At 42.6% G+C, this 288,358-nt stretch overlaps 1 protein-coding gene and 1 pseudogene across 1 annotated transcript; one reads left to right on the forward strand and one right to left on the reverse strand.

Moving 5' to 3' along the window:
* Positions 1–46,298: 46,298 nt before the first annotated feature.
* On the forward strand, positions 46,299–238,333 carry LOC124797851. Its single transcript, XM_047260914.1, has 4 exons — positions 46,299–46,477; positions 124,112–124,260; positions 146,333–146,390; positions 234,795–238,333. Exons 2-4 carry the CDS (start codon positions 124,120–124,122, stop codon positions 234,947–234,949), a joined length of 354 nt encoding a protein of 117 aa, XP_047116870.1. The 5' UTR covers positions 46,299–46,477; positions 124,112–124,119; the 3' UTR covers positions 234,950–238,333.
* A 25,870-nt stretch (positions 238,334–264,203) lies between these two features.
* LOC124799412 lies at positions 264,204–264,321 on the reverse strand (annotated as a pseudogene).
* Between the last annotated feature and the right edge of the window lie 24,037 nt (positions 264,322–288,358).

Here is a 288,358-nt window from a genome sequence, read left to right on the forward strand (position 1 = left end):
TAATAAACGTGAAAAATATTAGCAGTACATAAACGATTTGATTTTTTAGTACATAAATTGAACTATGACGCCTTTGAATTTTTGTAAAAGCATTTGTTGTTATTATCGTAAGGAATGAAAATAGTTAATGTGTCTATTTAAATACCTTGACGATTGCCCCATTACGAGCAAGAGCGTTTTATCAACCGTTTTTAACCAGACCTATGAATGGTTTAACTCAGCAGTCACAAAGAGTCCTATGGGCATGATCATTTTATTAAGCATTTTTAACCATACCTGTGACTGGTCCTGCTTAACAGTCATAGAGTATCCTAAGTCTCTGAACATGGGAATGAAAATGCTGTAGTGCCACCCTGAACTTGTTTTTTCCTCCACGCGCAGTTGACTTGACCCAAAAATTAACCACCATGCGCAGCCGACCTATTTCTAAAAGGTACCGTGCGCGCAGCTGACCACTCCAAGAGCAGTTAAAACTTCGGGTCTGCGCGCAGTCGGAATCACTACTTAAAGAGGAATTAATAGCAAGGTAAAACGTAAAACGCTGGAACACTGTACAACTCTAAAGTACTTCGGAGTTTTGCTGGACTGCTACCTGTCTTTTAAACAACACTGTCTGCGCAAGCAGATGAAACTGGCTGTCGGAAATAATAGTGTATAGGTTGAGGGCAACAATCCAGGAAGCACAACCAGTAACTGTGAGGACTTCTGCACTAGCTCTGTGCTACTCCACAGGTGAATAAGGAGGCCTTGTAAGGGACAGATACGACCATACCAAAGTAGTGGATGCAGTTATTAAAGAGGCGTTTCGCATCATTTGTCTGTCTACGGTCCACTTCTCTAGAGAAGATATATTGTCTCGCTGGAATGCCCTCCCACCCTCCCCCCCCCCTTTTCCCCGACATTCGACATGAGAAGAGGCATCTATAAAAGAGAAGACTAAAGCACTAAAGCAGCAGTATCAGAACTGGCAACCACAAGCAAGAACGTTCACTGCTGAAGTCGAGAAAGAGTTTCCTCAAGACAACTCAGGAGCCCCAGAACTATCACAACAAACGGGACTACAAACGTTGCGTGTTAAAACCTACCATCTGGGAAGACGGCTGACATCTGCTGAAGTACTCCCTGTTGAGCACACAGAAAAATGGACTCAGCCGACTCCGTTCTGGTATCACACAGAGCGGAGTTAATCTGTAGAGATGGGGTCTCAGTGAGGAGTCTGCATCTTGTAGATCTAGTATTGGGCACATATAAGATAGCTTTTTGTAGCGTCACCAGCGTGCAGTATCGGCCACCATGGAGGAATTACGGAAAACTGCGACCAGTGTACTAATGGTAGCGGCGATATGGTGGCAGTGGTTTAATATTTGTGACGTTTATGTAGTGTTATTAGTTTAAATACGTATTTGTGTCTTGTGTGCTGATTGCTTCTGACACCATAAATAAGAGTTTAACAAGCGCACATCAAAGTAGTTAGGCCATACTTATTACTATCTGGGGTGTGCACAACAGTATTTGATAACACACCGGCCGGCCGCAGTGACCGAGCGGTTATAGGCGCTTCAGTCTGGGACAGCGCAACCGCTACGGTCGCAGGTTCGAATCCCGCCTCGGGCATGGATATGTGTGATGTCCTTAGGTAGGTTTAAGTGGTTCTAAGTTCTAGGGGACTGATGACCTCAGATGTTAAGTCCCATAGTGCTCAGAGCCATTTGAACCATTTTGAATAACACACTCCGTTACACCCTTTCACACCGACTGTTAATGTGTTGTTAACGCCTGTAACGGCAGCGACTGTGGCGGTAGGGCGAGGCGTTTACGATGTGGAAACTCGATTTTTCGTGGACCTATTGCCACCCGTATCCTCCAGGTGAGAGTTGTGGCAGTTTTCACAAGCCACGCGCCTCTGACACCTGGGCGACAAACAACGCTTGTTTGTGATGCCAGCCACGTATGGTTCACGATCGACCTCGTGGCTACGACTGGCGTGTTAAGCTAACGTGATGGGCAGGCAGAGAGTCGCGAATCCTATGCTGAAGCTATTCCTGGATACTAAACCATGCCTTCCCAAAAATCTTTTCTACGTTTTGTGAAATGGACAGTTTTACATTTCTGTGCATTTAAAGCGAGTTCTCGGCCTTTGCACTACTTTGAAATGTTATTAAGGGCCGTTTGGCTATCGGTGTAGATTTCTTCTGGTAATATTTCATCCCAGACATCTTTATCTGGCCGGCCGGAGTGGCCGAGCGGTTCTAGGCGCTACAGTCTGGAACAGCGCTACCGCTACGGTCGCAGGTTCGAATCCTGCCTCGGGCATGGATGTGTGTGATGTCCTTAGGTTAGTTAGGTTTAAGTAGTTCTAAGTTATAGGGGACTGATGACCTCAGAAGTTAAGTCCCATAGTGCTCAGAGCAATTTCAACCATTTTGAACCATCTTTATCTTCTGTGAAAAGTCTGAGATTACTGTTAATATTTTCTGTCAAGTCATTAATATACAGTACACTGAAGTGACAAAAGTCGTGGGATAGCGACTTGGACATATAAAGGTGGCGGTAGTATCGCGTACACAGGGTATAAAAGGGCAGCGCATTGGCGGAGTTATCACTAGTGCTCAGGTGATTCACGTCAAACGTGGGACATACCATTTCGGAAATCGTTAGGAAATTCGATATTCCGAGATGAACATTGTTAAGGGTGTGCCTACAATACAAAAATTCAGGCATTACCTCCCTTCACGCACAACGCAGTGGCCGACGGCCTTCACTTAATAACCGAGAGCAGCGGCGGGTTGCCTGGAGTCGTCGGTGCTAACAGACAAGCAACACCGCGTGAAACAACCGCAAAAATCAGTGTGGGATGTACGACGAAGGTATCTGTTAGTACGGTGGGGGGGAAATCGTCGTTAATGGGCTATGGCAGCAGACGTGCGACGCGAGTGCCTTTGTTAGCAGCACGACAGCGCCAATCCTGGACTCGTGACCACATCGGTTGAACCTGTGGCCTGTTCAGCTGATCCCCAATTTCAGTTGGTAGGAGCTGAGGGTAGTGTTCGAGTGTGACAGCGCCAAACCTGGACTCGTGACCACATCGGTTGAACCTGTGGCCTGTTCAGCTGATCCCCAATTTCAGTTGGTAGGAGCTGAGGGTAGTGTTCGAGTGTGACAGCGCCAATCCTGGACTCGTGACCACATCGGTTGAACCTGTGGCCTGTTCAGCTGATCGCCAATTTCAGTTGGTAGGAGCTGAGGGTAGTGTTCGAGTGTGACAGCGCCAATCCTGGACTCGTGACCACATCGGTTGAACCTGTGGCCTGTGCAGCTGATCCCCAATTTCAGTTGGTAGGAGCTGAGGGTAGTGTTCGAGTGTGACAGCACCAATCCTGGACTCGTGACCACATCGGTTGAACCTGTGGCCTGTTCAGCTGATCCCCAATTTCAGTTGGTAGGAGCTGAGGGTAGTGTTCGAGTGTGACAGCGCCAATCCTGGACTCGTGACCACATCGGTTGAACCTGTGGCCTGTTCAGCTGATCCCCAATTTCAGTTGGTAGGAGCTGAGGGTAGTGTTCGAGTGTGACAGCGCCAATCCTGGACTCGTGACCACATCGGTTGAACCTGTGGCCTGTTCAGCTGATCCCCAATTTCAGTTGGTAGGAGCTGAGGGTAGAGTTCGAGTGTGACAGCGCCAATCCTGGACTCGTGACCACATCGGTTGAACCTGTGGCCTGTTCAGCTGATCCCCAATTTCAGTTGGTAGGAGCTGAGGGTAGTGTTCGAGTGTGACAGCGCCAATCCTGGACTCGTGACCACATCGGTTGAACCTGTTGCCTGTTCAGCTGATCCCCAATTTCAGTTGGTAGGAGCTGAGGGTAGTGTTCGAGTGTGACAGCGCCAATCCTGGACTCGTGACCACATCGGTTGAACCTGTGGCCTGTTCAGCTGATCCCCAATTTCAGTTGGTAGGAGCTGAGGGTAGTGTTCGAGTGTGACAGCGCCAATCCTGGACTCGTGACCACATCGGTTGAACCTGTGGCCTGTTCAGCTGGTCACCAATTTCAGTTGGTAGGAGCTGAGGGTAGTGTTCGAGTGTGACAGCGCCAATCCTGGACTCGTGACCACATCGGTTGAACCTGTGGCCTGTTCAGCTGATCGCCAATTTCAGTTGGTAGGAGCTGAGGGTAGTGTTCGAGTGTGACAGCGCCAATCCTGGACTCGTGACCACATCGGTTGAACCTGTGGCCTGTTCAGCTGATCCCCAATTTCAGTTGGTAGGAGCTGAGGGTAGTGTTCGAGTGTGGTGCGGACTTCACGAAGCTATGCATGGTTCAAATGGCTCTGAGCACCATGGGACTTAACTTCCGAGCTCATCAGTCCCCTAGAACTTAGAACTACTTAAACCTAACTAACCTAAGGACATCACACACATCCATGCCCGAGGCAGGATTCGAACCTGCGACCGTAGCGGTAGCGCGGTTCCCGACTGTAGCGCCTAGAACCGCTCGGCCCGAAGCTATGGACCCAAGTACTCAATAAGACACTGTGCAAGCTAGTGGTGGCTTCATAATAGCCTGGGCTGTGTTACTTGGAATGGACTGGGTCCTCTGATCCAACTGAAGTGACTATATCTAATGATTATAAAGAATCTACCTCGATTGCAAATAGAAAGCGGATGTTGACCTAGGTATCGGGGCGTATAACCACGACTTCTTCGCAACACAATAAAACTACAAACCGCCTAAAGAGGCATAGTCCAATATTAATACAGAACGCGCAAAAGGGCAAAAGACTCGCACAAAATGTAAAATAAACGGTACGTGTGTACCATGTCAGTAGCTGTACTTAGCTCAAACGTCAGAAGCGTGCTTCCTCACCCCAGCCAACGTTCGGTGGGCCGCGGGCTCTCGGGTAAACCGAGGTGACGCCGGCAGCTAGGCTGTGACAATGTCAGAAAGGAACGCGCATGCGAAAATTGAGAAATCATCTTCTTCCATGTGACTGGCATAAAATGTGTTACGAAAGTGATCCGATGACTGGGTCAAAGGCGCAGGAAGGTAATGCGTGTGTATGTATAATGTTCTAGCTCGAGGACGATTTTATAGAACTATAGAACGAGGATAGGCCGAAACTATATATGTAGGATAGCAAATTCCATGTATGGGCAAAACGCATGCACGGGGATGGACAACATATCATCAGCTAGAAGCAGGCTAAAAATATGGGGGATGAACAACCCATTTTTCGATTACTTGGGATCGTTGAAGTGACGTCGTACGTCTCTCCACGCATATACACATAACTTTACACACCATTTTGGTAACTCCTGATAACACTAATCACTTTGACCTCTGTGGGTCAATAGATAACAAGGGCGATGAAAGCGACGATTTACGTCCTTTCACGTATTTATATTAAGCTCGTTGCATTATTTGACCTTCCACGTCAACAGCTATTAGAACATAAAGGTAGTTTGTCTGTTCTACGCTATATGCGTTCACAGACCTCACTTCATTAAGCTTCATGGTTCAGTACCTCAAGTACCAGATTTTAAGAAACTAGTTTAGCTTTAGGCTCTTTTTACACTGTTTTGGTACATATCCGATGCCACTATTCAAAATGACCTCTGTCACTCATTAGATAATAAGGGCGACGAAAGCAACGTTGTACGTTCTTTCACGCAATTATATTAAGCCTATCATACTAATTTGACCCTTTTCTGGTCAGTAGCGCTTAGAATTTAATATAGTAACTTTACACGCCTATCCAAGTGTAATCATCAAGTACTATCACTGACCCCAAGTGATTGAAAAATGGGTTATTCATCCCCCATATTTTTAGCCTGCTTCTAGCTGATGGTATTTTGTCTATCCTGCGTGCATGCGTTTTGACCATACATGGAATTTGCTGTCCTACATATATAGTTTCGGCCTATCCTCGTTCTTTAGTTCTATAAAATCGTCCTCGAGCTAGGACATTATACATACACACGCATTAACTTCCTGCGCCTTTGACCCGGTCATCGGATCACTTTCGTAACACATTTTATGCCAGTCACATGGAAGAAGACGATTTCTCAATTTGCGCATGCGCGTTCCTTTCTGACATTCTCAGCCTAGCTGCCGGCGTCACCTCAGTTTACCCGAGAGCCCGCGGCCCACCGAACGTTGGCTGGGGTGAGGAAGCACGCTTCTGACGTTTGAGCTAAGTACAGCTACTGACATGGTACACACCGTTTATTTTACATTTTATGCGAGTCTTTTGCCCTTTTGGGCGTTCTGTATTAATATTGGACTATGCCTCTTTAGGCAGTTTGTAGTTCTATTGTGTTGCGAAGAAGTCGTGGTTATTCGCGCCGAAACCTAGGTCAACATCCGGTTTCTATTTGCAATCGAGGTGGATTCTTTATAATCATTAAATTATTCACGATTGCTGACGCGCTGCAATGTTAAAAGTACTCATGAGCTGACTATGGTTGTGTTCGGTTACTTGTTCCCAAACAACGGAGGAATTTTTATGATAACAATGCGCCTTGCCGCAACAGTTCACAATTGGTTTGAACAACATTCTGCACAGTTCGAGCGAATGGTTTGGCTCTCCAAATTGGCCAACATGAATCTCATAGAACATTTATGGAATATAACGGAGAAGTCAGTTCGTGCACAAAAACCTGCACCGTCAACACTTACGCAGTTGGGCTATTGAGACACCATAGCTCAATATTTCTGCAGGGGACTTCCGGCGATTTGTTGGGTCCATCCCACGTCGAGTTGATGCACTACGCTGGACAGGAGGAGGTCCGACATGATATTAGGAGGTACCACGTGACTTCTGTCACCTGAGTGTATGAACACACTTAAATGGGGCACTCCTGAAGCTACTTCTGCTCCTGTCGATGAGTCTGCTCCCCTCTGGCCACCCACGGATTTTATTCACTACCCGATATAACTGTACTTTTGTTAATAATCGTTGATGTGGTACCGATTCGAATGCTTTTCGAAAAGCCAGAGAAATAGCATCAACCTGATTGCCTTAATCCATGTACTCTCTCGGGTTTCCTTGGCTTGATTCTGTAGCCGAGTTGTTGTTTCAGTTTTATTCACAAGATTTCGACCACTGACCCATTTGTCTTCTTCAGGTGCTGCGAGTTCTGTTTCTATGTGTACTCATTGTCGGGACTCCAACCAATGTAGACATGCGATCTTGTCTAACAAGCCTATCGTTACGTGTTACCTACCACAGGAAAAGGTTTATGCCCGGAGAAAAGTTAACACATGTATACAAGTAGAGTCAGATAATCAACCACTTCAGTTCTAAATAAGATGCGTTCAACGGGTTTCGGTCAATTATAACCCGTCTTCAGGTGCACAAGCCCGAAAAAGGGAAAATGATGAAGCTGTGATAAGAGATTCTGTAAGATTTGAGACTTGTTTGTTAAAACAGTAGTGTGTATTCACTGTCCAGTTATAAATATGAGACTGATACAGTCGGGTTAGTCAGAATGAAAGCATGGGTATTGTAAAGTTACGCCGTTTCAAAATCATCTGTAGTGTAAAAGAATTTGTCACTGTTCGTGACAACAGCTAATACTAAGAATAGTTCATCAGACGTGGGTGTAATTTCAGCGAATTACAAATACTTATCTTCTTCTTTTCTGTTCGCTGCAACAGCTGATTCTCGTAGATAAACTGGAATTCTTCCAATCTACAGACTTTACGTGTGATATTTATAATAATAAAGTTTATAGACACACTGTTTTAAATAATACTGTTTATTATCACATTGTTATGTCCGACAACAAACATAGATTCTGCTTCACAATCTGACAGAAGACTGACCTGCTGGCTACAAAAATCTGCCAGTACTTACAGTAAACACTACAATGGTTTAGTTGTCATAAACAGACTTCAGGTGAATTACAGGCACAAGTTTTACATTGAGCTGACAATTTGGAAAGGCAAAATACTTCTAATTAACAGGTATATGTTTTTAAATAAGAAGGTCACAGTAATTTTTATGTTTTCATACTGAAGTACTGAATTCTTTCTTTACTTACGACCAAATTAATTAAGAAAAGGTGTTTCAACCATATATTGAGAGATGAAATTAAATATAGAATATCGGGACATAGGCATAACTTATGTGTCGAGCTTGGTTATCAGAAAGTTAGTTTTGTTTACATTTCCTAATAATGCTCTCACAATTAACTGTACAGTTTTAGCTTGCTAATTTGTTTCTGTATTTTTTGAACAAATTAAAAAATTAAGAATATTTAATATAAAAGCATCTGAGGTAATATTACATTGAAATATGATGGTAGTAATATTTTGATAAATTACGTTGCATCACTCATTGTTTGTGATTACGTTTTTCCGAATTACAAAAGAGCCAGATTATCTTATTCATTCCTGCCAATGTCAGCAGTACATTTCAATACATAGGACTTTATTACATAATTATTATTTCCACAATATTTTCCTAAGGTGATTGTTACTCATGTTTAGCTGTTTTGTACGTTTGGTACTGTTTCCACCTACAGTTACATGTATTTAATAGTAAATTCTATATATACATATATCAGATCTGGACATCAGTAAGTAGTAAATGAATATTCTTTACGTGTCTTCGGATTTTGTAGCGCCAGACAGCCACAAAATAACCTAAGGAAAGTTAGATGATTCAACCTTGTTTCTGCAAATGTTCTCTGCGTTTTGTTAAATTGTAGATTTCTGTATATTTAAAGCTAGTTATCTGTCTTTGCACTTCTATGCACGCTCACTTTCTTTTGGATATTTTGTGGCTGTCTAGTGCGACATCCGTATTTTCATTCTGACGTGCCCGACCGTGTCAACCTCATATTTATACGAGGGACGTTGAGTAAGTAATGCATCACATTTCTTTCTGGAAGCAGCTTGATTGCATGCAGTATCCCTGTACTCCATATCATTCCCCACTCTTTTGGCTACGAAACCCTGTTTTTCAACATAACCTCATTCCAGCGCGGTGCCATCTTACTGGGAGGGCTCGTTTTCCATATGGTATTAGTCCCACTGGTCGACTACGTAGCGACGTCTTGCTGCGTCAATGATTTCCCCATCATCCACGTGCTGCTCCGTCCGAGTGCGTCCTTCATTGGGCCAAACTCGTTGCTCTTGAAGGTCTTCCGTTAGGCTGCGAGGAAAGCAGTGGATATACACCTTCGAGTACCCCAATTGGTAAACGAATATTGTAAGTAGGCTGTTTAGGTTTTTTTTATTGGTAACGCCACGTAGCGCTCTGTATGAAAATCACTGGCTGTGCCGTGATCAGTCTGTGGCTGGTTTGCATTGTTGTTTGGTATTGTAGTGTTGGGCTGTTGGCTTTTAACAGCGCGTAACGTTGCGCAGTTGGAGGTGAGCCGCCAGCAGTGGTGGATGTGGGGAAGTAAGATGGCGGATTTTTTAGAGCGGATGATCTGGACGTGTGTCCATCAGCAACAGTACGTTTGTAAGAATGGATGTCATGAACTGCTATATATATATTATGACTTTTGAACAATATTAAGGTAAATACATTGTTTGTTCTCTATCAAAATCTTTCATTCCCTAACTATGCCTATCATTAGTTAGTGCCTTCAGTAGTTTGAATCTTTTATTTAGCTGGTAATAGTGGCGCTCACTGTATTGCGGTAGTTCGAGTAACGAAGATTTTTGTGAGGTAAGTGATTTGTGAAAGGTATAGGTTAATGTTAGTCAGGGCCATTCTTTTGTAGGGATTATTGAAAGTCAGATTGCGTTGCGCTAAAAATATTGTGTGTCTCAGTTTAATGTTGATCAGAATAGGTAAAGAGCGAAATGTCTGAGTACGTTCAGTTCTGCTCAGCTGTTTGAAAATCAAATAACGTTAGGGATTTACCAGCACAGTAATTCACTAATTTTTCTAAGGGGACGTTTCAGTATGTCAGCACTACTAACAAAGACGTCCAGTTGTGCAGAAAGGTGTTGTTTATGATCCATCGAACACCTCCAATGAGAGTCTCGCGCGTTGCAACATTGGAGGAGGCAAATCTGTGTGTGGACGGTCGGCACGCGGGAGATTGGACAGGTTAGCGCGACCTTGTTCGATAATGACAGACGAATTGCCCAACGATTCACTATGTTGTGTTCACTGCCAGCCCTCCATAGACATCTTGCAAGCGGCTATGAATATCAGCGATGCTCTGGTTTCCCGCCAAGAGAAACTCAATGACAGCTCTCTCCTTGGAATGCACTTCCTTTACAGACGACATCTTCAAGGCTACGATAGCGCGCTCACCTATCTGACCTTCATAAAAATTTTGGGGCTGAAGCCGGAATATTCCACGATGTCCCACAACTAATTCGGCATTTTTTCGACCGAAACCGTCTGAGAAAGAAAGTGTTGCATTAGTTGTTGAATGCCCCTCGTAGTTGTACAGTGAATCCCCACTATAATTATAACAACAAATCTTGAGTCTAATAGAATCTCTGATTATAGATTCTTCATTTTCCCTTATGCAGTCTTGTACACCTGAAGATGGGCTTATAATTGTCCTAAAACGGTCGTGATTTTGAACCAATGAAACCATTTACAACTAAAACTGTTAACTATCTGACTCTGCTATGAAGCTCCGTTGCAAACGTCCTTCTAATCAAATCTTATACTAGTGTACTAGCCGGATCTCCTCCAACAGTTAATCAGGTGGAAGGTCTGTAATGATTTGAGAGCTCGCATCGTGATTTTTAGTAACTCTTGTGGTCTGGCTAAGTGGAAATACGAATTTTTAGTATCACTAGAACCATTTTACACGAACACGTTCATTCAGTGTCGCATATATTGTTCCAGTAGTAGACAGTACCGTATAAAAAGTTAAAGCCAATTGCGAGGCTGAGAATGTCCAAGACTGTTTCATTGTTTTAACGAGCGAGACGATAAAGTGATTTGGGTGGTCTGGGTTCAACAATCGTCTGGGTTTGAAAATACTGTCACCCTCCCACATCTCTCAAGAATACGGAGTTGTTTCCCTGTGAGAAATTGTATTTACAACCATTCTATATCTTTAGGTGGCGATTCCCAGGAAGACAGACCCTACAACGCACTAGGTGAGTTTTGAAACTGCTTCACAAACCACTACTTGTTGAATGTTTTATCTAAAATTTGACAAACAAAGGACGAATGGAAATGATGAATCGGTGATCAGTGATAACTATAAACATTTCGAGCAAACTCAGTTCTCGTTAAGTATCTGTTTTGAGCGCCGTTGTTTCTAAGCAGTGAGGTAATGCTCACCGACCTCGTACCATTATTCAGTCTCGCTTGCAACGTGCCGTGCAAAGCAGCGAGCATCTCATTCATAGTCAGATGAGAGTGTTAACTGCTTCGGCAAATACTCGTTTTGGCGCATGATCTGCACTAACAGGGGGTCTCGTCATCGCCTCCGTACTCTCTGGACGTGCTTCAGCAGCCACCGATAAGTGCATGGATTTAAGTAATCTGGGATCTTGCATTAACCAATGGAATCTGGATGATGTTATACATCTCTATAAAATACCACAGCCCATGTGTTAAGTCCAGTCTGGTAAGGTGAACAGGTGTGGGGTGACAATACAATGTTCGGGCTCCTACCGTTTGGAAAACCTACTGCTCCAAAGTTGTATTATGGAAAGCAGGTCTATTGTGGTCCCAAGCAGGCCGTGTAACACATACACTCCTGGAAATTGAAATAAGAACACCGTGAATTCATTGTCCCAGGAAGGGGAAACTTTATTGACACATTCCTGGGGTCAGATACATCACATGATCACACTGACAGAACGACAGGCACATAGACACAGGCAACAGAGCATGCACAATGTCGGCACTAGTACAGTGTATATCCACCTTTCGCAGCAATGCAGGCTGCTATTCTCCCATGGAGACGATCGTAGAGATGCTGGATGTAGTCCTGTGGAACGGCTTGCCATGCCATTTCCACCTGGCGCCTCAGTTGGACCAGCATTCGTGGTGGACGTGCAGACCGCGTGAGACGACGCTTCATCCAGTCCCAAACATGCTCAATGGGGGACAGATCCGGAGATCTTGCTGGCCAGGGTAGTTGACTTACACCTTCTAGAGCACGTTGGGTGGCACAGGATACATGCGGACGTGCATTGTCCTGTTGGAACAGCAAGTTCCCTTGCCGGTCTAGGAATGGTAGAACGATGGGTTCGATGACGGTTTGGATGTACCGTGCACTATTCAGTGTCCCCTCGACGATCACCAGTGGTGTACGGCCAGTGTAGGAGATCGCTCCCCACACCATGATGCCGGGTGTTGGCCCTGTGTGCCTCGGTCGTATGCAGTCCTGATTGTGGCGCTCACCTGCACGGCGCCAAACACGCATACGACCATCATTGGCACCAAGGCAGAAGCGACTCTCATCGCTGAAGACGACACGTCTCCATTCGTCCCTCCATTCACGCCTGTCGCGACACCACTGGAGGCGGGCTGCACGATGTTGGGGCGTGAGCGGAAGACGGCCTAACGGTGTGCGGGACCGTAGCCCAGCTTCATGGAGACGGTTGCGAATGGTCCTCGCCGATACCCCAGGAGCAACAGTGTCCCTAATTTGCTGGGAAGTGGCGGTGCGGTCCCCTACGGCACTGCGTAGGATCCTACGGTCTTGGCGTGCATCCGTGCGTCGCTGCGGTCCGGTCCCAGGTCGACGGGCACGTGCACCTTCCGCCGACCACTGGCGACAACATCGATGTACTGTGGAGACCTCACGCCCCACGTGTTGAGCAATTCGGCGGTACGTCCACCCGGCCTCCCGCATGCCCACTATACGCCCTCGCTCAAAGTCCGTCAACTGCACATACGGTTCACGTCCACGCTGTCGCGGCATGCTACCAGTGTTAAAGACTGCGATGGAGCTCCGTATGCCACGGCAAACTGGCTGACACTGACGGCGGCGGTGCACAAATGCTGCGCAGCTAGCGCCATTCGACGGCCAACACCGCGGTTCCTGGTGTGTCCGCTGTGCCGTGCGTGTGATCATTGCTTGTACAGCCCTCTCGCAGTGTCCGGAGCAAGTATGGTGGGTCTGACACACCGGTGTCAATGTGTTCTTTTTTCCATTTCCAGGAGCGTATATCACATTAAGTGGTACTTCTTACTCTTTAACTCTCATCATGTACTGTAACACCCCACCTGTCACTTATCTGGTTTTGGTGTGTGTTCACCCCAGGTAATTGACTAACAGATCAACAGAGAGTGCAAAACTGCCGCAATTTCGGATAACGCAAAGAAAGTAATAAGGCCCTGTGACTCCTGATTGAACTGCGGTGGCAGTGTTGACATTAATTGATTCAGAATTGATCCCTTTTAATTAAAAAGGGGAGCACTTTGATGTTATATTCAGCTATTGAACACCAGATGCAAATATTGAACATAAAATTAATTAAGAAAGTGACTTGGGATTTCAACTACTTGATTGAAAACAGATGCAGTCGATTAGCACAAATTTATTTTAACTCCCGACCTTCAATCATCACATTACAAGACTTTCCTATCAGGCAGTGGCAATAAATCGCGTTTGCGTGGAGTAAAGCGCGATAAATCAAAAGTAATTCCTATCGACTGACCCAGGCGTAATGCGAAGTGCGAGAAGAATTCTACAATACACGGCCCATGAAACCCTCGTGGAAACTTTGCCGACGTGATCCAACAAATTAATCAATGGCCGGAGAGGGCGCAATATCACCGAATTCAGCGTGGCGGGGCGTCGTCGTTTGCGGACGTCGGCCGGCCTCGTGGTGCTGCAGGGCTGCGCTCGTCTATTCACTTCTAGGTATCTTGCTCAGTAGATAGCTGAACGAAAACTTTCTATCTCCAAGCTCAATCGTTCTGTTTGCTAAGTCCTAAACTGCAGAGATGCTCCCTCTCTCTCAGGCAAGCTGAGTAAAGAACGCCACATCTGCACTCTAGGCAAGCTGGGAACGGAAGGCCTCTACAGGGACTTCTCACAGTCCGCTCTTCGCCTCGGTTTCCCCTCCAGCAAAATCACTTACGCCAATTGCAGCGCAAGTCGCGTTAATTATGCGTCGCTTCCCAGCGCCGACCAATGCGTGCTCTGGGAAGTGAACAAATTCCCACAAAATTTCCCTTCCCCTCAACTACTGCTATTTAGCTCCTCCCAGGCCACCCATCAAGGTTAGCGTCTGCACAAAACACCAATTTTTTCGGAATTTTGACTCCCAGGAGAGTATTTCAAATTCCTTGGTCCTATGTTCCCATCGGAGGCCGGCGTATTTCAGTCTGTCGCTCTTCACCTGATTTACTTCAGACTCTGCGGACCGTGAATTCAGCGTGAAGTTGCTATAGTCACGAACACGCATATTTTGGCCTCTGTTGACCGCTCCACCGTAGCTTTGCGCGGCTTACTCGCATGTTTCACTGAAAACAGGACGACGGACATTTATCAACAGGAGTACAAGTTCTCCGTCTGCTTCCCGGTACACCAGCATGGGGTCAACCACCCACTCACTGTCACTCATCTTAAGGCAGCTGGAGACCGCGCCCCCCATACTGCTTTCTCAGGGCTTGAGCCGCCCTAAGCTGCCTATTGTCGCTTCCCATCAGTGTTCCCCAGCCGGCCACGGTCAACTCGAATACTTCCCTGGGATAAACTAGCCTCCAGTAAATCAACGTGTTTCCACAAAGTTTTCATGTCGTGTGAATTACTTTAAAACCATCGCCCAACATTAATTACTCCAATACGTCCATACTATACCCTCTACAAGATGCATTGTGCCTTGTCAGTCATTTTTGTTCAGCCCTACTGTTTGCTCAACGTGAGTTAGGTGATCTTTAATGACTTCATGTAAGGGGCATAGTTCTTTCCATCTTGCTGTACACTGACGGAAGTGGAAAGCGTCACGCAATTAACTACCAGTCCGATATCCATCTGACTTTGTAGATATATTCATTAGATAATGGATATTATATGATTAAACTTGCAGTCTATTCGGGACTTATGTCCACCATCAACATCAGTCTCAGATGTGTTCCTGACGTCCACGACTACACTCTTTTATACGTTGTGGCATGGAGTGAACAAACTTCGACACACGTCTCGAAGAACGTATCGCCATGTCTGTAACACATGTTGTGTCAGTTCATGAAGTTGCTACCCATTACATCCCAGACATTCAAAACTGATGACAAATCAGGGGGGGCCAGCAGGCCGGTCAGTGATCAGCACACTTTTCAAGGTGTTTGTGATGTGAACTGCAGTGTGGAATCTTGCATTATCCTGGTGCAGGGTACCATGCTCCTGAACGGTATGACACAGAGTTTACCATCATTGGTACACACTGGCGAGCGGCAGCGATCCCCCAACAATTACCAGGCCTGCCCTGTTTATCAAGTACCCCGCGTAATGAATAATTAAAACTATCTTCATTTATTAGTAGACCTACCACACCACCTGGTGCCTCTCGGAGGTACGTATCCTTCAGCTGGCCAACACTGCCACTCACTGTTCAGATTGCATAAAGTACTTAAGGCCACACTAATACTTAACCTTATTTCTTCGTCTACCGCTCCCCTTTATACATCATATGTAAATGCAGGTTGCTTCTCTTCTAGCAGCAATATCCATAGGTCGCTGGAGAAGCGAAGCGCTCCTACTGATTGGAAAAATGCCCAGATCATTCCCGTATTCAAGAAACTTCTTCGAATGGACGCACAAATTTTTTAAGGGATACAGCTACCATTCACATTTTTAAGTATTTTTTATCTGTGCCAGTACTCATTTCGGGCTTTCGCCTATCTCCAGTTGGCGTAATACATGTTTAAATATTCAGTTAGCACATTGTTAAAAAATATCGACGGCAATTTGGATGCTGCAGTTGCCTATGCAAACTAACAATTTTGTTTAGCTACTGCATTTCGTGAGTTGTATTTTTACACCATATTCCTCATTCGATGTACTTACTTTCCACTCTGTTCATTGCTGCTCCAATTTTCCACACTTATAATCGTGGAATAAATGTATTTTCTTTGTATGTTCCACGCAAGCACTGTAGTATCCGCCATATAGCCGGCTGATATGTTTGTCACATTTGACAATTACGTCTATGTTCAAAGTTACATTTTGCGTGCAGACTCTGAAAGTACTGCTGAATTCAAGTGCGTGTACTTAATTTAAGCTTCTCTGTGTGAAAGATTAAAGTGCTTAGCACGAAGGTACTGGATGTTATGTATGTTTATTAAGTACTGTAGAGGCTGGTTAGCTAAGCTGTTCTGAATATCACAAAAATAGTATAGTAGATTGTATATAAGAAAGAATATTACATACTTTATTCACACCTAATAAAATTGGTATAATGGAGTAACATTTATAATGAATAAAGGCATAACCACACACTTACATGATGCAGAGCTGCTATATGCACTGGATTCGCTAACATCGGATGGGATCTCATTGGAAATTACAAAAGAAATATATGGTGTTTTATTTATTATTAGTGTTATTTTTCCACGATTGTACTTAGTGTGTGGTTTTATAAGTAGATTATGGAAGTTTCTTGGAATCATTTTGCTGGATAGCTCTGGTCTTTAGGATTTCATTTGGTGATGCACATTTGTTAAAATTCGTTTCAGTTTCTTCCCGTAAGCTCATTCTTTTACCTTTCTTGACCACGCGACGCATTTGTAGGTTGCGTGCTATGTCAGTCTCTTGACGTTCCTCTTCAGCTACACGCAAGGCAAATGTAGAATTGCTCAATTTTTTTAATGAATCCCCTTATGTGTTCACGGAATCGTACATTGAAATTTCTTTCAGTTTGGCCATTGTATATCTTCGAAAATGAATTTCAGTTAAATTTGTTTATTTCTGATCGACTGTATGGCTTGCTGTTACTGTATTTTTAATTTTATGGATGGCTTTGTCCTTTATTTTGGTACTTGTGTAAAACCTGATTCTGATAATTATTCCTCGAGAAATGCCTGTTTCCCTAAACATGGCGTGTTCACATATTTTGCTGTCAGCTATGATGTGGTGTTATTTATGGTTGGTTTGCCTTTACGGTTGGTTATTTGGAAATTTATTTTAATATTTAGCTCATCTATTAATATTGGACTGTAATTATTATTTAAAGAACTCTATTAATGGTATTTAGTTCATTAGCTTGGTCAGCTGTTTACAGTGATGTTTTCTGCATTCTGTTGGGCATTACTCTGTTTGAAGCACTTTTATGCTTATCTTGCTGGCATGACGTTTTATTGATTATGGAACATTTGTATGTTAGTTTCTTGTACGCTTCAAATTTATGTCTGCTGTTGGAGCTACTTATGGAGAGATCCAGAAAATTTAAACCTTTTACAGTCTGGTACACAACAGTGACGATAGCATCTCATATATTTTATTCATTGCTTTCACAATGTCCTCTATTTCTTCTGTGTACCATCAGATAAGATTAGCATATCATAAGCGTATCGGTTATACTGTATACTTTGTTTATACTGTATACTTTGTTAACTATATGGATGTTTTCTTTCGATAATTTACCTTCTAAACTGTTACTGAAAATATCAGCAAGAAAACTGTCAAAGGAGCTGCCCACAGCTAGGCCATATGCTGCCGGCGCATTTTTTACTAAAGGAAAGGGGGTTGTGTGATAATTCTAGTGTAAACAAGTCTGTAAACGCATACATTTTTGGTAAACTCAAGTTCTTGTACTCAAGATAATTATTTTTAATTATTTATACTGTTGCTTGACAAGCATCTTTGTGTAGCGGTTAGTTATGTCAGATGATGCGAACTTAGCTGTTTTAGGAATGTGAATGTCTTCTATACATTTAATTATTACCACGTATTCTGTACGGAGTATCTCTCTCCAAATTTGTATTTTGCAGCAAGTAGCTGTAGCATCCAAACTGCAGTCAACGTTTTTAACGATGTGCTAACTGAAGATTTAAATTTGTATTCTGCCAGTTGAAAAACGCTTATTGGTATAAACAAAAACACATAAAAATGGCTGGCTGTTGTGTCCCGTGGGGTAATATAATCCGCAGTTACAGAGCTAAACAATCAGTAAAATGGATAAATGAATCCAGACACACACAGTTATAGGCGTATACCGCTGACGTCAGTCTGTTACAGAATATTAGAAAACGTTTAATGCAGAATATCTGGAAACCGAAAATCTCCTCTGTAGAATTCAGCGTGGGTTCCACAAATAACAATCGTGTGAAACGCAGATGGTTCTGTATTAGGTATAGATCTAGTACCTAATAGTGACATACAGAAATTTGTACCGGGTCAGGACTCGAACCTAGATCTCCCAATTATCGCCATCTGTCACCTTAAGCACTTCAGCTATCCGTGCACGCTCTCCGCAATGACCCACACTTCCATATGTCACACTGTCTACATCCTTTTATCGTAGTCCACCAAATTCATCACCTAATGCATCATAACTTGAATTCTCGCAACAGGGAGAATGAGACCATATTTGTTATCGTCGTGTGTCCGCCGAAGCTTGTAATACTTAGCTGCATGTCTGAAATGTTCATATGTCACTACTGGGTACTCGATCTCTACCTAATACAGCTGGTGTCAAGGAATTTGCAGTCAGCGAATTAATTTCTGTGTATTTCGAAAACATGATAATAGACACAGTGTGGGAAGAGCTCAAAACAGAAATTTACTTCGAAGGAAGGAAGTTTAGTGTGTAACATCCGATAAATTTATCTCAAAGGGAGAAAGATTACTATGTAACACCCCATTAATGCTTCGATGTCTTCCTTTAATCCGCCCTGGTTCGGATCGCAAACCCTCGGGCATTACTCAAGAGTAGGTTGTACTAGCGTCCAATATGCGGCCTCCTTTACAAGTGAATCACAATTACCTAAAATTCTCCAAATAAACCGAAGTAAACGATTATCCTTCCCTATTGCATTCTTCACATTCTCGTTCCATTTCATATAGCTTGGCAACATTACGCAAAGATATGTAAACTGCGTGACTGTCCACCAGGACACTACTAATACTGTATCCAAACATTAACGGTTTGTTTTCGTACTCATACGCATTAACTTACATTTTCTACATTTACAGCCAACTGCCATTCATCACACCAACTGGAACTTTTGTCTAAGTTATCTTGTATCCCTCTACGGTCGCTCAAAGACGACACGCTATGATAGGCTACAGAATCATCAGCAAACAGCCATAGACTGTTGCTTATCCTGTCCGGCAGATTCTTCATGTATGTAGAAAAATGATTAGCACCCACTACTTCGATTGCGTAGGCTGTATGGTCTGCACAGATTTTTGTTTTTTGTTTTCCTTTAATCGAATTTTTATGTTGTTCAGAAATTATAACGTCTTCTAAGCTTTTCACGCTAATTAAAGGCATAGAAGCATGGTCTTTTACGAATTCTGGTAGCTGGAATCGAAGAGTTTTGTTAATCATGAATTTTGGGTTCTTGTTGTGATATTTCCATACAAATTTTCGTCCCCTAACCAATATTTCTTTACATCTAATCGAGAAGTGAAATACCAGTTATCACAGATTGAGCTACAAAAATTTTGTGATACAATGAACTATTTCCATAAAAACATTCAGCGCCTATTTCGCCCCCATGGGGTTTAATTTCCAAAATCTGTCAAACACGTTTTCTTTTTATTTCAAACAGGGAAGCCGAATACAAATTTTCATAGATTTAACTGTGGAAATGCTTTCATAATGAAATAATTTCATAAAACTTTTCATCCCCTATTCCACTCCCTTAGCGAGACAAATTTCCAAAAACACTGAATCACGTATTTTTTTATTTCTGATGGAGAAGTCAAACACCAGTTTTCATAGCTGGAGCTTTAAAATTGCTGTACTAGTTCTTTAATAACGATTTATTTTCAAAGAAACTTTCGCTCACTATTTCACACCGTTAATGGCTGAATTTCCAAAAATTCTGAAACATGTATTTTTTCTGAGAAACAAATATCAATTTTTTGTAGTCCTGGCTTCAAAACTACCTTAACAGCGACCTGTTTTCGAAAAAACTTTTCTTCTACTCTTTCAGCCCACCGCGCGACCGCTACGGTCGCAGGTTCGACTCCTGCCTTGGTCATGGATGTGTGTGGTGTCCTTAGGTTAGTTAGGTTTAAGTAGTTCTAAGTTCTAGGGGACTGATGACCTCAGATGTTAAGTCTCATAGTGCTCAGAGCCGTTTGAACCATTTTATATCAGCTCCTTATGGGTGGAATTACGAAAAATCCTTTCTTAAACAACGCCTACAGTGTAAGATCAACATCCTCTCTAAATTTCAAGTTTCTGGCCTCTGCGTATTCGGCTTGGTAATGACGAATCAATCAGTCAAGAACCTGTCTTTTATATATCTAGATCACAGCGGTCCTATCACATATTCTCGGGGCTCCTTTGATAATACCCTTATCTCTGATGAACACTCCCTGTCGAGGACAACATATTGGGTTCTGTTACTTAAGAAGTGTTCGAGCCACTCACGTACCTGGGAGCCAACTCAGCAAGCTCGTACCTTCGTTAACAGTCTTTACTAGTGTCAAATGCTTTTCGGAAATCTAGAAATATGCAATCTGCTTGTTGCTCTTCATCCAAGGAAAGCGAAAGAAGTCAGCGATTGTTATATCAGCAGAATACGTTCTCCTGGTTGAGGAACGTCTCCTTGATCCTCTTCCCACGACGCTTCATCTGTACACTCTACCGCGAGCACGTCAGGAGATTTCGATAATATGCTCCATTACGGTTTGGCCTTACGAGCATAATGTGGTATCGTTAGACGACGGAAGCCCCCAAAAAACACTCAACTTCACCTTGCCCCACGATGCTTGAGTCTTCGCCTTTATCGGCGTTGATGAATCCGCATCCACGTGTCTCTACTGCTTGTTTGCTTCTTTGTCTCGAGGTCACAGTGATCCACCCAGGCCTCGTTGATGGTGCTTACAAGGCAAAAAAAGTCATCTGGATTGGCCTGATACATTTCCGCTGATGCTTCTGCTTGGCGGGCTTTTTGAATGGGTGCGAACAGCAGCGGAATCCAACGGACGACGTCCTTTGTCACGTTCAAAACGCAGTGCGACTCGTTCAAAACTGATCCACGTTTTCCACTGTCGCATCGCTCGTGATAAGGCTATCTTCGATCACTAGGACCTCAACTTCTCTTCAGACTTCTTGTTCTTCATAGAGAGACGGTCGTCCATTTCCTTGTTCATCACTCACGAGCAAAACACGGCAAGTGCCATAACCGGTTCCCCGGGCCGCGTGGGATTATTTGAGCGTTCTTAGGCGCTGCAGTCATGGACTGTGCGGCTGGTCCCGGCGGAGGTTCGAGTCCTCCCTCGGGCATGGGTGTGTGTATGTGTTTCTCCTTAGGATAAACTAGTTAAAGTAGTGTGTAAGCTTAGGGACTGATGACCTTAGCAGTTAAGTCCCATAAGATTTCACACACATCTGAACATTTTCCCGATTCCCCGGAAACTTCGCTCAGTGTAAGAGAGTCAAAATAGCGAACACGTGTCTCGGCTTATCTGCAGGTACTCTACCGTTCCAGAGAAAACGGTGGTCAAAGTTTTCGAGGTATGTCACGTGCCTTTCAGCGGGTACCCTTCCAGATTAAGTGGCTACCGTCGTGGCTTTACACTGGTGTGGCCCATTTTCGAAATCCGATGGTTACTTTTATTTTTGTTTTTCATTTATCTACCCGTGTCCATATAAGATTACTATCTGACTGTTCCCAAAGTATACTCAAATAAAGTTGTCCTTCTTCACCTAATAATTGAATGTATGGTGAACGAATTTAAGAAAATTATTTGACATTATTTTCGCCGAAATTCCTGTAGTTTATATCGCTTCATAAGCAATTGGCCTGCCGCGAGATTATTGCCAACGCGTGAAAGCAATGTTAATGAAGTTTTTTTTAGCAATGTTAATGAAGTTTCTCTCCCGAGTGAGATTCATATGAAGAAATGCCGCTGTAGCGAAGCTACTTTCGCGCGATGCTCTTAGTGTTCGGAATTTCTATGTCTGGCGTGTTTCTAGGATTGGTATCATCCAAGAGAATCCACCAAATCTTCCTAAAGAATAAACATAGGAATATAGCATAAGAATTAATATCATAATTGACATAGGAATGAAGTGTAAGAATCTGAGCGTTCAAAAAGATTGTAACCCCTAAAAACACCATATAAATATATATTACACTCGTATAGTAAATGTACTCTTATTTTACAGTTAAAATAAAGTCCTTGATAAGAAAAATTTGTATGGTGACCCTCTACGGACATGGGTAGACAAATGACAAATTAATTAATTGTTGTTGTTGTGGTCTTCAGTCCTGAGACTGGTTTGATGCAGCTCTCCATGCTACTCTATCCTGTGCGAGCTTCTTCATCTCCCAGTACCTACTGCAACCTACATCCTTCTGAATCTGCTTAGTGTATTCATCTCTTGGTCTCCCCCTGCGATTTTTACCCTCCACGCTGCCCTCCAATACTAAATTGGTGATCCCTTGATGCCTCAGAACATGTCCTACCAACCGATCCCTTCTTCTGGTCAAGTTGTGCCACAAACTTCTCTTCTCCCCAATCGTATTCAATACTTCCTCATTAGTTATGTGATCTACCCATCTAATCTTCAGCATTCTTCTGTAGCACCACATTTCGAAAGCTTCTAGTCTCTCCTTGTCCAAACTATTTACTGTCCATGTTTCACTTCCATACATGGCTACGCTCCATACAAATACTTTCAGAAATGACTTAAATCTATACTCGATGTTAAGAAATTTCTCTTCTTCAGAAACGCTTTCCTTGCCATTGGCAGTCTACATTTTATATCCTCTCTACTTCGACCATCATCAGTTATTTTGCTCCCCAAATAGCAAAACTCCTTTACTACTTTAAGTGTCTCATTTCCTAATCTAATACCCTCAACATCACCCGACTTAATTCGACTACATTCCATTATCCTCGTTTTGCTTTTGTTGATGTTCATCTTCTACCCTACTTTCATCACACTGTCCATTCCGTTCAACTGCTCTTCCAAGTCCTTTGCTGTCTCTGACAGAATTACAATGTCATCGGCGAACCTCAAAGTTTTTATTTCTTCCCCATGGATTTTAATACCCACTCCGAATTTTTCTTTTGTTTCCTTTACTGCTTGCTCAATATACAGATTGAATAACATCGGGGAGAGGCTACAACCCGGTCTTACTCCCTTCCCAACCACTGCTTCCCTTTCATGTCCCTCGACTCTTATAACTGCCATCTGGTTTCTGTACAAATTGTAAATAGCCTTTCGCTCCCTGTATTTTACCCCTGCCACCTTTAGAATTTGAAAGAGAGTATTCCAGTCAACATTGTCAAAAGCTTTCTCTAAGTCTACAAATGCTAGAAACGTAGGTTTGCCTTTCCTTAATCTTTCTTCTAAGATAAGTCGTAAGGTCAGTATTGCTTCATGTGTTCCAATATTTCTACGGAATCCAAACTGATCTTCCCCGAGGTCGGCTTCTACTAGTTTTTCCATTCGTCTGTAAAGAACTCGTGTTAGTATTTTGCAGCTATGGCTTATTAAACTGATTGTTCGGTAATATTCACATCTGTCAACACCTGCTTTCTTTGCGATTGGAATTATTATTTTCTTCTTGAAGTCTGAGGGTATTTCGCCTGTTTCATACATCTTGCTCACCAGATGGTAGAGTTTTGTCAGGACTGGCTCTCCCAAGGCCGACCGTAGTTCCAATGGAATGTTGTCTACTCTGGGGGCCTTGTTTCGACTCAGGTCTTTCAGTGCTCTGTCAAACTCTTCACGCAGTATCGTATCTCCCATTTCATCTTCACCTACATCCTCTTCCATTTGCATAATATTGTCCTCAAGTACATCGCCCTTGTATAGACCCTCTATATACTCCTTCCACCTTTCTGCTTTCCCTTCTTTGCTTAGAACTGGGTTTCCATCTGAGCTCTTGATGTTGATACAAGTGGTTCTGTTATCTCCAAAGGTCTCTTTAATTTTCCTGTAGGCAGTATCTATCTTACCCCTAGTAAGATAAGCCTCTACATCCTTACATTTGTCCTCTAGCCATCCCTGCTTAACCATTTGGCACTTCCTGTCGATCTCATTTTTGAGACGTTTGTATTCCTTTTTGCCTGCTTCATTTACTGCATTTTTATATTTTCTCCTTTCATCAATTAAATTCAATATTTCTTCTGTTACCCACGAATTTCTATTAGCCCTCGCCTTTTTACCTACTTGATCGTCTGCTGCTTTCACTACTTCATCTCTCAGAGCTACCCATTCTTCTTCTACTGTATTTCTTTCCCCCATTCCTGTCAATTGTTCGCCGGCCGAAGTGGCCGTGCGGTTAAAGGCGCTGCAGTCTGGAACCGCAAGACCGCTACGGTCGCAGGTTCGAATCCTGCCTCGGGCATGGATGTTTGTGATGTCCTTAGGTTAGTTAGGTTTAACTAGTTCTAAGTTCTAGTGGACTAATGACCTCAGCAGTTGAGTCCCATAGTGCTCAGAGCCATTTGAACCATTTTTTTGTCAATTGTTCCCTTATGCTCTCCCTGAAACTCTCTACAACCTCTGGTTCTTTCAGTTTATCCAGGTCCCATCTCCTTAGATTCCCACCTTTTTGCAGTTTCTTCAGTTTTAATCTACAGGTCATAACCAATAGATTGTGGTCAGAGTCCACATCTGCCCCTGGAAATGTCTTACAATTTAAAACCTGGTTCCTAAATCTCTGTCTTACCATTATATAATCTATCTGATACCTTTTAGTATCTCCAGGATTCTTCCATGTATACAACCTTCTTTTATGATTCTTGAACCAAGTCTTAGTTATGATTAAGTTATGCTCTGTACAAAATTCTACCAGACGGCTTACTCTTTCATTTCTCTCCCCCAATCCATATTCACCCACTATGTTTCCCTCTCTCCCTTTTCCTACTCTCGAATTCCAGTCACCCATGACTATTAAATTTTCGTCACCCTTCACTATCTGAATAATTTCCTTTGTTTCATCATACATTTCTTCAATTTCTTCGTCATCTGCAGAGCTAGTTGGCATATAAACTTGTACTACAGTAGTAGGTGTGGGCTTCGTATCTATCTTGGCCACAATAATGCGTTCACTATGCTGTTTGTAGTAGCTTACCCGCATTCCTATTTTCCTCTTCATTATTAAACCTACTCCTGCATTACCCCTATTTGACTTTGTGTTTATAACCCTGTAGTCACCTGACCAGAAGTCTTGTTCCTCCTGCCACCGAACTTCACTAATTCCCACTATATCTAACTTTAACCTATCCATTTCCCTTTTTAAATTTTCTAACCTACCTGCCCGATTAAGGGATCTGACATTCCACGCTCCGATCCGTAGAACGACAGTTTTCTTTCTCCTGATAACAACGTCCTCTTGAGTAGTCCCCGCCCGGAGATCCGAATGGGGTACTATTTTACCTCCGGAATATTTTACCCAAGAGGATGCCATCATCATATAATCATACAGTAAAGCTGCATGCCCTTGGGAAAAATTACGGCCGTAGTTTCCCCTTGCTTTCAGCCGTTCGCAGTACCAGCACAGCGAGGCCGTTTTGGTTAATGTTACAAGGCCAGATCAGTCAATCATCCAGACTGTTGCTCTTGCAACTACTGAAAAGGCTGCTGCCCCTCTTCAGGAACCACACGTTTGTCTGGCCTCTCAACAGATACCCCTCCGTTGTGGTTGCACCTGCGGTACGACTATCTGTATCGCTGAGGCACGCAAGCCTCCCCACCAACGGCAAGGTCCATGGTTCATGGGGGGGGGGATTAATTAATTAATAAATTAAAAACAATAATCGGGTTTCGAACACGGGGCGCAAAAATGAGAGGGGAGCAAAAATGAGAGACTACGGCGCTAGTCACTTTGTCACCATTTCGGCTGAGATTAATGCGTACTAAAAGCCGTCTAAATTACGTCAAAAACTTTGACCGTCGTTTTCGCAGATACGGTTGAGTATCTAAAGATACCCGAGACACGTTTTCGCTTACTTTGATTCCTCTTCCACCGAGCGAAGTTTCTGGAAAATCGAGTTATGGCACATGGCGTTTTCTCCTCGTCCGACTGGGGGCCCACATCTGTAGCCTCTGCGCTGCCTAACCACTGCGCCGTATGACGGTGCATAGATGCCCTACACTTCCACCATAGCAACATGTATCCTTTCAGCATTGCTCGCCTTCACATTTAGAGAAGGAAACACAGCACGATATGCCACTTAGTTTTGGCTCCTCTAGTGATGTGCAAAAGAACTGTGACACGTTGATTTCATTGTGTACCAAGAATGCACACATGTACCTGCAATACTAATACTAATAACATAACTTTATTTTTTTCGATGTGATAGTTATAGCTTCATGAGTATCTCTCGTAGGAAAAACATAAAGGCATATAGCTGAAGACTGCAACACGCACATAAGTCAACAGTAGGGTGACAGACGTCCCATATTTGACGGCATCATCCCCTATTTAGCTTAAGTGCCCCGTTTCCCCGATAAAAAACGTACGGGACGTATATTGTCCCATTTTTCATTAACTGTCCCGTATTTTTTTTGGATTATGTGTTTGTAAGTACTGTAGCGTAACCAAATGGAGAACAAATGTGGTCATGCCCAAAGACTAAAGAAATAATACTCTGTTATTAAAATGAACGATATCTATCATTTTCAAGTTCCTTACATCTCAAGATAACTGCTAGCTCTGCCTTGCACTAATGCCACTACAGATAGTGTGTTCTTGATCAAAATGGTTCAAATGGCTCTGAGCACGGTGGGACTTAACTTCTGAGGTCATCAGTCCCCTAGAACTTAGAACTACTTAAACCTAACCAACCTAAGGACATCACACACGTCTATGCCCGAGGCAGGATTCGAACCTGCGACCGTAGCAACAGCGTGGTTCCAGACTGTAGCGCCACTTCGGTCGGTTGTTCTCGATCACAAATGGTTTATGAATCGATGAAAAGAAGAGGTTTAGCGTGGAAACTGCTAAGGAAATAATTACAACTAAGGTTCATTTTCAGGTTACCCCATCATTTGATTTTTATAAAATTCTGAAACTCCTGAATGGCATACATTCTTCTACAAATATAGCAAAAGAGATTTTTGAGGACCTACGCAAGGCGAAACTTCCAGGCCAAATGAGATTGAAAAATAAGTAACCTATGTAAATATTAATCATTTTCACCCTATTTAACGACATTGTTATATTCAAGCGATATATTGGGTTTGCAAGTGACAACAACAAAATATGTTCAAATATCTTCAAATGTGTGTGAATACCTAAGGGACCAAACTGCTGAAGTCATCGGTTCCTAGACTACACACCACTTAAACTAACTTATGCTAAGAACAACACACACACCCATGCCGGAGGGAGGACTCGAACCTCCGGCGGGAGGGGCCGCGCAATCCGTGACATGGCGCCCCATACCGCGCTGCTACTCCGCGTGACAATAAAATATGTACTCAGTTACCAAAGCAAGATATTTCGGTAGTTTTCTTAGTGCAAATTTTAAGAAAATAGTACGACGTCTATGTAGTTGTTGCATACACCAAACAGTTTGACACAAATCTACTACACTACTGGCCATTAAAATTTCTACACCAAGAAGAAATGCAGATGATAAATGTGCATTCATTGGACAAATATACTATACTAGAACTGACATGTGATTACATTTTCACGCAATTTGGGTGCACAGATCCTGAGGAATCAGTACCCAGAGCAACAACCCCTGGCCGTAATAACGGCATCGATACGCCTGGGCATTGAGTCAAACACAGCTTGCATGGCGTGTACAGGTACAGCTGCCCATGCAGCTTCAACACAATACCACAGTTCATCAAGAGTAGTGACTGGCGTATTGTGACGAGCCAGTTGCTCGGCCACCATTGACCAGACGTTTTCAATTGGTGAGAGATCTGGAGTTTGTGCTGGCCAGGGCAGCAGTCGAACATTTTCTGTATCCAGAAAGGCCAGTACAGGACCTGCAACACGCGGTCGTGCAGTATCCTGCTGAAATGTAGGGTTTCGTAGGCATCGAATGAAGGGTAGAGCCACGGGTCTTAACACATCTGAAATGTAACGTCCATTGTTCAAAGTGCCGTCAATGCGAACGAGACGTGACCGAGGCGTGTAACCAATGGCACCCCATGACATCACGCCGGGTGATACACAGTATGGCGATGACGAATACACGCTTCCAATGTGCGTTCACCGCGATGTCGCCAAACACAGATGCGACCATCATGATGCTGTAAACAGAACCTGGATCCATCCGAAAAAATGACGTTTTGCGATTCGTGCACCCAGGTTCGTCGTTGAGTACACCACCGCAGGCGCTCCTGCCTGTGATGCAGCGTCATGGGTAACCGCAGCCATGGTCTCCGAGCTGATAGTCCATGCTGCTGCAAACGTCGTCGAACTGTTCGTGCAGATGGTTGTTGTCTTGCAAACGTCCCCATCTGTTGACTCAGGGATCGAGACGTGGCTGCACGATCCGTTACAGCCATGCGGATAAGATGCCTATCATCTCGACTGCTAGTGATACGAGGCCGTTGGGATCCAGTACGGCCTTCCGTATTACCCTCCTGAACCCACCGATTCCATATTCTGCTAACAGTCATTGGATATCGACCAACACGAGCAGTAATGTCGCCATACGATAAACCGCAATCGCGATAGGCTACAATCCGACCTTTAACAAAGTCGAAAACGTGATGGTACGCATTTCTCCTCCTTAAACGAGGCATCAAGAACGTTTCACGAGGCAACGCCGGTCAACTGCTGTTTGTGTATGAGAAATCGGTTGGAAACTTTCCTCATGTCAGCACGCTGCAGGTGTCGCCACCGGCGCCAACCTTGTGTGAATGCTCTGAAAAGCTAATCATTTGCATATCGCAGCATCTTCTTGCCGTCGGTTAAATTTCGCGCCTGTAGCACGTCATCTTCGTGGTGTAGCAATTTTAATGGCCAGTTGTGTATATGTGTATAGTATTAAAAAAAAGTTTCCACAAAATGGCGATTTGCTTGAACTTAGGATTAGGGTCAGATATTTTGATTTGGGGATATGTTCATTCTGTTCACCGTAGTGTAGAGAAGGTATTTACCCAGAATTGGATGTCAAATGCCGATGGTGCTCACGATGGTGACGACGACGACGTTGACGATAAAACTCATTCAGCAGTGCTGTCTAGAAAAAAGTTCAGACAGGCTGCCAGTAGTTTTTCCCTACGCCGACGCCTCTTGCGAAAAATGAAAGAGCTGATAATGTATGTAAAGGATGCGAGCAGCAATGCGAAACCAGCAGCAAGTACTCTTAAGGCCATATTCTCATTCACAATTGTTGAATATTCGATTTTTGAATTTGCAATTTTTGAAAGTTACGTGTGTCTAGAAAGTTGGGACGAAAAGGTTTTTTAATCCGTGCGTTACAAAAGTCTCTGGAGCCCATTGTTCGAAGCAGTGTCACCACCGCCATGGGAAACTCTCAGCCGGAGACGCACGGCTCAGGTAGACAACGTTTGGTGCCACTACTCACGTTCACAAAACGATTTATATTGCAGTATGCATGCAAACATATTCGCCGAAAAATCTGACGGACAACGTCTGAAGGCTGTCGAACGCAATATATCCACTTTAGCCAGGTCGGCTTTTCTCGCCAAAAGAACAAGCGAAATGCTATTCAGGAAGAATTCGACTTAGAAAAAGGGTTGATATACAGTAATTTAATTGCAGACTAAACGTAAATAACGAAAACACATTTTTTCGTCAAATTTTGCTCAAAATTGGTCAAAACATAATTTTTGGTCCGCCATACTGGATTAGCCATTTTTAATTTTAAAAATCTAACTTCAGACTTGTGTCCAGTGACATCAAAAATACATAATAATACGTAGTTTTTATGGAAATTGAACTAAAAGTACATATAAAAGTTGATCCTAAACGTTAAACAGGTTTTTCTCGAGGAATGGTTTTTCAAAACTGCGTGCAGCATAAAATAAAAACGATTCAACCTATTAACGTCTACCTTTGAACCCCCCCGAAAAGCAAATACTTTTCTTGAGAGCTTGTACCTATAAAAATGAAATTTCTTAATATTAATATTTTTCGTACAGCCATAAGGAGTGAAACAAACCCCCAAAAATCGAATTCAAAGTTCGAATTGGCACCTTATCGTTAAAATTGAGGTTATTTCGTTGAGGTTAGGTATGAGCTCCCATAAATTTAATGTGGTTTTGACTTACATTATCCCTTCTTGATTTCATATAACTTCTGAGCCTACACTGTACACAGTCTGCGTAGTTCAAACACAGAGGCTCCTGATCAAACCATAGTTACAGGCTCTGTTTCTTTTTGTGCTGAAAACCTAAAATAAAGTTCGAAGTATGATCAGTCATAATCCCCAAACAAATCCGTTTTATGTCTTTTCACTGCCTAAAAAAATTTTCGGAATATTTATTTTTTGCTCACTTGAACAAGAACCTGGCTTTAAGGTAAGATCGCACTGCGGGCAGCACGACGCGGTGCTATTCAGAATACCGCATTTGAACTGCAGCAGCGCGTGTATACGTAGCACATTTTATATGTGCGTCGTTCAGCAATCTCCGAGAAAAATGAACGTAAGTGTAGTGGATGTGATACTTATTTCTTTGTTACATGAAGAAGAAGACTATAAATTTACATATGTGAATATTGGTGACCTTGGAAAGAATAGCGATGCGGGGATGTTTCACGGTCAGATGTAGCAACAAAACTGGAAACCAATACCTTGAGTATATCAAGCCCAAAAGAATTACAGGGCACGAGAAATCGACTGCCTCAAGTGAGTGTTGGAGACGAAGCTTTTCCATTAAAAAAACTATTTGGTGAGACCTTATTCTGGTATACAATTAGATGACCAATCGAAAAAAAGTATAAGGTTACACACATAACAGAGCTCGAACAGTTTCTGAAAACGCTTTTGGAATATTGTGCCAGAAATCGCAAGACGTGTCTCAGTCCGGAACACGTAGAGAAAGTGATTCTTGCCGTTTGTGTCTTGCACAATTTTCTCATACGCGACACAGCATTGTTTGATAATGAAGAGACCGAAGAGAGACAATTACGAGACCTTCTTCACACAGGATGTAGTTTCGTAAATAATACTATCCAGATTCGAAGTAGATTCAGATCATTTCAGTTCCTCGTAGGGTAATTTGGTCTGGCAAAACGACACGGTAAACAGTAGATGTTTTCGAAGAAAGTATGTAGTCACAAAAATTAAAGAACTAATCGTTCCTTTTAGAAAATAAAAAAAAAAATGTAATTTGTACGTGTTCATACGTTATGTTTGCCTCCCATTTCCTTGGAAATTTCTTTCCAGATGCAGCTTTTTCTAGTGCTACTGAAATAATGCTCATTTTGAAGGTCATATAGCCGCGCGAGGTTAGCCGAGTGGTCTAGGGCGCTCCAGTCATGGACTGTGCGGCTAGTCCCGGCGGAGGTTCGAGTCCTCCCTCGGGCATGGGTGTGTGTGTTTGTCCTTAGGATAATTTAGGTTAAGTAGTGTGTAAGCTTAGGGACTGATGACCTTAGCAGTTAAGTCACATAAGATTTCACACACATTTGAACATTTTTAAGGTCATATAGCTCTGCATATCCACTTAGACATGCAGTTAACTTTTCCTTGACTTGGTAAACAGGCTTTCGTTTCGCACGTCGAAAGAGCTGCGATCTGAATGACGTGAAGTGTCGCGACACTTGCTGCACCGCGCTAGCTACAACGGAACTACGCGACGCTGCGCGGTGCGTCATAGATGGACAGCTGGTCAACCCTGCCTCGCAGTGTCATGCTGCGTACGTAGTTCCGCTGCTGCGTGGTGCCATCTGTCTCGTACGATTTCGTCTAAACAATATTTGGTCGCGTCGTGCGGCGCCCCACTGCTGCAGTGTATTTCCCCTAAGTTCGGTCTTGCCTTTAACATGGACACGAGGAACACTGAGAATACACGCTGCGGTAATTAAGGCGCCTATAGACGATCAAAATGCAACTTCAGCGTGTTTGTCAAATTATTCGGCATTATGCAGCTGGATTTGACGTATTTGTCAATCAGAGACTGTGTTTAACGTGTTGCAGGTAAATCTCGATTAACAGTCAATACGTCAAACAAGTTTGAGGATTTACGATTGCTTGCCAAGCTTCCGAGACGGTGGACCGTACGTAAGTTGATGCTTGGCCGCGTGTTTTGAGCAAGAAAGAATTTCTCTTGCGGGGCAAGCGGCGCGTAGTCTTGGCATGCAGCTAACACACGTGAAGCGACAAGCACAGAACAAGAAGAAAAGAGCAGCGCAACTCCCGTGTTAAAAGAGGGAAACACAGACCGATAGCAGCGCCTCTAGTGGTATGGAGATGAACTAAAAATGGATAAACATTGTGGGTAGCATCCCTCCTAGCTTATGGAAATGAAATGAGCGTTTGGCGTCATTGGCCGGGAGGCCCCTTGGGGGGCAGGTCCGGCCGCCTTGGTGCAGGTCTTATTACATTCGACGCCACACTGGGGGACCTCCGCGCCGGATGGGGATGAAATGATGATGAAGACAGCACAACACCCAGTCCCTGAGCGGAGAAAATCTCCGGCCCAGTCGGGAATCGAACCCGGGCCCGTAGGACGGCAATCCCTCACGCTGACCAATCAGCTATCTTTTTTTTTTTTCTTGATTTTCATTTTGTTCGTTGTTGATCGTTGTGTTTGGTCATCGCGGACGTCACATGACATCCGGCCAAGTTCGTTTGTTGATCCTTCCACTCAGTTTTTATCACAGATAGTAGGTTTTTTTTATCTCACTTTTCTGGCGTGCTATGTAATTATTTTGGCTGGAAACCTGTAGAAATACTTGTTGGTAACTTCCTCCATTGAACCCATGTAATATCCAGATGTACAGCTGGGGAATTTACAGGAGTATTTCAACGTCAATTTGTTGTGTTGAGTATTCTGAAAAAAAAAACATAAAATTCTTCATTAAATAAAACTATTACTGGCATATCAAAGTTATTTAAATAAACGAATCGAAACCACACAACTTAATTCATGACAGAAGAGAATACATTTCATTTACAGGCTACGAGACTATTTACTGAAAATTAAATGCCTTACCTTAGGATTAATTGAGTACATTTTTTCAGCAGGAGATTTCTTCAATTCCACGGTGAACTTGAGAGGCACCCACATGCCTTGCTCATACTGTGGCATCAAGCAGTCAGGCCTGCAAGATGAGTGGTCTGCCAACCGAGTGGATTCATTCTTATTTATCGAGTAACATGAACTCTCGTACTCACAAATAAGGTACAAATTATCCTCCTATATGAATAATACGCAACGGAAACGCACACCTGACTATCAGTAATTTACAGAACTCTGACGCTTCACTACGCACTGGCAATACCACATTTCCTTTATTTTATTTAACGGCTTTTATCAACACGTGGCCATCGCACTGAATATGAATGGCGCACACATTATAAATTCTGATTATCATGACAACATACAATTCGAAGGAAAAGGCCACCAATCTTTTTCTTTTCACTATCTTATTTATTCCGATAAATTCTATAACCTAAACACACAAATTCTATAACCTACAACAATAACACATGAGAAATTCCGCCCAGTGGGCATGGCTTTACATTGGTGTTTCTCTACCTTATGGTCTCGTAATTATTTAACGCTACAGTGCACTTTCTGGATAGGATGGTGGATCTTTTATTATATCTCACACTTCGACTCTCACAACCATCATCACGAAACTTTCCTCCAGACCGAGCGGTACAAAAGGAACACGTATAACCCACTACCTCTGCAACTACCTTGCTACTCTCCCATGCAAACCACGCATACTTAAATTTCATGACATACACCACACTACAACATGAAATACTACACAGGGAATAGTCACAACATTATCACTTTCAGCTTTCCCACTTCAATTAATATTTATCCCAGTTTCACACGACACTGCCCCACTTCGTAATTCTACTTTACTACTATGAACTCTGGAGATATATGCACGTCTTCCTGTGCAATGCAAGCCAAGTGGCGTTGCTGGATAGACGGCTGACTCACCTTGTTTCTCTCTCAGAGTGTTATAGTTTGAATCAAGCGTCACACGGAAACATATCTCGCAAAGTAATATTAAGAACATATTCATCACACACACGAGTCGTCAACTGATACCATGGACGAGTACTTCTCTTTATCCTTTGTCTCATGCACAGATTGAGACTCACACAGTACTCACCACGTGGAAGTACTCGTCTCTAATTTCAAGTCCTGCACACGCCATTTCTTAAATATTTCAACTTATAGTACACACGCTAGTAATTCAGCTTAACTTAAGCACACGGAAGTATTTCAACTTATTGCTACACGTGGTTTCATTGTGACCGTTGGTCACTTCCGAAGATTACTACGATCCCATTAATATTACCTGCCTGACATTTAATTCTCCCCACAAAAGTTCCTGAAATAGAGAAATTATTATTTCAAATTACTCTTAAATATTCCACATGCATACCATGTCTCCACTCTTTTGTCTTTACGGAGCACAACTAAGACAGGTCTTAACAGCACAAGATCCAGCGGCAGAGTGCTGAAACATGGCCGTTCTTCAGGTCATCTCGCACCTCTGTCAAGATGGGGGAAGACCATTCTACCGTATTGGTCAGCCACATTTCAGGCGCTCAAAGCTCCGGTAAGTTTCATCTCTTTGGTTTCACCAAAGGTGGCCAAAGGATCATCTCAAAGATGATCATATATTCACATTCACTATCTGCAGTTAGCAGAGGACCATACATTCATTCATTTCACAGATCTCACCAAACTGGATGTAGGGATTTATTTTGTGGGAGTGCACATGTGATCAATTAAATAAATAAATTGTCATTCTTTCCCACACTGGTATCCGGCTTCGCTGTATTAATTGAAATTGAGCATTATTAGAAAAAAATGTGTTATTCTGACAAAAATAATGAAGTATGTTGTACCTATTTTCAATGTCAGGTGGTACTGTACCATTTCAAACTTTATGAAATTTAAAATAAAAACGAAGATCAGTACTATGTAAATATGAAAGAAATACAAACACGACTGTAGCCGTATACTTAAGTAGAGCAAGACGATAGAATATCAACAACGCCATTGGACAGCTCTCATTGGTCAATTCCAGCTTCGTTTGATCCCTAGCGCCTCTAGTGGTCTGGAAGGAACTACATGGCTTGTTGCCTCTTCTCCCATACACGGTGCGTCAAATACGTAGCACCGGCGCCTCACGACTGTGACTCGACGCTGATAGAAGTGAGAATGTGGCTCCACATCTTCTTAGGATGACGAAGCTTTCCTGCCTTTAGCCAGTTTCATTAACATTACTCAACAGATGTCTAAAATACGTTGCTGGGTACATCATTTTATTGATGTTGGTGAGTGTGGCTGCAGCAGTGGTGGGAGGGTATCAAAAGAAACCTGTTGTAAAGCCACAGTCCATCTGTATTTCGGGCTCAGTTCCGAAAATATGATGTGCCAGTTGGCCCAGATCTGTGGTTTATTTAATTTAAAAACCCTACATGTTTTGAAAAGATATGATCCCATTGCCTAGTTCTAAAAAATATTATGGCTTGCTATAATCGTAACGGAATGACGTCTTTCCGAAACATCTGGAAAACTGGTTCGTCATTTTCTCCATGCTGATGAAGTTCTGTTGATAAAGTGTGAGGCGAGAACTCCCTTCCACCTTTGCATGCAAATTTCCTTGTTACTTTGCTGAGTAAAGAGCTCTCCCTCTTATGAAAGGTACATATTTAATTATAGATTAGCTAGGGGAAGGGAGTGTAGGGTGACAGTTATTGAACTATATGAAATAAAGTCGTCATAGCTTCTGAACGGTTTGCGTTAGGACGTTCAAACTGCACAGTAGGTCGCGTGACATAATGGGAATTAGTATGCGCATGTGCATTGTTTGGTTTAGTGACGAAGCCCACATTCTTTCGGACGGGTTCGTCAAAAAGCAAAATTGGCGCATTTGTGGGACTGAGAATCTGCATTTCGCGATCGAGAAGTCTCTTCACTCTCAACGAGTGACTGTGTGGTATGTAATATCTAACGACGGAATGATCGGTGCGATATTCCTTGATCGCACGGTGCCTACCGAGCGGTACATAAAGGTTTTGGAAGATTATTTCATCCCCATTATCCAGAATGACCCTGATTTCGACAAGATGTGGTTCACGCAAGACGGAGCTCGATCCCATCGAAGCAAGAGAGTGTTTGATGTCGTGGAGGAGCACTCTGGGACCGCATTTTGGCTCTGGGGTACCCAGAGGCAACTGGCATGTGCCTCGGTTGGCCTCCGGATCTGAACACATGCGACTCCTTTTTGTGGGGCTATATTAAAGACAAGGTGTACAGCAATACCCCCAAAATCATTGGTGAGCTGAAAACAGCCAATCAGGACGTTAACAACAGGATCGATATTCCAACATTTCAGAATTTCGCTATTCGTCTGCGCCAAATCAACGCCAATGATGGCAGGCATATCGAACATGTCATAACCTAAATCCGATTATCTGTAGTTACGTTTACATGTTGTTACATGTTGAATGAAGTGTGTGCACCCTGTAGTTTGTAACTAATTTACGTTTTTTTCATATAGTTGAATAATATTGTCACCCTCTATGTTAAAATCTCCCTCGTTCCACCAATTTTTTTTTTATTTCAGAATTATGAATTGTCCGTTCGGTCGCTGACACGGCTGTGCGCTGTATTCAACTTTGTGTCTATGGCGTTGGAGTAACGTCCGTTTGCAGAAGCGAGGTGTAAGGAAGGGATCTCCAGAAGTGCGGACCTCCTATTTGTTCTGCATAAGTACGACATGTTATGACTCTTGCGTTCCGTTTTGCAAGTTTTGACTCTTGAATTCCTTTGTTGTAACATGGTTCACCGCTATTTATTTGTTTTTCTCGTTTCTGTGAGAGGTGTATGCAGCATCTCGCCTGCTCTCACTGTTTATCACATTACTATTACCACACGACTCCTATTCTATAGCCAATGTGTATAATCACAGTTGCCAAGACTACAGAAAGAGAACAAATACGTCAATGACCGTACGGACAAGTCACAATTTTGTGATAAAATAAGCAACATGAAGGAGAAATGAACACGGATATCCCCCTTTGCAGTCCAACACCGTGGCCCCATATCAATGACACTGTGACTCTTAGAAAAAAATGTTCAAATGTGTGTGAAATCTTATGGGACTTAACTGCTATGGTCATCAGTCCCTACGCTTACACACTACTTACCCTAAATTATCCTAAGGACAAACACACACACCCATGCCCGAGGGAGGACTCGAACCTCCGCCGGGACCAACCGCACAGCCCATGACTGCAGCGCCTAAGACCGCTCGGCTAATCCCGTGCGGCTGGCTCTTAAAATTCGCTCGATGTTGCATATCTTGAGCTGGCCCGTTCTCTGTTTCTATTTTGCTTCTTTTTTCACAGTTCACTACACCTTCTTCTTGTTTTCATGCTTGCACTGCGTTCAGTTTTTGACGGACTTCCACAGGACCATTTTACCACTAAATCTGAGGTGTGTCCAATCGGGAGTTTCCCTTGTCAGTTACTCTTATTTACTTGTGCACGAAGACAGATATCAGTGTCACTACCATTTCAAAAACATTTTACCTATATTTCACTAGCAATAAAGTATGGCCTAAAAGGAATCTAACAATAAACGACCTGCTATCAAACTTTCCCACTACAACACTTATAAATTCAATGCACATGGTTGGCAAATAATGCCATTTCAGAATGTCTGTTACCATGTTTTTACGAGGTTTAGATGCCACATTACCATGTGTACAAAAATCAGATATTTCAACTCTGTACTTTTTTCAAACTCGACATAGAAACATTATGGGACTAAGAAAACTCCGAGGAACGAAAAACAGGCATTTTCTTTTTTCTTTTACAAGGACAGTACACGGAAGAACTTGCCCCTCTTCTAACGGCCGTGTACCGCAAGTCTCTAGAGGAACGGAAGGTTCCAAATGACTGGAAAAGAGCACAGGTAGTCCCAGTCTTCAAGAAGGGTCGTCGAGCAAATGCGCAAAACTATAGACCTATATCTCTGACGTCGATCTGTTGTAGAATTTTAGAACATGTTTTTTGCTCGCGTATCGTGTCATTTCTGGAAACCCAGAATGTACTCTATAGGAATCAACATGGATTCCGGAAACAGCGATCGTGTGAGACCCAACTCGCTTTACTTGTTCATGAGACCCAGAAGATATTAGATGCAGACTCCCAGGTAGATGCTATTTTCCTTGACTTCCGGAAGGCGTTCGATACAGTTCCGCACTGTCGCCTGATAAACATAGTAAGAGCCTACGGAATATCAGACCAGCTGTATGGCTGGATTGAAGAGTTTTTAGCAAACAGAACACAGCATGTTGTTCTCAGTGGAGAGACGTCTACAGACCTTAAAGTAACCTCTGGCGTGCCACAGGGGAGTGTTATGGGACCATTGCTTTCACAATATATATAAATGACCTAGTAGATAGTGTCGGAAGTTGCATGCGGCATTTCGCGGATGATGCTGTAGTATACAGAGAAGTTGCAGCATTAGAAAATTGTAGCGAAATGCAGGAAGATCTGCAGCGGATAGGCACTTGGTGCAGGGAGTGGCAACTGACCCTTAACATAGACAAATGTAATGTATTGCGAATACATAGAAAGAAGGATCCTTTATTGTATGATTATATGATATCGGAACGAACACTGGTAGCAGTTACTTCTGTAAAATATCTGGGAGTATGCGTACGGAACAATTTGAAGTGGAATGATCATGTAAAATTAATTGTTGGTAAGGCGGGTGCCAGGTTGAGATTCATTTGGAGAGTCCTTAGAAAATGTAGTCCATCAACAAAGGAGGTGGCTTACAAAACACTCGTTCGACTTATACTTGACTATTGCTCATCACTGTGGGATCCGTACCAGGTAGGTTTGACGGAGGAGATAGAGAAAATCCAAAGAAGAGCGGCGCGTTTCTTCACAGGGTTATTTGGTAAGCGTGATAGCGTTACGGAGATGTTTAGCAAACTCAAGTGGCAGACTCTGCAAGATAGGCGCTCTGCATCGCGGTTAGCTTGCTGTCCAGGTTTCATGCGTTTCTGAATGAGGTATCGAATATATTGCTTCCCCCTACTTATACCTCCAGAGGAGATCACGAATATAAAATTAGAGAGATTAGAGCGCGCACGGAGGCTTTCAGACAGTCGTTCTTCCCGCGAACCATAAGCGACTGGGACAGGAAATGGAGGTAATGACAGTGGCACGTAAAGTGCCCTCCGCCACACACCGTTGGGTGGCTTCCGGAGTATAAATGTAGATGTAGATGTTTTCAGGGAAAAATACGGCCATAATACGACGCGGCATAGTCTATATACCGCCAAGAGTTTGAACAACGTGAAAATCGGAGGATTTCCCCCTTTTCGCCATCGTGGTCCGCAGCGCAGCGAGGGTGCAGCGTAAATGTAACATGGCGCCCGGCGAGTCGCGAAACGCGACGTGCCAGGTGCCGGGTCCGAGGCTGCAGCATAAACGTGATCTGAGATGGTAAGTGTAGCGTATCGCGCGTGCGCACACTGCACATTGGCAGACAATATGTGAGCGAGTGCAAGCGCGTGGCATCCGCGTGGTTGTAGATAAGCCCGTGACTTCAAGGGGCTGCAAACCTTCAGTATTGGTTGACGATACTAGTTCGTCAAACGTTCAGTATACAGAAGCAACCCACACACCATCAATATCAGTGGCAATATTTTCAGTTTGCAACGCGATTTTACAAGGTTAAGGCGCAGAACATTCGAAATAAAGCGTGTGCCGCAGTTATATTGGCTGCAACAGCAGAAAACAACGAAAAAGAAAAAACGTCGTTAGAAAATGGCTGAAAAAGAGGAGCGACTAGTCAGCTTGACTGACTGAAATCGGAATCACGTTCCCGAAAGATTTCGTAAACTACTTGCGGCTCAGTCCTGTATCGTATGACAAATTATTAATGTCGATACATAATAAAATAGAGAAGAAAGGGCCTTATGAGGGATCAGTACCTTTCGACGAGAGATTGGGAGCTACTTCAATATTTTTGGTGACAGGCATCTCATTCGATGCTTGAAGTTCGGTTCTGTAATATCAGCACACACAATTTGTAAAACTATACAGAAACTTGTGAAGAAATATATGTGCGTGGCAAGGATATGTCCAGACAATTAACGTAAAAATTTTATGATGATTAGCTGAAAGTGATATGCATTCGCAGATCTTTTACTAGTCATTGAAGATATATGACTATTTTGCGAAGTGGGAGCGTTTTTCCAAGCTGCTATGTGCTTATGCTGTGATATCGTAAGCCGTTTCATGGAGAATCCTCAGCTGACGATTCTAACGTAGAATATACAATGATTACCTGGCACAGGGCTATTAAAATTGTTTTATGTTCAAGGCTACCTGGAAAATTGGGTCTGTGGTATGATATGCACAAAGGAGAATTGAAAACGTAAACAGCACACACTAACACTGTGTGGTTGGTTACTGAAGCTCTGTCAACATCTGAATGGAGAATACTGTCGGAGCATCAATGCTTGACCTCACACATCATCTAGGCTTTCTTCCAAGTCTTGACAAATTAAGAATATTTTGAGTGTCATCAATACTGCTTGTCAGTAATACCTCAATACACGCCCTCAGACGGTCAATATATTGACGGTCTGAAAATATTATTTAACGTGTGAGGGCCCCTTGACGCGTGGCTGTCAAGAAGCGCTCACGCGCCTGCGTTATCAGGCCAGATAGCATCGGTCATCTTCGGCAACTTCCGCCAACGTTGGCGAAGCGTATCCAGCCCCTCTCTGGCACACCGCAGCCGCGTGCGGGCCACGTGGATAGGCCGTGTGCCTGCAGGGCTCTGGTTCCCACAACTGTGAAAACAAAGTTCAATGGAATATATGGACAAGAATAATTACGTAAGTGGTAGAGATGTAGCTATTTTCCCACCTCAGTATAACAGAAGAAGACGAAAAGACAAAAAATTAACGTTCCAGGAACGACATATAAATCGGAGTGCACCAACACACGGAAATCAAACCTTTCCGGTTCCCCACAGACGATGCATACACAGGGTGTTTAGAAATTTCTTTAGCACTTGTAGAGGGGATGGTGCACAAAATATTTTGATCAGGTTACCCTCCATTCAGAGGCTGTTGCACGCAGCGACTGTTATACTGACTTGTAAATAATAGATTTCAGCTATCAGTCGTCCTTTGGCATTTGTATTGGCAGCTCTAGATTTCAGCCAGAAACTAGCCATTCTCAATGAACTATCATTTTTGCTCAATGCATGTAATGCCTGTTGGTCGGGCTTTATCCACAGTTCATTGAATGAACTATGGATGAAGACCGACCAAAAGGCATTACAGGCATTGAGCAAAAATGATAGTTCATTGAGAATGGCTAGTTTCTAGCTGAAATGTAGATCTGCCAATAAAAATTCCGAGGGACGACTGATAGCTGAAATCTACTATTTACAAGTCAAAATATTTTGAATGAGAACCTCTGTCCAGAAACGTACCGTTTCCGTTCTACGACGGTTTCAGTTCAGATGTGTCACGCGTCCACATCAGGGAAAAAGAAAAAGTTTCAGAGTTACTTTCCCTGGTATGTAGTAGCGTAGACATGATGACGTGTACTACGTCATACGGTCACCTGATGTCACTTAACGACTGCCTTGATGCGAGACCCATTCAGTGCCTGTGCGTATCCGATACAGTCAACATGGTTAGATACACATTTTCGGAATACAGACACATGCTCCTTGTGTATGGCGGGAAGATCGAGGTATCGAACAATTATGCGTACAATGGGTCTTAGTCACAGTATCGTCTGGGATGTTCAGCGTGAATAACAATTGCATCCGTACCGTTTACAAAGGGTACACGCTATGGATCCAGCCGATTTTCGACAACGAGTTGCCTACTGCTTGTGGTTCGTACACCGCTGAGTCGACATACCCCTGTTTCAGTGTCGAGTTCTGTTCACAAAAAAATGACTCTGAGCACTATGGGACTTAACATCTGAGGTCATCCGTCCCCTAGACTTAGAACTACTTAAACCTAACTAACTTAAGGACATCACACACATCCATGAAAGAGGCAGGATTCGAACCTGCGACCGTAGCGGTCACGCGGTTCCAGACTGTAGAGCCTAGAAACGCTCGGCCACCCCGGCCGGCACTGTTCACAAAAAAATGCCTCTGAGCACTATGGGACTTAACATCTGAGGTCATCAGTCCCCTAGAACTTAGAACTACTTAAACCTAACTAACCTAAGGACATCACACACATCCATGCCCGAGGCAGGATTCGAACCTGCGACCGTAGCGGTCACGCGGTTCCAGACTGTAGCGCCTATAACCGCACGACCACTCTGGCCGGCGCACTGTTCACAGATGAATGTAAGTTCACTAGGGACTGTGTTCTGAATTCGCGAAACACAATGTCTGGGCACACGAAAACTCTCGTGCCACGTATCTTTAGGGATTTCAGCACCTGTTTGGTATTAACGTGTGGGCAGGTACTGTGGCCAGTTATGTGAATGAGACATATCTCCTTAAAGTCAAACTAACTGGTCCTGCATACTTCATCTCTGTACAAAACGTATCGGACCCGTTCTTGGAAGCTGTGCCACTGAATGTCTGGCAGGAAATTTGGTTTAAGGATGATGGTGCGCCATCTCACTTCTCACGTGCGGTTCGGGGGCGTCTCAACAGACGATACGGTGGAACACGAATAGGCCGAGGTGGTTTAGCGGCGTGGCCGCAGCGATCGCCGGATTTAACTCCCATGAACTACTTCCTATGGGGTCGAATGCAAAGTTTAATTTACGACACTGCTGTAGAGACAAGGGCAGATCCGCTGGCACGAGTTCTGGCCGCTGCGCTAGAAATTGAAGAGACAGCAGGTGAGATGGAGAGTCTGTACCAGGACATGCTTCGTAGGTACAGTGTCCACAACAACGTTGGTGGTCACCACATCAAGCCGTCGTAATGCATCAGTACTGTGGTGGTGGTAAGTTCCTATGAGGTCATCGGTCCCCAGGCTTACACACTACTTAATCTAACTTCAACTAACTTACGCAAAGGACAGCACACACACACACACACACACACACACACACACACACACACACACACACATGCCCGACCCGAGGGAGGGCTCGAACCTCCGACGGGATGGGGGGGGGGGGGGAGGGGGAGCCGCGTGAACCGTTGCAAAGTGCCTGAGACCGCGCGGCTAACAACGCGCGGCATCAGTAGTGTTCTGTGCGTATAGTATGCTGGGTTCTTTTTTGTTTTGCGATGATGTAAACATGTAACGTTTAAGTGTTAATACAAGCAAATGCCTTAAGTGATAAATGGATGTTTCGTTATGTACCCTTCCGGATTGTTACCTAATAACGGTGCTGCGCCGCACCTAATTCAATTCCTCAAGCAGAAAAGGATGAGTTAAATATTTAAATTGAAACCGTCGTACAACGGAAATGGTACATTTCCGGACATGGGTTCCTATTCAAAATATTATATACTCACTCCCCTCTACAACTCCTAGAAGTTTGTAACGGGTATTTCTGAACAGTATGTATAAGCGGGAGTGAAACAAAATGTGGAAATCAAAGCTTTCCGGTTCTTCCACAGACGATGAGTATGTTCTGTCATTGTGATATTATAAGGAAATGACATTTTTAGCAGACCAAGTACACTATGTGATCAAAAGTATCCGGACACCACCAAAAACATACGTTAGGTGCATTGTGCTGCCACCTACTGCCAGGTACTCCATATCAGCGACTACTGGGGCGCTCCGCGGAACTCACGGACTTCGAACGTGGTCAGGTGATTGGGTGTCACTTGTGTCATACGTTTGTACGCGAGATTTCCACACTCCTTAACATCCCTAGGTCCACTGTTTCCGATGTGATAGCGAAGTGGACTATGGACTATGGCTCTGAGCACTATGGGACTTAACATCTTAGGTCATCAGTCCCCTAGAACTTAGAACTACTTAAACCTAACTAACCTAAGGACATCACACACATCCATGGCCGAGGCACGATTCGAACCTGCGACCGTAGCAGTCCCGCGGTTCCGGACTGCAGCGCCAGAACCGCACGGCCACCGCGGCCGGCAGTGAAGTGGAAACGTGAAGGGACACGTACAGTACAAAAGTGTACAGGCCGACCTCGTCTGTTGGCTGACAGAGACCGCCGACAGTTGAAGAGGATCGTAATGTGTAATAGGAAGACATCTATGCAGACCGTCACACAGGAATTCCAAACTGCGTCAGGATCCACTGCAAGTACTATTACAGTTTGGCGGGAGGTAAGAAAAGTTGGATTTCATGGTCGAGTGGCTGCTCATAAGCCACACATCACGCCGGTAAATGCCAAAGGACGCCTCGCTTGGTGTAAGGAGCGTAAACATTGGACGATTGAACAGTGACAAAACGTTGTGTGGAGTGACGAATCACGGTACACAATGTGGCGATCCGATGGCAGGGAGTGGGTATGGCGAACGCCTAGTAAACGTCATCTGCCAGCGTGTGTAGTGCCAGCAGTAAAATTCGGAGGCGGTGGTGTTATGGTGTTGTATTTTTCATGGAGGGGGCTTGCACCCCTTGTTGCTTTGCGTGGCACTATGACAGCACAGGCGTACATTGATGTTTTAAGTACCTTCTTGCTTCCCACTGTTGAAGAGCAATTCGGGGATGGCGATTGCATCTTTCAACACCATCGAGCACCTGTTCATAATGCAAGGGCTTTGGCGGAGTGGTTACATGACAATAACATCCCTGTAATGGACTGGCCTGCACAGAGTCATGACCTGAATCCTATTGAAGGCCTATGGGATGTCTTGGAACAAAGACTACGTGCCAGGCCTCACCGACCGACATCGATACCTGTCCTCAGTGCAGCAGTCCGTGAAAAACGGGGTGCCATTCCCAAGAAACCTTCCAACATCTGAACGTATGCGTCCGAGAGTGGAAGCTGTCATCAAGGCTAAGTGTGGGGCAACACCATATATTGAATTCCAGCATTACCGATGGAGGGCACCACGAAGTTTTCACCCAGGTGTTCGGCTACTTTTGACACCATAGTGTAGAAGAGAGTCGGAATTAGTAAATCTAAAATCTGGTAGCTACCGGTAACGGTTAAGCTCGGGAATGGATTATCGCTTAACTTTGTTTTATCACTTACTTCACAAAAATCTTCGTTACTCGAACTACTGCAATACAGCGAGCGCCAATACTGCTAGCTAAATAAAAGATTTTAACGACTGAAGGCACTAACTACTGATAGGCATAGTTAGCAAATGAAAGATTTTGATAGAGAACAAACAATGTATTTACCTTAATAGCGTTCAAAAGTCATAATACATATATCAGTTCATGACATCCAGTCTTACAAATTTACTCTCTCTGATGGACACACGTCCAGATCATCCGCTCTCAAAACTCCGCCATCTCACTCCCCACATCCACCTCCAACTACGCAACGCTATGCGCTGTTCACATCCAAATGCCCAACACTCCAATAGCGACTATTCCAACAATGCCAACCAGCCACAGACTTCACACAGAACAGTCAGTGATTTTCATATAGAGCGCTACGTGGCGTTACCAACATAAAAACATAAACAGCCTGCTTACAAACACAAGAACAACTTTGCCTGTAGTGGTACTCATTCTCTCAAAATACTTCGCGCAGCGGTAAATGCCGAGAGCTGCCCCCAAAGTGAGGTTAAGTTTGACAGATTTGGTTTCTACGTCCGTGCGCTTATTGACAACTCTGTGGAAAACAAACAGCTAGAAGTGCCTCTACGATGGCAACTAGAGCAGGTCGCACATTTCTATTCGTCACGGAAGATTACTTAAATGCTCAATGTCGAGAGGTGAAACTAGGGACACCGTGCTTTTCTTTCTTTTTTTAGCGTGTTGTCTGTGGTGAGTCATATGGCGGCGTACGTGGGGACAAGTAATGTCAAGCAGTGGCGTCAGCGCTGGAGGTCACGCCGCGTGGGCCGCCCGCAGCCGGCCGGCTGGAACGCTGGAGCGCGTTCGCGCCGCCGCCGGCAGGTGGCCGCGTGCTGACGTCACAGGCACGCCTCGCCCAGTTCGCGCGCGGCGGTTTGTGTGCCAACAGTGCGGGCGGCGGAGATCTGCAGACGCGGCCACTGCGGTGTCCACACGGTAGCGAGCGCCCGGCGAGGAGAGAAAGTGCGTCTTTCGGTACCTCGCTTGCAAACAGCTGACCAGGATCCTGTTTTAAGTTGACGCCAACATCATCTGGTGAGTTCCACTTCTCCAGCTGAAGGAAACGCCTATTACAGTAGCCGAGTGACGGGTTTGACTGTACGTCAAGAGCCTTTTGTATTTCAACATGATTTAATTATTATAGTTGTAGTAGTAGTAGCTGTTGTTCTTGTTATTGTTGTCGTCGTCGTCGTCTTAGGTCCGAACACTGGTTTTATCAGCTCTAAACCCTAGTCTGCCCTGTGCAAGCGTCTTCATCCCTGCATAATGACTGTAGCTTAGATCCATTTGACCCTGCTATAGCCAAGCCTCTGTCATCCTTTATAATTTTTGCCCCCACGCTTTCTTCGAGCAACAAACTGACTATTCCTCGGTGCTTTAAGATGTGTTTTACCAACAGATCTGTTCAGTGCTATATCCTATTTCCGTTTCTTTGGTACCCGGGACCCCCGTCTGTATAGCACTGCATTTCCAAACGCTGAAGCAAACATGTGATTTACCCTGTTTAATTCATTTAATTTAAGTGAAGTGGGTATTTTCAAACGCAGTATCTGCGACGACTTAAATGCTACAAGCCGCTCATAACACGGCGTAAGAAGAAATCGCACACTAACAATTTTTTATTTTTATTTCTCGTGTGGTGACAATAGCAAATATTAAGAAATACATACTGTTTACAATTACACCTTTAAGGATTTAGGCACAAAGCTAGTATGTTCAAATTCTTAAAGTAAATAATACAGTACTACTAAATGGAGGAAATTTAAACTATAAAATTAGGCCTGTCGATTACAAAATATATTTAATCATAGTTCAACATCTACTGAATGAAGCCAGTTGATAGCAGAGGTAACCGTATTAATAAAAATCACTGAATGGTCCTGCGTACTTTCTCATAGAGCAGTCTCTGACAATATGCTGAACGGCCCCACAGTCGCCGGCTGGAGAGTCTTGGAGTCCCCCCCTTGTGCATCATAGCTTCGCACCTGGCGTGGCCGGTTCTTATCTTGTTTAGTCGTGTCCACTCACTTCTCTTCAGATCATATCCTGGTAGACTGGCAGATGGAACTTTAACACAATGATGTTTTACACCTAAATCTACATTTATACTCCGTAAGCCACCCAACGGTGTGTGGCGGAGGGCACTTTACGTGCCACTGTCATTACCTCCCTTTCCTGTCCCAGTCGCATATGGTTCGCAGGAAGAACGACTGCCGGAAAGCCTCCGTGCGCGCTCGAATCTCTAATTTTACATTCGTGATCTCCTCGGGACGTATAAGTAGGGGGAAGCAATATATTAGTTACCTCATCCAGAAACGCACCCTCTCGAAACCTGGACAGCAAGCTACACCGCGATGCAGAGCGCCTCTCTTGCAGAGTCTGCCACTTGAGTTTGCTAAACATCTCCGTAACGCTATCACGGTTACCAAATAACCCTGTGACGAAACGCGCCGCTCTTCTTTGGGTCTTCTCTATCTCCTCCGTCAAACCTACCTGGTACGGATCCCACACTGATGAGCAATACTCAAGTATAAGTCGAACGAGTGTTTTGTAAGCCACCTCCTTTGTTGATGGACTACATTTTCTAAGGACTCTCCCAATGAATCTCAACCTGGCACCCGCCTTACCAACAATTAATTGTATATGATCATTCCGCTTCAAATCGTTCCGTACGCATACTCCCAGATATTTTACAGAAGTAACTGCTACCAATCTTTGTTCCGCTATCATATAATGATACAATTTTATTGATGCAGCATTCCGTCTCTTGCACCACCCTTCTTTAAGGTCTAATTTCTTGTTGTTTCCTCCATTATGCAACAGTGGAGTTCGTGATCAAGCGGTGTGGAGGAGGGTCACTTAAGACTAAGAATTGGATGATCTTGGTGGCAGTCAGGGCGATGCAGCTTCCTCCATTCTCGATCGGTTGCTTCGTGGCGTCGAAGTTCAGGTAGCGGAATGGTACTAATGATGTGTAGCCCTTAATAATTCTCCTTGATTCATTCAAATGGATGTCTATTTTCCTTTTAAAAGCGCTGTGTTACCATATTGGGGCATAGGATTTATATACTAGGTATACTAATAGCAGAGCTGCAGTCTGGAGAATGGATTGTTCAGCAACCCAGGTTGCGCCAGCCAGTTTCTTCATGATGTTATTTTGGTTCTTTAGCTTTTGGCTAGTGTTTTCCAGGTGTCTTTTGTACATTAAAGACCGATCGAGTGTAACACCAAGGTATTTAGGCTGGAAATTGTGTCTAATGCTTTGTTGACAGAAGTTCACATTGAGCTTTTGGTTTGCGATTCTGTTGTTTAAGTGGAACGCGCAGACTTCTATTAGGCTGCATTTGGTTGAGTCTTTATGCTTTGTAACATGTGTTTATACTTTCTAAGCCTGTAGACAATATATTTTCTCCTTCCCCGAGTGTATTGGTTTGTATGGCTATGGCAAGGTCGTGGACGTAGCAAACCTTTTTGCCAATAATGTTTGGCAAATCACTAGTATACAGATTAAAGAGCAAGGGTGATAATGGGGATTCCTGGGGAGCCCATTTTTTAGTATAAGTAGCTTACTCTGTTTCTCTCCAGCGCTAACTTTAAAGTAACGGCTGGTTAGAATATTTCCAACAAGTGTCGACGTTTCTTACTCGGAACATGCTTTTTTGGCTTCAGAAGTAATCCATCTAGCCACACAGTGTCATATGCTTCTGACAGATCAACAAAGACCACTGATGTCTTTAGTTTCTCCGGGAATCCAGCCTCATTGTAGATGTCTAGGCTAGAACCTGTTCACAGCAGCTGCACTGGTTTCTGAACCCAGCCTGACATGTTGGAGTTTAGTATTTATTATTCCTTGAATTCTGTGAAGGCTAAGTCATTCTAGATATTTGAAGCACACAGCTGGGTGGTAACTTGAGAAATGCTAGTGTATGCATTGCCGTTTTCTGCTTTTGCGGCTAGCCAACGTAAGTTGCTGTCAACATCCTAAGTATACCCATACCAATTAGCTTTCCTGAAATTCCATCTTGCGTTGTTAGTAGAATTTGTGATAGGTATATCAAACCCTGTATTGATTTTTGTGGGTGGCCCTGGCTTCTTGGCAAGCTTCTTAGGATTTTTCTAGTATGACTACAAGGGAGTGCGTTTTCAACAGTGGAGAGAAAGCACAGGTCAGAATAGGCACCGGTGTTCCATCTAACATAGCGAAAGGTTTGTCCATTATCATCACTTTTTTTACAACCCCAGATTGTGTGGTGGCTCTTGGAATCACGGCTGAGGCGCAGAGGGTAAGATTCAGGTGGGTCACTGGATATTCGGTGGTTTATGGACTGAAACAACAGTTAAACCACTCAGCTGCAGAGTGGTTACTTCGATTCCACTGATCGCTTGGCAACTCACTCCCTTAATATCATGGACGCTATTACTCAGGTATATTATAGAGCTATCTACTGGTGATTGCAAGTATCCTATCACTTCGTATCCTGCAACCTTGCCCCTTGTTATATTACTTTCATTTAGATGGGATTCTTGGAGATCTTGATATCGGTGTTATGATCAATAGCCAGTTTGCTCAGGTACTCAGATTTGTCTTTTGATAGTCCGTCTACATTTATCTGTATAATATAGGTACTTGGTGCAAAATTCTTCGTCATCCTTGTTTGGTTCCGAGAAGAACGTTTGTTGCAGTTCGTTTTCTTGTGCTATTGTCTTGAACAGCCTTGAGAAATCTTTGATCTAGTATAGCTGCCGATGGTGTAGACTTTTCGGCGTCCTGGCCTTAGCAGTACGTTGACCAGTGAACGCCATCTCTATGTTGTCTACACGTCGCACTCTGCATTTGCATGATGACACGAGTAACGTACTCACGAAACGCATTGTAGAATGGTAAACTGAACATGCCTATTTACGAGTTGTGTGTGATATATATATACTGCAGTCACAGTAGGGCGTAACTGAAATGTCCCCATACAAAGTTGCCTCAATGTATGCACGAAAGATACGTTGAAGCCAGAGCTGACGGTGTTATGTCCACAAGGACAAATGAGGCAACTTCCTAAAGAATCTATGTTTATGTTTTTTTTATATACGTTTCATCGTCCAGATCAAAGGCAGTCAAGCGTTTTTTGCCTACAGCCCATTCTTGCATCTCTGTTAGAAGTAAAATTTTCCAACCGTCCACTGGTTCCACAGTAATGGTAATCTATAAAGAAGTGAAGTAACTTCACTTTATGAAATATACAAAACAGAGTTACATCAAGTTAAAGCATATAATAATAATTACTTAGCAAGTACTTCAAGTCAAATTTTTATGAAAACCTAACTGAAATCGCCCACCATGAAAAGCTGGAACGCCCACTAATGGGCTATAGGAACCAGGTTGACTCACTTGTATAGGTAGGTCAGGCTGTGCGAATAATGGCCCATTGTAGAGTCGTGAACTTTCCAACAAAATACCAGGAGTGTTTTATATTGGTAGCAGAGCGATTTCCTGCTGCAGGGAATATTTGAGGCGAGATTGCTAGTTCCGGCGGGTGCCTTAAAATTAAGAGACCTCACAAAAACCTTGATTAGAAAAGGTGGATGGTAATTATTTTCAATTTAACTCTCAGAAAACACGCCACAGTTAAAAAAATGAAAGCATTGTGGGTCGGAAAACATTCCACAGCTAAAAAATGAAAGCGTTATGGATGTGTAAGTGTATTTGTTGAGTAATGAGTTAGGGACGAGTCCGCCTATTTCCAAGTAAACAATTATTATTTTACTTTAACACCCATACATGTTTCACCACAATTGTGGCATCTTCAGTGGGCGTTTTTCCTTTATTTTTGTGGAATACGTCTATAAAGATTATATTTATAAATTAACCTAAATATGATCTGTATGTACGTATTTCAGAAAATCAAAGGAAAAAACCACTTGTGGATGCCACAGTCGTAGTGAAACATGTTTGCGTATCAAATCAAAATAATAATTGTGTACTTGCAACAAAGTGGACACACCCTTCAGTCTTTCATTATTTTCTGCAAGCACGAGAACTAGACCCAAAAGTCCAGCATGATAGTATTCAAGTGTTGTTGTTGTCTTCATTCCTGAGACTGGTTTGATGCAGCTCTCCATGCTACTCTATCCTGTGCAAGTTTCTTCATCTCCCAGTACCTACTGCAACCTACATCCTTCTGAATCTGCTTAGTGTATTCATCTCTTGGTCTCCCTCTACGATTTTTACCCTCCACACTGCCCTCCAGTACTAAATTGGTGATCCCTTGATGCATCAGAACATGTCCTACCAACCGATCCCTTCTTCTAGTCAAGTTGTGCCACAAACTTATCTTCTCCCCAATTCTATTCAATACATCCTCATTAGTTATGTGATCTACCCATCTAATCTTCAGCATTCTTCTGTAGCACCACATTTCGAAAGCATCTATTCTCTTCTTGTCCAAACTATTTATCGTCCATGTTTCACTTCCATACACTCCATGACTTACTCGGTAAGTGCAGTGACAAAAGCCTTATAACTTAATAACAATTCACTGTACGTTTCCAGCTGCACAAAATCCAGTGGATTTTCTGTTGTGGGTGTCATTTTTGGATGTTACCTCGTCATCAGAACGCGATGTAACACACGATCACGCCCAGGTAGTAGAATTAACCATGAAAACTTAAGGAAGCATACGCTGTGTTAACTTAGTACACAAACGGCTTACAGGTACGACGCGACATGAACTGCTTACAGGTGCGACGCGATGTTCAATCGAGATAAGAATGCGGCTGAGATACTTGTTACGGTAGGAGGAAGGAGTTTGAGGAAGAGAAATGAAGACACCTGGCAGGAAATGATTTTGCTGCATGTAAGTAGAGCATTACCAAAAGCATCAACCTGAGGATATCAAAGTGGTGTTGTTACGAAACAGTTAACGTAGAGGAAACTACAGAATGTACTGAGATCACTGAATAGCAACATACTTTATATACAGTTTTGATAGTTCTTTTTAGCTAAAGAAAATAGTGTAAATTGTCAGGACGTCGGCATATTTTTTACTGAGAAGTGTACTATAACTTAAAGCTGACTCGTTCCACATCATATCGCGAATCCTAATTTTGATCAACAGAACAAGCAAATAACGACCTACTGATTACGACTTCCACTCTTATCCGTCCTCCGATTCATATTTTTTGTTTACATGTCTCTACTGGTAGTTCCTGTCACGTATCTCTATTGTTCGCTGTACAGTGCTAAGTGTTTTGAATTGTTTTCACATTACAAATCCACAATTCATTGCCACTAGTGAAAACTGGCAGCACACATTGATTGTAAGGTTCCCTTTTCACACAGATCGCTAATTTAGTTTTAGAAACTCTATTTACATTATCAAAAGCTCTTCAGACCAATTTTGCTCTTCTGTTTAGCTGTCCATACAGTCGTTATTTTAAGCTGCCCTAAATGCAAACCTCAACTATTGCATTGTTTACCAAAAGCACTTCAGGCTAGCTTTGCTGTACTGTTTATTTCATTCCTTGTTCATGTACCCATTATCTTAGACTTATGTAAATACAAAAGTCATCAGGTTTCAAAGTCATCAATCCCTTAACTGGTTTGAAGTGGCGCGCCACAAATTCCTCTCCTACGCCAAACTCTTCATCTCAGACAAGCACTTGCTACCTACGTCCTCAATTATTTGTTGTATATGTACAAATCCTTGTCTTCCTCCACAGTTTTTACCATTTGCATCTCCCCCTAGTACCATGGACGTTATTCCCTTATGTCTAAACACACATCCTTCTGCTTGCCAATGTTTGCAGCAGAGAACCTCCTCATTTCTCATCAGCCCACCTAATTTTCAACACCCTTCTACACCAATGGTTCCCAACCTTTGAGTAATCACCTTCCAAGCGCTGAAATGGAATTTTCTCAGGGGTAAAAAGAAAAGGAGTTGATTGCATTTCACTCACGAAATTAAATTATTTTTAAAAGGTTTTCTTAAGACTGTGATACTGATTACATAGATTACCAATGACTATATTTTTTCCTCAAATACTTGCACTGACATGTGACGCAATGTGGTGGCTACGCTTTTGAAACAAATGGATGAACATAATCTTCACCCACTCCATCCATTCACTAGATACATAGTTCTTACTTTGTACCGTAAAATTCATACACACATTGTGGGAACCGTCTACCGCTCGGAGTCATGACACACACACACAGACACACACACACACACACAGACACACACACACACACACACACACACACACACACACACACACACACGCACGCGCGCGCGCGCGCGCGCGCGCGCGCGTACAAATCCTTGTCTTCCTCGCGCGCGCGAGGCCTGTTCAGAAAGTAAGCTCCGATTGATTGCCAAATTGAAACCACAGTGAACATCAGAAATGTTTTACTTGTAACAATTAGCTACACCTTTCAGCTACTTCTCTACGTAGTCGCCGTTCTGACTTAGACTTTTGTCATAGCGTTGTACCAACTTTTCAATAGCCTCATCATAGAAGGCAGCCGCCAGTGCTTTCCGCCAATTCTCCACGCTGGCCTACACCTCGTTGTCTGTGTCAAAATGTTGTCTTCAAAGACAGCGGTTCATGTGACCAGAGATGAAACTCAGGGGGAGACAATTGCGGACTGTATTGTGGGTAATCTCACATTTCCATTTGAAAACGATGCAGGAGCATCTTCATTGCCCCTGCAGAATGCGGCTGAGAATTGTCTTGAAGAAGAAACAGCACGACAGTTATGTAATGTTAGCTGCATAGCTTCAGGCGAAATTTCTCACCAGGCCCTTGTACTTGGCGGCAGACACTATTTTCTAGACATCTTTACGCACTCACTGCGAGCTCAGAAATGAGAAGAGCGACGTGATGCTAACTGGGGTTATACTAGAGACACTACCCAACACATCTGTGCAAAGCTTTATCTGATTTTCATAGTCGTTTCCATTTCGCGGCCGATCGGAGCTTACTTTCTGAACGCCCCTCGTATTTTTCTGCGCGCGCGCGCCTGTGTGTGTGTGTGTGTGTGTGTGTGTGTGTGTGTGTGTGTGTGTGTGTGTCATGAAAAATGCCTTCTCAGAGTTGCAGGCTGTTCCAGCTATGGACCAAAAATTGCTTCATTATTCACGTAGATAACTGACAGCACGACATAACAAACTGTTCTGGATACTAAACTGCTGTAGGGCCTACACACCGTTATTATTAGTAGGTTTACTCGGGCACAAAGAACTGGCAGCTTGAAGTCTTTCAGTTCCTGTCAGTCCAGCAGTCAAGTGATTTTCAGACAAGGCCTAAGTATAGTGCAAATTTAAATTTGGTTGAGTTGAAATGGGGGAGGAGGGTGTGGGTGAAGAAAGATCCGCTATGAAGGAGAGTGGTGCAGGGAAAACACGTGTCACAACAAGTGCCTACTCTCAAAGTGGAAAGTTGGCTTTCTTTCCCGGGAAGTAGTTGTAAGTAGCATTCGCGATGCACTGAGAATTGCTCCATCATTCTGTTAAAAAAAGATTGTTAGCAAAGAACAGTACCAATTGTCACTTTGACACATTTGTTCGTGGTTTAATAATACACCTGCAAGAACTAAATGTTATTTATCTTTCGTAATTTTGAAATTAAAAACGTTCAAAGAATATTCTTTTTCATTCTAAAGTTTAGTTAGGCGCAAATGTTGTTGACGGTGGGGGAGGGATAGAGGTACTAGCTCATATCTGATTGTACTCAGGGGTAGTGAATGTAAAAAGTGAATTTTAAACGACATTCTACACCACATGTTCTTATAGTTGTCCAACACATCATTCACAATGGTAACATAGTTTCGGTCTTTTCTGTTACCCAAAAAGCCCTTCACAACTGCCTTAAAAGAAGACCAAGCAGCTAATTGGATATCTGTGAGTTTGGTATCAAAGGTTGGATATTTCAGCAATATTCTTATTTGTGGTCCAACAAATATACCCTCTCTCAGCTTCGCCTCAATTAATTTGGGAAACTTTTCTTTTAAGTGATTGAAGCCCTCATCTTATTTATGCAGGGCATTTACAAAGTTCTTGATAAGGCCCAACTTGATATGAAGGGGAGGCAAAATGATGTTATCCGGCTCAATCAGTGGGGTATTGTTCACATTTACGTTTCCAGGAACATTTACTTCCTTGTAGGCCATTCCTTGACTATATAGTGGTTCTTGGTGTCACGGCTGTCCCAAAGGTACAAAAGGCAGCGGTATTTCGTGAATCCAGCCTGTAAACCTGTAAGGAGTGCAACAACTTTTAAATCACAGCATACCTCCCATTCATGATACTTATATTTGATTGCCTCTAGCAGTAAAGCCATGGTTTCATAAGTTTCTTTCATGTCTACTGCGTAAGCCAGAGGTACCAAAGGCAATGCATTGCATTTATACAATAGTACTGCTTCCAAGCTGGTTTCACTGGAGTCAGTAAATAGTCGCTACTACTGTGGATTATGTTGTACACCTAGCTGCATCATCACACCATTGACATCTCTACATACACACGTTAAATTCTGCATATCGAAATATTGAGCGAAGGAAGCACCTCTTGATCTGCAACAGGAAATTTTTGTCCTTGGAGCCAGAAGGTTCCGTTGCTGCAGTCTCGACCCCAAGAGTTCAGCTTGCTGCTTCGAAAAATTTAGATCGCGAACGAAATCGTCAATTCCTTTTGATTACAGAGCGGAGGCGAAGTGTCCTGATATTGAGGGCAGTGCGCTTCTACATGTTCAATACTTTCTGATTCACTTGACATGGTGTCTGGTTCCGTGGTTTTCAAGTTACAGACACGAACAGGCAACTCCTCATCATGGGGCACAGGCAGATGCACTGAAGATACATTTGGATACTTTATTTTATGTCTACTTTTGCTTCAATGTCCCGAAATATTTGTAAGACAGAAGTAAGTCTGAATAATGGTGTTTAGACTCGCACCACACCATCGGAACAGCGAATGGCATGGCTCGGCCTTTTTTCTTTCAACCACTCGGTTAAGGTTGTAGTACAGGTTATGCAAGCAATATGAGGTGCAAAACTTTTATCTTGATCACCAACAGGACAATCAAAATACAATTTATATGCCTTCTTAACCAAATCAGTGGTTGGTTTTCTTTGGGTTTTTGGAGTGAATTTCCGACATTCATAACAAAAGTTGTTGGGGTGGTTTAAACAGCAACGAGATTTACTAGTTACGATTTTTCTTAGTGTAAGTTTTAAACACAAGAAGATTGCACTATCTTTCACAGGAAACACTCACTGAGGATCTCTTTCACACCACTAGATTATCACACCAACCATTTACTGAGGATTTGTAGAACTTCTAGCTCTCCTACGCAAATCAAAAACAGACAATTAAACATCAAAACAGAACTACAAAAAGCGAAATACTGAATACTAAAAATAAAAAACTTCAAAAACTCAAAAATTGTACGTGCTAGAATATTTTGGAAGGTATATTTGAATTCTACACACCAAAATACACATTAGTTGATGTACCACATAACAGATGCAAAATGGCTGTTGACTAGTGTTATCTGTCTTTCCCTATAGATAACTCCTATTTTTCTCAGAATTTCAACCTCTTGCAACATTTCACACTGCCAAATGATTTTTCGAGGTCGAAAAATGCCATGAACGTGTCTAATTTCTCTTAATTCTTGCTTCCATTTTCAATCGCAACATGAGAGTTGCTTCTCTGGTGCCCTTACTTTTTCAAAACCCAAACTGATCACCTAACAGATCCAATTTTTTCCCTTTCTTCTGGTTCTACAGTATTGTATTATCAAATTTTTAGTTGGTGTGATGAATAGCAGCCAGGTATGATTAATGGCAGCCAGTTCCAAACGTAGAAAAATGTGAGTTAATGCAGATGCGTAGGAAAAACAATCCCATAATGTTCGAATACAAGACTAGCAGTGTGCTGCTTGACACAGTCACGTCGATTAAATATCTGGGCTTAACTCTGCAAAGCGATATGAAATGGAACGAGCACGTAAGGGTTACAGGCGAATAGTCGCCTTCGGTTTATTGGGAGAATTTTAGGAAAATGTGGTTCATTTGTAAACGAGGCCGCATATAGAGTACTGGTGCGACCCATTCTCGAGTACTGCTCGGATATTTGGGATCCCCACCAGGCCGGAGTGAAGGAAGACGTTGAAGCATTTCGGATGTGGACTGCTAGACTGGTTACCGATAGGTTCGGACAACACGCAAGTATTACAGAGATGTTTCGGGAACCCAAACGGGAATCCCTGCCGGGAAGGCGACGCGCTTTTCGAGGAATACTATGAGAGAATTTAGAGAACCGGCATTTGAAGCTGAGTGCAGAACGAGTCTACTGCCGACACTGTACCGGGTGATCAAAAAGTCAGTATAAATTTCAAAACTGAATAAATCACGGAATAATGTAAATAGAGAGGTACAAATTGACACCCGTGCTTGGACTGACATGGGGTTTTATTAGAACCAAAAAAATACAAAAGTACGAAAAATGTCCGACAGATGGTGCTTCATCTGATCAGAATAGGAATAATTAGCATGACAAAGTAAGAAAAAGCAAAGATAATGTTCTTTACAGGAAATGCTCAATTGTCCACCATCATTCCTCAACACTAGCTGTAGTCGAGGAATAATGTTGTGAACAGCATTGTAAAACATGTCCGGAGTTATGGTGAGGCATAGGCGTCGGATGTTGTCTTTCAGCATCCCTGGTTGGTTGAAATGTCTCTGAGCACTATGGGACTCAACTGCTGAGGTCATTAGTCCCCTAGAACTTAGAACTAGTTAAACTTAACTAACCTAAGGACATCACACACACCCATGCCCGAGGCAGGATTCGAACCTGCGACCGTAGCGGTCTTGCGGTTCCAGACTGCAGCGCCTTTAACCGCACGGCCACTTCGGCCGGCTCAGCATCCCTGGATATGTCGGTCGATCACGATACCTTCAGGTAACCCCAAAGCCAATAATCGCACGGACTGAGGTCTGGGGACCTGGGAGGTCAAGCATGACGAAAGTGGCGGCTGAGCACACGATCATCACCAAACGATGCGCGTAAGAGATCTTTCAGGCGTCCAGCAATATGGGGTGCAACGCCATCCTGCATAAACATCGTACGTTCCAGCGGGTGTTTATCAGCCAGGCTGGGGATGATGCGATTTTGTAACATATCGGAATACCTCTCACCCGTCGCGGCAGCAGTTACAAAACCAGAATCGCGCATTTCGTCGAAAAAAAAAGGCCCGATAACGGTAGTTGTGGTAAATCCAGGCCGGCCTAAGTGGCCGTGCGGTTCTAGGCGCTGCAGTCTGGAACCGCGTGACCGCTACGGTCGCACGTTCGAATCCTGCCTCGGGCATGGATGTGTGTGATGTCCTTAGGTTAGTTAGGTTTAACTAGTTCTAAATTCTAGGGGACTAATGACCTCAGAAGTTGAGTCCCATAGTGCTCAGAGCCATTTGAACCATTTTTGTGGTAAATCCAGCCCATACCGTGAATTTCTCGTCGTGCAATGGAGTTTCCACGACAGTTCTAGGATTTTCGGTAGCTCAAATTCTGCAGTTGTGGGCGTTGACAGACCCTCGGAGCGTGAAATGAGCTTCGTCGGTCCACAACACGTTACTCAAACAATCGTCATCTTCCGCCAACTTTTGAAACACCCACACCGCAAATGCCATCCGCTTCACTAAATCGCCAGTAACAGTTAATGATGTCGATGGATTTTGTACGGATAGCATCGGAGGGTACGCCTCAGTGCCAACCAAACAGTAGCGTATGGAATGCCGGTGCGACGTGCGACTGCACGAGCGCTGACTTCCCCGTGCATAGACGAACCCGCTACAGTCTCCATATCTACATCTACATCCATACTCCGCAAGCCACCTGACGGTGACCTCTATCGGTTCTCCCTTCTATTCCAGTCTCGTATTGTTCGTGGAAAGAAGGATTGTCAGTATGCTTCTGTGTGGGCTCTAATCTCTCTGATTTTATCCTCATGGTCTCTTCGCGAGATATATGTAGGAGGGAGCAATATACTGCTTGACTCTTCGGTGAAGGTATGTTCTCGAAACTTTAATAAAAGCCCGTACGGAGCTACTGAGCGTCTCTCCTGCAGAGTCTTCCACTGGAGTTTATCTATCATCTCCGTAACGCTTTCGCGATTACTAAATGATCCTGCAACGAAGCGCGCTGCTCTCCGTTGGATCCTCTCTATCTCTTCTATCAACCCTATCTGGTACGGATCCCACACTGCTGAGCAGTATTCAAGCAGCGGGCGAACAAGCGTACTGTAACCTACTTCCTTTGTTTTCGGATTGCGTTTCCTTACGATTCTTCCAATGAATCTCAGTCTGGCATCTGCTTTACCGACGATCAACTTTATATGATCGTTCCATTTTAAATCACTCCTAATGCGTACTCCCAAATAATTTATGGAATTAACTGCTTGCAGTTGCTGACCTGCTATTTTGTAGCTAAATGATAAGGGATCTTTCTTTCTGTGTATTCGCAGCACATTACACTTTTCTACATTGAGATTCAATTGCCATTCCCTGCACCATGCGTCAATTCGCTGCAGATCCTCCTGCATTTCAGTACAATTTTCCATTGTTACAACCTCTCGATACACCACAGCATCATCTCCAAAAAGCCTCAGTGAACTTCCGATGTCATCCACAAGGTAATTTATGTATATTGTGAATAGCAACGGTCCTATGACACTCCCCTGCGGCACACCTGAAATCACTCTTACTTCGGAAGACTTCTCTCCATTGAGAACGACATGCTGCGTTCTGTTATCTAGGAACTCTTCAATCCAATCACACAATTGGTCTGATAGTCCATAAGCTCTTACTTTGTTCATCAAATGACTGTGGGGAACTGTATCGAACGCCTTGCGGAAGTCAAGAAACAAGGCATCTACCTGTGAACCCATATCTATGGCCCTCAGAGTCTCGTGGACGAATAGCGCGAGCTGGGTTTCACGCGACCGTCTTTTTCGAAACCCATGCTGATTCCTACAGAGTAGATTTCTAGTCTCCAGAAAAGTCATTATACTCGAACATAATACGTGTTCCAAAATTCTACAACTGATCGACGTTACAGATATAAGTCTATAGTTCTGCACATCCGTTTGACGTCCCTTCTTGAAAACGAGGATGACCTGTGCCCTTTTCCATTCCTTCGGAGCGCTACGCTCTTCTAGAGAGCTACGGCACACCGCTGCAAGAAGGGGGGCAAGTTCCTTCGCGTACTCTGTGTAAAATCTAACTGGTATCCCATCAGGTCCAGCGGTCTTTCCTCATTTGAGCGATTTTAATAGTTTCTCTATCCCTCTGTCGTCTATTTCGATATCTACCATTTTGTCATCTGTGCGACAATCTAGAGAAGGAACTACAGTGCAGTCTTCCTCTGTGAAACAGCTTTGGAAAAAGACATTTAGTATTTCGGCCTTTAGTCTGTCATCCTCTGTTTCAGTACCATTTTGGTCACAGAGTGTCTGGACATTCTGTTTTGATCCACCTACCGCTTTGACATAAGACCAAAATTTCTTAGGATTTTCTGCCAAGTCAGTACATAGAACTTTACTTTCGAATTCATTGAACGAATCTCGCATAGCCCTCCTCACACTACATTTCGCTTCGCGGAATTTTTGTTTGTCTGCAAGGCTTTGGCTATGTTTGTTTGCTGTGAAGTTCCCTTTGCTTCCGCAGCAGTTTTCTAACTCGGTTGTTGTACCACGGTGGCTCTTTTCCATCTCTCACAATCTTGCTTGGCACATACTCATCTAACGCATATTGTACGATGGTTTTGAACTTTGTCCACTGATCCTCAACACTATCTGTACTTGAGACAAAACTTTTGTGTTGAGCCGTCAGGTACTCTGTAATTTCTTCCTGAACTGTCTCAGCAGCATTACGCCTTGTGCTCAGTCGGCCACTACGGGGTCTATCGTCTAAACAACCCGTGGCTTCGAACTTCGAAATCATTCTCGCCACAGTTGCATTTGTCAACGGACCTTCACCCGTTCGAATCCCCTTCCTATGGCGATAGGATCGTAACGCTGAACTAGCACATTCCCCATTCTGATAATACAGCTTCACTAAAAGCGCCTTTTCAGGTAACGTCAACAAGCTGCGACTGCTGGTTCTCTCATTACAGCTCCTTTTATACACGATTGTCATGCGCAGTCACTGACGTTTTGCTGTCCAGCGCCATCTGTCGGACATTTTGTGAACTTTTTTTTATTCTAATAAAACCCCATGTCATTCCAAGCATGTGTGTCAATTTTTACCTCTCTATCTACATTATTCCGTGGTTTATTAAGTTTTCAAATTTATACTGACTTTTTGATCAACCGGTACATTTCGCGTAGAGACCGCGTGATAAGATTTGAGAGATTAGGGCTCGTACGGATGCATGTAGATGGTGGTTTTTTCCTCGCTTTGTTTGTGAGTGGAACAGGAAGGGAAATGATTAGTAGTGGTTCAGGGAACCCTCTGCCACACACCATACGGCGGCTTTCGGAGTGTCTTACTTCATTTTCATCGATCCTTTCAAAAGTGCTGTATGAGCCCAAATATATGCCGACACTTTTAATCGCCTACTAAATTTAAAACACGGAGATCACAACCACTGGACCCTAGCTATCTTGCGAAATAATTAGAGACTACATGACAACCCGCTCATTAAGAAAAGTATCTACGTCTGTAATCTGCAATCAATCTTGGGGTGTGCGGCGGAGGGTACTTTGTGTACCACTGACACTTCTGCCGTTTCCCGTGCCAGTCGCTGATGGTTCACAGGAACAACGATTGTTGGTAAGACTCACTAATTTTATACGTTCATGGACTTTTCGCGAGATATACATAGGAAGAAGAATTATTTTGGTTGGATCTTGTAGGCGCGTACGCTCTGCGCCTGTTCGAGAACATTTTTCCACACAAGGAAATAATCGTTTGGCGCACCCCTCCCCTTCCCCCCTTCCACCCACACATGTCTCTCGTACACTTCCAGCCGTGTCAGTTTCTGCTGCAAAGTATGAGACGTGCTGGATACAAATCTAGTACTTAGCTGACCCTGGAGCCGCTGTCAACGAGGCGCCCAAGTGACCGCTTCTAACTGTGACACGTCCTGTACAGAAAACTTAAAATTGTGGCGCCTCTGCAGCTCCTCTCAGCTTGGCGTCCCCAAGCGGCGACTTGTGCCGCATGTGTCTTAAACCAATCCTGCGTACTAGTCGACCACAATGTTATTGAATCTCTGAGTGATGACATTTTCGTCGACTTACCGCGAGTTTTTATCGTGATACTTCACGAAGATGCGCTGAACCATTTAATAGTATAAGTACAGATGTCTTGAAATCATTCACAGTGCCATACCATCATCTGTAGTGCCAACAGTGAAGTACGAAAGAGGTGGTATTATGGTATGAGAGTGTTTCTCGTGGTTCAAGTGGTCTTCTTATTGCGATTACGAACACGGTAAACGCGTAGGGTATGAACATATTTACAGCATCGTCGGCGCTGATCGCCCGTAAGCTCGAAAAACACACACACACACACACACACACACACACACACACACACACACACACACACACACACACACACACTCGCTTTTACTGCGCACAGTAAAGGGAGAGTTCGGGGATGATGGTAATATCAGGATGACAATGCACCCTGTTACAAAGTAACAATTGCGAATGAATGAAATGTAGAGGATAATATTCCTGAAATAGACTGGCCCGCTCACAGGTCCGACCTGAACCCAGCGGAACATCTCTGGGATAAGTAGGAACCTCAACTTCACTCGAGATCCCAGCGCCCTACATTCCTGCGTTCTCTAGTTTTGGCTCTTGAGGAAGAGTGGACTACTATACCTCCACAGACATTTAGACATCTCATTGAATGTGTCCCCAGCAGAGTTCGAGCTATGATGAAGGCGAACAGTGGACACATTCCGTATTACTTGGTGCTAAATTAGCTGACGAAGCGTTTCCTGGGCCACAGCGGGAGCAATGAAAGCCGCATCCTCGGAAAAGAAGGCTCACTATAGTCAGTATGTGTTGATGACCGGAATGACGCACACAGCATCTTATGGGATCACATGAGAAAGCATTACTCACGCCCTCAAAATAACACACTAGTCTGTTTTGGAGATCTGTAGATCCTGTAGAACTGATACCCGAGGGTCATTTGACCCTCCACCCCTGACTTAAGTAACTGCAGTGAATTGGCGCGTGTGTGAGTCAGTTTGCTGTATGTAATCGGCACAAGAAGATGGATCGATGTGGAGACGTAACAAAATGGAAAAATTGAAATATATTTGGACGGGTCCATGACAAAACTGTTATTGGTTTAGCAGCGCGGACTGCCAAACGAGTGTATCAGGAATTTTGTACCACTCACAGGCATCTAACACTGAGTGAAAAGCAATGATCGGAAAAAGATTCTGATCAGCTGGGACCGGAGACGTTAGTCACGTCTTGTCAATGACAAATGGTTTGGAACCCGATCAGAAGCGCTGCTGTCAGTGAATGCAGTGTGGTTTGAACCATTCTCCGAGCGAACATTGCAAAGACAGTTAAGAGCAGTGGTCACTTGAAATCAGTTACCTCGCAAAAGGCCAACAGCCACACCAGCACAGAACAGTGCGTGCCTTCAACGGAGCAACCAACTCAGAAACTGGACAGTAGATGACTGAAAGTGGGTAGTGTGGTCCGATGAATCGCTGTTTTCTCTCCTTTTTTTCAAATGATGAAATGTGTAGAGTGCACCGACAGCCCAATGAAGAGTGTAATCCGAAGTATGTGGAGGGTGTAGTTCAACTGGAGATAGTTATATGATGTATTTGGGGTGTTTTCCGTACTATGACTTGGATCCACTCGTTGGAAAATGGAAACGCCGTGTGGCTAGGGCCTCTCGTCGGGTAGACCGTTCGCCTGGTGCAAGTCTTTAGAGTTGATGCCACTCCGGCGGCTTGCGTGTCGATGGGGATGAAATGACGACGGTAAGGACAACACAACACCAGTGCCTGAGCGGAGAAAATCTCCGACCCAGCCGGGAATCAAACCCGGGCTGACCATTCAGCTACCAGGGGCGGACGATCCCCTCAGTCAAGTTACCGCAAAATTGAAGTACGAGGTATAACATATTAGCAACTCTGTAGAAATGGGTGAAAGTGCTGAAGCACATTGTCAGAGGTCTCACAAAGAGGTGGACGTCACATGCCGTGAGGTCAGCGTGACTATGTGGCCATAGGGGGCTGCCCCCCCCCCCCCCAAAAACGAGGCAGCTGAAGGAAAGGAAAAAGACACTATCTGTGAGCACAGGTGGAGCTCTGTGCTGGTGTTCTTCATTACATTGCTCGGAGGGATGATTTCACACAGGGAAGAACCATCGAGAAACTGCGACATGGTCCAAATGTAACGAGTGTTATCCATAAGTTTGGTACTGCTCGCAGCGTTGTTTCACAGGTATGGTGAGTGTTACAAACCAAAAGCACTGCTGTCCGATGTCGACTATATCAACAGATGACCGCTACATTGTGCACGTCAAACAGCGGGTCCAATTGCAGCTATATGTAACAGGACTGCAGGGCGAGCTGTCACACACTGCACAATTGCACAGTGACAGCATGGGGGTGGTCTCTTTGCCCGACGACCAGTATCTTGTCTCGACATCCCTACAAGCCCCAATTTTGCCCCGATTTTTCAAAATACTGTTACAAGCTTGGCTCCAGTAACGCCATCTGTTAGCGCAACATGTAAATGCAGCCTCAGTTACTCTTATCCATGTCAACAAGTTTATGTTGACAAAGTCGTTTCACAGACGGCGTTGCATGTTGTGTATTGTGTATCGACGATGCAAGCACCTTCTAGAGCTAGCGCACTCATTCGAGAAAATCCCGGACTTCTCCAGTAGTACGGAGCTGGAACTACTTAAGCAGCCCCACGCTGTAGAATTGGGCAGTTCCCATTTGAATAGTGATCTGATAAGACGATTTTTTCTACGGCTAATACCTAGAACGAGTGCAAGTTAGTACTGTTTGAGGTGTTTACTGCCGGTATATAGAGCTTGACGCGTATAGTTACGTGTACTTCGATCACTAAAGTGTTAGCGCCGGCCGAAGTGGCTTAGCGGTTCTAGGCGCTACAGTCTGGAACCACGCGACCGCTACGGTCGCAGGTTCGAATCCTGCCTCGGGCATGGATGTGTGTGATGTCCTTAGGTTAGTTAGGTTTAAGTAGTTCTAAGTTCTAGGGGACTGATGACCTCAGCAGTTAAGTCCCATAGTGCTCAGAGCCATTTGAACCATTTTTGAACTAAAGTGCTATTGTCGACTGTTTACCGTCTAACAATCTTACCATAGCTTACGAAAATTCCTAAGGATGGAACGACAAAGTTTCACTTTTCGGGTGCTTAAGGAAAAGGGTGGTCTTTTGTCAAGAAAGAAGGTATAGAACAGGAAGCGTTGTGTGAGATTTATAGCTATATCATCTCAGTAACTCACGGAGGTAAGACACATGTGAGGCATCACATTTCTACAAAGAATCATACTAACAGAGTAGCGGCAGCAGCGACATCAAAACCTATATCTACATTAATGATTAAAGAAGATATCCAGGAAGAATTGTTCGTTGCTGCTGCACAACTAGAAACCCTTAATAAATGCTTCAAGCATCATCGATCCTTCAGTTCTCTTGACTCTACCGTAAAACTGAATGCCGCAATGTGTCCTGCATCCAAAGTCGCCGCAATGCAGTCTATGGGGCAGGACCAAAGCTACAGCGATTGTTAAAAATATTCGCGCACCTCACTCCATGTCCGAATGCATAAAACTGCAAGAAGTTTGATTTCACGGCATAGGCACCAACGTGTCGAACCGCAAGGCTGAAATGTTTCCTTTAGTTGTTCAATATTTTACTGAAACTGACTGAATCCAACAGAAGCTGTTGAAGTTTAATTCGCTGAAGAACGAAGCATGAGAGACAATTGCAAAGTTTTGTCTAGACAATTTAAGACAACTGCAAATTCCATTAGATAAATTAATAGCTTTTTGTGGAGACAATGCCAATACCGACGTCGGAGGGCTTCATCGACGCGGCTAGCGGGATGTGTTTCACCGAATTAAAGAACAACTAGGAAAAGTGTAGAAAGAATTGGATACCCTGTCCATATTCTCCATAATACTGTATCAAGCGCTGGTGAGGTCTCAACTGTCCACATTGAAATAATGGTCATGAAAATATTTTTTCAATATACACGGTAACGACAGACGAGCTGAAAGAGTTATATGTTGTCAATCGTTAGACTCTTGTATTTCATTCAAAAACAAGAGCCGGCCCGAGTGGCCGAGCGGTTCTAGGCGCTTCAGTTTGGAACCGCGCCACCTCTACGGTCGCAGGTTCGAATCCTGCCTCGGGCATGGATGTGTGTGATGTTCTTACGCTAGTTAGGTTTAAGTAGTTCTAAGTTCTAGGGGACTGATGAACTCAGCTGTTTAGTCCCATAGTGCGCAGAGCCATTTGAACCGTTCTTTTTTTTTTTTAAAAAAAAAAAAAAAAAACTAGATGTCTGTCGTTAATGACAGGAGGAGAATTCTAAGTTTTGGATTCAATTAAAACAATTTTTTGACGCCGGAGACAGGCCATCTAAAATAATTTCATACTTTTTCGGTAGTCCGATCAATGAAATTTACTTCTAGCTTGACTCTGTTTGGAAAAAAAAGATATAAAAAACCTGAAGAAGAATAAAGCCTCGATAACTGAACCAAGACATATATAAATCGACACTCAAAGATGCCTGAATGAAGGGAAGAGAACCAATTTTATTGGCATGCAAACGAAGATGATTTTGAACAACTTAAAGAATCAGAACCCTAACAAAGAAAGCAATAATTTGATTCCGATATTTGAGGAAGAGACAATGGCTTTCTATACCATAGTATTTGATTACTTAGAGCAATGAACTGTTTCTTTTAATAAATATCAAGTATTTGATTGGATGACGCTATCTGAAAACCCACCTCGGGTGATTATTGAAAACACTCCTATATCATGACTAAAATGGTGTGAAGATTTCAGGGATAATTGTCTTCAGAAATATATGTGTCTGAAAAGATGTTTAGAAACGAAGCGCGACTCGGAAGAATGGGAGTCTAAACACTACATGGAAGAAAGGTGGAGTTACTTTCTTAAGGAAACAGAAAATCCTGGACGGAAATGCCAACTGCTAAAATTGTGCGAGTATTTGTTTTCTATTCCTACACACAACGCCACTGTAGAAAGAGTATTTTAGTTGATGTAGGCCCCGTGAACTGATGAAAGAAATATACTGCAGCCAGGGACTGTGGAATCAATCTTATAGCGGCAGTTTAACTACAAGTTGGCTTGCATGGAGTTTTATAAATACGTAAAAGCGAAAAGAGACTTTCTGGAAAAGGTGAAATCTTTCGAAAAATATGGCGTACCAACTACTTGTGCCGCAACAAGTCCCAGGTAATTGTGTTCTAAATAAAAAAGTAATTATATTAAATAAATATTTTACTTCATTTCCACACCCCTGACGAGGTCCCAGCTAGATATGGCAACCCTACAATGGTGCCAAGGGCATAGGGACTAGACCAAGGAGGAGTGGAGTGACGCGCTCTTGTCATAAGAGAGCAAGTTATGTCCGAGCAGTGATTCTGGACTTACCTTCACGTGACTAGCGGTGGGAACAGTTAATTCACCCAGGAACATTGTCGAACATGATCGTTTTGGTGGTCCAGGTGTTGTGTGCGCGAGGTATGATGTTGCATAGGCGTACTGACGTCCAAATCTTTGAACAAGGTACACTTTACAGTCAACGATGTTTTCCTTCTCCATGTGCGTCTTTTCAGGGGTGCATTCGGTCCTGATTTCACTTTTGTGGATGGCAATCTGCGGCTGCATCGAACAGTGTAGATGGAGGGGCTCTTGGAACGAGAGGATATGTAACGAATGGACTGACCTGCCAGTATGCCGACTGAAATCCGACGTGAAAAGCGTCAGGGAGACATGTAACAGCACGTCCATATGCACCAGTGACCATTCAGCAGCTGTCATCCGCTCTGGTGGAGGAATGGAACGCATCACAAGAATTCCTTAATATGGCGGCCATAATGGGAGCAAGTGCAGAGCATGCATTGCTATCGGCTATGATCGCACACCCTATGAAGAACCATGTCCTGCATTTTGTAATGTCCAGTGAACCACCATAAATCGCTGTGACTTCAGTGTAGTTATTGTCATTGAATAAATGTCATTTATGTTCGTCTCTTGGGGTATTTATTTATTTATTTAAATTTTCTCTTGTAGTAGACTGTAGCAGTTCTTTATGTAAGGTCAAAGTTTCATGGAGCTGTTTACTTGGCAGCAACATATCATGCGAAAGTTAATTTCGTCCTTTAGTCACAAAGCATGCTGGCGTACAAAACTAAAGTGTTGTCCTTTCTTCTGCATCTTCATGATGAGCGTGCTATAGATATATCTTTCAAGATGACCACAGCCCTATTCACCAGGCTGCACCTATACGTTCCTGGTTTGACGTACACTCACTCAGGCACCGTACGGTACCTCTACTGACCCGCTAAACCACTCGATCTTAATCTTGTAGAAATGTCTGGGACTATTTGGAGCCGGCCGGGGTGGCCGAGCGGCTCTAGACACTACAGTCTGGAACCGCGAGACCGCTACTGTGGCAGGTTCGAATCCTGCCTCGGGCTTGGATGTGTGTGATGTACTTAGGTTAGTTAGGTTTAAGTAGTTCTAAGTTCTAGGGGACTGATGACCTCAGAAGTTAAGTCCCATAGTGCTCAGAGTCATTTGAACCATTTTTGACTATTTGGAAATGCAGGTGGAACATAGCAGTTAGCTTTCTCGCTGTTTGGTAGCTCCACAGAATCAAATCATCCATCAGAAGCCTCAAATGGATACGGTATACTATATCTGAAGAAATTTGTGAATTCTTTTCCTCGCCGATTTGAGGGCGTTATCTAGGACAGAGCGGCTGTGTGCCAGGGTTGCCTCCTAGCGGTTACTAATATTTTATGTGCTGTTCTGACAAAAAATTGATAGGACGTAGTTACAACTGAAGTGCGGCTATTGACAGTGGTCCACTGCGAGATGTAAATATTGTATGGCAGCGAAACTTGGTAGATATTCTAATGCGTTAATGCGAAACTGATTTAAGCTGTAAAAATATTAGTTCCAATTTTGGTCACCTGGTGGAAATCTGGCGCTTTGAATGCAAGAAAGTGTTTCCATTTGTAGTGGATTAGGAATGGATGTGGGCAGAAAAGGTCAACCAAGGAAGAAAGGCATAAAATGGTTCAAATGGCACTGAGCACTATGGGGCTTAACATCAGAGGTCATCAGTCCCCTAGACCTTGAACTACTTAAACCTAACTAACCTAAGGATATCACACACATCCATGCCCGAGGCAGGATTCGAACCTGCGACCGTAGCAGACGCGCTGTTCCGGACTGAAGCGCTTAGAACCGCTCGGCCACAGCGGCCGGCGAAGAAAGGCATAATGTTCATGTTGTTATTAACTCGCACTTACACAATTTGTTCAGTATGAGCACTGGAGACGTCTACGAACGCCAGATGTGTAACCGGTGGCCAAAATTTGAACTAATTTTTTTCCAGTCTAAATCCTTTCCACATTAACACATTAGAGCATCTACCAAGTATCGCTGCCGTACGATAATTATAGCCAACGTTGGACCTCTGTGACTAGCTGCTCTTTACTTATAGCAACCGGTATCTGGTATAATTGATATTTAGCATATGATAAGAAGAAATTATTTTTTTCTAGTGTACCACCTCAAGAACACATTTTTCACATTAGATAGGTTAGCATAGTATCTGGCCTATTCATGTCGGCTCAGAAACACACACTGAAATCCTTTGTTACTTTGTTTCTCAAAGAGATTTCGCTTTAACTGTAGGTGCTACTCATAAAGTTTATGTTATTGTTGTATGTAATTACCGTCTTTCAAACGCTGGGGAATGTCGAATGAGAAAGATTAGTTATTTGTCGAAGTCACTGTAGAGTCACTGCATCGAGCATTAAGTGCGCCGTTTTTTATGTGAAGGAATCTAAAGGTGAGTTCACAAAAGGACGGCTTCTGTGGTAACCCCAGATTCTTTGGTGGGATACTCAGTTTTAATGCGTCGTGAAACAGCACGTAATCTCCTTTCAATTGTGTCGACGTGTGCGACTCTCTAAATACAGCGTCTGATAACAGGAATGCCTACCATTAAATTACGTGCCATGCCACAAGGTTTGGAATGGTCTGCGAATAACGTAGCAACAGATTGCCTCAGACAAGAGACTGTTAAGAGATTGTCGAACGGCACAACACCCGTGCGGTAACGATGCAGAAATGTTTGCTGCGTTGGCTATAAAAGTAGTCCTTTGAGAGACGGAGAAATAAAGGTACTACTTAATCGTTGTTTCTTGACTTTGTCTTAACAATCAGCAGCAGTCGGCAGTATTTGGCGAAACAGTGAAAGTCCTCCGGGTTTAGCAAACGTGCCGATCAACGAACATTAACTGTAACATTTTCTTTATCTGTTTGCATAGTGTCACTGTAGCATGGCTTAAATTACTAAAAAGTGACAGCTTTGCTCCACTTAGTATATACAGTTGATTCCATCATAGGCCGGCCGGTGTGGCCGAGCGGTTCTAGGCGCTACAGTCTGGAACCGCGCGACCGCTACGGTCGCAGGTTCGAATCCTGCCTCGGGCATGGATGTGTGTGATGTCCTTAGGTTAGTTAGGTTTAGGTAGTTCTAAGTCTAAGTAATACATCATCTCTTGCTGGTGGTCAAACACAAGCAGTCTCTAAACATTCACAGGCTCAATTCAACGCACGTAAGTACGACCCCAAATCGTTCCCCTCGCAGGCCACACCATGGGAGGGACAGCAGGCTAAGGATTGCGGGAGCTCTTACTCGCCCTAGTATCTTGTATGTTCGAGAACTGATGGGGAATCTTTCATGACGGTGAAACCTCAGTTCTTTGTTGAGCATTTAGCGGACAAGTTTGGGGAGGTGAAGGGTTGTCCAAAATGAGATCTGGGTCAGTTTTGATAAAAACAGCATCCTCTCCCCAGTCACAGGCGTTACTCAATTGTGACAATCTGGGGGATGCTTCTGTAAGCATCACGCACCATAAGAGCTTAAATATGGTCCAAGGTATCATATTTCACAGGAACCTTCTTTTGCAGTCTGACGATGAGCTGTGCTCCTCAGTGCCCTTCTACATTGCCCCGACACTGAACCTGGCGGGAGAGCACCATCATTCCGGTGCTCAAACCCGGTAAAAACCCGCTTCATGTGGATAGCTATCGGCCCATCAGCCTCACCAACGTTCTTTGTAAGCTGCTGGAATGTGGGATGTGTAGGTGGGTTGTGTCCTGGAGTCACGTCGCCTACTGGCTCCATTTGAGGGCGGTTTCCGCCAGGGTCACTCTACCACTTATACTCTTGTGTCCCTCTAGTCTGCCATCCAAACAGCCTTTTCTAGACGCCAACACCTGGTTACCATCTTTTTTGATTTACGAAAAGCATATGACACCACCTGGTGACATCATGTCCTTGCCACATTATATGAGTGGAGTCTCAGAGGCCCGCTCCCGATTTTTATCCAAAATTTCCTGTCGCTTCGTACTTTCCACGTCCAAGTTGGTGCCTCCCACAGTTCCCCCTCCCCCCCCCCCCCCCATATCCAGGAGAATGGAGTCCCGCAGGGCTCTGTATTGAGTGTCTCTTTATTTTTAGTGGCCATTAATGGTCTAGCAGCAGCTGTAGGGCCGTCCGTCTCACCTTCTCTGAATGCAGACGACTTCTGCATTCCGAACTGCTCCATCTGTATTGGTGTTGCTGAGCGGCGCCTACAGGAAGCCATCCACAAGGTGCACTCATGGGCCCTAGCCCATGGCTTCCAGTTTTCGGTTGCAAAGGCCTGTGTTATGTACTTCTGTCGACGTGTTACTGTTCATGCAGAACCAGAACTTTACCTTAATGACGATCCACTCTCTGTAGTGGATACATATCGATTCTTAGGACTTGGCTTACTCACCTTCTCAGCTTAAACGGAAGCGCTGGCAGCACCTAAATGCCCTCCGCTGCCTGAACAACACCAACTGGGGTGCAGGTCGCTCTACGCTGCTGCAGCTCTACAGAGCCCTTGTTCAATCCCACTTTGACTCTGGGAGTCTGGTTTATCAATTTTTACTCGACCCAGTGCACCACTGTGGCGTTCGCCTAGCGACAGGAGCTTTTAGGACGAGTCCGGTGACCAGCATCCTTGAGGAGACCAGAGTCGTATCATTGCAGGTTAGGAGTGCACAACTGCTGGCCAGTTACACAATCGTAGTTCTCTTGCGCATCCATTTCACCGTCTCCTTTTCCCACCCACGGTGGTTCATCTCCCATTTCGGCGGTCCAGTTCAGGTCTTCCAATTGCAGTTCGTGTTCGATCCTTTCTCTCTAAACTGGAGTCCTTGCCTGGCTACCTACTGCGTCGTGATGACCCACCTCAGTGTCGGTACGGTGCCCAGCTGACAGTGGCCCATATCTTGGTGAGTTGTCCTTTTATTGCTACCCTGTGACGGACTCTTCAGTTACCGGACTCGTTGCCATTAATTTTAGTTGACAACGCCTCATTGGCTAATTTAGTTTTACGTTTTATACATGACAATGGGTTTTATCACTCTATATAAGTCTTAGCGCATGTCTTTGCCCCTCTGTGTTCTCCACTCTAATGCTGTTACGGTGGACGTTTTAATGTATCACAGAGTGGGTGGCTTTTCCTTTTTATTCTCGTGGTCGGCCAGCCACGGTCATCTGCTCTCTTGTTTTTACCCCTTCTACCTGTTTCTTGCTTCTCTCTGGTTTTCTTTTCCTGTTTTGTCCGTAGTAGTGATGGTTATCCTTGTGTCATTCTTCTGGTTCTTCCTTTCTCCTGTTATTGTGCTGTATGTGTCCATTCTTTCCCTCTTTCCCTTGTGTAATTATTTCACTGGGAACAAGAGGCAGATGGACTCTCAGTTTGGTCCCTCCCCCTCTCCCCCATTTTTAAACCAACCAACCATAAGCATTTCCAGTCAATGTTTAGTTCATTCCATGTAAACACAGCCCACACCATTATGGTTCCACCACCAGCTTGTGCAGTGCCGTGTGGCAATTTGTGTCCATGCTTCATGGGACCTGTGTCACACTGGAATCGTACCACCAGCTCTTACCAACTGAAGTGGGGCCTGAATAGGCAACGGTTTTCCAGTTGCCTAGGGTCCAACCAATATGGTCACGAGACCAGTACAGGCAGTGTAGGTGGTGTCGTGCTGTTAGCGAAGACACTCGCGTCGGTCGTCTCCTTTCATAGCCTATTAACGCCCAATTTCGCCGCACTGTCTTAGCGGATACGTTCGGCTTGCGTCCCACATTGATTTCTACGGTTATTTCCCGCAGAGTTATTTGACTGTTAGTAGTGACAACTCTACGCAAACGGCGCTGCTCTTCGTCGTTAAATGAAAACCGTGGGCCACAGTGTTCTCCGTGGTGAGAGCTAATGCTTGAAATTTGGTATTCTCGGCACACTTCTGATCTCGGAATTCTGAATTCCCTAACGATTTTCCCATGTGTTTAGCTCCAACTCCCCTCCCGCCGGAGGCTCGGGTCCTCCCTCGAGCATGGGTGTGTGTGTTGTTTTTAGTATAAGTTAGTTTAAGTAGTGTGTAAGTCTAGGGACCGATGACCTTAGCAGTTTGGTCCCTTAGGAATTCACACACATTTGAACACATTTTTCTAGCTCCAACTACAATTCTGCGTTCAAAGTTTGTTAATTCACGTCGTGCGTCCAAAATCACGTCGGAAACCTTTCCACATGAATCATCTGAATACATGCGACAACTTCACCAATACACTGCCCCCTTTGTACCTAGCGTACGCGAAACTACCGTCATCTGTGTATGTGCATGACTTTTGTCACCGCCTTATACACTGCGCAAGGAACCTCTCAAATGGTTCAAATGGCTCTGAGCACTACGGGACTCAACTGCTGTGGTCATCAGTCCCCTAGAACTTAGAACTACTTAAACCTAACTAGCCTAAGGACATCACACACACCCATGCCCGAGGCAGGATTCGAACCTGCGACCGTAGCAGCAGCGCGGCTCCGGACTGGAGCGCCTAGAACCGCACGGCCACCGCGGCCGGCGGAACCTCTCACATTTTCGACAACTAGTAATTGTGTTCCATCACAATGCATAAGTTTTTTTTTTTTTAATTTGGCTCAAGGTGCCTACAACCATCGTCAGTAATGGTGTAAAAGCGTCACGCCTGCTACATTACTCTCGGACTCAGCGACGCTTCCAACAGTAAGGTGTCGACACTGTGAGAAGAAAAAAAAAGAAGTCACAGTTCAGAAGTTCATGTGAGATGTAAAGTGATTTAATGACGTCCCATTGGCACCAAATTTCACAACAATTCCGCCCAACGCCATCGAAGACGTGTCACACGATGGGACTGTCGCACACCCCCACCCCTCTCCCACCCTACCCCTCCCTTAGCCACACTTCAACCCTTCTTTCAACGCCTCTGCTGTGGAGGCCAGAACCGCGATACACAGCATTGGAATCACGCGCTTTTATTATCGCCGAGCCATTTAGAGAACAGGATTGAACCTACTGTAGATAGTTGCGCACGTCGGACCGAAAGGTACCTATCCGGCCTCCGAAATTGTTATTGGGTAATTCTTGGGCCATTCTTGATAGAGAATGTTCATAATAACAGCCTTAATCGCTGGGTTTCTGCGAAGATCGTAGTCTACAGCATTGTTCCCAGAGCAGATACTGACGCCCCATTTCTGAATCGAGAGGGGGGGCCTCAGCGAAAAACTTCCTAGGATCTGCGAGAAGCTGGGATAGCAATTGTTGGACTCGTCCCACAGATTTTGGAAGTGTAGGGTCCCCCTTACTGCATTAAGGTTGCAGTACATATCAAGGCTGGTACTGAGATAGCTGATGGTATGTGGAGTGGACGAAAGAGGTTCTGTTCTATTAGGCGACTCTCCATTGAGTCCAGATACTGGTTGGGAACACAGAAGCACAGGGTGGTTGTAATTAAACTTTCGCCACTTTACATGGCCCCCATGAGAAATGAGTATCGTAGGACAATGAAACTTTGTGGAAACATTTGCGAGGACATGCGGAAGAGAAATAACGAAAAAACCGTTGAAAGAAACGCATTTTAATGTCCACAAGACATGGTAATATTTGTTAACAGCGTTCATGTTTACGTTTTTTATGTTACATACGTTGATCAATGTGGCAAACATCTCCATCCACGACAGCCTGGAACCGCTCTACTGTTGCCCGAAACCTTTCAAATGGGATGCTGGCTGGCTCCCTCGCTATGCAAATCTTCAGACTCCAACGGGTGTTAGTGTCTCGGTGATAATCCCTGTCTTTCGGGTAATCCGAGATCCAGAAATCACACCGGTTTAAATCTTGTGATCATGGTAGCCATGAAGTTTTGAAACGAATGGCCAGTGATGCGGTTTTCTTCAAATGTTATGAAGTAACAGAGTGACCTCGAGAGCCACGTGAGAAATTCATCGTGCATCAAAACAATAGAGTCTTAAGCACATTTCTCCCGAAGAGCGGGGTTCACATGTTGGCGAAGCCGATCACAGTAACGTGTGCCGTTCACGCTGCGTGTTCTTGGTCCTTGGGGTCAGAGTTCCTCACAGAAACATGCACCAGTCATGAACTGTGCCGTGAAGCTACACCAAACAGTGATGTGTTCACTATCCATGGAAACATAGTGAATGTTCGTTCGTGGTGACGGTCCCTAAATGCGATAATCGTGTGTTCAATGTCCCAGTGAGCCTAGAGTGTGCTTCATCACCAAATATTCCAAGGCCATATGTCGTCAACTTCAGCCCTTGCAAAAAACGTTAGAGCAAAGTCTACTCGACTGTCTGCGTCACCGGGAAAAAGCTGGTGAGCTATGTTCAACTGTCGTGACGCATCTCGTGTACTTCTTGAAGGTTGAACATTGCGAACAGCGTTCTCAGCCATGTCAACTGTAACTTCAGAAATTTGTGACGCAATTGGCAATCGGCTTCTGCCAGGAGCAAATCCCAAATCGCCAGTTCATTCGAACATCCGAACCGTGTTCTTCAGCCCCGCTGCGGAAAAAGAACCTCAGCGTATTCCTTTAAAGCGTCGATACTCTGAAAGAGCAGTAGCACTTTTGCCGTTGTTTTGATAAAAAAGCTTTACGAGTAAAGCCCTGTTCATCTCAAGACCCACGCTGACTGTCTACAAATGTAACGCGCACTGATGGTTGTGTTTCAAACCTACGTCACGCTAGCAGTACCGGCGCCTAACGGCAAGTAATGACACCAAACTGCTAACAACGCAAATCCTGCAGCCAACAGTCCGAACATCGTACCTATATAGTTGGTACCCTTACGGTAAACAGTTTGTGATTAAACTGGCTCGAGTAGCGAAAGTTTAATTATGATCACCCTTCAGTTACGTGACTGTACACGGTCGTATTATTCTCGTACTAGTTATTGTTAAAACAATGTCAGTTCAGAAATTGGTCAAGTAGTTTGTTTACGATGAACGTGTAAAGAAACAATGTCACAATAAGGTTTCTATGGGATGTCTTTTTACTATTTTTGAAAGTGTCTAACTCAACTGTGTTGCCTCGGATCGATTCGTTTAACTCTTTACAATTGATTTTCAGAATTTCGTCGTGGTCCTGCTTCCCATATCAATGAATTTCTCAAAGGTCGACCAAAATCGATTACTATCCGATAAACGTACATGCTGTGGACAACGTGTTTGAACAGGATCGACATGCGACTTATCGCGAGACAGAACTATCCTTAGGGATGTGGAAGACTGTAGTACATCGTTTTTGCATGAGCATTCAGTTGTAGAAGAGATCTGTTTCCGACGGAGTCCGCACAATTTGACCGCAGCACGAAAGGCAGTCCTATGTCGCTTTGTGTAAGGAAATGCTCAAAAAATTCGATTGAAGAACCGCAAATTTCGTACACAGTATTGCAATTGGGAACGAAACTTTAATGTGATCGTAAGAGCCGAAAGCTAAGCAGTAATCAGCAGTTGGCGTACTCCAAGATGAAACAAAACCAACAAAAGTGGTTCGTCCACGTAACATTTCGAAGAAAATGAGTGCTAGTTTCTTTGGTTGCGTTATAAATGTCGTGACAATTTGCTTTAGCAAATCGAAGAACAGTTAAGTATACAGCGATTTGTTTGCCTTGTCATCAACAGATCAACCAGAAGAAACACCCAAAAACGCCGCTCGTACTTCATCACGAAATTGGCAGGTGTCACACAGCAAGTCAAAAAATTCACAGTTTGGCGGAGAATTACCTGATTCATCGCGTAACGACTTCTTTATGTTTCTTCATGTCAAACAAAACAGCTGGACGGCGATTTCATCGCGTCTAGAAACTTCTGAATCCTTCCAAAATCGTGTTTTTGGGGTGTCAACGTCAGAATGGAAAGAAAATGTTTCCAAAATTGATTCCAATGTAGTAGGAGTGTATAAATTTAAAAGATGAATGTTTTGAGAAACAATAAAGCTTTCTGTGAAAATTTTTCTTCTGTCATTCTTCCTGGAAAAACTTGTAATATGGACCTCATATCTTTTCATCACATATGACTTGTTTTTTATGACATTTTTGCGTCGTCGTCTCACATACCTAATCACTGTATATTCCTGTTCCGTCTGTACGCAGTTTCTGTTCATTTTTTCCTCGGTCTATCTGTTTTTCTCCTACCTTCTGGATGTAGTTCGGCATTTTCGTGGATAGTCTTTCATTTGCCATTCCACTGTTATGTTGTTTCCACCTCTCTCTGTATTCGGTTGTAGCCTCATTAATAGCCAGTACACTTATCACTCTTCCAACATCTACTTTCTTTATTAACTACCGTCTCGTACAACGCGTCACTTTCCTGAGCTATTTCACATTTGCTGCTTGTACTTCGTTGTCATCTTTCTTTTTGTTTATCCAACTCTCGCTTTCATCCAACACTAAATGTATTAACGGTATCGCCATGGTTCTTTAAAATTCATTTTTTTTATACTTTCGGGAAGTGGTAGTACTGAAAACTTGCACTTTCGAATTTTATATATGAAGCTCTTTAAGATTTTTAATAAAACAGATCTTGTTAACGTTCTACATCTTTATTCTTCGTGTCTACATATTTATTTCTCAATATAGTTACCGGAGCGACGAACACGTATCTCCCAACGAGAGACCAATTCGTTCATACCGTCAATGTAGAATGTTTGACTTTGTTCAAGGTGGCCACAGCGTCACATCTGCTTGCACCTCTTCATCATTATCAAAGCGATGCTCTCGAAGGAGTTCTTTAAGTTATGGAAACAGATGAAACTCGGATGGGTCCAAGCCGGAACTGTGTGGAAGATGATCGACGACAGTGAACCGAAGGCGTCGGATTGTTGCAGATGTAGCTGTGCTCGTGGGTGGTCTGTCTGGCATTCTCATGGTGAAAGAGAGAGTGCTGTGTTTGTGGACAAACGCATCTGCGGTTAGAAACCCTATTGCAGCACGCTCTCTCGCGCGCACCGATGTACACTGAAGCGCCAAAGAAACTGGTATAGACATGCGTATTCAAATACAGAGATTAGAGATATGTAAACAGGCAGAATACGGCGCTGCGGTCGGAACGCCTAAATAAGACAACACGAGTCTAGCGCAGTTGTTAGATCGGTGACTGCTGCCTCAATGGCAGGTTACGATTTAAGCGAGTTTGAACGCGGCGTTACAGTCGGCGCACGACCGATGGGACACAGCATCTCCGAGGTAGCGATGAAGTGGAGATTTTCCCGTAAGACCATTCCACGAGTGTACCGTAAATATCAGTAATCCGGTAAAACATCAAACCTCCGACATCGCTGCAGCCGGAATGGGATCAACGACGACTGAAGGGAATCTTTCACCGTGACAGACGTACAACCCTTCCGCAAACTGCTGCAGATTTCGATGCTGGGCCATCATCAATTCTCAGGGTGCGAACCATGCAACGAAACATCGTCGATATGGGCTTTCGGAGTCGATGGTCCACTCGTGTACCCTTGATGATTGCACGACACGTAGCTTTACGCCTTTGCTGGACCCGTCAACACTGACATTGGACTGTTGATGACTGGAAACTTGTTGCCTGATCGGAGGGGTCTCGTTTCAAACTGTATCGAGTTGATGGCTGTGTACAGACCTTATGAACCCATGGACTCGGCATGTCAGTAGGGTACTCTTCAAGTTAGTGAAGGCCCTGTAGCGGTGTGTGGCATGTGCAGTTGGAGTGATATGCTACCCTGATACGTCTAGATACGACTCTGACTGGTGACACGTACGTAAGCATCCTGTCTAATCACCTTCATCCATTCATGTCCATTGTGTATTCCGACACTTGGGCAATTCCAGCAGGACAATGCTACATCCCATAAGTCCAGAATCGTTGCACAGTGGCTCTGAGGAGCAATCCTCAGAGTTTAAACACTTCTGCTGGCCACCAAACCCACCAGACATGAACATTATTGAGCATATCTGGGATGCCATGTAACGTGCTGTTCAGAAGAGATCTCCACACAATCGTACTCTTATGGATTTATGGACAGCCCTTCAGGATTCATGGTGTCAATTCCCTCCAATACTACTACAGACATTAGCGGAGTTCATGCCACATCGTGCTGCAGCACTTCCGCGTGCTTGCAGGGGCCCTACACGATATTAGGCAGGTGTACTAGTTTCTTTGACTCTTCAGTGTAGTTACGTTACACATCGCCATGTTACACGCTACAATTCGGAGACCTCTCGTGGCAGACTGCTGCAAGTTACGTCAGCAAGGCGGGAAAGTCGACAGAGTGATATGTGTGACAACTAATAGCTCAACCGATATTGAGAACAGAATAAAACATACGGAGGGATTACTCTTCAGGACAGCCTCGTATATCTACGTATACGAACTACATATTAAAACGTAACAACAGCACCAAATAGACACACAGTATAAACGTGTACTTTTGTGTATTCTCTATTGGTATATGTCACGTAGGGAAACCTGATATAATACACATATTAAACAAAAAATGTTTAAACTCATATGTAGAGCATACCTGTCAAATAGGGAAAATCATCGAATTTAAAATACACTCCTGGAAATTGAAATAAGAACACCGTGAATTCATTGTCCCAGGAAGGGGAAACTTTATTGACACATTCCTGGGGTCAGATACATCACATGATCACACTGACAGAACCACAGGCACATAGACACAGGCAATAGAGCATGCACAATGTCGGCACTAGTACAGTGTATATCCACCTTTCGCAGCAATGCAGGCTGCTATTCTCCCATGGAGACGATCGTAGAGATGCTGGATGTAGTCCTGTGGAACGGCTTGCCATGCCATTTCCACCTGGCGCCTCAGTTGGACCAGCGTTCGTGCTGGACGTGCAGACCGCGTGAGACGACGCTTCATCCAGTCCCAAACATGCTCAATGGGGGACAGATCCGGAGATCTTGCTGGCCAGGGTAGTTGACTTACACCTTCTAGAGCATGTTGGGTGGCACGGGATACATGCGGACGTGCATTGTCCTGTTGGAACAGCAAGTTCCCTTGCAGGTCTAGGAATGGTAGAACGATGGGTTCGATGACGGTTTGGATGTACCGTGCACTATTCAGTGTCCCCTCGACGATCACCAGTGGTGTACGGCCAGTGTAGGAGATCGCTCCCCACACCATGATGCCGGGTGTTGGCCCTGTGTGCCTCGGTCGTATGCAGTCCTGATTGTGGCGCTCACCTGCACGGCGCCAAACACGCATACGACCATCATTGGCACCAAGGCAGAAGCGACTCTCATCGCTGAAGACGACACGTCTCCATTCGTCCCTCCATTCACGCCTGTCGCGACACCACTGGAGGCGGGCTGCACGATGTTGGGGCGTGAGCGGAAGACGGCCTAACGGTGTGCGGGACCGTAGCCCAGCTTCATGGAGACGGTTGCGAATGGTTCTCGCCAATACCCCAGGAGCAACAGTGTCCCTAATTTGCTGGGAAGTGGCGGTGCGGTCCCCTACGGCACTGCGTAGGATCCTACGGTCTTGGCGTGCATCCGTGCGTCGCTGCGGTCCGGTCCCAGGTCGACGGGCACGTGCACCTTCCGCCGACCACTGGCGACAACATCGATGTACTGTGGAGACCTCACGCCCCACGTGTTGAGCAATTCGGCGGTACGTCCACCCGGCCTCCCGCATGCCCACTATACGCCCTCGCTCAAAGTCCGTCAACTGCACATACGGTTCACGTCCACGCTGTCGCGGCATGCTACAAGTGTTAAAGACTGCGATGGAGCTCCGTATGCCATGGCAAACTGGCTGACACTGACGGCGGCGGTGCACAAATGCTGCGCAGCTAGCGCCATTCGACGGCCAACACCGCGGTTCCTGGTGTGTCCGCTGTGCCGTGCGTGTGATCATTGCTTGTACAGCCCTCTCGCAGTGTCCGGAGCAAGTATGGTGGGTCTGACACACCGGTGTCAATGTGTTCTTTTTTCCATTTCCAGGAGTGTATATAAGATACGTACAAACTCTTCAAGCGTATCATATTTCGCTCATACGGATCTCAGGTAAGTCTATATTGAAGCTGTCTCATTCTGTTTCACAAGGTCGTCCTGTGCGCACCCTCTGCGCACATGCACTAACATGCACTTGAGTAGATGCTGATGTGAAATTCACCACACTCACACTCACTCGTTCATTGTTAAGCATTGTCTTTATTTCTCTCCATAAGACTTGAAATTTGTGCAGCTTTTCACCTTTCCCGTAATCATAATTTGTCTCGGAGCCCAGATATTTACAATGACACCTTTACAGTTATGACGTTGTTAATTACGCTCTACGTCTACATACATGATTCGTAGGCAACATTAAAGTGCTTGACGCAGGGCTCTGTGTTACATCTATCTTTTTCCTGCCTTCCCTGTTCCATTTGCAAATGGTATGAGAGTAGACTGATTGTGAGTAAACTTCTGTATTTGCTCTAATTTCTCTGATTTTCTCGTTGTGGTCATTCTGCAAGATGTATGTGGGAGATAGTATGTTGTCGAACTCTTAACGGAACATACTCTTGTAATTTCAATTGTAAACCTCTCCGTAATGCAGAACGCCTCTCGTCGTGTCTGGAGTTTGCTATGCATCTTTCTTCGCCTGTTTGTGCAAAATGTGATACATTTATTTATTTAGTACTTTATTTATCCTCAGTAACTGTAAAGTAGCTGTTGAAAAAATCAGCAGCTACTTGAACCAAAAAAAAGACGCATCACGATGGAATTATCCGAATGGGGCGGAAATCGGTAGATGTAATGTACATGCACAGACATACAAATGATCACTATCTCAGAAAACTTGGATGGTTTATTTACGAGAAAGCGCTTCTCAAATTGAGCAAGTCAGCAACGCGTTGGTCCGCCTCTGAACCTTAAGTAAGCATTATTAGTTTCAAGTTTCTGCTACCAGTCACTTTTTATTTTATGCTTAATCTAATATAATGCAACGCGTTTCGAACATGTTTTGTTCATTTTCAAGCGTTTGTACATACATACATCGAGAAATGTTACTTAAAAATAAATAGTTTTAAACTAGATTAATCTAAAACACTTTGTTTTTTACTGTAGCTGCTGGTGTGGCATTTGGGCGAAAGGAAGGGGGCAGTGTATATCTAGAAATCGAAGTTAAGTGATGTCTTCTGCTGGTTTTCTTCTTTGTTGTTGACTATGTATATCACAGCAGTCACATCTTCTTGCTGCTTCACTTGTATCACTGGTGTAATGGCGGAGCTGTTGATTGACATTACACTATTGCGCATTATATTTTTTCACTGAATGCCACTGCACAAATTGCTTCGATGTTATACACACAACACAAGATGGCTATCTTGCATTATGTTAGATTAAGCATAAAATAAAAAGTGACTGGTAGCAGAAACTTGAAATAAATAATTTTCCCACACAGTCACGGTTACAAACATAGCCATTATGGCTGAAAATAATAAGCATTATTGGGCTTGGAATTGATTGATAAGAGTTGTCGGATGTCTTCTTGAGGGATATCGTGCCAAATTATGTATATTTGGCGCATTAGACCGTCACAATCCCGAAATTGGTGGAGGGCCCTGTTCATATTGCTGCAAACGTTCTCAGTTGGGGGAAAGAGTCGACCACCTTGTTGGCCAAGGTAGTGTTTGGCAAGCACGAAGGAAAGCTACAGAAACTCTCGCTGGTTGGGAGCGGGCATTATCTTGCTGAAATGTAAGCCCAGCGTGGTTTCCATGAAGGGCTACAGAACGGGGCGTAGAATATCGTCGACGTACCGTTGCACTGTAAGCGTGCCACGGATGGACAACCGAGACGTCCTGCTATGAAATGGAACGGCGCCGCAGACGATCATTCCTGGTTGTCGGGCCGTACGGCGAGCAACAGTCTGATTGGTATCCCACCGCTGTTCAGGGCGTCTCCAGACACGTTTTCGGCCTGGAATCTCAAGGTGTGGCAGGGGGCGAAAGACATTCCGGAGGGCTGAACGGAAAGCCTCTCCAGTTTGTCTGACGAACCGGTTTCAGGCTCTGTCTCAGGCTGATACTGATCTTCGGCCTGACATGGCTGCTTGTCCTGTTCCAGAGGTTGCCCCTCAGTCTGCAAGATCCGGGCAGTCGCAGAGGGTGGGCTTACTGGTAGTTGGGAGCTCCAACGTCAGGCGCGTAATGGGGCCCCTTAGGGAAATGGCAGCAAGAGAGGGGAAGAAAACCAATGTGCACTCCGTGTGCATACCGGGGGGAGTCATTCCAGATGTGGAAAGGGTCCTTCCGGATGCCATGAAGAGTACAGGGTGCACCCATCTGCAGGTGGTCGCTCATGTCGGCACCAATGATGTGTGTCGCTATGGATCGGAGGAAATCCTCTCTGGCTTCCGGCGGCTATCTGATTTGGTGAAGACTGCCAGTCTCGCTAGCGGGATGAAAGCAGAGCTCACCATCTGCAGCATCGTCGACAGGACTGACTGCGGACCTTTGGTACAGAGCCGAGTGGAGGGTCTGAATCAGAGGCTGAGACGGTTCTGTGACCGTGTGGGCTGCAGATTCCTCGACTTGCGCCATAGGGTGGTGGGGTTTCGGGTTCCGCTGGATAGGTCAGGAGTCCACTACACACAACAAGCGGCTACACGGGTAGCAGGGGTTGTGTGGCGTGGGCTGGGCGGTTTTTTAGGTTAGATGGCCTTGGGCAAGTACAGAAAGGGCAACAGCCTCAACGGGTGCGGGGCAAAGTCAGGACATGCGGGGACCAAGCAGCAATCGGTATTGTAATTGTCAACTGTCGAAGCTGCGTTGGTAAAGTACCGGAACTTCAAGCGCTGATAGAAAGCACCGAAGCTGAAATCGTTATAGGTACAGAAAGCTGGCTTAAGCCAGAGATAAATTCTGCCGAAATTTTTACAAAGGTACACACGGTGTTTAGAAAGGATAGATTGCATGCAACCGGTGGTGGAGTGTTCATCGCAGTTAGTAGTAGTTTATCCTGTAGTGAAGTAGAAGTGGATAGTTCCTGTGAATTATTATGGGTGGAGGTTACACTAAACAACCGAACTAGGTTAATAATTGGCTCCTTTTACCGACCTCCCGACTCAGCAGCATTAGTGGCAGAACAACTGAGAGAAAATTTGGAATACATTTCACATAAATTTTCTCAGCATGTTATAGTCTTAGGTGGAGATTTCAATTTACCAGATATAGACTGGGACACTCAGATGTTTAGGACGGGTGGTAGGGACAGAGCATCGAGTGACATTATACTGAGTGCACTATCCGAAAATTACCTCGAGCAATTAAACAGAGAACCGACTCGTGGAGATAACATCTTGGACCTACTGATAACAAACAGACCCGAACTTTTCGAATCTGTATGTACAGAACAGGGAATCAGTGATCATAAGGCCGTTGCAGCATCCCTGAATATGGAAGTTAATAGGAATATAAAAAAAGGGAGGAAGGTTTATCTGTTTAGCAAGAGTAATAGAAGGCAGATTTCAGACTACCTAACAGATCAAAACGAAAATTTCTGTTCCGACACTGACAATGTTGAGTGTTTATGGAAAAAGTTCAAGGCAATCGTAAAATGCGTTTTAGACAGGTACGTGCCGAGTAAAACTGTGAGGGACGGGAAAAACCCACCGTGGTACAACAACAAAGTTAGGAAACTACTGCGAAAGCAAAGAGAGCTCCACTCCAAGTTTAAACGCAGCCAAAACCTCTCAGACAAACTGAAGCTAAACGATGTCAAAGTTAGCGTAAGGAGGGCTATGCGTGAAGCGTTCATTGAATTCGAAAGTAAAATTCTATGTACCGACTTGACAGAAAATCCTAGGAAGTTCTGGTCTTACGTTAAATCAGTAAGTGGCTCGAAACAGCATATCCAGACACTACGGGATGATGATGGCATTGAAACAGAGGATGACACGCGTAAAGCTGAAATACTAAACACCTTTTTCCAAAGCTGTTTCACAGAGGAAGACCGCACTGCAGTTCCTTCTCTAAATCCTCGCACAAACGAAAAAATGGCTGACATCGAAATAAGTGTCCAAGGAATAGAAAAGCAACTGGAATCACTCAATAGAGGAAAGTCCACTGGACCTGACGGGATACCAATTCGATTCTACACAGAGTACGCGAAAGAACTTGCCCCCCTTCTAACAGCCGTGTACCGCAAGTCTCTAGAGGAACGGAGGGCTCCAAATGATTGGAAAAGAGCACAGATAGTCCCAGTCTTCAAGAAGGGTCGTCGAGCAGATGCGCAAAACTATAGACCTATATCTCTTACGTCGATCTCTTGTAGAATTTTAGAACATGTTTTTTGCTCGCGTATCATGTCATTTCTGGAAACCCAGAATCTACTATGTAGGAATCAACATGGATTCCGGAAACAGCGATCGTGTGAGACCCAACTCGCCTTATTTGTTCATGAGACCCAGAAAATATTAGATACAGGCTCCCAGGTAGATGCTATTTTTCTTGACTTCCGGAAGGCGTTCGATACAGTTCCGCACTGTCGCCTGATAAACAAAGTAAGAGCCTACGGAATATCAGACCAGCTGTGTGGCTGGATTGAAGAGTTTTTAGCAAACAGAACACAGCATGTTGTTATCAATGGAGAGACGTCTACAGACGTTAAAGTAACCTCTGGCGTGCCACAGGGGAGTGTTATGGGACCATTGCTTTTCACAATATATATAAATGACTTAGTAGATAGTGTCGGAAGTTCCATGCGGCTTTTCGCGGATGATGCTGTAGTATACAGAGAAGTTGCTGCATTAGAAAATTGTAGCGAAATACAGGAAGATCTGCAGCGGATAGGCACTTGGTGCAGGGAGTGGCAACTGACCCTTAACATAGACAAATGTAATATATTGCGAATACATAGAAAGAAGGATCCTTTATTGTATGATTATATGATAGCGGAACAAACACTGGTAGCAGTTACTTCTGTAAAATATCTGGGAGTATGCGTACGGAACGATTTGAAGTGGAATGATCATATAAAACTAATTGTTGGTAAGGCGGGTACCAGGTTGAGATTCATTGGGAGAGTGCTTAGAAAATGTAGTCCATCAACAAAGGAGGTGGCTTACAAAACACTCGTTCGACCTATACTTGAGTGTTGCTCATCAGTGTGGGATCCGTACCAAGTCGGGTTGACGGAGGAGATAGAGAAGATCCAAAGAAGAGCGGCGCGTTTCGTCACTGGGTTATTTGGTAACCGTGATAGCGTTACGGAGATGTTTAATAAACTCAAGTGGCAGACTCTGCAAGAGAGGCGCTCTGCATCGCGGTGTAGCTTGCTCGCCAGGTTTCGAGAGGGTGCGTTTCTGGATGAGGTATCGAATATATTGCTTCCCCCTACTTATACTTCCCGAGGAGATCACGAATGTAAAATTAGAGAGATTAGAGCGCGCACGGAGGCTTTCAGACAGTCGTTCTTCCCGCGAACCATACGCGACTGGAACAGGAAAGGGAGGTAATGACAGTGGCACGTAAAGTGCCCTCCGCCACACACCGTTGGGTGGCTTGCGGAGTATCAATGTAGATGTAGATGTAGATGTAGACTGGAGTAGAGCTGTCTTCAGTGATGAGTCCCACCTCCAACCGATCCCCGATGGCCAGCGGAGACGTGTCTTTAGACACCCCAGACAGCGGTACGTTTGGCACCTACCAACCTTTTGTCGCCTGCTATACGGCCTAACAACCAGAAATGACGGTCTGGGATGACATTTCATAGGAGGACCCCTTTGATTGTCATCCGCGTCACCCTCACATGACATTGGTACGTCGACTATATTCTACGCCCCGTTTTGTTACTCTTCATGGAAATCATCCTGGGCCTGCATTTCAGTAAGATAACGCCCGCCCGCGTACGGCGGAACTTTACTGTTTGTCTTAGTGCTTGCCAAGTCATACCTTGGCCAACATGGTCGCCGGATCTCTCCTCAATTGAGAACATCTGGAGCATTATCGCCAGAGCTCTCCAAACAGTCTCAAGATTTTGACGAACTAACGTGCGAGTCAGAATTTGGTATGATATCCCTCAGGAAGACACCCAGCAACTCAATCAACCAATGCCAAGCCGAATAACTACTTGCGTAAGGGCCAAAGACGGACCAACGTGTTACTGGCTTGCTCAATTTGTGTAACTCTTTCTCATAAATAAAACGTCAATTTTTTTCTGAAACTGTAATCATTTACTTGTCTGTACATACACATCACATCTACCGACTACAGTACCATTTGGATTATACATTTGCGTTGTGTCGTCTTCGTTTTCTTCTTCGACCGTATTATTTCATGATCGGTACAGGCACCTCGTGCCCTTCAGAAGATTAGAATTATCGCATTATTAGCGAGCGTGAAAAATAAACAGCTGTATGGAGCATAGTACTGTAGTCGCAGAGGTGGCTGTCATAAAACAAAATATTGTATTAAGGAAACCAAACGAGTGCATCATCCATCACCATCCCTTGAATGATGTGTGCACTTCTTGTTTGGTTTCCTTATACCATATTTGTTTTATGATAACCACGGCTGCGACTACAGGCTGTTAAAGATTAACTGGGAGCACCAGTTCCGTTACATAAACAGAGACCATCGCACAGTCAGCTTGCTAGATTACGCATCCAAACTGCTAAAAAGAATAATATTCTGAGAAATGTAGGGGTAAGCTGTACTGGAAGACGGGTAATATAGACTATCCACTAGAGTTAAAAAGGAACACTAAGAGTGCTGCATTCACCTGTTTATTTTTGACGCTCGCTGAGAATGATATAACTCTAATCTTCTGAGGAAGGGCACTAGGTACCTGAAACTGATCAAAAAATAAAATTTCTTATGTGCGCCTACTTAATAATTTTTTACAACGATATATTTGTCTACGTACAGGGTCAACTGCGAATGTGTTGTTGTTGTTGTGGTCTTCAGTGCTGAGACTGGTTTGATGCAGCTCTCCATGCTACTGTATCCTGTGCAAGCTTCTTCATCTCCCAGTACTTACTGCAACCTACATCCTTCTAAATCTGCTTAGTGTATTCATCTCTTGGTCTCCCTCTACGATTTTTACCCTCCACGCTGCCCTCCCATGCTAAATTTGTGATCCCCTGATGCCTCAGAACATGTCCTACCAACCGGTCCCTTCTTCTAGTCAAGTTGTGCCACAAACTCCTCTTCTCCCCAATACTGTTCAATACCTCCTCATTAGTTATGTGGTCTACCCATCCAATCTTCAGCATTCTTCTGTAGCACCACATTTCGAAAGCTTCTATTCTCTTCTTGTCCAAACTATTTATCATCCACGTTTCACTTCCATACATGGCTACACTCCATACAAATACTTTCAGAAACGACTTCCTGACACTTAAATCTATACTCGATGTTAACAAATTTCTCTTCTTCAGAAACGCTTTTCAAAAAAATGGCTCTGAGCACTATGGGACTCAACTGCTGTGGTCATAAGTCCCCTAGAACTTAGAACTACTTAAACCTAACTAACTTAAGGACATCACACACATCCATGCACGAGGCAGGATTCGAACCTGCGACCGTAGCGGTCGTGCGGTTCCAGACTGTAGCGCCTTTAACCGCTCGGCCACTTCGGCCGGTAAACGCTTTTCCTTGCCATTGCCAGTCTACATTTTATATCCTCTCTACTTCGACCATCATCAGTTATTTTGCTCCCCAAATAGCAAAACTCCTTTACTACTTTAAGTGTCTCATTTCCTAATCTAATTCCCTCAGCATCACCAGACTTAATTCGACTACATTCCATTATCGTCGAGATAGTGCCGATTTAAGAAAGGCGTGTGAGTTCGACCTGCAAGGTGATCCGGACTCCATTCGCAAATGCGATCCGAACTTGGTAAGTACATAGTTTCTTCACTTTCCGACCATACTGGGTATTTATATTCAAGGGCCATAACTTCTTATTCTTTTTACTTTTGAGTTATCAGTCTTCTGACTGGTTTCATGCGGCCCACCATGAATACCTCTCCTGTGCGAACCTTTTCATCTCAGAGTGACACTTGCACACAACGTCGTCAATTATTTGCTAAATTTACTCCAGTCTCTCTCTTACTTCCCGTACAGTTTTTACCCTCTACGGTTCACTGTAGTACCATGGAGGCTGTTGTTTGATATCTTAACACACGTCCAGTAGTCCTGGCCCTTCTTCTTGTCAGTGTTTTCCATATCTTCCTTTTCTTACACTTTCTGAGGAGGACCTCCTCGTTCCTTACCTTATCAGTCCACCTAATTTCCAACATTCGTCTGTAGCACCACATCTCAAATTCTTTGGTTCTCTTCCCTTCTGGTTTTCCCACCGTCCACAGTTCACTACCATACAATGCTGTGCACCAAACGTACATTCTCAGGAATTTAGGCCTATGTATGATACTAGTAAACTTCTTTTGGACAGAAATACCCTCTTTGCCCGTTCTAGTCTGCTTTCTATACCATCATTGCTTCGTCTGTCATGGATTATTTTCCTTCCAAGGTAAGAGAATTCCTTAATTTCGCTACTTCGTCACCACCAATGTTGATGTTATGTTTCTTGATTTCCTCATTTCTGCCACTTCGCATTAATCTTTTTGCGGTTTACGCTCAATCCATACTCTGTACTCATTATGCTGTTCATTCCACTCAACAGATACTGTAAATATTCTTCACTTTCACTCAGCATAGCAACTTCATCAGCGAATCTTATAATTGATGTCCTTTCACCCTGAATTTTAAGCCGGCTTGAATGGCCGAGCGGTTCTAGGCGCTACAGTCTGGAACCGCGAAACCGCTGCGGTCGCAGGTTCGAATCCTGCCTCGGGCATGGATGTGTGTGATGTCCCTAGGTTAGTTAGGTTTAAGTAGTTCTAAGTGCTAGGGGACTAATGATCTCAGAAGTTCAGTCCCATAGTGCTCAGAGCCATTTTTAACCTGAATTTTAATCCCTCCTTGGAACCCTTCTTTTATTTTCGGCACTGATTCTTCGATGTGTAGATTGAACAGTAGGAACGAAATGCTGTATCCCTATCCTACGCCCTTATTAATCCGAGCACTTCGTTCTTGGTATTTCACTCTTAGTCTTCCTTTTTGACTCTATTCGATAGTCTATATTATCCGTCTATTTTTCTCAGAATATTATTCTCGTTAACAGTTTGGATGCATAATCAGTAAGCTGACTGTCCGATCGTCTCTGTTTATGGAACGGAAGTACTGCTCCCAGTTAAACTTCAACAGCCACAGAGTGGGATTTTAAGACTACAGTTGTTGGTTTCATTGTTCAGCAGTAACGACGTTTTCTTGGAATGGTTTCACGCCGCACCATTAAAAATTTTACGGCATCAGAGGGCGGAGCGCTGGAGGGTTGCCACACGCTGGGTGTTGCTCGCTCGCCCTGCGGTCGCACGGCCACTGAGTCACTCACTCGCACGTCGCCGGCGGACGCGACGGCACAAAGACGTTTTGTCCTTCCTGGCTGACATCACGCGGCCTTCGGTGCGCTGTTTGCTAACAGCAGCGGTGGGGCCCCAGAGACAAACGTTTCCTTAATAATCTGAGTCACTGCTACAAAAGATGCACTATGTGACCAAAAGTATCCCGATTCCCCCCCCCCCCCCCTCCTCCAAAACATACGTTTTTCATATTAGGTGCATTGTGCTGACACTTACTGCCAGGTACTCCATATGAGCCACCTCAGTAGTCATTAGGCATCGTCAGAGAGCAGAATGGGGCGATCAGCGGAACTCACGGACTTCGAACGTGGTCACTTGTGTCATACGTCTGTACGCGAGATTTCCACGCTCCTAAAAATCCCAATGTCCACTGTTTCCGATGTGACAGTGAAGTGAAAACGTGAAGGGACACGTACAGCACATAAGCGTACAGGCCGACCTAGTCTCTTGAATGACAGATACCGCTGACTGTTGAAGAGGGTCGTAATGTGTAATAGAAAGACATCTATCCAGAGCATCACACAGGCATTCCAGAATGCTTTAGGATACACTGCAAGTACTGTGACAGTTCGGCGAGAGGTGAGAAAACTTGGATTTCATGGTCGAGCTGATAAGCCACACATCAATCCCGTAAATGCCATATGCCTCGCTTGGTGCAAACATTGGACGATTGAACAGTGGAAAAACGTTGTGTGGAGTGACGAATCACGATACGCGATGTGGCGATCCGATGGCAGGGTGAACGTCATCTGCCAGCGTATGTAATGCCAACAGTAAAATTCGGAGGCCGAGGTGTTATGGTGTGGTCGTGCTTTTCATGGAGGGCGCTTGCACCACTCCTTGTTTTGCGTGGCACTATCACAGCACAGGCCTTTACTGATGTTTTAAGCACCTTCTTGCTTCCCACTGTTGAAGAGCAATTCGGGGATGGCGATTGCATCTTTCAACACGATCGAGCACCTGTTCATAATGCACGACCTGTGGCGGAGTGGTTACACGACAATAACATCCCTGTAATGGTGTGGCCTGCACAGAGTCCTGACACGAATCCTGTAGAACACCTTTGGGATGTTTTGGAATGTCGACTTCGTGCCAGGCCTCACCGACTGACATCGATACCTCTCCTCCGTGCAGCACTTCGTGAAGAATGGGCTGCCATTCCCCAAGAAACCTTCAGCACCTGACTGAACGTATGCCTGTGAGTGTGGAGGCTGTCATCACGGCTAAGGGTGGGCCAACACCATACTGAATTCCAGCATTACCGATGGAGGTCGCCACGAACTTGTAAGTCGTTTTCAGCCATGTGTCCGGATACTCTTGATCACATAGTGTATATAAATAAATCGAAAAGGACGAGAGAGTTTAACGAAGCGTCGACATCGGTGATATAGTAACAGAGTACTGCTTAAAACTGGTCTCCGTGACGTCCTTGAATGAACCATCTCAGCTTTCGTGTGAAGTGTCTCACAAGGAAACACCACAAACTTGACGTCATATTTTAAGGGGAAAAAAGTACACAACAAGATATCAGCCAGAGCAATCGACCGCGCGTGAAAATTAGGGCCATAATCCTGACAGTACGCGACCGTGGCCTTCTGAAAGTGCTCATTTACAACTTTCACGCGCATCTTTTGCCACTCGCTCCGCCCCAATGCAGACGATTGGCAGAGCGCGAAGTACTGTACAGCGGAGTGACTAAGAGGTTACACTTTCGTAAAATTCTTTGTTCGCTGCGTAAAAATGCGCGGTTTCCAACCTGTAGCTGGACTCCGGACGTCGGTTCGAACATCTTTATTTTGCGATCCACAAATGCGGCGTAAATGAATGAAACGAATGGGTGTGTTATTAAAGAGGAAGTGTAGCGTTATTCAGCTGCTGTGCGCTATTTTATTTGGATTTATAGTTGACACTTTAGAATGAAGTACATTTACAGGAAATTCGCTGTTCTTCAACGTGATTGGCATGATTCAATTGTAAACAAAAGTCAATAACTTCGTTTCATAATAATTCCGCAGTTGCTTAGGTTTATCCATTTTCACTTTGAGGAATGCAGATAAACAGGGTGATTCAAAAAAGCCTTTACAGATTGATCAGTAGTCACATAGGAACCGGGGGTCGCAAAGATAACGAGAGGGCGCTACAGTCACGAGAAAACACGGGTGGAGCACGGAGACCGTCGCCATTCACGCTGTGGCAAGCTACACGTACCGCGAAGTGGCTGAGATGCATTTGGTTTACGGCGCGGCCGACTGCAACGGACGAGCAGCCGTCCAATTATACCTTGCAAAATATCCCGATAGAAAGGTGCCGCGCCACACATTATTCGCCACTCTGCGTCGCCGATTGTACGAATCCGTGTCGTTCCATGTGCACAAGCCAGATGCTGGTCGCCAACGAACAACACGGATAGTTGTGGCGGAAGAAAGCGTTCTCGGAAATGTCCAGCGTACGCCGACAATTCCGTACACGCCACTTATATCCCCCAATCCTCCCTCTGGCGCATTGTACGCTACGAAGAACGGCAACCGTTTCATTTCAAGCGCATCGGATTTGCGCGGTCGTTTCTGCAGGAATCCGCTGCAGATGAAGCTTCATCGCGAGTGTCCTTTAACAGATGTGGCTGTGTTCTCACTCGACCGTGTGATGACCTTCAAATGTTCAAATGTGTGTGAATTTCTAAAGGACCAAGCTGCTGAGGTCATCGGCCGCTAGACTTACACACTACTGAAACTAACTTATGCTAATAACAACACACACACCCATGCCCGAGGGAGGACTCGAAGCTCCGGGGGAAGGGGCCGCGAAATTCACTAATTCATAGCGCCTCTAACCGCGCGGCTGTGATGACCTTTCACAACCTGCAAACGTGGGCGGATATGAACCCACTTGCTATACGTACGCATGCCTCGTAACCCAAATTTACCCTTAACATGGGGGTGCAATCGTCGGAGACTGTTTAATTGGGCCTTACATTCTTCCAGACCGGCTAGATAGTAACACATATCTAGTATTCCTGTGAGAGGTCCTACCGGACATGCTAAATGATATTACCATGCCTCTTCGTCGCCGCATTCGATTTCAGCACATTTCAGCGCATTTCAATACAGTGAGGGTACATCTGCAGGTAACCTTTCCCGGCCGCTGGATTAGTGGTGGTGGGGCAGTCGGGTCGCCATCATGATCACCTGATTTGTCTCCAATAGATTTTTTTTCCCGTGGTGGAATCTAAAGGGCCTTGTGTATGAAAGCACCTGTAACATCGCCAGAGGACCTAGTGGGCAAAATTTTTGCGGCAACAGGATGTCTTTGACATACACAAGCTATCTTTGAGAAGGTGCGCCGTTCAATGCAGCGTCGATGACAGACGTGCCTCTGTGTATCTGGACAAAACTTTGAGCATCTGCCATAATGGGCATCCGTTTGGAGCATGTGGCTAAATAACTGCAACGCCATTTGGTAGTCCCGGAAGGCCTTTGCGATCCCCAATTCCTATGTGATTATTGATCCTTGTTGTAGACCCGATGTGGCATGTCATTTTACAAACTTTTTTTTTAACCTATATATTGAGAGGCACCCACATGCCTTGCTCATACTGTGGCATCAAGCAGTCAGGCCTGCAAGATGAGTGGTCTGCCAAGCGAGTGGATTCATTCTTATTTATCGAGTAACATGAACTCTCGTACTCACAATTAAGTCACTAATCAACCTCCTGTATGAATAGTACGCAACGGAAACGCAATCCTGACTATCAGTAATTGACAGAACTCTGACTGTTCACTACGCACTGGCAATACCACATTTTCTTTTTTCTTTTATTTAACGGCTTATATCAACACGTGGCCACCGCACTGAATATGAATGGCGCACACATTATAAATTCGGGACATTATGACAACATACAATTCGAAGGAAAAGTCCATCAATCTTTTTCTTTTTACTATCTTATTTATTCCGATAAATTCTATAACCTAAACACACAAATTCTATAACCTACAACAATAACACATGAGAAATTCAGCCCAGTGGGCATGGCTTTACATTGGTGATTCTCATATTCTGGTCTCGTAATTATTTAACGCTACAGTGCACTTTCTGGATAGGATGGTGGATCTTTTGCTATGTCTCACACTTCGACTCTCACAATCATCATCACTAAACTTTCCTCCAGACTGAGCGGTACCGAAGGAACAAGCATAACCCACTAATCTTTTGAAACTACCTCGCTACTCTCCCATGCAAACCACACATACCCAAATTACATGACATACACCACACTACGACATGGAATACAAAACACAAAATAGTCACAACACTATCACTTTCAGCTTTCCCACTTCAATTAATATTTATCCCAGTTTCACACGACACTGCCCCACTTTGTAATTCTACTTTCCTGCTATGAACTCTGGAGATATATGCACGTCTTCCTGTGCAATGCAAGCCAAGTGGCGTTGCTGGATAGACGGCCGACTCACCTTGCATCTCTCTGAGTTTGAATCTAGCGTCACACGGAATCATATCACGCAAAGTAATATTAAGAACATATTCATAACACACGCGAGTCCTCAACTGATACCATGGACGAGTACTTCTCTTTATCCTTTGTCTCATACACAGATTGAGACTCACACAGTACTCACCACGTGGAAGTACTCGTCTCTAATTTCATATCCAGCACACGCCATTTCTTAAATATTTCAACTTATGGTACACACGCTATTTCTTAAATATTTCAATTTATTGTACACACGCTAGTAATTCAGATTAACTTAAGCACACGGAAGTATTTCAACTTATTGCTACACGTGGTTTCATTGTGACCGTTGGTCACTTCCGAAGATTACTACGATCCCATTAATATTACCTGCCTGACATTTAATTCTCCCCACAAAAGTTCCTGAAATAGAGAAATTATTATTTCAAACTACTCTTAAATATTCCACATGCATACCATGTCTCCACTTTTTTGTCTTTACGGAGCACAGGTCTTAACAGCATAAGATCCAGCGGCAGAGTGCTGAAACATGGCCGTTCTTCAGGTCATCTCGCACCTCTGTCGAGGTGGGGGAAGACCATGCTACTGTATTGATCAGCCACATTTCAGGTGCTCAAAGTTCCGGTAAGTTTCATCTCTTTGGTTCCACCAAAGGTGGCCAAAGGATCGTCTCAAAGATGATCATATATTCACATTCACTATCTGCGGTTAGCAGACGACCATACATTCATTCATTTCACAGATCTCACCAAACTGGATGTAGGGATTTATTTTGTGGGAGTGCACATGTGATCAATTAAATAAATAAATTGTCGTTCTTTCCCACACTGGTATCCGGCTTCACTGTATTAATTGAAATTGAGTTAGTATTAGAAAAAATATGTTGTTCTGACAAAAATAATGAAGTATGTTGTACCTATTTTCAATGTCGGGCGGTACTGTACCCTTTCAATATTAACGTATGCGTGCTGGAGGTTGACAAATCGCTTACTGTTTTTCGCGTAAAGTAGCAAATGTTTTCGAAAATACTTAGAAAACCCTCCTCTGCCCTAGCTACAGAAACCCCGCTAATCGCAGGTCTCTGGTTGTCACTCGAGTGTACAGTACTTAACGCTCGGGCATTAGGCGGCTGCGGTGAGGCGGAGCGTTTAACAACCGGTGCGCGCCAAAGTTTAAAAGCTATACTTTCAGAACGTCATAACTGCGTACTATCAGAGTTATGGCCCAAATTTTCGCGCAGAATCGATTGCTGGGGCTGATATCGTGCTAGTGGTTTTTTTTTCTTCTCCATAAAATAAGAGGCCAAGTTGGTGATGTTGCCTTTTCAGAGGCGGCACGAAAAATCTGCTTTAGCTGTGCGATAGATCACGTTTACATGTGACGCAACTTCCGACAGACGAAATTCGAATTACATTTCAGTCATTAGCCGATTTTCCTAGCCCGATCAAAGATCTGTTTTCCAGGCGTCAGTTGTTCTTCGTGAATATTGTCTGTAAATCAGCTGTGCCAATTTTGTCAGCGCAATGAGGTAAGTTTGTCCGTAAGGAGGCATATTTTTTAATAAAGAGAGAGAGAGTACGATTTTCTTGTGGATCTGGGTGAACTGTCAGCGAATGCATGACCTAGGTGGGTTCAATAAAACAGTTTTGCACTCATTAATTGACGCAGACAAGGTTTTTAAACATACTTTGTTGACACAGTCTCGTCATGATTGAATTACCGTAAGTAAAGCAATTCGAAATCCCACTAAGAATAGGTCAATATCAAATAAGTGGAGTCATTTTCTAGTCCTCCAGTTGCTCCTGTTATGTCAAGGTCTGTAGTCTGATAGGTGAAATGGAGGATTTGCGTGACTTGTTAAAGGAATTTTTTTAACATATTTCGCTATAACACAGAGTTTTTAGAATAGTTCTTAAAACAAATTGCAAAACGTTTTAGAAAAGATATCTGTATGGTGTGAAAAATTGGCAATTGACCCTAAATAATGAAAAGTGTAACGTCGTCCACATAAGTGCCAAAAGGAATCCGTTAAACTTCTGTTCCACGTTTAATCAGTCAAATCTCAAGGCTATAAATTCAACTAAATGCCTAGAAATTACAGTTACGAATAACTTAAATTGGGAAGAACCCGTAGAAAATGTTGTGGGGACGACAAATCAAATACCGAGTTTTATTGGCAGAACACTTAGAAAATGTAACAGATCTACTAAAGAGACTGCCTACACTACGCTTGTCCGTCCTCTTTTGGCGTACTGCTGCGAGGTCTGGGATACTTAGCAGATAGGATTAACGGAGTCCATCGAGAAAGTTCAAAGAAAAGCAGCACGTCTTGTATTATCCCAAAATAGGGGAGAGAGTGTCACGGACATGATACAGGATTTGGGGTGGGCATCGTTAAAACAAAGGCGTTTTTCATTGCGGCGGATATGTGAATCACAAGATTTCTCCTCCGAATGCAGAAGTATTTAGTTGACGCCGACTTATATAGGGAGAAACAATCATCATAATAAAATAAGGGAAATCAGAGATCGCACGGAAAGATACAGGTGTTCGTTTTTTTCGCGCTGTTCCAGTATGGAATAATATAGAACTATTGTGAAGGTGGTTCGATGAATCCTCTGCCCGGCACTTATGTGTGATTTTCAGAGAGTCCATGTAGATATAGACGTAGATGCTTTGATTGTTGCAACTGCTGATTGTAGAATTAGTAATAGTATTGCTCCAACAGCTGATAAAAAGATTAAGCGTATTGCTATTGATGGCCCTGTATTTTCTAGTAATTTCCTGTAATTCCTGCAATTTGCGGGAATTATATTTGCAGTTAGTCTTGCTGCAAATATCTGCGGACTTATGAAAGGTCTTATTGTTTCAATCCAAGCGATAAATGGATGTGGAGCTTAGGTTATTAAATGGGGGAATACATTACCTGACAAAGAAAGTGAAGCACCTAGATGACATGGTCGGACGCCAATTTAATTTCGTATACTTGCACACCATCAGTGAGTATGTAAGTTATTACAGTTGAAAGGCATGGAGACGCAGCATATTCGCCAGAGACAGTGTTATTTGCACCTTGCAGAATTTGAATGTTGTTTTATTATGGGTCCATGGCCAGTACGTCGAATCATGCAATATCCAGATTTGTGGAGTGTTGGTTGTTGGACTGTTTGGGAACGTGTGCCTAGGCGTACTTGTGGACAAGAATCTGGTCCAGAACGTGTGATCGCTGTATTCTGCACCACACACATCGCACATCCTTCATCTGTGTGCATGCTATCCTAGAACAAGTAATGGACTCCGTGATACGTTCTGTGTCATCCTCTTTAACGTACCACGCATGGGCTGCCATTAACACCACAACACAAAACGGCTGCGATGCTGGTGATCAGCGATGAACCGCGGATCTGCACCACCCCAGACGGCCATAGTCGGCGTGTGTGGCGGCAACCTGAGTAGAGGTCCCATTCTTCCAAAATTTTGGAGAGGCACAGCCGTGTTGCTCCTAATGTCATCGTTTCGGGAACCATGCGGTAGTGACTGAGGGAACTGTGATGGACCAACGGACATCCTGGCTCCTCTTGTGTTAAATCTCATACGATAGTATCGTGGTGTCGTTTTTCACCAGGGCAATGTTCGCGCACACACACACACACACACACACACACACACACACACACACACACAGAGGGAGAGAGGGAGAGAGGGAGAGAGGGAGAGAGGGAGAGAGGGAGAGAGGGAGAGAGGGAGAGAGGGAGAGAGGGAGAGAGGGAGAGAGGGAGAGAGGGAGAGAGGGAGAGAGGGAGAGAGGGAGAGAGGGAGAGAGGGAGAGAGAGACGGCGCATGCGCATGTTTCTATAAACTATTTGCGTAATTTTGGGTTACTGCCATGGCCAATTAGATCGCCAGATCTGCCCCCGAAAGAAAATGTGTGGGGCCAGTTCGGCTGTATGCTCCATCCTAGTTATCAAGGACCAGTCACATCAACTATGGGCCAGCTTGCCTCAGCAGATGACACGCCGGCTTTGACACCCTTCCCAACCAAATCAGTGCAATACTACCAGGTTAGAGGGGACCCAACGTCATACACTCTCTTAACTTATCAAGTTTCATTTCGTTTCTTCCTCCCTTTCCTTGTGCTTCACCAATTTTTTTTTTCGGAAAATGTCCACAATTAGTGTGACTTATTTATCCAAGTAGTATAGATCTTAATCGTATTGGTAAATTAATTGCGAACGTTAATGCTAAATAATAATAATATAATAATATAATTACAATCCCAAAGAAAGCAGGTGTTGACAGATGTGAAAATTACCGAACTATCAGTTTAATAAGTTACAGCTGCAAAATACTAACGCGAATTCTTTACAGACGAATGGAAAAACTGGTAGAAGCGGACCTCGGGGAAGATCAGTTTGGATTCCGTAGAAATGTTGGAACACGTGAGGCAATACTAACCTTACGACGTATCTTAGAAGAAAGATTAAGAAAAGGCAAACCTACGTTTCTAGCATTTGTAGACTTAGAGAAAGCTTTGACAACGTTAACTGGAATACTCTCTTTCAAATTCTGAAGGTGGCAGGGGTAAAATACAGGGAGCGAAAGGCTACTTACAATTTGTACAGAAACCAGATGGCAGTTATAAGAGTCGAGGGACATGAAAGGGAAGCAGTGGTTGGGAAGGGAGTAAGACAGGGTTGTAGCCTCTCCCCAATGTTATTCAATCTGTATATTGAGCAAGCAGTAAAGGAAACAAAAGAAAAATTCGGAGTAGGTATTAAAATTCATGGAGAAGAAATAAAAACTTTGAGGTTCGCCGATGACATTGTAATTCTGTCCGAGACAGCAAAGGACTTGGAAGAGCAGTTGAACGGAATGGATGGTGTCTTGAAGGGAGGATATAAGATGAACATCAACAAAAGCAACACGAGGATAATGGAATGTAGTTAAATTAAATCGGGTGATGCTGAGGGGATTAGATTAGGAAATGAGACACTTAAAGTAGTAAAGGAGTTTTGCTATTTAGGGAGTAAAATAAATGATGATGGTCGAAGTAGAGAGAATATAAAATGTAGACTGGCAATGGCAAGGAAATCGTTTCTGAAGAAGAGAAATTTGTTAACATCGAGTATGGATTTAAGTGTCAGGAAGTCGTTTCTGAAAGTATTTGTATGGAGTGTAGCCATGTATGGAAGTGAAACGTGGATGATAAATAGTTTGGACAAGAAGAGAATAGAAGCTTTCGAAATGTGGTGCTACAGAAGAATGCTGAAGATTGGATGGGTAGACCACATAACTAATGAGGAGGTATTGAACAGTATTGGGGAGAAGAGGAGTTTGTGGCACAACTTGACTAGAAGAAGGGACCGGTTGGTAGGACATGTTCTGAGGCATCAGGGGATCACAAATTTAGCATTGGAGGGCAGTGTGGAGGGTAAAAATCGTAGAGGGAGACCAAGAGATGAATACACTAAGCAGATTCAGAAGGATGTAGGTTGCAGTAGGTACTGGGAGATGAAGAAGCTTGCACACGATAGAGTAGCATGGAGAGCTGCATCAAACCAGTCTCAGGACTGAAGACCACAACAACAACAACAATGCTAAATGAAATGATAATTAAATCGACACCCTAGCTACAAACAGGCGTTGAATATACATCATTGGGGACATGTTGAAAATGTGTGCCGCGACCAGGACTTGAACCCAGGATCTCCTGCTTACATGGCAGACGCTCTATCCATCTGAACCACCGAGGGCACAGAGGATAGTGTGCCTGCAGGGACTTATGCCTTGCACGCTCACTGTGAGACCCACATTCCGGACATGACCTCACTACTACATTCGTAGTGAGCCTTGTAGTCGTGTGGACATGTTGGGGATGTGGGTCTCACGGGCGGCGTGCAAGGGATACGTCCCTGTAGGCGCACTATCCTCTGTGCCCTCCGTGGCTCAGATGGATAGCCGGCACGGTAGCTCAGCGTGTTCGGTCAGAGAGCTGGTTCGCCTCTGCAATAAAAAAACTGAGTGAAAGGATCAACAACGAACTTAAACGGATGCCATGTGACGTCCGCAACGACCAAACACAACGATCAACAACGAACAACATGCAAAAAAAAAGAAAAAAAGAAAGATGGATAGAGCGTCTGCCATGTAAGCACGAGATCCCAGGTTAGAGTCCCAGTCGGGGCACACATTTTCAACATATCCCAAATGATGTATGTTCAACGCCTGTTTGCGGCTAGGGTGTCGATTTAATTATTTCATTCTAGAGAAGCTGCACGGTCATCAATGGTACTGTATCTGTTCTTTCGGGAACAGAGAGTACCTTCATATATAATTCATGCTAAATATCTAGTTCTTGAAAAAATGTTAAAAATGTTTAATAATGTGATCCACGACAGTTAATTACTGCAAAGCTATTTTATTACGCCCAATTAGATCATGCTTTGCATACGTGCAAAGTGACCACTTGTGGAACAGTTGCACTCCCAACCTTTTGCTAACTTGGAATACCTGAAAAATTTCCTAATGAGTAAAGACATATTCTTAACCCTGTGCACAAAAGCAATGAATATTTTGTCACCAGTTATAAACTTTGTAAGAGAGCCTTTGTTGCTAAAAGCGAGAGTAGGTATAGCGAATTACAAGCTAGAAAGCTACGTAGGACACGGGGTTATGACAAGCACTTAGAATTAGCTAGTTCATCAAATATAACAGTATTTCTATGCTCTTTCCAATTAATTACTATAAAATGATTCTCGTCAGTTAAATTAATGAAATGAATCAGTTTCTGGGCGGTCCAACTGTTCTTTTCCATCACTTAGTACGCATTAAGCAAAATTTTAGAAAGGAAGCAGGTTGCCTGCCAACTAACCACATCTCAAATACGGTAGAACTTTTATGTGAATCAAAAATCTATTGTGAAATCTGAAACCGGGCAGGAAGAACCGCATTTTCAGAATCGATATTTGGGGATGGGGTGGGAGGTGGGGGCTGTTAACGTGAACAACTGGAAGTGGTATTGGGAAATCAGCTCAGGCAAAACTGAATTTTTTCGTCCAAGTAAACATAACGTCAGACTCAGACTTTCAGCCGTAAACCCTTTTTATTTCAGTTAGAAGCATGAGGCTCGGTCGATTTTCTCCCCTAGCTACACTTATCTCCTATAGGCACTATTTTAGTTCGCGGGATTAATAGGACATGGCGAAGTTTGAATCCAAGAAGTTACAGTCTTACACTTTTTCGGTCTATGTGGCGACCTTGGGTGGCAGTTTCTATGCATGAGTAGAACAGACGGGCGGATTTAAAATCGACCTATCAGATTTTAACTTTTCGCAATTCGCGTTAATAACGACGATAATTCGTGGGAAACAAATAAGACTGTTTTCACCTTTTAACATTTTTTGTTGTGGTAAAGCACCGTCCTTGATCTCGACCCCTAGACAATCGAGAAATTAACTTCTAACCATACTTGCTGTATTACACTTTCTCGGCGAGTCTGATCATACGAGTCTCGTGTTTCACAATCGATTCAGGTGGTATCTCTGCGTTCTAGACCAGAGGTCACCAAATGTTTTAAACAGGCAGCCGGATAATTTACAAAACGACGAACGCTAGCCACATCATCAGTCTGTACACTATTTAGACACAATAATTTACAATCGAGCATAGTAAATTCACACGTGTTAAGATCGCCTGATAGCCTAAAAATAAAATTTAAAATTAAATTATATCACAAAGTGTCGTGTTTCATACGTTTCACATTCAAGAACCTTCGGCGAACCGTAGTTTGGCGACCCCTGTCCTAGACCATAATAGCACTGTGAATTCGCCAACAAATACCTTAACTGCTTGATGGAACGCTGTTCATTGTTGTGTCATAAGGTTTCAGATAGTAAACTTGACGCTAACTTCATATATCTTCCAGCGTTATATATCTTCCAACAAGATAAGTTTAATCTAGTATACGAAAGTCAGCCTTGTTTCAACAGTACTAAATCGAAAGCATATTTCGCTAAGCCAAAAAGGAATATTGCATTATTATGCTTTTTGATAAAATTCTGTCATTTCACCCATGTAGAGAGAAACATTTTTTTTATTTTATGTTCTACATTGGATCACTTTGGTCAGTATTATGAATTACGTTCTCCTGTTTTCTGTTGGCTCAATACCTTTTCATTCTTTCAGATTGTGCCCTTCTCTTCTCATCAAAAACCGCCCTTCCCATTCTCTGTCTGTAAATTTTTATTGGTGGTATGGTATGTTTGTCCTCAAGTATCCTGAGCGTGTCTGTCTTGCCTTTCAAATCCTCCGTCGTAATCTGTAATTTCATGATGACGCCCTTGATCTTGGCGACCCATCTAATGGCGCTCTTATTATTCCATTATTTTTCAGTTGTTCTCCTACTAATTCTGTTTTCTGTTGCCCTCATCACACATCTTAGGAAAGAGATCGGTTTCTTTTTCATTGTACTTTCACTGGTCATATTTCTTTATAAACAGTTTCATTTGAAGCTGTTCTCCAAACTCCGTCTTTTTGGAATTTTTTATTTATACATGTTATGACTATCCTTCATTCTATTTTGAGTGATCTGTCTATTGTTAGTGTTGGCTGTTTTAAGTATAACTGCGCTAGCATATGTTATTTGCGGTTATGTAACTGTTTTGTAGTGTTCCACTTTTGTGGCTATTGAGAGGCGTTTTTTGTGATATGTGGCTTGGTAACATAATATGTTACAATCAATTTGTTTGTTCCACTCTGCCATGATGGTTTCTCATTCAGGTTATGTTTTTATTATTATTATTATTATTCCTCCCAAGTATTTAAACTTTCCAACAATTTTTATTTCGTTTTCTCCAATTCTAATTTTGTTTGCCAGTGGCGGTTCCGCCACTTTTTTTAAAAAAAAGATATTTTTAGACCAATATTCTGGGCTATTTCCTGTAATTATTGTATTTTTTGTTTGGTTGCTAGCCAGAGAGGATGTTAATCAGCCGCCAATAACATGTGGACTAGACGGTGTTGGGGTACCGCCACTGACATATGGAAGCGTCGTGTACTTGGTACTAGTTTAGGTCCACTCCTGATATTTTATTGCCTCGGTACCCACCATGTCTGGGGAGGCGCTCGGTGGGAGACTAGACTCAAAAAGATAAATTCTCCCAGAGCGAAATACAAGAGGAAACGAAGTCGAAGGTATTTTTTAACGCGGAGCAAGAAGAGATTAACTACTAAAGTCAACAATCGCGTATAACAGGTGTGTGTAGATGCGTGTTTGAAGTTTTCACGGTCCGTTCAGGACGCGAGAACCCGCTATACTGCTGTGATGTCTTACCTTATTTCATGATTGTATCCCGGTTTTCGAACGAAGATGTTGCGAGCAATGGGAGATGTAAATTTGTTCCTCAATTTATCCAGAAATAATTACGTCAAACATCTGGACTAACTCATTATTAGAATTCGTTTTTCGTTTCATTAACCAGTTTTTACCCAATATATCGTTTCCCCTTTCGCTTTTTTTTACGTCATTAGGGCAAAGTCGACAAAAAACGGCAAATACTCTTCTCTTGAGCGCCACGTAGTCGAATCACAAACTGTTTCTTGTAAAAACATCCTTGAAATGTGAGAAGGCTAAGGGGATATATACATGCTTGAACAAATCGCTTTGATCATGAGTGTCAATCTTCCAGTTACACGTGTGTCCGCCTGTAGTTGGAAACTTCGATTGTTTATTCTTTCAAAGATTACATTGCATTATGTATGCAATAAAATCTTTGATAGAACAATTTTCACGTAACTTACCACTGTCTACTGAAGACACGTGTTACGTGAGTTCGATTTACACATTTCCGTAATCCTATTCGCCATGAAGCGTAAGTTGCAACACTAAATTTTAATCTGACGCAAATTATATTGTTTCAAAATTGCCCGTGTTGCTTTCGGTTTTGATTGATTTAATGCTTACAGTCAAAGATTAAGTTTTGCCTTGACCCACCTCATCATTTGTAAACTAAAGATAGAAAGCGATATTAATCTGAAAACTGAATTCATAAGTAACTAAAACAAATCATAAAACCCCTAGTAGTGCTGTTTGGTACGGGACCCATAGAATTGAGTAACATTCTAGGATGGGTTCAATACGAGTGTTTTGTAAGCAATGTCCTGTATTGTCTGCATTTTCGTAGTATCGTAACAATGAACCGAAGTCTGTTACCTGCTTTATTTACGACTGAGACTATGCGGTGGTTCTTCTCGTATCCCTGTTCTGTGTTACACCCAGATATTTGTATCCATTCACCGACCCCAACCATGATTCATTGATAATGTAGTCACAGGATACTATGTGTTTTCGTTTTGTGAAACGTACAGTTTTAGAATTTTGTACATTTAAATCAAAATGCCAGTCGCTGCATCACTTTGAAATCTCATCACTATCTGACTGGGTATTTGTACTTTTTTCTCGAGACCCTACTTTATTATAGATAACTACTTAATCTGCGAAAAGTCAGAGGTTCCTGTTAATACTGTCTGCATAGTGATAAATATGCAACGTGAATGGGAAGGAGTACATTTGAGTTTACTCCTACAACTGTCGATGATTTTCCATTCAAGATAAGAGGCTACTTCCTCGCTACCTTGAAATTCAAAATCCAGGCATAAATTTGACTCGATACTTCATACGGCCATTCTATCGCTAATAAGCGTAGACGTGGTACTAATTCACATTCTTTTCGGAAGTTAAGAAATATTGCATCTACCAGATAATCTTGATCCAAGACTTTAAAGGATGTTATGTGAGGAAAGCCTGAGTTGGGTGTCGTATGACGATGTTTGTTAGCATAGCTGGTGAATTCTGCTCGAAATACCTCAAAAGCTACGATGTAGAACAGGTGTGTACAGACTTGATAGGGCCTCAAAACCGTCACTGTGACTACGTAAGGTCCGCAGAACCAGGTTCACAATGACCCGCTCACTGTTTTCGGGGAGGGATTGAACTAGAATCTGGAGAACGGAACTGAATTACTCCCATCACATTTTTACCAAAGAAGTAAGTAATTTTATATCAGACGTCACCATGATTAATCTCTTCCTAGATGCTTCTTCAGCCTAAATAACCAATTTTTGTTGCCAACGGATTGAGATTTGATTTGGACAAAAAGTAAAAAGGTCAGACCTCTTCAAAATGTTTTTCTATGATACTTTTCTTTGAAAATGTCAAGAAAAGTACCGTTCATCGACGAAGTTGTGTTTTTGACAACGGATAATACGCGGAGCACGAGCGGGCAATTCGCAGACGTCCTCAGACTCGCACTTTCTCCTCTTAGTGGACCAGTTTCAGGCCATTGATCTTCGCTGGCGCGGGCGTAAGACGCCTCTCTAGTGTTACAGTCTGACTCTGCGGCCGAAAACTAATAAAATACTAAAGCATATACTGGGCTCAAACAGTAAGATGTATATGGAGGAAAGCAACTTTCTCTCAAACAGGCAGCACGGATTCCGAAGAAACCACTCGCGTGAAACACAGATTGTTTCATTCATACACGATATCTTGCAAAAACTAGAAGCAGAAGAAGAGGTAGAGTTTGTCATCGTAGATATTCCGAAAACGTTCGATACTATTTCCACACCGTCGACTACTAGCCGGGATACGATCATGCGGAGTACCTTCTCTGATATTCTGATACGTAATTGGTTCGATATGTATTTGACAGTTTGTATAAAAAAAATCTTACTCGGAAAAGTGGGTAAGTGCCAGACTACATATCCAAAGGTGCTGGAGTTCGATCTCTGATCAGTTCAACAGATTTTTTGTCGCGTATAATTTCTTTCATCTCTTGTCAGTGACTGTTAATATGAAAAATGTCGAGTTGCACCCTGGATCATATACCACGTCATACTGTAGGTGTCAGTACAACTGACTGAGTAATCACTTTCACAGGTCTGAAGAAGCCAAGGGCATACCATCTCCAATAACATTACGCCTGTGTAGTAATGCACCGTGGTATTCCAATCAACCTTTTACAATGCAACAGACTGTTGCTAGTATTATCAGCAGTACAGATTGTTGTTAAGTATCAGAGCTAAGCTTCGCACTTGCATGGTGTTCAACTGCGTTCTGTTTCATTAGCTTATTTTCCAATTTTACTGTAGCCCCTAAGAGGGATACAACCACCATAGGCCGAATAATAAGTTGTTATCAAAATAAAGGAAACCTTTTTTTTACGAAATACAGCGTTTTGACGTAGTTACGCCGATATTTCATGTTGCGATTGTTTTTTTTTTTTTTAATGACGCAAACCAGCTTGCAGTATGCTACACAATGTAGACGTTACTAAGTCTTCGTCTGAACTATTCATCATAAAAAAATTGAGAAAAATACTTTTTGTTGGCTGTATTACACAGCTTTGATGCACTGCAGAATTAAGCTTCCGTTTACTTTTTTTATTGTGCTACCGTTTATCGACAAAGATTTTTGTTAACATCAAAAGTTACAGGCACATATCATAAAAACACTGTCAAAAATAATATATATAAATATTATATATACAGTACTTACAAATATTATATTCTTGACACTGCCTTTTTGTGAATACATGACTCTTCCTTTTAACAAAAGTCTGTCTTTGATGATGGTGTCTGACCAGAATCGACCGCACAATAAAAAGTATACAGCAGCTTAAGGTATAACATGATCTTATTTCGACAAATGAGAAAAATTTGTTACTTTACCGAGTGTTCACTGTTGCAGCTCGAATAGTTCGAAACTAAACTTTGCTGGTTGTCTGGAGAACGTTATTGCCCAATCAGGTTGTAAAAGTATCGACAAAATTCTGAAACGTGGATAACTGCCAACGACATGAGGCTGGGGGTTGCCTTAACTTAGAACACTGAAGGTGGGAAAATGTTCCATTGCCACTAAACCATCGTAAAGTTCACTACTCCACATTTTACTCAAATTAAGCCAAGTTCATAGGTTATGCATTAGTTGATTACAGTTTTTTGGTCTTCAGTGGTATGTTACACATCAAATTAAGTACAAAATGTTCTGTTTTATACAGTTTGCGATCGTAACTGGGTTTAGTAATCTAGGGTTAAGGAGAGAAGTTCGATGACTACTTTGTGTCATTCCGGACTCATACCGCATCGTGAAGGGCCTGCAGGAACCCTGAAAAATGATGGCCGATGGGCCTCTTGTCTAACTATGACAGGTGCGGCTGATCAGTACTGGATAAAATTGCGCGTTCAAAATAGAGAGGGGGTTTGGATGTTAAAAACACTGAAGTCAGCGACATCAAGTTATCGGTGACTTCTAGCAGCTTACAAAATACACGGGAATATCACTCAAAGCAGGGGAGTACTGAAAATAATTCAGCAAGCGATTAAAGGATACCTTTTGCTGCTTCTCCTTTTATACCTGTGAGCACTCCTGATTCTCTATGGCAAGTCGTACTCAAGCTAAATAAATATTCTGTTTGCCTTAGACTGAGTTAGCCGCCGATGTGGCACGGGTGAAAGTTGAAACTATTTTGATGTAATTTCTTTAGTGCATTAGTTTATGATTCACATAAACGGCCTTGAAGTCAGTTACATGCACAGCTGTCTGAAAGTAATGTATGTGTTGGGAGAAGCGTCAACCATCTGCTTTGTTTACAAACTCGACGTCCCTGGGAGGTGATCACGGAGCCGGAGCCGAACCGGTTTACCGGCTGCGATGTTACAATCCTCTCTTTAGGGCACGAGGTAGGGGCGTGAGGAGGAGGAGGAGGAAGCAGACAACACAACGGACAGGAAGCGACCTCGTTGCCGGTGCAGCGCGGCCGTTTGTGAAACTCGCGTTAACAGTTGCGTAACCGCTCCTAGTCACGCAAGCTACACCGCCCGTCGTTGTCCTCACTGTTCCTCGCAGTGATGGCTGAGCATCTCTCGGTCGGCTCGAGCAGTTTACGCCAGGAGTCAGGAATCTTGATTTGACGTTAGCGTCGGATGTCGTTCTGGGACTGCAGGCTGAACGCTAGCGGGGAGAGCCGAACTGTTACTTTTTAAGAAGCGACGCGGCAAACCCGAGGGCGGAACCGGGCAGCAGCGGCAGGGCATTGCCCTGAGGCCACGCGGTTGCCCGAAAGAACTGTGTCGTCAGCTTTCCGACCTTCGGCTTTGCGATCGTGACGTCTACGTGGGTTCCCGACGGCCAAAGGAAGCCGCAACACTTTTGAAGGCTGTGCCCACTGTTTCGTAATAAGAACACCCCTTCACATTTTATCTAAGCTTACGACTGGATGTGCAGGTAGTCCACGTACATGTTAAATTACTTTTTTTTACCTTTTTTACCTTCTCTTGCCTCTACAAAGTTAGTGCAGCAAATGAGTTAAATTTCTTGTGTTAGTCAATAAAATTTTTCTGCGTTTGTGACCGCAGTCAACATGTAAAACTACCGGCGTTCCGGTCAGTTTGTTTACAGCGAACAGGAAGCCTACGTTTATATTGTGTTATTTTATGAGTTTATTTTCTCACACAATTTTGTGTAATAAATCCGGACAGTTTAAACAGATTCTTAAAACCCCCGAGTCATTACGTTTGGAAAGGCCGCACGCAGAATCGCAGTTTTTTTTTTGGGGGGGGGGGGGGGGGAGGGGGGCAGCTTGGCGCTCGGTTTCTATTTGAGCAAGGAACATGGGGCAAAGAATTTTTTGGTGTAGCCTGGACCAGCGGCCATTTATATAGCCACTCGAACATCCATCTTGCAGCAGCTAAGTTACAGTATATTAAGCAACGCTTGGACGACGAATCGGAATTGACGCTCAGCCAAATTGTGCCAATCGATTAATTTCTTTTGCAAACTGGGCTGAAATTAATGTTCAGTTAATGTCTGTGCACCTTGCGGATTTCACTTGCAAAAAACACGTTCTTTCTTGGAAGTTTTTCAAGCGCACCACTTCTATACTTTTGATTTGTACGAATCAGTTCAAGCTGCACTAACGGAGACAAAACCGATTTTTTTTTTATCAAATAATCTTTATCCGTTGCCGAGGTACGATGCTTTAAAGTCGAAGCAAATGTAGCACGTAAGTCATTCTTGTGTGAACTGAATGAGCGGAAAGGTTTAAGGTGATTCAGACAAATAAAAAATGCATTCCTATGAGAAAATGGAAAACTTGGTTTTAAAAATCTAGCTTCATTCGGATTGTACGTTTTTTGTGAGGTTTTTTACGTACAGTTCTTATGTTTCAGACTTATGGGTATCACTTCAAATTTTGTAAAATGATAGACGATTAAAAGTAATTAATGTTTTTTGCGAAAGCCTTATCCGTTGCCACGATATAGGTAACATGGTTCGAAAGAGAATAAATAAATACAATACGGGTCAGTCTTCGCCCTGGTCAACAAAAATCTATCTCGGTTGCCAAGCTATGGCGGTCTAACGTCAACAATATTGTAGAGCAAAAGTTGCGAACCAGAATGAAACATGCTCCTTTCATAGCACAAAGAAGGCGAATATTCCTGGGCAGAGTTAGGGATTTAAAGGAAGGGAATTAGCTTTTCGAATTACATGGCAGCTTAAAACACATTTACATCAAAATTTTATCTTGATATATTCGCGTTTTTTTACGAGTTAACCGTACTTCTCCAGCGCAGTGAGCCCTCTTAGTTGAAGGGTGTTGCCACACCTGCATATTGAAACTTATAGGCTAGATTCTGTGGCAAAAATCCAGAAGATTCGCTGGCCATAATAAATTGTTTCATCATACTGCTCAGCAGCATATATGTAATAACGAAAAAAGTTTTTCTGGGAGGATAAAATTTTGGGGGGTCGATTTATTCCTGGAGGGATGACATCATGTAACATGTTACTCTACTTGACACAATGTATTACATTACATTACATTTCATAACATGGGTACAAATATTAACAAGTAAAAAAACGCGAATGGGTCCAGATGTTTTGATTTAAATAACTTTGAAGCTGTGAGATAAGTCGAGAAGCTAGTTCCCTTCTTTTACATCCCAACTCTGTCCAGGATATATTCGCCCTTTTTGTGCAGCGATAGGAGCATTTTTCATTCTGATTTACTCTTATAATGTGTTTTAACCTTTTGTCAACGTCTACGTATCGTTTCTTCTATGTTTGAAAGGGCGCGCCAATGGAATCTTTTTTAATTTCAGATGTAGCATTTACTGCTTTCTTCTTTAGCTTATTTATCAGAAAGTGTACATTCGGATGTTTTTTTATTATTATTGAGGAGTTTAATTACCTTTGCCAACCTTCGACAGCATTCTTGGTCCTGACCCGCTGGTCAAAAACATGCCACATAGCAATTAGCATACGAGGATTTTCCATCCACTCATTGATTGTCCGTATAGCCTGCGAATTTCATGGTCCTTTCGGTGCTTGTCGTTTCTCCCAGTATTACCATGCAAGCTTCTTCAACGCTGTTTGGTGGAAGGTGTGCCGCTGTAGCGTGTATGTATCGAAACGATCGATATTATCCTCTATTCTTTGTTCCTCTGGTAATCCCATTTCTTGTATTTTCTTCCACACACAGTGTTTCAAGTGAAATAGCAACCGTAAAGGAATGTTTCGGAGAACACAGTTTTCATAGATTTAATTGCAGCCATTTCAAAGTCTAGCGCTGTAGCTTTCGGTGACTACCCAGGCACCTAATATTTCGTCCAGAAAAACTGTCTGTCATGTGTATTTTGACTTTTGTCTGGGAGCAAAGCAAATGAAACAGAAAATATCTTCGTGCTTCCGAAGTCAGCATATATGGTATACAGTTTTTTTAATTGTTTTGAACAACTATCAAACGTTGCACCCATAAGAACGGTTCAATTTTCACACAGGATTTTCTCCGCTTCTTCAAAACCGAAAGTCAAGATGCTTTCGCCAGGAACAGAGCCGTCATCAGTTTCCGAAAAACTATTCCTTTCTGTTAATTTGAAAATATCTTCCCTCAGCTGAATATCCGAACTAGTGCCGCGATTCTGGGTCGTCCCAGTACCTTTCCTTCTTGCTTTACACAATGTAGTCTTGGAGTCCTCATAATTTAGCGTATTTGCTGAACCTACATCTTTCAGAAGTCGAAATTTTTCTTTACAACTCTGGAAAACATGCTTTTCCTTTCATTCGTGGACTTTTTTCCTGCAGTTTTGTATTCATTTCTTAATCTGCACGTCTGAATTGTCAGATGGGCAAGAATGTTGCTGTACATTCCTAATTCTGTCTTTTGCAAATTTTTCTCCATTCAGAATTCACGCACAACCTGTTCGTACACTCGTAACATTTTTTGTGCACGCAGTAACGACGCCCATCTTTGAGAAGACATAACGTCCCATTCGTTGTTGTAATTACTAAAAACACACGGTGCAAAACTGCGAGGTAGGAAGACCCGTGGTACGTACGGCACCTACAAGAGAATCGGAAACACCATAGGTGGCAAGTCCACGCAGTCGAAGATGGAAACATGAAAAATGCAGCGAAAATTAAAATGAAAACAAAAATTTAAAAAAAATAGTAAAATTGATTATAAAAGTCGAACTCTTTCCCTGTTGCGAATTATCTAGTCAGCTTCAGCCAGCAGACAAGTCTGCGTTCCGTGTGCGTATGTGCTCGAAAACTTCGGCACACTCAACGTGCGGAGCTAAAATCAAGGGAGTGCGCTGTACAGGGTGATCGGAAATCCCCTTTACAAACTTCTAGGGCTTGTAGCGGTGAGTGATTACGTAATATTTTCAATAGGAACCCAAGTCCGGGAACGTCATCGAACTACGAACGTCATCGAACTGCACGACAGAGCGTCAAAGTTACAGGCGCCGTTACAAACTTCCAAGGATGATGGAGAAAGATAAATGTATCAATTTGAGCCGAGGGTCCCTGGTTCTGAAACGAACAAGTCGAAAGTTTAAGCGAAAATCCTTCTGATACCTCTGACAATGGAATACATGTATCGATACTATTGTTGCGAAGACTGTAGAGTAGGCAATTTTCAGCGTAGTAGTATGGACCAAAACGAGAAAAAAAGTCCAGTAAACATGGGCTCTAAATTGCATACCTGATAAGCTGTGAAGATTTGTTCATCTTCGCTGCTGTTGAACACATCCTTTTTATTGAATAACTGCTCATAGCTCTCCAGGTATGCGTTTTAGAGCCCATGTCTGCTAGTCATTTTTTCTTGTTTTGGGTTCATACAACCATCTCTGAAAGTCGCCTACCTTGCAAGACCCACATTCTTACCTTATTTGTCCACACACTACATTCGTAGTGTCCCTACCCAACACACTCATTACTCGTGGAAGACATTGTTACCAAGTCCCGTAAGAGTTCGGGTAATATGTGTGCATCTGCACAGAAGAGGAAGGTCATGGCCGGTATTGCCAGAACTATATACTTATATGGATATGGTGTCCGTTCTTTCGGACATGTCCGAAATAAGACACCATGTCCAAATAAGTATATCTTCTCAGATTGTACAATCTATACTTGTCGGTTCATAGGTTACACAACTTCGTAAGAGGTCATGTACAAACGATAGAGCTACAAATTACTTGTCACCGAAATGAAACAGAATTAAACAGTGACACTATAGTGTCTTGCACGTTACGCGGATAACGTTCGTTCGGCAGTGTTGGCAGAGAAGATGAACATATTAGCACATGAATTCCAGCGTCATCTACCGATTCAGTACTAGGGAGATGAGAAGCCAAGAAAACATGGTCGCACAGTAATGGGACTGAGTATACGGACGACAGTGGTACAAAAATCAATTATACATAAACTGAAACAAGTTTCAAATTTCTCAATCGTTGCGTTCAAATGATGGCTATGAGTTAAAAGGCAAATTAGATTTTCTGACAAAATACAGTTTAATATTTGAAATCAATACGCATTATTAAATTCTGCCTATCATAGTTCAGGAGACGTGACGTCATAAATAATGAGACACGTGTAAAATTGCCGCATCGTGGATGTCATTAAATTTAGTGCTTCTTTGCTACTAACTCTACTCGGAACATTTTGCAGACGGTATTAACATATGGCGCTAAATGTACCTACACAAATATATCATTGTAAAACACATAGTTCAAGAGATATCACTTCATTAACACTGAGATGCGAGAAACAATCCCGCATCATACACGAAGTTGTAATACATTTATTCTTTACACTCCTACAGTTGAATCAACTTATGGAAATCCCTGACACCTGGCAGCGGTTTTGACAGCTTTCAACTGCAAAGCGCAAACGGCTGTAGGCGGAGACGATAGCCTTCTATAAATTACGAAGAGACATTTACAAAATCGAGTTGTAGATACGCGAAGCAGCTGAGCTCAGGAAACAGAAACTGTGCGGTGCATTACACTACAAACACAGTTCATTTTTTTGTTCTCGTTCTTAATAGAAAATTGGCAAAACGAATATCCGGGAAATGCCGGGTTTGTCCGATAGTTCATCTATAATCATCACAAATTGTTATTAAATGTATTATTTCTTATGATGTGATATATGCATGGAAAGTATACGCTTCAGCACATCACAGTGGAACTCAAGACTTGTCGACCAAACCTATACGAGTGGATAGGCCTACATAGATCACTTACAACGACAATTTCGTATGAGCATGTCTAATTTGCGGCATTCCGATTTTCCTGTAATTACACGATTTATAAAATTCGTACTTCGTAGCACAAACGTAGACAAACGTAGACAAACCTTCATAAACAGTCAGGCTAACGGGTTTCCAGAATTAAATTACTTTGAATAATGACAGATTGTTCCGGAAATCATTGAGTCCTAAAGATATGCGGATCGTTTCCTTCTTTTCGCACGTTAAAGATCCGTCTGCATTAGAATACGATCATCAATTAATTGAATATGTAGAACGTAAGGGGCTAGATGTGAGCAAATGTTTCAGTAAGGCTACGACGGTGAATTCGTCATGAACGGCGTATACAATGGTGAAGAAAATAGGTTAAAATTTGAATTTAGTCCTTATAGGTGCTACAGAAGTTAATCAAGGAACATCCTTGTATTTCGGAACAGGTGAGAAGCTACAAATTTTTTGGTCACAGAATGCTACGGTAACGGGATTTAAAAACGTGTTCCGTCATTATTTCAAAGATATCTTAACCTTTTCATAAACAATATAAACCACTAGAAAAAAATAACACACCACCTAAGACTTTGCAGTCCTAATATATACACAACGCAGCTTCGTAGGAACCGCGCCGTGTGAAACAGACAGAAGATTAGTATTTAACTTCTCGTCCACTAGGAAGTCACTATAGACAGAGCGCAAACTTGGGTAGGGAGGGATGGGTAAAGAAATCGGCCACATCCTTTTGAAAGGAACTGCCCTGGCGTTTGCCTTAAGCAGTTTGGAGGGAAATAATAGAAAACCCCGATGGGCGGACGGAGGCTTCGAATCGCTGTCCCTCTGAATTCGGGTCAACCATCTTACCAGTGCGACGTATGTCTCGGTTCCTGATAGAAGTAGCTAGCATCGAAGGACCATGCGACAAACTACTTTAAGCTTCCAACATCTTTGAAAGATGAGGTTTCAAGTGTAAATCGTCTGACAAAAGAATTAAAGCAATACAGAAGCACTTCCACGAACTGTGGTGAAAGCGATAGGTTGACAGTGTCCGTTACTGGACCTAAAGTAACGTCTTCCTTTCTAATGACTGACAATAATTATTCGCAACCAAACACCTAGTTCTAAGGAAGTAAGCACATCTTAGAGTATACGTACCTGTATAACCTTATTTCTGCATCTCCTCATCACACTTCCGTTCTGTTACCACTGTAGCCACAGTCTGGAACCGCGAGACCGCTACGGTCGCAGGTTCGAATCCTGCCTCGGGCATGGATGTGTGTGATGTCCTTAGGTTAGTTAGGTTTAAGTACTTCTAAGCTCTAGGGGACTGATGACCTCAGAAGTTAAGTCCCATAGTGCTCAGAGCTATTTGAGCCACCACTGTAGCCAATGCTGATTTGCAATTCATTTAAAACAGTGCTGATGTATCTAACAGAACACAAGGCTGTTCCAGAAGTTGAGCTTTCTTTTTCCAAATTAAATTTTTTTAAGTACTCGCATTTTACAAGGGTTCAGGAATGGCGAAATAATGCGTGAATTGTCAAAGACGCAACCCGAAGCAATGCGCAGTATGCACAAAGCCAAAGAAACATTCATTCTTCACACGCTCCAGCCGCGAATGGAAGGTAGAGGAACAGGCTTTAATGGCTCGCACAGTATATGTGTGTGTAGATGTAGATGAATAAGTTACGTAGAAAATAAAAGAGCAGAAAATATTGATTTATTTTAAGCAATGGATCATTTTGCACAAACGAGAATGAGGAAATAACTCATCCACGAAAGATAAGGAAGTAGGTGACCAAGAAAATATATTTCATTAGTAGCTTACATGTACTTGTGGATACACAAACTTGTGCAGTTACTTCTTTGAAATTATCGGTTCATTCTTGTTTTTCTTTGTAGAACAGTATTAGATATTATCTCACTTTTTGAGACATGATTCAGTTGTTTATTAATTAGTTTTTCATTTTTTTTCTGAACGTAAGAAGTTTGTCTTATTAGTTACATAAATATTACTATAAGAAGCTGTTTGGTGTTGTACTTACGTAAAATGTACTTTCAGTTGTGTGCAGTGATGCAGGTGTGAGTAGCTATTTCATATATGGATGAACCTCTTATTCCTTGACGTCCCAGGAAATGTGCTATTAAATGATTTATTGTTTTGATCAGGAATTGACATTTTTTCTCCCCAATTCAGTAATTCTTCATTTTTTATCTCATCTACATACCTAGTCTTCAGCTTTATGCTATGTCACCACATGTAAACTGCTTCTATTATCTTCTTGTGAGTACTGCTTATCATCCATGGTTCACTTTCATACACGGCTACAACCTACACGAATATTTTCTCAGAGATAGCCTATCATTTAAAGGTGCATTAAATGTTAAAATATACTTATTTATACGCAACACTCTTCTTGATATTGCTAGTCTACATTTTGTATGCTCTCCGCTTACGCCATTGACAGTTGTATTGTGACCCAAATAGCAAACCCCATCAATTATTTTTTGTGTACATTTATTCATCTAATTCCCTCAGTATTATATAATGTGGTTTGACAGCACTTCATCACCCTGGTTGCACTTTTGTTGATATTCATCTTATAGCCTCATGTCAAGACACTATCTGTTACATTTAACTAGTCTTCAAACCCATTTATGGTCTCCAACAAAATTTCAGTATCATCAGCCAACCTCATACTTTTATCCTTCTCTCTGAACATTAATTTCCTTCCAAATATCAGTTTGGTTTCCTTTACTGCTTCTCAGTGTGCAGACTAAATAACATAGATAAAAGGATACAGTCTTGTCTCACTCACTTCTATACTTTTTTCCTTCCATTTCCTTTGACTGTTATAACTGCAGTTTGATATCTGGTAAGTTGTAGATAACATTTTGCTCTCAGTATTTTACCCCTGCTACTTTCTGGATTTCATACAGTGTATTCCAGTCAACATTATCACAAGCTTTCTCTAAATCTACAACACTATGAATATATGTTAAAGATTTTTTGAATTATTCCACATCCATGAGGACCATTAGCATATTAATATTAGCATGTTAATTTTCTTTGTAAATGTTTATTGTGTATACTTGTTTTTCTGACATGTTATACATCCAGGAGTATCTCCTCATGATGGGTCCTTTGGAACAAAAAGTACATCTAATCTAATCAAATCATTGACATTGTAGTCAAATGACACTACTTTTTGGTATTTTATTACATGTGCTATTTTACATTTAGAACATTCCCATCACTTCCATGTGACTATACTGGCTATCAGTTTCCCTCCAGTCAAATGTGTGAGGAAAATCGTTTTCCAACTAGGAGCAGAGTATTTACATGTAGTGCACCTTGACCATTTGTTGATAAGTGAATTTCAATGCTGCTGTCATTATAGGAAATGGAACATCTTTGCACTGCTATGATTTGGTTCTACACTGCCAGACCTTTCTCTTAGCCTCAGATACATGGATTATTGGAGTACTGCAACTATCAAGAAAGCCGTATGCTCTGCAGACACAAATCTTAAGGCTTTTTATTCCCTCATGTGTTCATGCTAGGCAGCAGGTCTGTTGTGGAGTGGTCACTCATGGTTAGGGTTGCCATATTCCATAAAATAAAAAAGGGAGTGGTGATTTATTATTAGTTTATAACAATGTTAAACAAAAATACACATGTTTTGTATCACACAAAAAATTACATAGCCCTTCCATATATTTAACAAGAGTGCACAATATATTAATAATGTAGAAGTACACATTTAAAGAACACAAAAAGTACCTACTGATCATTTCCCAGCACTACTCAGTCAAATGTCCATCTTTCCAGGAAAGTGGTCAGCATAGACAGCTGCCATGCAGGGGACAAGGACTTGACTTCCAGATTTTTCCTTAGTGGGGGGACTATAACAGAGTGCACTCAGTCTCGTGATGCCAACTTGCCAACTAGTAGTGGCTCCAAGGTCTGGAAAGTCTGTAAAATGGCTTGGAGAGCGGTGCACTGGCAGTATCCCTGTCCATACCATATCCATATGATGCTGCAAGGTAGAGGATGACATGGCAGCTGGTAGATATCCCTTGGACCTACAAAGCCTGGCAAGGAGCTCATAAATTAGTTGTATTTCTGTAAACTTTGGGCGCTTTTTAATGATTGAATATCACACATTGCAAATTTAAAAAAATTCTGAACAGAGCATGCCTTCATAGTCCACTGTTTCTGGAATTCTGCCTTCATTAAATCTGTTGAACATCTGTTTCTTGTCTCTCACCACTTACTCTTCATGAAAGAAAAGATTCACTCCATAAAGCCATTGAGCCAGGGATTTTGAACAAAAATCCTAACACTTTGGAAATATTTGATAGACCTTGTTCAGATAATGAAGAAAAGAATTTAAGCCAGTCTGCAATGTTGTCACTATCTTTGTTCACACTGTTGCTCAGATAATCTCAATGACCACGAACACCTCATATAGGTCATCTACGCAGGTATTTTTAGTTAGGTGAAACAGTTGTACAGCCTTTCTAAAAGTTTTGAACTCAATCCCTTCCTGTAGAGAAAAAGTTGCAAGGGATGCATAGGGACTGTCATATCATCCCTTTTATGCAGATACTGAAACATATTTCTATAAAAGCTGCTAAAGTCTTGAGGTACCTTTTTTTCTACAAATTTATAGATGATACATTTTGGAAGTGTTCTGCTTTGCTACCAAAAAAGTTGTCTTTTCTTCTCTCCTGGATTTTAGAAATAAGAAGTATCATTTGGTTGTATATCTCTAGTACACTTAAGTCAGACCTTTCCAGTGTTTTAGCTACTATTTCCAGGTGACTCCCAAAGTTTGTTAAGAAATTAAAGTAGATTTCAGATAACAGACCTCCTCTGAGTCATCTTTCTTGAAAATATTAGTAGTATTTGACAGTAAGGAATGCTAATGAAGTATGAGGGCATGGTGAAAGGTAATGCCTCTGAACTTATGTGATAACCCTTACAGCTTTTTAAATAAACCAAACATTGCTAACATTCTACATTTTTATTATTCATGTCTACTATTTATTTCTCAAAATAGTCGCTCAGGCAATGAACATGTCTACCAATGAGAGACCAGTCTGTTGATACCGTCACTGTAGAATGTTTGATTTTGTTGCCAAAGCCACAACTTCACCTCTGCTTTTACCACTTCAACACTATCAAAGTGAAGTCCTCAATGCTGTTCCTTAAGTTTTTGAAACAGATGAAAATCTGATGAGGCCAAGTCAGAACTGTATGGATGATGATTGATGATGATGATGCTACTGGTGGTGGTGGTGGTGGTGGTGGTGGTGGTGATAGATGACAATGATTGGTGCAGATGTCACAGTGCTTCTGTGTGATCTGCCATTGTCACTGTATGCAGCTTCCATTCTTCTGTGGGTTTCAATTGCAGCAGGTTTTCTGTCATTAGAAACTCTATTACAGCATTCTGTTTTGCATGCACCAATGTAGTTATATTACACACCGCCATATTGCGTGCTACATGCTGCAATTTGAACCCCTGAGCAGCTGAGGGCTGCAATTTGTATCAGCCAAATGGAAAAATCGACTGAGTAATATGAATAACACACAACACTGAAACCAGTATTGAGAACAGAATGAAAAATCTGGGGGTATTACTTTTCAGCACATCCTTGTAACTTTTGATTGCTTCCAATTCTGAAGCAGTCTAGAAATGGCTGGTGTTAATGAGAGCCACCTAGTTGGAAAATTCCTCAAAATATCAGTCCTTTCGTAATTCACAAATTCAGAAAATGATTTTAATTATTTTCTTCCTTTGAACTGAGACTGAGAAATGATTATAAATCTTCAAGACTACACGTCCAACATCAGTATCTAATCTGTCAGTTGCAAACTTAATTTTGTTATGTATGACCTGATTAAAAAATTAGCTTTTAGCAAATTAGGGTTTCTGTTTCTCAGCAACTGATATATGAAACATGTTTCTCCAAAGTTCACATTGGTGTTGTCTGCAGAGTAAGAAGACACACAATTCACAACCAAATTGTGTTTTTTCTAAGCCCTGCTGTACCATATCAGTGATTTCCATAGGTGTTTCCTCAATACTTCCAACAAAATCTAGAGGTTTATTCTGCATTGCCTTTAAAGCATCAAAGTATCAGGTGTCAACTGAGAACATTTTTCAATTGCTGTTGTTTGATGCATTGGTTGCCACAAAAAAAAAAAAAAAAAAAAAAAAATCTCATAGTGGTGCCTGTACACTGTCCTGTGCCGTTCCAAGTCTGTTCCCGACATATGACATGCAGATGCAGAACTCATTTGGTCTTTAGCATGGGGATTTATTCCTCTTTTATGTATATAGCTACTCTCTCTTCCCTTGTACTGTGTATACAATGACGTGGTAACAAGTTGCATCAAATTGCATCTGCTAGATTTCTGTGACTACCGAAGAATGTTCTGTTATGCAGAGCACACCTGAAGAAATATCTTGAGAATTTTCAATCATATTTAGTGACGAGATCTTATTCTTCTTATTTAATAGGCTTCTTATGTTTTCGCAGAGAAGTCTGAATGCAGTTTGATTGTTACTGTTTGCACAGTCCACATTGTCATTTTCTTTTTATTTCTATTTGTTATAAGTTATACAGCAATAGCCCTGTCTTTCAGAAACATTTAACCTAAAAAGTCCCAGTGAAAATGTTGGAAATCATGGAGATTTGACAGAAAGTGCTCTGGTTACACTGAATGTTTCTAGAAATTAGCCATGTAATTTTACCATGACCATATGACCCTTTACTGGAATCATTAAGATGTATACATACCATACCATGTGAGGGAAAATGAACTGTCACATCCATGTGGTCACTCCACAACTCCTGGCACACTTTTGGAGTTCTGCATTTACACATTTGATGCATTGCTCCATCCAAGGCTTTTTATATCGCTCAAATAGTGAAGCAGTCTTCACATTAGTGTAACAAGCATTCCCAGTGTTATGCCTGATGTCATACTCAGTTGCATAGTTGAGGTTAGCTGCAGCCAAGAACTACTACATTATCATCTTTACCATGACCATATGACCATTTTCTGGAAAGCCTAAATCACAGATGGCGTCACTGAGTCCATTTGATTCAAAGGATACTATTTACCAGGTATTTTCTAAGGGAGCTCTGTACTAGCTCAGACATTGATTTCCCATCAGCAGCTGGTCTCTCTCTCTCTCTCTCTCTCTCTCTCTCTCTCTCTCTCTCTCTCTCTCCCCCTCTCTCTCTCTCTCCATCTCATCTCATCTTCATTGGATCCTACCCAACACACCAAAGCAGCAGCTAATAAAAGGACTTGCACCTGGTCCAGACAGGAATCTGCCAGCTAATAAAGCCATATGATCATTTTATTTTGCCAACAGACAGATCATCTTGGTTTTCTTTAACCCCATGACTATTGATATTTCTTCCATTCTTACATTTTCATACACTAAATCATTTACTGTCACATTTACATCCAAATTACAAAAGATATTTCATAATATTACTTGAAAATACAGCTCTTCGGTTGCACAGGTGCAACCTGTGCAACCGAAGAGCTGTATTTTCAAGTAATATTATAAATTTCGTCTACGGTTGCTACATTATCGGCCATGTTCAAAATTGAAAGATATTTCAGTCTAGGATCAAATCATCAGTACTGATGTACTGTGACCTTCAACCATAATTTGGAATTTTGCTGTGTGAAGCTATTCAAAACAGAATGTCAACAGCTGTTTAAGTGTTCTCAGTCAGTACCAAAAGCACAAAATTATTGAAGTCAACACTGTTAAGTCTGCATAACCTTACCAACATTCTAAATGCTTGTCTGTGAATGGTCTAACAGTACTACTAGCGTGTGCATATTCCAGTAGTGATCACAAGCATACCACATCTACTGATATTCCATGCACCTTTTAATTTTTTATCAGTATTACATGTTTGTTTGTTTTATATCTAAGTATCATTATTTTTGAAGGAAGATAAGACATGGGTGTTTTCAGATCTACATTACCTTTGACTCACAACTATAGCTATTATTACCCTGCAGCTAAGCCATTTCAAATAATCTGCCCTAGAAAAGTCCTACAACTGGTAAACAGAAGCTCTGAGCAATGTTTTGAGTTGTGCCCTTATAGGAGAGTTGCTGTGAGCATTGTCTATGGAAATTAATGGTCAGTTTTTGAGTTCAAGACTCGAACGCACTTCCAATCTGTCAGGGAGTTTCAAATTATGTCTCTACTAATATATTCCATTAACCTACTTCATGTTTCTGAAAATTTTAATTTATATTGCGACTTACAGACAATCAAGTGTGCATTAACAGCACAGGAAGGTTACAAGAACAGAATTTGATGCCCTTTATGTTTCTGCATAACCACAAATGTGTGTGTCATTTAAAATTGCATCTTGTTTCAGAATACAAAATGACCACTGCTAGAAGGAAAGCTGTTTTTCTGCCATACCATTTGCTTGTGGCTGTGGTGTTGATTGCTGTGCTGATCTGTGATGTCCAGCATGCTGTAGCAGATCCTGTTCCAGGGCCATGCATCAAGGATGACCATATGGTGAGTCATACATGTTATGCATTGCCAATGCAGTCTAGTCTCCAATGTGTCTAAATGATATTTTATAATATATGTGTACTGTAAATAGATCCTTGTATTTAGACTATAGATAAGCATTAGCATTTTTGAGAGAGGATGGCAAGGATCTGATATTGGTAAACATAAAAAACAATACCTTTTGCTGATGAAATATTTGGAAAAGTATAAAACTATTATTTTACCTCTATATTTGTAAAGAGTACAATTAGATAGTAGTGGTGCACTAAACATCACATAATACATAACTTAATTGTTTGCATGTACATAAATATAGTATATTATTATGTAATGTGGCTTGGTGTATGTTTTCTGCCAGCTGATCTTTGTATATTATTTTGGCTGTCAATGTAACCTTATCTTTTGTCTACATCTACATCCATACTCTGCAAACCAGATGGTATGTCCCATTCATGTATGGAGTGTGCGAAGAATTACTCTGTGCATGCTGTAATTAAACTAATCTTGTTCTCACAGTCAGGACTGATAGTTAGGGGTTTGTATCAGATTCCTAGAGTCACCACCTAAAGCCGGTTCTTGAAATCTTGTAACCAAACTTTCTCAGGATAGTTTCCATCTGTTAGAAAGTCTGCCATTTCAATTCTTTCAAAATCTCTGTGACATTCTCCCGTGGTTCAAGTTAACCCTGTGGCCATTTATGCTGTCCTTCTCTGAATATGTGGTCCCACACACAAGATCAATATTCTGGAATGGGTTGCTTCAGTGATTTGTAAGCAATCTCCTTTGTAGAGTGATTCCATTTACCTAGTATTCTGCCAACAAACTGAATTCTACTACTTGTTATACCCACAACTGAGCCTGTGTGGTTGTTCCATTTCATGTCCTTACGAAGTGTTACACTCAGGTATTTGTATGATTTGATCAATTCCAGTTGTGGGTCACTTACATTATAGACATAAACATTCAGTGAAGTGAAGTTTCTTAAATTTTGAAACCTTTAAAGCAAGGTGGCAGTCTTTGCACCACTTTCAAATCTTATCAAGATTTGACTGAATATTTGTGCAGCTTCTTTCAGACTGTACCTCATTATACACTACTGGCCATTAAAATTGCTACACGAAGAAGAAATGCAGATGATAAATGGGTATTCATTGGACAAATATATTATACTAGAAGAGATATGTGATTACATTTTCATGCAATTTGGGTGCATAGATACTGAGAAATCAGTACCCAGAACAACCATCTCTGGCCGTAATAACGGCCTTGATACACCTGGGCATTGAGTCAAACAGAGCTTGGATAGCGTGTACAGGTACAGCTGCCCATGCAGCTTCAACACAATACCACAGTTCATCAAGAGTAGTGACTGGTGTATTTTGAGGAGCGAGTTGCTCGGCCACCATTGACAAGACGTTTTCAATTGGTGAGAGATCTGGAGAATGTGCTGGCCAGGGCAGCAGTCGAACATTTTCTGTATCCTGAAAGGCCTGTACAGGACCTGCAACATGAGGTTGTGCATTATCCTGCTGAAATGTAGGGTTTCACAGGGATCGAATGAAAGGTAGAGCCACGGGTTGTAACACATCTGGAATGTAACGTCCAATGTTCTAAGTGCCATCAATGATCAATGCGAACAAGAAGTGACCGAGACGTGTAACCAATGGTACCCAATACCTTCAAGCCAGGTGATACGCCAGTATGGCGATGACGAATACACGCTTCCAATGTGCATTCACCGCGATTTCACCAAACGGATGCGACCATCATGATGCTGTAAACAGAACCTCGATTCATCCAAAAAACTGATGTTTTGCCATTTGTGCACCCAGGTTCATCATCGAGTACACCATCGCAGGCGCCCCTGTCTGTGATGCAGCTTCAAGGGTAACCACAACCATGGTCTCTGAGCTGATAGTCCATGCTGCTGCAAACATCATCGAACTGTTTGTGCAGATGGTTGTTGTCTTGCAAATGTCCCCATCTGTTGACTCAGGGATCGAGACGTGGCTGAACGATCCATTACAGCCACGCGGATAAGATGCCTGTCATCTCAACTGCTAGTGATACGAGGCCATTGGGATCCAGCATGGTGTTCCGTATTACCCTCCTGAACCCACCAATTCCATATTCTGCTAACAGTCATTGGATCTCGACCAATGAGAGCAGCAATGTCGCGATACGATAAACCGCAATTGTGATAGGCTACAGTCGACCTTTATCAAAGTCAGAAACGTGATGGTACGCATTTCTCCTCCTTACATGAGGCATCACAAGAATGTTTCACCAGGCAATGCCGGTGAACTGCTGTTTGTGTATGAGAAATCGGATGGAAACTTTCCTCATGTCAGCATGTTGTAGGTGTCACCACTGGCACCAACCTTGTGTGAATGCTCTGAAAAGCCAATCATTTGCATATCACAGCATCTTCTTCCTGTCGGTTAAATTTCATGTCTGTAGCACATCATCTTCGTGGTGTAGCAATTTTAATGGCCAGTAGTGTAGATATGTGCACCACCTGCAAAAAGTCTGAGATTACAATTAATATTGTCTGCAATGTCATTAATAAGACATGAACAGCAAGGGACTCAGCACACCTCCCCCGGGCACACCTGAAGTTACGTCATCAATCAGTGGGTCTCTATCCAAGATAATTTTCTGCATCTTCTCTACCAAAATACCCTCAAACCAGTCACAAATTTCAAATGATACCCTATATAACTGTACTTTTCATAATAATTGTAGGTGTGGTAGAGTCAAATCTTTTCAGAAATTGAGAAATACTGCATCTGCCTGCCTGTCTTGATCTTTGGCTTTCAGTACGTCATGTGAGAAATGTGAGAGATGGGTTTCACATGATCAGTGTTTTTGAAATCTGTGCTAGGTGGCAAGGAGGAGGTCATTCTATTCTAGGCACCTCACTGTATTTGGGCTCAGAATATGTTCTAAGATTCTACAACAAATGGCTGTCACAGATATAGGATGATAGAATTGTGGATCACTTCTCCTATTCTTCTTATAGACAGAAGTGGCCCATACTTTCTTCCAATCACTGGGCACCATGTTTTGTTCATGGGGTGTGTGATAGATTATGGCTAACAGAGGGGCTAACTCTGTCACAATTTTGGTATAGGACCTGCTAGTGATTCGATCAGGCCCTGTTGTTTGTTCAGTTTCAATGATTTCAGCTGCTTCTCAATGTCACCTCCATATCTGTTTCAATTACCTTCTCAGTATTATGGGAATTATTTTGGGGCAACATTACTGAATTTTTTTAAAGGGACATTTGAAAAATTTCTTAACCATTTCTGTTTTTGTGTTCCTACTCTTAATTTCAATTCCTGTCCCATCTGTGAGTGACTGGACACTAAACTTTGGTGCCACTAGCAGCCTTAACATATGATCGGAATTTCTTTGGGTTTTGTGGAAGATATTTCAACAATATTCTGCTATCGTAGTCACTGAAGAATTTACATATTGCACTCTTGAGAACCAAAACGTGTTTAACTCAGTATCTTTCTATCTGTAGCTTTGTTTTATACATGTTATGCAATAGTTTGTTATTTTAGAGAAGTTTCTTTATAGCAGCTGTATACCATGGGGGCACCTCTTACAATAGACTATTGTACTGAGTATGTTTCTACCCTGCGTGTGATAAGCTATTCTTTTCAACTTGAGCCATAGTTTCTCTACATGCTCCTGTTCTGAGCTAAAAGTTCAATGTTTCTCATCCAAAGCTTTCTATTTGTTTCAGTTGCACTTTATACTTTGCTATAACTACCTCATGGTCATTGTTATGTTTTGATATGGACATCCTCAAAGATGCCTTGTCTATCTGTTTACATTAGATCTAATACCCTTTCATCACTGCTGGTGTTCTGAACTATCTGCTGTTGGTAGTTTTCAGAGAAGGTATTTAGTAATGTTTCATACCAACCATTTCATGCTAACCACTAACATAGCTATAATTATCCCAATTGATTGTTGGATGATTAAAGTCCCATCTAATAATTGCAGTAGGAGCTGGGAACTTACAAGCAGGCTGAGGTTTTGTCTAAAGATTTCAGTTACATCGAGAGGTGAGTCTGGACATTGACAGAAGGAGCCAATTATAATTTTATGCCTGTCTTTGATACTGTGACTTGCTCAAGGAATCTCACATGCAGCTCCAATTTCTGTCTCGGTGGATTTGATGTCTGCTGCAACAAATACACTGCCTCCATTTCCCATTACCCTATCCTTTCAGTATACACTTAAATTTCCACCAAAAATCTCACTGCTGTCCACTTTAGGTTTTAACCACATTTCTGTACCTAGTATTATGTGAGTTTCACTGATTTTTAGGAATGCTTTGAACTCTGGCACTTTGTTGTGAATTCTTTGAAAGTTATCCACTAGGATTTTGATCATCTCACCTATGGGGGGTGTTTCTTTGGATCTTACACTTATACTTCAAAGTTTCTTTATCTACTGGATGGAGAGTCACCTAACCTTAAAAAAACTTGTGTGCCCCACACAAAAAATTAGCTATCTGGGTAGCTGCCTTTCATATGTAGTGGACACTTAATACATTTAGTGGAAGCCTGCAGTTTTCAACATATAGCATAAGTCTAGGAAACCACAGCCTAGCTTATTACAGAACTTTTACAGTTCCTAGACCAAGCCTTCCACTGACTCAGAACTAGGGGACAATGCTGCAGATCGTGAGCTTCGTTGAAACTCTGTGAACCAGGCTGCCATTATCAATCTCCTCTACAAGGTACTAGAGTGGTCCAGTTATGATCTTGGAGCCCAGATTACAGACATCATTTGTTCCAAAGTGTGCCACAATCTGCTAATGGTTGCACATTGTTCCATCAGTGGCTGTCATAATAGCCTCTTCAGCATGCTGAATGAGGTCTCCAGGCATACACACAGTACACCTGGTGCTCCATCCCATCCCTTGATGCCATTTCCCTAACAGATACCATTATACACCATACATTTGAACTCCCAACAATTAACAGACCCATTAATGTTTGCATCCTCTTGACACAGGACAGAGCAGTAATAAAGGTTTCTTGGGCTTCCAGCCGCATCAAGTGGTTTAAAATCCAAATGGTTTAAAATCCAAATGGTTTAAAATCCAAGTCACCACTTGACAATGGCTGAGGAGTACTCGGCCAAAAGCTCATCGATTTTTAAACCACGTGACATGGCTGGAAGCCCGAGAAACCTTTATGAGTACATATCACCATGAAACTATGCACTAGTTTAGGATGGAGCAGGTTTCCCAAAAGTCTCACTGGCTCAGTTTTGGTTTTAGTGAAAGACAGCAAGTCAGACTTGTTGGTTAGGTGTACACACCTGACATCTTAAGTTCTCCCTAGTCCTTGTCTGACCTATACAGGGTGCCTAGCTCTGCCATTGGCATGTCACTTACAGTGAAATGAATGAGTAGTGATGGACCCTGTATGTCCCACAGAAGAGACAGTATCCTTCAGTAATTTAGGTACCTTTGGTATCTCTGGTACATGACTTTTGGTAGCACTCCCAAGACATCCATTTGCAGCACTTCTCGATCACTTTACAGTAGTCAGGAAGATTTTAGCTGCTTAACAACAGCAAACACAGTGGGGCTGTATTGTGTCTGATGCAATATTTTACACAACAGTAACAGACAGCTATAAACTAAGCTTGCTGATTCTTTTCTAATTTATGATTCTGATATGCTACAAGTATTACCAGTAGCCTTTTAGAGCTAAAGTGATTAACAGCCAAAATGAGATATATATTGAGAGAAGAAAAACTTGGAACAAGTGTAAATGTTTCTCTGAAATGTTTTGCAGGTTATTGTCACCAACAAATTTGACAGTAACATTAATTTACATTAAATGCAGGGAATACACACTCAAATTACAACAGAAAAATAATGTGACAATATACATTACTTACTTCCAGTAACTGCAAATTACAGATGCTGATTTACTATGAAATAGGTTATGCAAAACACTCATGAAACAAGCTTACAATGATGACATTATACAGCTGAATATATCACATTTCTGAAAAACACAGGTTATGCCTACAAATTGGTGATACAGTACCCATGCGATCATCTACATTAGTTTTGATAAAATGAGCACACTTAAAATTTATGTTACATTTTTGGACCTAACTTTTCAAACTGATTTTATTTGACCCATGTGACTTTAATTGGAGGCACGAGGAATACTGAAAGTTGACTCAGCTTGTATACATGAAGATAAGTAAATAATGTACAGAACGTGCAGATTTTGCACTCGGCTAATTTTGTGTCCCCTTTTACACTAGTCTGCCAAAGATGAACATTGCAATATCAATATATCTCACAAAACTAACATGCAATGTGGATTACAACAAACACATGTCCATTTGGAGTAGCTAACAAAATGCCATTTATACTATGGTTTGGAATCAATTTTATATTGTTCAGACACCCCAGACTCCCCTTCACTCCTCCATAACTTATAGGATGATTCTGTTTACAGGCTTGAGGAAGACAAGGGCCTTAGCACTTCCAGCTAGACCATTCCAAGTAATCTCTTCCCTTCCATTAATAAGAGTTCAGTACTAATGAACAGTAGTCAAGGAACAGTGTATGTTATGTAAATGGCCATAATTGTGAGTAAATTAGGTAATTATAATTAAAATTCTTCCACTGAATTTGTTTGGCTTTTTCCAAAACTACCGGGTGGTTATAATTAAACTTTCCCTGTTTAACACATTGTAACACAGAATTAATTATTGTACGAGTGCCAAACTTGGTAGCACTAATGTGCATGATTTCCATGCATCACATTGCCACTGTCCAGTTCCAACTATGGCCAGGTGCCATGATCAGTCATCATGATTCATAGTTTCACACACCTGATGAGTCGCATCTCACTTGTTGATGTGTCAACATGAGCTTGGACAAAATCAGCAGGACATTATTGGTGAAGCTCTACTATCAAAACAACAGTAATGATGCAGCTGCACTTCAAGAATATCACTGGCTGAAAGGATTACAGAAGGGTCTTCTTTCTCCACCTACTGTGCGGAGCATGATGAAGTAGTTTGAATCAATTGGAGAACTGAGCATCACTCTGGGAAGAGGGTGATGACCAGTTGCACCACATGTGGTTGATGAATTTACTGTTGCTATGGCAGACAGTACTGCATGCAATTCCCCATCATCAGGCAGTGCATGTGCTGTGTCAGGGCAGTTGAACATCCCATGGTCCACTGTACAGAAGGTGCTTCTAACCATTCTCAAATGGTATCCATACAAGATCCAAATCATACAGCAGCTTGCACCTCAGGATGCACAAGGAAGTGTTGACTTCACTCTCCACTTTCTTGCAAAGATTGTAGTTGATGAGGTCTGGCTGTGGACCATCCTATGGACAGACAAGGCTCATTTTCCCCTGACTGGTGAGGTGAACACACAGAATTGGCAAGTATGGGGATGTTCACCTCCAGTCACTGTACATGAAGTTCCTCTGTATGTTGAACGTGTCACCATATAGTGTGGCTTCATGGATATGTTCATCATTGGCCCATTCTTTTTGAACAGGTTGGCACTCAAGGACTACAGATGTGTAGTGTGACTCACCAACGTTTTTGTAATATGCTTCTCCAGCATGTCATGCCCACTCTGCAGGAGAAAGGTGCATTGAACTCAACAGTTTTCATGCAAGATGGGTCCCCACCACACATTGCTTGTGACATTGACCCCGTTCTCTGAAACACATTTGAAAATGATCAAGTTATCAGCCGATCATTTGAAAATGCTTGGCTGGCGTGATCACCTGCTCTCACTCCCTGTGATTTCTGGTTGTGGGGCTACCTGGAGGACAGGGTTTACCAGGGAAACATTCACTCACACGCTAATCCGAAATGCAGCATATCAAGAGAGGTAGCCAGCATACCAATGGAAATGCTTTGTTCTGTTGTACAGAATGCAATCTCACACTTTCAGACTCTTCTAGACACTGATGGGTGCCATATTGGGCCCCTTTCATAGTAGTAATGGTACTGGTATGTAATGGTATGATGTACCATAGCAACACATTAAAAGTGTTTCAGTTGAATTGATTCTCCATTATTTTTCTTCCCCATGTCCTTGGCATTAATGCTACCAAGTTTGGTAAATCATTCAGTAATTAGTTTCCATGTTATAATGTGTTAAATAGGGAAAGTTTAATCATAACCACCTGGTATATTTCTGTTGTGATTCTACCTTAAATCATTCTGGATGGGTATCCATAGATATTTGATGGGTTTGAATGATCCCAATAACTACTCAGTGATGAGATAATCAAATTGTATTGGGCCATTTTGTATTTTTACGCACTTTGCATGACATTTTCTTATGGTGACAATCAACTGACAGTTTTTTTACCAAGTTTTTATCATCAGAAGATCATCTTACATCTTTCCATCATTTTGCAACTATTCATTCTCCCTGTATACAGCCTTGGTGTTAATATAACATTAATATCACAGTCAGACTCTCCTGATATAAGCCACATGCTTTTGTTGCTCATACTGCCTATTTATTGAGAATATTAGATTGAATAATGTTTGCCAATAAATCTTCATTGCAACCACAAGCCTTTGTTTGTTCACTCTCATGAGTCTCAATGACCTAAATTACAGTTTTATTTAATACTTATGTAGTAGAACTGTATAAAAATGTTGTGTGCACACACATTAATTAATTAATCTCAGTATTAATAAAGTAGGTAAAGTTAATGCAACCGAACTTTCTAAAAAGTTATTATATGCCAACATAACTTATGCAGTCCATTTTATATTAATTGAATCACACAAAAAGAAAGGAAAATGCTAGAGTACAACACAATACATTGCTGGTCATAGAAAATATTCTCATTAAAAAAAGTGGGAAGGCTGCCCTGCCGAAGTTGTCTGAAACTAATTTCTGACCCTTGCACAAAATTAGTGTGACAGGAAAGCTTACAAACACAATGATTGCTAGAGGAAGCCTTCATGAAAGCCAAACTTTGTTGTTGTGAAAATGTTATTCTCAGAATGATGATCAAATATTCTGTTGCAAGCAGCCTTCTAAAAACTTTTTAGAGACCATGAAAAGGAACAAGATGAACCTGTAACTAGGGTTCAGTTGGTTATCTCCACTTTTATAAAGTGGACTACCTAGTCACCACAGTATTTTAGCACTGGGTTAAAGTAACGCCATAATCAGAAAAGTAATTAATTTTCAGCAAGTTCATGAATTTTGTGATCTCTTTGGCGACAGTAATGTCTGGCAGTGGAAAGACTGTCTAAAGGTACTTTTACACCTGTGCGCCTTGCGGCTAGTCACTGTGCAGCTGTAGCTTGTCTCACATGGCAGTAGAGGCACAGTTGTGATTGGAATCACTCCACATGCACATGTTAAGGAAGAGACATGCAACCTACATGTATGCCTCTACTTGCATGTGGGGGAAGCACAGTCGCACAGCAACTAGTTACAAGGCACACAGGTGTAAATGCACCTTAAATAAGTCTGACATATAGCATCTACTTCCAGTGGTCCATTTTTTGTATGTGTGCTTTCAGAAAGTTGAATATGATGTGCCTTACCAAGTTCATTTGTTTCATTCCTGATAATGTTGAGACTTGCTTTTCTTTGTACTTAAAATTTGAGTTCACTCTGTACAGTGTATAGCTTTAGCTAGAGGTCTGTGCAGGCACAGATATCCATGGATATCCACAATAATATTCACTTTGAAGATGGAAACCTTAGTGGAAACAGATATCCAGATTAATTAATTAATTAATTAATTAATTAATTAATTCATTCATTCATTCAGACATCATGTTTCATCTATCCTATCAAAAAGGAGAAACTTCAGGAATGTGGAACAGGGCAAGATATACATTAACATGAGACAGAGACATCATAGAAACTTAATCTTTATACTATATTAACTGTGAAGTATCACTGTACTGCTTAATGATGGTCATACTTTTGCATCAAATGTTAAGTGAGTAAACTAGTAAAAAAGCTGCTACTTTGAATAAAGCTGTTTATCAATCAGTAATTTACATATTTACTTACTACAATGGTATTTCTCAAATAATTTTTTACATCTATAAATACTGTTCTCAGTATTTTATTTCTTGTCATACAGCTTTATAACAAACATCAATACATGGCACGTAGCTAACAGACCTTTTCAATCCCTGTAAATACACTCCTGGAAATGGAAAAAAGAACACATTGACACCGGTGTGTCAGACCCACCATACTTGCTCCGGACACTGCGAGAGGGCTGTACAAGCAATGATCACATGCACGGCACAGCGGACACACCAGGAACCGCAGTGTTGGCCATCGAATGGCGCTAGCTGCGCAGCATTTGTGCACCGCCGCCGTCAGTGTCAGCCAGTTTGCCGTGGCACGCGGAGCTCCATCGCAGTCTTTAACACTGGTAGCATGCCGTGACAGCGTGGACATGAACCGTATGTGCAGTTGACGGACTTTGAGCTAGGGCGTATAGTGGGCATGCGGGAGGCCGGGTGGACGTACCGCCGAATTGCTCAACACGTGGGGCGTGAGGTCTCCACAGTACATCGATGTTGTCGCCAGTGGTCAGCGGAAGGTGCACGTGCCTGTCGACCTGGGACCGGACCGCAGCGACGCACGGATGCACGCCAAGACCGTAGGATCCTACGCAGTGCCGTAGGGGACCGCACCGCCACTTCCCAGCAAATTAGGGACACTGTTGCTCCTGGGGTATCGGCGAGGACCATTCGCAACCGTCTCCATGGAGCTGGGCTACGGTCCCGCACACCGTTAGGCCGTCTTCCGCTCACGCCCCAATATCGTGCAGCCTGCCTCCAGTGGTGTCGCGACAGGCGTGAATGGAGGGACGAATGGAGACGTGTCGTCTTCAGCGATGAGAGTCGCTTCTGCCTTGGTGCCAATGATGGTCGTATGCGTGTTTGGCACCGTGCAGGTGAGCGCCACAATCAGGACTGCATACGACCGAGGCACACAGGGCCAACACCCGGCATCATGGTGTGGGGAGCGATCTCCTGCACTGGCCGTACACCACTGGTGATCGTCGAGGGGACACTGAATAGTGCACGGTACATCCAAACCGTCATCGAACCCATCATTCTACCATTCCTAGACCGGCAAGGGAACTTGCTGTTACAACAGGACAATGCACGTCCGCATGTATCCCGTGCCACCCAACGTGCTCTAGAAGGTGTAAGTCAACTACCCTGGCCAGCAAGATCTCCGGATCTGTCCCCCATTGAGCATGTTTGGGACTGGATGAAGCGTCGTCTCACGCGGTCTGCACGTCCAGCACGAACGCTGGTCCAACTGAGGCGCCAGGTGGAAATGGCATGGCAAGCCGTTCCACAGGACTATATCCAGCATCTCTACGATCGTCTCCATGGGAGAATAGCAGCCTGCATTGCTGCGAAAGGTGGATATACACTGTACTAGTGCCGACATTGTGCATGCTCTGTTGCCTGTGTCTATGTGCCTGTGGTTCTGTCAGTGTGATCATGTAATGTATCTGACCCCAGGAATGTGTCAATAAAGTTTCCCCTTCCTGGGACAATGAATTCACGGTGTTCTTATTTCAATTTCCAGGAGTGTAGATACTCAAATAATTTGCAGAAAGAGTGGCTAATATGGTATGTTTTTAATTTTATTTTGAATTGGTAGGGATTTTGAATTTCTTGCTTTATGTCAGACAGGAGTTTGTTGAATATCTTCCACTAGAATACATAATTCCAGTCTGAACGCTAGACAAGGAGCCAAAGTCGACATGAAAATTATTTTTGAGCCTTGCATTGTAACAGTATGTATTACAGTTCAATTGAAACTGTTTTTTTATTATTAGCAGGAAAAAGTTGTATATGTATCTGAGAGTGAGTGTAAGAATTCTAAGAATTTTATGGTCCTTAAAATGGGCTTCTGTGATATATTCAGTTATCTACTTTACGCAATATTCTTACTATGCCCTTTGGCTGAGCAAAGACGTTTGGTCTTTAGGTACACTATCCTGGACATAGCCCCCCCCCCATGAACCATGGACCTTGCCGTTGGTGGGGAGGCTTGCATGCCTCAGCGATACAGATAGTCGTACCGTAGGTGCAACCACAACGGAGGGGTATCTGTTGAGAGGCCAGACAAACATGTGGTTCCTGAAGAGGGGCAGCAGCCTTTTCAGTAGTTGCAAGGGCAACAGTCTGGATGATTGACTGATCTGGCCTTGTAACAATAACCAAAACGGCCTTGCTGTGCTGGTACTGTGAACGGCTGAAAGCAAGGGGAAACTACAGCCGTAATTTTTTCCGAGGGCATGCAGCTTTACTGTATGATTAAATGATGATGGCGTCCTCTTGGGTAAAATATTCCGGAGGTAAAATAGTCCCCCATTCGGATCTCCGGGCGGGAACTACTCAAGAGGATGTCGTTATCAGGAGAAAGAAAACTGGCGTTCTACGGATCGGAGCGTGGAATGTCAGATCCCTTAATCGGGCAGGTAGGTTAGAAAATTTAAAAAGAGAAATGGATAGGTTGAAGTTAGATATAGTGGGAATTAGTGAAGTTCGGTGGCAGGAGGAACAAGACCTCTGGTCAGGTGACTACAGGGTTATAAACACAAAATCAAATAGGGGTAATGCAGGAGTATGTTTAATAATGAATAGGAAAATAGGAATGCGGGTAAGCTACTACAAACAGCATAGTGAACGCATTATTGTGGCCAAGATAGATACGAAGCCCACACCTACTACAGTAGTACAAGTTTATATGCCAACTGGCTCTGCAGATTATGAAGAAATTGAAGAAATGTACACTCCTGTAAATTGAAATAAGAACACCGTGAATTCATTGTCCCAGGAAGGGGAAACTTTATTAACACATTCCTGGGGTCAGATACATCACATGATCACACTGACAGAACCACAGGCACATAGACACAGGCAACAGAGCATGCACAATGTCGGCACTAGTACAGTGTATATCCACCTTTCGCAGCAATGCAGGCTGCTATTCTCCCATGGAGACGATCGTAGAGATGCTGGATGTAGTCCTGTGGAATGGCTTGCCATGCCATTTCCACCTGGCGCCTCAGTTGGACCAGCGTTCGTGCTGGACGTGCAGACCGCGTGAGATGACGCTTCATCCAGTCCCAAACATGCTCAATGGGGGACAGATCCGGAGATCTTGCTGCTCAGGGTAGTTGACTTACACCTTCTAGAGCACGTTGGGTGGTACGGGATACATGCGGACGTGCATTGTCCTGTTGTAACAGCAAGTTCCCTTGCCGGTCTAGGAATGGTAGAACGATGGGTTCGATGACGGTTTTTATGTACCGTGCACTATTCAGTGTCCCCGCGACGATCACCTGTGGCGTACGGCCAGTGTAGGAGATCGCTCCCCACACCATGATGCCGGGTGTTGGCCCTGTGTGCCTCGGTCGTATGCAGTCCTGATTGTGGCGCTCACCTGCACGGTGCCAAACACGCATACGACCATCATTGGCACCAAAGCAGAAGCGACTCTCATCGCTGAAGATGACACGTCTCCATTCGTCCCTCCATTCACGCCTGTCGCGACACCACTGGCGGCGGGCTGCACGATGTTGGGGCATGAGCGGAAGACGGCCTAACGGTGTGCGGGACCGTAGCCCAGCTTCATGGAGACAGTTGCGAATGGTCCTCGCCGATACCCCAGGAGCAACAGTGTCCCTAATTTGCTGGGAAGTGGCGGTGCGGTCCCCCACGGCACTGCGTAGGATCCTACGGTCTTGGCGTGCATCCGTGCGTTGCTGCGGTCCGGTCCCAGGTCGACGGGCACGTGCACCTTCCGCCGACCACTGGCGACAACATCGATGTACTGTGGAGACCTCACGCCCCACGTGTTGAGCAATTCGGCGGTACGTCCACCCGGCCTCCCGCATGCCCACTATACGCCCTCGCTCAAAGTCCGTCAACTGCACATACGGTTCACGTCCACGCTGTCGCGGCATGCTACCAGTGTTAAAGACTGCGATGTAGCTCCGTATGCCACGGCAAACTGGCTGACACTGACGGCGGCGGTGCACAAATGCTGCGCAGCTAGCGCCATTCGACGGCCAATACCGCGGTTCCTGGTGTGTCCGCTGTGCCGTGCGTGTGATCATTGCTTGTACAGCCCTCTCGCAGTGTCCGGAGCAAGTATGGTGGGTCTGACACACCGGTGTCAATGTGTTCTTTTTTCCATTTCCAGGAGTGTATGATGAAATAAAAGAAATTATTCAGACTGTGAAGGGAGACGAAAATTTAATAGTCATGGGTGACTGGAATTCGAGTGTAGGAAAAGGGAGAGAAGGAAACATAGTAGGTGAATATGGATTGGGGCTAAGAAATGAAAGAGGAAACCGCCTGGTAGAATTTTGCACAGAGTACAACATAATCATAGCTAACACTTGGTTTAAGAATCATGAAAGAAGGTTGTATACATGGAAGAACCCTGGAGATACTAAAAGGTATCAGGTTTTAAATTGTAAGACATTTCCAGGGGCAGATGTGGACTCTGACCACAATCTATTGGTTATAACCTGTAGATTAAAACTGAAGAAACTGCAAAAAGGTGGGAATTTAAAGAGATGGGACCTGGATAAACTGAAAGAACCAGAGGTTGTACAGAGTTTCAGGGAGAGCATAAGGGAACAATTGACAGGAATGGCAGAAAGAAATACAGTAGAAGAAGAATGGGTAGCTCTGAGAGATGAAGTAGTGAAGGCAGCAGACGATCAAGCAGGTAAAAAGGCGAGGGCTAATAGAAATCCTTGGGTAACAGAAGAAATATTGAATTTAATCGATGAAAGGAGAAAATATAAAAATGCAGTAAATGAAGCAGGAAAAAGGAATACAAACGTCTCAAAAATGAGATTGACAGGAAGTGCAAAATGGCTAAGCAGGGATGGCTAGAGGAAAAATGTAAGGATGTAGAGGCCTATCTCACTAGGGGTAAGATAGATACTGCCTACAGGAAAATTAAAGAGACCTTTGGAGATAAGAGAACGACTTGTATGAATATCAAGAGCTCAGATGGAAACCCAGTTCTAAGCAAAGAAGGGAAAGCAGAAAGGTGGAAGGAGTGTATAGAGGGTCTATACAAGGGCGATGTACTTGAGGACAATATTATGGAAATGGAAGAGGTTGTAGATGAAGATGAAATGGGAGATATGATACTGCGTGAAGAGCTTGACAGAGCACTGCAAGACCTGAGTTGAAACAAGGCCCCCGGAGTAGATAACATTCCATTGCAACTACTGACGGCCTTGGGAGAGCCAGTCCTGACAAAACTCTACCATCTGGTGAGCAAGATGTATGAAACAGGCGAAATACCCTCAGACTTCAAGAAGAATATAATAATTCCAATCCCAAAGAAAGCAAGTGTTGACAGATGTGAAAATTACCGAACTATCAGTTTAATAAGTCACAGCTGCAAAATACTAACACGAATTCTTTACAGACGAATGGAAAAACTAGTAGAAGCCAACCTCGGGGAAGATCAGTTTGGATTCTGTAGAAACACTGGAACATGTGAGGCAATACTGACCTTACGACTTATCTTAGAAGAAAGATTAAGGAAAGGCAAACCTACGTTTCTAGCATTTGTAGACTTAGAGAAAGCTTTTGACAATGTTGACTGGAATACTCTCTTTCAAATTCTAAAGGTGGCAGGGGTAAAATACAGGGAGCGAAAGGCTATTTACAATTTGAACAGAAACCAGATGGCAGTTATAAGAGTCGAGGGACATGAAAGGGAAGCAGTGGTTGGGAAGGGAGTAACACAGGGTTGTAGCCTCTCCCCGATGTTGTTCAATCTGTATATTGAGCAAGCAGTAAAGGAAACAAAAGAAAAATTCGGAGTAGGTATTAAAATTCATGGAGAAGAAATAAAAACTTTGAGGTTCGCTGATGACATTGTAATTCTGTCAGAGACAGCAAAGGACTTGGAAGAGCAGTTGAATGGAATGGACAGTGTCTTGAAAGGAGGATATGAGATGAACATCAACAAAAGCAAAACAAGGATAATGGGATGTAGTCTAATAATACGGGTGATGCTGAGCGAATTAGATTAGGAATTGAGGCACTTAAAGTAGTAAAGGAGTTTTGCTATTTGGGGAGCAAAATAACTGATGATGGTTGAAGTAGAGAGGATATAAAATGTAGGCTGGCAATGGCAAGGAAAGCGTTTCTGAAGAAGAGAAATTTGTTAACATCCAGTATTGATTTAAGTGTCAGGAAGTCGTTTCTGAAAGTATTCGTATGGAGTGTAGCCATGTATGGAAGTGAAACATGGACGATAAATAGTTTGGACAAGAAGAGAATAGAAGCTTTCGAAATGTGGTGCTACAGAAGAATGCTGAAGATTAGATGGGTAGATCACATAACTAATGAGGAAGTATTGAATAGGATTGGGGAGAAGAGACGTTTGTGGCGCAACTTGACCAGAAGAAAGGATCGGTTGGTAGGACATGTTCTGAGGCATCAAGGGATCACCAATTTAGTATTGTAGGGCAGTGTGGAGGGTAAAAATCGTAGAGGGAGGCCAAGAGATGAATACACTAAGCAGATTCAGAAGGATGTAGGTTGCAGTAGGTACTGGGAGATGAAAAAGCTTGCACAGGATAGAGTAGCATGGAGAGCTGCATCAAACCAGTCTCAGGACTGAAGACCACAACAACAACAACATCCTGGAAGTTAATTCCACAAGTTAAGAGGGAGTGAGAATATGCAAAATAGGCCATTACTCTGGCCTATAAGTTAACAAAATGAGAAATGCTGCTAAGGGTCTAACATGCTGAACTTAACTTCCTGATTAGTTTATCCATATTTTGAGTCAATTTTAACTTACTATTCAGCTGCACCTGAAGGAATTTTGCAAACTCTGCTTCATTCAGTGTGTGACCATTAGTGGGTGTCTGGTGGTAGGAGGTCAGTATTGTCATTGTGAAAATGCATTATACGAATCTTCATGAGATTAAGCTGTGAACAGCTTGTAGACTTATTCAGATCTCATCTGAGCTATGTCCACTAGGACTTAAATTAGTGATGATTTTCTCTTTATTTTTGAAATAGAAGCAATCAGTACTAACAATTATTATTATTATTATTATTATTGTTGTTGTTGTAGTTGTTGTTAAAAGCATTAGTATTACCCCTTTGGGACAGAGTACCATTACACAGGGTGATTCTGTGTGTTACAAGTTTTCAGCGATGGTGGAGAAGGGTAATTGCATCAATTTGAGATAAGGGGCCTTAGTCCAAAAATGATTGTTATAAGCAAAAATCATTGTGATACCTCTGACAGTGGAATACCTGTACCAGTACTTTTCTTGCTGACTGTAGACAACTTTCAGAGGTGTTAGTGTGGATCAAAATAAATAAATAAATAATATGTCTAGTACACATTAGCTCTAACATGCATACCTTAAGAGATATGGACATTTGTTCATCGTAATTACTGTAAAACACATCAGTTCTACTACAAGCTCTCTGATTTCCATATTTCTGGATTATGTGGTATGGACCAAAACAAGAAAAAAATGTTCAATAAATATGGGCACTCGTGCAGTAGAAGAGATTTGTTTCACAGTAGTGTAGATAAACAGTTGCTCATAGCTATTAAGGTATGCACTTTAGGGCCCGAGGATTATTGGACATTTTTTTCTTGTTTTGGTTTCTTCAAAAGGGCACTGCTGCTTTCCTTTTCCACTCCTCCCTAATCTGAGCTTGTGCTCCATCTCTAATGACCTCCTTGTTTTGGTTCATACTGCCAACTACCTAACAATCTTAGGAACAACCATACCAGTAGAAGTATTCTGCTGGAAGAGATATCAGAATGATTTTTGCTACAACTTTCGACTCGGTTGTTTCCTGACCAGGGTCCCTTACCTCAAATTGATACATTTACCATTCTCCATCAACCCTGAAAGCTTGTAACATCTCCATATAATTGCGCTATATAGATTTGAATGTGCAGTCTCCTGGAGACACTAGGTGCATTTTTAACATTTGCATGTGCTAAAGATGGTGACATGGCACTCTTCCTCAATATCTGCACAGTTACAAGCATATCCTGCACCTGTAGTCTGAGTCATACCTGTTTAATTTGTATTCATATGTCAGTTACGTGAGTACTGAAAGCTGCCACAAGACTTGGTAAAATGGGAAGTACCATCATGTATGTATGTAGTGATTTGTAGAGTGTATGTGCATTAGAAAGTGAACAACACACGTTCTGACAAAGTCCCGATTAGTGAGTATCTGAAATTAGAGGTACAGCTGACATTTCTCTGTTTATCACAGAACTGTCAACTAATATGAATAAGGTACATCACCTTCTCTATTTTACATACAATAACTCAGTTTCTTATCAACTGTTCCTTAATGTAGCTTACAACTGAGTCTTCATATATCATTCAACATAACTGAGTTTCAGTAAAAAATCAGTGAATAATTTAATGTTTCTCTTAAATGTATTTAAAAATTCACAATGCAACACTTTTGGCATTGAGAAGTAATTTAATATTGTGACCAATTAATGAACTTTTGATAAATGAACTAAATCATTAATGTTTAGCAATATCCAAGCATGTTAGCAACTGTAACTTGACTTTATTTGACTTCCAAATACTAAGTAAATACTCTACAGAAATTTTAAGAAAATCAGCTTCTGTAATAATGACAGAAAGTTGTAAATTAAGAAATGTATCACAAGTGATCTTGTGTTAAAACGTGGTAATGATCAGCCTCTATATTCCTCAAAAGCAGTCCCATACTTGAGGAATGAGTATTGGGCAGCAGATGCAGAAATTTTGCACCAATATTCTAGTGAAGAACCTAGTAGAGATGGTTTGTTGTTGCCTTCCTTCAACCTGTAAATTGTCATGCTGGAATGCACAGTTCTGTTTCAAAAACATTAAACAACAAAAGACACACTTTCTGATAATACTGAAAGTATGTACTACATTTATCACACACACTTTTCTTCACAACCTTCCTATTTTAGCCCTATTTCCAAGTACATTGAATTGTGGTTAGTTCCTTTCCTTTCCTTTGAAAAACTGTTAGTGGCCTAGGCATTTGTGATGATTACTGTTTATTCTCTGGCCATTGAATGCTGCTTGCTGTGCTGCTGCTTTTCTTTTTTTAAGCATTCTTTCCTCAGACAATAACTATGGATTCAAAAAGATCTTTCATGCATGTCACCAACTGTAAGATGCCTACTCCTTCTTTTTGCGGCGGCCTAGGTTGGGTCTCCCGATCGCGGTCCGCGTTTGTTTCCTTCTCTCGTCACTCGAGTCCTTACCCCTTCCTCCATCCTTCCGGCCCTCTTCTTCTACCCCTCCTTGGTCCCTCCCTCACTTGTGGCTTTGCTTGGATTTGTCCTGCGACTCCAAGTCCTCCGTTCGACCTGTCAATCTTTGTCAACAATTCCTGGCTCTTCTTGCCTCATTTTGCGATGCAGATGTAGTCTACACCGATGGTTCTGTGGTCAATGGTCGCACTGGGTTTGCTTTCATCCACAGCGACTACATTGAGCAGCATTCCCTGCCTTGGGGGAGCAGTGTTTTCATTGCAGAGCTGGTTGCTCTTTATCGTGCACTCGCTCACCTTTCCTCCCTGAGTGGATTGCAAGCACTCGACCATTGTTTTTCTCGGGACCCTTTGGTGCATGGTATTCAAGATGCTGTTTTTGCTCTTGGTGGACCCCGGACCACATCGGCATTCCAGGAAACGAACGTGTCAATCGGTTGGCCAAGCAGGCCACCACTTCGCCACCTCTGGAGCCTGGTCTAGTGGAAAGAGACCTCCATTGCAAGGTCCACGATGTCTGGAGCACCAAATGGTCTGTCTTGAACACACCAAATAAGCTCCGCATGGTCAAGTCGTCCACGGCTGTGTGGAACTCATCCTTGATGGGCACGCGTACGGACTCAGTTGTTCTCTGCCATCTCCGAATTGGACATATGCGGTTGACCCACAGCTATCTCCTTCGTCGTGATAACCCGCCCAGGTGTCGCTGGATGCAGGGCTGACAGTGGTCCATCTTCTGATGGACTGCCCCCTTTTAGCCCCCTTGTGGCAGTCCTATAATTTACCAGCTGCACTTCCTTTAATTCTAGGTGACAATGCCTCTATAGCTGACTCAGTTTTACGTTTTATCCATGCAGCTGGGTTTTATCACTCACTCTAGTGTGGGTGCTCTCGCATGATTTCTCAGGCTACACCCACTCCAGCGACTTTTAATTGTGACGTGGATACCAAAATAGTGTCCTTTATGGTAACAAGTTGTGTTGGTACCTCTTCAATGCTTTCCAGCTGGAGGTTCTTCGTTTGTAGTTGAGTAGTTGGTCTTTTACCTGATCCATCACCTACTGTAGTCTGTTTTACTCTAGTCAACTATTTGCTCTGGTCCTTTTAAGTGTCCTCTATTTTGTGTTACTGCGATGTTTATTTTAGCTCTGTACCCCTTGGTGTTCCCTCCCTCTGGGTGCAGAAGTTATGCTTTTACTGTATAGGCCTTTTACAATTCTGTCTGTCTGGTACAGGGGACTGATGACCTCGATGTTTAGCCCCCATCAAACCCCAAAACCAACCAACCTTCTTTTTGTATCTGTCATGGAAAAGTTTCTCTCTAAAACCAGCTGTGTTAGTATAACCATGGCAATTATACCAATTGTTTTGTCGCACAGCTTAGAATGGGCTTTATACTCTCAAGGAACATGCACCTGTAGACTAAAAACTGGACCATCTGCCCACAGGTACATGCCCCATCAAAATCATTACACTTGCCATTCATAATCTTCATACTCAGTTAGTTCTAATAGATATTAAAAGAAGTCAAAAGGAGACACTGACTTCATAGAACTGAAAGGTTTATTGCCTGTAGTACAAGGCACGGTACAGGGTCCTAACATCTCTACGCACACATATTGACGTTCACTCTTATTTCAGCTTCTTCTTACTTTTCTGAGGCAACCATTGCTTTTAGAGATCTTTGCTACTGATTCATTACCAATAGTTCTCAATCCTGTCCATAAACACTGCAGCATTTAACAGATTTATCAAACTTCTCATGGCACACATAGCTGTGACTTCGCACTACTCATTGCCTTCCACACCATCAATAATGGTTGGACCCAAACTGAGCTTCTCCAAGACTGGGTTTCCCCTGGCAGCAGTGGTGTTGTGCTGGGCCACTGTGCATAAGTTACAGATATCGATACTAAAAAAAATGACTATATCTGTAACCACATGTGTTGTAAGAATTCTTGTAGGAAAGAATTGAATTTCTCATTTCAATGTGTGCCATTTGTATACTTTTTTGCATTATTCATATGGTAATCTCTCTTAATAGTGTGATTGAGTCAGCGTTTATGATTATATGCAGTTCTATATTTCAATTCTTCATTAAATCTGATTATAGGGATACTTTACTTTGTCATTTGGCCACCTTGCTCAGATAAGTCGTCAATTGTGGGACATGTATTTTTCTCAAGAATGATAGTCTGTTTCAGAACTAAGTTATCCATCACTGTTTTATATTCTCACTGGGAGTTCAACTAGGGTGTTATACCAAAACTGGACATCAGTAACTGTAACTGCCCTAAATCAGTGTTATCAGAGATTAAATCAGTTCTGAAAGCTCCACATCAAATTACATCAGTCATTTCTCGCTGATTTCTCAGTCACCTAGATCTGCTTTGTCTTCATTGATGTGTGATGTTATAACTTTCCTTCCTCGTGTTTAAAATTTTCATTCTCTCGAACATACTGGTATTTGTTTTATACCTAGATGAAGATATATCTGACTGGAATTACTAGGCTTACTACCTTTTTATTTATCTGATTGTCTGTGTACTAAATCATAATTCAGTTTCAGCAGCCAAAGTGACTTAAATATTTTTAATGATATATCGTAAGTTGTTTTGTTTTATGTATGTTCTTCTTCTAATAATGTATTAGCAATATGAACCACTACACGAGATTTTGTTTTAATTGAGATTGTCTGTCTTTGCAGTGTGTCAGAGATGCTGAATGCTGCAATGGTTGCTGCCTGGAAGGAAAATGTGTCAAATGTGAGTAATTCCTCATTGGGCTATTGGTTTTGAATTAGGTATGCAGAGTGTCAATAATAACAGATTTCTAGAGCAGATATGCAAAGTGTGAATAATAACACAGATTTCTAGAACATTTTCCACATTTGTGGATCGGAATTGACCAACAACTAACAGAATTAGGAATTGGAGTAAATCCTTTTCCAACTGTTTTCACTTGAGTCCCTTACCAGTTTTAGAATTTTATATTTTATTTTCAAATGCACATAAATAACGAAAGTGTTGTCCGATATACAATGTATAACAGCATCATAAACATATGATTAGAAAAATATACAATCAGATCTGTAATTAGCATTTTCCAAAGTTGACACATAAGAGTATCTTTAGTTACGGAAAATGCTGATTGCATGAAAGTGTATAATTTTGTAAGCATACAGCCAAAATGGTTTTATTTCTTCTTCTTCTTCTTCATCTTCTTTCTTTGTTTTGGTCAACCAGAAACCGTGTTAATTCTGCTGTCTCTTTTTCTGAGCTTCAACTGTTGTACAATGCTCTCACATTCATTTCTGGTGTCATTCTTTTCTCTCTCAGATCCCTGCCTTTAGTGTCTTCAGCTTTGACTTTTCCTATTTATCTATCATTATTCATCCAAGGATCATCTCACAACGGTATAGAAATAGTCTTAGTAACGCAATGCAAATCAGTAGCTTAAAGTATACAACACACAGAATACATAACGTGCTTTGTGAGGACAGGATGATTCGTTGGCTGTGAAAACTTTTGTGTGTTTGTAATTTCTGCTTAACCCTCCCGTTACCAAGCTTTTTCACACCTCTATTTTACCAAGCGGGGTATTTGGACTACCCCAAAAGAGTTTTGTGTTTTATTGTAATATTTGTACTCAGATATCATTATTTCCATTGAATGGGTTTATTTAGTATTGAGAAACAGCTTTTCAGGTTATTAGAAGTATTTAATCAAATCACAGATACAAAGTACAAAATTTTTTTTATATCTTTGACTAAATTCAGTACTCAACGAACAGAAAATTAATAATCTATGTACCTCAACAGTCACTGCAGTAAAATAACACAAGACTTTTTTCAACTTTTCAGTCAAGTACATTTTTGCACTGCATGCACTTCACAGTAACAGCTTCTTCTCTGTGTATATTACAAAAAGGTTTCTTGCATGTTATACAACAGAATCTTGTTTTCCAATCTTCGTTTCTCTTGCAATCTTGACATCTTTGTGGCGTTGGTAACTTGGAACACTGGGTCTGGATCACTGATGTAGGAATTGCAATACCACAAGCTTTCAGTGCATCTTGTACTTCTTTATGAAGTGTGTTGATATTTTTGGCTCTTTCTTCCATGTTGCCTTTGCTGAGTCCAAATGCCAGTTCAGTTGTGAAGAGTTTACGTCGGCTTCAGTTATTCTTCTGTCATTCAGGAAATCTTTGAGTGCACAGAATATATGCATTTAGTGCTGCAATATCTATCATTTACATGAAGATTCTTAGTGGCCACCACCTTGTTCCTCTAACACAACTGTATTCTCTTGTCATTTTGTCCCCATTATCTACAGCACCTTTGGTTTTGTTGTAGTGCAGTATGATTTTGGGTTTGTGTTGACTTTCTTCACCACTCACTTGTCTCTTATTATGCTGAGTAGAGAGTAGTATTACTGCCTTTCCCTTCTTTGGAACATAGGAAACTAGGGTCAAGTCATTTGTGAAACCAAACATTGAAGAGTGAACTTCTCTCTTTCTGTTTGGCAAGAATTCCTTGGGGATCTCTTTCTTATTGGAACACAAGGTACCAACCAATGTTGTGTGTAATTTTAGTAGTTCAGCAGCCAATGGAAAACTGGTGAAAAAATTATCAGTTGTTACACCATGACTGTTATTCAGAAATGGTTCCATCAGATCCAAAACAACTCTCTGTCCTTGATTCACTTCCCGAGTATTGTCCACTATTCCTGTGTAAATTTGGATCTGTAATAAGTAAGATGTCTTCACATCAGCACAAACCCAAATTTTAATGCCATACTTGCCGGGCTTGCTCTTCATATAAACCCTAAAAGGGCAGTTTCCTCGGTACGTTGCTATCGTTAATCAATAGTCACGTATTCATAAGGATAGAAGTTCTTGCAGAAGTTAGATTCAAATTTGTCGAACACTACCTTGATGGCTTGTAGCCTGTCCTTGGTTTCTTCAATTCTCTGTGCTCTCGTGTCTCTGTTGTCAAATCGCAAGAATTTCAGTACAGACAAAAATCAGTTTCTTTACATGGCAGCAGAAAAGAATGGTTGCCGAAAGGCAACATTACCTCCTCACAGATCAGAAGCACTTGTGCGATGTCCACGAGTTCAACCACCTCCTATTAGAATTGCTAATACAGCGTACATTTCAGTTGCATTTATATCTCTCCATGTCATTTTGTTCGAAGACTGAGCTGCATTCCACAAAGAAATTAATCGTTTGGCTTCCCTGTTCATTTCTTCTACAATGATGCTCACGATTTCTGGTGAGATAAATAATAAAACTGACTCTGTTATTGTTTTGATTGTTTTTCCATCATTCACTGGTCCAGGCGTTATGTTCAAAATGATGAGACGTCGACACTGCCCACCTTTTGGTGGTTCACTAGAAAATTGTAGCCCACTTCTAGAAACATACAAATCTCCAGTGTCTTCGTCTTCTTCTTCTTCTTCATCATCATTATCTTCTTCTTCTTCTTCTTCTTCTACTTGTTCACGTGAATGTGTAGTGTCTTCTGATGTTTCATCATCAGCTTCATCTGATGCTATGATGTGGTCTTTGTCAAGAAGTTCCATATATTCATTCAGTTCATTGTCAATGTCCCATTCATTTTCATCATCACTGACATCAGAATTGTATAGAATTTCCATGATCTCTTCACTAGAAAGTCCTTTGGACATCCTTACTTACAGATGAAATACTGACTCATGTAATGTTAGCTCAACAGTGAACGTCAAATTCAACTCAACAGTAATAACCAGCAACAGTAACAAACATTGGTTCTATGGCAAAACTCAACAAAGAAGATGAATGACAGATATATTTCCCAAAATCTTCTTTTTCTACAAATAAGACATTTCATACCAAGCAGGGTAGTCTCACAATCCCACCAATAAATGACTTGAATAACAATGATAAAGCCAAAACAATTAGACAGTTGTGAGTGTGAATTCAACGTCAATCATTTTAGTACAAAGTCATGAAACCACTGGCATGTAGCCCTTCAGATAACATTATTATAGGGAAAAAAATCAACCTGGGGTAGTGAGAATACCCCACTTGGTAATGCGAGGGTTAAGCAGATCATGCTCCTGGATATCTGTAGGAGAAACTTATAGTTTGTATTCATCTCTCCCAACTTCTGTGAACTACGCTTCTTTCATTTTCTTATCCAGAAAGTACATTAATATCCTTTTAGATAATATTTCTGGTCTCATTTGTTCCACATGGCCAAAAAAGGCAATACTTCTTTTCAAAATCATGTTACTTACCTTCTCCATGTTGTTATGACACCTTCTGTGCTCATTGGTTTCTTTGAAGGAACTAGAATTTTTTCTCGCAGTCTTTCTTACTTATTGTTTGCTCAACAACACAGTTACTACTTACAGGTGTTTGAAACCACTTATCCAATAAACTGAAAACTACTGAGGGTGGCAGTTGGAAGAAGATTTACTCCTGTTGCTAGTAACATCTATTGTATAATCATGCCAAAGAATCTTACTGGAAATAAATATCTTGAATAAATATTTCCTATGTCTTGAAAATTGTGTTCACTTAACTGTTGCAATAACAAATTCAGATTGTAGAACACATCTAACAAGAAGGAAAAATATAGTTTAAAGAAACTCTGAAAAATAGATAAAATAAATGACTGGATGAAACTGTTGTAGTTATTTATGCACATAGCATTCTTTGTCTGTCCTGGTTACTTTGAACTTGGAAAACAAATAATAATAATAACAATAATAATAATAATAATAGTAATTTCAGAAAGAAACTGGAACTTTGATAACGAAAGAACTTCTCTTTACCAACAATTACAAATTAATGTACTGTAACAAAAAATGGTATGAGTAGTAGTTTTTAGAAATACAGTTAATTAATTTGGTAGAAGAGAAAGGAAAGTTGGAAGGTAGAGAAGAAATACTTAATTATTAGTTTGATCAACAACACATTCACAGAATAGTTAGGGAATTCTGAATGACGTATGTATATACAGGGTGGTAGATTAGGTGAAAATAGGACACAGCTAGTGTTACACTGTTTGTTTTGGCTACATGAGGGTCATATTCATTGAGGTCAGCTTGATTTATTCTGATCTTTTTTCGAAGTCAAGAGACAGCATATGGTATATGGCATATGTGAACATGTCAAAAATATTACGGTGAATGTAAAACAGTTAGTTAACACGTGAGAGAGAAAATTATATTGTGAAAGATTTACACAGATTGTATCTTACCTTGGTCATTTCACATAACTGGAAGAATTATAACTGGTAATAGAGTACACATACAAAAGGTAGAATTATAATTTCAACTCTCTCTCTCTCTCTCTCTCTCTCTCTCTCTCTCTCTCTCTCTCTCTCTCTCTCTCTCCCCCCCTCCCTTCCCCATCCCCCCCCCCCCTCTTATTCTAAATATCCCTTCTCATAATGTCATTTTACTCTTGATTCCAGTACCATTTCTTCTAATCCTTTCTCTTCGTGATATAATTGATTTCATCTAACATATGTAGTCAACAGTGGACCTCACAGTTCACTTTTTCAGTTACAATCTCAAAGTGTATACACCCTATCTTCTTTTTTCTTGGTGGCTATAAGCCAGATCTGGAACCAATGAAAGGCCTGTACTATGTGTACCACAGTTATCTCATTTAAATTTTGCTATTGACTGATTGTAGTTGTTTATTGTAGGTTTGATGTTGATTTACTTTTGTAATTATTAGATGAAAGCTAAGACAGCAAAACTATCTGGTGGAAAACTGTCTATGGTCAGGTTCTGTGTGTACTTGAAACTCTCAAGAGAACCAAATAAACTAAAAATAAGATTTACTGACATATTAAGTAATGGTTATTTAAACTGATATGTGGAAGCAAGTTCCAGTCAAAGTTTTGTGGGGTAAGAGGCACATAATGTGCTAATTTTGCAATTTGATTTCTTATGATTTTTTCTAATATTTTACATTTATATGATCATGCCAGAAATGAAAAAAATATATGTGCATCAATATGCCTAAATTTGCTAATATTAAAAAAATTCAAAGTCAAGAGTTCTAATACCTAAGCAATGAGACTGCTTCTCATATAGTTGTCAGCTCTGTTAAAATTTTTATACCCACCAATACCTTCCACTACCATAAGAATGTGCATACATTTGTCAGATAAAAAGTGTGATATGGTCTGATTTATTAATTCCAGACTCTCCTAAATTGCAATGTTACATGTAAATTTTGTAGAAGTCCAGTAATCATGTGTAGACGGAAACATGGCTGTTACTGAAACTGAGTCAGCAACTTTTTAATGGGCTGTTACTTGCAGATAATAGAAAACTCAAAAAAGGTCATTAGATGTATACTACAGGAGAAAACTGAGCACAATCAACAAATGTGAGCATATTTCATGAACAAAAGTTCATTAATTCACACATCATGTTTCATAAATCCTATAATGAATTAGAGTCCTTATGGACATGTAATAAGTGACATCATTATACTTTCAATGGCAGAAGCAGCCACTGCAAACTACTACTGTCAATTTTTGAACTCATAATTGGAACATCAAAGAACTTGTATCATAATCTAATAAAAACAATCAGGTAGCAAATCTGTTTGTGTTTAGGGTGTGGTAACCAGTTTCAATCATAGAAAGACCATCTTCTGACCGGTAATGTCTCCAATGGTCCAATGGTGATGTGTGGAGTCAAGGTGCAGAGCTATTATAAATGCAAGAAGCACCCATTGTCAATGCAGTACTTATTGCACTTACAGTGGGTCTGCACATTGACCAGTGGAGTCATTACCAGTCTGAAAAATGGTCTCTGTATGACTGAAATCAATTAGTCATTGTTTTGATGTAATACCATGTAGCAAGTGTTTATATAGCTTTACACAGAATGCTATCAGGTATTTATATACTAATTTACATCCTTGAATTCAAATATTCTAAAAAGTTACCATAAAAATAAACAGCATTTGTGATCTGGACTGATTGTTTTTGTTACTTCTGTAAAGCATACTAATAATGAATATGGATAGTACTTGATCTCCTTTCATTGGTAATTATGGTAAATATTTTAAGAGTACTTTGCTGATATGTGGAAAGTAGCTACTTTGGAAAAAAATGCCATTGCTCTTCCTCTTGCTGAACTTCTTCAGAAAGCTACCTCTACAGTTAGTAACTTCGAATGTTGCCCATATTTCTGAAATAGTCTAATGATGCTCCTATTTATTGTTTAACATATTCTTGTTTTGGTGTTATTTCTTAGGTGTTTGTATTGAAGAATTCCACTTAATAAAGTTCAGGAAGAAAGAAAGGAAAACTTTGAAGTTTGCTGATAGTGTTGTAGTTCTATCAGAGAGTGCAAAGGAGTTGGAAGAGCAGTTGACTGGAATGGATATTGTCTTTTAAAGGGATTATAAGATGGATATCAACAAAGTTAAAACTAGGGTAATGGAATGTAGTCAAATTAAATCAAGTGATAGTGAAAGAGTTAGATCAGGAAATGAGACACTGAAAGTGGAAGATGAATAGTAGGTGAATTTTGTTATATAGCAGGTGAATTTTGTTATATGGGGGGGGGGGGGGGCAAAATAACTGATGGCTGAAGTAGAGAGGATTTCAAATGTAGACTGCCTGCAGCACAGAAAACATTTCTAAAAAAGCGGACTTTGTTACCATCCAAACTAAATAAGTGTTAGGAAGAATTTTCTGAAGATATTCGCCTTGGTGCAGCCTTGTACAGAAGTGAAATGTGAAAGATAAGCAGTTCTTAAAGTTCTCATTAGGTAAGTGATCTACCTGATCTACCCATATAATGGGTTGGGTTGTTAGGGGAAGGAGACCAGACAGTGAGGTCATCAGTCTCATCAGATTAGGGAAGGACGGGAAAGGAATTCGGCCGAGCCCCTTGAAAGTAACCATCCCGGCATTTGCCCGAAGCGGTTTAGGGAAATCATGGAAAATCTAAATCAGGATGGCCGGACGTGGGATTGAACCGTCATCCTCCCGAATGCGAGTTCAGTGTCTAACCACTGCACCACCTCGCTCGGTTTACCCATATAATGTTCAGCATTTATAAACAAAAGAGAACAGAAGCTTTTGAAATGTGGTGTTATAGGAGAATGCTGAAGATTTGGTGGGTAGATCACTAAACTAATGAGGAGTACTGGACCGAACTGAGCCAAAGAGAGATTTATAGCACAACTTAACTAAAAGAAGAGATTTGTTAACAGGACACTTTCTGAGGCATCAAGGAATTGTTGATTTGGCACTGCAGGGAAGGGTGGGGTGTCAAAACTGCAAAGAGAGACCAAGGCTTGAATATAATAAGCAGGTTCAAAAGGGTGTAGGTTGCAGCAGTTATTCGGAGATGAAAAGGCTTGCACAGAGTAGATCAGTGTGGAGAGTTGCATCAAATTAACTTTTGGACTGAAGAACACAACTGCAAAAACAAAGAAATACAGAAATTAGATCAAGAATAAATTCAATAAACATGATTGTCTTGTTATCTTGTTTCATGTCTTTCATAATTTCCTTTCCTATATGTTTATATTTACTAATAGATGCTATTGTTTATATCTTTCTTTCCAATTCTAAAGCTTCATTTATGCTACCAGTTACTGTGTATTTTATTTTATTAATGTTTATGCACTCGACAATGCCCCTGTTTATATTCTTGTATCAGTTGTCTGGTCATATACTTTGTAACACCACAGTGTTCGGATAAACCATTTGGTCATCTGCAAACTGTAACACGTACATTGTGTTATCATTTATTGGGAGCCTTATATTTTTTAATTAATTAATTACAAGTTGTGTTCAATAAGTAAAGCAACATGTTTTTTTCTCAGCCATTTTCAGCTGAAAAACCATGGAATTTGTCATGCGTCAGTAGAATACTCCCCCGTCAGTTTCTACAGTTTCTTGAAGTCCCTATATGCGGGCAGCACTATACATAGCCTTCAAAATTGTGTCTAATAGTGGTGCATTCCAGGCAGCAAGCTGTCATTGAGTTTCTTTTGGCAGAAAACCACATCATCATAGATATTCATAGGTGCTCACAGAATGTCTCCAAATGCATGATGCATGATGAGTCACTGAGTGAAGTCTGTCATCATCGTAGTAAAATAATTCAAACCTGTCCAATCTCCCACATGCTGCTTGGCTGCACACAGTGGTGACTGCTACAATGTTGGAATGGGTAGAGACTGTTATTCGATGTGATTGATGTATCACAGTCAAACACCTTGCTGCCCAAGTAGGTATCTCTGCTGGTAGTGCTGACACACATGTCCAGCAGTTGGAGTACTCAAAGGTGTTTGCCTGTTGGGTCCCTCACCACCTAACAGAAGATCATAAAGAACAATGAAGGACCATCTGTTTGGATATCCTTGCACATTATGAGACTGATCATGACAGTTTTTTTGTCGAACATTGGTTATTGATGCAGCAAGATGTTTTCTCTGATATTGACCAGTGGAGTGGTACCGTGCGGGTATACAGGCCCTCTCAGTAAGGTGGTGTAAGGTTGTTGCATTGAATGGATATTATGTTAAAAAATAAGGTTTTTCAGCCAAAAGGGTGGGGAATAATATGATGTATTAGAATCCTGAATAAAAGCAACATGCTTTCAGAAAAAATGTGTGTTGCACTGCTTATTGAATGTCCCTCAAAATTTTTTTTATTCATTCATCTTGTTCTGCATAGTCCTTTGTGAAGGAAAGCCTTCAGGTTTGTGGAAGGAGTTGAGGTACTTAATCAAGTAAATAACAAGGAAAGCATATAACATTCTTAGGGGTTGTTTCACTCGTTGTATCTGGCAGTCTGTCGCAGCATAAGTCTTTGAGACAGTTACCGTTAAAAAAAAAAAAAAAAAAAAACCTATAAAGTTATTTTTTTAAATACTTAATCCTGTTTTTTGTTTCCACTGAACATTTATTATAATCTCAAATTCATTAAAAGCATCTTGACAAATCTGAAATAAGTTATAACATACTTACAATAATGAAATAAATCAAGGTCAACAAGCTACATGCTTTCTGTCTAAATACACTCAAAGTACTGACCCACACTGCCAACATGACTGTAACGATTTATACTTTCTTAACAATCCTGAACAATCCTCGGCATTGTTTAAAATGAATATTTGATTAATTAACAATTAAAATTGATACAAAACATTGAAAATACATACCTGATTGTATATTTACTCCTGAACAGCTAGTACATTACGATATTAGTACAAGTCTTATTTTATTCGAGAATAAATTCTCAAATAAGAAATTACAATAATACATATACATTTTTTATTAATTACTAGAGGCTCCCTTCATGGGAATTGTTCCCTTCATTTACAGAGCTTTTACACTTTGAAGTGAAAGAGATTAAACAGTTATTTTCTCAGTTATAATTTTTTCTAGACGAGTTTATTTTGTTTACGTGTGCGATCCTGAATTAGACTGGAAAATATTCATTTTGAGTGGGTCCTAATGGGCTACTATGTTTCAAGCAGCTACTCTGAAATGAGCTACTGCTTGTCACTTAAACCAAATGGGTGGTGTTTATCTATTGATAATTAATATTTACTTGAATACATATATATCTTTTAAAGAAAACAGTTACCTACAATTGTAAATACTGGGTCCTGTTGACAGTACATTACCAATTTTTCTGCTTTAAAATGAACAGCTCTGATTGCCATGTAGCTTACAGAACTTTTCAATCACTGAAGCTAGGTAGTTAAATAATTTCTAAAAAGTATGACTAGTGAGATATGTTTTTAATCTTCTTTTGAACCAGTTGATATACTCTATTTCTTGATTCATAGCAGATGGGAATTCGCTGAACACCTACGCACCAGAGTATGTAACTCCACTCAGAACGCTAGATAAAGAGTCTTGTATTGTGATTATATAGACCACAGTTAAGTTGAAACTAATTTTCATTGTCAAAAAAAAATTAAGGCATAAATGTATTCATAAGTGAGTGTAAAAATTCCTAGATCCTTAAAAAAGGAATATGGAAGAAGTATGTTTATCTACTTTTTACTGCTTGCTTCTGCTGACTTTAATTACTGTACATGCACTACCCCATAAGACAATTCTGTAAGATGACAAGCAATGAAAATGCGCAAACATTTTTAGGTCAATACTATGGGGGATGCAAAACGTGCTGAACTCAGCCTCTTGACAATGGTAACTGTAGTTTATTTATATCAATGACCAATCTCAATATTGCTGCTTCCATAATAAAGGAGCCCATCCAGCACAGGCAAAAGTGGGGCACTAGAACCTAAAACTACAGTTTTTAAGGCAGCTGTACTTCCTGCGCACAATTGCTTGCTGACTTTGCTGGATTTCTTTGTGCAATTAATGACATATATTACTTCAGTTACATGATTGGTAATCTTGTTTGACCTTGTACTTGCCAATAACAAATGTAGCCTGTTTTTCAGGACATCAGTGTAGCCTTGAAATGACAGTGAAACATTCAACACTGCTGAGATTGTGGTCTGTATTGGACATTCTTAAAAGTGACTGAGGATTCTACCTTGCAAAGCAGGATTGAAATGGAAATCCCTAGGCACTACATTGTAAACTACACTAAGAGATTATAAACTGCTAATAATGAAAGGGCATTCTTTATGGGCCTAATGCACTACGTTTGTTATCCTCAAAATATGCACCAACTGGGAGCACTGGAAGCACTAATTTCCCATATAGATAATATGGGTCTAGTTTAGCAAGGGAACTTCCGTCATTTTCAGTGGCTCTTCACTTTTGTCTTTCATTTTTCCTCTTACCCAGATATGTGTAACTTTTACTTCAGAATGTACGCATACTCCATTGTTCACAAACAATGATTCTATTGCGTCATTTTGTTTTGGCTAGGATTTTTTTTTCTTTCCTTTTATTGCGTAACTTGGAGCCAGCTAACATCTGTATATCTCTCACGATTACGTTCTTTCTGTAGCATACGATAAAGTCAGTATCAAAGAAATATTTTGAATAACAAGTTTATTAATGAATTCTATGTTAATAAATAGATAGTTTAATGAGAATTTAACCTTTTGAAATGAAAGATTGTACATATATATTTTTTATTCTTACTTATTGCCTTTAGGCTAACCCATAGTGAGACTGGTATTTTTTAACCTCGTTAACACCCCATACCCCCCCATGAACCATGGACCTTGCCGTTGGTGGGGAGGCTTGCGTGCCTCAGCGATACAGATAGCTGTACCGTAGGTGCAATCACAACGGAGGGGTATCTGTTGAGAGGCCAGACAAACGTGTGGTTACTGAAGAGGGGCAGCAGCCTTTTCAGTAGTTGCAAGGGCAACAGTCTGGATGATTGACTGATCTGGCCTTGTAACAATAACCAAAACGGCCTTGCTGTGCTGGTACTGCGAACGGCTGAAAGCAAGGGGAAACTACAGCCGTAATTTTTCCCGAGGGCATGCAGCTTTTACTGTATGATTAAATGATGATGGCGTCCTCTTGGGTAAAATATTCCGGAGGTAAAATAGTCCCCCATTCGGATCTCCGGGCGGGGACTACTCAAGAGGATGTCGTTATCAGGAGAAATAAAACTGGCGTTCTACGGATCGGAGCGTGGAATGTCAGATCCCTTAATCGGGCAGGTAGGTTAGAAAATTTAAAAAGGGAAATGGATAGGTTAAAGTTAGATATAGTGGGAATTAGTGAAGTTCGGTGGCAGGAGGAACAAGACTTCTGGTCAGGTGACTACAGGGTTATAAACACGAAGTCAAATAGGGGTAATGCAGGAGTAGGTTTAATAATGAATAGGAAAATAGGAATGCGAGTAAGCTACTACAAACAGCATAGTGAACGCATTATTGTGGCCAAGATAGACACGAAGCCCATGCCTACTACAGTAGTAAAAGTTTATATGCCAACTAGCTCTGCAGATGACGAAGAAATTAAAGAAATGTATGATGAAATAAAAGAAATTATTCAGATAGTGAAGGGAGACGAAAATTTAATAGTCATGGGTGACTGGAATTCGAGTGTAGGAAAAGGGAGAGAAGGAAACGTAGTAGGTGAATATGGATTGGGGCTAAGAAATGAAAGAGGAAGCCACCTGGTAGAATTTTGCACAGAGCATGACTTAATCATAGCTAACACTTGGTTTAAGAATCATGATAGAAGGTTGTATACATGGAAGAACCCTGGAGATACTAAAAGGTATCGGATAGATTATATAATGGTAAGTCAGAGATTTAGGAACCAGGTTTTAAATTGTAAGACATTTCCAGGGGCAGATGTGGACTCTGACCACAATCTATTGGTTATGACCTGTAGATTAAAACTGAAGAAACTGCAAAAAAGTGGGAATTTGAAGAGATGGGACCTGGATAAACTGAAAGAACCAGAGGTTGTACAGAGTTTCAGGGAGAGCATAAAGGAACAATTGACAGGAATGGGGGAAAGAAATACCGTAGAAGAAGAATGGGTAGCTTTGAGGGATGAAGTAGTGAAGGCAGCAGAGGATCAAGTAGGTAAAAAGACGAGGGCTAGTAGAAATCCTTGGGTAACAGAAGAAATATTGAATTTAATTGATGAAAGGAGAAAATATAAAAATGCAGTAAATGAAGCAGGCAAAAAGGAGTACAAACGTCTCAAAAATGAGGTCAACAGGAAGTGCAAAATGGCTAAGCAGCGATGGCTAGAGGACAAATGTAAGGATGTAGAGGCTTATCTCACTAGGGGTAAGATAGACACTGCCTACAGGAAAATTAAAGAGACCTTTGGAGATAAGAGAACGACTTGTATGAACATCAAGAGCTCAGATGGAAACCCAGTTCTAAGCAAAGAAGGGAAAGCAGAGAGGTGGAAGGAGTATATAGAGGGTCTATACAAGGGCGATGTACTTGAGGACAATATTGTGGAAATGGAAGAGGATGTAGATGAAGATGAAATGGGAGATACGATACTGCGTGAAGAGTTTGACAGAGCACTGCAAGACCTGAGTCGAAACAAGGCCCCCGGAGTAGACAACATTCCATTGGAACTACTGACAGCCTTGGGAGAGCCAGTCCTGACAAAACTCTACCATCTGGTGAGCAAGATGTATGAAACAGGTGAAATACCCTCAGACTTCAAGAAGAATATAATAATTCCAATCCCAAAGAAAGCAGGTGTTGACAGATGTGAAAATTACCGAACAATCAGTTTAATAAGTCACAGCTGCAAAATACTAACTCGAATTCTTTACAGACGAATGGAAAAACTAGTAGAAGCCGACCTTGGGGAAGATCAGTTTGGATTCCGTAGAAATACTCGAACACGTGAGGCAATACTGACCTTACGACTTATCGTAGAAGAAAGATTAAGGAAAGGCAAACCTACGTTTCTAGCATTTGTAGACTTAGAGAAAGCTTTTGACAATGTTGACTGGAATACTCTCTTTCAAATTCTAAAGGTGACAGGGGTAAAATACAGGGAGCGAAAGGCTATTCACAATTTGTACAGAAACCAGATGGCAGTTCTAAGAGTCGAGGGACAAGAAAGGGAAGCAGTGGTTGGGAAGGGAGTAACACAGGGTTGTAGCCTCTCCCCAATGTTATTCAATCTGTATATTGAGCAAGCAGTAAAGGAAACAAAAGAAAAATTCGGAGTAGGTATTAAAATCCATGGAGAAGAAATAAAAACTTTGAGGTTCGCCAATGACATTGTAATTCTGTCAGAGACAGCAAAGGACTTGGAAGAGCAGTTGAACGGAATGGATGGTGTCTTGAAGGGAGGATATAAGATGAACATCAACAAAAGCAAAACGAGGATAATGGAATGTAGTCGAATTAAGTCGGGTGATGCTGAGGGTATTAGATTAGGAAATGAGACACTTAGTAAAGGAGTTTTGCTATTTGGGGAGCAAAATAACTGATGATGGTCGAAGTAGAGAGGATATCAAATGTAGACTGGCAATGGCAAGGAAAGCGTTTCTGAAGAAGAGAAATTTGTTAACATCGAGTATAGATTTAAGTGTCAGGAAGTCATTTCTGAAAATATTTGTATGGAGTGTAGCCATGTATGGAAGTGAAACATGGACGGTAAATAGTTTGGACAAGAAGAAAATAGAAGCTTTCGAAATGTGGTGCTACAGAAGAATGCTGAAGATTAGATGGGTAGATCACATAACTAATGAGGAAGTATTGAATAGGATTGGGGAGAGGAGAAGTTTGTGGCACAACTTGACCAGAAGAAGGGATCGGTTGGTAGGACATGTTCTGAGGCATCAAGGGACCACCAATTTAGTATTGGAGGGCAGCGTGGAGGGTAAAAATCGTAGGGGGAGACCAAGAGATGAACACACTAAGCAGATTCAGAAGGATGTAGGTTGCAGTAGGTACTGGGAGATGAAGAAGCTTGCACAGGATAGAGTAGCATGGAGAGCTGCATCAAAACAGTCTCAGGACTGAAGACCACAACAACAATAACAACACCCCATAGATTCTCTTTGACTCCTTCGTATGGTCCCTCAAGATATATTCTTATTTGTTAGAATATTCATTGGACAGTCTGTCTGCGATACTGTCCTATAAGCACTATTACCCATGTTCTTCTGCCTCTTCTGAACTCACTTCAGAGTTGGGCTTTCACTTTATAGGCTATTGTTTATACTAATGTCCTTTTTATCAATTCTTTAGATGCACGAGATACAAAAGTAGTATGCAGTACAGCTTTCATTCATTGATAAATTGTTTCTTTGTTGTTTGCACTATACGTTAATAATATCTTTAAGTACTTTGGTAATTTAACAAATCCATAAATTTAACATTTATACAAGTCATTGTGTTCATTTTTGCCTACTGCTTTCAAAAGCATTATATCATCTCCAATCCTATCAAGATATTGTTTTCAAATGTTTGACATCCTTTTGTGTTCTTATATTATTATTTCACCCTAATATTTTACTTTATTATACATAAACCTTTGCTTTTTAATAAAGTTCTGGAGCAGCTTCTAAAGTGTTTCCTTTTATCATTCTTCTGTGCTGTATCTATTATCTTTTCATTAGCCATACACAGTAATCCTCTTCAGAATTGTTGATTTTCTGTTCATGTTCTTACTTAGATGCTTGTCCTGATTTTGTCATCATATCTTTTCATAAATTTTGTAATTGCTTAATCTTTTTATTTAAGTAATGGAAACTACTCCAGTTGCTGTTGAGAACTTTACTGAATCCTCTACCACTTTGTTTTACATTAGGCTCTTTATAAGTGGTTCTGAGAAACTGTACAGTCAAGAAGCAACATCATTGGACATGTGTTTGATCAAATGATGTGCCTTTCCTACAGCAAAGTTCCTCAGAAAGATTTTAAAAACACCTTCATGAAAAGACTGAAACTGGTAGTGGACTGAGTAAAGTTCTCAATAGCGATTGCAGCAGTTTCCATTAATTAAACAAACAGTTGCAGAATCAACACTCTCTTTGAACATGGAGAAATTAAGAATGGCCTTTCTTTGTCACATCATCTGCTGCATGCTATGTACTGCTTGCCTGTGAGAGCTAATTTGTATGCTCTATGGTACTTCATTACTGTATCAGTCACTTCGTACTACACAGTCATTATTAGGCATTATTTCTTTTGGCATGTTTTCCTTTCATGTAAAGATAATACCACTTACCTTCATTCCAAATATTTTGTAGGATAAATTTAAGTCCGCAGTATATTTTAAAATTCTCTTACTTTTGGTTCTGAGAACAAAGCCGAGGACACTGTCATTGTCAGGTTCGAAGTAGCTCCTCCTATAATACACTTTGTTCCTCTTTGTTTCATTAATAAATAATCTACTTGTTAGTTTCTTTTATCATCTGTAATTTTCCATGTTACCCCACTTTTTCAGTCGATAAGGATTGTCAAAAAACTTACCAATTTCTCCCAAAGTGCATCTTATCTTTTAGTTTTATTGCTTTAGAAGCTCCCCCCACTTTCCCACTTGTTTCTTCTGATAAAATATTTTAAACTCCCTTCACTAAAATAGATAGATTAACGAGTTTTCTTAACACTTTTGTCCCAACAAAATACTGCACACACATCTGAAGTCTCAGAGAGGTGAAACTACACTACACCACATTCACATACAGGCAATACTTAGATGGCTCTTATATTCAGGTGAACAATGTGATTAGGCACCTGCTATCACCACAGACTGGTCATTTGCTGTTGATTATGTCCCACATCCCAGTATTCTGGGTTCCTGAAACAGAATGAAACAATTGGACAGAACAGCTGTATTATAGTTCAGAACCTTATTATATAGATGATGGGTTATTCATTTATATTAACCAGAGATGTTGTGTATGCATATACGAGAAGATTGTGTTTTTGTGGATATAAAACTACAGGCCTGAAAACTTACTCGGGCTTGCATTAACTGCTGTTACAGTACCAAATGTCTGAGCAGTGTTACTATTGCCGGCTCTTTCAACAAAGCTCAACCTTAGCAGTTTCAATTTATTTATTTATTTTTTTAATTAAGTAGAATGATGTCCATGTCAGATTGCTAGTGTCCTTTTAGCCTCTTTCTTGTTTTGTTGCTTCATCCTGCTCTTCGTTCTATTGTATGTGTATGGATTGCCTCCAGAAACGTTTTGCAGTTTAAAGTGTGGTTTTGAAATCTCTCTCTTACTATTATATATTTGGTCTGAAACCTTCAAGTGTCTTCTCGAATAATACGTTAGCTATGATTAAATTGTGCTCTGTGTAAAATTTTACCAGGTGACTTCCCTTTCATTCCTTTCCCCCAGTCAATGTTCTCATATATATTCTTCCCTTTTTTTTCTCAATATTGTTAAATTCTGCCCTCCTCCCATCACAATCAAATTCCAATCTCCCTTGACTATGTGGATAATTTCTTTTATCTCAAAAAGTGAGAGAGAGAGAGAGATAGATAGAGAGAGAGAGAGAGAGAGAGAGAGAGAGAGAGAGAGACAGAAAAGAATAGTATCGTATCGAGGGTGCAATGCTGCTGCTGGAAGGTTTTAGAACCTGGAGCTTTCTGGCATTTTCAGTGCAAGGTGAATGGTGGTGAACAGCAAAATATTTCACTTCACAACAAATGGCTCAGGGGGAGTACTTGTTACTATCTATTACATGTTCTGACTTTGTAGAAAGTGACAGTGAAATGATGCATCTGTTTGGTGAAGTAGGGTATGAGTTAAATTCACAAAACTGTAGACTGTTTTATTCTTATGTGGCACAGTACAGCTGCCTTCCTCCCTGCCCCTTGTTGGGTATGCCTCTGTGTCTAATGAGCATCTTCAATCCTTGAATCTTAAATGATCAGATAAGTTGTGGAAGGTGTAGCCATGTAGTATGTTTTTAATTTTCTTTTGAACTTATAGTGAGTGTTTGTTTCTTAGTCAACACTAAGTGGGAACTTGTGGTAGATCTTAATACCAAAATACAAAAACCCACTAGGAGTCCTAGAAAAGGACGCAAAATCTACATGGAAATTATTTTTTATTTTGATTATTTTTATAATTAGCAACAAATAAAATTAATGAATTCACATTTTGTGTTTCACAAACCCCATGCAGAAGAGTGTTCAGGTATGTGAAATGTAGCAAATTGGTAAATACATTGAAGTGACAAAGTCATTAGATACCGATATGCACACATACAGATGTCAGTAGTATTGTGTACACAAAGGTACAGAAATGGTAATTGGAGTTGGATGCATGGAACATTACAGTTCAGAAATTGTTAGGGATTTCATTATTTCAAGATCTATATTGTTTTGTGTGTGTCAAGAATACCAAATTTAGAGTATTACCTCTTACTACTGACAGTGCAGTGGCTGACGGCCTCCACTTAATGACTGAGAGCAGTGGCTTTTGCATAGAGTTGTCAGTGCTAACAGATAAGCAACGCTGTGGGGGATAACCTCAGAAATAAATGTGGGTTGTTTGATGAACACATACATTAGGACAGTGTGGCAAAAATGTTCTATTAATTGACTATGGCGGTAGATGACCAATGCGAGTGCCTTTGCTAACAGCACAGAATTGCCTGCAGTACCCCTCGTGGGGTCACAACCATTATCAGTTGGGCCCTAGACGACTGGAAAACTATGACCTCATCAGATAAATTCTGATTTCAGTTGATAAGTGCTGATGGTAGGGTTCAAGTGTTGCATGGAATCTGCAAAGCTACGGACCCAAGTTGTCAACAAGGCACTGTGTAAGCTGGTGGCGGCAGCTCCATAATGTTGTGGACTATTTCCATGGAATGTACTGGACTCTCTGGTCCAACTGAACTGACCATTGACCGGAAATGGTTACATTTGGCTACTTGTTCCCAAACAGCAATGGAATTTTTATGACGACATGCCTTTTTACCAGACCACAGTCATTCACAATTGGTTTGAAAAACATTCTGGGCAATTTGAGTGAATGATTTGGCTATCAAGATTGCCTGACATAAATTCCATCGAAGATTGATGGGACATAATTGAGAGGTCAGTTTGTGCAAAAAACTCCTGCACCTGCAACACTTTCACAATTATGGGTGGTTATAGAGCAGCATGGCTCAGTATTTCTCCAGAGGCTTCCAACAACTTGTTGAGTCCACGCTACATTGCGTTGCTACCTACATTGGACAAAAGGAGGTGTAATATGATATTAGGAGGTATCCCATGTCTTTTGTCACTTCAATGCCTGCTTAGCTGGGTGGTAACGTGCTTGTCTCCCATGCACTGGGCCCGGCTTCGATTCCCTGCCGGGTTGGAGATTTTCTCCACTGTGGGATTGGGTGTTGTGTTGTCCTCATTGTCATTCCATCCTTATTATTGGCTGCAAGTCGCCCAATGTGACACCGACCCGAAATAAGACTTGCACTTGGCAGCCGAACCTGACTGGAACCTCCCGGCCAACAATACCATACGATCATATTTCATTTCACATCACCTCAATGTGCACTAGGAATGAATGTAAGAATTTTACAAACTTTGTAAGTGCTTCTGCTGAATTTTTAGTTACGATGCCTGTTTTACTCAGTATTCTCTCTGCTTCCATCATTATTTAATTTAGATGATGCTCCGCAGGAGATATTTCTATAAGAGTAAAGGGTAAGTAGGTATTCAGAATAAACTCACATCCTGTTCTTGACATTCAGCACAGTGGGAGATAATTCTAAGTGAAGAACTGGTGAACTGAGCTGCTTTGTCAGTTTATTTATTTGTGTAATCTACGTAAGTGGAAATTGGCTTGACTTGACTAAGAGGAATTTTGCACAGAGTTTCATTTAGTATAACCATTAATGACAACTTTTGGTAAAAGAATGTGTGTTTTATTCGATTCATTGGTGATTTTTGTTTTATGGGCATTAGGCCATGGTCCATTCATCAGTCAGGTTGTGATGTCATCAGACCACTACCTAAGTTTGCAGAGTCTGGCGGATGTTTGTTATTGAGCTTGTAGTGAGGAAGAATTGGTGCTGTTTGCTTTATTTAGCACTAAGGCACATAAATCTCATTTATCCAATATAAGCTCCATAACATGCATCAGCATGAATCTGCAAACCTAGGCAATAATCTGATGACACTGTGACCTGACTTTTGCATGGGTGGATACCAACAGTTCAGCTTGCTGAGCTTGTTTAAGTTTGAAACTACTATATGAGCCTTTGTAGCCTCTTATGATATCTCCAGCTCAGGGAAACAAAATAATACACATAGAAATGTGCCTTGGACTTTGGCATAATGCCCATGAAACAAGTCGCCAAGGATGCAGAAACTGGTTGTGGAAACTTGCACTGTAGGATCTGTTTTATTTGTTTGAAACTGCATAATATGTATCACAAATTGCAACATGGTCATGAATAGAACAATGGTTCAGATTATAGTTTTTTCTAATTCTTTTTTTTAATTTCTGTCTATGATAACGAATTTTTAAGGTCCCTAGACTACTGGTTTCACTCAGCAGTGATTGTCTTCAAATCTGCAGCACACATAGAAAGAGATACAAATATAACTATCAGATTGTCTACATCTTAAAACAATAAAATAGGCCATAATTAAAAGTATTACTGACATACATGTGATAAAACGTGCAGTTTTTATGATGAGGCATACCTCTTTAAAATATGTCCTAATATAATGAAGTCATTGTGGCATCATCAACGGATAAAAACAAAATCAGCTTAGCATCACTGCACGTATCTTAATATGTTATATAGTAGGCCACAGTGTTCACGGTGTCATCTTCTTAACAGTGCTACTGTACTGTTCCTGACAAACTGTTGTACAGTAGCCACAAAATGTTTGTACTGGAAGTTCATTAGATGTCACTACTGTAGGCCTACACATATTTGTCAGTTATACACTCCTGGAAATGGAAAAAAGAACACATTGACACCGGTGTGTCAGACCCACCATACTTGCTCCGGACACTGCGAGAGGGCTGTACAAGCAGTGATCACACGCACGGCACAGCGGACACACCAGGAACCGCGGTGTTGGCCGTCGAATGGCGCTAGCTGCGCAGCATTTGTGCACCGCCGTCGTCAGTGTCAGCCAGTTTGCCGTGGCATACGGAGCTCCATCGCAGTCTTTAACACTGGTAGCATGCCGCGACAGCGTGGACGTGAACCGTATGTGCAGTTGACGGACTTTGAGCGAGGGCGTATAGTTGGCATGCGGGAGGCCGGGTGGACGTACCGCCGAATTGCTCAACACGTGGGGAATGAGGTCTCCACAGTACATCGATGTTGTCGCCAGTGGTCGGCAGAAGGTGCACGTGCCCGTCGACCTGGGACCGGACCGCAGCGACGCACGGATGCACGCCAAGACCGTAGGATCCTATGCAGTGCCGAAGGGGATCGCACCGCCACTTCCCAGCAAATTAGGGACACTGTTGCTCCTGGGGTATCGGCGAGGACCATTCGCAACCGTCTCCATGAAGCTGGGCTACGGTCCCGCACACCGTTAGGCCGTCTTCCGCTCACGCCCCAACATCGTGCAGCCCGCCTCCAGTGGTGTCGCGACAGGCATGAATGGAGGGACGAATGGAGACGTGTCGTCTTCAGCGATGAGAGTCGCTTCTGCCTTGGTGCCAATGATGGTCGTATGCGTGTTTGGCGCCGTGCAGGTGAGCGCCACAATCAGGACTGCATACGACCGAGGCACACAGGGCCAACACCCGGCATCGTGGTGTAGGGAGCGATCTCCTACACTGGCCGTACACCACTGGTGATCGTCGAGGGGACACTGAATAGTGCACGGTACATCCAAACCGTCATCGAACCCATCGTTCTACCATTCCTAGACCGGCAAGGGAACTTGCTGTTCCAACAGGACAATGCACGTCCGCATGTATCTCGTGCCACCCAATGTGCTCTAGAAGGTGTAAGTCAACTACCCTGGCCAGCAAGATCTCCGGATCTGTCCCCCATTGAGCATGTTTGGGACTGGATGAAGCGTCGTCTCACGCGGTCTGCACGTCCAGCACGAACGCTGGTCCAACTGAGGCGCCAGGTGGAAATGGCATGGCAAGCCGTTCCACAGGACTACATCCAGCATCTCTACGATCGTCTCCATGGGAGAATAGCAGCCTGCATTGCTGCGAAAGGTGGATATACACTGTACTAGTGCCGACATTGTGCATGCTCTGTTGCCTGTGTCTATGTGCCTGTGGTTCTGTCAGTGTGATCATGTGATGTATCTGACCCCAGGAATGTGTCAATAAAGTTTCCCCTTCCTGGGACAATGAATTCACGGTGTTCTTATTTCAATTTCCAGGAGTGTATAACTGTACAATATTGAATAAAAAGAATAATACAATAGGTAAAGTCTATTGTGGGCTTCCCATGTATATATGTTACTACAGTAATGAACTATAATAAATAAAAACATGACTGAAGTTAAATTTAGATTGTTAAAAAGGAAGTGATTAAGTGATAATAATTTTGATATGCTGTTGTGGTGATTTTAAATAAAAATACGATTACATACATAAGAACAAGCTTATGGAGCTGATAGAATAATATAAAATGATAAAATAAATATGGAAAAAATCCAAATGGATGAAACAACAGACTGTAGTAAGCAATCAGTTGGTGTGGCCACCAGAATGTCGAGTAGGCGAGGCATGATCAGAGGAACTTAACCGCCTCTTGTACTCTACAACAGATCTTACAAGAAAAGAATGATAAAAGACTACCAGTCAATTGATCTAGTTAATGAATTAGATCATATAAACAGAGAAGGGACAAGTAAGCATGAGAGTAATAAACAACTCAGTGTCAAAAAATATAGCAAATGTATAATGCACTGTATACTTGGTAAAAACCAAAGGAAGATATATATGAGAGAGGTGTTCAGTGGTTAAAGTAGAATATTGTCAAACAAAGCAACGTAGGCATTTGGTACAAAATTGCTCTGCCCATTGAACACTTTAGCTGACTCCTGTTTTTTCACTTTGTAAATTTCAAGCTCTTCTAATGATATGAGAACACAGCCTTTTTGTGCCCTGTGGAGACTCTGCATACTATTCTCAGTGTCCCCTATAGTATGACCGATTTCTGATAAATGCAATCCCAAAGAAATTTTGTTATGCAGTTGTGAATGCTCCCTGAACCTTGTGTTAAAAGAGCAGCCAATTTGGCTGATACAACATTTATCACAGTTATTAAAATCAATCCTGTATACCCCAGAGCCATCAAATTTCTCATATGCATTTTTCAGTTCATGTTTCAGTTGCTGTTTTAAATTGTTGTTAAGTTGAAAATTAAGCTAACATTAGATTTTATGTAACATTTCCACATTTGTTGGGATGTGCTGTTGTGAAATTTCATTGAGGCATTTGCCCAATCCATACTCTTCCATAAAAGTTTCAGTGGGGTGTAGCATGATTCATCACTTCAAATTGTGCATTTCCATCCATCTACTGTCCAGTGGTGTTGCGCTTCACACCACCTCTTGATTACAGAAATGTGTGGCTTATTAGAAACTGCTTGATCATTGTACCCCATTTCTTGTAATTCCTTGCTCACAGTCATTGTGATAGGTGATTACTGGTATAGCACTTTGTAACTCATGAGCGAATCCTTCTGCTGATTTCGTGGGATTTCTGACAACCACCCTCTTCAATGCTCAGTGGTTCAAGTCCGTTAGTGTATGAAGTCTGCCTGGTCTTGATGTAGCTGTGGTTGTTCCTTCGTGTTTCCACTTCACAGTCACATCACCAACAGTCTGCTTGGCAGCATTAGAATGGTTGGAATGTCCTTGAGGGATTTGTTAATGAGGTGATGTCCAATGATTTGCCCACATTTGAAGTCACTGACCTGTCCTGACTTACCCATCCTGCTATTACTACTTCTCTACTTGCTACACCATTACCTCCTTTTATACTGGTAGGTCCACCTATCAGGACACCTACTGGTCTATTTCACATTATGTAGGGATATCCAAACACTTTTGATCAGATAGTATAAATGTAGTTGGTGGATGATACAATGAGCCAAATTTTGTGGCTGATTGCATCATTCATCAACTATGATTAATGGCAGCAGCATTCAAAGCATCCACCATGGATAAAATAACATAGTGTAAATGTATTTCTTCAACAAACCTAAGTGCAATATTGAATTCAAAATTACTTGGAAGTCAATGACACCATAAAGACTTGGTTACTCATATGAATGATTTTTATCATTTCATGTGGAATAAGAAAGAGGTATAACTCATTCAATTTTTTTTTAAAATTTGTGCTGACTGGCATGAACAACGTTGTTACGAGAGTTAGATAAAAAGCCCCGTTCTTTCTGCACTTGAGAATCTCTCTCATTGTGTTGACCTGCATATGGAATTTTCATCATACATTCACTTAGTACTGTCCTATGACTAAGTGGTAATATTATAGTGCACTGCAGCATAGAATAAAAAATATTTATTCTAGAGAAGGGTGCAGTGAGAATATTATGTGAGGTTGATAACCAAAAGTCTTGCACAGACCTCTTCAGGAACTTGGGGATTCTTTCATTTCTGTGCCAATACATTTACTCCCTGTAGTGAGTAATAAGAGAGGATGAACTACAAATTTTACAGCCACATTATTAGATGTAAAAATAATTCCCATATAGACTATGTGTGCAGAAGTTCTTAATTGAAAATCTCTCGACACTAAAAAAACAAAATAAAAGTGTTTCTATTAGCTGCTACATATATGATTTATCAGACTAATATGAATTCAGGGAATGTCAATATCACAGAGATTTTTAAATCCTGCAGTATATAAACGGTTCATAGTGTCCTGTGAAATCAACAGACCTACTATTTCATACTAAGTAGTAAATAAAAACAGTAGCTGAATGAAACCTTTTATTAACTTAAAGAGTTTCCTGATGTAGTAATTAATTAAGTAATTAATTAATTAGTCTTTGGATTCTCCTAGGACAAAATATGAATAAAGACTTTTGTGCTAATCAAGAGAGTTACTTTTTATTAGTTCATAATGAACAGGTGAAGTGGAGACCACTACATTATGTACAAAAATAAAACCACAGTAGCTGAGACAAAGAAATTGTATGTACCATTAGACAGCAGTGTGTCAAATGTATACAAAAGCTTTACAGATTGAAAGTTGCTTCATCTAGGAAAAGAGAGAGACAACAGAAATGTTGTTTGAACAGGTATACAGACATTGGTTTTGCAGAACACTTATTTTGTTGTTGTTAGGCCTTTTAACATGTTACACTAAATTTTTCATGAGTTAAGTACAATAGGCATCTGACACGACTGCCAGTGAACAATGAGGCTGAGAGTGGAGAAACAGTCTTTCCCCCATCCCTTCTGCCTTTTGACTGTCCATGGTCTGTGTTATTGGTCATCTGAAAAATATTACCTTGCCAGTAGACTTCACTGTAAGCCTTGTTGTGTTTTATTGTTTGCTGTTTATGGTCTCTGACTTTTTTCTATTTTTATGAATGGCAGCAATGTCAAAGAGGAAAATTCTCATGAAATGTTTATGGAGATGTCACATCCCCACCGTAACCAAGATACAGTGAGAAAAACCTAACATTGGTGAAGTTTTGATTGAATAAACAAAATGTGAATTAATGACAAGAGATGCATTCATTAATATAATTATTAATGAACTGTTTGTACAGCAGCTACGAGTACCATGCAGAGACAGTTGGAGAGTTTGACAGATTATTCTTGAAGTACTGGGTGGGTAAGACAATTTAATATACAAGGTGAACCCAAACTCTAGTGACAAAAGTTTGGAGGTTACTCACAGATATCTTCTGTGGCTCTTTGCAGAGTAATAATGTAATATGGATGTATTCAGTTTGCTATTCAATTACCTTTTTTTCCTGTGAAAACATCTTCACAACGATGAAAAAGTCTGTAACAAACAACAATCAAAACACACAACACAAGTACTATGAGTGATTGGCATCACTGTGGGAACAGCTAATGTAATGTTGTCATTTTGCCCTGTCATTGCATTCAGCTACCAATACATGAGTCACATAGAATTGGCCAATTCTTCATCAGTAAACCTATTCATACAGCTGTGTATCACTGTTTGTGTACAACTAACAGAGCCAGAAAGACAAACTTGAGTTAGAACTGAGTAGTGCTGAATGCAAACTTGAGGGCAAAGAGTAAAGTGGACATTACAGCAAGTACTGTGAGTGAATAGAACTAATTCATTTCCAGACAAGAAACACTGCCCATAGCACCACTATTTGTGCCTTTCAGTGTGTTACAGATACAAAGATAAATGCAAGTAAGAAATCAGACTTATTGCAGTTAGGCTGCTCTGTCAGAAGACACAGACACCTTATACCAAAATATTCAGAAAATATCCCTACACAGCCACTGAAAATATGTTGGTGAAGTATGGGTTTACCCTTTATTTATTTCACTCAGACCTCGAGTCAGTCACAGTTACAATGTTAATGTAATTGTATTTATGAAAATGCTTTTAGAATGGTATATACTACTATTTAAAAGCACATCAGAATGAGTACCGAGTCACTGCTGTATCTTATCAGTGAAGGACAATAATTTATGCCTAATATAAAAACTGGAAATTGCTGGAATGGATAGATTCTGATTTGTTTATTGTGTATGCTCCTGGCGATTCTCTGCAGAACTAGGCTCTCATCGGAAAATTCATATGCAGACTGTGCTGTACCTATGATGTGAATGAATAAGGAGAGATCCATCAATCAAATATGTGTGAGTGTTCTTGTCTTCTGAATAATATTGCTAAAGCCACATTAAGAGCCTCATCCAGGTCTTGTTACACTCATCAAAGTGTGCCGAGATCTAGACATTAGCACAAAATACTTTCCCATGGACATGCCTGTCATCTTCTATGGTCTAACTGAGATTAATTCTGAATTCTCAACTATGACAACATGATCTTTATACCAAGACCTTTCCTGAAAGAGCCTAAGCTGCAATTGATGTCCATCAGCTCTACCATGTGCTTAAAAAAAAAAGACATTAGCTGATTTTCACAACACATTCCATCAGTTTCACTACAGTCCAGGCAGTGAGCACATCTATGTACCTATTATATCTATACCCTGCAAATTCACCACAAAGTGTATGGCAGAGGGTATGTCCCATTTTACCAGTTATGAAGGTTTCTTCCTGTTCCATTTGTATATGAAGCATAGGAAGAACAATTGTTTGAATATCTCTGCACAAGCTGTAATTATTCTGATTTTGTCCTGGCAATCCCTATGTGAGTGATACATGGGGGTTTTCAGCATATTCCTAAGTGTCAACATTTAAAGGTGTTTCCTTAAACTTTGTTAGAAAACTTTCTTGGGATAGTTTGCATTTATGTTCAAGAGTCTGCCAGTTCAGTTTCTTCAGCATCACTGTAAAGCTCTCGCATGGGTCAAACAAACCTGTGACCATTTGTGCTGTTCTTCTCTCTATATATGTTCATTATCGCTTGTTAGTGCCATTTGGTATGGGTCCCACACACTTTAGCAATATCCTAGAATGGGTGGCACAAGTGACTTGTAAGCAGTCTCCTTTGTTGACTGGTTGCACTTCCACAGTATTCTACCAATAAAATGAGGTCTTCCACTTGCTTGAGTCCAGATATCACAGTCACAGAGTACTAAGTTTTTTCCTTTTGTTAAGTGAACAATTTTACATTTCTGAACATTTAATGGAAGTTGCCACTATCTGAACCACTTCTGAATGTTATCAAACCGAGCGAAGTGGCGCAGTGGTTAGACACTGGACTCGCATTCGGGAGGACGACGGTTCAATCCCGCGTGCGGCCATCCTGATTTAGGTTTTCCATGATTTCCCTAAATCGCTCCAGGCAAATGCCGGGATGGTTCGTTTCAAAGGGCACGGCCGACTTCCTTCCCCATCCTTCCCTAATCCGATGAGACCGATGACCTCGCTGTCTGGTCTCCTTCCCCAAAACCAACCAACCAATGTTATCAAGATCCAACTGAATATTTATGCAGCTTCTTTCAGATAGTACTTCATTATAGATAAATGTATCATCTCCACAAAAAAAACCTACTAATATTGTCAACAAGTTCATAAATATACAACATGAACAGGAAGGGTTTGGGTTCCAACACACTTCCTTGGAGCACACTGGAAGTCACTTCTACACCTGATGATGACTCTCCATCCAAGATAACATGCTGTGTCCTCCTGACCAAAAACTCCTCAATCCAGTTGCAAATTTCACTTTATATCTAATATGATCAAACTTTTGACAATAAAAATATGTATGGTACTGAGTAAAATGTTTTTTAGAAATCAAGAATTGCTGCATCTACCTGACTGCTTTGATCTAAAACTTTCAGTATGCCATGTGAGGAAAGTGCGAGTTGGGCTTCACATGATCAATGTTTTCGGTACCATGCTGGTTGGCATGGAGGAGGTTATTCTGTTCAAGATACCTCATTATGTTTGAGCTTAGAATATGTTCTAACATTGTACAACAAACAAAATTCAAAGATACTGAATGGTAGTTTTGTGGATCACTTCTACTACCCTTCTTATTGATGGGTGTGCCCTGTGTTTTCTTCCAACTACTGGTCATGGTATTTTGTTTGAGGGATCTACAGTGGATTGTAGTTAGAAAGGGTCTAAGTTGCAAATTCAATATAGAATCTGATAAGGGCTTTTATTGCTTTCATTGGGACCAGGAGCTTTGTTCAGTTTTAATTATTTCACCTGTTTCTCAATGCCACTGACAGAAATACTGATTCCAACCCTCTTTTCGGTGGTACAAGGATTAAACTGTGGGAATTGTCCCGTATTTTCCTTTGTAGAGGAACATTTGTAAATGGAGTTAAGCATTTCAGCTTTTGCTTTGCTACCACCATCAATTTCAGTTTGTGTCTCATTCACTAGGGACTGGGCACTAACTTTTGTGCTACTGGCAGCCTTTACATATGACCAGAATTTCTGTGGGTTTTGTGAAAGATCATTTGACAATATTGTGCAACTGTAGTCACTGAAGGCTTCTCGCATTACTCTCTTAACAGCCAAATGTGTTCCATTCAGAATCTCTGATACCATCACTCAAAGCACAGAAGAAATATGACTAGACAAGCCATTAGGATATTTTGCAGAACATTAGAATAATCAGCCTTTCTGGACAACTGGAAATATGTCTTTGACTTCATGACATTCCTTCAGCACATAGTCACCAAAATATAAAGAAAAATGATCAAACTTATCCACTATGACTGTTTCAGAACATATGAATGTTTATGTAAATACATAAAATGAAATCAGTCACTTCTTTGGAATAGTTATTTATTTCATGAACTGGTTTTTTAATCTTTTCAGGCTCATCTTCAGATGGTACAGGAAGTTACACAGGCATTCCAAAGCGTAATGCTAGATGCTGGCTCTGTGACAAGAACATTAAAGCATATTCCATCTTCTTGCCATAGAGGCAGCATCAAGCATTATGCTTTGAATTAGCTATGTAACTTCCTGTGCACTATATGAAGATCAGCCAGTTAATGGATAAATGGCTGTTTCAAAAAAGAGACTGGTTACAGTTTTATGTATTTACATAAATAAAAAATATAGTTTAATGGTATACTTGTAGGTGTTCAGCCAAATTGTTGTTTTCAGTTTATTTATAAAGTGGAAGCAACTCAGCCGAACATCTGAAAATACACCCTTAGCCAATCACAGCAAGAAAATGAGAGAGACCAAAAAAGTAACAGTTCTGTACTGGCTTGAACATTCCCGTCTCATGATTAGTTGCATAAGAATAAGGCCTTCTTAGCTGTAATAAGTATTTTTTTATGTCTAAACTTACATTTTATCCACATCTTCCTGTATGATACATACAGTTTTGTTAGACTCGAAGTTCTGACTATCTTGATGATATCTAATAGTTTGCCATTTGTGTAATTTTTGACTAGATGCCCCGTTAGTAACCTAAAAATTCCTATGGTGTTATGACTATTACAAAATATTCTGCTGTTTGTACATAATTCCAGAATAGTCTCCCATTCGGATCTCCGGGAGGGGACTGCCAGGGGGGAGGTTACCATGAAGAAAAGGAAGGATAATGTTCAACAAGTGAAGGCATGGAATGTCAGAAACTTGAACATGGTAGGGAAACTAGAAAATCTGAAAAGGGAAATGCAAAGGCTCAATCTAAATATAGTAGGGGTCAGTGAAGTGATGTGGAAAGAAGACAAGAATTTCTGGCCAACTGAGTGTAGGGTAATATCAACAGCAGCAGAAAATGGTACAACAGGAGTAGGATTAATTATGAATAGGAAGGTAGGGCAGAGAGTGTGCTTCTGTGAACAGTTCAGTGACAGGGTCATTCATATCAAAATCGACAGCAAACCAACACCGGCAACGATAGTTCAGGTATACATGCTGACGTCGCAAGCCGAAGATGAAGAGATACAGTAAGTGTATGAGAATATTGAAAGGGTAATACAGTATGTAAAGGGGGATGAAAAACTAATTGTCATGGGGGACTGGAATGCAGTTGTAGGGGAAGGAGTAGAAGAAAAGGTTACAGGAGAATATGGGCTTGGCACAAGGTATGAGAGAGGAGAAAGATTGAGTTTTGTAATGTGTTTCAGCTAGTAACAGCAAATACCCTGTTCAAGAATCACAAGAGGAGGAGGTATACTCGGAAAAGAAAGGGTGATATGGGAAGATTTCAGTTAGATTACATCATGGTCAGACAGAGATTCTGAAATCAGATATATGATTGTAAGGCATACCCAGGAGCAGATATAGACTCAGATCACTATACAGTAGTTTGAATAGTAGGCTGAAGTTTATGACATTAGTCAGGAAGAATCAATGCACAAAGAAGTGGGATACGGAAGTACTAAGGAATGACGAGATACGGTTGAAGTTCTCTAAGGCTGTAGATAGAGCAATAAGGAATAGCTCAGTAGGCAGTACAGTTGAAGAGGAATGGACATCTCTGAAAAGGGCCATCACAGGAGTTGGGAAGGAAAACATAGGTACAAAGAAGATAACTGTGAAGAAACCATGGGTAACAGAAGAAATACTTCAGTTGAAGCTAAGATGAAATGGCTGCAGGAAAAATGTGAAGACATCAAAAAAGAAATGATTGTAGGAAAGTCAAAAAAATCTTCCGTGACATTAAAAGTAAGGGTGGTAACATTAAGAGTGCAGTGGGAATTCCACTGTTAAGTGCAGAGGAGAGAGTGAAGTCTCTATCAGGGGAAGATTTCTCTAATGTGATAGAAGAAGAAACAAGAATCAACTTAGAAGAGATAGGGGATCCAGTATTAGAATCAGAATTTAAAAGAGCTTTGGAGGACTTAAGGTCAAATAAAGGCAGAAGGGACAGATAACATTCCATCAGAATTTCTAAAATCACTGGGGGAAGTGGCAACAAAATGACTATTCATGTTGGTGTGTAGAAAGTATGAGTCTGGCGACATACTGTGTGACTTCATTCACACAATTCCAAAGATGGCAAGAGCTGACAAGTGCGAGAAATATCGCACAATCAGCTTAACAGCTCATACATAAAAGTTGCTTACAAGAATAATATACAGAAGAATGGAAAAGAAAATTGAGGATGCACTAGATGACTATCAATTTGGCTTTAGGAAAAGTAAAGTCATGAGAGAGGCAATTCTGACGTTGCGGCTAATAATGGAAGCAAGACTAAAGAAAAATCAAGACACATTTATAGGATTTGTTGACGTGTAAAAAGTGTTTGACAGTGTAAAATGAGTGCAAGATGTTCGAAATTCCAAAAAAAGTAGGGGTAAGGTACAGAGAGAGACGGGTCATATACAATATGTACAACAGCCAAGACGGAATAATAAGAGTGGATGACCAAGAACAAAGTGCTCGTATTAGAAAAGGGTGCAAGACAGGGTTGTAGTCTTTCACTCCTACTGTTCAATCTGTACATTGAGGAAGCAATGATGGAAATAAAAGAAAGGTTAAGGAGTGGAATTAAATTTCAAGGTGAAAGGATATCAATGATACAATTTGCTGGTGACGTTGCTATTCTGAGTGAAAGTGAAGAAGAATTACATGATCTGCTGAATGGAATGAACAGTTAATGAGTACATGGTATGGATTGAGAGTAAGTCAAAGAAATATGAAGGTAATGGGAAGTAGCAGAAATGAGAAAAGTGAGAAACTTAACATCAGGACTGATGGTCATGAAATGGATGAAGTTAAGGAATTCTCCTACCTAGGCAGTAAAATAGGAAACATATTAAATGGAGGGATTCTAGAAAAAACCAGGTAAGAATTAAAGACTGGAGAAGATCCTTACAAGGAGGAAAATGGTAATGAAACATATGATAACTATGAAGGAATGGTTAACTGTTCTGAAAAGAGCAGCAATGGTGAAAGACAACAATTAGGGGAAAAAAACAGTGTTTCAGTATTAAGAATGAAATTCAGAAGTTGACTCCTTGTTGATGAACAGTTCCTTTACTGGGTTGTTTACTGTGCACAGATTACAGCCTTCAAGACACTCTTAAATTGTGGCAGACATCTTACATTTAAGTGATGTAAGTGAACCTACTTTTATGTATCAAAGAATAAGAATACCTAATAAATTCATGTGTTAAATTCAAGTGCTAATAAGTCTAACACAAAATCAAAACTTATCATCAGAAGAAACAAATGTGCTACTGTAGATGGTAACAAGTAATCAACTCAGCTCTTCTACATGCAATAAGACGTATGCAAATCAGGTTTACATATTTTCATGTGGAACAGTATTAATCAGGTTTACATATTTTCATGTGGAACAGTATTAATCAGGAATCGCAGACCAGAAAAAGTTTATTGTGGAGTTTTCTAGTTTTATCTTTCATATCCTGGAATTGCTAAATGCTGTTCTGAATTGGGGAACTCCTTTGCACCTCTTCCAGTTTGCAGTGACTAGGTTGCAAATAATCACATTTCCACTTTGGCAGAGAAGGAAAACTCAAAGAAAAATAAAATGAATGCAATGTAAAGGAGAGAAAAAATAAAATAAAAAAGGAATCTATGTAGTCAAAATGAAGGAAGGAAGGAAGATTTAGAGTTTAATGTCCCATGTTATTGGTGATAATATTAGCAGTATTGATAATGATGAGCAGAGACTCAGTGAAACGTAAAGATAGAGCATCTGTTATTCAAAAACGTAAGCCATTAATTTACATTTGAAACTGGCAAATCTGCCCTAACTTACTTGCCGAATAGATTCGTAAATGCTCATCTCAGCATCTGAATTTACGTTTCCCATGGCTTCCTTAAACTCTGTCCATATAGCCAAGCATGATAAAATGGCCACTATCAAGGCATGGGTAGTTACACCAGCCTCATCTCGAATCGATATCACAGATTAATGATGGGGGCTGGTGCAGTTTTTAGGTGGTTTTCTACATCCACTTAGGCAAATACAAGCTGGTTTCCAAGTCATTTCAGTTACACAATGTGCACACACTTTGAAAAACAATGTCATGTTTGACCATGTACACTTAGACACAGACAAAAGAGGCACACAGATTGGAAAGCTGGCAGTAACTTTAAAATGCCCTTGTGAGTGGTGACCCCACTGTAATAATTATGGACAGGTATAGCTGATTCTCTACAAAGTTGGAGAAATGCCATGGCAGTCCCAATCCAACATAGGCCAGTTATAGGGTACTGAAATGGATGGATGGATGTTTTCCCTAAATTGATCAATGTGAATGCCAATATAGATTCTTTGTCTGATTTATTTCCCCATCCTGACATTAAATCTGAATCTTCCTTTCTTATTTTTCACTTTGATATTGTTTTCAGATAGATAGGCTACAGGAACTGCCATTTCACTTCGAAGTTTACTGATTTCATTATGACTTATTTGTTGTTACTCAGTAGCACTTCATTTTGTAAATCATGAAAATTAATAGTCTGGCGTTCACTGGTATGTGCCTTACAGTACTGGCGGTATATTCTGATTTTGGTGTTGACAGCATATCAAGTTGATTCATCTGCCCCTACCTATGGATTTTATGCAACATACAACACCTTAAAAACCATGCACAAGATTTTCATATTCTCATGCTCGCTACATGTGAACTATTAGTCGTAAAGAACAAATGAACAGGACCTTTTGTAGGAAATTTAATGTAGTTAAATTTTGTACTGGGATAATTTTTCACCAGAGGCCAAAGCTTATGAGTTATTTAAGAAACACATGTTTGGAGATTATTTTCATGTGTTTTTCTTGAATGATTTGAAAACTACAGCCTCTAGCAAAAACATGCCCCAGTACAAAGTTTAACTATATTAAATTTCCTGCAAAAAGGTTCTGTTTATTTTTACTATAGCATTAATAGTTTATGTGTATCGAATGAGAGACTATGAAAATCTGGTGCATAGTTTTTGAAGGCGTTGTAGATTGCATAAAACCTCTAGGCAAGGGTAGCTGAATCACTTGTATGTTCTTCATTTAATAAATCTGAGAACTGAAGGTGCAAGTAACTTTATGGGGGCTGGAGGCACAATAATTTCAACTTGATGAAGCTATACGTAAGTCCCAAGTCAATGAAATCACCAGCTGCTTTTACTGCAGTTTAGGACCAACTGAATGTTGTTTTTGTAGGACAAAGCATGATAACAGCAATGCAACAAATTATCACTTGCATTGTGTCTCTGCAGAAAATTAAAAACCTGCTTTAGTGGAAAAACATACTCCTTGTGTACTTTTCTTCCTTCTGTTTGCATTCAAACTATGTTTTAATGATGTGAGGTAACTTGGCTGGAGCCAAGAGAGTTTTCATTTGCCATAAGAAAGCATTTGTGGTCTGAGTGTCACCACTTCCCACAAAATGTATTTCATTGAAAGCAAAACATTGACCTGTGCTGAGTCTATACATGTTTCATACTATTGTGCACACTATGATCAGTCTGGAAGAGAGTAAAACAAGATCACATGTCCAGTTTTTAAATATGCTCTGGGCAAAACTAAAGAATACAAGAAAACACTCTGCTTCTGGAAAATATTTTATTTGTAAATTACCAAGGCAAGCAGTTATAAATTAATAAGCTCAGAAACAGAATATAATCTTTACTGAAAGAAAATGCTGTCCACATTGTTGATGAATTTGTACATAATAATGTAAGTGACCTTTTAAGATAGCTGTAAACATATAGCTTCTGGCCTTATTATTCTTAACACTATGTGTGTAATGATGTGAATATTACAACTAAATTTGGCTTATGTATAATTAGTTCAGTTGAAAAGTGTCTTTCTCTGTAACAGCATGTTGCTAGTAATTATGTATTGACCAATAGAAATTGTGTTGAAGTAGGTACAGTATATCCAAGTAACATTAGATGATGTCTTTTGCCATTTGAAAGCTGTCTATAGACCATAAATAACAAAAAATTCACGTTAATGGTACAGTTCAACAAAATTTTCAGATTCACTGCAGCTGATGATGTCATTTTAAGTGAAGGTTTCACTCCACAAAGTATGGCTACTGGTGGTGCATATCAAAGTCTTAATGGATTTAACCAAAAGCACTGAATGTAACAGAATTGGCAGACTGATTAAAAAAAGTATTTTTTTCTTTGTGAAAATGTAAAGGAAAGAAGTTGGAATCTTGCTGTGAATCATCAACTTAAAAGCTGTGCTCATGCACTGAGATGTTCCAGTAGCTATTTGCAAACAATGAAAATAACTGACACCTACTCCACTTGAAACAGGAACACTTTCAGAACTGATCTGATTACCACTGGAATAAAGTTCCAAAGACTTTTCCGAGGCAGAAATATAATCAGTCATAGTAACATTATTAGAGCTTCTCCAGGCAAAGTCTCATAGTGTCTTACATGGAGATGTGAGATCAAGGTTTGAAAAAATGGACTTCTTTGTTTCCAGTCAGATGTGCAACATTCTACACAGATGATGATTTCTGACCAAGAAAATTGTAGAACAGACTTCAGTTCTCTCTGCTGTTCTGGTACCGCGTGCCGCGGAATTTGAATCCGTGCCAGACGTCATGGACGTCAAAGACCCATAGAGGTCTCTGCACCTCCTGGCCCACTTTTAGTGTGAGGGCGCCACAGTTGAACATGTGGTCCCTGCGGCCAATAGTGGCTCCCCCGATAGCGTACTTAAGTGCCCGCCTCTCGCTCAGCCAGTCAGTCTAATCTCACTTACATCGGTTTACACCTCGCTTTGCGCTAGACTGCTTACTTTCTGATTCACGTACGAATGGATGTGTTTGTTTCCTTGTGACTCTGTTGTTCGGTCTTGTTGTGTTCGTACTGTCATTGATTGGTCATGTCCGTCCTCTTCCGTCGTGTTGTTGTTCACGGGCCTCTCTGCAGGTCCTGCCACACTTTCCGTCATTGCTACCCCGCGACCATCCTGGTCGCAGTTACTACAGCTGTCATTGCTCTAAGTATTTTGTATCAGTCAGTTTCTGACTAAATTGCCAAAAATAGTGTTATTCAGTACTTATTAAATAAATTATAGATGTCTCATTCAGCCAAGCCAGTGCCTCAAAATTGTTTTAAGTGATTTAGATACATTTGATGATCTTATAAAATTGCTGCTCCCTCTGCATTGAAAATACACCTACTGCCCGGCAAAAAGTGGACTACCCAGAAGGCATGGTCAGATGTCAATGTAACTTTGTACGTGTACACACCACCAACGGGTATGTAAATGATTACAGTTTGTTTTCTGTGACAGGTAGAATGGCCACTAGAGTGGACTAGTGTTGTTCACATTCATTTTTGGTACTAACCTAGTAAGGTATATACGGGGGTGACCAGTGTAACACTTTGATCAGACAATGTGAAGAACATGGAGATGCTACGTACTTGTGTGAGGCAACATTGTCAGTACCTTACTGAGCTTGAAAGGAGCCTCGGTGTGGGGGTTTATTTGACTGGCCGGTCGTATCACACAAGATCCATATTTGTGGGACATTCAGATATATCAGCGCTACATCACAGAAATCCTGGGTCCTCATGTGTTGCCTTTCATGTGACAGTATGATAGTAACATTTTTCAACAGGACAATGCTCGTCCACACATGGCACATGTCTCTGTGAAGTATCTGAGATGCAGAGGTACTCTCATGGCCACAAAGATACCTGGATCTATTCCAGGTAGAACATGTCTGGGACCAGCTCAGCTGACAAATTCCACTGCCAGTACCTGGAGTATCAAGGACCAATTAAAATAGTTGTGGGACAGTTTACCTCAGTTTTGAGACATTCTTCTTAACAGAATGAGTATACCCCCTGCGGGTTCGGGGGTAAGAATAGGCCCGCGGTATTCCTGCCTGTCGTAAGAGGCGACTAAAAGGAGTCTCAAACGTTTCGGCCTTCTGTGATGGTCCCCTCTTGGGTTTGACCTCCTTTTTTTCCAAATTTCCGTTCTTAGTGCGTGCCATTTGGGGAAGGACACCTTACGTGGTGTTTTTCTATTGGTCCATCATGCACCACCATCTTGCATACTACCCATTGTCGTGTGGCGGGATTTACACCCAACGTCTTCTGGGTTGCCTCCTTCTCGTCTTGTGCGCCATCTTCTTCTTAGCGCCCACGACACCTGTGGACCCTTTAGACACCTAAAATCCAGCACGGTAGCCAGTCCGTTGTGGTGGGGTCGTCATGTACCCTCTTGGTGGTAGCCCCCTGACCACGCAGGGATCGCACTACAGATGCCAGAGCTGTTTCCTCCCCATGCATGCCAAGGAGTATGTGCCCATCTTGTCTGGGGCACGGGGACTCCGGGCAACGGGATATCGGCCAGGTACCCGTTGCTTTGGCTGGGTGGCGCCCTTGGGGAGAGCCCTCGTTCGGAGTAGGTGGCATCTGGGCGGATGTGGCGCAATGAAGCGCAATAAATCACACCAAGCTGGTGGTCGCACGGCCACCAGCGTCTCTAAGCGAGGTAGAGTCGACTTCGATGCTGCGCAATATGACCCTCAGACGTTCCCCTCGTTGGCTGCGCCATGGGAGGGACGCCGATCTAGTGCCAAGCGGGAGCCTTACGTACCGCAATACCTTGTCTGCAGCAGGACTGATGGTGACTCCTTTCTTATGACGAAGCCCCTGTTTTTTGTGGAACACCTGGAGGATAAGTTTGGGGAAGTGGCGGGGTTGTCTAAAATGAGGAATGGGTCCATCCTCCTCAAGACGTCCTCCCCAGCCCAGTCACGAGCGTTGCTCTTGTGCGATAAGCTGGGTGACGTCCCTGTTACCGTCACTCCCCACAGTAGCTTAAATATGGTCCAGGGGATTATTTATCATTGTGACCTCTTGTTACAATCCGATGACGAGCTGAGAGCCGACTTGGAACGACGTGGCGTCCATTTTGTCCGTCGTGTGCATAGAGGGCCCAAGGCTAACAGGGTGGCCACCGGTGCCTTTATCTTGGCCTTCGAGGGTGATGTCTTGCCCGAGAAGGTCAAGGTAATGGTTTACCGGTGCGACGTGAAGCCATACGTCCCTCCCCCGATGCGGTGCTTCCAGTGCTGGAAGTTTGGGCATATGTCCTCCCGTTGCCCATCCAGCGCTACACGCCGAGATTGCGGACGCCCCTCTCATCCCGATTCTCCATGTGCGCCCCCGCCTGTATGTGTCAACTGTGGGGAGCACCACTCTCCATGCTCGCCGGATTGCCCCGTTCTTCATAAGGAGCGGAAGATCGTGGAATTTAAGACCCTGGACCGGCTTACTTATCGAGAGGCAAAACTGAAATATGAAAGGTTGTATCCTGCTTCCCTTCGACCATCTTATGCTGCAGCCACGTTATCGTCGCCCACGCGAGCGACGGTTGTCGCCTCATCTGTGCCGCCTTCAGTGGGCCCTCGGGACCGTGTATCTCTGTCTGCCCCCCTCGTGCCTGGGGGCAAGCCTTCCTCTGTTGCCCCCTTAGCAGTTGGGGGCAAACCCTCTTCTGTCGCTCCCCCCAAGCTTGCTTCGGGAGTGACATCTGCTCCACAACCGGGAGGCTCGATTCCTCCCCCTCCTTCTCCGGCGGCGTTGCCTCCGCCGGTTCCTCTCTTGCGGAAGGGGTCCCTCGGGGCTCTCCCTTCCTCCGTTTCTTCTCCTTCCCAGCCAGATGTCAGCCAGTGGCTGAAGGTTCCGCCACCTGCTGGTCGTAGGGCTTCTGCGTCGTCGTCAGCCTCCAACACTCCTTCAGAGAAGCTCTCCCAGCCCTCTCGCTCTAAGGGCAGACGCGAGAAGAAGGAACGGAATGTGTCCAAGAAGAAGGACGTTCCGGCGGTTTCAGCACCGCCTGCTGTACATAGTCCTGGCTCCGGGGATGAGGTGGAGATCCTCGCCTCTGCCGCGGATCTCGCCCTCACGGAACCCTTGGGGGCCTCTCCTATGGACTCAGCTGACTCTCCCCCAGTGGTGGCAGTTGGCTCTGAAGCGCTGTCTGCCTCTTAGTCGCATTCATGCCCTCCCAGTCCCTTCCTGCTTCCATTCTCCAATGGAACTGCGGCGGTTATTTCCGCCACCTGCCTGAGCTCCGGATGCTTCTGAGTGATTCCCCTGTTCTCTGCATTGCTCTGCAGGAAACTTGGTTTCCGGCACTGCGGACCCCCGCCCTTCGCGGTTATCGGGGATACTATAAGAACCGTGCTGCCTGTCATCGAGCGTCAGGTGGGGTTTGCCTCTTTGTTCACCACTCTGTCTGTAGTTCGCCAGTACTCCTTCTGACGCCTTTAGAGGCAGTTGCTGCCAGGGTTGAGCTCTCGCCGGCTATTACTGTTTGCTCTGTTTACATTCCTCCGGATGGGGAGCTCCCCCGACATGTCTTGGCTGCGCTGCTGGCTCAACTCCCGCCACCATTGCTGCTTCTGGGCGATTTCAATGCCCACAACCCTCCATGGGGTGGGACTGTCTCTGATGACCATGGTCGGGCCGTGGAGCATTTGTTGGCTCAGCTCGACCTTAGCCTCTTGAACACCGGTGCTCCCACGCATTTCAGTGTTGCCCATGGCTCATTCTCGGCCATCGATCTCTCTCTTTGCAGCCCCGGACTTGTCCCATCCCTCCACTGGAGGGTGCACCCTGACCTGTGCGGTAGTGACCATTTTCCCATCTATTTGTCACTATCCCAGAGTCGTTCTTCTGGGCGCCTGCCCCGCTGGGCTCTCCACAGGGCAGACTGGCCGGCTTTTACTTCTGCTGCTGCCATTGAGTCTCCCCCACAGGGTGACATTGACGAGGTGGTCCGTGTTTTAACCACATCCATCATTTCAGCGGCCGAGGCTGCCATCCCCCGATCTTCTGGCCTCCCTCGGAGGAAGGCTGTACCCTGGTGGTCGCCGGAGATTGCTGAGGCTATTCGCGACCGTCGGCGGGCTCTCCAGCGTCATAGGCGGCACCCGTCTCTCGAGACCCTCATCGCCTTTAAGAGGCTCCGTGCCTTGGCACGTCGTCTTATTGCACGGCGTAAGCAGGAGTGCTGGGAGAGGTATGTCTCATCCTTGGGCTCCCATGTCTCCCCCTCACTCGTGTGGTCCCGGATCCGGCGGATTTATGGATACCAGACCCCTATGGGTGTCCCTGGGCTCTCCTTGGACGGCGCTGTCTGCACGGACGCTGCCGCCATTGCTGAACGGCTTGCCGCGCACTTTGCTCAGAGCTCTGCGACTGCATCTTATCCCCCCGCCTTTCGCTCTCTCAAGGAGCGAGCCGAGCGGACGCCGTTCTCATTCCACACGCGTCGTTCTGAAACATACAATGCTCCTTTCAGCGAGAGGGAATTCCTCGCTGCCCTCGCCGATTGCCCTGATACAGCACCAGGCCCAGACTGCATCCACGCGCAGATGCTGAAGCATCTCTCCAGGGACAGCCAGAGACACATTCTCGTGATCTTTAATCGCATTTGGAGCGAAGGCGTGTTCCCGTCGCCATGGCGAGAGGGTGTTATTGTCCCCATCTTGAAGCCCGGTGCGGACCCGCTGGCGGTGGACAGCTATCGTCCCATTACCCTCACCAACGTTTTGTGCAAATTGCTCGAACGTATGGTGGGGCGGCGTTTGTGTTGGGTCCTTGAGTTGCGCGGTCTCCTCGCTCCATCCCAGGGTGGCTTCCGTCGGGGCCGGTCTGCAGTGGACAATTTGGTGCGGCTGGAATCTGCTGTATGTACGGCCTTTGCCCGACGTCAGCATCTCGTTGCTGTATTTTTCGATCTGCGGAAGGCGTATGACACAACATGGAGGCATCACATCCTCGCCACGTTGCATGCGTGGGGTCTTCGTCGTCAGCTCCCGGCTTTTCTTCAAAGCTTTTTATTGCGCCGCTCTTTCCGGGTGCAAGTCGGTGCCATCTCTAGTTCATCTTATATACAGGAAAATGGGGTCCCGCAGGGCTCAGTGTTGAGCGTCTCCTTATTTCTGGTGGCCATTAATGGTCTGGCTGCAGCAGTGGGCTCGTCGTTGTCTCCTTCTTTGTATGCCGATGACTTCTGCATCTCATTTAGCTCCACGACTACGGGAGTCGCCGACCGCAGGCTGCAAGTCGCCATTCGCAAGGCAGCATCATGGGCTCTGACTCACGGTTTTCAGTTCTCTGCACCCAAGACTCGAGTTATGCACTTCTGCAGGCGTCGGACAGTCCACCCTCATCCTGAACTTTACCTCGACGGCCACCTGCTTGAAGTGGTGGACACTTGCCGCTTCTTGGGACTCATGTTTGATGCCCGACTCACATGGGTTCCTCATGTTACTCAGCTGAAGCAAAAATGCTGGCGGCACCTCAACGCCCTCCGCTGCCTTAGCCACACATCTTGGGGTGCAGATCGCTGCACGCTGCTGCGGTTGTACGGGGCCCTTGTGCAGTCCCGGCTTGATTATGGGAGCCTGGCCTATGGGTCTGCGTCCCCCTCAGTGTTGAAGTTGTTAGACCCCATATACCACTGTGGGGTTCGGCTTGCAACTGGCGCTTTTCGCACCAGCCCCGTGGATAGTCTACTGGTGGAGGCCGGGGTTCCCCCACTGCAGATTCGCCGCCATCGCCTGCTCGCCGACTATGCTGTCCACGTACATTGCTCGCCAGGCCATCCCAATCGTCGCCTGCTTTTCCCTGCCATGGTCCTCCATCTGCCCAAACGGCGACCTAGGTCTGGGCTTTCCGTCGCTGTCCGTGTCCAGTCCCTGCTGTCCGAACTGGGGTCATTCCCTCTTCTGCCTCCCTTCCGGGTCCGTACACCTACGCCTCCCTGGTGTTTGTCCCGGCCATCCGTCCGTCTGGATTTGGCACAGGGACCTAAGGACTCGGTTCCGCCTGTAGCCCTCCGTCGCCGTTTTCTTGCGCTCCTCGAATCATTTCCGGGCTGTGAGCCTGTCTACACTGATGGTTCCCTGGTTGATGGTCGCACTGCCTGCACTTTTGCTCACGCTGCCCATGTTGAGCAATGCTCCTTGCCGGTTGGCTGCAGTATTTTTACTGCAGAGCTGGTGGCCATCTTGCGCGCTCTTGAGCATATGCGTTCCTGCTCAGGTGCGTCCGTCGTCATCTGCAGTGACTCCCTGAGCAGCCTCCAGGCCATCGACCGCTGCTATCCCTCTTCTCCTCTGGTGTCCTCTCTTCGGGAGTCTGTTTCCACCATTACCCACTCTGGTCGTTCGGTGGTTTTTGTTTGGATGCCAGGTCACGTTGGCATCCCGGGGAACAAACGTGTTGACAGGCTGGCCAAAGGGGTGATAGACGCCCCAGCTTTGGAGATCGGCCTTACGGCTCGTGACCAGCAGCTGGTGTTGCGCCGTAAGGTACTTGGGATGTGGGCTGCTGAGTGGCGTGGCACGATAGCCCCGAATAAACTGTGGGCTGTCAAGGAAACGACCGCTGTGTGGCGTTCCTCCCTGCGGGCTTCTCGCAGGGACTCGGTGGTCCTGTGTCGGCTGCGCATCGGCCATACGTACCTGACGCACGGCCATCTGTTGCGTCAGGAGGATCCCCCCCTGTGTCGATGTGGGTCCCGGCTGACGGTCAGCCACATTTTGCTGGAGTGTCCTCTATTGCGCACACTCCGGCCATCTTTTAATTTCCCGGGCACTTTGGCTTTGGTTTTATCCGATGATGCCTCCATGGCTGATGACGTTTTAAATTTTATCCGTGGTAGTCCGTTTTATGGTTCGATTTAGGGAGGTCCTGCACCTTTCCCTTTCTGTGTCTTTTGTCCTTGTGTCTGTTGCTGTTCTGGTGTGCCGTGAGATGGTTGACTCTTTCCCTTTTTTTGTTCTCGTGGTCAGTCAACCAGTCTCCGGCCATCTTCCTTTCTTCTGTTTCTTTCTGTCTGGTGTTCCTCTGTCCTGTTCTTGTCTGTAGTTTTTGTTGCTGCATTTGTGTTCTTTTAGCGCCTGGGGGGACGTCTCCTCCCCCTTTGGTTTTTACCTGCTCCGTAGTTTTTCGGCTCGCCTGATTTTGGAATGGGGGACTGATGACCTTCGCTGTTTAGTCCCCCTTAAACATCCCAACAACCACCACCACCAGAATGAGTATATGGATCCAGGCCAGAGGGGTTGCAAAGTCACACTGTTAATAGGGCTCATAATGCGAAGTTCTTGTAAATTAGAGTTGATACTGTAATCACTGAAATAGTGCCACATACCCTCTCAACCCCAGAATTTTCAGTTCAATTCCTCCTCCCTCCCTCTTGGTGCCTCACTTTTCTTGTCAGTCTGTTTGTATCTGAGGTCAAACTTTACACACTTTGCACACTGAATGTTGTTTTAACCTCTGCAGTACCTCTTTCACCATGATTTGAATATTAGTACTGTGAGCTCACTCCTCCTTAAGTACCTGAGGTTTGAGCTAGTGAGTGACACTGCTGACATGTATGGCTCCAAAGTTGTAGGAATGGCTGAAACACAGCTGTACTTCTGCCCTTTAATGGCACCAGCTTTTTAATGAGAAGGACTTATCAGGATAGGAAAATCAGTGGAAATGAAGAAACAACTGTGGGCAACACAGTGAAGGCTTGCAATTTAAAATTCAATGTATTGTTCAATGAAAAATATGAGTCTTATGGTGACTTCACAGAAAATATTGAAGAGTGAATGGTTTTTCATAGCAGAATTAATAAATGAAATCACTGTATGGTATAGTATAGTAGACGTCAGAGTGCGTTTACAGAGAAAAAGTTTTGGCGGTATCCCAGATAAGTAAATACCCTTAAAACAGAACAACTTTAAAGTTCCAGATTTCTACTAGTTTAAGTTCCTCAGAGTGTATCAGAATGAAATAACACTTGCACAAGATTACAGTTGGTCTGCCACAGATACTTCTAATACTTATAGGCAGTGTGAAAATCTCGTGGCTCCAGATTCTGTCACCCACTACCCACATAATGTTAAAAGTATTGAAGGCATGGGGCTGGCAGATGCCAGGAGATTAACAAGGGGAGCTCCAGGTGGTCAAGTGTTCACAAAAAAAATTAACTTTTTCATGTGGTTCAGGCGAGGCATGAGCTGTTTATGTTGGCAAAGTTACCAAGCAGCATTTGGTGCAGCAGCAAGAGTACAAAACGGTAATCTGAGGCAGTGGGATCAAGTCCCTATGTGGTAACTTCTTTATTTTCAATGTTTACATTACTCCCACTGCAAATAAACTGAAATAACATGAAATGCAGTTTATTTATTAATTTTTTTCATAAAATACATGGAAAAGATGTGCAAAGGAAAATTTGGGACTGTAAATAAATTCCCAGGAAGAGATAATAAGGAAAATGTCATGCTCTCTTGACACTATGGATTTTGGTTCATTTGCAGCAGTAGTGATAGTAGTAGTAGTAGTAGTAGTAGTAGTAGTAGTGTTAGTAGTATAAAAACTGAAAATAAAGTTTCTGTGTAGGGAGTCAATCCCATGGCCATCAGATTACTGTTCTGTACCCTTTCTGCTGCCCTAAATGCTTCTTGAACTATGATGACATGAATAGCTCATGACCACCTCAAATGACTAAAGTGAAAATACCTTATCACTTGAGGGATAATTTGTAAGCCACTTGGTGGAAAAATGTAAAAAGGTGCTATCAGGCACATCTCTTTAAAACATGAATTATACTTAAGTGTTTTAAATTATAAATTTATAGGTCTGACATGTCAGTTTATAGTGCCTTTGCTACTGCCTGCAGTGGTGCTATTAGTTTTTATGTAGCATTAATTATTTTTAAATTATAGTTAATCGTGTTTGGTGGTCCTTTGAAGTTAGTACAATGTTCAGGTTTTCACACAGATATTTCATCTCTATACACATTATTTTAGTTAGGATATAGGGTGGGATGTGGGTCCTTACCTACTCATGACATGGAGTATTCGCAGCTCTGATAACTTGTATTGATTAACTAGTTGAGCCTTGGCATTGCAGAGATATGAATTTATTCCATTCTTCTGTTAGTCCATCTTCTCTTCCCTACTCTCTCTTTTCCATCTCCTCCTCCCTCTCGCTGTCTATCTCCTCCTCTTCCCTCTCTGTCCATGTCTTTTTCCCTCTTCTCTCCAATCGTCTGCTCTTCTCACCTTCTGACCATCTCTGCCTCCAGCTCTCCCTGCAGTTTGCCCATCTCCTTCTCTTTTCTTTCTCTGTCCATCTCCCCCCCTTCTCCCTCCTCATTATCACTCCCACCCCAATAGAAGGTTACTAGTTCTCACCTCACAATATTTCTTTCCAGATAAAAAGTAATATGAGTACCAAGTTGGGTGGAAATCTATCAGGAGGTTTAAGAGGGGCTTTTTACCTGGGGCTTTGGATGTGCACACATGCACATGTCAGATATATTTCACATATATTTAAGATATTTCACACATGTCTCACATGTATGGCTTGAGGATTTCGCTCTACAGTTTCGTTTTCACACAGATCAATGTCTGTTGCATCATACCTCTTGAACTACATGTTGTACAACAATATAATTTTTCATATATAAAAACAAAGATGAGGTGACTTACCGAACAAAAGCGCTGGCAGGTCGATAGACACACAAACAAACACAAACATACACACAAAATTCAAGCTTTCGCAACAAACTGTTGCCTCATCAGGAAAGAGGGAAGGAGAGGGGAAGACGAAAGGAAGTGGGTTTTAAGGGAGAGGGTAAGGAGTCATTCCAATCCCGGGAGCGGAAAGACTTACCTTAGGGGGAAAAAAGGACAGGTATACACTCGCACACACGCACATATCCATCCACACATACAGACACAAGCAGACATATTTAAAGACAATTTTTCAGGCACAACCAGAGCTAGTAGCGAAGAAGTAATAAATTAAAAGGTCATGCCACATGTGGAAGTTTTACTGCATGATCAGCGAAAACGCAGTAAGTGATTCACATTTTTCCCTTCATCATTTTGTGGGGGATATCAGCAAGAAAATGTCTCCTAAAGGCTTGAAACCCTGTGTAAGGGTCTGGAACCGCAAGACCGCTATGGTCGCAGGTTCGAATCCTGAATCGGGCATGGATGTTTGTGATGTCCTTAGGTTAGTTAGGTTTAACTAGTTCTAAGTTCTAGGGGACTAATGACCTCAGCAGTTGAGTCCCATAGTGCTCAGAGCCATTTGAACCCTGTGTAAGGTTGGTTGAAAGTCATTATGTGTTCTCATTCTCAAATACTGGATGAATATAGTCTGGCTCTTTGTGCATTGTGAGCTATGCTTCATTTTCACCCTTACCTCCACTAGTAGGGCAAAGCAGGTATCAGGGCTTCCTGTTAGTGTGTGTTGCATACGTGTGCAAACTTAATTGATTCATGACCGTAACCTATGGTTATGACCCCTGAGGGTTGTTTTATGACTTTCTGGAGATAATCCGGACTTCTGAGAAACCTCCCCTCCCCCTTCTCCCCCTCCTTTGAGGGTAGGATCTCATGACACGAAATTCAAATCAGTGTTAATAATATAGTGATACATGTTATTTATTTAATCAGTTTGTGGGAGACAGGGCTCCCCCACCTGGATAGAGCTCACGTCTTCAATTTATGTGGGAAAGAATGGGGTGGGTGAATAATCATCCAGCACAAACACCCATCATATTGAATCTTCTCACGCAACACATGCATCTGCTTCTGTCGCTGCTCACCCAGCACATGGGTCGTTTTGCCAGCCACCACTGCTGCAAGCAAGAGCAGACATGTTGGGCATTCTTTGAACCTAACTGGACATAAAAGTACCAGCTAATCCGCAACTTCTGGTCCCTAAAGCTGGTGTGTTGTACACAAACAGCTGCAGCTTGGATGTATACATGTATACGTGTACAGTAGTTCTAACCAATTCCACCCCCCCCCCCCCCCCCCAACCCCCACCCTCACCTCACCGTCAGTTTAAAAAAAAAAATTCGCTTTAACCAATCTGAGACAGACATGTTGTTGACCATACACCTCAAATTTCTCATATAGGTATGAAAGGGGGTCACTATACTTTCAGCTACCTATTTTAGACTACTTTTCAAGATCACCTGACTACCCAAGTTCCCCATCCAAAATACATGCACATAGGTCATTATAAATAGAAAATGGCGTAGGATTTTTGATAGGTATGCCAATAAGATAACCAAATGCTGTAGTAAGAATCTTTCTTAACTTTTGCAATCACATTTACTCACAGAAAACAACTCTTTCCTTGTGTTTGTTTGGTGCAGTTTTAATTTCATCCAGCTTAATTTTTATCTTATTATTTAAATCCACATCTGAATCGGCTATTTCATCCTCCAGCCAGTAACTTGACAGGTACAAAGAAGATATTTTCTCGAATTCCAGTATAAATCAATTTTTTTCCTGTAAACTACCTCATTTATGGCTGTAACAATTAGTTCTATTCCTTCTGGCAGTTCTTCTAGACGAGAGCATTCGGGAATTTTAATTTTTCCTCTTATTTCCTGCATAACACTGTTGTAACAACACTCCACATCTTCCTGGTTGTAGGGTGCCAGTTGTTCTGCATACAGAACTTTAAGTTTACAGCTTTTGCAAACGAATTGCCATTAAAGGTTATTATTCCACGGTTGCCCTGTTGTTAGGTGTATGACATCAAGCCCACCACATTTCAATATAATGTAACCATCCTTTTTAAGCAGATCCAAGGAGGAATCTCAGTAGACAAAAACATTCTCTGTAGTGAGGTCGAAGTTGAGTGTGGTAGTGAAGTCATCTTGTCGCGTATAACAGGTGTAGGTGAAACTAAATTAATTACTAGATTGCCCAATCGACTCCGCTGTGACCGTTACAAAGTCATTCAAAGAAAGTCTACGGTCAATAGCGCGTAAATACACAGGATCATGCAATACTAGTTGGAGGCGACTTGAACCTGCCGGCTATAGATTGGGATGTCTGTGGATTCATTTCGGGGGTTCAGACAGACACAGTCATGCTAAATAATTTTGAAAACGTTTTCTAAAAATTGTCTTGAGCAGCTAGCTAGGTAGCCCACATGCAATTGAAATACCTTAGACCTTGTAGCTACAAATAGGCCGGACTTTATGGACAATGTCAGTATAGAAACGGGGATTAGCGATCGTGATGTCATTATGGCAACTATGATTACGAACGTTAATAAGTCAGTCAAGAAAGCTTGGAGAATGTTTCTGCTAGATAGAGCATATAAGCAGTTGTTAACATCTCACTTAGACAGTGAATTGGCATCACTTTGTTCCAGTGAGATGGATGTAGAGGAATTGTGAGAAAAGTTTAAGCAGGTTGTAAATCATGGTCTGGAGAGTTATGTGCTTAGTAAGAGGATAAAAGATGGAAAAGACCCGTGATGGTTTAATAACGGAATTCGACAGATGCTGAGGAAGCAGAGACTGTTGCACTCTAGGTTCAAAAGGGGACACACAAATGACAATTTATTTATTTATTTATTTATTTATTTATTTTTATCCAACATCAACTGATTACAAAAAAAGGTTTTTTTTTTTTTTTTTTGTTCCAGTCTTCTGGATAAGTCAGAGCCTTACTTACTAGGGTTACACATTATTGGCTGGCACTTTTATCTACACAACTTTTTCTAAATTTAGTTGAGAGAACAGAGTTACATATATGGACTATACATAAACAAAATTGTTATTGCCATACTTAGATTAAGGAATCTACAGTTTGTAACACAGTATTCATATCTAACATTCAAATATTTACAGTTTGTGACACAGTCTAAGATCTGAGATTACATATATTTTTAGATAGATGGTCTTCCATCATACGAGTGTACTAAATCAAGAAACTCATCTATTGAATATACAGGATTGTTTAGGAGCCGTAATTTTAATTTCATTTTTAGTTTTGTAATGGGCAATTTGGAGATATTAGGATGGAAGCAATTCAGTAGTTTTATGCCTGCATAGTGAGGACTTTTCTCATAAAGTGTTGTTCTATGAGAGATGATGTGGGGTCTCACTCTGCCTCTAGTGTTGTGATCGTGTATTTCTTTATTAAGTGTTTTGTTACTATTTACTGCTATAATGATTATCTTCAGCACATACAGGTTATGAACAGTTAGTAGACAATCGAAGGTTAGTAGAGATTTGTACGTCTGTGAAAAGATCTATGCACGAACCATACAACAATTACCATCATCACACCTTAGCAAAAGATTTGGCAGAGAACCTGAGAAAATTCTGGTCGTATGTAAAATAGCTAAGCTGGTCTAAGACTTCCATTCAGTACCTTGTTGACCAGTCTGGTGTGACAGTTGAAGGTAGCAAAACAATAGCCGAAGTTTTAAATTTCACGCTCAAGAAATCGTTCACACAGGAGAACTGTACAAACATACCGTCATTTGACCATCAGACAGACTCCTATATGGAGGACATAGAAATAAGCATACCTTGCGTGGAGAAGTAACTGAAAGTTTGAAAACAAATAAATCTTCTGTTTGCTGCAGAATCCTTGAACATATTCTCAAATCGAATGTAATAAACTTTCTTGAGGCTAAATAGCTTATGTCCAAGAATCGGCATGGATTTAGAAAGCATCGATCGTGCTAAACTCAGCTTGCGTTTTTCTCACATGATATGCTGCAAACCATGGATGAAGGGCAACACGCAGATCCCATACTTCTAGATTTCCGGAAAGCATTGGGCACAGTGCCCCATTGCAGGCTGTTAACGAAGGTACGAGCATATGGAACAAGTTCACAGAATTGTGAGTGGCTCGAAGACTTCTTAAATAATAGAACCCAGTTTGTTGTCCTCGACCGCGAGTGTTCATCAGAGACAAGGGTAACGGCAGGAGTGCCCCAGGAAGTGTGATAACCATGGAGGTAGAATAAGGGGAGATGGCGCTACAGACTTGCGCTGTACGTTGTTTTGAAGCCAGTGGGCGAGGCCTGCCGCCATCTTGGATCCCCCAAAACATTAGCAGACGAGTGTTTACAATTGCTTCTTGTTCGTTATTTATGTCGTGTGCACGTGATATTTGTTTTATATAGTAAATGTTACTCGGTTTTAGTGAACAACACAGCACAAGGGACGCAACTTCAAACGTTTTTCTGGTCTTAAATGCGTATTCGATACAGTAATACGTAAAAATGTTACGCTTCTTGCCTCAGTACTGTAATTCCTTTTTGTTTATACACTTAGAATAACCGAGAAGAGACGTATGTGCTATGAAAAGCGTGCTTTTGTAATCCATTTCTATTCACTTTCATTGTGTTTGTGTCGATAATTGATAAAGCCAGAACTCCAAAAACAATGATTGATAGTTTAGAGGCACCGATTTGTATTCGTTGCATTTTCAAGTCAAATGCAAATTTTAAATGTTCACGTTTGCAAGAAACTTACCTTATTTCCTTTGGTGTCCCATAGATGTATGCAGCGATGATATAAACAAGCTAGCTGTCATGTCAACAAAGTGAAAAATACGTTAAATTACGAAGGAACAGAACTGAATTTAAGATTGTCAGGCCCATTGCAATTTCCACATCTGCTTTCTTTTTAAATTGTACCTACCAAATGACATTCAGTGTGGCAAAGAACGGAAATTTACAGGGTAACACAACAACACAGTGATTAATGTAATGATTTAAGCCTGGACTTCGATAGGGAACTTTGCTTTAACAAATATGTAACCATTTAAGTACTTATAATTTAACCACTGTAACAGGTGTTCCACACATTTTACTGAAGATTTAATTAACTTCATGTAGTTACATTAGTTTTACATTAAATTATTGCATTTTAAAACATTAGTCCCCATTTCCAGGATATTTCTTGCCAGGACTTTTCAGTTACTTCAGAATAACCACACAGTGAAAACCAAGTGTAATGCTCACTTCCAGACAGCTCTTCGCCTTGGATTGATAGGAAATCTAAAGTTAAATCACAGAAATAAAACCATACTGTAAAACTTTACAGTGCATCAGAATTTCAAGTATATATAAGAAAATAGCACTTAAATAAGTCCACTTACGAATGAAATGTGATTTGTTTAAACTTTAGACTACAATCAGAACGATTAGTACACCCGTGAGCGACGCAAGCCGGCATTTTTTATCAAAACACTTCACGACTACACGGAATCAAACCACCAGAAGCGAATGTTTTGGGGTAGCTAACATGGCGGACCTTCTCTTGTATCGGCTTCAAGTTTGTGACGTCATGACAACTCCTCTTATTTTTACCTCCATGGTGATAACACTGCTGTTGTTCTTTATTGGAAAAACTTTAGGAAAAAGTGGTTAGCCTTAAAGGAGACCGCATATAGGACGCTGATGCGAGTGTTTGGGATCCGTACCAGGTCTAAAGGAAGACATCGAATCAGTTCAGAGCCAGGCTGCTAGATTTATTACCGATACGTTCGAACAACACAAGTATTACGGAGATCGTTCGGGAGCTCAAATTGGAATCCCTTTAGTGAAAGCGACGTTCTTTTCGAGAAACACTATTGAGAAAATTTAGAGAGTAGGCCTACCCGCATATGAAGGTGACTGCCGAACGATTCTACTGCCGCCAACATACATCGCGCGTGAGGACCACGGGGATAAGATACGAGAAATTAGGGCTCATACAGAGGCTTACAGACAGTCGTTTTTCCCTCGCACTATTTGTGAGTGGAACAGGGGGAAATGACAAGTAGTGGTACAGGGTGCCCTCCGCCACGCACCTTACGGTGGCGTGCGGAGTATCTATTTAGATGCAGATGTAGGTGTATACGTAGGAACTGACTTTGATAAACACATTTTTCGTCTGTCCTTTAACGTTGTAAACTTGCTCCAATCCGCCATTTTCATCTAAGGCTCCAACATATGGCCACTTACCTCTGCTGTTTACAGTAAATGCTAATATCTTGTATTCATCAGTAGTAGTCAGATTTCTCCAGTCACTGTGTTTAAAGCCATATGTAAATCTTGCCTGCACATCCGCAATAGCCTCTTCGTTTCTCATTTGCTCATTCGCAGCTTATATTCTTCCTCTATGGCAGTGTTTTTCCTCCATATACTCCTCCTTTTGTTTCTTTAATTGGATGTCCTCAATTTCCAGTTTCATTTTCTGCGCGCACAACACATTAACTGTGCTTAAAGGTGTTGATAGGGAATGGTTTAAGTCTGTGTGCTACATTTACTCTTTCTCTTAGGACTTGCGGAACAACGTAGTTCGTGTCAACCAATCCCAGTTCTGCAATATTTATATCGGACAGTATTGTGAAGAACAGTGTTCTACACTTAGAAAAACAAGTTTCTCCTGCTTTAACATAACACTTCTATGGGATACTTATATCGGCTTTATTGTAGTCAGAGGTAAGACTCTCCACGTAGTTTATGGGTAGATAATTAAAGCCGTATGCTGACAGGACATAGCTGATAAGCTTTTCTCGGTCTTGAACACCTGAAAAACTTACTTGCACGCCTTTCAATTTTCGGGTATTCTTAGTAGCCCAGTACACAAACTGCAGGACGTTACTAAACACAACACAATAGTTTTTCTGTACGTATTCTGGTAATTGACGCCACTTGTAAATAAGTGTCACAGAGTAAAGTGGAGCACAATGTAAATACTTTTTTTTGTGTCTAATACACGTAAACACTGGTGGCCAAGGTCGAATGCACGATTCATTACGTAGTTGTATATTGTAGCCTCCAGCCTGGTAATGCTGCTTAGCCAAGGAAGACCTAAAAGTTTCTGCAGTCACATGCCTGAAACTTTATAAAATCTGTAATGTGGTTAGGGATGGATGTTTGTGATGTCCTTAGGTTAGTTAGGTTTAACTAGTTCTAAGTTCTAGGGGACTCATGACCTCAGCAGTTGAGTCCCATACTGCTAGTGTTTGTTTTCAATACAGTCCAGAGAGAGGCAGTGCTATTTTCATTGTTTCCTACAAGAAGTGGCTAGCAATCACAGTTTAGTCAACAATCAGCCGCCTTTAGTGAATTAGCAGTCTAGTTAAAAGTTGATTAACTCTCTGCAGTAAATTGATTTCTTAGGATGGATAGGATGCGTGACTGCTGTGTACGGACGCAGGAGGAGCTGGCCACTGTTCGCGAACAGCTGAGTGTGTTGATGGCCGCGGTCAGCCGTCTTCAGGCTGCTGCCGCGGAGTGTAGTGGCAGTGGGGAGTCTGGTGCGTCGCATGGTACACCCCAGGTGTTACATGCTTCACCCACTGCCCCTGCTGTCGAGACATCTTCGCGGGTAACGGGCGCGGTTGGGCCACCCTCTCCCCAAGGGGAGTTGCGGGTTCAGCGGCGTTCGCGGCGCACGAGGCGGAGGGTAACTGAGGAGGCTGGCCGTGTGGCATCGCCCGCTCTGCCTGTGAGTGGACATGTGGCTGCTCCTTCAGCAAGGTCCGAGCAGGCACACGGGGGGAGGGGTTTATTAGTTATTGGGAGCTCCAACGTTAGGCGGGTGATGGAGCCCCTTAGGGAAATAGCGGAAAGGTCGGGGAAGAAGGCCAGTGTTCACTCTGTCTGCTTGCCGGGGGGTCTCATCCGAGATGTGGAGGAGGCCCTACCGGCGGCGATAGAGAGCACTGGGTGCACCCGACTACAAATTGTTGCTCATGTCGGTCCCAATGACTCCTGCCGTCTGGGTTCAGAGGTCATCCTCAGTTCGTACAGGCGGTTGGCGGAATTGGTGAAGGCGGAAAGCCTCGCTCGCGGGGTGGAATCAGAGCTAACTATTTGTAGTATCCTTCCCAGAACCGATCGCGGTCCTCTGGTTTGGAGCCGAGTGGAAGGCTTAAACCAGAGGCTCAGACGATTCTGCGGAGATCTGGGGTGCAAATTTCTCGACCTCCGCTATCGGGTGGAGAAATGTAGGGTCCCCCTGAATAGGTCAGGCGTGCACTACACGCCGGAAGCGGCTACAAGGGTAGCGGAGTACGTGTGGAGTGCACATAGTGGTTTTTTAGGTTAGAGAATTCCCTCCCTAGGCCCGACAAGACGCCTCCTGAGACGCGGCAAGGTAGGAGTAGGCAAAATGCAACAGGGAATAACAATATTAATGTGCTAATAGTAAACTGCAGGAGCGTCTATAGAAAGGTCCCAGAACTGCTCTCATTAATAAACGGTCACAACGCCCATATAGTACTGACAGAAATTTGGCTGAAACCAGATGTAAACAGTAATGAAATCCTAAACTCAAATTGGAATGTATACCGCAGAGACAGGCTGGACAGTGAAGGGGGAGGCGTGTTTATAGCGATAAGAAGCGCAATAGTATCGAAGGAAATTGACGGAGATCCGCAATGTGAAATAATTTGGGCGAAGGTCACGGTTAAAGCAGGCTCAGACATAGTAATTGGATGTCTCTATAGGCCCCCTGGCTTAGCAGCTGTTGTGGGTGAGCACCTGAAGGATAATTTGGAAAATATTTCGAGTAGGTTTCCCCACCACGTTCTAGTTCTGGGTGGAGATTTTAATTTGCCGGATATAGACTGGGAGACTCAAACGTTCATAACGGGCGGCAGGGACAAAGAATCCAGTGAAATTTTTTTAAGTGCTTTATCTGAAAACGACCTTGAGCAGTTAAACAGAGAACCGACTCGTGGCGATAACATATTAGACCTTCTGGTGACAAACAGACCCGAATTATTTGAAACAGTTAACGCAGAACAGGGAATCAGCGATCAGAAAGCGGTTACTGCTTCGATGATTTCAGCCGTAAATAGAAATATTAAAAAAGGTAGGAAGTTTTTTCTGTTTAGCAAAAGCGACAAAAAGCAGATTACAGAGTACCTGACGGCTCAACACAAAAGTTTTGTCTCAAGTACAGATAGTGTTGAGGATCAGTGCACAAAGTTCAAAACCATCGTACAATATGTGTTACATGAGTATGTGCCAAGCAAGATCGTAAGAGATGGAAAAGAGCCACCGTGGTACAACAACCGAGTTAGAAAACTGCTGCGGAAGCAAAGGGAACTTCACAGCAAACATAAACATAGCCAAAGCCTTGCAGACAAACAAAAATTCCGCGAAGCGAAATGTAGTGTGAGGAGGGCTACGCGAGAGGCGTTCAATGAATTCGAAAGTAAAGTTCTATGTACTGACTTGGCAGAAAATCCTAAGAAATTTTGGTCTTATGTCAAAGCTGTAGGTGGATGAGAACAAAATGTCCAGACACTCTGTGACCAAAATGGTACTGAAACAGAGGATGACAGACTAAAGGCCGAAATACTAGTCTTTTTCCAAAGCTGTTTCACAGAGGAAGACTGCACTGTAGTTCCTTCTCTAGATTGTCGCACAGATGACAAAATGGTAGATATCGAAATAGACGACAGAGGGATAGAGAAACAATTAAAATCAGTCAAAAGAGGAAAGGCCGCTGGACCTGATGGGATACCAGTTCGATTTTACACAGAGTACGCGAAGGAACTTGCCCCCCTTCTTGCAGCGGTGTACCGTAGATCTCTAGAAGAGCGTAGCGTTCCAAAGGATTGGAAAAGGGCACAGGTCATCCCCGTTTTCAAGAAGGGACGTCGAACAGATGTGCAGAACTATAGACCTGTATCTCTAACGTCGATCAGTTGTAGAATTTTGGAACACGTATTATGTTCGAGTTAATGACTTTTCTGGAGACTAGAAATCTACTCTGTAGGAATCGGCATGGGTTTCGAAAAAGACGGTCGTGTGAAACCCAGCTCGCGCTGTTTGTCCACGAGACTCACAGGGCCATAGACTCGGGTTCACAGGTAGATGCCGTGTTTCTTGACTTCCGCAAGGCGTTCGATACAGTTCCCCACAGTCGTTTAATGAACAAAGTAAGAGCATACGGACTATCAGACCAATTGTGTGATTGGATTGAAGAGTTCCTAGATAACAGAACGCAGAATGTCATTCTCAATGGAGAGAAGTCTTCCGAAGTAAGAGTGATTTCAGGTGTGCCGCAGGGGAGTGTCATAGGACCGTTGCTATTCAAAATATACATAAATGACCTTGTGGATGACATCGGAAGTTCACTGAGGCTTTTTGCAGATGATGCTGTGGTGTATCGAGAGGTTGTAACAATGGAAAATTGTACTGAAATGCAGGAGGATCTGCAGCGAATTGACGCATGGTGCCGGGAATGGCAATTCAATCTTAGTGTAGACAAGTGTAATGTGCTGCGAATACATAGAAAGAAAGATCCCTTATCATTTAGTTACAAAATAGGTCAGCAACTGGAAGCAGTTAATTCCATAAATTATCTGGGAGTACGCATTAGGAGTGATTTAAAATGGAATGATCATATAAAGTTGATCGTCGGTAAAGCAGATGCCAGACTGAGATTCATTGGAAGAATCCTATGGTAATATAATCCGAAAACAAAGGAATTAGGTTACAGTACGTAGGGAAGTAGGTTACAGTACGCTTGTTCGCCCACTGCTTGAATACTGCTCAGCAGTGTGGGATCCGTACCAGATAGGGTTGATAGAAGAGATAGAGAAGATCCAACGGAGAGCAGCGCGCTTCGTTGCAGAATCATTTAGAAATCGCGAAAGCGTTACGGAGATGATAGATAAACTCCAGTGGAAGACTCTGCAGGAGAGACGCTCAGTAGCTCGGTACGGGCTTTTGTTAAAGTTTCGAGAACATAACTTCACCGTAGAGTCAAGCAGTGTATTGCTCCCTCCTAAGTATATCTCGCGAAGAGACCATGAGGATAAAATCAGAGAGATTAGAGCCCACACAGAAGCATACCGACAATCCTTCTTTCCACGAACAATACGAGACTGGAATAGAAGAGAGAACCGATAGAGGTACTCAGAGTACCCTCCGCGACACACCGTCAGGTGGCTTGCGGAGTATGGATGTAGATGTAGATGTAGAAAAATATGAAATAGGATACAGGTTAAATACATATTATTATTTTCAAGGAAAAGTAAGTGAAATGATTCAATAATGCTGATTACATTTTTGTTCATTACAATGAACCTACATTATCCCATGTATTCATACCATATTTCCTGCTTCAAATATGAGTACATTATTTTTTGGTGTAGACAGAACTTGGATATATAATCCAGTAGCCTAGATACACACTTTGTTTACATTGTCAATTAGTTTCGTATTGTGAATTAAAGTAATTACGAAGTAATCAGGTGCTGTTATGTCAAACAGTTGTACAACAAGATGACAGCATGACGACGGGAGTTGTTACAGGTTCCTGACAGTATCAAATACAGTATATTTGGTGCTTCTTTTGCTATCCAATTGTTTATAAATGAAAAGTCCTAATTGCAACCAACCGGATCGACAACATCTTTATCAGCATGGATACTCTGCAAATCACACTTAGGTGACTTACGTACCTGGCAGAGGTTCATCGAACCACCTTCACAAAAATTCTTCATTATTCCAATATCGAAGAGCGTGCGGAGAAAACGAACGCCTATTTCCTTCAGTGAGCTTTGATTATGGTTTCCTCCCATGTAGGCCGCGGTCAACAAAATATTTTCGCATTCTGAGGAGAAAATTGGTGACTGAAATTTCGTGAGAAAATTCCACCGCTAAGATAGACGGCTTTGTCTTAATGATTTCCACCCCAAATTCTGTATCGTGTCAGTGGCACTCTCTCCCCTATTTCACGACAATACAAACCGTGCTGCCCTTCTTTGAACTTTCTCGATGTACTCCTTTAATCCTATCTGGTAAGGATCCCAGACAGCGTAGTAGTACTCCGAAAGGACGGACAGGCGTTGTGCAGGCAGTCTATTCAGTAGATCTGTTATATTTTCTAAGTATTCTGCCAATGAAACGCAGTCCTTGGTTTTCTTTCTTCACAACATTTTCTGTGAATTTTTACCAATTTAAGTTGTTCGTAATTGTAATTCCTAGGTATTTGGTTGACTTTACGGCCTTTAGATTTGACTTACATGTCGTGTAACTTATGTGGGTGACCTCACACTTTTCATTATTTAGGGTCTATTGCCAATTTACGCACCGTTCAGATGTCTTTTTCTAAATCGTTTTCGAATTTGTTTTGATCTTCTGATGAGTTTACTAGGCGATAAACGACAGCAGGATCTGCAAGCAACCTAAGACAGCTGCTCAGATTGTCTCCTGAATCGTTTATATACATAAGGTAGAGGATAGGGCCTATAACCTTGGGGCCTACCGCGGGGAACGCCAAAAATCACTTCTGTTTTACTCGATGACTTTCCGGCAATTACTACAAACTGTGACCTCTCTGACAGGAAATCACGAGCCTAGTCACATAATCGAAGCGATATTCCACAAGCACGCAATTTCATTACAAGCAGCCTGTGTTGTACAGTGTACAAACCCTTCTGGGAATCGAGAAAAACATCGTCAATTTGAAATCCCTTGTCGGTAGCACTCAACACTTCATGTGAGTAAAGAGCTAGTTACGTTTCACAGGAAAGATGTTTTTAAATCCGTGTTAACTGTGTGTCAATATACCGTTCTCTTCAAGGTAATTCATAATGCTCTAACACAATATATGTTCCAAAATCCTACTGCATATCGAAGTTAAAGAAATAGGCCTGTAGTTTAGTGGATTACTCCTACTATCTTTCTTGAATATAGGTGTGACCTGTGCAACTTTCCAGTCGTTGGGTACGTATCTTTCGTCGAGCGAGCGGTTGTATAAGACGAAGTATGAAGCCATTGCATCAGCATACTCTGAAAGGAACCTAATTGGTACACAGTCGGGACCGGAAGAGTTGCTTTTATTGAGTGATTTAAGTTGCTTCACTAATCCGAGGATATCTATTTCTAAGTTTCTCATGTTGGCAGCTGTTCTTGATACGAATTCTGAAACATTTACTTTGTATTCTATTTCGGAAAGCTCTAATTCTGCTTTGGCAGCACTATCGTCGATAGTACTTCCATTGCTATCGCGCAGAGAAGGCATTGCTTTGCCCTGCCGCTAGCATAATTTACATACAGGGTGACAATTATTGAACTTCATGAAATAAAATCGTCATAACTTCTGAACACTTTTCGTTAGGACGTTCAAACATCACGGTTGGCCGCGGGGAATGATGGGAATTAGTAGCGACGTAGCCCACTTTAATTTGGATAAATTAGAATTATATTAATATCCATATAAGTATATTAATTTGGAGAGGTTGGTCAATAAGCAAGATTGGCGCATTTGGGGAACTGAGAACCCGCATTTCGCGACCGAGAAGTCTCTTCACCCTCAAATGGTGACTGTGTGGTGAGCAGTGTCCAGTCACGGAATAATCGGTGCGATATTCCTTGATGGCACGGTGACTACCGAACAGTATGTGGAGGTTTTGGAAGATAATTTCATCCCTATTATCAGAAGTGACCATGATTTCGGCAAGCTTTGGTTCATGCAAGACCGAGCTCGACCCCATCGAAGCAAGAGTGTGTTTTATGTCCTGCAGGAACACTTTGGGGACCGCGTTCTGGCTCTGGGGTACCCAGAGGTCACAAGCATGCGCCTCGATACCGCCATATTCTCCGGGTCTGAATACATGCGACTCCTTTTTGTGGGGCTGTATTAAAGACAATGTGTGCAGCTATAATGACCTGGAAACAGCCATTCAGGAGGTCATCGACAGCATCGATGTTCCAACACTTCAGCAGGTCATGCAGAATTTCACTGTTAGTCTGCACCATATCATCGCCAATGATGGCAGGCATATCGAACACGTCATAACCTAAATCCTAATATCTGTAGTGACGTTTACATAAAGTGTGTGTTGCTGCACCACGAAGATGACGTGCTACAGACACGAAATTTAATCGACAGGAAGAAGATGCTATCATATGCAAATGATCAGCTTTTCAGAGCATTCACACAAGGTTGGCGCCCATGGCGACACCTACAACGTGAGGAAAGTTTCCAACCGATTTGTCATACACAAACAGCCGTTGACCAGCGTTGCCTGGTGAAACGTTGTTGTGATACCTCGTGTAAGGAGGAGAAATGCCTACCATCACGTTTCCGACTTTGATACAGGTCGGATTGTAGCCTATCGCGATTGCGGTTTATCGTATTGCGACATTGCTGCTCGCGTTGGTCGAGATCCGATGACTGTTAGCAGAATATGGAATCGGCTGGATCCCAACGGCCTCGTATCACTAGCAATCGAGATGACAGGCATCTTATCCGCATGGCTGTAACGGATCGTGCAGCCACGTCTCGATCCCTGAGTCAACAGATGGAGACGTTCGCAAGACATCAACCATCTGCACGAACAGTTCGACGATGTTTGCAGCAGCATGGACTATCAGCTCGGAGACCATGACTGCGGTTACCCTTGACGCTGCATCACAGACAGGAGCGCCTGCGATGGTGTACTCAACGACGAACCTGGGTGCACGAATGGCAAAACGGCATTTTTTCGGATGAATCCAGATTCTGTTTACAGCAACCGTGTTTGGCGACATTGCGGTGAACGCACATTGGAAGCGTGTATTCGTCATCGCCATACTGGCGTATCACCTGCCGTGATGGTATGGGGTGCCATTGGTTACATGTTCGCATTGACGGTACTTTGAACAGTGCACGTTACATTTCAGATGAGTTACGACCCGTGGCTCTACCCTTCATTCTATCCCTGCGAAATTCTACATTTCAGCAGGATAATGCACGACCGCATGCTGCGGGTCCTGTACGGGACTTTCTGGATACAGAAAATGTTCGACTGCTGCCCTGGCCAGCACATTCTCCAGATCTCTCGCCAATTGAAAACGTCTGGTCAATGGTGGGCGAGCAACTGGCTCGTCACAGTACGCCAGTCACTACTCTTGATGAACTGTGGTGTCGTGTTGAAGCTGCATGGGCAGCTGTACCTGTACACGGCATCCAAGCTCTGTTTGACTCAATGCTCAGGCGTATCAAGGCCGTTATTACGGCTAGAGGTGGTTGTTCTGGATACTGATTTCTCAGTATCTATGCACCCAAATTGCGTGAAAATGTAATCAGATGTCAGTTCTAGTATAATATATTTGTCCAATGAATACCCGTTTGTCATCTGGATTACTTCTAGATGTAGCAATTTTAATGGCCAGTAGTGTATTAGCCGATACCTTGCCATGAAGTTGTTGCAAATTACATTGCAGAGCTCAGAAGCCGAAATTAAATGTATTGGTCCTACCTAACAACTTAGCAATTAATCAAGCGATCCAAATTAGCTTCGAATCTTATGGAAAACAGGTTGTTAAGTTTGAGTATAGCACGAAATGGGATTTCGTTGGCGGGAGCAAGTATTACAGCGACAGGCGCAGCCTACAGATTTGTCGCGTCGCTGCATACGTAGTAACAGTTGGGCCCTTCCCGCAAACGTTCCGTCAGCAGCCCAAAGGCGGCGCCTGTGCGAACGTGAAGTCCTGTAGTGGCGAAAGGATGAGAAAAGCTTGAACCTAAATCGGCGCGAAGGAGAGCTGTTTACATCAGTTTATTTTTAAGTAGTACGACAGGCCCACTGGTGTTGACACGATGCAGCTACGTGCGTAATAATCTTATCAAAGCGCGGCGGATCCGTTGCGCTGATGGTTCCGTCGCCACAGAGATATACGCTATGCAGGGGAAAGCACCGAGACAGGCGAGTGACAACAGATGTCGCGGGGGAATAACTGCGCACATATCTCGTGGAACTGCCGATAGCTGAAAGGGTTGCGTAAGCGTTCGCCAGTACTCTAAACAGAAACACCACTTTGCACGCTCGTGGAACCCACCATGTCTGTCTCTCTCTCTCTCTCTCTCTCTCTCTCTCTCTCTCTCTCTCCTTTTTTTCAAAAAATAAAGAACAGTTTTGACGTGAGCAAGTATTCAAACCGCAAATGATCCTCATCCATGGCCGGTTTAAGGTCGCTCATAGCACTGATGAACTTTGGGGTCCCTATTCACCGAAATGTACTCAACAGTTCTTTAAATGTATTACTTTACTTCCGTATCATATGTGAAAGTAACGTTGAAATAAAACTTTATTTCACTAATTTAAGCGCGAACAGATGGTAGGTGCGGTCCTTTTTGAGCCTTAGCCCTGAAAATATAATCAACATTACTCAAAACACTAAAACTGCGCATCATAGTTCACTACTCTTGCTAGCTCCAGACACATAGAAAGGAAATCATAAGTGTCTCATCAAAAAAATTAAAACAAAATATTTAGGCGTCTATCTACTTAGTATATTCACTGAAACTGATCAAGTGACCAGTGTGTCTACAGTGCGTATATGCGGACAATAAAAAAAAGAAACAGACTTTTCGTGGATAAAAATACACTTTTTCTCTGGTGAAAATACACTGTTCTTCCGGGTGAAAGTACATTTATTTCCTTCTTAAGTGACTATATACTTTCTGTGGAGTTGTAAAACTTAACAAATCCTTTGGACGGTGAAGGATTTGTACACCGGAATGGAACTTCCCGGCACTTTAGGCAACGCAACCCAGCAAAAAACAATGCGTTTTGGAAAGATCTTGGATGCGTGTATTACGAAAAGTATAAACACGAATTTCACCAGTTACAGCACGGTAGCTTCTGAAGCACTGAAATCGAAATTGTGATGTGCTTTTCCGTCAGCCAATCGCACCTCATTATCACGTGATGTCGCCAGCCAATGACAGCAGATATTCAGAGCATAGGCCACGTTATGTGGTCAGCCCATAGCAACATCACTGTTAATCAACGCGGACACACAAATAGAAAAAGTTAACGGTTTAAACGGATATACAAACAGTATAACCACAGGAAAAGCCAAGCTTTCAGATGAAATATTAGTCGTCAACTTTTTTCTGCGGTTTTTTTATCCGAGAATGTGGTTGGGCAGGATCCTAAGAGCACCAGCTTAAATTGCAGCGGCTGAATGTTTCTGACAAGCACGATTGTAGATTTCAGTGCTGTGCACCGAACATTTCGTGTATTGTGGATTACTTGAATGAAATCTTCCGTCGAGCGCTTCGACTTTTCCATAATAAAGCCAATTACGTGAGGAATTGCTCAAGAACTCAATTTGTGCTTTATATTTTCTGTCACCGTTTTGCATAATTTGTAATCTATGAAAGAACTGAAATAAATATGAGAAACCAGCCTTGAAACTTGGTCTTCTTAGCGTGTGTTAACATTTTAAGATATATCAAACACATATGTTTCAGCAAAATTTTAAATAATGATATAAATCTCTGGTGTTGTGGGCCCGAAATTATTCTAAGTGGCTGGTCGTCAGTGTTTAAGTTTTGAATGAGTCTAACGCTCTGTAATTTAAGAAATTCGCCTCACATTCTCACACGTAACAAAAATCATCTTGCCTAAAAGGAAATTTAATTTGAAATCAACGCTTCTGAAATCATCATTCGCAATATTTTCCGGCGACCTATGTAGTACAAATGTGAACAGTTGTGGCGTCACGTTCCTCGAAACAAGGTCCACGAGAAAGACACATCGAAAGCAATTTGTTATTACGAGGTACTGCATAGTCTTTTGAGACGTTACGCTGTCGGCAGACGCGTGTATGTGCACTGTGTTTTGTTGTAAATGGCCATATTTTTGCAACTTAAGTTCAATTTCGGCGTTATTCTCCCATTTATTTTTTATTGCTGCAGTATTATTCTGCAATAGCGGGTGGATGTTAAATTCTTACAGTTTCAGTTTTTACTTGCCAAAATTATAAAAATTTAACTGAAAACTAAAATAATGGAAAATTTACGAAATTCCAAAAAATTTGCAGGATTTTCACGGATTTCTCCCGGATGAAAAAATTCCCATGCTTTTCGCGGATTTCCCGACTGTCCCGGAGCGTATACGCCCTGTTCTACCGTTTTTACTAATTAGGAGGAGTAAGCTAACCAAGATTCTCGACTACCAGCAAGTAGATCTGATTACTACACGCCGCTGCAGCATACTGCCTCAAAATAATAATACGAGGAAGTACAAAAAAAAAAAAAACAAAAACGAATAACACTGCCGTGTGCGGACCTTGTGTAGTACGCATTCCTGCCCCCTATGCATTATAGCGCAACTCATTGTCGCCTGTGTTGTCAATCTGGCTTCTTCTGTTTATCTGCAGTGATTGTTTTTGACAGCGCTGTTCCTTACTTGTTTCGTTTTTTTTATGATGGCAACTGTAAAAGAACAATGTGCAGCTGTGAAATTTTGTTTTTTACTTAGAAAAAATGCTGCTGAAACTGCTTAATATTGAAAACAGCTTACCAAGATGACGCTATGGGAGAAACTCAAGTGTACGACTGGTTTGCCCGATTTAAAAATGTCGACATGTCGACCGATGACAATCTCGTTCTGGACGTCTAGCAACTGCCCGAGTCGACGAAAGTATTTAAAAAAATTCGAGAGCTTGCGCTCACAGACCATCCACAGACAATTGATCAACTGTCAGACATTAGTGGATTGTCTTGGAGCTCGGTTCAGTAAATTTTAACGGAAGATTTGGGAATGAAAAGGTTTGCTGCCAAGTTTGTTCCTCGGGTTCCGACTGACAATCAAAAGGGACGTGGAGCTGAAACACGTGCTTTGCAACAACAGCTTGAAACTGATCTCGATATTTTGTCAAAGGTCATTACTGGTGATGAGACATGTTGCTATGATTACGACCCAGAACCAAACCAGCAGTCAAGCCAATGCTAGACATCATCGTCGTTCCATCCTAAAAAATGTAGTTAAGGCAAATCAAAACATCACAACAGTACTGATTGCCTTTTTCGATGCCAAGGGCATAGTTCATTTAGAGTTTGTTCTCCCCCAGGTAAGACCGTCAATCAATCCTTTTATCTGGAAATTTTAAGAAGATTGCTCAACAGTTTTTGTGAAAAAAGGCCATATTTGTGGCAGACAGGGGACCGGTTCTTCCACCACGACAACGCATCTGCACACACAGGCGGTTCTTTAGGTACTCCCCCGTAAATTATTACAGCTCACTTTAAAAAGCACTTCACTATTGTGAACTTGCGAAGTTTAAAACTCTAAAGACAAGAAAATTTCGCGACAACCTGCACAGATCTATGTCCCACGGTAAAACGTCTCGACACACATTGCACATAGAACCCAGAAGCTATAAATTTAGTACTGCGAGTGTGGCAGAGAATGAGGCGTACCTGAATGGGATGTACACGAAAACACACATGAAGACTTCAGACATAGAGTGAATCATGATAGACAGACTTAAAGTACACATTGAGTAGGGTTATTACTAACCCTAGTTCAACAGGCTGGCCGTCAGACTTTTTTAATATTTTAATTGTCCTACTGTTTCGCTGAGCAACCTATTGTTAAGTCCTTTGGCGATTGTGTTTATTAGGAAACACTTTTAGGCGAGTGTTGTTAACAATGTACAGCAAATAATCACTGTCAACAATGTAGGAAAATCACATATCACCAAACAGCAGATCGCAGCTGAACTGAACATGTAAATCTCTTGTGTCTACTTGAAATACATAACATGTGTATTAAACAGGATTACGTCGAAAGTTTCCTCCAAAGGCCGAAAATGCACATAGATTTACGCCAATGGTCTATTACTCCCGTTGCTATAAAACTGCTGTATAGTCGTACGCATATAATTGTAAACAGTGTTATAATTTTCGATTCAAAACTGTTAATGGGAGATTCGACACCGAAAAATTTGGCAGGGCGTCTGCGGCTTCGTTGATAGTTCGTAACACATAGAATGTGTTACGAGCGCCACGTGCATAAACTGTCTCTGAGCCCATCCCGTTCATTTAAGTGCCATGAGTCCGCAGCAACATGAATAATTTCTGTACCTTTGGTTCCAGAACTTTTACGAAGTTCAAGAATGACGTCCTTTTATTCCACAAGAGGGGCAATTTATGTTATCTACACACACCAACAAAAGTTTTGCATCACCCAAATATGTAGTGCAGGTGTATTGCTATTGTGACTGTCCCTGTACCGATCGAAAGGTCACCCCTGACCTTGTTTGCAAACACACACACTACTACTATTAGCACTGTACATCGGCAGAGCGCTGAACTTCAGTAGGCTAAAGCATTTCAGTTGAAAATTAGGCATTAGTGGGGACGTATTCGAGACGTCTGTGGAACAGTAGAGGACCATCCACAATGCTACGAAGGATTCGCGACCGAAGATCAGGTCTGCACGTTACTCGCAGAAGGCTTGTCGACAAGGGACGTTGCCGAACGTGTTGCAGCGGCGTCAAAGTGATGTGGTGCGGACATTGGTTCGATTCCAGTTGATGTGTAGCGTTGAGGACTTACAGCGCACAGGTCGTCCACGTTCTAGAGGTGCGCAGAATGATCAACGTCTACCACTTCCGATCAAAGGAACCGTGGGCTGAGTGCTCTAGACCGCGATCGAAGACGCTACAGGACATCGTGCATCGCGTCCAACGGTTTGGAGACGATTGCACGATGCGAATCTCCTTTCTTGAAGACGGTGGCGAGCACCACAACAGCATGGAATCCGTTACAGATGGGCAAGAACTCAAGCACAGTGGGAGCCACAAGATTGACTTCGGGCGTTGTTTACGGACGAAACTCGAATCTGTTTGTATCCTACTAATCGCAGGAAACATGTTGGGAGAGTGGCTGGTAATAGCGAATGCCTCCACCGCTGTGTCGTCCATGTGCGACAAGGAGGTGGAGAAGTGATTTTCTCGTAGTTGTCGAGAGCAGTCTCACTGCTCTACATTATAAGGACGAGGTTTTAGAACCAATAGTGCGACCATATCGCCAACATTTTGGCGACAGTTTCATTTTGATGGATGATATTTCGTGTGGTCATGTGCTGTTATCATGAACACGTTCCTTCCTTCATATTGCTAACATCACCAGAATGGAGTGGCTCTCTGTTCTCCGGACATGAACCCAATAGAACATGTGTGGGATCTATTGAAAAGGGCCGTTTTTGGGCGTCAATAGCAATCACGTGTTCTGCGCGTCTTACGCAGCATCGTCATTGAAGAGCGGCGCAGCCGGCCGAAGTGGCCCTGCGGTTAAAGGCGCTGCAGTCTGGAACCGCAAGACCGCTACGGTCGCAGGTTCGAATCCTGCCTCGGGCATGGATGTTTGTGACGTCCTTAGGTTAGTTAGGTTTAACTAGTTCTAAGTTCTAGGGGACTCATGACCTCAGCAGTTGAGTCCCATAGTGCTCAGAGCCATTTGAACCATTTGAAGAGCGGCGCAATTTGATCCCATCGATGGTATGCCACGACGGACTTAAGATGCAGCCGAAAAAGGGCATGTTCTTCTATGTATTGACACTGCTGTGAACCCCCCTCCTCGCCCCCCCCCCCCCACCCGAATTAGTAAGCAGCCGATTTTGTCGTTATACAAATGTTTATTTTTTTGCATTGGTGAGCTAAACCCATCGCAAATGATTATACACTATTGTATCAGAGCCGATTTTTGGTTGTTTTGTGCATCATCTCGCTACTAGTTTCGAATGGAGTTCTTCATCAGGCAGTATATGTTACAAAGTAAGACCGTCTGGAAAAAACACATAGTACCCAAAATCATAAACAGTGAAAAACGTTTAACAGGTAAACGCTTAACACGAAGAATCATTCAACGTAATATAATATTGTGCTCCCGACAAAATAGGAGTATTATGTAGTTTCATAAGTTATACCTGTTTCGCTTATCGGACAGAAGAAACTGCTTTCGGTAATTCTGATCTCATCTATGTTTTCTTGCATTTCTTTTTCTCATTAAACCGTACAAAGTGAACGCTAGCTGTTGCTGTTACGTTACGGGTTATCTTTTGTTTTGGTGAGTTGTTATCTAAGTCTGTGTTTTGTTTCAAAATCGTTTCGCAGGTTTTATTTGATTGTATTATTATTATTTTAAGAAAAGGATCCCACAGGGGAGCGACGAGTCGCAGCGGACCGCCGAATGGACATGGGATACAAGGGATAGCTTCGTAGATGGCCCATGTGTGAGCGAATCGCAACGATCGGTCGATGATCGCTTGGAGATCACAGGCAATCTGATGCATCGTGTGTGATTTCTGGCAATATGGCCGCGGTTCGTTGTTCTATTTATTAAGCGTGGCCCTGGAGTTTGCTTCGTGTCGTGTTGCCCACGTTGAGTAAGAACTTCGCATTAGAATTTGTTACACACATCAAAAAGAGTTTTACATCACCTCGGTTCCGAGAGTTCCGGAACCTGTACAGAAAATTGGAATAGAGATCAACATAAACATAATTTCCTCCCGTTTTATTGCTCATGAAAACAACAAATTGCATGTTGTACGTATATACAGCGAGACCTTCAGAGGTGCTGGTCCAAGTTGCTGTACACACCGCTGCCTCTAATACCCAGTACCACGTCTTCTTCCACTGCTGCATGCCTGTATTCACCATGGCATACTATCCACAAGTTCATCAAGGCACTGTTGGTCCAGATTGTCCCACTCCTCAACGGCGATTCGGCGTAGATCCCTCAGAGTGATTCGTGGCTCACGTCGTCCATAAACAGCCATTTTCAGTCTATCTCAGGCATCGTTCGGTAGGGTTCATGTCTGGAGAACATGCTGGCCACTCTGGTCGAGCGACGTCGTTATCCAGAAGGAAGTCATTTACAAGATGTCCACGATCGGGGCGCGAATTTTCGTCCATGAAGACAGAAGCCTCGTCAATATGCTGCCGATATGGTTGCACTATCGGTCGGAGGATGGCATTCACGTATCGTACAGCCGTTACGGCGCCTTCCATTACCACCAGCGGCGTACTTCGGCCCCACATAATGCCGCTCCAAAACAGCAGGAAACCTCCACCTTGCTGCACTCGCTGGGCAGTGTGTCTAAAGCGTTCAGCGTGACCGGGTTGCGTAAAAACACGTCTCCGACGATTGTCGAATTAAAGGCATATGCGACACTCATCGGTGAAGAGAACGTGATGCCAATCCTGAGCGGTTCATCCGGCATGTTGTTGTACCGCGCTGCATGGTGGCGTGGTTGCAAAGATGGACCTCGCCATGGACTTCGGGAGTGAAGTTGCGCATCATGCAGCCTGTTGCGCACAGTTTGAGTCGTAACACGACGTCCTGTGGCTGCACGAAAAGCGTTATTCAACATGGTGACGTTGCTGTCGGGGTTCCTCTGAGCCATAATCCGTAGGTAGCGGTCATCCATTGCAGTAGTAATCCTTGGGCAGCCTGAACGAGGCATGTCGTCGACAGTTCCTGTCTATCTCCTTCATGTCCGAACAACATCGCTTGGTTCACTCCGAGACGCCTGGACACTTCCCTTGTTGAGAAGTAACAATGCGGACGCGATCGAACCGCGGTATTGACCGTCTAGGCATGGTTGAACTGCAGAAAACAGGAGCCGTGTACCTCCTTCCTGGTGGAATGAGTAGAACTGATCGGCTGTTGGGTCCTCCCCGTCTAATAAGTGCTGCTCATTCAAGGTTGTTTACATCTTTGAGCGGGTTTACTGACTTCCCTGAACTGTCAAAGGGACTGCGTCTGCTTTAATATCCACAGTCAACGTCTATCTTTAGGAGAACAGGGGTGATGCATAACTTTTTTTTGATGTGTGTATTATTCAGGTGCCACGAACGACTTTGAGAAGTGGAGCTGAGGCCAGAACTACCATTTATACGAGGGCGGTTCAGAAAGTAACCTCCGATTGGTCACAGTGCGGGTTGTGGGGGGAGTAGCGACGCCATCTGTGTGTTCACGCACTCAACAGGTCAGTCGGCATCAAGCCGTGGTCGAGTGAACGTCGTACCTGCGCTAGTTTAGTTTTTGTGGCAGTTTGAAATGTGTGCTGCAATAGAAAACCCCGCCAAATGTGAAGTGCGTGCTGTCATAAGGTTTTTTACAGCCAAAGGATATTCTGCAGCAGCTATTCATCGTGAGCTTTGTGCCGTGTACGGACCAAGAGTTATTATTGAAGGAGTTGTCCGTGAATGGGTACGTTTATTTAAAAGTGGACGAGAAAACGTTCATGATGAAGAGAGGAGTGGTAGACCATCATTGGTGACTGACGAACTCGTTCAGACAGTTGATGCAAAAGTTCGTGAAAATCGACGTTTCTCAATGTCGGAGTTGTCTACTGGTTTTCCACAGATTTCTAAGACTCTCTTGTGCGAGATAGTGACAGCAAGATTGGGTTACCGTAAGTTCTGTGCACGATGGGTGCCCAAAATTCTTACCGACCACCACAAAACTCAAAGAATGGCCTCTGCATTAGACTTTCTGTCACGTTATGAGGACGAAGGAGAACCATTGTTAAACAGAATCGTGACCGGTGACGAAACCTGGATTAAGTACGTGAACCCTGAGACAAAAGAACAATCAAAGATGTGGGCACATTCAAATTCGCCTACCAAACCAAGAAAAGCCTCGCAAGATTTTTCTGCCAGAAAACTGATGGCAACGGTGTTTTGGGATGCCAAAGGGGTGTTGTTGGTTGAATTCATGGAACGTGGTACGACCATTAATCAAGATGTGTACTGTGAAACAATAAAAAAGTTGCGACGGGCTATACAGAACAAACGCCGTGGTATGCTGACTTCCGGTATCGTTTTTTTGCACGATAACGCCCGTCCTCACTCTCCTAGCAGAACAACGGCCCTTCTTGAGTCCTTCAAGTGGGACGTTATCAACCATCCACCTTACAGCCCAGACCTGGCGCCAAGTGTTTATCACCTCTTCATGCATTTGAAGAAATGGCTCGGGTCACAGCGGTTTGATGACAACGAAGAGCTCAAAGATGCAGTCACAGGCTGGCTGCAAGCACAAGCGGATGATTTTTATGCAGAAGGAATTTCAAAGCTTGTGAAGAGATACGATAAGTGCCTCAATCGCTATGGGGACTATGTAGAAAAATAGTGCAAAGATGTAGTTGTAAGATGTATATATTAAAATATTTTTATTTAACTTGGTGTATTTTTTTAAATCAACCGTAGGTTACTTTCTGAACGGCCCTCGTATTAAGACTTAATATAAATTTAATAACACCGACGCCGTCCGCTGTGGCCGAGTGGTTCTAGGCACTTAAGGCCGGAACCACGATGCTGCTGCGGCCGCAGGTTCGAATCCTGTCTCGTGCATGGATATGTGTGATGTCCTTAGATTAGTTAGGTTTAAATAGTTCTAAGGGACTGATGACCTCAGATGTTAAGTCCCATAGTGCTTAGAGCCATTTGAACCATTTTTGGAATAACACTGACAACCTCAGATTTTGCAGTAATTAACATTTTGAAGATCGTGCTGTAGAATTTTGATAGGAAGTTGTAAGGTGGGCATGTCATTTTTGATGTTTGTATGTTGTCGATGTGCACCTCAAAGAGAGAGAGAGAGAGAGAGAGAGAGAGAGAGAGAGAGAGAGAAAATAAGTTATGTTACTGTTAAACAATCTTTGGTCTTGTCGTGGCACAGTCCTTGCCTCTGCGCCGTCTGACACGTTCTTAGTTGAAGTGTGGTAGGTGATAGACGTATTCTGTGGTGCTATGTTGACTTGTGATTGTATCTGTTAGGTGAAAAATATTGTAAAGGATAGCAGAGATTAATACGATGTATATATTGGCAAACGAAAGGAATATAAATTTTGAATAATGTTATTATTTTTTGAAGAGAAGTTTGATGTCAGACTGCAGCACTGCGCACCTAATTTGTAAAAATGATTATTGGGAGCTAGTTAACTTGGTTCACTTTCTCAGTGCTGAGAGAAAGACCACCCCACTTCCGTATCATGCATCAACACATTAACTCATTAAGCTGTCTGATTTCTATTGAAACTCTCTCTTAATTTTGTACCCTCCTTAAACCATTGTTCACTCTGTTAAGCATACTATTTTTCAGACCTATGTTAAGTGTGAAGACCACACGAAGATTGACTCTGTCTATTTTAATATATACTACATTCTAAAATCGTTGTCTTGGAATATCATTTCATAGGAATAGTTACTTTCCCCACCCCACTGTTAATCATTACACATTACCACATGTGGTACGCAACAGTTGCAAAATATATTTAGAAATAGAAAACTAGCTTAGCCACTGCCTGCTTGCTGTCTGATGTTATGCTTTCGAGAAACCTGCAATAATATTCTCAAGACGCGAAATTAGTAGAAAATTTGATTACGGCCAGATAATTGCTTTACTTCAGTTGCGCATTTAGTATAATGACAAGCTGCATTCATATCAACTACAGCTCAGTTCAGATTAGCTCCATATAATGACATGGAGTTATTTATAAACTACTACACGCATTACTAAGGTTTTTGGCTTCCAAACGGAATGATGTACCGTAATATTAAGTGGTCATTTTAATTTAAATGTATAGGGCATATCTGTTACACAGATGAACTCAAAATTCCCTGTCATTTCATATAATCTTACTCTTTCGGAGCAGAAGGCCCATTCGTGTACTCTTGATGACTTCACGACACAAAGATTTACGTCTTGCATGGGCCTGTGAACACTGAAATTGGACTGTTTATGACTGGAAACATGTTGCCTGGTCGCACGAGTCTCGTTTCAAATTGTATCGAGTGGACGGACGTGTACGCGTATGGAGACAACCTCAAAAATCCATGAACCCTGCATGTCAACAGGAACTGTTCAAGCTGGAGGGGGCTCTGTAATGGTGTGGAGCGTGTGCAGTTGGAGTGATATGGGACCCCTGATACGTCTAGACACGACTCTGACAGGTGACACGTACGTAAGCATACTGTCTGATCACCTGCACCCATTCATGTCCATTGTGCATTACGACGTACTTAGGCAATTCCAGCAGGACAATGCGACACCACACAAGTCCAGAATTGTTAGTGGCTTCACGAAAACTCTTTTGAATTTAAATACTTCCGCTGGCCCCAAACTCCCCAAACATGAACATTATTGAGCATATCTCTGATGCCTTGCAACATGCTGTTCCACCATCTCGTACTCTTATGGATTTGTGGAGAGTCTTGTAGGATTCATGGTGTAAATTTCCTCGAGCTCTATTTCAGACATTAGTCGAGTCCATGCTACGTTGTCTTGTGGCACTTCTGCGTGCTCACGGGGGCCCTACACGATATAGGCAGGTGTACCAGTTTCTATGGCTCTTCAGTGTGTAAGACATAAGAGCATGTATGAGGAAAAGGCGATTAGCCTTCTGTGGACATGTGATCCGCATGAAATCCTACAGACTTAGGAACAGGATCTTCGCCACAACATGTAGAGGGAAAGTCTCCAAGAACAAATGGATCGCCATAGTGAAATCAGATTCGGAGCAACCTGGAATTCCTGAAGAAACCATACAGAATCGGTCCAGATCCTGGAAGATCACTGTACAATCGGTATTCTCAGTGTCCCTTACCAGCAAGAAACCACAGGAATCAGAAGACTAAAGTGGACTGAGGAGGGGACGCTTACTCACAGCCAAAAACGAAAGCTTTTTGGTCTAAGAAGGATTAGGAAACCCGCGAAAAGTCAGAACAAGTCCTGTGGTCCTACGTAGGCCCAAACGGGAATAAGAAGAAAATGGGAATCTTAATTTGTTAATATTGTTTTGAAACGCTTTTCTTGGGATGTGTAGGTGATGTTATATAATAAACTTGTCGTTGATGGCGTGTATAATGGTACATTTTTCTTGTATGTATTTCGGAAGTGCTTCATTAAGTGAATTCTTTCTACATTTATCAGTCTTTTAGTTTAACTGTAAGTATTTGTACGTTGCTTTTGAAATCTTGATGTGTCTGTAGAAATGTTACCAAATGCAGCACTGCTGTTGTACGTATCTCTTGTAAACAGTATGAAGCAGACTTTAAAGTCAGTACCGTCATTAGACTTTTTTATCTGCAGCGTAAATGTAACACTGCAAATAAAAAACAGTCTTATGGCGGTACTGACATTAAAGAAATATGTGTGTGGCCCCACATTATGAGAAGAATATTAAGTATGAAGCAGAGTTAGATTATATGAAACAAAAACGGGCTTAAGTACAGCTGTAGAGTAGATATGATCCAAAGTTTTAAATCAAAATATTCACGTGGTATTACCGCATCCTGTTTCCAAGTAAAATTCATCTTGCGGTTTCATGGGTAACTCAGAATCACCTGATGGAGCCCTGTATAAAATGAGTATAGCCAAGAGCTGCCCATGAATTTCTGCTTCTACACCACAAGCTTCAAAATGCAAATCACTGAATAATATGAGGGCGTTAACGTTTTCATTTTTGTATTCCTTCTTAATATAAGACACAAGTCTGGTTTCAACCTAATTTTTCAGAGTGGTTTGTGCCCCCTGAATAACTCTAAATTCCAATGTGAAGTTATTACTCAAAGTGGCCATACCAAAACGAAACAAAATTACACAATCACGCTTCGTATCTAGACACCGAATGGCGGCCAGACTGCTATTTTATCACATGTCGCAAGCGCTGCATCAGATTGCGTGTGATTACAAGCGACCTGCGATTTGCCCACACACGTGCTGAGTACGGGCAGGTGGTGCCACATGGCGACGGATTAACGTGACACATCGTTCCTGTGTACGGCATCCTTGCATGTGAATTATGCGTGGAACTGGATGATTCCAAAGTCGACTGAATATTTTTTTTTCACCATGAGAAATTCTCCATGTTACAAAATTGTTTGGTGCCTCAAGAATGAATGGGTATTGAAACTAAGCTGATGGAATGTTTGGGAAAGTTTCCACGTTATTAAACAGTCATACAATATCACTGGATGAATTTGTTGCTGACCGTGCGGCTGGTCCCGGCGAAGGTTCGAGTCCTCCCTCGGGCATGGGTGTGTGTGTTTGTCCTTAGGATAATTTAGGTTAAGTAGTGTGTAAGCTTAGGGACTGATGACCTTAGTAGTTAAGTCCCATAAGATTTCACACACATTTTTTGTTGCTGACCATCTGATCAAGATGACGGTGTGTGTACAGCGCCGACTATGACAAAAAGTATTTTGTAGCTAGTTTAAGGCTCTAAAGATCGCATGGATGTAAAAGACACAAAATTTGAAAATAAAATCTACATCACAGTTCCTTTCTGTTACATCAGAAATGAAGAACTTAGTGACCAGCATGTGAAGATGAGCATTCGAATGGTGAAATGAATACAACGAAGTATAATGTCGAACAATTTGTCGGAAATTTGAAGCTGAAAAAAATACTGTAAAAAAAGAGGATATTCTCCAGAAAGCAATACTCTGTGGTATACAGATATTGGAGCTTAAGAGCAAATTTTGGAGTGAAATCGAGTTACTGCATTGTAATAAAATTAGACGAGATTAAACATACAGGACAGGTTGAGTGGAAAAGGACTTTACAATTTTGGAATGATACTGAAATTTATTGAGATAACATACAGAATACGCAGTGTGTCATTTTGTAGCGAACAACCTTAAGTTTCACAAAAAAGCGTCAAGTGTCATTTTGGTTAGATGTGACTACCATTTGTGATGCGGCAAACATCCCACTGGTAATGAATTTGTTCCCACACTCGTTGCAGTAAATCGAGCGTAACTTTTTTCAGGTCTGCTAAATTGTTTGGCAGAGGAGGAATACGCAAACGGTATTTAATAAAATCCCAGAGAAAGAAATCAGGTGGTATCAAGTCTAGTAAGCCCTCAATGACCTGGGAAGCGATTATCGAGGAAATCTCGAACTTCCTTGAGGAAATGAGGCGATGCATCATTTTGCTGGCAGTAAACCGTTTCCTCTTGAATGTTCAAATGTGTGTGAATTCCTAAGGGACCAAACTGCTGAGAACACCGGTCCCTAGACTTACACAGTACTTAAACTATCTTTAACTTATGCTAAGAACAAAAGACACACACACACATGCCCGAGGGAGGACTCGAACTTCCGGCGGGAAGGGCCGCGCAATCCGTGACATGGCGCCTCTAACCGCGCAGCCACTCCGCGCGGCCATTTCATCTCGCTAATCTTCAGCGCTCTGTGGAACTAAAAAGTTTTCGGGCATATCCAGATACATAATATCAGTGACAGTTTTCTCCATGAAGATCAAAGAGCCGTACACTCTGTTTGCTAAGGGTACAAAACACATTAACTATGGAGCTGTCGCGAATATTTTCCAGGATTGCATGTGGATTTTCGCTGCCCCGTATTCTGCAGTTGTGGGTGTTCATCATGCTTCTGATATTAACGAGGGGAGGCCGCCAATTGTGAAATTCAGATTCGATTCATACTGCGCATAATAAAAGCTCATGGCCAGAGGTGTAATGTGGCAAAGCACCAAGATGCACTTCTCAGCCGTTGTCGAGAAAATCGACAGTTAAAAAGAAACCGTTGCGATGAAATACTCTCTACGATTTACAATTTCCTACAGCGTCGTGGCGCAGCGGTAGCTCGGGTTCGTAATCCGAAGGTCGCTGGATCGAATCTCGCGCCATGCAACCTTTTTTTTTAGTATTTGTTTTTTGTAATATATATATATATATATTAATTACAAAAATATAATATATATATATTAATTACATATATATATATATTAATTACAAAAAACAAATACTAAAAAAAAGGTTGCATGGCGCGAGATTCGATCCAGCGACCTTCCGATTACGAACCCGAGCTACCGCTGCGCCACGACGCTGTAGGAAATTGTAAATCGTAGAGAGTATTTCATCGCAACGGTTTCTTTTAACTGTCGATTTTCTCGACAACGGCTGAGAAGTGCATCTTGGTGCTTTGCCACATTACACCTCTGGCCATGAGCTTTTATTATGCGCAGTATGAATCGAATCTGAATTTCACAATTGGCGGCCTCCCCTTGTAAGTGTTGACTCATCGCTGGATATTATTGTGCCTCGTCGTCCTATATCCGAGCAACATTTCCGCACAGACTTGCCCACTAGCAGTCTTATCTGCATCACTAATGTCATGTGGCGTTGTGAATCTGCATGGTTTCAAGTGTAAACGTCCATGCAGTACTCGCCAGACAGTCCTTTGTGGAATGCCTGTCTCGCGAGACGCGCGTCGCGTTGATCTTGTGGACTACAGGCAAATCTCTCCCGAACCTGTTCGACATAATTCTCAACAAAGTTCTTGTGCCAAGAGTAAATTGTAGGCGTCCTTGGACGTTCTTTAGCGTATGCGGTGCAAAATTTACGCCGAACAATTTTTGCAGAGTTCGTTTCATGAAACGAAAACACAACAGCGAGCACGCTCCGCACCAGTGAAATTAACAATTTTAACTGTGGACTACTCTGGCGCTCCTGGTGGCGGAATGGCGTGCTGAAGCGTTACGGGAATCAAACTGGAGGTTGTTTTCTACGAAATGACACATCCACTGATTCTGCAAGTTATCTCAACAAATTTCTTTATCACCCCAAAGTTGTAAATTGAATCACTCTGTATAGTTTTTCCTTTGCATGCACCGTTTGACACGAAATTCCTTTTATACGAAAAAATATTTCGCCATGTTGTATTTTGTTAAACTTTTTGACTGTATTGTAACCAGTAATTTAAAATGTTGTCCATAACTTAGATGTTTATGCTAACCAACTGTTAGACAGGTAAAACAACAATGTACTTGTGGCGTGCACATGGTTTTTTTTAATGCTAGGCAGTAGTGCGAGGCGTCCTGATGAACACTCGCCAGTCGATATGCAGGCTGGGAAATCAGGACGCGCTCAGTGTAAAGACACTTCAGCTATCAAGATATTAGCAGTAAATTTTCAGAGTATTCGGAATAAAGTTCCTGAATTTACTGCCCTCCAGGAAGCGTGTTGCGCGCAAATTATTCTCGCGACTGAGACCTGGCTGAACCGTGAGATAGGAAGTTCTGAAACATTTAGTGAGGGTTGGAACGTGCATCGGAAAGACAGATTGGACACCGTAGGAGGTGGTGTCTTCATTGCAGTTGACAAAAATATTGTGTCTACTGAGGTCGAAGTAGAGTGTGATTGTGAAGTCATCTGGACACATTTAACAGGGCTAGGAGAAATAAAGTTAATTGTTGGGTGTTATTACCGGCCACCAGGTTCCACCGTAACAGTTCTAGAATCATTCAAAGGGAGTCTACACTCTGTATCGCAGAAGTACCCGGATCATGCTATATTAGTCGGAGGTGACTTCAACCTACCTACTATTGACTGGGATGTCTATGGATTCATTACAGGTGGTACAGACAAGCCGTCGTGTGAATTACTTTTGAACTCATTATCCGAAAACTGTCTTTAGCAGCTAAATCGACAGCCAACCCGTAATGGAAATATTTTAGATCTGGTAGCCACGAACAGACCAGACCTCATCGACGGTGTCTGTGTTGAGACAGGGATTAGTGATCATGATGTTGTCATTACGACTATGGTTACGAAAGTTAAAAAGTCGGTCAAGGAGGCTAGAAGAGTATTCTTACTAGAAAGAGCAGATAAGCAGTTCTTATCATCCCGCTTAGTAAATGAATCGACTTCATTTACTTCCGGTACGATGGACGTGGAAGAATTATGGGCAAATTTTAAACACATTGTAAATCACGCATTGGAGAAGTATGTGCCGAAAAAGTGGGTTACGGACGGAAAAGATCCACCGTGGCTTATTAGCGCAATTTGGAGAATGCTCAGGAAACAAAGACAGTTGCACTCGCGATATAAGAAAGATTGGGAGAATGAGGATAGGCAAAAGTTAGTAGAGATTCGTGCTGCTGTAAAAAGAGTGATGCGCGAAGCATACAACCACTACCACCGCATACCTTAGCAAAACATATTGCTGAAAACCCAAGGAAATTCTGGTCTTACGTAAAATCCGTAAGCGGGTCGAAGGCTTCCATCCAGTCACTCACTGATCAGTATGGCCTGGCAACGGAAGACAACAAAACGAAAGCTGAAATTTTAAATTTAGCATTTGAGAAATCTTTCACGCGGGAGGATCGTACGAACATACCGCCGTTTGAGTCTCGTACAGATTCCCGTATGGAGGACATAGTGATAGACATCGCTGGGGTTGTGAAGCAGCTGCATGGGTTAAAAATAAATAAATCGCCATGTCCTGATGGGATTCCAATTCGGTTTTCCATAGAGTACTCTACTGCATTGCTCCTTACTTAGCTCGCATTTATCGCGAATCTCTTGCCCAACGTAAAGTCCCGAGCGACTGGAAACAAGCGCAGGTGACGCCTGTATATAAGAAGGTTAGAAGGACGGATCCTCAAAATTACAGACCAACATCCTTAACATCGGTTTGTTGCAGGATTCTCGAACATATTCTCAGTTCGAATATAATGAATTTCCTTGAGACAGAGAAGTTCCTGTCTATGCATCAGCACGGCTTTAGAAAGCATCGCTCCTGCGAAACTCAAATCGCCTTTTTTTTCACATGATATCTTGCGAACCATGGATGAAGGGTATCAGACGGATGCCATATTTCTTGACTTCCGGAAAGCGTTTGCCTCGGTGCCCCACTGCAGACTCCTAACTAAGGTACGCGCGTACGGGATTGGTTCCCAAATATGTGAGTGGCTCGAAGACTTCTTAAGTAATAGAACCCAGTACGTTGTCCTCGATGGTGGGTTTTCATCGGAGGTGAGGGTATCATCTGGAGTGCCCCAGGGAATGGTGTAAAGAATGGCAGCTAACTCTAAATATAGATAAATGTAAATTAATGCAGATGAATAGGAAAAAGAATCCTTAATGTTTGAATACTCCATTATTAGTCTAGCGCTTGACACAGTCACGGCGATTAAATATTTGGGCGTAACACTGCAGAGCGATATGAAGTGGGACAAGCTTGTAATGGCAGTTGTGGGGAAGGCGGATAGTCGTCTTCGGTTCATTGGTAGAATTTTGGGAAGATGTGGTTCATCTGTGGTTCATCTGTAATGAAGACTGCTTATAAAAGACTAATACGACCTATTCTTGAGTACTGCTCGAGGACATAGAAGCAATTCAGAGGCTGGCTGCTAGATTTGTTACTGGTAGGTTTGATCATGACGCGAGTGTTACGGAAATGCTTCAGGAACTCGGGTGGGAGTCTCTAGAGGAAAGAAGGCGTTCTTTTCGTGAATCGCTTCTGAGGAAATTTAGAGAACCAGCACTTGAGGCTGACTCCAGTACAATTCTACTGCCGCCAACTTATATTTCGCGGAAAGACCACAAAGATAAGAGAGATTAGGGCTCGTACAGAGGCATATAGGCCGTTCTGTTTGGGAGTGGAACAGGGAGAGATGATGCTAGTTGTGATACGGGGTACCCTCCGCCACGCACCGTATGGTGGATTGCGGAGTATGTATGTAGATGTATTAGTATGTGTCATAGAAATTATTGGTTGAAAATTTTTTGTCGTATGGTGCGCAGTGAAAACCCTTAGAAAACACCAAGGATGTTGTGGTCCACATCACCTCGTAATACATAAAGGACAGTAAAGGGAAACTGGAGATACTCATACCGCAGCTGATGTAGTAACAAATATTAAAAGTCTGCATAGAACGGAGAATGGGAAATTAATGAACATTTTAGATGAAGAAGATGATGATGGCATTAAAAACGCTAAATATCCTAGTAAGGCGTTTTGAAACTTGAAGTACCTGCTCTGCAATACACAGTCGTTGTATATCTTTGATACTCCAGCTTATCAGAGAACGGGAGGTAAACTCGTGAGCCGCGGCGTACATCACATCAGAAACTGAGACTCTTATCATTCTGGATCCAAAACTGCCATTAGTACCAGTACCTAGTTTCCTTGCCTGCTGCGTTCAAATTAGATTTACACCACTGCAGTAGAAGCTGCATGCTTGTAAGTAGCATTTTGAGGAGTGAAACCTAGATCTTACCTGAACGAAGAAAACGCTAAATAAAGGCATTTGCGACACACCGTGGTAGCAACAGATTCTAGCGCCTTGGGCAGTTAGATGCGTATAGTAGTTTCAATTTCATTTGAGATTTAATGGTTCCCATTGTTCGAGAATCAGCTGCTAGCATAAGTCCATTATCGACAGCAGCCAAGGGCACCTACAGCTATGGAGAAGGTAGGGCCACGTCCCCCTCCCCCTAGCTCTCTGGAAGAGGAAAAATATGGTGTATTCAGGTGTTTTTCTTTCAAGAAAACGATTCAAAAATCAGTATTACACAGGTTTTTGTGAAACATTTTTGTGGCTACTTACAAATCGTCATTCGTCTTTCAAAATATTGAAAATATACCAGGTCTCCAGGTCGAGAGGCCCCCTTCCCCCCCCCCCCTCCCCCCACAAAAAAAGTTGTATGAGCGCCCTTGGCAGCAGCCATTTTTGATTGAAGCAATTACAAATCGATCATTTCTTTTTTAAAATGGTTCAAATGGCTCTAAGCACTATGGGACTTAACATCTGTGGTCATCAGTCCCCTAGACTTAGAACTACTTCAATCTAACTAACCTAAGGACATCTCACCCATCCATACCCGAGGGAGGATTCGAACCTGCGACCGTAGTAGCAGCGCGGTTCCGGACTGAAGCGCCTAGAACCGCTCGGTCACAGCGGCCGGTTTTTCTTTTTTGATGTAGCATAATGAACGACAGTGAATGAAAAAGAATGAAAGGACGGAAAGCGTAGTCACGTTAGTTAGGATGTCTTCCGTTTTTTCCTTCCCGGGTGTCCTTTAAGAAGTCCAAAGAGATCCCTATTCTAACTTGGCCAAAGGGAAGGAGTCTGAATACAAGTACAAGGCTATCACTGAAATTAAGGTAATTTATTTTTATGTCGTGTTTCCCATTGTAACTTACGTCACACACTGAAGAGTAAAAGTCTTGGTTATCATTGAAATGTTTGTTCGCATTGTATGTGTTCCTTTGATTTCGATACTTTCATACTGTATTTGTTTGGTAGATAACTTTTTTTGTCCTGTGGACTCGTGGGTAGGAGATCGTAAAGGATATAGAAGCTGCCACGAAAACAAAAATCCATAATACATACACGATCTGGACAAAAGTTATCAGGACACGCCTATGTAATGCGGAATCGACCAATAGATGTTAACGAGAGGCGGAGAGTATTGTGTTGACAGTGACAAGCAGTAACAGCATAACGGGTCGGACGGGAGAGCTAAGTGATTTCGAACCAACTGAGTAACAAATGCATCAGGGACATTTCAGCTCATCTAAAGCGGCTCAAGTCGACTGTTGGTGATGTGACTGTGAAGTGGAAACGCGAAGCAACAACACAGATAAACAAAGACCAGTCAGACCCCAAGTACTGATGGACAGGCACTGCCGAGCATTGCGGGAGATGATTGTAAAAAGTCTCATTAAATCAGCGGAACGAATCACTCGTGAGACGCAAAGTACCACCGGCAGTCCAGCTACACTCGTACAATGACCGTGCGTAGGGCGCCACAAATAACTAGGTAGAATGGTCGAGAAGGTCCCCATTCGCCGCACACTTCGAAGTCAGTGCTAAGCCGGACTTGGGGTGGTATAAACAACGTTACCACTGGACACTGGATGAGTGGAAATGAGTGATTTGGAATGATGAGTCACCTACACTCTGTGCCTGTAGGATGGATGGGTTTGGGCTTGTCGAATGCCTGGAGAACTTTTGCATGCCATCATGTGTAGTGCCAATAGTGAAGGGCAGAAGAGGTGATGCTATATGTTTTTCGTGGTTAGGGTGTGGTCTCCTTATTGCGCTTAAGAAAACGATAAGTGCGGAAGGATATGAGAACAGCTTTATTTTACAACATTGTGTACAGCAGAGGAACAGCTCGGAGACGATGATTGTTTGTATGCACGCTGTCATAAAGCAGCACTGCGAGGCAGTGATTTGTGGAGAACAACTTTCTTGAAATGGGCTGGTCTGCCCGGAGCCCCCAACCCGAAGGTGATGGCAAGACTCAGAGAGTCGACTTCGCATCAGACGCCAGCAGGCAACATCACTGCCTTCTGTGTTTTCGGCTGTTGAAGCAGAATGGACTGCTATTCCTCCACAGAAATTCAGACACCTCATCGAAAGTGTTTCCAGCAGAGTTAAAATTTTCATAAAGGCAAATGATGGACACGGAACATATTAATGTCTACTAAACGGGTTTCAGATGCTTTTGACCATATAGCGTTTCTCTTCGTCAAGAAAAGGCGGACTGAAAGGGTGGAAGCAAGACTGCTGGGAAGGAAAATGATTTAAATATACAGACTGTCCATAATTAAGGTTCCAGTGTGAAAACGCTGTAGAAACAAAACCACTGCTCAGAATGACATCAAATTTGAACAGCATATTATTGAAGCACTGGGAAAAATCATGGAAGAAAATAAGAAATTAACGAATATTTTAAAAATAGGTGGCACTGTAATCGTCTTAACGTAAATGGGGTCTTTTACAAATGACAGATGAATCGCAATACGACGGCTGTGATCTGAGTTGCACATTACACCACCCGTACTGCAGAATGTGCATGACTCCACAAATTCTGCAGCGAACAGTTACGGCACTGTTAGTTAGGTAAACCCATCCAGCGCGGCAAGGTTGTGCCACATCTGACGGGAAAAATCGGTTTTTAGTTGTGCTGGGGCAAAAACCGCATAAAAAGCAAAATTGCATAGGCTTTTAATTGTCGTGGGACTGACGCAAGACACATTCAATAGCTGTCCACCTTTTTCTGCCATAAGTTGAAATCGAGAAACAGCATGTTCCACAACAGATCGGATGGCTTCAGGGGTCACGTTCAGAATGTGTTGCACAATGCGTGCCTTCAATTCAGCTACTTTTATAATTTGAGCACTGAACATAACATCTTTCAGATAACCCCACAGTCACAAGTCATACAGACTAAGATCAAATGATCCGGACGGTCACACAGTAGAGAAATGACAGCTGATGGTTGATAATTCGTCTGGAACCGCGCGACCTCTACGGTCGCAGGTTCGAATCCTGCCTCGGGCATGGATGTGTGAGATGTCCTTAGGTTAGTTAGGTTTAAGTAGTTCTAAGCTCTAGGGGACTGATGACCTCGGAAGTTGTCCCATAGTGCTCAGAGCCATTTGCACCATTTGTTGATAATTCAAGCATTTCTGAAATGCCCGTGCAGCAGTCGTTTCACTGGCTGTGCAATGTGCGCAGGAGCGTCAGCTTGTACATGAATGATGCTACCCACACATCCACGCTGTTGAAGGGTTAGAATGATTTTGGGGCACAGAAGACTCTCATAGCGTTTACCAATGATGGTACAGGTAATGGGACACGCAGGATGCCTCTCCTCGAAAAAAATACGGACCTACGGTAAACAATGCCGTCAGCCCGCGCCACACAGTCATCTTTGCGGAATGAAATGCTACTAGTTGATGTGCATGCTGTTTATCTGTTGCCCATATTCTGCAGTTCTGCGTATTAACTTGTCTTTGGAGATGACAATGGACTTCGTCTGTCTACAGAATGTTCCATGGCCATTCATTGTCCACTTTGTCTTTCTAGCAGGTCAGTAGGAAGCAACTCCTGAACATGGATGATTTTGTATGAATACCAATGCAGGATGTTTTGTAGGTTTTTATGCCCTGTGCTCGCAGGCATTTCCGATGTTCCGGCAGTTTCCTGTGGATGTTTGCACACCACCGCTCGACATGTCCCGCAGTGCTGTGGCCACATCTTCGACAGACGCCAGAACAACTGCTCCTCTCCCTGTTAGACTGTACTTCAGGACCTCTTTTCGAATTTTGTAATCACTTACTCCAGACTCTTAGCGCTCACGGGCACAAGCCTTTTTCGTACCCTTCAGTATCCAGAACTTCAGCAGGCATTCTGGGGCATAGTCACAGTTCTTGTAAAGAAGGTTTACCAGCAGCACGCGATCCTTCTCGGAGACACTTATGTGAGGCGTCTCAGAAGCAAACTGAGGAACAGCAGTGTGCCATTAGTCTGTTGGCGCGCGTATTACGACGCTTACAGCGCCATCTGTTGGTCAAATTTTCGTTAATTTTTTTTTGTTCCATGACGTTTCCCCCTGTGTCAAAACGGGATGTTCAAGTTTGACATCATTCTGAGCAGCGATTCTCTTCCTCCTTATCATAGCCACCCTATCAAACTTGGGTATCGCTAGGGTAGCTAATATTTTGTACGGTCATCTTATTTTAGACGTCTGCTTGACGAAAACCTCTTAAAAGTTATGAATTACACGCTCAATACATTTTCTTATATCCATAATTAAAACGGACGACTTGGGACGTCAGCTGGTATAATACAGGGGTGTTACAAAAAGGTACGGCCAAACTTTCAGGAAACATTCCTCACACACAAAGAAAGAAAATATGTTATGTGGACATGTGTCCGGAAACGCTTACTTTCCATGTTACAGCTCATTTTATTGCTTCTCTTCAAATCACATTAAGGGGCTCCGGAAAGGCTCAAAATCATGAAAAGTTCAATTTTTACTTTTTTGCGTTTTCTGAGTCTGCAGAATATTACCTTTTAATAGATATATAATTTATTCAATTCCGAAGACTACAACTATTTTTAAATTTTTTTTGAAATGTGTTCTACATGGGCGTGACCCACTGTGGCGCTGTTAAACTGCTGTCAAATGATGTTATTATTAACGTCCGCGTTCATCAGGTACATTTTAGTGATGTGAGATAAAGTATGTGTTGTGGCTAACCTGTGGTGGTTCAATATATATCGCTGGTGTGATTTTCGATTGTTTCATGTTTATTTACTCTGTCGTTATCTCGAAAATATTCGTAATTAATTCTGTTTCTTGAGTCTCCGTTTTGTTGAAGTATAATAATGAGTAAAAGTAAAGTTATTAGAAATCCTCTGAAGGCTTTTAAGAAAAGGAGAAATGTTGGAAAGCCAAAGGTATGTGTTATTACTGTAAACAATAAAGACGATAACCAAGTGAGTGAACCTAACCTCTCAAGTACACCTGCCCATAGCAGTCAAAGTGGGAAAGAAAATACTTCACAGAAGAAGCTTGGTTCAATGAGTGAAAACTATGAATGTTTTATGGGCGAATCGGACGTGAATGAAATATTTGATATGTCGGTTCTCAAAGGAATTTTTTCAAACTGTGTAAGATGTATTCATTGTAGTGAAGTTAGTCTGGAACTCTCCATAATAAAGCACGTAGGACTTGCTAGTGAAATACAACTGAAATGTGATAAGTGTTCATACATGACCACCTTTTGGAACAGTGTTGCAGTAACTGCAACTGAAGAAAATGGTAGCAAAACCTACGAACACAACAACGAGCAATGCTTGCTTTAGACAAGGAACGCCTTCGGGCTGCAGACAGGGCTGTAAAGAGTCTAGAAATACAAGCAAGAGTAAACAGGAGGAGGAACAAGAGGAAGCTGGAGGAGGAGTTTGCAGAGGATGAAGATAATCCATCCTATGGACCTGGAATGCACTAAAAAGTTAATCCAATCTTTGTCGCTCGATTCCCAAAACTTTTATTTTCTCATACTAATTACATGTTTTCTAAGGATCTTCCAAACATATTTGTTTCAAACTTTCAGTAAATGTTACACAGTACCTTCTGCATAATTTAACACAGCCTTTTTCCAAAAAACTGTATATTTTTGAATATATAAATAAAAAATTGCAAAAAAATGTTGTGAATTTTCATTACAATTGAAAAAAAATCATCTTTAATAACTGAACTAAAATTTTGTAAAATCCCTTTGTTAAGTTGTAGCCCATATTCCAATAAATAATCTGTAAAAAGTTCAACTGCCTACCTCAAATACTTTGTGAGGAAAGATGTAATTTATAAGCGTTATTTTAACATTGCAAGTATAGAGCGTTCCGGAGCCCCTTAATCATGGAATGGAAACACACAGCAACAGAACGTACCAGCGTGACTTCAAACACTTTGTTACAGGAAATGTTCAAAATGTCCTCCGTTAGCGAGGATACATGCATCCACCCTCCGTCGCATTGAAGCCCTGATGCGCTGATGCAGCCCTGGAGAATGGCGTATTGTATCACAGCCGTCCACAATACGAGCACGAAGAGTCTCTACATTTGGTACAGGGGTTGGGTAGACAAGGGCTTTCAAATGCCCCCATAAATGAAAGTCAAGAGAGCGTCAGGTCAGGAGAGCGTGGAGGCCATGGAATTGGTCCGCCTCTACCAATCCGTCGGTCACCGAATCTGTTGTTGAGAAGCGTACGAACACTTCGACTGAAATGTGCAGGAGCTCCATCGTGCATGAACCACATGTTGTGTCGTACTTGTAAAGGCACATGTTCTAGCAGCACAGGTAGAGTATCCCGTATGAGATCGTGATAACGTGCTCCATTGAGCGTAGGTGGAAGAACATGGGGCCCAATCAAGAAATCACCAACAATGCCTGCCCAAACGTTCACAGAAAATCTGTGTTGATGACGTGATTGCACAATTGCGTGCGGATTCTCGTCAGCCCACACATGTTGATTGTGAAAATTTGCAATTTGATCACGTTGGAATGAAGCCTCATCCGTAAAGAGAACATTTGCACTGAAATGTGGATTGACAAATTGTCGGATGAACCATTCGCAGAAGTGTACCCGTGGAGGTGAATCAGCTGCTGATAGTGCCTGCACACGCTGTACACGGTACGGAAACAACTGGTTCTCCCGTAGCACTCTCCATACAATGACTTGGTCAACGTTACCTTGTACAGCAGCAACTTCTCTGACGCTGACATTAGGGTTATCGTCAACTGCACGAAGAATTGCCTCGTCCATTGCAGGTGTCCTCGTCGTTCTAGGACCTAGGTCTTCCCCAGTCGCGAGTCATAGGCTGGAATGTTCTGTGCTCCGTAAGACGCCTATCAATTGCTTCGAACGTCTTCCTGTCGGGACACCTTCGTTCTGGAAATCTGTCTCGATACAAACGTACCGCGCCACGGCTATTGCCCCGTGCTAATCCATACATCTAATGGGCATCTGCCAAGTCCGCATTTGTAAACATTGCACTGACTGCAAAACCACGTTCGTGATGAACACTAACCTGTTGATGCTACGTACTGATGTGCTTGATGCTAGTACTGTAGAGCAATGAGTCGCATGTCAACACAAGCACCGAAGTCAACATTACCTTCCTTCAATTGGGCCAACTGGCGGTGAATGGAGGAAGTACAGTACATACTGACGAAACTAAAATGAGCTCTAACATGGAAATTAAGCGTTTCCGGACACATGTCCACATAATATTTTTTCTTTATTCGTGTGTGAGGAATGTTTCCTGAAAGGTTGGTCGTACCTTTTTGTAACACCCTGTATATGTTAAAAAATGACGTAATTCCTCCAGCTGTATTAAGGTGTTGGTTTTATTGGCAACTAGTTTCGATGTTGTTACATCGTCATCTTCAGGCGCATACTTGTTGACAGTAATCGTATGTGTCTAACAGTAGTAATCAGTGGTGAGATGCGGAAGGCAGGTAGTTTCTCTGGAACATTTGTGTACTGCTTAGGGAGGAGAGACTGTACAGTGGTTGTTTTGTTGTTGTTGCAGACGCGGACCGGTGCTCGCCGGCGGCGAACGCGTGCTCGGTGCACGAGTGCCCGCCGGGCCGCGAGTGCTACCTGCAGCAGGTGCAGTGCGCCACCGCCGACTGCCCGCCCATCCCGGCCTGCCGGGACCCCGACTACGACTACGACGACGAGTAGGCTCTCCACCGTGGAGCCACTCCACGGCGTCTGTCTCAGGGAACCCGCACCACCCAACAGCCTCACTCACCCGCTTCACTTCTGCTTAACGAGACACCCGCTCGGTGGTTCAGTGTCTGGCACTCCACGAAAAATCATTGATAATTTGCGAGCCTACACTCAGGTGTCAGAATTGAACTGAACCAGAAAATAATTCGTACACCTTAAGATAGGCAACCCATCTACATCATGTGCTCCACGTGCAAATGGCGTAAGCTGGGTTGCCTATCGTAAGGGGCATGAAATATTTTGTAAGCCATTTCACTTCTGCTCACCCTGTGTAAAACACCTTCATAGGACTTGTTACCATCTCTGAAGTTGTCTCCGCCGTATTTTCCAGGTGTGAAGTTCGTCTGTCCGAAACAGTGTCGATCTCTTCTTAAATACACACTAGTAATAAAAATACGATACTGACTTAGAGGGATCATAGGGGGCATCTTGAGCATAGGAAGCCATGTCTGGAAAACGTATCCAACAGAGGTAGAGAACGTCCACAGGGATTAACCCTCGGACAGAAGAGATGAGATTTTTCGCTACCAGATTCTAAGCAGAGTTATGATAGGCGTGAACGCCTTCGGCGCCGTGTAAGGTCTTCAGTGCTTTCAGATGTTTGCTGTCGAAGCGACTATTGGCAGGGTTTGTCCCCTGTAATTTCGACGCTCTGTAGATCACTGGAAGGACTTTTCCGGACATATCTCCCTAAACTCATTTTTCCAAAGTTGTAGTGAGTTTATCCGCATTTCGGCATCGAAATGAGTGAATGGTAACACTTAAAAGTTTGTGTCGGACTGGCACTCCACTCCGGACCTCCCGCCTCAGCCATCTGAGCATGCTTCCCATTCAACCCAAATTCCCAGCCTGTTACAACCTACTGACTTAGCGCCGCATACCAATGGACCACTTACTCGTAGTTCTTGTGTCCGGGAAGAGCTCGGGCATGGCACCGAAGAAAGGATCATTGGTCTTAGACACCCCGATCCCTTACGGGAATCAGGAACTGTGAGTTAGGGCTTTATGGGTAGCAGTGTAACAGGCTTGGAACTTGGGCTGTATGGGAAGTGTGCTCGAATAGTCGATGCGGTTGAGGCGGCCGCTCGCGTTCAGCGGCAGATTCGGGTTAGAGTCCCGGTCTGAAACTAATGTTCACCTACTACTACTGATTCATTTCAATGCGCAAATGCGGCTAACGTCATTAAACCATTGCAGCAATCTATTGTATGGCTGCTGGATCAAATAAGATGTCTGTTCTTCCACATCTCACTTTTGGTCCTAAAGAGAGTTTCTACAACCTCTGAAAGTTTGTCGGTATCCTTTTATTTCACTCTGAGTATTTCTTGTAAATTTACTTGTTTTATCTACTGGAAAATCATACTTTAGTGTACTTATTTCAATAACAAGTGTGGTTTTTCAGACATTCAGTGCTTCTCAGTACGAATATCTCACTCTGCAGAGGAATGTGCAGTATTCTGAAACGTTGTGGCATATTAAAACAAGGAACCTTGTCCACCGCGGGCATTGCTGTTACCGACTGAGCTATCCGGGTACAGCTCACGACTCGCTCTCACAGCTTCGTCGTGGTACTCGGAGAATGGCAGTTAAAGCTGTGAGGGCAACTTGTAGTACCTGTACTGCTCAGTCGGTAAGGGGTTCCAGATTCGAGAATCAGTACAGCACACAATTTTAATCCATCAGGACGTTTCATTCGAAACTTTATGTTCGTCCAACGTTTTGAATTATCTAGAGTTGAGTACAATACTGCAGAAGGTGCGATAGAAATGTAAAACAAGTGTCCTGTTGAAACTAATTCAACAATAAAAATAAGTCATGACAGTAACTGCATATGAAGTAAGTCTTGTAGCTTGGAAATAGCATATACGGCTTTTTACATCGTGCAAATTTCATATAATGTAGAATGAAATAAATTATTTTCCGGTCACATTCAGAGAGACAAATTCTGACAAACACAGTAACTGTGTTTTAATGGTTAACAAAGAAAAGAACTGATGACATTAACTTTAAAAAGTGTACTTTTGATGAGTCTGGACGTACACACAGTATGACTCTAAATATGAGTCTACAATTTCTAATAGTAATAGCGTAAGCACGAAACTAAAAGCTAAATACGAACACGAAAAAACTCAAAATGTTAACAAAATTTTAAAAAAGTACGAATTTACAATATAATAGGCGCTTACCGCCTACACCATTGTTCATTATTCCTGTGGAAGATATCCTACAGGATGGCGGGATTAATCTTCCCGTTGCAGCTGTGAACAGTGAAACGAAAACTTATTTAATAATTGAGAATTTAACAAATTATTACATCTATCATCATCAAAGCAATTCGAGACTGCATGGAGGACGTTCGACGTCGAGAATACATATACATTTACAATTAAGTGGCTGAGGGTAGTGATACACAATTATATGTCTTTAAAACATCCGTATCTGGCAAAAATTTGCAGGGTGTGACGTAGTCTTACGCACATATAATTTATGGCGTCATATTTAAAGTACATAAATATCGAAAAGCATGGACAAGATTTTGGTAGGAATTAAGAAATGATAGGTTCGCACACAACGCATAAAACGGACCCATTAGAACGCAGCGAACCTTTTTCACATCAGTCGCCCGTATGACAGTAGAAACGAGACAGAATACGTAAAAAATAAACAATAATTTTTCGGTTATTGCTTTGGATATTTTTTAAATGTCAGAATGTTATTCTTTCCTGCGAACATAACAAAAATGACGGGGAGGAATAATTTTTAGGTATTGTCCTTTGTCGCATCATACGCACTCAGTAAAATTTTTAGGGGGATGGGATGATAGCTTCTGATTTTTGATGATTGTTGAACGTTGTCGATTTGCAACTGATGTAAATCAACACTTCATTCCAAAATTACTGTCCACCTTCTGAAAACTGTAAGTAGCAGGTTCACGAAAATCTGTAGTAACATTCAAAGATATTTTTTCGTACTTACGCATTTACAAAGGCATAAGCCTATAAAAAGCTAAATAACTACACTTTGTAAGGAGTGCCACCTCGAGTTCCTTGCAGACTCACTATTTTCAAGCCATGGTGATGTCTACAGAGATACCAAGAGTGTAAATACTTGACTTACAGAATCTTTACTTATGTAGCAGCAGACATTTCTAAACGGAACCGTTGTAATACGAATATTAGTTTTATTGTTTATAGTTACCTCAGCAGACGTTATAAATAATCTATAATTTGTAGCTTAGAACAAGCCAATTATGGAAAAATACTTATTATGTGTAGAGTAGCGATTTATGAAATGCTTATTTATAATTGTGAAAATAAATATGACTACTTAACCCGTGTTCTTTTTCTTTTGTGACCGATAACTAAGCAACAAGAAGTGGAAGCTTTTCATCACTTTGACGCATATGTGCTTGCTTTTTGCAGACAATCTTTACACATTCAACCTCTCATGTAGTGACTTTTTCGTGAGACACTTTTGAATCCCCCAGAATGCAACCACTCCTTCACCTGTATTTTCTTTGGATGGATCGGATAAAAGGGCATTGTAATTTTTGAACTAGTTCATGACATCGAGCAAAAAAAAGGAGGGGATGACAGTGGACCTACGAACGAACGTGTGTCAAATAACGTACAGTACATTATTTAGCGTGCTGAGGCAAGTATTTTCTTTTGTTTGAGACAGTCTGAATGTGTTTAAAATGTCGTATTAACAAATTAGGACGAGCCTCCCTGACACCCTGTTGTGGCACTAGAATCTTCAACCATCTGGAGAATTGAGAATAATGGTTGGTGTCTACGCAGCCTTAGGACTGTTAAGTGATAAGGAATTACTCTCCTTTACTAGGAGAGGGGAGGAGGACTGTGGCAAATGGAAGTTCTGGTGCGCTGCGTTACTCGTGCTCGGCCAGGGAATTTCGTAACGCACTGTCTTGATACGGGTTGGACTCTTGATGTCGCGCACAGTTTTATCTCGTTGCAGGTACTAAAAACAACTGATGTTCCCCAGAAGGTACGAATTATTCCGTGTCGCCCTTAGTAAGCGTATAATGTAGATATTAACATTCCTGTTGTGGCAGAAACGGTTCTACATCTACATATATACTCCGCTACCCACCAAGCGGTGTGTGGCGGCCGCGTGGAATTAGCCGTGCGGTCTAAGGCGCTGCAGTCATGGACTGTGCGGCTGGTCCCGGCGGAGGTTCGAGTCCTCCCTCGGGCATGGGTGTGTGTGTTTGTCCTTAGGATAATTTAGGTTAAGTAGTGTGTAAGCTTAGGAACTGATGACCTTAGCAGTTAAGTCCCATGAGATTTCACACACATTTGAATCTTTCTTTTGGTGTGTGGCGGAGGGCACAATGCGAGCCGAAGTCATAGTCCCCCCCCCTCTTTTCCACTCGCGGATCGCTCGAGGGAAAAAAACAACTGTCTGAACGCCTCAGTACGAGCACCAATTTCCCTTATCTTTGAATGGTGATCATTGCGCGATCTGAAAATTGGTGGTTCTCTATATCCTCGGTTAAGATCGGATTTCGGAATTTAGTGAGCAGCCCCTTCCGTTTAGCGCGTCGTCTATCTGCAAGTGTGTCCCACTTCAAACTTTCTATGAGATTTGTAACGCTCTCGCGATGGCTAAATGTAGCAGTCACGAATATTGCCGCTCTTCTTTGGACCTTCTCAATCTCTTGAATCAGACCCAATTGGTTGGTTGGTTGGTTGTTTGGAGGAAGAGACCAAACAGCGAGGTTATCGGTCTCATAGGATTAGGCAAGGATGGGGAAGGAAGTCGGCCGTGCCCTTTCAAAGGAACCATCCCGGCATTTGCCTGGAGCGATTTAGGGAAATCACGGAAAACCTAAATCAGGATGGCTGGACGCGGGATTGAACCGTCGTCCTTCCGAATGCAAGTCCAACCCAATTGGTAAGGGTCCCATACAGACGAACAGTACTCTAAGACTGGACGAACTAACGTATTGTAAGCTATTTCCTTTGTTGAAGGATTGCATCGCTTCAGGATAAACCGCAATCTAGAGTTCGCCTTACCCGTTACTTGTGTAATCTGATCATTCCATTTGAGATCATTTCGAATAGTCACGCCCAGATACTTGACGGATGGTGCCGCTTTCAAAGACTGCGCATTTATTTTGTACTCGTACATAAATGGTGATTTTCGCCTTGTTGTACGCAGTAGGTTACACTTACTAATAATGAGAGATAACTGCTAGTCATTACACTAAGAATTTATTTTCTTCAAATCCTCATTGATTTGTTCACAACTTCTGTGTGATACTACTTTCCTGTAGACTACAGCATCATCGGCAAACAGTCTAATGCCGCTGTCAATACCATCAACCAGATCGTTTATGTAAATCGTAAAAAGCAGCGGACCTATTACGCTGCCCTGGGGCACACCTACCGTTTGTAAACTAATCACATGTGATCAATGTATTAATTGAATACTGGCGAATACTGGAACAAGAAACGGGCTGTCAAAACGAATTTCTTCAGTATATATTTAAGCTTCTTTTTGTAATTGTGTTAAGAGTCTACCTCATAACTTCCAACCGCGTGTTAAGTTTCCAGAAGTCATTCTTAAAAGAAGTTGAAATGTGTGTGAAATCTTATGGGACTAACTGCTAAAGTCATCAGTCCCTAAGCTTACACACTACTTAACCTAAATTATCCTAAGGACAAACACACACATCAATGCCCGAGGGAGGACTCGAACCTCCGCCGGGACCAGCCTCACAGTGCATGACTGCAGCGCCTCAGACCGCTCGGCTAATCCCGCGCGCCAGATTTCATTCTCACTGACTTTTACAAAAATAAAAATAGAGTGCCTGACGTATTATGTGATGAGTTACACTTGATTGGTGCAGGACCAAAATAGACGAACATTGTTGTTGACTACTGTGAAACTATCGTAGGGGAACTATGAAACTGATGCTGTAAGAAGAGTCGTCATTGTTTTCCCCAACAACGCATTAGAGCGACGCAAGGGAATAAAAAGAAATACGAAATGTGGCAAGCGTACGAGGGGACTTCAAAAGGTAAGTCACACATTATCATGGCAAGTCACTTTACTGAATGCTGCACAACACTTCAAAGTGACTCGGATAGACGACACTGTTTTTAACACAGTCATCAAATCACTGTATAAACAACAAACAGTCTGAACGTTCTACCAGTCGTTCAGTTCCTCGATAATAGAAATCCATTCATTGTCTCAAAGCCATTCGAGAACTGCCTTGTATGTACCCATCGTCGGAAAATATAAAATTGCCTTTACATTGTCGTCTGTGATCGGTGCCGATGGCTATCCTTCCCGATCAGCATCAGTCACGTCTACACGGTCTCGGTCAAATTGTTGACACTGTAAAGGCAACAGTGATGAAATCTAAATGGAATTTTTATATTTTATGAAGTTGCCAAGACCGTTAATAGTTATAGTTAATTACTGATAACATGATGTAATATCTTTAATTTTTGTTTTGTTTATTCTTTGGTAACAAAGATCTTATTATTCTGGGATAGCTGCTAAGAAAAGTCGATAAAGAAGTCTTAAGCAGGCCAATTGGCGTGTGTTCTTGGTGATTTAAAATTAGACTAAATATCGTCGAGCAACATCTTTTGGGAACTGCCGCAAATATTACGTTACAGCAGTTATATTTGGTGACCCCGACGTGATAAGAAGATATGACGACAAACGGGAGCGTTTCCGAAGATCGACTGGAAGCAAACAAGGTTAGCATCAAAATTCCGCATTTTTGGAGTGAAAAACCCGAAATTTGGTTCTATCAAGTAGAAGCACAGTTCAGCATTTGCAAAATTGTCACAGAAGAAACTAAATTTAACCACCTAGTGTCACAATTAGAACCAAAATACATCGAGAATATTTGCGGCACAGATGCGAATAAATATTCGTTGGCTAGGGAACGTCTATCGAATATTTTCAAAGAAAGTGAAGATAAACGTGTTAAGATATTAGTTACTGGAATTGATTTGGGAGACCAAAAACCTAGTCAGTTATTACGCAAAATGCAATCCTTGGCAGGTGTAGATGTGTCAGAAAAAGCCCTAAAGACACTTTGGCTAGAAAAATTTCCGGATTCTATAAGGAACACTCTAATTGTCAGTGACGAGGGACTCGAAAAGGTGGCTATAATGGCTGACAGAATAACAGAAATAAATCCCCGTAACGAATTGTTCGTCACAAAAAGTTATGCTTGTAGCCAACAGGATGTTTCGATAACAATGATTGACTTGATGACAAGAATTTCGGGGATAGAGCAACAAATGGCAGCGCTGTCAACTGGTTATCGAGGCAGGTCTCGTAACAGCTGTGAGCGTCAATGTAAAAGAAGTCGTAGTAAGTCTCGAAATAAATACAACCCCCAGGGCAAGTACTGTTATAACCACTTTCGCTTTGGGCAGAACTGCAAGCCTGAAAAATGCACACCTCCATGTAGCTGGACTGAAAAGGGAAACGCGACCCAGCAGCTGAATTAGCGGCAAGTTCTGCTGCCCAAGTCCATTGCCGCAAAACCCGCTTATTTGTAACCGACAAAAAAACGGGATTGCAATTTTTAGTCGACATTGGGGCGGATGTTTCTGCAATTCCCGCTCACGCAAATGTTAATGGTGACTCACCATATAAATTGTATGCTGCAAATGGTACCGAAATTCCTATATACGGAATCGAACTTCGTACTATTGATCTGGGACTGCGACGTCAATTTCAATGACGATTTATAGTTGCGAAGATCAATAAAGCTATATTGGGTGCTGATTTCTGGAATAAATTTCAATTATTAGTAGATGTCCATAATAAAAGATTAATAGATGATGTAACCAAGCTCAATGCTGAGGGTAAAGTTATGTCAATCTCAGAGGAAAACATCCTGAGCACCATGAGCCAAAACACAAAATTTACAGATCTACTGTTACAGTATCCAGACATAGCTAAACTTAATTTGGTACCTAGCGAAATTAAACATGTCAAACCCTATATTACCACCGAAGGCCCGCGTGTGTTTTCTAGGGCAAGACAATTAGACCCAAAGCGCATGGCGAAGGCAAAACAAGAATTTAAATTCATGTTAGACAATGGCATCATTAGACCATCTAAATCTACATGGGAAAGTCCTCTCCATATAGTACCTAAGAAGGATGGCTCAATTCGTACGTGTGGAGATTATAGACGGTTAAATTATGGACTTCGAATCAACATATCAAAATCAACCTTTGGAGTAAATGAAATTGGATTCCTGGGGTACTGGATAACATAGAAGGACCCGTCCACTACCTGAGAAAGTGCAAGCAATTTTAGAGTATAAGTTACCTGACAAACTGCTGAGCTCCGCAGATTTCTTGGCATTGTCATCTACTACCGTCGCTACCTTAAAGATGCGGCACAGATTCAAGCTGTTTTGCATGACTATCTTAAGGGAGCAAGAAAGAAGGACATAAGACAAATTCAGTGGACTGAAGAAGCAAAGAAAATGTTTGAGAAAGCTAAACAAGATATAGTAAATGCTGCATTATTGGCTTTTCCTAACTCGGAGTTACCCCTAGCATTATGTGCAGACGCATCAGATAGTGCTGTTTGTTCTGTGCTCCAGCAACTGGAAAATGGAAATTGGAGAGCTGTTGCATTCTTTTCACAGAAACTGAGTAAATCACAGAAGGGTTACAGTACCTATGACCGAGAATTATTGGGAATTTACCTTCCTGTAAAAAATTTTAAACATTTACTGGAAGGAAGAGACTTCATAATTTTCACTGATCATAAGCCACTCACATTTGCTTTCAAGCAAAACAATGAGAAGGCACCTCCTCGATAGATGAGACAGTTGCAGTACATTTCACAACTTTCGACCGATATTCGTCATGTCAGTGGCCGTGACAATATTGTTGCAGATGCCCTATCCAGAGTTGATGAAGTAGTAATACTGGACTATGATGAAATTGTCAAAAACCAGCAACAAGATCAAGAACTACAGCAACTCCGAACAGGGAACAACTCCTTAAACTTCAAGTCATATCAACTTCCATCAGGGAAAACATTGTGGTGTGACACATCCACTGCAAATGTCAGACCTTATGTTCCTCAATCTTTTCGTTATCAAATATTTCTTCATTTTCATGGTTTAGCTCATCCTGGCATAAAGACAACAGTGAAACTGTTGAGCCATTTAGTCAAACATCAAAAGTGATGTGCAACAGTGGACTAAATCCTGTGTCAGTTGTCAGAAAACCAAGGTCACTCGCCACACAAAATCACCGCTAGAGAAGTTTGAAGAACCTGATGAACGTTTCAGTGTTGTAACATTGACCTCATCGGACCTATTCCTCCTCCTAATGGCATGACTTATTGTTTAACTTGTATTGACCGTTTCACATACTGGATGGAAGTCATACCACTTGAAGATATTTCAGCTGAATAAGTGGCAACAGCCTTCTACCAGCACTGGATTGCAAGATTTGGTGTACCATCACAGGTAATCACTGCCAAGGAACACGGTTTAGATCGCAGTTGTTTAATAATTTGGGCATAGTATGTGGAATGAAAATTCAGCACACAACGCCATATCATCCTCAAAGCAGTGGTAAAATTGAGCGACTACATAGAACTCTGAAGTCTGCAATCAAGGCCCATAACAGTTCTAATTGGACAGAAATTCTGCCTACTGTTCTATTGGGGTTGCGCACTGCAGTGCGAGAAACATCGAACCATTCCATTGCACAGATGGTATATGGAAACACTACAAGACTTCCTATTGAATTTTTTGAAGAGCCCACTACAAAGATTGACCTTGATTCATTTGCATCTAATTTGGAAAAGCAAATGCTTCATCTGAAACCTAGTAGGCCTACACAAAGCAAATCGAGATCAGTATTTGTTCCAAAAGATCTGCGAACCTGTTCCCATGTCTTCCTGAGACGTGACAGGGTTAGAAAACCATAAGAACTACATATGAAGGTCCATTTCCTGTCATTTCAAGACGTGAAAAATATTTCACTACTAAAAGGAAGTGCAAACACATAAATGTGTCAGTGGACAGACTTAAACCAGCTTATCTCCTGCAAGAAAAATGGGAATCAGGGAAGGAACTTCCAAACTTTTCCAAGGACACTGAACTACAGCATCCCACAGAGGAACCATCTCCAAATATCAGAGTATCGAAGTCAGGACGGATTATAAAGTTCCCACCTCGATTCTTAGAGCAGTTGTCTCTGTGGATAATTAATCAAATATCATACCAGACATTGTAAAAAGTTTTTGTAATTATTTTGTGTCATATCTTTTGTCATTCCAATATGTTTTTTAATTGTTTTATGTTAATGTTGTGCTGATTTTTTTAAGAAAATTCCTTCATCACCATGTATTAATTCGTAACCATGTTACTGGTGGGGGAGTAGTGTAAAGGCAACAGTGATAAAATGGAAATGGAATTTTTATATTTTATGAAGTTGCCAAGACCGTTAATAGTTATAGTTAATTACTGGTAACATGATGTAATATCTTTAATTTTTGTTTTGTTTATTCTTTGGTAGCAAAGATCTTATGATTCTGGGATAGCTGCTAAGAAAAGTCAATAAAGAAGTCTTAAGGAGGCCAAGTGGCGTGTGTTCTTGGTGATTTAAAATTAGACTAAATATCGTCAAGCACCATCTTTTGGGAACTGCCGCAAATATTACGTTGCAGCAGTTAAAACACCGTTTCACTAAGGTTGGTCGCTACATTGTATTTGGTCCCTATACCGCCAGAAATTCAAGGTGTGTCTTGGTGTCATTCAGAGTTTTTGCCCACAAGCATCATACAGTCCTTTGTTATGTTATAATCCGTCCTGACTTCTATACTCTGATATTTCCTTATAAGACCATCGCTCAACAACAGTGGCAGTTTCGGGTCGATTCCGCAGTTTGCTGTTGCCATTTTGTTTGAAATTTCTTTACCATACGTCTTCCAGTTCTGTAGCAGTGTTTGAAGATGTGCAACGATACACTACTTCCTTTGAAATCACTGTAAACTGTTGCGCGCTATTTGGTGTTCACAACTCAGTAGGTCACTATCATGCATGTTCTGTAAATTCTATCAAGTATCCTTGAAACGCGACAACACTACTTTTTGTAGCAAGTGCGTCTTGTCCTCCCTTGAATATCCGTAGTTTTTCTTCTGCATAACAAGGCCATATTGGTGCGAAATTATTTGAAATCCTTTCATAATTTCTTTTTACTGTACTGCGGATGATCTTCCATGTACGCAATAATGTTTGGTACCCACTCCTTGGACAACGATTTCCCTTTACTACGTTTCACTGGGGACGGGATTTGCGACTCCCTGTCCGACAAGGATGATGAACTACACGGCTCGACAATACCACTTTCACTTGTTAAGCACGTATCGTCAACATTGCACTCCTCATGTACAAAAGCACTTTTAGCACAATCGACTGTGCACGACACCACACATTGCACTGACTAAACTTGCAGTAACGCTAATACGTCATCTACTACTTCTTACTCACTCTGCGAAATTCCTTGGGTTCCTTACTGACGAAATGTCAGCTACAACTGTCGTCGTAGGCATAACGCAATTTTTTTTTCTTCGTTTATCGTTCCCACTGCTCTCCTTTTTATCAACACTACTAGCATTGCAGCATCGTTGAGGTACTCGTCGACTAAGCAGTTCAACTACGCTTCGTAGCCTCATACTGTTCTCGCCATTGGATAACTCCAACCCCGCTTCCTGTTGCCATTAGCAGCCAACGTTGTGAACGTCGTGGTTGCATCGTAAGCAATATGTGGGGCGTCGAAAACCGTGAACGTCATTGGACATTTGCAACCTCGCACTCAGGGGTTTTCTTGTTAGCATGAGACGACGACATGTGTAACTTACTTTTCCAGGTCTACTCGAAAACACACAGATTCTGCTCACCGTCTCAGCGTTTCAGATAACTATCAATGTCCAACTGAGAAAAACAGTTATGAAAGATTTCAAACATTTTTTGCTTACAACATATATTTGTTACAATTTCAGCACATATACCGTTGGATAATGCTGTGTGCTCCTTGTTTCCAGAAGTGAGGCGCGGTGCAGAGCTTGCAGCAACATGAGATTCTAAAAGCTTTTCTTGTACAGCACTAATTTTTTATACCAACAGTATACAGTATGTACCAACAGTATACAGATTCAGAACGGGGCGAGAGTGCACGTGTAACAAAGTGCTTTGACTTCTGTGATTTGGTGAAGTATTATTCATTCAGCACCAATGATATAATTAATGAAATTTTTATTTCTGTGAAATGATAGCTCAACATGCTAAAGATCTAGTTTGAGTAAATGCCATTGAGCTTGAAGTGCACAGCCCAAGATCAAACACTGATGATGTTTGCTTATCAGTGATCATGAAACAGTTCCGTGTGGAATAAGGGACACAGACTTCTTTTATCGTCGCGATTTAATGAAGAAGCAACGAATGAAAACGCACAAAACCCGATATCATTTCAAAGACAGCCTTCGCCCACACATCAGAAATGTCTCAGCAGAAAAGTTGCACGAATACAAGCGGGAAGTTTGCCTGATGCAATCTACATTCCTCACAGGAGTTTCATCAGAGGACAACTTTTTTTTTTTTTTTTTTACGATGGCGTCTTACAAGGAAAGTAGTTGCGTTGGAACGAAAATATCTGTACGAAATTTTGGTTGCAGTACCATTACGTACCTCTAAATGTACTGGTGATATCGTTTTGCTGCATTAATTTGCAAATGTGCTCTAGATATGACCGAAGCTGTTGAAACATCCCTTTGGAAAATTAAGAATGACTGTGCTGGTCAACCTCTACGTTATTTGATTTTCAAACAGCTGAACAAAACTGAACGTAGTCAGACATTTCTCTCTTTACTTATTCTGATCAACACTAAACTGACACACAATATTTTTAGCGCAACGCAGTCTGACTTTCAATAATCCCTACAAAAGAAAGGCCCTGACTAACAATAACCTATACCTTTCATGAATCACTTACCTCACAAAAATCTTCGTTACTCGAACTACTGCAATACAGCGAGCGTGAATACTGCCAGCTAAGTAAAAGATTCTAACTACGGAAGGCACTAAATACTGATAGGCATAGTTAGCAAATGAAAGATTTTGATAGGGAACAAACAATGTATTTACCTTAATAGTGTTCAAAAGTCATAATATATATATATCAGTTCATGACATCCAGTCATACAAATTTCCTTTTTCTGACGGACACACGTCCAGATCGTACGCTCTCAAAATTCTGCCATCTCTCCCCCCACATCCACCACTGCTGGCGGCTCACCTCCAACTGCGCAACGCTACGCGCTGTTCACATCCAACTGCCCAACACTACAAAAACGAGTATTCCAACAATGCAAACCAGCCACAGACTGCACACAGCACAGTCAGCGATTTTCATACAGAGCGCTACGTGGCGTTACCAATATAAAAAACTAAACAGCCTACTTACAATGTCTTTGTAGAAGCCAAACGCAGTGCAGATATCTTAAATGCAAATGCAAATGAGGATTTTCAGCAAAATTCTCAGAGCAGTGTGAATGACTACAAAACGGACAGTGGAGAAAACCAAGTTGATCACATGTCGTATCTGCTCATTCTACAATATCGGTGCCGAACACCACGTTCCCCCAGGGAGCTCGACACTCTTTAGTGGGTTCGTGTTTGGCTGCCACGAGGCCCCAGCCTTCACAGCACCTTTTCCCTTCCTAGCTACCTGTCTATCCTACTCCTGTTCTTGTCCCTAGCCTTGCGGAAGACGTCTGCGATATTTTTGGAAATGTATTTTGAATTTTCAGTAGCCTAACATCAGAACAATCCATCCACTGTTTTCTCTTTCATTCTTTGTTTCTTTCTTTCTTTCTTTCTTTCTTTCTCCGTTCTCCATCTCCTACCCTTCGGCGTTGAGGTTTCTCTTCGTCTCTTCTTACTCCCTGTGCGCTCCTGAAGGCCGGCCCACGCGTCAGACGTGTAACAAGTGATTGGGAAACGGGTAGTTTCCAGCTCCTAGTCGACACGTACCCCCTGGTACAGGCTAGACCCAGGGAGGGGGGATTGCCTGAGCTGTTATCTTCACAAATCGCCAATTGGTCCTTCCGTCAGGTGTCCGGAAGGTGTGGCCAGAGGTGTGCACAATCACGGAAGGTGAGCGATCCCCGCTCTGAGAGGGGGACCCAGCTGGAAGGGGTGCGGCATCGGGAACGCTGGCAATCGTGGGGGATTTTCTCGCAATGAGCCAATCACCATCTCAGTCTACGTCTGCTAAACGTAAACGGAATGAGGCTAAAGATTTCAAGATTCTCCCAGCTGCACCTCCGTTCCTCGTGGTATCACTTACTGAAGGAGGCCAGTCCTTTGCTATGGTTAATCTGTTTATAATTCAGAAAGCTGTTGATGTAGTTGCCGGCTCTTTGAAATCCTGCAGTCGTTTATGTAGTAGCACTTTGCTTTTGGAGGCGAATTGCGATTCTCAAGTCCAACAACTGCTTGCAGCTTCGCTACTTGACGGCTATCCTGTTGGTGTTGGGGCCCATCGGACGTTGAATTCTTCGCGTGGTGTTATTTACACTAGACTGGTCGATGGTCCGTCCGAGGGAGAAATCCAAACTTACGTCTCTGACCTGGGCGTCACTGAAGTCCATCAGGTAAAATGTTGATCCAAACTTAGTGTGCCTACCCACACTGTCTCTGTCACGTTTGATAGAGTAGTGCCTCCACCAAAGATTAAAGCTGGCTATGAAGTCATCACGGTCTGGCAGTACATTCCCATCCTGATGCACTGCTACCACGTCAATGTCCACTCAATTGTCCTGTCGAAGGACGGCCAAATGTGTTACTTCTGGTAATCTGAACCAATCGCAGTACATTAGCAGGGTTGATTACCAATCGCCGAGCCATCTGACGCTTCACTACACAATTAATTCCAAAAAAATGTAGCTTCACATCACTCTGCACTGTTTCTACAGCTCTCGACTGGTGTAGCGGTAGGCAAAGGTCGAATATCGCATGACATATCTAGTGGCCTCTGATGGACGATTGCAAAGGTTGGCAGATAAACCAATACCACCGGTGCGATAAGGGACCTTCAAATGATTTCTCACGCGATTGTGGGGTAAATGTTTTCGTTCGAACCCAAATACTTTCCTTGTTAGGAGTGCTGCAACTAAATCTTTCCAGTCTTTTTAGCTCAGTCAATGCAAAACAGGGAGAAGATATATGTATTATTATGCGTTACTTCTGAAATAACCCTCATACATTAAGTTTATTCGGTTATATAGCTCTTATAGTACCTGATTTGCAATGCCTATTTCATTTAAATTAACTGAAATATTTTGTACATTGTATTTAACCTCTAAAAGTAAATATTTGCAAAGGATGCAACATAATAATTTAAATGACGTTGACCACAAATATCCTACTTCGTAACTGTCTGGAATGTCGGGCCTGGTGGTGGAGTGGTAAAGCGCCTGGCTGGAAACATGGAGGTCGCGTAATTGAATCCAGGTCGGACCACGGAATTTTCAGTCTGCCTTTAATTTAACCTTCACCCCTCAACGACTTGGGAAGTCGTCAGGCACGTCATGTGGTTCGGATTCCACGTTAAACGGTTAAGACCCCTTTCCCCAGTTGGTTTTACTCTCCCTTCCTTGCAGCGGGTGAGTTAAATTCAAAAATCTACGGACTGAAGTTTTAAAAGTCACAATATATTGCTCTTTCGGAATAAGCGGCTTGGCTTCGTATTTTCGCGACCTTAAGTGCAACAACTTTATTCGCACTGAGCAATCAGACTTCGAGAATTTAATGACAAGCAGGCTTTAAGTAATCACTGTAATAACTGCAGTTCATAGTCACCTCCATGTTATGGCCCGAGAGACAGCTCAACAGATACTGCCCAAGCAGCTTATTTCCATTTATAGAACAAGACTCGCCCACAGTTCCCGTTGGAAACCTGTCAATCACATATTAATGGGATTAGTGGTTTCAAATAACAGAACATGAGTCAATGCTTGAACGAAAATAAGCAATTGTCCTGATGCGTGGGAACTTACATTAATACATATATCTTATCTGATCAAGGCCAGCAGGAGGAAAAGGTAAAGAAAAAAGTAACAAAACAAAACTTTCAGACGAAAGATAGAGGTTACTTTACAAAGATATCGTAAACGCGACTTAAAAACTCTGCTCCTCGTCACCAGTGGCACAGTTCAGAATTAGTTCATTACATTTGCTTTCAGAAAAAAATAATTTCTCCATTAATATGTCATTACACTGGAATAAGTTAGGAACACGCAAGTCGACGAAGTAGGTTCCAATTCAAAGACTTGCATTTGGCCATTCAGACACATGCAATTGTAATTGCTGGGAAGAATTACAAATTTGTTCCTCACACAACATCTACGCGTGGTTCCTTACCCCGAAAGATGAGGGTGCTTCTACCATTTCCTCTTATATTCGGAAATAGTGCGTGGGAAGAACAGTAGATAAGTTGACGTATGAGATCTAATTTCTCTGATTTCCCGTCGGCTAGACGTATGTGAGAGGAAGCAAGATGTTGCACGACTAGTCTCGGAACGAGCGCTGTAAGAAGTTTGATAGTAAATTTCCCTGTGATGGATGACGCCTCTCTTGTACGACTATAGTTATAAAGTTTTAATTTTTACATGTAAAGCCGGCCGATGTGGCCGAGCGGCTCTAGGTGCTTGTCTGGAATCGCACGACTGCTACGGTCGCAGGTTCGAATCCTGCCTCGGGCATGGATGTGTGTGATGTCCTTAGGTTAGTTAGGTTTAAGTAGTTCTAAGTTCTATGGACTGATGACCTGAGCTGTTAAGTCCCATAGTGCTCAGAGCCATTTGAACCATTTTACATTTAAAAATAGAGTTACGCAATTAACATGTTGTTTGTTTTTTGGGTACAGATTGCAGGCCTAGTAAAAACAGAAACCCCCAAGGCACAGTTGCGCAGTACGTAAATAGAGAAACCAAAACAAGATGATGCAAACGATCTCCACTTTATCAATGATTTGAATTATCTTGTTTTGGTTTCTTTATTGGCCTACTGCGGAACTGTGCCGCGGGGGTTTCAGTGTGTACTAGAACTGCAACATGTACCAGGAAACAAACAAAAAATTAATTACGTAACTTTATTTTTTCGTAGTGAAAATTACGACTCTGAGTACTCCTCAGAGTGTCTGTCACGGAGATTTTGGTGAACATTTCCCTAACGATCTCACGCTTACTAATCGAACCTGTGACGAAGTGGGCTGCTCTTCTTTGGATACCCCTTGCCCTCTCTGTCAGGGTTCGGTCACACATATACGGGTCGTGTCAGTGCAGGGACACGTCCGACTATTGGCGGTAACCCGGAGAGTGAAGGAAGGAAGAAAGAAGGAAGGAAGATGGGGTTTAATGTCCCGTCGAGATCGAGATCATAGAGACGGAGCAGAAGCTCGGTTTGCGTCAAGGACGTGGAAGGAAATCGGCCGCGCCCTAGCCAAGGAACCATTCCGGCATTTTTCTAAAGCCATTTAGGGAAATAACGGAAAGCCGGCCGTTGTGGCCGAGCGGTTCTAGGCGCTTCAGTCTGGAACCGCGCGACTGCTGCGGTCGCAGGTTCGAATCCTGCCTCGGGCATGAATGTGTGTGATGTCCTTAGGTTAGTTACGTTTAAGTAGTTCTAAGTTCTAGGGGACTGATGACCTCAGATGTTATGTCTCATAGTGCTCAGAGCCATTTGAACCATTTCAAATCACGGAAAATCTAAAAATGGATGGCCGGACGCGTGTTTGAACCGCCGTCCACCCGAATGGGAGTCAATTTTGCTAACCACTGCGCCATATCGCTAGGACCAGGAGGATGAAATACACCATTAAAATAAATGTAGCGGTCCAGACATGATGACCGGGCCACGCTCTAGGAACGTCAGTGAGCCAAGAGCGTGCCGCGCGGAATTTGTTCTGCTTAATTTTCCATGTGACAGACGTTAGGGACGGATGGACGGACATAGGGACGATAGAATGGTTTTCTAGGCTGTGCGACTGTGCAAGACTGTTCAGTGTACAAAAAATGGGCGTGGAAACACTAATAGAAGTAGTTCGCAAGTTACCTGTGCTTTTCTGCCACAGCCGGCCGGAGTGGCCGAGCGGTTAAAGGCGCTACAGTCTGGAACCGCACGACCGCTACGGTCGCAGGTTCGAATCCTGCCTCGGGCATGGATGTGTGTGATGTCCTTAGGTTAGTTAGGTTTAAGTAGTTCTAAGTTCTAGGGGACTTATGACCACAGCAGTTGAGTCCCATAGTGCTCAGAGCCATTTGAACCATTTTTTTTCTGCCACACAAATGAAAAATACCGGAATGCTGAGTACAAAGACAGAGTCTGGATGAAAACTACTACTGATTTGCAAACCAGAGGTAAGATAGAAATTATGCAAATTTAAATACCAGAAAGACACTTATTTACTTTTTATTTTGTAAACAGGTAGGCGTTTTTGTTTAATGGCATCGCTATATCGCCAAGGCGACGTGTTTTGCCATTCCATACTCCCTTGTAGGTTTCTGAGATTTGATGATCTTTCGGAATCTTTTGTTTACCGTCAGTTCATTCGTTTTTGAAAACACCTTAAAAAAAAAAAAAAAAGAGCCGGGCGTTGTTCGTGTGAAATTGATTGTCTCCAGAAAATGTCGTTTTTTTTTCAGTATTCGTTCTACTTTGTTTAAAAGTTGCCATAAGATGTGCTGCCTCATCTCAAAATATTCATAAAACTTTGTCTCATCATCCATGAGATCAGGAATTAATGTTAGAGACTCTCCCTGTATTCGTCTTGTTTCCCAAACACTATGGATCCACGTATTTCTTCCTCTTCTTGCCTTGTTTTTCTTCTTCCTCTAAAGCAAGTGCTATAAGTCCTAATTCACCATCACGAAAACTGGCGAGCATATTTTCTACATTCACAAACACAAACACAGACTACCACTGCCGAGTCACTACAAGGAACAACAGAAATGTGGACGAGCGTCGGCTACATTTCAGAGCACGGGTGTACCTGTCCGACTCTCGGTCCTGACACGGCCCGGACGTGTGTGACCGGACCTTCAATCCTACATGGTAACTGGCAGTCTTTGCACAAAACGTCGATCCAGTGCAGGTCTTCCGGCGCTTCCCTACAGTTTTATAACGTTTCAGCTTTCCTAGATACACCAGCACCACCGGTCAACGGCCTGAGGAAGCGTGAGATGATGTCCATCAGATCGTTTATATACATATCTAGAACAATACTGGCCGTATAACTCTGTCTCCGGGCACTCCGAAAACAGCTGTTACGTTGATGATTTCACCCCGAACGACGACTTAAATTCAGATAGTATGTCCATCTCAAAACATCCTAGGAAATCGTAATACGAGGGTAATCCCAAAAGTAAAGTCTCCTATTTTTTTTAATAAGTACATAGACCTGTTTATTTCTGCAATGGTTTACATTAGTTTACAGCGTGAACATTTAGCTAATTTTCGACATAATCACCATTTCCGTAGATGCATTTTTGTAGGCGCTGTGGCAGCTTTTGTATGCCCATGTCATACCAGCTCACCGCCATGTTGTTCGGAAAGTTAGCAACCACTTCTTTCACCTCGTCGTCGGAACCGAATCGCTTTCCGGCCAAATGTTCTTTTAACCCAGGGAACAAGTGATAGCCACTGGGCGCCAAGTCAGGGTTATAGGGTGGGTGGCTGATTATGTCCACTGAAACTGTTGCAGGAGAGCAACGGTTTGCCGTGTGATGTGTGGGAGAGTGTTGTCATGGAGAATGTGTACGCCTTTGCCCAACGTTCATCTTCACCGGTTCTGAATTGCACGTTTGAGGTTTTTCAGAGTTTCACAGTACCTGTCAGCGTTAATTGTGGTCGCAGTGGGCATAAAGTCGACCAACAATACCCTTTCCGATCCCAAAAAACGGTTGTCATGACTTTACCGGCAGACTGTGTTTGTTTGAATTTCCGTGGCTTTGGCGAAGAAAGATGCCGCCACTGGCGTGATTGTTGCTTGGTCTCAGGTGTAAAGTAGTATGCTCAGGTTTCGTCACCCGTGACAATTGAGTCCAGAAAGTTGTCCTGTTCGGCTGCAGGGCGGTGAAGAAGTGCGCGGAAGCATCAACTCGTTGCCCCATGTGGTCCTCAGTCAGCAAGCGTGGCACCCATCTTGCGCACACTTTCCGGTAGTTCAATGTTTCCGTTAAAATTCTGTGAGCGTTGCTTCGGGAAACCTCATGAACCAACGTGCACAGATCATCCAGGGTGATCCGCCGATCTTCACGCATGCTTTGCTCAACCTTCTACACTGTCTCCTCAGAAGTTGACGGTCTTCCGCTCCTTTGTTCGTCATGAATTTCGGTCCGACCAGCTGCAAACTCTCTACACCACTTACGAACGGCCGGCCGATGTGGCCGATCGGTCCTAGGCGCTTCAGTCAGGAACCGCCCGACCGCTACGGTCGCTAGTTCGAATCCTGCCTCGGGCATGGATGTGTTTGATGTCCTTAGGTTAGTTAGATATGAGTAGTTCTAAGTTCTAGGGACTGATGACCCCAGGTGTTAAGTCCCATAGTGCTCAGAGCCATTTGAACCATTTGAACTTACGAACATTTTTGACATCCATGCACGTTTCGCCATACAAGTCCGTCAATTGGCGATGGATTTCAATCGGCGCAGTGCCCTTTTGCGTTCAAAAACCCAATAACTGCGCGCAATTCGCACTTGGCGGTAACATCCATTCTCAACAGCTGTCAAGCCAAGACAGAGAGCCTTAGCGCGGCGTGCATATGTTTACACACAGTGCTTGAAGCACTCTTCGTAACAGTGTGACCAACTGCCACACCAAAAGAGTTCTGTACTTTATTAAAAAAATAGGAGACCTTAATTTTGGGATTACCCTCGTATATTGTTATTTTTATAGCAGACGTTACATTCAAAACTATTAAAATATTACTGTAAGTGCTGCTGGAGGGCATTGACTAAATATACAAACTTAGAAAAACTGAACTCTGGTCGCGTTCTTTTCCTTAGTACTTGGCAGAAAAAGTACTCCAATCGAGTACAAAGCTCTAATTTGTCATTATAACATGGCTACAGTCGTTCTGAAAAATTTATTGTTGCAATACGTTCGCTTACCGTAACAGTATCATGTTTGTCCGCTTTATCTGTGATAGCGTTATGTTTCATCACCTGTCTCCAGTAAGTGAATTGCTTCTAGCTGCTACAGGATGGCAAATTTTCAAAAAAGCTTTGAGTGTTATCTTTCAAGGAAGGAACGAGCTTGAGGAAAGAATTTTTCTTGGAAGTACTTAACCAACATCCGCCAATCGCGTCTACATCTAACTGATTTCATTTTTTCTTGTTTTTATCGAAGCAGGTGCTCAGTGCAGTAGCACTGAGTTGAAATCCAGAACTTAGTGAACCGTCGTTTGCACAAATTCACCCATGAGATTCTTAAACAACTAACATTACGGCCATAACAGCGACGAGGTACGCAGTGCAATCACCAAATCTTATTTCGCAAACTACAGTGTTTTTTTGGTCCTGTCCCATTGGAAGTGACTTCCTTTTGCTTTGTTTCCCTCGGAACTGTGTATTCGCTCTACTAGCAGGCGATACGCAGGTTCCATTTGCTGTGGAATCTGAACCACAAAAAATGGTTCAAATGGCTCTGAGCACTATGGGACTTAACATCTGTGGTCATCAGTCCCCTAGAACTCAGAACTACTTAAACATAACTAATCTAAGGACATCACACACATCCATGCCCGAGGCAGGATTCGAACCTGCGACCGTAAAAGTTACGCGGTTCCAGACTGAAGCGCCTAGAACCGCACGGCCACACCGGCCGGCAGGAGTCTGAACCACGGTGAAGCTTCCTGTCATTCTCTTCATTGGAGAAAATTCGTTAGAAGCGAACCCAACCGCATGGTCAGACACCTCTAATTACTGGAGGGAATACAACAACCAGCCATAAGTGACAGGTAGCTGTATTTCTTCAAATAAGGCCACGGTGCTCAACCACCATTCTGCTTTGAAATTAAAACGTACAGTTGTCAGTACCTATTTCTATAATAAGGACCTAAAAATAACGTCAGTTTATTAGTATTTTTGTGTTTAGGGAGAAGTTTTTGACGACGAATCGAATACTCTTTCTGAAATTCGGTGTTATCAGAGACAAAATAAAGGAAGCAAACGACCATCTACAATCTGAATAGAGAGCAGACTGTAGTTATATGGGACGGACCTGAAACGGAGGCATTACTTGAGAAGAGCTTCAGAAAGGTTTGCAGTCTATAGCTCATGTTATTGAATCTAAAAATGAAAGCAGTAAAAAAAAATACAAATAAGTTATCTGGAAAATGAACTAAAGGTCAGGGGAAAGAAATGAAATTTTTAAGGTTTGTAGATGATGTTCTAACTGTCCCAGAGGCGCGAAGGATTTGGATGAGCAGCTGAGTTGAATGACCAGTGTCTTGAAAGTAGGCTTTAATATAAAAATCAGCGAAAGTCAGAAAAGGGTGGTATTAAATCAGGCAAAGTCGAGGGAATTAAATTAGGAAATGGAACACTAAAAGTAGATGAGATTTGCTACTGTAACTGTCGACGGCTGAAGTACAGAGGATATAAAATACAGACTCCCACTAGCAAGGAAAACTTTTCTACAACGAGAAAATCTCTTAAAGCTGAATATAAATTTAAATGTTAGGAAACCTTTTTCAATGTATTTGTCCATTCTTGCACCAAAGTGAAACGTTATCGACAAGCAGTACTGCCAAGAAAAGAATATAAACTTTTAAAACCTGATGCTGCAAAAGAATGTTACGACTAGATGAATAGATCGGATAATTATGAAAGAGGTACTGAACAGAATCAGGGAAAAAGAGCTTTATGACGGAATTTGATTGAAAGAAGGGTTTACTTAATGGGACACACCCAGAAATATCAAAGAATCGTCAATTTTGCAATAGATAGAAGTGTTTGGAACAAAAATTGTAAGACGAGATCTAGATCATGAATCTAGTAAAAAAATGGTTCAAATGGCTCTGAGCACTATGGGACTTAACAGCTGAGGTCATCAGTCCCCTAGAACTTAGAACTACTTAAACCTAACTAACCTACGGGCGTCACACACATCCATGCCCGAGGCAGGATTCGAACCTGCGACCGTAGCAGTCGCGCGGTTCAGACTGAAGGGCCTAGAACCGCTCGGTCACCCCGGCACCCCGGCCGGCTGAATATAGTAAGCAGGTTGAAATAGATGTAGGATGCAACACTCGTACAGAGTTGAAAATGGTTGCACAGGACAGACTGGCGTTGAGACCTGCGTCAAATCAAACTTCGGAATGAAGACTACAACAACATTAGGCGAAACGAACAAATTACAGTCGTCAGAAAAAAATGTTGCATATTGCTTTATTGTCGAAACTGGACATAAGGGAAACAAAAGGCATCTTTTTCTGCCTGGTACAGTCATATGAAAACAACAATAAACAATATTACGTTTTCACTTGATAAACATAAACAAAGAAACAGGAACAAATCTTACAAAAGATTCCACTTCAAATACTACAGTTTCTTCTCACTGTCGTCTTGCGTAACACATTGTTATGATTGCAAACCGCTAGCTTTAGCGTGGCTCACGTGTTATCAGTGCAGTTGAGATCTGGGGAATCTGGAGGCTATTCCGTCAGTGCAGTTGAGATCTGGGGAATGTGGAGGTTATTCCATCCGACTGATTCTATGCTCCACTAGGAACGTGTTTACAAGATTCTGACGAAGGGGAGCGTGCATTGTTGTCCACAGCGTGAATCCCGCTGCAGTATGTTCACCAAATGGAGCCACCATGCGTGCAAGCATGTCGTCCAAAGACTTCTCACTAGTTATTGTCCCATGTGTTGGCACAATGGGTAGTCCGAAAGATTCCACCCAGAAAGGTAACTGAACTGCTTTGATAAGGATGGAAGTCTACGGTACAGTTCGAGTGTAATCGTTGTCCTCGTACCTCCACGTGCGAATGTCAGTACTGTCAGGGTGGAGCCTCATCAGAAATCGACGTTGTGTCCCACTGCTGCCCAACCCACAAAATGGTTTCGTGCCCATGATGCACGAGCCTCTCTCCGAACCCGATTTAGGGTAGGAGTCCTGAGAGGTCTTCTGGCACGTAATCCCTGTTGATGCAGGCCATTTCATATCGTTTTGTACTGACAATTGCACTCCTGCAACTGTTTGGAACTCGCGTGGCAGACGGGTAGCATTGCGATGGTGGTTCCTGCTTGCTGTTATACGCAGATATCGTTCCTGCACAGCTGTACTTCTTCTTCTGTGGCCACAGCTATGAAGATCTTCAAGTGATGCTGTAATCTGATTCCAGATTGTAAAGACATCACTTTGACTCGCAGCGACATTAACGTCCAGCCGTCTCATTCCCTGCTCCATTCGAGTAACTACATGGAGCCTCTGATCGTACGTTATTGTTGTCCGAACCATTCTGAAGCAACACAATTCTCGTAATGACGCACAGCACAGGTGCTGCAATGTTGCTATAGACAGCACTTATTGTCCCCTCACAGTACAAACATGGACTACTTCCGCTACAGTTACATCACAACTCTATTAATGTATTGGTATCATAACGAATTTCAGGATCACAACGTTCAGTATTGAAGTTTCGGCAATATGCAACATTTATGGTGTCCACTGTGTTTTTATTGACCTCCAAAGTATTGAACACCAGAGCCCAAAAGCGCAGTCGTGTTTATTATTTTGCTGTGAGCTTAGTGAAACTAGAAACGTGTTGGACAAGTATTACACTTGCACACTGTTCAGCTTCGTTGATTCCTCGAACGCCTTGAAGTTGGCCAGATGCAGACCGCATCTTCAGCAGCGCTGAACGTACGACAAACAGTCCTTGCAAGGCTTTGGCGATTGTTCCAAGACACAAAAGATGTTCGTCGTAGGGCAGTACAAAGTCGAGAAGAGTAACCACTCCTCAACATTACCGATACTGGTATACGGCCTTAACTGCGCAACGAAATATAATGATATCCGCAAGAGAATTGCTTGCATAGCTTGAAGTTGCCTCGGAAGTTGCTGCTTACCATCAAACTGAGTATCAGAGGCTCAGAACCATTGATACACATGCAACATCTCATTTAAGCTTATACGCCAGACACAGTGCCAGACAAATGCTCGTTTAATGTTATACAGGGTGTTCAAAAACAAGTGTAGACTACTTTCAGAGATGGTAGTACTCATCGAAACAAGAAAAATAAGTAAAATAAACATGGACCCGAAAATGCATACTTTATGCGATAAACACGCGTCTACAGAAGGTGTACTACGTGGCGTCCATGTCGTGAGAATGCATCCCTCTGCCCTCCGTCGTAAGGAATGACAGGTGTATGAAACTCTAGAATTTATTTAATTTATGAAAAAAGAAAGAGCTCTTACATTTTAAACGTCATGTCTAGAAAAAACTCCAATTTTATTGTTAATTATCTCAATCTTTACCACAGTTTTCAATAGATTTGGAAAATTCTAGAGTTTCATACACCTGTAAGTACGGTTTGTATGCTGTGCAAAATTCATCGAAGCATCTCTGTTACCTACGAAGAAAAGTGTACCTATAGCAACGAATGCAGCCAATAGTAAGTGAAAAACTTATGAACTGTCACTTGTAAAAGAAACATTTATTTTGTTATGTTTATGAACTTCCACTGCTATGAGTATGATTCCTGAATCCTTCAGCATGCTGAAAAAGTTTTATGATTTTATTTGTAAAAGTATAGACAGTGGAAATCGGTAAGTCCTGTGGTGCCTTTAATGGTCCAAGGCGCCGGCCGGTGTCGCCGAGCGGTTCTAGGCGCTTCAGTCTGGAACCGCGCGACCGCTACGGTCGCAGGTTCGAATCCTGCCTCGGGCGTGAATGTGTGTGATGTCCTTAAGTTAGTTAGGTTTAAGTAGTTCTAAGTTCTAGGGGACTGATGACCTCAGATGTTAAGTCCCATAGTGCTCAGAGCCATTTGAACCTACAATATACAGTGTCCCAGGAGGAATGATCAATATTCAGTAATATGACAGGAACGCGCATGTGAAGCAAATAATCTCATATGGAGATATGGCCTATTCCTAATGTTTTTCGCGATAGAACACATTTAATATAACTTTTGTACGTTTTCTCGAACAACTCGAAAACTGCGGCCTCTAACGAAAACTACATTTCCTGCAAAAAAGTTCTATTTACTTTTTCTCTAGGATTAATAGTTTATACAGAGAGACCAAGCGACAGCCGAAAACCTCGCACGAAGCTTAGGTAGTTTTTGTTGGCAGGTTTGAGGTAGTTTCCTGACTTGGCAGACCGCAAGTGTTGCGTATCAACATTTTGGTCAAAAACTTCCTCTACACTACTGTGATATGTTGTAGACAATGACGATATACTAAATAATATAGAAAATAAATTCCAATGTACGTTAAATGTATTCTGTCTCGGAAACAATTTGGAATAAGACATAGGTCCGTTTGAAATTTTCTGCTTCAAGTGCTCGTTCCCAACGTATCCCTCAATACTGATTGTTCCTCTTAGGACACCCTGTCCACAAAGGAATACATCCACAACTGTACACCTGACTATCAAATAGTGGTATAATTACAGTGTATTGCATGAATTAACATACGTTGTAGTCCATAAGGAAGGAAGGAAAGTAGGGCAGACTTTGTCTCGTTGGTTACGATGGCTTGAGAGACCGCAAATCGTTCGAGTGGAGAATAATTCGCCAGGGAATCTATCGTTTTCTTAGTAATCTCGTTGGCGTTATTGACACAAACGACTTATACCCTGTAGTCACGAGTTAAGCTCGTAACAAATGGTGGAAGTCATAAACGTCAGTCTTTTATGCACGCATAACAAAGACACATAAAATTTTGCCACGATTTCTATCAAATATCGCTGTTGCCTGTTGCTCAATTAGACACGCCGCTAGGGCCCTGCAAACCAGTTGCTCTTCAGGTTTATGTTGTGCTTTCATACACCAACGACTTCTGATCCCATAGGAAAATAAATCCACCGTCGACACATCACAAACGACTCACAAACACAGTCAATTCACAAACAAAAATCTGACTCACATTGCTTACTCCCGAGTTCGTAACGCTTGAAATAATGTTATCCGACGACAGTTTCTCGTTACAAAAAACTCAATTTTGGATCCTCTTCCGATTTTTTCACCCAGAAGTTTCAGAACACCCACTATAGTGTAACGACTCTACTGAGGCAGAGACAGGGAAGAACCAAACTTATAGACATTCCGTACGGCTGTCTCGGTTGCCATGTGTAAGACTTCATATTTAAACTTGATGATTTTCAAATTCTCTTTAAAATGGGAGTTGGTTTGGTTACTCAACAACAACCATTACCGAGAAGCATGGGTTTAATTTCCAGTGAGGGATTGCAGAGGACATCCACGGCACACGTCAGCTCATCCACTGTACTCTTGGAACTGAATCTCTGCCGGTCTTAAGATGTCACAATACTCTCCATATAAAGTTTTTAACGGTAGATACAACGCCTTCCAGATGAAGAAAAAACTATGAATTTGGATGACGACGACGATGACGGCGGCGGCAACGGTGCTCGCTGGTGTATCTAGAGTGTGTGGTTAACATTAAAAAAGGTTAAAGTTTCCACGATCTCATACACAAATGAGAGAGCACGCGGAAGACAGAATTACGTTTCTGGGTGGTCACAGAACAAACGAAGGCTGCAACAGCCATTCTGCAAAACAGTAAAATTTTCAGCCTAAACTCACGCTCATCCTTAAAACATAGGCTAAAGTCTGGACTATACGCAAAATTTTAAAAGTTTTACCATACTCATTTTGCTATCGTCCCAAAGCTGGAAGAGAGATCCCCACTTAAGATACCTTCTGCCCCCTCATTAACATTAAAATGCGTTCGGATTAAATTAGGCATACACTGACACGTACGTCATGTGTAAATGGCAGTGGCTAGTTGGGACGCCCGTTGAGTGACTAGCATGAGGTATGTTGCTGTTGAACAGTCGACTTCACCGGCTGCAGCTGACTGTCCCTCTCCACTGGCAACTGACAAAGCTAAACTGCATTGTTACTCAATAACAAAATAACGTCCAGAAAGAAAATGACAGAGTGTCTTACACTGCCATCGCTGCAGACCACCTTAGCTGCAATGTTGCCATGCTCATTTCTATTAATTTCCATGTGCTTTGGTATCCAGCAGACTGGTACAAGGCCGGCCTGTGTGGCCGTGCGGTTAAAGGCGCTTTAGTCTGGAACCGCGTGACCGCTACGGTCGCAGGTTCGAATCCTGCCTCGGGCATGGATGTGTGTGATGTCCTTAGGTTAGTTAGGTTTAATTAGTTCGAAGTTCTAGGCGACTGATGACCTCAGAAGTTAAGTCGCATAGTGCTCAGAGCCGTTTTTTTTAGACTGGTACAAGCTTCTCCTGCTGTTAAAACTGAACACGACCGATAGATGCTTGACTGGTTTAATTCCAGAATGCCAAACTGGTATGTTACATCGCAAATGGGAGCAAAATGCGGTTATAACAGTCTTATCCATACACACTGTATCTGGATCCCACGTGATGACGGTCGTCCTGTATGAACAAAGACATCAAAGAGTGTGGGTTCAACAATACTTTAGTTTCATTCATCAGGGGTGAACACGAAGGTGGATCACGCAGTTTAGTATGCTGGCATATACGGTATATGCCCAAAACTTTTCTAAGAAACCTACGAGAAGCTGTCAGGTCTTGCCGCACATTGCAAGTGTTTACGTGATGGTCAAAACAAAATCATTCAATGAAGTGCACCTAATGCAGATAGTTGTGCGTCTTGTTGCATCTGTTGTCTTGTTGTTCTCAAAAGCTTAAGGAACCACCCTCTGGAGTACACAAAGCAGTCCGTCTTCAGGCCACAAGTGGTCCATCAGGACCATCCGACCGCCGTGTCATCCTCACTGAGGATGCGGATAGGAGGGGCGTGTGATCAGCACACCGCACTCCCGGTCGTTATGATGGTTTTCTTTGACCGGAGCCGCTACTATTCTGTCGAGTAACTCCTCAGTTGGCATCACGAGGCTCAGTGCGCCCCGAAAAATGGCAACAGCGCATGGTGGCCTGGATGGTCACCCATCCAAGTGCCGGCCACGCCCGACAGCGCTTAACTTCGGTGATCTGACGGGAACTGGTGTATCCACTGCGGTAAGGCCGTTGCCCTTGGAGTACGCAGAAGACACTATATCTTCCTTTGAGTTATATCAGAACGTTGATCAGTCTGGCAGCCGGCCGCTGCTGGCCGAGCTGTTCTGGCGCTACAGTCTGGAACCGCGCGACCGCTACGGTCGCAGGTTCGAATCCTGCCTCGGGCATGGATGTGTGTGTTGTGCTTAGGTTAGTTAGGTTTAAGTAGTTCTAAGTTCTAGGGGACTTATGACCTCAGCAGTTGAGTACCATAGTGCTCAGAGCCATTTGAACCATCAGTCTGGCATATTTTTCAGTAACCACAGAGTACACCAATGCGAATAACTTGAGGAAGAGTTATTTGAGAATATGTTCACTACAGTTTCCATGAGAGCAGCTATTTGTACAATTTTCTTAAATCTTTCAAAACCTTGTATCCAAATTACTGAACTTACCTGCATATGCGACAAGGCCTGTGTTTCTTCTTCCAAATATAAGGAAAAGCGGCTGCAGTGAGTCCTATAGAATCAAGCCGCTTGGTACTCCTGTTGAGTCGACAAATATGTACACAGGGTGTAACGGTTATAAGTGTAGATGTTTTTATATGTGTGTACCTTAATATGTACGCATATCAGTGTGATGGTTGTTTTTTCTCTGCGTCGTACAGTCTTCCCTGCAAACAAGTCACATCATTTATTACCTGGTATTTTCTGCGTGGTCACAGCGACGACTAACACAGTCAGTGTAGACTACCCATTCTGCGGCCACACATCGACATCTTAGCACCTGAGCTTTTGCCCAGGAGAAAATAAGCATAAATGGCTTCCTCTTGCCGGATGTAGTAATAGCTATAACCATTGGTCTGCAAATAATTTAAATACTAATGTACTACTTGTTACTTCTAAATACTACTCTTCTTGAGTAAACTGTACTCAGTCACTAATAGAAATAGCAGCACGTACAGCCCAATTTTGCGATTTACTTTCTTCAAAGACTTGAACCACAGTGGATCTCAGTTATCGTTAACATCTGTTGCACTCAGTCTTTTGGAGAATATGTACTGATGTTGGACAGACACGGGACACACTTTGTATGGAAAGTGAGAGCTTCCTGCACTAATGTCAAATTACATTTTAGACTGTCTTAGGGGTAGAGCTGTAACTAGTCTATCATTATTATGAAAACAGAAATGGAACCTTTACACCACTAGACAGAATGTCGTTACGAAATTTTCTTTTTTTCTGAGTTTCAGAAAGAGTATACCATACGTGCAGATGTCCGCCGGTGTATGCACTTTGCGAAGCGTTGCTCTCACTAGCTCCGTTCCTGCTTCTTCTTCACAGGACGCAGGACCGGTTTAAGGCGCAAGCGACACAACCAGCCACTTGGAGCGGCCAAGCAGAGGGGCGCTACTGCGCAAAATCTTCGTACAGGATGTTCTGAGCGCGAGGGGCAACAAAGCAGAGGTCGGTGGTGTGTGGCAGACGCATCGTCTGTGGCCTGTAGTCGTAATGCGCGTGTGTCAGCGCAGCTTCTTGAGCGAACAAACATTACTGACACTTCAACTACTTGGTAAATTTACTTCTGTTCGTGTTACATTGGTAAGAATAAAACGAGTTGTTTCGCAATAGAAAGAAAAGTGAAACAGTTTTGGTGACGATGACGGCGCATACAACTAGGCAAGCGATGCGGTAACGAGGTCGTGCTGCGCAAATTCAATTCGCAGGTACTATTTATCGCACTAATACCTCGGCGGATGTTGAAAGCGGCTTATGGATGCAAAAACTCGGTGGGAAGATAAGCAACAACGACTGTAGTGACGTATTCATCATTTTTTTATTTTATTTTTTTTTATTTGGCCTTTGAGTGTACTCAATTTAGCCATCGGCAACACATAGTGACAATGTACATATACAAAATTGTTAAGGCTTTCGTGGCCACTTGTTGACAAACTGCCTATTGGCTTCTGTCTCGGGTTCTTCGGCCGACGTTCATCTAATGATTTTTCTGACGTTTCGCCAGCACGAGTGGCTGGCATTGTCAAAGCTTCACCCTCCATTGCCCGTGGTGAACTGGAGCCGAGCTCGCGGCCGCAGACTATATGTACCTGGCGCGCCAACGTCCGAGGGCTTCTCCGCGGTCATTTCCGGTGCGGTTCTCCTCTTGCTACCTGCGACGGTCGTTCGCTGCAGTACGGGAAGCCAGGATCCGTTTACCTTAAGGCTTTCCTCTTTCTTGTTGAAACTGTTCGCGTGTTTTTGTATTTCTACAGCTTCTCTAAACAAGCGCGTGTGATAGTGCTTCTCTACAGCCAGAACTTCCGTGTCGGCGAATTTTATTACGTGGTCGGTCTCATTCAGTGCGTGCTCTGCCACTGGCCGATTTCTCCACCTGCCCCAGCCTGCAATGTCGCTTATGCTCTTTGATCCTGGTGTTAATTGATCGTCCAGTCATTCCGACATAAACTTTTCCGCATGTGCATGGTATACGGTATATTCCCGACATTGCAAGCGGGTCTCTTTTCTCATTCGCCGATCTAAGACACTCTTTGATCTTCCTTGTCGGTTTCAAAATCGTCTTTACGCCATGTTTGCGCAATATACGGCCGATTCTGTCCGTCACTCTGGGAATGTATGGCAGAAAGGCCGTCCCCGACATTTCTTTTTCTGGTTCCTTACTTCGCCGAGTGTTTGGCTCTGTTACACTTCTAATGTAATTTGTGGAGTACCCATTGCTCCTCAGAACAGTTTCCAGGTGTTGCATTTCTCGTTTGAGGTGTTGCGGCTCACATATTCGTCCTGCTATCGTTACGAGCGTACTAATCATGCCTCTTTTCTGGCTCGGGTGGTGGTTTGACAGTTTGTGCAGGTATCGGTCCGTGTGTGTCGGTTTTCGATACACGCTGTGTCCCAGGTTTTCGCCGTCCCTTGTGACCAGCACATCTCGAAATGGCAGTTTCTTGTCCTTTTCTACTTCCATAACATTTACCATGCCATACATTCCCAGAGTGACGGACAGAATCGGCCGTATATTGCGCAAACATGGCGTAAAGACGATTTTCAAACCGACAAGGAAGATCAAAGAGTGTCTTAGATCGGCGAAGGAGAAAAGAGACGTGCTTGCAATGTCGGGAATATACCGTATACCATGCACAAGCGGAAAAGTTTATGTCGGAATGACTGGACTATCAGTTAACACCAGGATCAAAGAGCATAAGCGACATTGCAGGCTGGGGCAGGTGGAGAAATCGGCCGTGGCAGAGCACGCACTGAATGAGACCGACCACGTAATAAAATTCGCCGACACGGAAGTTCTGGCTGTAGAGAAGCACTATCACACGCGCTTGTTCAGAGAAGCTGTAGAAATACAAAAACACGCGAACAGTTTCAAAAAGGAAGAGGAAAGCCTTAAGGTAAACGGATCCTGGCTTCCCGTACTGCAGCGAACGACCGTCGCAGGTAGCAAGAGGAGAACCGCACCGGAAATGACCGCGGAGAAGCCCTCGGACGTTGGCGCGCCAGGTACATATAGTCTGCGGCCGCGAGCTCGGCTCCAGTTCACCACGGGCAATGGAGGGTGAAGCTTTGACAATGCCAGCCACTCGTGCTGGCGAAACGTCAGAAAAATCATTAGATGAACGTCGGCCGAAGAACCCGAGACAGAAGCCAATAGGCAGTTTGTCAATGTACACATAATTGAATAAACAAATACAGAAGTGCATATTTACAAGAATAAAAAGCTTAACTGTTACAGTTTTGTACATAATGTTTTAAAAATTGGATTGAAAGTATCTTGGCTTACAATTCACACCAATTCTGAAACATCTTCATCAGCAAAACATATTTATAATTTACGTACACCATTAAAACCTACAGATTGTAACCAGTACTCTTGATGAAGTTAACTATCACTTTATATAGACGAACGTCTTTTGTACACGAAAGAGAAGAAGCTGATTGAGGAAGATGAGGTAGAACAACAATATGGAACATTGTTAACGCTTTTGAGTGGCGAAATCAGGTAATATAAACAGAATGGCAAACTTGTAAACCATCGTTAGGTAATGATTATTTGCAGATCCATGATGAGAGTCGTAAATGGCTGAACAGCCGGCCGCGGTGATCTCGGGGTTCTAGGCGCGCAGTCCGGAACCGTGCGACTGCTACGGTCGCAGGTTCGAATCCTGCTTCGGGCATGGATGTGTGTGATGTCCTTAGGTTAGTTAGGTTTAAGTAGTTCTAAGTTCTGGGGGACTAATGACCACAGCAGTTGAGTCCCATAGTGCTCAGAGCCATTTTTTGTTGCAGAACAGAAAAGATAAGGAAGCTACGGAATGCTGGGCGCTGCTGAAGACGTCGAGACAGCGGAGCAGTTCCAACGTGAACGTCGGAAAGTGGATGGTACAAGAGCACCATAAGAACAACTCGGACAAGTGTCCAGTGAGATAACGGTTTGTGGTATAAATTGATATGAAGATGCCTTATTTCGCTAAAGATACTTTTTTTGTTGTCTCAACATAAGTACATGGCGAAGTATAGTTGCTCTTTGAGATCAGAAATCCTCTCTGCTAAAGACCATCCGGATAGTCGCGCGTGTTAAAGCGCCGCTTAGGGGCCGGGGAGGTGCGTCGACCCCGTCCACCTGGTAGGGTTAACGACGAGGTTCAGTGTGCGGCCCTGCCTGGATGGGGGTTTTAGGGAGTTTTTCACATCGCACTTGGTGAATACCGGGCTGGTACCCAAGTCCCGAATCAGCTACGCGATTCGCTCACTTTCACATGACTAACACTACACGCAGGCAGTTCGGTACACACGCTCCGCCTTGGGGGAGGGACGGGGGATAGCGTGGTGACAACAAAAAATGGTTCAAATGGCTCTGAGCACTATGGGACTTAACTTCTGAGGTAATCAGTCCCCTAGAACTTAGAACTACCTAAACCTAACTAACCTAAGGACATCACACACATCCACACCCGAGGAAGGATTCGAACCTGCGACCGTAGCGGTCGCGCTGTTCCAGACTGTAGCGCCTAGAACCGCTCGACGACTCCGGCCGGCGTGGTGACGACAGAAAGGGCATCCAGACAACCCTTAAATTAACCATGCCATATCCCTTAATAACCAGGCCGACCCTGCCGCGATGCGGGACAAAGGTACATGAGGAAGTTTTGCAGTTTTTGCATATGCACAGTCGTTAGAACGTCGCGAAACAGCCACTGTCGGCACAAATGTACCCGCACATGACGATGGTGACTCGACTGCTATGGCGAAGCAGGAAGTTCGAACACCGTAGAACGGGCACGGAGAGAAAAAATAACACGACTATGGCGAACGACTGAACAGCTCTGCACGTGGAGCCCAAAGCACGGCGCGAAGCGAGAGCCGGGATCGAGTATGTTGACATCAGCGTAAGAGCTGTCAGCCCACACCGGTTGCCCCCAGCAGGTCAATCGCCTGCGTCCGTTGCCCTGCCCATGCAACCCTCTGCGCGCGCCGTCCGTGAAAGCGTTCTGCGATGGCGACGCCAGTACATCTGCACCCATCTCGATGTCCGCTGGTGGAGATACTAAAGTAATTATCTGGGATATAAGTTAACTTTTTAAGTAGTATTTGCATGGAGGTAAGAATAGAGGGAGACGCCGTGACGTCACAGCTGTGAAGCTATGTGAAGCCGAGGGTAGCCATCTCAATCCGACCAAAACATTGCTGCTGTAAGCTTGTGTGCATAGGCTTGCCGCTCGCTTTTGGAAGGATTTTGCGCTATTATGGTGACTTCTGTGGTGTCCAGGTGTACGAATCGTTCTGATTGTGATGCGAAATCGAAGGGAATAACATTTCGTGTGTAAGTTGTCTCGTTAAGTGTGATTTTACAACTTCATTGTGAATGAATGTGTGCTACATCGGTACTTGTACTATAGCGTGTTTTTCTCCTGTATGATTTTAGATTTTCTAAAAATAAAAGTCGGAAAGCTCTGTGGGAGAATGCCGTGAGGAGGAAGAATTGGCGTGCGTCTAAATGGAGCACTACATGTTCTCAGCATTTCCGAGAAGAGGACATAGACCGAACATCCCTTTCAACAGTAAGGCTCCGAGAAAATGCTGTACCATCAGTTTTCATTACACACCAAAAACATTTGCAAAAGGTATGTTAATTCAAAGAATTAAGTTCTTAGTTTTCAAGTTCACGTTTCAGTATAATACGTACGTATCGTCGATAATCGAGTGTTGAGTAACTCACTTTGTCTTCATCATGTACCAAATTAAAAGCTAACACTACATTAATTGGCGTAAAGTATAGGCCTAAACAGGACACTGTGTAGATTTGCCATTCTATGTACCGTATTTCAGTAAATATTGGTGGTAATGAACAGTGTTTCCCAGTAGTGTAACGTAACCGAAATGTCCCAGTACGTATTACAAACAAGAAGTATTTATGGGGCTTTGGAGGGAGGGTATAGCTAACTTAGTTTTCAGTTTCTATTATTTAGTTTGTGATACACGTTTATTACTGAATTAACAAAATTGTATCGTTTACATTGAAGGCTAGCTATTCGTAATATTACATTAAAAACTATTTTTAATCCGAAGAAACGCGGAATTTCGCCTTTACGAGATTTTATTTTAAACAAAAACTTTGAAACAACCAATCTGATGACGTTACATGCGTATATGGTGCAATTAGCGACTGTAATACACGCAGTGCTATAGCACACTGGCAATGTTTTGGTCAGAGTGTCATGGCAGCGAGCCACGCCCCCATGGCTTCAAAACGTAATACGGCTGGGATACGTAGCGCCATCTCCCCTTATTCTTACCTCCATGAGTATTTGTGAGATGAAACTTCGTTCCCGAAACATAGAGTTTTTATGGATTATAGTGAGCCATGTGACTGGGCCATGAATGGCTGCTAATAGTCGGACATAACCATCTGCAGTCAAGTATCAGTTCAGTTGGATCTTCCATGTAAATATAGCCGGCAACATCGTGTAGCCACCACCAGCTTGCACAGTACCTTGTTGACAAATCGGGACCACGCCTTCGTGGGGTCTGCGCCAGCCATGAACCCTATCGTCAGCCCTTATCAAATGAAATCGGGACTTATCTGACGATGCCACGGTTTTACAGTCGCCTAGAGTGCAGTCGATATGGTTACAAGCCGAGGAGACGCCTGCCATGGCTCATTAACGCCAAATCTCGCGACACTATCCTGACAGATACATTCGTCGTCGTTCGTCGTCCAAGGTCGCCTTACCGCCAAGCAGTACATCGGACGGATCCTGTTGGACCATGTGATGACTGCTCAAGACGATAGTGGCCTGAATTCATCCTCACGTACGATAATGCCAAGTTCCATAGTGGCACACGGCACAAAGGATGTCTTGCGAACCCTGGACAGTAGAGTAATGGAATGGCCAGTGGTGAATCCCGAAGTAAACTCCATACAGCATGTGTCGTGCATGCATGACAGACGTGTTCATAGTCGTCCTGTTGCATCACACACTCTCGAAGAACTAATTGAAGAATGGGAACGGGTACCACAGGGTTGTCTACATAAGCTTATTCTGAACATGCCACATAGGTGTCAGGCGATGGAAAACGCTCACGATGAGCGTACAAAAAAGTCCAATGGAAAGCACCCAGAATGACTGATACTATATTGTAGCGTTCTTTCTATGTGTGGTTCACATTCCATCCAGTTATCCTATATAGCAGTGACACAGCATGAGTAATTTACTTTCGTCCTTAAGTTTAGCACACGAACGTAGAATCGTTTGGTACTTCTTTCACATGACGCCACCCCTTACGCCATTTTTTAAAAAGTTGTGAAAGTTTCGTTTCGGCCATCCGTGTCTACCAGTCACTGATACTCTAAAATTTATATGTATTCTTTTATAGGCTTAGCCACATCGCATAAAATACTATTTCTAAAAACTTCCCTTTAATTTCCGGTGGCCCGTACCTCTGCGGACCTTCTGCGAATGATGGTTGAAACAAACAGGAAGCTGCACGTTCAGGAAAAGGTAGTGGACAAATTTTTCTGTTTATCACTTTGAGAACGTGGCTGATCCGAACATACACTCTATCTAGGCTGCTAGTTGCTAAGCCCCAGATGCAGTTTGTTCCGTTTGTCAACTAGTTCTAGATTTATCTGCGAGGTTGGAAACCTCTTCAAAGAAGTCTGACGTGGGAGTCTGGTCCTTTGAATTCAGGACTGACGTAAAGTCACCGATAAAAAAATGGATGTATTTATGCTACAGAATAGAGGAATCACCTCATGACCAGAAAAGTCACGTCTGATAAGTCTAGTTTTGATGAAGTTGGTAAAGTGATGTGATACGAGACCTTTCACAGTATATCCAGAGTAATTTTATTCGAATGCGTGTCTGTTAGATTTATCTAGAGAATCGATTGGAAATAATACAAACCACCAGTAAATTCAAAACAAAAATATGTCTTAGAATGGTGTGTTCTTCTACGGGATGGCAGGAAAGACTGCTTGTTGTCATGAGCACCAGAAATTATCGGAGAACGAAAGTTCGCGTTAACATTCAATCAGTGCCAATGTTATTGGTCAAGGAACACAGTTTCAGATTGGAGACGAATGTGAAACCAGTTTATTCCTTCCATTGTTTGAGAAGCCAAACCTAATCAGAATCGATTTGTCGTGATTCACCTGTCAACTGTGGGAATACGCCCGAGTACAGAATCCCAAGATAGCGTTCTTTATCACATCTTGGAAGTATCAGTCCATTTCATTTCATTCGATGTGTGCTTGACGACGGGAAGAGATAAGGCGATATATTGGTTCACAGTAAATTATCTGATGGTTATCTGTTGTTAAGAGTGTGGCGCGAAATGACTTTATCTTGTAGGCCCGCCTGTCCTGGAGAGTGCGCAGTCGCTACACTTTGTCAACTTGTACGCTCCTCAGCCACTGTGACTTGTGATAATTGCGCAATAACTCGACCTCAAACGAATATAAATGGCTTTCCGATCTACCTGTATTCTCTATAGTTAAATATGACTGCCAGTCTTGATTTCATAGACCAGAGACGGTTAAAAGTTTCTGTACCACTTTCTAATCTCAATCGCTGTTATCGTTCTGACAGTCTTAGAAAATCACGGAATAGTATACTCACCGGATTACAGTAATGGCACGCGAATGCCACTTCCCTATAGCGGGGCAAACACGTCCGCCAGTAGTGCACCGTAATAACTAAAGGAAAATGTATAAAGAGTTGCTGTTACTCGGAAACACTGCGCCACGGGTTAAGTCTACTGAGTTACAGATAAACAATCACTGACAAAGTCTGTGAGATTGCTTTTGAGAGTTTCGACATCCTTTCTCGCTATCTCAGTTTTGCTTGACCTGCACGAAAATACTAGTTTTTCCTTCTGGCTCGCTACTGCCACATTTTATAAATGTTCTAATGTCAGTGCAGGACTGCAAGTCTCCCTTATCATTATTTTACTGTTAAAAGATGAAAACAATAAAATTTATACAGAAGCATGGAGTCTATTCACGCTCCTTTCAGCACATCTTGGGCAACATGAATCGAAATTCCACTTTCAGTGTAAAAAGTATTCATCCTGCTGTAATGGCTCTCAGCACTATGCGACTTAACTTCTGAGGTCATCAGTCGCCTAGAACTTAGAACTAATTAAACGCAACTAACCTAAGGACATCACACACATCCATGTCCGAGGCAGGAGTCGAACCTGCGACTGTACGGGCGCTCGGCTCCAGACTGCAGCGCCTAGAACCGCACGGCTACTCCGGCCGGCCATCCTACTCTAATCTGCATGCGAAAATAAGCACGGGTTGCTACAACGTGATGCTGTTCACGTACAAGGCAAGCCAAATGTGTGACATTCGGGTGTAAAGCTTTTGAGAGCAGTACTGAGCAGAGTATACTCTTTATTTTTCTTTATAAAACTTACTTTTTTTCTTTATTGTTATTTTGAAACCTGTGTACAGGCAGGCCAGCAGCAGCATACTACGCCGCTCTTGGGCCTCAGAGAAACACAAAAGATACAAATGAAGACAATTAGAGAAATAAATACGGTGGACATATAAACGGAGACAAACACTTCTTAAAATACATGGAGCCGTTCACGGGCGTAGAGTCCAAGATAAAATTTGTTCACACACTTCGACACTTACATAGGCGAAAATTGTCACACGTGAACGTATATAAAACTTCTTCTAAGAGCGTTTGTTAAGTGACGCAGTGGAGTATTTGGTGACGAGAATACTTCCGAGTTTTGGAGAGAGAGAGAGAGAGAGAGAGAGAGAGAGAGAGAGAGAGAGAGATGTGGCGTAACAGTAGTTCGTTCACTTTCACTCTGAGGTGGTATCCGAAAGTTCCAGAAATATTATTAGGAAAGAGTGGCGGAATTTGGTCAGTGGGTAAAATGATGCACATCTATACGTCTTTAACTGTGAGAGCTAGTCTTATATGATCGGTGCTGCCACCTGGTGCTTAGTTATACAAATAAGCATACAGAGCCCGTGAACCGTTACTTGCCAGTTGGCGCAAGAAGCTTGAGTGTATTTTATCTTTGTTTCTTCTAATATCTGATCTCTAGTTCCTAAGAGGTAAGCCATTTCCTGTTATGTTAAAATACAAGTTTTTGTTGTTGTGCCTATCTTTGCACATCAACACTCACAATTATACTGGGAGTTACAAAAAGGTACGGCCAAACTTTCAGGAAACATTCCTCACACACAAAGAAACAAAATATGTTATGTGGACATGCGTCCGGAAACGCTTACTTTCCATGTTAGAGCTCATTTTATTACTTCGCTTCAAATCACATTAATCATGGAATGGAAACACACAGCAACAGAACATGCCAGTGTGACTTCAAACACTTTGTTACAGGAAATGTTCAAAATGTCCTCCGCTAGCAAGGATACATGAATCCACCCTCCGTCGCATGGAATCCCTGATGCGCTGATGCAGCCCTGGAGAACGGCGTATTGTATCCCAGCCGTCCACAATACGAGCACGAAGAGTGTCTACATTTGGTACCGGGGTTGCGTAGACAAGAACTTTCAAATGCCCCCATAAATGAAAGTCAAGAGGGTTGAGGTCAGGAGAACTTGGAGGCCATGGAATTGGTCCGCCTCTACCAATTCATCGGTCACCGAATCTGTTGTTGAGAAGCGTACGAACACTTCGACAGAAATGTGCAGGAGCTCCATCTGCATGAACCACATGTTGTGTCGTACTTGTAAAGGCACATGTTCTAGCAGCACAGGTAGAGTATCCCGTATGAGATCGTGATAACGTGCTCCATTGAGCGTATGTGGAAGAACATGGGTCCCAACAATTGCCTCGTGCTAATCCATACATCAAATGGGCATCTGCCAACTACGCATGTGTAAACATAGCACTGACTGCAAAACCACGTTCGTGATGAACACTAACTTGTTGATGCTACGTACTGATGTGCTTGATGCTAGTACTGTAGAACAATGAGTCGCATGTCAACACAAGCACCGAAGTCAACATTACCTTCCTTCAATTGGGCCAACTGGCGGTGAATCGAGGAAGTACAGTACATACCGACGAAACTAAAATGAGCTCTAACATGGAAATTAAGCGTTTCCGGACACATGTCCACATAACATTTTTTCTTTATTTGTGTGTGACCAATGTTTCCTGAAAGTTTGGCCGTACCTTTTTGTATCACCCTGTATACTTCAGTACGGAGCCGCGCGACTGCTACGGCAAGGATGTGTGTGATGTCCTTAGGTTAGTTAGGTTTAAGTAGTTCTAAAATCCATGGGACTGATGACCTCAGATGTTACGTCCCATATTGCTCAGAGCCATTTAAACCATTTGAATAATTATATAAGTTTATTTGTCTTAAGCAAAGCACGGGTGTTGAACTATAGTTTTGTGTAAGCCATGCTTGTTTGGGTAATTTGACAAACAGAGGCCGAGAGCATCATTTCACCCAACTTCACTGCCACACTAATGAAAGTAGGTAGACGCGTTAATGTATATTTAATGAAAGTCAAAATAAAATATTGCATCATTTTTCAAATATTCATATGTGTGTTAAATCCTAAGGGACCAAACTGCCAAGGTCTTCGGTCCCTAGACTTACACATTACTTAAACTAACTTATGCTAAGAGTAACACACACACCCATGCCTGAGGGAGGACTCGAGCCTCCGGTGGGAGGGGGGTTGGGGTTGGGTTGGGTTGGGTTGTTTGGGGAAGGAGACCAGACAGCGAGGTCATCGGTCTCATCGGATTAGGGAAGGACGGGGAAGGAATTCGGCCGTGCCTTTTCAAAGGAACCATCCCGGCATTTGCCTGCAGCGATTTAGGGAAATCACAGAAAACCTAAATCAGGATGGCTGGAAGCGGGATTGAACCGTCGTCCTCCGGTGGGAGGGGCCGCGCAATCCGTGACATGACGCCTCAAACCGCGCGGCCACTCCGCGCGACGCATCATTTTTATAAGAATGGGTTTCTCTGTTCAGATGCCGAGGACGTACATCTGCAACACAGAAAGAGTTTCTTGGACGGCGGTGAGTTAAGAAATGGCGACAGTGCTGTTCCTAATGGGACTTGTATTAGTGCGCCATCCAGCACAAGCTACAAGCGGCGAAGACCTGTGCGCAGCGTGTGGTGAATTCGGCAAAGATGGCTGGGAGTGACACCAATGTATTTCTTGTGCTTTTTAGTATCAATCTGAATGCAGTGGTTACTACAGTCCTAGAAACTGTAACGTTGACTCCTGTCGGAAGAGGCGTTAGTTTTTTTACAGATATGAAGGAGTCCAATTACTAAATACGCTTATACTCGAGTCGTCTTCTTCATTTTCCTCACTATTTAATAAGAAAACTACTATTATTGTTTTGATTCGAGAGTTGGATTCCCTCACTTCCTCATCGAGGACTCGCACTGCCTGGGCTACTCTCAGGGTGTATCTTCGACGTAGAAGAGCCCCACCGTTTCCTTCCCGTGCCGTCTGCTTGCCGTCCGGTCCTCCTCCTCCTCGCCGCCGCCGCCGCCGTTCGGTCGCTGCCTGCTGCCGCCGCCTGGTCGCGGCGCCGCCGCCGCCGCCGCCGCCGCCGCCCTTCTCGCGCGCCGCCACCATGTCCCAACCCACCACCACTATCATTTTCACCTCTCCCTCCGTTACTCCAACCACCATCACATGGAGCTCATCCTCTGCCCCCCTTCCCGTCCTTCCTTCTCTCCCTGTCCACCCCACCCCTGCGGCACTTTCGGTTGTAACCACCCCCAACTCCCCCTCCCCTATCACTGTCGCCCCATCGACAGCTACTGACTTTCCGCCGCTCCCTGCACCGCCTCCGAGGGGCTCCAAGCCAGCACAGATTTCGGCTCGACGTTCCACAGTTTCTGTGACACCGACGCCCCCTCCGTCTGCGTCATCCACTGCTCAGGGTGGTCCTGCCCCCCGCCATCTCCCCCAGCAACCCGTCCCCCAGCCCCCTCTCCACCCGGTCGTGACCACGAAACCTTCAAAGTGCCCGAATGTTGACCCTTCCCCTGAGGTTCTTGGTTCACTTTATAGGAAATACAAAAAGTTAGTTATATGTGGTGACTTCAATATAAATTGTATAAGTGATTGTGCAAGGAAAAGGATGCTGGTAGACCTCCTTAATTCATATAATCTTATGCAAACCGTATTCTTTCCAAAGACAGTGCAAGGGAGCAGTAGGACAACCACAGACAATATTTTTGTTCATTCGTCATTACTAGAAGGGCATTCTGTTAGCAAAATGGTGAATGGCCTTTCAGATCATGATGCACAAATTTTAAGTCTAAAAGATTTTTGTGCTGCAACACAGGTTAAATATAGTTACCAACGTTTTAGGAAAGCTGATCCAGTTGCTGTAGAGACTTTCGTAAACCTTATCAAGGAACAAGAGTGGCAAGATGTTTATAGTGCTGATACAGTAGACGATAAATATAATGCTTTCCTCAAGACTTTTCTCGTGCTCTTTGAAAGTTGCTTTCCGTTAGAACGTTCAAAACAGGGTACTAGCACAAACAGGCAGCCTGGGTGGCTGACTAAAGGTATAAGAATATCTTGTAGAACAAAGTGGCAATTATATCAAAACGTTAGAAACAGTCACAATCTAATTGCAGTATCCCATTACAAACAGTATTGTAAGGTGCTTAAAAAAGTTATTAGGAAGGCAAAAGGTATGTCGTATGCAGATAGAATAGCTAAGTCTCAGGATAAAATTAAAACCATATGGTCAGTCGTAAAGGAAGTGGCTGGTCTGCAGAGACAGGTCGAGGATATAGAATCAGTGCGTAGTGGGAATGTCCGTGTTACTGATAAGTCGCATATATGTACAGTATTTAATAATCACTTTCTGAATATAGCAGGTGAACTAAATAGAAACCTAGTTCCAACAGGGAATCATATAGCGCTCGTAGAAAAAAGTGTTCCGAGACTGTTACCTGAAATGCTCCTCCATGATACTGACAAGGGGGAGATTGAGTTAATAATTAAATCACTAAAGACAAAGAACTCTCATGGATATGACGGGGCATCTAGCAGAATACTGAAGTATTGTTCCATGTATGTTAGCCCAGTACTTAGCCATATCTGTAACTTTTCCTTTAGGAGTGGTCGGTTTCCTGACCGATTAAAGTACTCGGTAGTGAAGCCACTTTATAAAAAGGGAGACAGGGATAATGTTGATAATTATAGACCTATTTCTATGCCATCGGTGTTTGCTAAAGTTATCGAGAGGGTTGTATATACAAGGTTACTGCAGCATTTAAATTCACATAATTTGCTGTCAAATGTACAGTTTGGTTTTAGAAATGGCTTAACAACTGAAAATGTTATAGTCTCTTTTCTCTGTGAGGTTCTGGACGGATTAAATAAAAGGTAGCGAACGTTAGGTGTTTTCTTTGATTTAACGGAGGCTTTTGACTGTGTTGATCACAAAATATTACTGCAGAAGTTGGAACATTATGGAGTAAGGGGAGTAGCTTACAATTGGTTCGCCTCTTTCTTTAAGAACAGAAAGCAGAAGGTAATTCTCCGCAATATTGAGAGTGGTAATGATGTTCAGTCCCAATGGGGCACTGTTAAATGGGGCGTTCCCCAAGGATCGGTGCTGGGGCCACTGCTGTTTCTTATTTATATAAATGATATGCCTTCTAGTATTACAGGTGATTCAAAAATATTTCCGTTTGCTGATGACACCAGCTTGGTAGTGAAGGATCTTGTGTGTAATATTGAAACATTATCAAATAATGTAGTTCATGAAATAAGTTCGTGGCTTGTGGAAAATAATTTGATGCTAAATCACAGTAAGACTCAGTTTTTACAGTTTCTAACTCACAATTCAATAAGAACTGATATTTTAATCGGACAGAATGGGCATGTTATAAGCGAGACGGAACAGTTCAAGTTCCTAGGCGTACGGATAGATAGTAAGCTGCTGTGGAAAGCCCATGTTCAGGATCTTGCTCAGAAACTAAATGCCGCTTTATTTACCATTAGAACAGTATCTGAAATAAGTGACATTTCAAGACGAAAAGTAGTCTACTTCGCATATTTTCATACGCTTATGTCATATGGTGTTATTTTTTGGGGTAATTCTTCTGATTCAAAAAGGGTATTTTTGGCTCAAAAACGGGCTGTTCGAGCTATGTGTGGTGTAAGTTCGAGAACCTCTTGTCGACCCCTATTCAATAGTCTGGGAATTCTGACATCGCCCTCACAGTATATATTTTCTTTAATGTCGTTTGCTGTTGGCAATATTAGCTTCTTCCCAAGAGTTAGCTGCTTTCACTCAGTTAATACTAGGCAGAAATCAAATCTGAATGTGGAATGCACTTCCTTGACTCTTGTGCAGAAAGGAAGTGCATTCCACATGCAGATTTGATTTCTGCCTAGTATTAACTGAGTGAAAGCAGCTACCACAAGAACTAAAAAATCTTAGCAGTAGCCCAAACGCTTTTAAGTCCAAACTGAAGAGTTTCCTCATGGCTCACTCCATCTATTCTGTCGAGGAGCTCCTGGAAGAGCTAAAAAATTAAGCAAATTCCAGTGTTGCATTCTTGATTTTCTTTATTTAAACTAACGACGTGTCACCTGAATATGTTTCTGATAATTCATTTTATCTGTTTCTACAATCGTGTTATAATTTCATGTATTGACTCGTTCCATGACCATGGAGACTTCTCCTTAATGTGGTCCCACGGAGCAGTAAATAAATAAACAAAAAAAAAAAAATAAAAAGTCTCAAGGCTATGGGCATGATTCAGAAAGAAGGAACTTGGGTCCCGTGTGAGCTGAAACCAAGAGACCTTGAACGGCGTTTGTGTGTTTGTGAACAGTTGCTCCAGAAGCAAAAACGGAAGGGATTTCTGCATCTCATTGTGACCGGGGACGAAAAATGAGTTCATTACGATAACCCTAAATGCAAAAAATCATGGAGATATTCCGGCCATGCTTCCACGTCGACGGCCAAACCGAATATTCATGGCTCCTAGATCATGCTCTGCATTTGGTGGGATCAGCTCGGCATCGTGTACTATGAGGTATTAAAACCAAGTGAAACAATCACAGGCGCTCATTTATCGAACGCAATCAATGCGTTTGAATGATACATGCGTAACCAATTTGTTTCATTAAAGCCTCAAATTTCGGGAAAAAAACGGGGGAAGCGAAGTAGTACATCTTTTATATAAGATTTGTGATGATAAAATCTATTCCTTAATAAGGCTTATAACACTTATTTCTGTTGACAATAGCCGGCCGGAGTGGCCGAGTGGTTCTAGACGCTACAGTCTGGTACCGTGCCACCACTACGGTCGCAGTTTCGAATCCTGCCTCGGGCAGGTGTGTGTGATGCCCTTAGGTTAGTTAGGCTTAAGTAGTTCTAAGTTCTAGGCGACTGATGACCTCAGAAGTTGAGTCCCATAGTGCTCAGAGCCATTTTGTTGACAATAAATATATTGTATTTCACGATGTCACAAAAAATGTTGGTCTCACATACATCAACAATAACAAAAGATAAAGGAAAAGAAACAACATAAGATTGGATTTGAACACGGGTCACAAAAACTCGAATCTATGCTATTTTTCACTACGCAGCCGACGCATTTAAAGCCAGCATTTGCAAAGAGACTGAAGAAGTTCGCGCAGAAATTGTAACCGCTATTTTCTCGGAAAGCGCTGAGTGTTGGCGCCTAAGCCAAAATAGATATCCCTTTATTCTATCCTCTCTTTCACTCTGTAAGTTTCTTCTGTATCAGAGGGCGACTTGTGGAGGATTTCCCTTGTAAGTCTGGTGAATACGGCAGATGGGTAAAAACTGGAATCTTGTTTTCAGTAAAAAAAAAAAAAAAAATCATGAATAATGCGGTCGTGCATTGTCACAGCTGAGTGGCTAGTTTTCCGAACGCCACCTCTGTGGACTTTTCCTCCTCGTGTCCTCCCTCCATTGTCTTAGGGCATAGCGAAAAAAACACTGTACTGAGAGTCCGGTCGGGAGTGACGAACTCTTTATGAACAATTCCGAAAGTACACTCGAAGACAAAGAAAACGACGCACCACGAATGAATTATCCGAATGGAACGGAAATTGATGGACGTAATACACATGTACAACCGAATGATTACAATTTCAGAAAAATTGGACGCTTTTTTCATGAGGAAGACCTTCACAAATTGAGCAAGTCAATAACGCGTTGGTTCATCTCTGGTTCTTATGCAAGCAGTTATTCAGCTTGGCATTGATTGGTAGTTGTTGCATGTTCTCCCGAGGGATATCGCGCAAAAATTCTGACAAACTGGAGCGTTACATCGTCAAAATCCCAAAATGGTTGGATGACCGTGTTTGGCAAGCAGAAAAACAAGCAGTAGAAACTCTCGCCGTGTGCCGACAGGCCTTCTTTAGGTGAAATGTAAGTCCAGGATGGCTTGCCATGAATGGCAATAAAATAGGGCGTAGAATATCTTCGATGTACCGCTGTGCTGTAATGGTGCCACGGATAATAACCAAAGGAAAAAAATGGAAATGGGTATATGGAATTGTTGGCCGGGAGGACCCTATTCGGGGAAGTTCGGCCGCGCCAACTGCAAGTCTTTAATCATTCGGCGCCACATTGGGCTACTTGCGCGTCCGTGATGAAGATCAAATAATGATGAGGACACTCAACACGCAGTGCCCGAGCGGAGAAAGTCTCCAACCCCGCCGGGAATCGAACCCGGGCCCACTTGCATGGGAGGCGAGCACGTTACCACCTTTGTTTCTTTATCACATTTTGTTCTGTATTGTTCGTTGAATTTGTTCGTGGATGTCCGATGACAACTGTTCAGGTCGTTCGTTAATCCGTTCACTCAGTTTTTTTTTTTTTTTTTTTTTTTTTTTTTTTTACAGAGGGGAGCTAAACCCTCTGACCGAACACGCTGAGCTACCGTGCCGGCGGCCCAGCTAAGCAGGTGGACACAACCAAAGGAGTCCTGCTATGAAAGGAAATGGCCGCCCGGACCATCACTGCTGGTCGTCGGTTCTTATAGCGGGTGACACTCAGCTTGATGTCCCATAGCTGTCCGAGGCGTCTCCAGATTCGTCTTCGCTGGTCGTTGTTGTTGTTGTGGTCTTCAGTCCTGAGACTGGTTTGATGCAGCTCTCCATGCTACTCTATCCTGTGCAAGCTGCTTCATCTCCCAGTACCTACTGCAGCCTACATCTTTCTGAATCTGCGTGGTGCATTCATATCTTGGTCTTAACCTCCACGCTGCCCTCCAATACTAAATTGGTGATCCCTTGATGCCTCAGAACATGTCCTACCAATCGATCCCTTCTTCTAGTCAAGTTGTGCCACAAACTCCTCTTCTCCCCAATTCTGTTCAATACCTCCTCATTAGTTATGTGGTCTACCCATCTAATCTTCAGTATTCTTCTGTAGCACCACATTTCGAAATCTTCTGTTCTCCTCTTGTCCGAATTATTATCGTCCATGTTTCACTTCCATACATGGCTACACTCCATACAAATACTTTCAGAAACGACTTCCCGACACTTAAAACTATACTCGATGTTAACAAATTTCTCTTCTTCATGTTAACAAATTTCTCTTCTTCAGAAACTGTTTCCTTGTCATTGCCAGTCTACATTTTATATCCTCTCCACTTCGACCATCATCAGTTATTTTGCTCCCCAAATAGCAAAACTCCTTTATTACTTTAAGTCTGTCATTTATTAATCTAATTCCCTCAGCATCACCCGAGTTAACTCGACTACATTCGATTATTCTCGTTTTGTTTTTGTTGATGTTCATCTTATATCCTCCATTCCGTTCAGCTGCTCTTCCAAGTCCTTTGCAGTCTTTGACAGAATTACAATGTCATCGGCGAACCTTAAAGTTTTTATTTCTTCTCCATGGATTTTAATTCCTACTCCGAATTTTTCTTTTGTTTCCTTTATTGCTTGCTCAGTATACGGATTGAATAACATCGGGGAGAGGCTACAACCCTGTCTCACTCCCTTCCCCACCACTGCTTCCCTTTCATGTCCCTCTACTCTTATAACTGCCATCTGGTTTCTATACAAATTGTAAATAGCCTTTCGCTCCCTGTATTTTTCCCCTGCCACCTTCAGAATTTGAAAGAGAGTATTCCAGTCAACATTGCCAAAAGCTTTCTCTAAGTCTACGAATGCTAGAAACGTAGGTTTGCCTTTTATTAATCTATCTTCTAAGATAAGTCGTAGGATCAGTATTGCCTCACGTGTTCCAATATTTCTACGGAATCCAAACTGACCTTCCCCGAGGTCGGCTTCTACCAGTCATCGGGGCTCAATTCGAAGCGGAACTCATCACTGAAGACAATTATACTCGAATTAACGAGACTCCAGGCGGAAGACGTGTTTGGAGACGCCCCGGAGAGCGGTGGGTTATGAACCTGGCTGTCGCCGGCAAACGACCCGACAACCAGGTGTCATGATTACGGATGCCATTTCATTTCATAGCGGGACCACTTTGGTTGTCATCGGAGGCGCCTTTACAGCACAGCGCTAAATGGATGGTATTCTACGCCTAGTTTTGTTGCCCTTCATGGCCAGCCATACTAAGCTTACATATCAGCAGGATAATGTCCACCCGCACATGGCGAGAGCTTCTACTACTTGTCTCCCTGCTTGGCAAACCGTACCTTGGCCAGCAAGATCGCCGGATCTCCCCCCAATCGACAACGTTTGGAGCATTATGAGCATAGCCCACCAACACACTAGGGATTTTGACGATCTAATGCGCCAATTGGACAGTTTGGCACGGTATCCCTCAGGATGACATCCAATACCTCAGTCAGTGCCAATCCGAATAACTGCTTGAGTAAGAGCCACACATGGACCAGAGCTCAATTTGTAAAGTTCTTTCTATTGTATAAATCATACAATTTTTCTGAAACTGTAATCATTTGTGTTTCTGTACGTGAACATCAAATCCACCGATATCCGTTCCATTTGGATAATTCCTTCCTGATACATTTTTTTTTTTTTGTCTGAGAGTGTATATCCATACTGATAAGCCAAAACACGTTCCCACAGGGAGATCGAATGCCTCCTGGTGGCATTGGAGGGACGTAACGCAGTTAGGTAATTATATAAAAGACCAATGAGATATTATTGTGGGCCGCAAATGCGGCAACTCACTGACTTTGACAAAGGGCAGATTGTTATGCCTCGGGAACGAACATCACGGAAAAGGCGAAGCTGTTGTCTTGAGCAGCAATGAAAAGTTGTCAAAGGAAGAGGAAACCACGCGAGTAGGCGACAAGGCGTTGGACGTTCACGACTCATCACAGAACAAGAAAATTTGGAAATTTGTGGTGAGATCTTATGGAACCAAACTGCTGTGGTCATCGGTCCCTAAGCTTACGCACTATTTAAATTAAACCAAGTTACGCTAAGGACGACACACACACTCATGCCCGAGGGAGGACTCGAACCTTCGACGGGGGGGGGGGGGGGGGGGGGGGGGGGGGGGGGGGGGGGGGGGGGGCGAGGGCGAGCCACGCCACGCAAACCCTGGCAAGACGCCAAAGACTGCGCGGCTATCCTGTGCGGCACAGAACAAGGAAGTCGGAGACTAGCCCGCTCTGTAAATCAGAATAAGCGGCTGTGTGTCGCAGACCTGACGGTAGACTCCATTGTTGGTGCAAGTGCCACTGTTCGGGGGACATTGTTCGGCGCACATTCTTGAACATGGGCTCCTCAGCGTACGGCCCCTACCTGTTCCCACGTTGACTCAACGACATAGTCCATTACGACTGCAGTGGGCGCAAGATTGGACCGGGAATCAATGGAAATAAACAGCTTGGTCGAAAGAAACACGTTTCTTGTGACACCAACTGGTTGGTCGTCCAGGGGGACGGCTCCTACCAGGACACTGGCAGGTGAAAGCTCCATTACACTGTGGGGCACATTCACCTGGCCTTCCATGGTGGTAGTACTCGAAGGCACTACGACAGCTGTGTACCGCATGAACATTGTTGGGGACAACTCTTCGTTCTTGGTATCGTCCTCTACGCCGATGGCATCTTCTAGCAGTATAACAGTGCGTGTTACAATGCCAGAATCAAGGGTTTAGATGCATGATAGTGAAACCAATAATACCTCATAAACGCATGAATTTTTACGTGAAGAAAAAACAAGCGTACAGCGGAAACGATGAAACTCTAGCACTTGTAAGACTGGTGGTGGAGTGGAAGGGAGGTAAAATGTAGGAGGAAGGTAATGGCTGATACGCTTCGAGTAATCACTACGAAACTTTTTACAAATTACAATTGATATATGGAAAAAAATAAAATGTAGCCTGATTTAGGACGCCCACTATGAAATTCATTTCCAGGTTTTATCAGACAGAAATATGAACAGCCTTGAGGAAATATTAAGGAACGAGTTAAATTCAGTACAATTTTTTGGAAAGAAGTTAACGACAAGAAGCCTTTTACAGATGCCCTTGTTGTCTCACAAATAATTCATATTCCTGTACACATAAATGCAAGCACCGGCGTTTATAGATGAAGATGGAGGAGTCAAAAGAAGATGGCCTAGGGCGGGCATGGGGGTTAAGGAACAGAGCAGCGGCAGGCAATCGACTAGGGTGCTTCACAGTACTTGATAAGGTCGTATGCTTCTTTACACGATTTGTGGTGTGTCTGTGATAATGGGTAAACTGCAAGGAAAGTTCATTTTGCTAGAAACTCACAGATGTGAGAGAAACGAGTTTAATGACTTCGTCTTTCCCTTCTTCTTCTTTTCATTTTGGCCATCTTAATTCGCTTCAGCTTCTTTTCTTCTGGTCTTTCTCCTTGTCCAATATTCTTTCATTCTCATATTTTACGATATTCTTCGTTCTCCTGTCCATGAAGATTTTGTTCTGGGTCTAGTTATGACCTAGAAACCAGTAAAAGCTTGAATTTTTTATTTGAAAATCACTTCGTTGTATATTTCTGATTTCTGTATGCTCATTTCTTCCAGATACCTTTGTATCTCTTGGATCCAGCGTACTTTGGTTTCCTTGTTCACCAGAGACTACTATTTGCTTTGTTAACTTCCTCTGGTGTATTATAAAAATGTGTCCGAAGAACACGCTCCCTTTTTTGCTGATGATGTCCGAGATTGTCACTATCTTCCTATACCGTTCTTGGTTCACTCGTCTTCTAAATTGGCCGACTTCTGTTCTTCGAGGTCCCCATAACCTCATGCGAATCTTTCGTTTCACCATTTACAACCTCTCTAAGAACTCCTGTTCTTCTAGGCTCAGAGTTTCTACTGTGTAAAGGTTCAAATGGTTCAAATGGCTCTGAGCGCTATGGGACTTAACTTGTAAGGTCATCAGTCCCCTAGAACTTAGAACTACTTAAATCTAACTAACCTAAGGACATCACACACGTCCATGCCCGAGGCAGGATTCGAACCTGCGACCGTAGCGGTCGCGCGGTTCCAGACTGTAGCGCCTAGAACCGCTCGGCTACACCGGCCGGCTACTGTGTAAAGGCTTCAGGACGGGTCACGGTCTGATAATTTCTTAATTTTGCATTGATCGAAATATTCTTATTGTGGATGTTGATAGTCTGTATGTTAAATTCATTTCGTTTATTCGTGCTCCCATTACTTCGTTTTCTGTCAGCTCAGTTTCTGTCAATTCCCCTATGTATTTAAATCTCTCCATCTTCTGAATTTCTCTCCTTCTGTTGTCATCCACGTAGGAACTGCCTTGATGTTTCTCACATACTGCGTCTTCCGATAAAGGTTTGGAGGCCTGCTTTAGCCGTTTGTCTCTGTAGCTGCGCGGTTTGACTGACCGCCTCTTCTAACGATTCTGACAATAGCACAATATCGTCTGGGGTCTTACGCTTGAAAAAACTTTTCTTAGTTTAGAAATTCTGTGAGATCCTGAATTTAATTAGTGTCTTCAAACAACCTCTGATATGTGGCAGTCTCCAGTAGCTATGTTTTGCCGAAATAGTTACAGGAGTGGGATCCGCCTGCTGATGAATATCCGCATTCCTAAACGGATAAAACGATCAGGTGCTGGTTGCCACTCTAAACGGCGTCCAGATGCAACAGTTATTAGATTTTCAGTATTTCACACAATGATTGATCAAATACAAAAATTTAAAATGCTGCCTTAATACGTCCAGAAAAAAGTACAATCGCACGGTAATAGTTTAAAATACATTCATACAGTTAGTGGCAGAGTAATTCACAGTGTGAAAATTATCTAGAATATACTGAGGTGACAAAAGTCGTGGGACAGCAATATGAGTATATAAAAATGGGGGCAGTATCGCGTACACTGTCGCCTACACAACGTATAAAAGGGCAGTGCATTGGTAGAGCTGCCATTTGCACTCATCTGATTCATGTGAAAGGGCTTCCGTTGTGCTTGTGGCCTCACGATGAGAATTAACAGACTTTGAAAGCGAAATGGTAATTTGAGCTAGACGCATGGGAGATTCCACTTCGGAAATCGTTAGGGAATTCAATATTTCGAGATCCGCAACGTGAAGAATACCAGATTTCAAGTATTACCTCTCAC

The sequence above is a fragment of the Schistocerca piceifrons genome, chromosome 5 (genome assembly GCF_021461385.2).
Source record: "Schistocerca piceifrons isolate TAMUIC-IGC-003096 chromosome 5, iqSchPice1.1, whole genome shotgun sequence".
Taxonomy (NCBI): domain Eukaryota; kingdom Metazoa; phylum Arthropoda; class Insecta; order Orthoptera; family Acrididae; genus Schistocerca; species Schistocerca piceifrons.

Bases quoted from the DNA above. Each gene is read 5' to 3' on its own strand.
- LOC124797851 (XM_047260914.1), top strand. From the start codon at position 124,120: ATGACCACTGCTAGAAGGAAAGCTGTTTTTCTGCCATACCATTTGCTT. The intron at 124,261-146,332 runs GTGAGTCATACA...CTGTCTTTGCAG, and splicing joins GCATCAAGGATGACCATATG to TGTGTCAGAGATGCTGAATG. The intron at 146,391-234,794 runs GTGAGTAATTCC...TTGTTGTTGCAG, and splicing joins GGAAGGAAAATGTGTCAAAT to ACGCGGACCGGTGCTCGCCG.